The 288,358-nt window shown below is 48.4% G+C and overlaps 2 protein-coding genes across 3 annotated transcripts; both read left to right on the forward strand.

Annotated features, from left to right (window-relative positions):
* Positions 1 to 21,344: 21,344 nt before the first annotated feature.
* Positions 21,345 to 185,410, forward strand: LOC139260824 (carbohydrate sulfotransferase 9-like). 2 transcript variants are annotated; one of them, XM_070877038.1, is made up of 5 exons: positions 21,345 to 21,381; positions 44,230 to 44,412; positions 80,164 to 80,371; positions 179,249 to 179,286; positions 183,044 to 185,410. In XM_070877038.1, the coding sequence occupies exons 3-5, from the start codon at positions 80,209 to 80,211 to the stop codon at positions 184,115 to 184,117; spliced, it is 1,275 nt and encodes a 424-aa protein (XP_070733139.1). In that variant the 5' UTR covers positions 21,345 to 21,381; positions 44,230 to 44,412; positions 80,164 to 80,208; the 3' UTR covers positions 184,118 to 185,410. The 2 variants fall into 2 exon arrangements, with proteins under 2 accessions (XP_070733139.1, XP_070733138.1); XM_070877037.1 differs by lacking the exon at positions 21,345 to 21,381 and having other exon boundaries at positions 43,924 to 44,412.
* Positions 185,411 to 230,018: 44,608 nt separating this feature from the next.
* On the forward strand, positions 230,019 to 243,448 carry aqp4 (aquaporin 4). Its single transcript, XM_070877039.1, has 4 exons — positions 230,019 to 230,468; positions 240,224 to 240,388; positions 240,483 to 240,563; positions 243,170 to 243,448. Exons 1-4 carry the CDS (start codon positions 230,094 to 230,096, stop codon positions 243,446 to 243,448), a joined length of 900 nt encoding a protein of 299 aa, XP_070733140.1. The 5' UTR covers positions 230,019 to 230,093.
* Positions 243,449 to 288,358: the final 44,910 nt, after the last annotated feature.

The following is a 288,358-nucleotide window of genomic DNA, read 5'->3' on the forward strand; positions in this document are numbered from 1 at the left end:
ATCTGTGGGTTTCACCAGAGCCAGAAGATTCTCATGAGGCTGTAGGTCGGTGCCCCGCAGACTGTGAGGAGGACCGCTCTCCTTTTTGCAGCACTTCCTTCTCCATCCAGCTCATTGGCTACAAAGTACTGGTCTAGCCGTTCGACATAGGCTTCCCAGTCCTCACCCTCTGAGAACTTCTCCAGGATGCCCACAGTTTGCTGCATCTTTGCGATGGATTCGTATTCTCGTCGCCAGTTATTGTGTTCCTAATACAGATGAGGTGCACACAGGGAGGTTAAAGTAACAGTGACCTCAGTCTTTAATAAGACACTCCAGAGTGAGGAACAGGCCTTAGGGGCCGGCTTATATACAGTGCTCCCAAGGGATGCTGGGATCCCTTGGGACTTCAGGGGATGAGCTACCTGGTGGTGGAACATGGGAGTACACGCTTTACAGATACACAACAGATATAATATATAGTGCTCCCTAGCTAGGAGGTATCGATATAATATATAGTGCCACCTAGCTAGGAGGTATCGATGTAATAAATAGCGCCCCCTAGCTAGGCAGTATCAATATAAGATATAGCGCCCCATAGCTAGGAGGTAGCGATATAATATATAGCGCCCTCTAGCTAGGAGGTATCGATATAATATAAAGCGCCCTCTTGCTAGGAGGTATCAATATAATATAGAGCATACTCTTGCTAGGAGATATTGCTGTAATAAATAGTGCCCCCTAGCTAGGAGGTATCAATATAATATATAGCGCCCCCTAGCTAGATGGTATCGATACAATATATAGCGCCACCTAGCTAGGAGGTAGCTATATAATATATAGTGCCGTCCAGCTCGGAAGTATCAATATAATATATAACGCCACCTAGCTAGGAGTTATCGATATAATATATAGCACCCTCTTGCTAGGAGGTATCAATATAATATATAGTGTCCCCTAACTAGGAGTTATCAATATAATATATAGCGCTCCCTAGCTAGGAGTTATCAATATATACTATATAGCGCCCTCTAGCTAGGAGGTATCGATATCGTATATAGCGCCCCCCTAGCTAGGAGGTATCGATATAATATATAGCGCCTTGTAACTAGGAGGTATGGATATAATATATAGCGCCACCTAGCTAGGAGGTAGCGATATAATATATAGCGCCCTCTAGCTAGGAGGTATCAATATAATAAATCGCGGCCCTAGTTAGATGGTATTGATATAATATATAGCGCCCTCTAGCTAGGAGGTATCAATATAATAAATCGCGGCCCTAGTTAGATGGTATCGATATAATATATAGCGCTCCCTAGCTAGGAGGTAGCGATATAATAAATAGCACCCTCTAGCTAGGAGGTATCGATATAATAAATAGCGCCCCCTAGCTAGGAGGTATCGATATAATTTATAGCGCCCTGTAGCTAGGAGGTATCGATATAGTATATAGCGCCCCCTAGCTAGGAGGTATCGATTTAATATATAGCGCCCCCTAGCTAGGAGGTATCGATATAATTTATAGCGCCCTGTAGCTAGGAGGTATCGATATAATATATAGCGCCCCCCTAGCTAGGAGGTAGCGATATAATATATAGCGCCCTCGCGCTAGGAGGTAGCGATATAATATATAGCACCCTCTAGCTAGGAGGTATCGATATAATAAATAGCGTCCTCTAGCTAGAAGGTATAGGAAGCTGTATTAAGCAGGAGGGTCTGTAAAGGAACGCCATTTTAAGCTCCACATGGCTGTCTGAGATCTCCCAAATAAATAACGTTAAGTTGAACTAAGAGTGTTCAAGAGACTATATAAAATACACCTCCCTCTTTCTCTCTCTTTCTCTTTCTATCTCTCTCCCGTCACGCGCTCTTCTCGGCTCTGCAGCAACGCCCGGATTGGCCCCCCCCCCGCGCTCATTGGATCCGCTGCATCCACTCCTCCTCATTGGAGCAGACCCATCGCTCCCCGCCCTGTTGCGAGGCCGGGCGGGCCCTGGTCGCCCATTGGTCGGTGCAACTGTCACTCAGTCACGTGCTCCTAGCCTCCGGCCCCGCCCCCACCTCAGGACAAACAACAACAACTTGTATTTATATAGCGCCTTTAACATAGTAAAACGTCCCAAGGCGCTTCACAGCAGTGTTATAAGACAAAACAAAATAAATTTGGCAGCGAGCCACATAAGAAGAAATTAGCTAAGGTGACCAAAAGCTTTGTCAATGAGGTAGTTTTTAAAAAGCGTCTTAAGGGAGGAGCGAGAGGTCGAGAGGCAGAGAGGTTTAGACAAGAATTGACTATTATTATTATAGATGCATCAGGCTCTGTTAGACAAGTGTTTTTTGCATTTGTCTCAATCATGTCATAAAGTTCCAGCTATTTGAAGTCATAGAATCATAGAACAATACAGCACAGGAGGATCCCATTCGGCCCATCGTGCCTGTGCAGGCTCTTTGAAAGAGCGATCCCATTAGTCCTACTCCCCCCGCTCTTTCCCCACAGTCCGGCAAATTTCTCTTTTTCAAGTATTTATCCAATTCCCCGTTTGAAAGTTACTATTGATTCTGCCCCCAGCGCCCTTTCAGGCAGCGCGTTCCCGATCACAACAACTCGCTGTGTCAAAAGAAATTCTCCTTATCTCCCCCTCTGGTTCTTTTGCCAATCACCTTAAATCTGTGTCCCTCTGGTTACCGACCCTCCTGCCCCTGGAAACAGTTTATCATCATTTGAGGAGGAATTTCTTCTCTCAGAGGGTTGTAAATCTGTGGAATTCGCTGCCTCAGAGAGCTGTGGAAGCCGGGACATTGAATAAATTTAAGACAGAGATAGACAGTTTCTTAACCAATAAGGGAAGAAGGGGTGTGGGCAGGGAAGTGGACCTGAGTCCCTGATCGGATCCGCCATGATCGTATTAAATGGCGGAGCAGGCTCGAGAGGCCCTATGGCCTATTCCTGCTGCTATTTCTTATGTTCTTATGAATAAAGCAGGGCTCAGTACTAGGCCCTTTGCTTTTTGTGGTATATATATCAATGATTTAGAATTGAATGTAGTGGGTATGATTAAGAAGTTTGCAGATGATACTAAAATCGGCTGTGTGGTTTATAATGAAGAAGAAAGCTGTAGACTGCTTAGGAGAGGGACTAATTGGAAATGTATAAGATTATGAGGGGGCTTGACAAGGTGGATGCAGAGAGAATGTTTCCACTGATGGGGGAGACTAGAACTAGGGGCCATAATCTTAGAATAAGGGGCCACCCATTTAAAACTGAGATGAGGAGAAATTTCTTCTCTCAGAGAGTTGTAAAATCTGTGGAATTCGCTGCCTCAGAGAGCTGTGGAAGCCGGGACATTGAATAAATTTAAGACAGAGATAGACAGTTTCTTAACCGATAAGGGAATAAGGAGTTATGGGGAGCGGGCAGGGAAGTGGAGCTGAGTCCATGATCGGATCAGCCATGATCGTATTGAATGGCGGAGTAGGCTCGAGGGGCCCTATGGTCTACTCCTGCTCCTATTTCTTATGTTTTTATTTACTGTATCAAAACGCCTCATAATTTTAAACACCTCTCCCCTTAAGCTTCTCTGCTCTAAAGAGAAGTCAAGTAAGATAAAGAGTAGAGAAGAGATGCTATTTGGTAACCGTGCACATTTGAAATGCATTTTTCGATATAAAAAAGCTGAACCAATAATGTGCATTGTAGCAAAGATGAATTAAGAAGCATAGACGTGATTTCTTTTCTTATGTCGAACGTTTTGCAATCCAAACTGAGACATCAGACAAACGGGACATTGTCTAATTTACAACTCCCCACCCCCCACCCTGCACACTCAGTTGGAGTTACCCTTTCTCCTCGGCTGCAGACCTTATATTGAAATTAATCTCCTTCCTCTCCTCTTTTGATTTCCGGGCTTTTTTTGGAGAACTTAGCACTCCGATTGGAATGAATTCTCCCACCCACAAAAGGTCCATTGTACGCCCCTTCCAGCCATTTACAAGATCTGTGTGTGAGTTCAGTAGAGTCATCAGTAAACCTTTGGAAATTGATGGACAATCCCCCGTGCAAATGGCATTAGTACAGTCCTTAAACCGCGGAATCCAACTCGAGCTAAGCAATAAACTCGCGCTGTGTAAATCAGTTTTGGTCATGGCTCGGTGGGTTGCTCCCAAATTAGGCCGTGGACCCGTGTCCCACTCCAGAGACTTCAGCACAAAAATCTAGGCTGGCACTCCAGTGCTAGTACTGAGGGAGCGCTGCACTGTCGGAGGGGCAGTACTGAGGGAGCGCTGCACTGTCGGAGGGGCAGTACTGAGGGAGCGCTGCACTGTCGGAGGGGCAGTACTGAGGGAGTGCTGCACTGTCGGAGTGGGAGTACTGAGGGAGTGCTGCACTGTCGGAGGGGCAGTACTGAGGGAGCGCTGCACTGCCGGAGGAGCCGTACTAAGGGAGCGCCGCACTATCGGAGGGGCAGTACTGAGGGAGTGCTGCACTGCCGGAGGGGCAGTACTGAGGGAGCGCCGCACTGTCGGAGGGGGAGTACTGAGGGAGTGCTGCACTGCCGGAGGAGCCGTACTGAGGGAGCTCCGCACTGTCGGAGGGGGAGTACTGAGGGAGTGCTGCACTGCCGGAGGAGCCGTACTGAGGGAGCGCCGCACTATCGGAGGGGCAGTACTGAGGGAGCTCCGCACTGTCGGAGGGGGAGTACTGAGGGAGCGCCGCACTATCGGAGGGGCAGTACTGAGGGAGCGCCGCACTGTCGAAGGGGCAGTACTGAGGGAGCTCCGCACTGTCGGAGGGGGAGTACTGAGGGAGCGCCGCACTGTCGGAGGGGCAGTACTGAGGGAGCTCCGCACTGTCGGAGGGGGAGTACTGAGGGAGTGCTGCACTGTCAGAGGGGCAATACTGAGGAAGTGCTGCACTGTCAGAGGTGCCGTCTTTCCAGTGAGGTTAAACTGAGGTCCCGTCTGCTCTGTCAGGTGGATCTAAAAGATGCCACAGCACTATTTTGAAGAAGAGCAGGGGAGTTCTCTCTGGTGTCCTGGACTAATAATTATCCTACAATCAACATCACTAAAGCAGATTATCTGGTCATTAGTACATTGCTGTTTGTGGGAGCTTGCTGTGCGCAAATTGGCTGCCGCGTTTCCTACATTACAACAGTGACTACACTTCAAAAGTACTTCATTGGCTGTAAAGCGCTTTAGGACACCTTGAGGTTGTGAAAGACGCTATATAAATGCAGGTCTTACTTTCTTTTTTCACCAATTTCTCCAGTTGCTCTCCGATCTTCCCTCATGACCTTTCTGACCTCATCCTGTCCATGAGACCCACTTCCTGCTCCCTTGGCCCTATTCCCAGAAAAGTGCTGACCACCCAGCTTCCTTTTCTGGCTCCCATGTTAGCCGGCATTGTTAACGGTTCTCTCTCCTCAGGTACTGTCCCCCTCTCCCTCAAATCTGCCGTCATCACTCCTCTCCTCAAAAAAAACAACCCCCGACCCCTACATCCTTGCAAACTACCGCCCCATCTCCAACCTCCCTTTCCTCTCCACAGTCCTTGAACGTGTTGTCGCCTTCCCAATCCATGTTTGAATCCTTCCAATCTGGTTTCCGCGCCTGCCACAGTACCGAAATAATCAGAGGGTCGTAAATCTGTGGAATTCTCTGCCCCAGAGAGCTGTGGAGGCTGGGCCATTGAATATATTTAAGGTGGAGATAGACAGATTTTTGAGCGATAAGGGAGTCCGGGGGAGCGGGCGGGGAAGTGGAACTGAGTCCATGATCGGATCAGCCATGATCGTATTGCATGGCGGAGCAGGCTCGAGGGGCCGAATGGCCTACTCCTGCTCCTATGTCTTATGTTCTTATGAAACGGCTCTCATCAAAGTGACAAATGACATCCTTTGTGACTGTAACAAGGACAAACGAACCCGCTTCATCCTTCTTGACTTGTCTGGGTCACCATCATCATCCTCATCGGCAGTCCCTCGGAATCGAGGAAGACTTGCTTCCTCTCTAAAAGTGAGTTCTCAGGTGACTGAACAGTCCAATACGGGAATTACAGTCTGTGTCACAGGTGGGACAGACAACCTTCTGAAGGTCAGCACCACCTTCTCGAGGGCAATTCGGGATGGGCAATAAATGCTGGCCATTTCAGCGACGCCCACATCCCAGGAACAAATAAAAAAAAGGATCATGCTGATTAAAGTCATAAGATCATAAGAACATAAGAATTAGGAACAGGAGTAGGCCATCTAATTTAACCAATTCCCTTATTGGTTAAAAATCTATCTATCTGTGATTTGAATACATTCAATGAGCTAGCCTCAACTGCTTCCTTGGGCAGAGAATTCCACAGATTCACAACCCTCTGGGAGAAGAAATTCCTTCTCAACTCGTATTTTGAGGCTGTGCCCCCTAGTTCTAGTCTCCCCGACCAGTGGAAACAACCTCTCTGCCTCTATCTTGTCTATCCCTTTCATTATTTTAAATGTTTCTATAAGATCACCCCTCATCCTTCTGAACTCCAACGAGTAAAGACCCAGTCTACTCAATCTATCATCGTAAGGTAACCCCCTCGTCTCCGGAATCAGCCTAGTGAATCGTCTCTGTACCCCCTCCAAAGCCAGTATATCCTTCCTTAAGTAAGGTGACCAAAACTGCACGCAGTACTCCAGGTGCGGCCTCACCAATACCCTGTACAGTTGCAGCAGGACCTCCCTGCTTTTGTACTCCATCCCTCTCGCAAGTCATCACTTTCGGAAGGTATGTCAAGGCCTTGGAGAGGAGATTTACGAGAATGGTTCCAGCGGATGAGGGACTTCAGTTACGTGGACAGACTGGAGATGCTGGGGTTGTTCTCCTTGGAGCAGAGAAGGTTGAGAGGAGATTTGATCAAGGTGTTGAAAATCAGGGAGGGATTTGATCGAGTGAATAAGGAGAAACTGTTTCCAGTGGCAGAAGGGCCAGTGACCAGAGGTCACAGATTTAAGATGCTTGGCAAAAGCAACGGAGGTGCCATGAGGAAATATCTATTTACGCATTGAGTGGTGATGCCCTGCCTGAAATTGTGGTGGAAGCTGATTCAATAGTACTTTCAAAAGGCCATTGGGATATGTGTTTGAAGAAGATTAACGTGTAGGTTATGGGGAAAAAGCTGGGGTGTGGGACTAAATTGGATCGCACTTTCAAATGAGCCGGCACAGGCACGACGGGCCGTATGGCCTCCTTCTGTGCTGTAAGAATCTTAAATTATCATCGTCATCAGAGGCAGTTCCTCGGAATCGAGGAAGACTTGCTTCCACTCCAAGAATGAGTTCTCAGGTGACTGAACAGTCCAATACGAGAGCCACAGTCCCTGTCACAGGTGGGACAGACAGTGGTTGAAGGAAAAGGTGGGTGGGGAGTCTGGTTTGCCGCACGCTCCTTCCGCTGCCTGCGCTTGGTTTCTGCATGCTCTCGGCGACGAGACTCGAGGTGCTCAGCGCCCTCCCGGATGCTCTTCCTCCACTTAGGGCGGTCTTTGGCCAGGGACTCCCAGGTGTCGGTGGGGGTGTTGCACTTTATCAGGGAGACTTTGAGGGTGTCCTTGTAATGTTTCCTCTGCCCACCTGGGGCTCGCTTACTGTGTAGAAGTTCCGAGTAGAGCGCTTGCTTTGGGAGTCTCGTGTCAGGCATGTGGACGATGTTACCTGCCCAACGGGGTTGGTTGAGTGTGGTCGGTGCTTCTAAGAGAAAAGGGAGGAATTTCTTCTCTGAGGGTTGTAAATCTGTAGAATTCGCTGCCTCAGAGAGCTGTGGAAGCTGGGACATTGAATAAATTTAAGACGGAGATAGACAGTTTCTTAACCAATAAGGGAATAAAGGGTTATGGGGAGCGGGCAGGGAAGTGGAGCTGAGTCCATGATCGGATCAGCCATGATCGTATTAAATGGTGGAGCAGGCTCGAGGGGCCATAAGGCCTACTCCTGCTCCTATTTCTTATGTTCTTATGTTCTTTGTTGGTTATCCCAAATTTACCAAAAGTCTAATGAGTAACACAAAACAAAATTGAAAGAATTCACACAGTTTAGAGGTGGTTGGCAAACTCGTCTACGAGTTGATGTGCAGACTCGGCTTACAGCAGTGATGGTTGTGATCCTCCATTACAACTAAACGCTCCTTTAATTACATCGCAGAATCTCTCAGACCATTGAGTGTGAAAAAAGATCAAGCCTTGCCTTCCAGGGGTTTGGGGCGTTCTGACCCTGAGGTAATTTCCGTCGCTTTGAGCAGTTGGTAACTGGAGCTGCGTGGGTCCAGAAAAAGGTCAGGGGGTCATCCAAAGAGACACACCGAGGAGCATGGGTCAAAGGTGAAAAGGTGTGTGACTGGCGTCCCCAAATAGTGCCAGACAAATGTGAGAATGCAAAGCCTACAGGCCACTGAAGGAACCAGTTCTTTGACAATCACCTATATATCAAGTATTATAATGACCCTAAAGCAGTGTCAAACTTTGTCTGTTAGGGATTACACTATGAGGAGAGATTGAGTAGATTCGGCAAATATTCCTTAGAGTTTAGAAGAATGAGAGGTGATCTAATTGAAACATATACAATTCTTAAGGGGCTTGACAGGGTAGATGCCAAGGGATTGTTTTCCCTGGCTGGGGAGTGCAGAACAGGGGGTCATAAGAACATAAGAAATAGGAGCAGGAGTAGGCCATTTGGCCCCTCGAGCCTGCTCCACCATTCAATAAGATCATGGCTGATCTGATCATGGACTCAGCTCCATTTCCCTGCCCGCTCCCCATAACCCTTCACTCCCTTATTGCACAAAAATCTGTCCACCTCTGCCTTAAATATATTCAATGACCCAGCCTCCACAGTTCTCTGGGGCAGAGAATTCCACAGATTCACAACTCTCTGAGAGAAGAAATCTCTCCACATCTCAGTTCTGAATGGGCTGTGGAGACTGGGTCATTGAGTATATTCAAGACAGAGGTCAATAAATTTGGGGGAACTAAGGGGAGTAAGGGATATGGGGATTGGGCGGGAAATTGTAGTTGAGGTAGAAGATCAGCCATGATCTTATTAAATGGCGGAGCAGGCTCGAGGGGCCGAATGGCCTACTCCTGCTCCTATTTCTTATGTTCTTATGTTCATAGAAACATAGAAACATAGAAAATAGGTGCAGGAGTAGGCCATTCGTAACACTCCTGTGAAGCGCATTAGCACCAATATTCCCTTTAAGCCGTGCAGTAGAAGGCGGCTCACCACCACCTTCTCGAGGGCAATTAGGGATCGGCAATAAAGGCCAGCCTTGCCAGCGATGTCCACATCCGACAATGGATAAAAACAGCTGGCTCACGTGCATGATATTTCGAATGGACCAGCACACAAAAAAAAAATAAAGGTAACATTGCTTGGGACGAGTTAAAGGCAAGTTTTTATTTAATCCATTGGGCATCGCTGGCAAGGCCAGCATTTATTGCCCATCCCTAATTGCCCCTTGAGAAGGTGGAGGTGAGCCGCCTTCTTGAACCGCTGCAGTCTGTGTGGTGAGTTTTTCGTAGTGGTTTTGACACAACTCTGCCATTTCAGAGTCAACCATATTGCTGACACCTGGGAGTACCTGGCCAAAGACCGCCCTAAGCGGAAGAAGTGCATCCGGGAGGGCACTGAGCACCTCGAGTCTCATCGCCGAGAGCATGCAGAAAACAAGCGCAGGCAGCGGAAGGAGCGTGCGGCAAACCAGACTCCCCACCCACCCTTTCCTTCAACCACTGTCTGTCCCACCTGTGACAGAGGCTGTGGCTCTCGTATTGGTCTGTTCAGCCACCGAAGAACTCACTTTAAGAGTGGAAGCAAGTCTTCCTCGATTCCGAGGGACTGCCTATGTGATGGGGTCTGAAGTCACATTTTAGGCTCAGAACGGGTAAGGACATTCGTGAACCAGATGGGTTTTTAATGACAATCCGGTGGTTTCATACTGAGACTAGCTTTTTATTCCAGATTTATTGAATTAACTGAATTTAAATTCCTCAGTTGCCATGGTGAGATTAGAATCCACATCCCTGGTTTATTAGTCCAGGCCTCTGGATTACTAGTCCAGTAACATAATCACTATGCTACCGCTCCCCGTAATGGTAGTGTTGCGATCTGGAAAGCGCTGCCTGAAAGGGTGATGGAAGAAGATTCAATCGTAACTTTCAAAAGGGAATTCGATATAAAACTAAAAAGGAAAGAAATGTAGATCTATGGGGAAAGGATGGGGGGGCGGGGAGATGGGGGGAAGTGGGACTAACTGGATCGCTCTTTCAAAGTACCGGCACAGGCACGATGGGCCGAATGGCCTCATTCAGCGCTGTGTCATTCTAACCCATCCAGGGAAGGCAGGCAGATAGTACGGGTCAATAGCTATTGAGGGAGTGCAGCGAAGGTTCACCAGACTGATTCCCGGGATGGCAGGACTGACATATGAGGGGAGACTGGATCGACAGGGCCTGTATTCACTGGAATTTAGAAGAATTAGAGGGGATCTCACAGAAAAATATAAAATTCTGAGGGGATTGAACAGGTTAGATGCAGGAAGAATGTTCCCGATGTTGGGGGAAGTCCAGAACCAGGGGACACAGTCTAAGGATAAAGGGTAAGCCATTTAGGACCGAGATGAGGAGAAACTTCTTCACTCAGAGAACTGTGAACCTGTGGAATTCTCTACCACAGAACGTTCTTGAGGTCAGTTCGTTAGATATAGAAACATAGAAAATAGGAGCAGGAGTAGGCCATTCGGCCCTTCGAGCCTGCACCACCATTCAATAAGATCATGGCTGATCATTCCCTCAGTACCCCTTTCCTGTTTTCTCTCCATACTCCATAAATCTTGTTCAAAAGGGAGTTAATGTGGCCCTTAAGGGATCAAGGGTAATGGAGAGAAAGCATGAAAGGGGTACTGAGGTGAATGATCAGCCATGATCTTATTGAATGGTGGTGCAGGCTCGAAGGGCCGAATGGCCTACTCCTGCACCTATTTTCTATGTAAAATAGTTTGGCATTATTAGTGTAGATATGCAAACTGATCCTGTCATGTATCTCACACTACTGTACATAACTGTATCTTACCATGCTATACATGACTGTAACTAGAGATGACCTGTAACCACAAGCTTACCTTACCACCAGGGGTGCACTTGCAGGAGACACTGGATACCTGTCCCAGACAGGTATATAAGGACAGGTCTCAGGCAAGTGTGGCATTCGAGAGCTGTGTAATAAAGGTGCAGGTCCAGAGTGACCTTGACTTCAGTATGTGCCTCGTGTGAATCTGTACTGAGGGGACAGGACTTTACAGTGGCGACGAGTTACGGGATTACAGAATCCACAGAATGGCAACCAACGGCTCATAGGAAAAATACAATGCTGGAGATAATTGGGAGGACTTTATAGAAAGGCTCCAGCAAAGCTTTGTAACCAAAGACTGGTTAGGCGATGATAAGGCAGACAAGAGAAGAGCCCATCTCTTGACCAGCTGTGGCTAGAAAACATACGCTTTAATGAAGGACCTCCTGGCACCCGAGAAACCAGCAAGCAAGTCGTTTGAAGAATTGAGCACACTCGTAAGAGATCACCTGAAGCCAGTGAGCAGCCTACACATGGCCAGACACAGGTTCTACAACTGCAGACGCTGTGTGGGCCAGAGCATACCCGACTTCGTGGTGGAACTTCGGAGGTTGGCTAGTTTATGTGAGTTCTCCGATGAACTAAGGAGAGAAGTACTGAGAGACTTTTTTATTGTGGGAATAGGCCACGCAGGCATATTCCGGAAGCTCATAGAGACCAAGAACTTGACCCTAGAGGCAGCAGCACTGGTTGCACAGACATTCTTGGCAGGAGAAGAAGAAACGAGGTTGATCTACACTGCGGGTATGACAACTAACGAAACATCGGAACAAGGGGTTCACAGCGTGAAACAAGCTGCTACCCCCACACACAGACAAAGGCAAGAGATCAGGCCTTCAACAGCAGGCAGTGGTGCCAGAAGCCATCAAGGGCCACATGAACGGCCGTTCACACCTCATCAACCCACAATGTGAGCAATCAACTACAAACTGAGAGAAGCTCAAGAGAGGTCAGCCAAAAGCAGCTCATCCTTTGGAAACAATGAAAGCGGTCTGTGCTGGAGATGTGCTGGAGAAGGCACTCATCAAAGGGGTGTCGATTTCAGCATGCTGTTTGTAGAAACTGCGACTATACAGGGCATCTGGCCCGCATGTGCAGAAAAACGGCAGCTCGGCTGGTATACAAATCGAAAGGGTCGGAAAGCGGACCAGAAGAGGGTGGTGACAGTACCCGGGACACCGAGGTACAGCGGGTCAACACGATCAATGGCCACTGCTCTTACAACAAGACGCCTCCAATAATGATGAGAGTCCTACTCAACGGGATACCCGTCAACATGGAACTGGACACGGGAGCGAGTCAATCTCTCATGAGCGCTCAACAATTTGAACAGCTGTGGCCGCACAAAAGAGACAGACCAAAACTCACAAGGGTCGACACCAAACTAAGGACCTATACCAAAGAAATCATCCCAGTCCTTGGCAGTGCCATGCTCTCAATCACACACAAAGGGACAGTGAACCGACTTCCCCTGTGGATTGTCCCCAGAGATCTCTCAGCACTGTTGGGGAGAAGCTGGCTGGCAAAACTAATCTGGAAATGGGATGATGTTCACACCATGTCGTCAGAGGAATGGACCTCCTGCTCAACAGTTCTAAGTCGATTTGAACATCTCTTTCAGCCAGGTGTGGGCACCTTCAAAGGGGCTAAAGTCAAAATCTACATCACACAGGGTGCTAGACCGGTCCATCACAAGGCTAGAGCTGTGCTCTATGTGATGAGGGAAAAGATTGAACATGAACTGGACAGGCTTCTGTGGGAAGGCATTATCTCACCCGTGGAATTTAGCGACTGGGCAAGTCCCATCGTCCCAGTCATGAAGCCTGATGGATCCGTACAAATCTGTGGGGACTACAAATCTACCATAAACAGAGTCTCCCTACAGGACCAATACCCGCTGCCCAGAGCGGAGGACTTATTTGCCACATTGGCTGGAGGAAAACTTTTCTCAAAACTAGATCTCACATCTGCGTATATGACGCAAGGATTGACCGACAAGTCTAAGCTACTCACCGCCATCAACACACATCGAGGCCTTTTCATGTACAATCGATGCCCATTCGGCATCAGGTCGGCAGCTGCTATATTCCAGCGCAACATGGAGAGTCTGCTCAAGTCCATCCCGGGGATGGTTGTATTTCAAGACGACATACTTATCATGGGCAGGGACACCGACTCCCATCTCCGCAATCTGGCGGAAGTACTAAAGTGGTTGGATAGGGTAGGCCTACGAGTCAAGAAATCCAAGTGCCTGTTTCTCACGCCCGAGGTTGAATTTTTGGGCAGAAGGATTGCCGCTGATGGAATCCACCCAACAGAGTCCAAAACAGAAGCAATTCGCCTGGCACCCAAGCCCCGGAATGTCTCGGAACTGCACGCCTTTCTCGGGCTACTCAATTACTTTGGGAACTTTATGCAGAACTTAAGCACGCTGCTAGAGCCTCTCCACATGCTGCTCAGAAAGGGGTGCGATTGGTTTTGGGGGGACGCCTAGAAACGCGCCTTCAATAAGGCACGCAACCTTCTGTGTTCCAACAGTGTTTTGGCTTTCTTTGACCCAGGTAAAAAGCTAGTTCTTACATGTGATGCGTCAGCGTATGGGGTCGGGTGCGTCTTACAACATGTCAATAGTGCGGGCAAATTACAACCCATAGCTTATGCCTCCAGGTCACTTTTGCGGGCGGAGCGCGGGTACGGAATGGTGGAGAAGGAGGCGCTCACGTGCGTGTACGGTGTCAAAAAGATACACCAATACCTTTTCGGGGCCAAGTTCTCATTAGAAACCAATCACAAGCCCATTACGTCCCTACTACCCGAGAGCAATAAACGCCAACGCCTCGACGCGCATTCAACGGTGGGCACTCATGCTGGCGTCCTACGACTATACCATAAGGCACAGACCAGACACAGACAACTGTGCCAACGCGCTTAGCAGGCTACCCCTGGCGACCACGGAAGGGTCCGATGAACAGGACTGAGATAGTCATGGCAATCAATGCCTTTGAGTCCACAGGTTCGCCCATGACGGCTTGCCAAATCAGAGCCTGGACGACCAGCGACCCCACGTTATCCCTAGTAAAAAGATGTGTCTGAACTGGTGACTGGGCAGAGGCTCGTGATGCCTGCCCCGAGGAGATCAAACCTTTCCTTAGGCGCATGAATGAGCTGTCACTACAAGCAGACTGCCTGATGTGGGGCAGCCGAGTAGTCATGCCTCTGCGAGACAGAGAGGCATTTGTCCGGGAGCTCCACCGCGAGCACCCAGGAATCGTTCTCATGAATGCCACAGCCAGATCCCACGTCTGGTGGCCTGGCATTGACGCGGGCTTGGAGCTCTGCGTCCGAAGGTGCACCATTTGTGCCCAACTCAGTAATGCACCCAGGGAGGCCCCCCTTAGCCCCTGGCCCTGGCCCACCAAACCGTGGTTGCGGGTGCATGTAAACTATGCGGGCCCATTCATGGGCAAAATGTTCCTCGTAGTTGTAGATGCATTTTGAAAGTGGATCGAATGCACCATTTTAAACTCGAGCACCACCTCCACCACTGTGGAGAGCCTTGGAACCATGTTCGCAACACACGGCATTCCTGACATATTGTTCAGTGATAATGGTCCGTGCTTCACCAGTGCAGAATTCCAGGATTTTATGAGTGACCACGGCATAAATCACGTTAGGATGGCACCGTTCAAGCCGGCCTCCAAAGGCCAGGTGGAGCGAGCAGTGCAGATCATTAAACAAGGCATGCTCAAAATCCAAGGTCCCACGCTGCAGGGCCGCCTGTCATGACTGCTGCTGGCATACAGATCTCGTCCACATTCATTGACTGGAGTTCCCCCCGCGCAACTATTGATGAAAAGGAACTTAAAGACAAGGCTTTCATTAATCCTCCCAGACATGCATGAAATCGTTGAGGCAAAGCTCCGGAAGCTAACTGAGTCTCATGACCGAAATTCAAGGGGGAGGTGGAATGAGATAAGGGACAAAGTGTTTGTGCTAAACTATGGCAGGGGTCCCAAATGGCTTGCAGGGACAGTAACAGACAAGGAAGGAAACAGGCTACTGGTTGTACAAATGGACAATGGCCAAACCTGCCAGAGGCATGTAGACCAAGTCAAAAGTAGATTTACCAACAACACTGCTGAACCAGAGGCAGACTACAATGTGGAACTCACACCACACCTGGTGGACAGACAGAGGGAACAACCTGAGGAAAGGGCAATCCCAACAGACAGCCCAGGTGAGATACCAGCAATCTTACTGAACGAAAAACAGGCACCAAGGCAAACAACTGAACCACAACTAAGACGGTCCACGGAGAGCGTAGACCACCTGAGAGACTGAACCTATAAAGACAATATGACCTTGGGGGAGGGTGATGTCATGTATCTCACACAACTGTATATAACTGTATCTTACCATGCTATACATGACTGTAACTAGAGATGACCTGTAACCACTAGCTCACCTTACCACCAGGGGTGCACTTGCAGGAGACACTGGATATCTGTCCCAGACAGGTATATAAGGACAGGTCTCAGGCAAGTGTGGCATTTGAGAGCTGTGTAATAAAGGTGCAGGTCCTGAGTGACCTTGACTTCAGTATGTGCCTCGTGTGAATCTGTACTGCAGGGACAGGACTTTACAGATCCCAAAACTGCGATGATCCCATGAGGATTACTCAGGAGATCACCGCAATCCTGGGAGTGGTTTCCAGCTCTCGGCTAATAATTCACAACTCTAGGTCTCTAATATGGAGCTCTCGGGAACATCAAATATGAGAAGGCAAAATTGTAAAAGTAGTGATTTAATAAATAAAAGAGAGAAAGACTTGGCATTTATATAGCGCCTTTCACGACCACCGGGCATCCCAAATCGCTTTACAGCCAGTGAAGTACTTTTGGAGTGTGGTCACTGTTGTAATGTAGGAAACGTGGCAGCCAATTTGCGCACCGCAAGTTCCCACAAACAGCAACGTGATAATGACCAGAAGTTCATTTTTTTTGTGATGTTGATTGAGGGATAAATATTGGGCAGGACACCGAGCAGAACTCCCCTGCTCTTCTTCCAAATGGCTGAGACCTTAAACAATTATTTTGCTTCGGTCTTCACAGTGGAAGACACAAAAACCATGCCAAAAATTGCTGGCCACAGGAATGTGGGAAGGGAGGACCTTGAGACAATCATTATCACTACGGGGGTAGTGCTGGGCAGGCGAATGGGACTCAAGGTAGACAAGTCCCCTGGTCCTGATGAAATGCATCCCAGGGTATTAAAAGAGATGGCGGAAGTGAAAGCAGATGCATTCGTTATAATCTACCAAAATTCTCTGGACTCTGGGGAGGTACCAGCGGATTGGAAAGCAGCGAATGTAACGCCTCTGTTTAAAAAAGGGGGCAGACAAAAGGCAGGTAACTATAGGCCGGTTAGTTTAACATCTGTAGTGAGGAAAATGCTTGAAACTATCATTAAGGAAGAAATAGCGGGACATCTAGATAGGAATAGTGTAATCAAGCAGACGCAGCATGGATTCATGAAGGGGAAATCATGTTTAACTAATTTACTGGAATTCTTTGAGGATATAAAGAGCATGGTGGATAGAGGTGTACCGATGGATGTGGTGTATTTAGATTTCCAAAAGGCATTCAATAAGGTGCCACACAAAAGGTTACTGCAGAAGATAGAGGTACGCGGAGTCAGAGGAAATGTATTAGCATGGATCGAGAATTAGCTGGCGAACAGAAAGCAGAGAGTCGGGATAAATGGGTCCTTTTCGGGTTGGAAATCGGTGGTTAGTGGTGTGCCACAGGGATCGGTGCTGGGACCACAACTGTTGACAATATACATAGATGACCTGGAAGAGGGGACAGAGTGTAGTGTAACAAAATTTGCAGATGACACAAAGATTAGTGGGAAAGCGGGTTGTGTAGAGGACACAGAGAGGCTGCAAAGAGATTTAGATAGGTTAAGCGAATGGGCTAAGGTTTGGCAGATGGAATACAATGTCGGAAAGTGTGAGGTCATCCACCTTGGGGAAAAAAACAGTAAAAGGGAATATTATTTGAATGGGGAGAAATTACAACATGCTGAGGTGCAGAGGGACCTGGGGGTCCTTGTGCATGAATCCCAAAAAGTTAGTCTGCAGGTGCAGCAGGTAATCAGGAAGGCGAATGGAATGTTGGCCTTCATTGCGAGAGGGATGGAGTACAAAAACAGGGAGGTCCTGCTGCAACTGTACAGGGTATTGGTGAGGCCGCACCTGGAGTACTGCGTGCAGTTTTGGTCACCTTACTTCAGGAAGGATATACTGGCTTTGGAGGGGGTACAGAGACGATTCACTAGGCTGATTCCGGAGACGGGGGGATTACCTTATGATGATAGATTGAGCAGACTGGGTCTTTACTCGTTGGAGTTCAGAAGGATGAAGGGTGATCTTATAGAAACATTTAAAATCATGAAAGGGATAAACAAGATAGAGGCAGAGAGGTTGTTTCCACTGGTCGGGGAGACGAGAACTTGGGGGCACAGCCTCAAAATACGGAGGAGCCAATTTAAAACCCAGTTGAGAAGGAATTTCTTCTCCCAGAGGGTTGTGAATCTGTGGAATTCTCTGCCCAAGGAAGCAGTTGAGGCTAGCTCATTGAATGTATTCAAATCACAGATAGATAGATTTTTAACCAATAAGGGAATTAAGGGTTACGGGGAGCGGGCGGGTAAGTGGAGCTGAGTCCACGGCCAGATCAGCCATGATCTTGTTGAATGGCGGAGCAGGCTCGAGGGGCTAGATGGCCTACTCCTGTTCCTAATTCTTATGTTCTTATGTTCTTATGTTCAAATAGCGATGTGGCATGATTTATATTCACTCGAGGGGGCAGACAGGGCTTTGGTTTAACGTCTGATCTGAAAAACAGCACCTCCGACAGTGAGGCACTCCCTCTGCACTGCCCCGCCAACAGTGTGGCGCTCCCTCAGTACTGCCCCTCCGACAGTGCGGCACTACCTCAGTACTGCCCCTCTGACAGTGCAGCGCTCCCTCAGTACTACCCCTTCGACAGTGCAGCACTCCCTCAGTACTACCCCTTCGACAGTGCAGCACTCCCTCAGTACTACCCCTCCGACAGTGCAGCACTCCCTCAGTACTGCCCATCCGACAACGCGGCGCTCCCTCAGTACTGCCCCTCCAACAGTGAAGCACTCCTTCAGCACTGCCCCTCCAACAGTGAAGCACTCCCTCAGCACTGCCCCTTCAACAGTGAAGCACTCCCTCAGCACTGCCCCTTCAACAGTGAAGCACTCCCTCAGCACTGCCCCTTCAACAGTGCAGCACTCCCTCAATACTGCCCCTCTGACAGTGGGGCACTCTCTCAGTACTGCACTGCGATTGCCTGCTTGGATTATGCGCTCAAGTCTCTGGAGTGGGACTCAAACCTACAAACCCACTTACCCGGTTTGACCTCCATATGTGACTGCACATCCAAAGCAACCTGGTTGACTCTTAACTGTCCTCTGAAATGATCACAGCAAGCCACTCCATCGTATCAAAACAGAACTGCTACAACAGACGACAGCGGTTCAAGAAGGTGGCTCACCACCACCTCCTCAAGTGCGATTAGGGATGGGCAATAAATGCCGGCATTGCCAGCGATGCCCACATCCCAGGAATGAATAAATTAAAAATTAAAAAAATGTATAGCTCATGGACACTGCAATCCCTTTCAGAGAAAAGCGTGAAAAAAAAACAACATTAAAAATCCCACAGTGTGCATCAACCAGGTTGCTTTGGCTGTGGAGTTCCATATAGGTCAGACCGGGTAAGTGGGTTTGAGTCCCACTCCAGAGACTTGAACACATAATCCAAGCTGGCAATTGCAGCGCAGTACTGAGGGAGTGCCGCACTGTCGGATGGGCAGTGCTGAGGGAGCGCTGCACTGTCGGAGGGGCAGTACTGAGGGAGCGCCGCACTGTCGGAGGGGCAGTACTGAGGGAGTGCCGCACTGTCGGAGGGGCAGTACTGAGGGAGCGCCGCACTGTCGGAGGGGCAGTGCTGAGGGAGCGCTGCACTGTCGGAGGGGCAGTACTGAGGGAGCGCCGCACTGTCGGAGGGGCAGTACTGAGGGAGTGCCGCACTGTCGGAAGGGCAGTACTGAGGGAGTGCCGCACTGTCGGAGGGGCAGTGCTGAGGGAGCGCCGCACTGTCGGAGGGGCAGTGCTGAGGGAGCGCCGCACTGTCGGAGGGGCAGTACTGAGGGAGCGCCGCACTGTCGGAGGGGCAGTACTGAGGGAGCGCCGCACTGTCTGTGCGAGGTCGGAGACAGATGCTGAATTAGAGGCGGACAGACAAGTTGGGACGGAGGTGGCGACGTTTACTGAGGAGAGATGAACCATTCCACGAGGCGGCCGAAAGCATAAAATAAAAAGTCAGCCAATAATTACTGTGCTGCACAAAGTCAATATGGACCCAGTGCACCTGAAACCCGAGGCAAGGCCCAAGCAAAAGCTATCGATGTAACTCGGGAAACGGGGCCAAGCGACACTGAACGGAATCAAAATACTGATCGGAGCTCAAAAATACAGCAATGGACTCCACCTAGATTATTGGCTCCCGGTTAAGCAATGCCTCAATTTCAAAATTCTCATCCTTGTTTACAAATCCCTCCAGCCCCTACACCCCTCCCTATCTCAGTAACCCCCTCCAGCCCCACCACCCTCCCTATCTGTAACCCCCTCCAGCCCTATACCCCTCCCTATCTCTGTAATCTCCTCTAGCCCCTACACCCCTCCCTATCTCGGTAACCCCCTCCAGCCACACAACCCTCCCTATCTCTGTAACCTCCTCCAACCCCACAACCCACCCTATCTCTGTAATCTCCTCCAGTCCCACACCCCTCCCTATCTTTGTAACCTCCACCAGCACCTACACCCCTCCCTATCTCGGTAACCTCCTCCAGCCCTACAACCCTCCCTATCTCTGTAACCTCCTCCAGCCACACAACCCTCCCTAACTCTGTAATCTCCTCCAGTCCCACAACCCTCCCTATCTCTGTAACCTCCACCAGCCCCACAACCCTCCCTATCACTGTAACCTTCTCCAGCCCTATAAACCTCACAATCTCTGTAACTCAGTCCAGCCCCACAACCCTCCCTATCACTGTAACCTTCTCCATCCCTATAACCCTCCCTATCTCTGTAACCTCCTCCAGCCCTACCACCCTCCAAGATCTTTGCTTTCTTCCAATTCTGGCCTCTTGCGCATCTCCCAATCTTAATCATTCCATCATCGGTGGCCGTGCCTTCAGCTCCCAAGGGCCCCAAGCTCTGGAACTCCCTTCCTAAATCTCTCTCCCTCTCTCTCCTTCTTTAAGATGCTCCTTAAAACCTACCGCTTTGACCAGGCTTTTGGTCACCTGTCTGAATATCTCCTTATGTGGCTCGGTGTCACATTCTGTCTGATAACTTCTCCTGTGAAGCACCTGGGGACGCTTATAATACATTAAAGGCGCTATATAAATGCAGGTTGTGGCTGCTACCGCAACAACACAAGCAAAGAAGATTTGCATTTATATAGTGCCTTTCACGACCACTGGACGTCTCAAAGCGCTTTACAGCCAATGAAATACTTTTGGAGTGTAGTCACTGTTGCAATGTGGGAAACGTGGCAGCCAATTTGTGCACAGCAAGCTCCCACAAACAGCAATGAGATAATGACTAAATTATCTGTTTTCGTGATGTTGATTGAGGGATAAATATTGGCCCCAGGACACCGGGGGAGAACTCCCCTGCTTTTCTTTGAAATGGGATCTTTTTGCATCCAACTGAGAGGGCAGACGGGGCCTCGGTTTAAAGCCTCATCCGACAGACGGCACCTCCGACAGTGCAGCGCTCCCTCAGTACTGCACTGGGAGTGTCAGCCGAGATTTTTGTGCTCAAGTTCCTGGAGTGGGACTTGAACCCACAACCTTCTGACTCAGAGGCGAGAGTGCGGCTCACTGAGACACAGCTGACACGTAAGCTCAACGAGTGGGTAAAGGCCGTGACATTAGCGGACGTCATGCGATCGGATGGCATGTGATCAGCCATCATGTGACAAGACATCACATGGTGGGATGTCATGGGGTCAGAACGTCACCTGATCAAAGCCTCCAGCAATGCCTGCAGCCAGAGTTTTCAACCCTAACTCTCTGCGTGAGTTGATACACCTCGGCTGCGTCGGTCTGGCTATTGAGCAGACCAAGCTCTGCGCTCTGAACAGGTAAACGTGAAGTCGCTTTATGAAAACATTAGTGTGGGTGCAAGGCAGATGGATGGATGTCTTTGTGCAATGCTGTCATATCGTCCAGGGAGACATTTGTTCCTGGGCCAAACGTCGGTCTCACAGCTGCCACCGTTTTACGTGTAGGAAAGGCAATTAAGCCGATTAACAAATCCTCCGTCAACTCATTTGAATGTGGGGCCCGGCGATGAATCTCGTGGCGTACCTTCGGATGAAGGGCGATCAGATTGAGGTGTCTGAGCTTTGAGTGATCCATCCCTGCACTGGGCTGGCAAAGTTGCCTATTGTTTATGCCCGAGCATGCAGAAAATCTGCCGCTCCCTGTGCAAACAAGGAGCTCTGAGAGCAGTGTGCTGGGTTGCTGAATAAATCCGGGGCTTGCCTTTCAATCCTCCAACCAGAATATTTGACCTTTTACTTTCGCCACTCTGGAGATCAAACCAATAGGCAGTGACAATTCATCACTGACTCTGCAAAAATGCCGTTCCCATCCACCACCACAGCCCCCCCTCCCCCCTCCGCCCTCCGTTCCCTTCCCCCAGATCTGTCTGGGGGAGTCTTATTTTTCGTGATGAGTCACTGTACTTGTTTATGTGGATTCAGTCTGAATTCTGTGGGGGATTCTGCCTGAACGGCTAATGATCAGCTAACGACATCCTTTGCCATTCAAATTCTCGCTCCGAGGCTCTTAATCCCATCTCCTGTGGCTCAGTGGGCAGCACTCCCGCCTCCGAGTCAGGAGGTTGTGGCTTCAAATCCTCACTCCCGAGACCTGAGTGCAAAAATCTAGGCCGACACGCCCAGTGCAGTGCTGAGGGCGCTCTACTCGGAGCTCCGACACGGCAAGCGAGCCCCAGGTGGGCAGAGGAAACGTTACAGGGACACCCTCAAAGCCTCCCTGATAAAATGCAACATCCCCACCGACACCTGGGAGTCCCTGGCCCAAAGACCGCCCTAAGTGGAGGAAGAGCATCCGGGAGGGCGCTGAGCACCTCGAGTCTCGTCGCCGAGAGCGTGCAGAAACCAAGCGCAGGCAGCGGAAGGAGCGTGCGGCAAACCAGGCTCCCCACCCTCCCCTTCCCTCAACCACTGTCTGTCCCACCTGTGACAGAGACTGTAATTCCCGCATTGGATTGTACAGCCACCTGAGAATTCACTTTTAGAGTGGAAGCAAGTCTTCCTCGATTCCGAGGGACTGCCTATGATAATGATGCTGAGGGAGTGCTGCACTGTCGGAGGTGCCGTCTTTCAGATGAGATGTTAAACCGAGGCCCCATCTGCTCTCTCTGTTGGATGTAAAAGATCCCGTGGCACGATAACCAAGAAGAGCAGGGGAGTTATCCCCGGTGTCCTGGATATATATTTATCCCTCAATCAGCATAACAAAAACAGATTATCTGGTCGTTATCACGTTACTGTTCGTGGGAGCTTGCTGTGCGCAAATTGGCTGGCACACTTCCCACGTTACAACAGTGACTACATTTTTTTTTAATTCATTGGCTGTAAAGCGCGTGAGGATGTCCGGTGGTCATGAAAGGCACTATATAAATGCAGGTCTTCCCTTCTTTTCCGACAAGTTGCACATTGTTGGGCTCTCTAGATTGACCTTGGTTACCCTGCTTGAAAGTGCTGTGTGCTTGGCTCGAGACTCCCAGTACTGTGGAACTCACCTGGTTTGCACTGCAGTGGCTCCAGATTCCACAGGAGCAGAACCACAGAGGGGGAGAGGAAGAGAATGTTTTTACGCAGCGAGTTGTTGTGATCTGGAACGCGCTGCCTGAAAGGGCGGCGGGAGCAGATTCAACAGTAAGGTTCAATGGGAATTGGACAACTACTTGAAGGGGGAAAAATTAGCAGGGCGATGGGGAAAGAGCAGGGGGAGTGGGACTAATTGCATCGCTCTCTCAAAGAGCCGGCACAGGAGCGATGGGCCGAATGGCCTCCTTCTGTGCTGTGCGATTCTATGAACACAGAAACAACAGTCCACGCACAAACCTGTCCATTAACACTCGTTTTAAAGTCAATTTACAACAATATTTTCTACCTGTTGAAATTCTCAAAGTGGCAGTGATCGTTGGGTGTGGTGGGCGGGGGGTGTTTGGGAGGGTGCGGGAGGTGTTTTGGAGGGGGGCGGAAATGTGATGGCAGGATGTACAAAACCAAGTAATGAAAAGATCCTTTTGCTGGCCTAACTCAGTGACTGGCAGAACATCGGGACAGGAGGAGGCCATTCCGCCCCTCGAGCCTGTTCCGTCATTCAATCAGATCGTGGTTGATCGGTATCTTACCTCCATCTACCCGCCTTGGTTCCCTAACCCTTACCCAACTAAATCTATCGATCTCTGTTTTGAAACCGTCAATCGACCCCCAGCCTCGACAGTTTTGAGGGAGAGTGTTCCTGATTTCCACTCATCATCAGAGGCAGTCCCTCGGAATCGAGGAAGACTTGCTTCCACTCTAAAAGTGAGTTCTCAGGTGACTGAACAGTCCAATACGGGAATTACAGTCTCTGTCACAGGTGGGACAGACATTGGTTGGAGGGAAAGGGTGGGTGGGGAGTCTGGTGGGTGAGGGTCCGAGGGTCTCCTTCCGCTGCCTGCGCTTGCTTTCTGCATGCTCTCGGCGACGAGACTCGAGGTGCTCAGCGCCCTCCCGGATGCTCTTCCTCCACTTAGGGGCGGTCTTTGGCCCAGGGATTCCCAGCTGTCGGTGGGGATGTTGCACTTTATCAAGGAAGCTTTGAAGGTGTCCTTGAAACGTTTCCACTGCCCACCTTTAGCTCGCTTGCCGTGTAGGAGTTCTGCTTGCTTTGGGATTCTCGTGTCGGGCATGCGGACGATGTGGCCCGCCCAGCGGAGCTGATCGAGTGTGGTCAGTGCTTCGATGCTGGGGATGTTGGCCTGGTCGAGGACGCTGACGTTGGTGCGTCTGTCCTCCCAGGGGATTTGCAGGATCTTGCGGAGGCAGCGCTGGTGGTACTTCTCCAGTGTTTTCAGGTGTCTGCTGTATATGGTCCATATCTCTCAGCCATGCAGGAGGGCGGGAATCATCACTGCTCTGTAGCCCATGAGCTTGGTGCCAGATTTAAGGTCCTGGTCTTCAAACACTTTCTTCGTCAGGCAACCGAAGGCTGCGCTGGCGCACTGGAGGCGGCGTTGGATCTTGGTCGTCGATGTCTGCCCTTGCTGATAGTAGGCACCCGAGGTTTGGAATCCTCGTGTGGATTTTGATAATCGGGGGGCAGTGCTGTGTGGCGGGGTTAGGTTGGTGGAGGACCTTTGTCTTACAGATGTTTAGTGTAAGGACCATGCTCTCGTACGCCTTGGTGAAGATGTTGACAATGGTTTGGGGTTCGGCCCCCGAGTGTGCGCAGACGCAAGCGTCGTCCGGGTACTGTATTTCAAAGATCGAGGATGTGACGACTTAGGATCTGGCCTGGAGGCGGCGGAGGTTGAACAGATTCCTTCGCGTACGCGATTTCTACCATTAAGGACAAGGGCAGCGGTTGCATGGGAACACCACCACCTCCACATTCCCCTCCAAGTCACACACACTATCCTGACTTGGAAATATATCGGCCGTTCCTTCATCATTGCTGGGACAGAATCTTGGCTTTCTGCCTTGACGGAGAATTGGTGTGGGATTGGCCAAGACTGGGTAAGGATGGCATGCTTCCTTTCCTGAAGAAGAAGATGCTGCCAAAGTCATAGTGAAAGAGGAGGTAATTGAGATACTGAATGGGATAAAAATTGATGATGAGGAGGTACTAGAAAGGCTGGCTGTACCCACACTGCGATATGTGCGCGCACTGGGTCCGTGCAGCAGAGCAGGTCTCCAGTCGTCCTGGTTAACCCTCGCCCCTGGACCAAGACCTAGCTCTGTCAAGCCCGTGTGGTGGCTGGTGTGCAACGGCCACCCCACGTTAAAAAAATCCACACACAGGCATCTTCCACCCTTCAACATGGAGTTCGGGATCTTCTTTCAAAACACGTGTGAACTCATCCTTTTTTTTGGCGTGGAAGCAAGTCATCCTTGTTTCGAGGGACTGTCTATGATGATGATGACTTAAAGTACATAAGTCACCAGGAACGGATCGGATACATCCTAGGATACTGAGGGAAGTAAAGGTTGAAATCACGGAGGTTCTGGCCATAACCTTCTAATCCTCCTTTATACGGGGCTGGTGCCAGAGGACTCGAGAATTGCAAATGTTCCACCCTTGTTCAAAAAAGGGTGTAAGGATAAACCCAGCAACAACAGGACAATCTCGGCAGTGGGGAAGCTTTTCAAAACTATAATCAGGGGCAAAATTAACAGTCACTTGGACAAGTATGGATTAATTAAAGAAAGCCAGCATGAATTTGTTAAAGGCAAATCGTGTTTAACTGACTTCATTGAGTTTTTTGGTAACAGAGAGGATTGCTGAGGGCAATGAGGTCAATGTGGTGTATATGGATTTCCAAAGGCGTTTGATAAAATGCCATATAATGGGCTTTCCAGCAAAGTGGAAGTCCATGGAATATCATCATCTTAGGCAGTCCCTCGAAATCCGCTCTAAAAGTGAGTTCTCAGGTGACTGAACAGTCCAATACGGGAATTACAGTCTCTGTCACAGGTGGGACAGACAGTGGTTGGAGGAAAGGGTGGGTGGGACTGGTTTGCCGCACGCTCCTTCCGCTGCCTGCGCTTGGTTTCTGCATGCTCTCGGCGATGAGACGCGAGGTGCTCAGCGCTCTCCCGGATGCTCTTCCTCCACTTGGGGTGGAATAAAAGGGACAGTGGCAGCATGGATACGAAATTGGCTAAATGATAGGAAACAGAGAGTAGTGGTGAACGGTTGTATTTCGGACTGGAGGAAGGTATTCAGTGGTTTTCCCCAGGGGTCGGTACTGGGACCACTACTTTTCTGATTATATATTAATGACTTGGACTTGGGTGTACAGGGCACTATTTCAAAATTTGCAGCTGATGCAAACTATTATGCATAGTGAACAGTGAGGAGGATAGTGATACACTTCAGGAAAACACAGACAGGCTGGGGGAATGGGCAGTCACGTGGCAGATGGAATTTAACGCGGAAAAGTGCGAAGTGATACATTTTGGTCGGAAGAATGAGGAGAGGCAATATAAACTAAAGGGTACAATCCTAAAGGGGGAGCATGAACAGAGAGACCTGGGGGGTATATGGGCACAAATCGTTGAAGGTGGCAGGGCAGGTTGAGAAAGTGGTTAAAAAAGCGTACGGGATCCTGGGCTTCATAAATAGAGGCATAGAGTACAAAAGCAAGGAAGTTATGATGAACCTGTATAAAACACTGGTTCGGCCTCAACTGGAGTATTGTGTCCAATTCTGGGCACCACACTTTAGGAAGGATGTGAAGGCCTTAGAAAGGGTGCAGAAAAGATTTACGAGAATGGTTCCAGGGATGAGGGACTTCAGTGACGGGGATAGACTGGAGAAGCTGGAGTTGTTCTCCTTGGAGCAGAGAAGGTTGAGAGGAGATTCGATCGAGGTGTTCAAAATCATGAGGGGTCTGGACAGAGTGGAGAGAGAGAAACTGTTCCCATTGGTGGAAGGGTAGAGAACCAGAGGACACAGATTTAAAGCAATTGACAGAAGAACCAAAGGCGACATGAGGAAAAACTGTTTTACACAGCGAGTGGTTAGGATCTGGAATGCACTGCCTGAGAGGGTGGTGGAGGCAGACTCAATCGTGGCTTTCAAAAGGGAGTTGGATAAGTATCTGAAGGAAAAACAGGGCTACGGGGAAAGGGCGGGGGAGTGGGACTGGCTGCAGTGCTCTTGCAGAGAGCCGGCACGGGCCGAATGGCCTCCTTCTGTGCTGTAACCGTTCTATGGAAGAAAGAAAAACTTGCATTTATATAGCGTCCTTCATGATCACCGGACACTTTAACAGCCAATGAAGTACTGTTTGAAGTGCACTCACTATTGTAATGTAGGAAACACGGCAGCCAATTTGCGCACAGCAAGTTCCCACAAACAGCATTGACCAAATCATCTGTTTTTAGCGATGTTGATTGAGGGATAACTCCCCTGCTCTTCTTTGAAATAGTGGCCATGGGATATTTTACGTCTAACTGAGAGAGCAGACGGGGCCTCGGTTTAACGTCTCATCCGAAAGACGGCCCCTCCGACAGTGTGGCGCTCCCTCAGCACTGCCCCTCCGACAGTGCGGCGCTCCCTCAGCACTGCCCCTCCGACAGTGCGGCGCTCCCTCAGCACTGCCCCTCCGACAGTGCGGCGCTCCCTCAGCACTGCCCCTCCGACAGTGCGCCGCTCCCTCAGCACTGCCCCTCCGACAGTGCGGCGCTCCCTCAGCACAGCCCCTCCGACAGTGCGGCACTCCCTCAGTACTGACCCTCCAACAGTACTGTACTGGGAATGTCAGCCTAGAGTTTTGGGCCCAAGTCCCTGGAGTGGGATTTGAATCCGTAACCTTCTGACTTGTTGCGAGAGTGCTGCCTACTGAGCCACAACTTGACAGGAGATGTAATGTGATAGCAGCATGTGTACTCGAATATACTGAAGTGTGCTCTTAGCATTCTCTGAGGTGGGTTCCACTCCACCGACGATCACAGTCCACTAACAATTGCCTGAGCACGACTATCTCAGTGTCGGAGAGATCAGATGTCCACGGATAGATGGAAATTTGTACCCGATATGGAACGTTGATTTTTCAAAGTCTTCATTTCGAAAGCTCCGTGATTACCTTATATAGCAAAGTCTTTGACTTCTGCTCATTTTAATGCGCTTTGTATGACCTGGAAATGCCACTGCTCAATATAAAGAGCCTTTAATGCAGTAAAACAACTCCAGGTGCTTCACAGGAGCGTTATCAGACTAGAATTTGACACAAAATCAGGAAATGCTGGAAAGAAAGAACAAAGAGGGAAGATCTGTGATAGGGTGGAGGGCAGGAGAGATTAGAGAGGCAAAAAGGAAAATTGGGCAATAATGAGATGGTAATGGAACAAGTTAAGAAACAAAAGATGAATCTAAACGGAGTATGAATGGTAGAATCGTCACCAGCTGCTCTGGGAAAGAGGGAAAAAAAAGTAGGGGTTTTGTTTGTCTAAAACAAAAAGGGAAAAATATGTGCAGAGATAATGGTCTGAAATTGTTGAACTCAATGTTGAGACCAGACGGCTGGAAAGTGCCTAAATAAAAGATGAGGTGTTGTTCCTGGGAAAATTTGAACAATTGCATAATTGTACAGTAGCGATTTATTAAAAGATTAAGGAGGTATAACATCCTACCCCAGTACAGGGGACCTTTGACTAAAGTTATCCATCACCCTCTGTTCAAATCGGCTTCCAACGCAAACATCAGAAGACCGATTCAATCGGTGCAGCAAAACCCTGCCTTATCCTTTTGTGAAGTCAATATTTCAATCACCGTTAAGGCAGATTTCACACCTCCCAGTGCTCTGAGTCTTGTCGAAAGCACTTAGACCTTGTTGATGCAGCAGTAACTACAGGGATTGAGTGATTGTCGTGCATCCATTTCATTTTCTGTGCCCTGGACTCGACTCCAGCCCAGACTGATAAAATGACAGTTGCCTCTCAAAACTAGATATTGAGGTCATCGCAACCCAGTTGGGAACGGGCATCTGTCTGTCGATTTCAAAATGTTCTTCCTTATTTTCAAATCCCTCCAAGACCTCACCCCTCCCTATCTCTATAATCTCCTCCACCAATGTCAGTGTTCTCGATCAGGCCAACATCCCCAGCATCGAAGCACTGGCCACACTCAACCAACTCTGTTGGGCGGGCCACATTGTCCACATGCCCGACACGAGACTCCCAAAGCAAGCGCTCTATTCTGAACTCCTACACGGCAAGCGAGCCCCAGGTGGGCAGAGGAAACGTTACAAGGACATCCTCAAAGCCTCCCTGATAAAATGCAACATCCCCACCGACACCTGGGAGTCCCTGGCCAAAGACTGCCCTAAGTGGAGGAAGAGCATCCGGGAGGGCGCTGAGCACCTCGAGTCTCGTCGCCGAGAGCATGCAGAAAACAAGAGCAGGCAGCGGAAGGAGCGTGCGGCAAACCAGTCCCACCCTCCCTTTCCTTCAACCACTGTCTGTCCCACCTGTGACAGAGACTGTAATTCCCGTATTGGACTGTTAAGTCAGCTGAGAACTCACTTTTAGAGTGGAAGCAAGTTTTCCTCGATTTCGAGGGACAGCCTATGATGAATATCTTCCAGTCCCACAACCCTCCCGGGATATTTGCGCTCCTCTAATTCTGCCCTCTTGAGCATTCCTGATTATAATCGTTCAACCATCAGTGGCCTTGCCTTCTGTTGCCTCGACCCCAAGCTCTGGAACTCTCTCCCTAAACCTCTCTTTCTTCCTTCAAGACACTCCTTAAAACCTACCTCTTTGACCAAGCTTTTGATCACATGCGAAATTTCTCCTTATGCGGCTCGGCGTCAAATTTTTTAAATCTCCTAACGCTCCTGTGAAGCGCCGTGGGACGTTTCAGTACATTAAAGGCGCTATATAAATACAAGCTGTTGTCGTCTACCTCTCCGTTATTGCATGTTGGACACAACCTGGGCAACTTTATTCAGCAAATCCTTTGGGAACAGCATCGTGTGAAATGCTTGAGTGACGTTCTGGGTCAGTTGTGTTAATATATTTTTAGTATAAAGTGACATTTTAGAGCAGGCACGATTAGCTGGTAAAAGGTTGCACTAAGCAGAAAGGCATTGTATAAATGCTAGTCTTTGTTGCTTTTTGCAACCTGGCAGGGTAAATCAATGTGATGCCAGTGTCCTGGCCAATATTTATCCATCAATCAACAGATCAAATTATCTGGAGATCATCACCTTGCTGTTTGTGGGAGCTTGCTGTGCGCAAATTGGCTGCTGCCTTTCCTACATTACAACAGTGACTACACTCCAAAAGTACGTAATTGGCTGTAAAGTGCTTTGAGTTCAGAAGGATGAGAGGTGATCTTATCGAAAAATGAGGGGGCTCGACAAGATGGATGCAGAGAGGATGTTTCCACTCATAGGGGAGACTAGAACTAGGGGGCATGATCTTAGAATATGGGGCCGCCCTTTTAAAACTGAGATGAGGAGGAATTTCTCCTCTGAGGGTTGTAAATCTGTGGAATTCTCTGCCCCAGAGAGCTGTGGAAGCTGGGACATTGAATATATTTAAGGCGGAGATAGACAGTTTTTTGAGCGATAAGGGAGTCAAGGGTTATGGGGAGCGGGCAGGGAAGTGGAGCTGAGTCCATGATCGGATCAGCCATGATCTTATTGAATGGCGGAGCAGGCTCGAGGGGCCGTATGGCCGACTCCTGTTCCTATTTCTTATGTTCTTATATTCTTAAAGTATTTCAATAAGGGGTCTTCCGCTTGTGGGTAGATATTGGTCTCCCTCCAGTGTCTGAGACACCATGTGATAAACTCATCCGGTATATCATGGCGCTCACCGCCTGCAAGGTTAACACACAGCGCTCGTTAAAGGGCCCAGCCACTCATTGCAGGTTAGTTGCTGATTTCAGCTCTGAGAGGCTCCTGGTTAACTTCTGGGAATTTTTCTTTTGTTGCCACATGTGAATTCTGACCTTTGGGTGAACAACTTTGTGGTGGTTCTGCACTGTTTCCATCTGCTTTCAAAGAATCTTAGAAATTTACAGCACAGAAGGAGGCCATTTCGGCCCATCGTGTCTGCGCCGACCAACAAGAGGCTATCCAGCCTAATCCCACTTTCCAGCTCTTGGTCCGTAGCCCTGTGGGTTACGGCACTTCAAGTGCACATCCAAGTAATTTTTAAATGTGGTGAGGGTTTCTGTCTCTACCGCCCTTTCAGGCCGTGAGTTCCAGGCCCCCACAGCCCTCTGCGTGAAGAAATATCCCCACAAATCCCCTCTAAACCTCCCCTCAATTACTTTAAATTTATGCCCCCTGGTTGTTGACCCCTCTGCTAAGGGAAATAGGCCCCTTCTATCCACTATATCTGGGCCCCTCATCATTTTATTCACCTCAATGAGGTCTTCCCTCAGCCTACTCTGTTCCAAGGAAAACAGCCCCAGCCTATCCACTCTTTCCTCATAGCTAAGATTCTCCACTCCCGGCAACATCCTTGCAAATCTCCTCTGTACCCTCTCCAGTGTAATCACGTCCTTCCTGTAATGCGGTGACCAGAACTGCACGCAGTACTCCAGCTGTGGCCTAACCAGTGTTTTATACAGTTCAAGCATAACCTCCCTGCTCTTGTATTCTATGCCTTGTCTAGTAAAGGCAAGCATTCCGTATGCCTTCTCAACAACCTTATCCACCTGGCCTGCTATCTTCAGGGATCTGTGGACAAGCACTCCCAGGTCCCTTTGATCCTCTACACTTATCAATGTCCTACCATTTAATGTGTATTCATTTTCCTTGTGAGCCCACCCCAAATACATTACCTCACGCTTTGGAAGAGTTTGCTTCAGATATATGGGTGGTCTGGTGGGTTTGCTGCTTGGAGGAGGAGGAGGAGGAGAGGTAGGATGAGGTTACTCTAAGGCCTTGACATCCTTCCTAAAGTGGGGTGCCTTCAAATTGGACACCAAACTCCATCTCCCGGTTTGCCATTCACCGATGTATTGGGGAGGTCCCCGCAACTCTCTACACCAGGAGGAGCTCCTACATCAGCTTCCCGATGGACAGAGTGAAGTAGGATTAGAGTGAGCACCAGGCTTTGCCCGCATTGAATGGGTGTCCATGTGTGGGCAGAAACACGGCAGATTAAATTTAATGCACAAAAGATTTATTGCAAGGCAAATGGAGTAGAGAAGTCCTGCTACAAATGTACTGGGTATTGGTGAGGCCACACCTGGAATACTGCGAACAGTTTTGTTCTCCGTATTTAAAGAAGGATATATTTGCATTGGAGGCTGTTCAGAGAAGGTTTGTGTTATGTATTAATGCTTGGGGGGGGTCACCCGACACCAGAGGGCACCGCGGTCGGAGGTCATCGGGCTGTATGCATGTGGCACGTGTGCTTGGTCACCTGTATATAAGCTGGGTGTCTCTATCACGCTGGCACTCTCGGGCTGGAATAAAGATGGATCAGGTTGCACCTGAGTGAGATTACAGTAACTTGACTCTTGAGTCATTACAATTGGCGACGAGGTAATTTAAGAACCTTCGCATGCACAATGGGCACTGTTGGAATCCTGCAGACATTCGTGAAGGCGAGGATTGGGTGGATTTTGTCGACCGCCTGTATCAGTATTCTGTGGCCAATGGCCTGGAGGCAGGGGCCTACGCAGTTAAGCACAGGGCAGTTCTCCTCATCGTTTGTGGTCCGACAATTTACGGCCTCATGAGGAATCTTCGGTCACCTGTACGTCCGGCAGAAAAAGGGTACGAGGAATTGTGTACGTTGGTGGGTAACCATCTGAAGCCACAAGAGGGGATCATCATATCACGCTACCGTTTCTACACGCGTGTTCGTGCTGAGGGCCAGGACGTGTCTGGATTTGTCGCCGACCTGCGACGTCTTGCTGAGCCGTGTAAGTTCGGGAACATGCTGGAAGACATGCTGCGTGATATCTTCGTGATAGTCATCAGCCATAATGCGATCCTCAGGAAGCTGTCGGCTGCAGAGACGCTGGACTTGAAAAAGGCCACCGCGACTGCCCAGGCATGCATGATGACGGATGATAATTTGAGGCAGATACCATCGACGAGTCGGAGTTCCACGGCAAGTACTGTAAACAAGATGGCGTCATCTTCGGGCAGAGCTGCTTACGCAAAACCTGCCGCTGCTCAGAGCCCACCAACTGGTTCGATCCAGATTTCACCCTGTTGGCGTTGTGGGGGCAATCGTTGGCCTCATCAGTGTCGGTTTAGACAATACTCATGCGATGGATGTTCGAAAGTGGGGCATCTTCACAGGATGTGTCCACAATGGAGCAAGCGTGGTGCGGCTCACCACTTGGTTGATGAGGACCAGTTCAGTGATGGCCCGGATATGCAACCCGAGGAGGAAGTGAATGGACTGTATTCGTTCCTGAGCAAGAGCCAGCCGTTGCATAGGCAAGAGGTTGCAACTTCCCCGCAATGTTAGCTTGTTGTAATACACACCCGACTCCATACGACGATGCATCACATGCTAGCACAAGTCTTTTACACGGGTTATACAATACAAGCAGCTTGTTGGAGCATAAAATGTTTCTGGCTTTCTCAAAAGCAATTACTTGTTTTTTTCCCCATACCCAGTTCTCACCTTTACACAATAACATATGTAGGGGCTGTAAGAGGGTGCTTAACCCCGGTAGGACGTTACCAAAATAGTTGAGGAGTCCCAGAAACGACGCAGCTCCATGACGTTCTGTGACCTGGGCGCATTCCTGATAGCCTCTGTCTTGGCGTCTGTTGGCCGAATGCCGTCCGCCGCGATCATTCTCCCCAAAAACTCCACTTCTGTTGTCATGAAGATGCATTTCAACCTCTTCAGCCGCAGCCTTACGCGATCTAGTCGCTGGATGACCTCCTCCAGGTTTTGTAGGTGCTCGACGGTGTCCCGACCAGTGACCACTCTGTCGTCCTGAAAAACCACCGTGCGTGGTACCAACTTGAGTAGGCTCTCCATGTTTCTCTGGAAGATCGGCGCAGCTGACCGAATTTTAAATGGGCGTGTTGATGCAGGTGAGGCTCCTCCAGCTCCTGCGTCATGTTGGCCGAAGTCAGGTCGAGCTTGGTGAACGTCTTGCCTCCTGCCAAAATCGCAAATAGGTCGTCTGCCTTAGGTAGCAGGTATTGGTCCTGTAGCGAGAAACGATTAATAGTTACTTTATAATAGCCGCAAATCTTGACCGTGCCATCACTTTTGAGTACTGGAACAATGGGGCTGGCCCACTCGCTGAATTGCACTGGGGAGATGATGCCCTCACGATGCAGCCTGTCCAGCTCGATTTCCACTCTCTCCCTCATCATGTGAGGTACCGCTCGCACCTTGTGGTGAATGGGTCGTGCCTCTGGGACCAAGTGGCCCGGAAAAGTTTCCAATGCCTGGCTCAAAAAGGGAAGGAAATTTGTTAAGAACCTGGGTACATGAGGCCTCATCGACATGTGATAGCGCTCGGATGTCATCCCAGTTCCAGCGGATTTTGCCTAGCCAGCTCCTTCCAAGCAGATTGGGGCCATCGCCCGGGACAATCCAGAGTGGCACCATGCACCGTGCCCTCATAGGTGACCTTGACTATGGCACTGTCCAGAACAGTGATAAGTTCTTTGGTGTACGTTCTCAGTTTCTTGTGGATGGGGCTTAGGGCTGGTCTGAGTGCCTTGTTGCACCACAGTCTCTCAAACATCTTTTTACTCATGATGGATTGGCTAGCGCCAGTGTCCAGTTCCATGGCTACGGGTAAGCCATTGAATTTTACATTTAGCATTATAGGTGGAGATTTCATCGAAAATGTGTGCACCCCGTGTACTTCAGCATCTGCCTCCTCTCTCTGAGGCTCGAAATTGCTTTGACACACCATGGACCGATCTTCCTCTGCCACCTGGTGGTTAGCAGGTTTTGCAGAGCTTGTCGCTCGTCTGCAAGCTCGTTGGAGGTGCCCCATTGTTCCACAGCTCTTGGCAAACATACCCTTTGAAGCGGCATGAATAGGCTGAATGGAAGCATCCACAATGTCAACAAGGTGTGAATTGCCTTGCATTCATCCTTTGTTGTGGACTGTGAGTCATCTTGATCACCTGAGGCCTGCTGGCAGTTGCAGACTCATGGTTTCTGCCCTGTACATTTCTGCTCATAAACACAGTTCCAGTTAATTTATGAACATTGCTAGCACTTGTGTGCTGAGATATTTGTTTGGTGTTATCACTGGTGGACATAAACGCCTGTGCTACCGCAATGAGGGTCGGTGTCTCTACAGTCAAAATTTTTCGTATGATGGTCTCGTGGCCAATGCGCAGTACAAAAAAGCCTCTGAGCATCTGCTCCAGGTAGCCATCAAACTCATTGTCCTGCAAGTCGCCTTAGCTCAGCAACGTAGCTCGCCACTTCCTGACCTTCAGATCGCTGACACATGTTGAACCGATACCTCGTCATCAGCACGCTCTCCCTCGGGTTAAGATGCTCCCGAACCAGTGTACACAGCTCCTCATACGACTTATCTGTGGGTTTCACCGGAGCCAGAAGATTCTTCATGAGGCTGTAGGTCGGTGCCCCGCAGACCGTGAGGAGGACCGCTCTCCTTTTTGCAGCGCTTCCTTCTCCATCCAGCTCGTTGGCTACAAAGTACTGGTCTAGCCGTTCGACATAGGCTTCCCAGTCCTCACCCTCCGAGAACTTCTCCAGGATGCCCACAGTTTGCTGCATCTTTGCATTGGATTCGTATACTCGTCGCCAGTTATTGTGTTCCTAACACAGATGAGGCTGCACACAGGGAGGTTAAAGTAACAGTGACCTCAGTCTTTATTAAGACACTCCAGAGTGAGGAACAGGCCTTTGGGGCCAGCTTATATACAGTGCTCCCAAGGGATGCTGGGATCCCTTGGGACTTCAGGGGATGCGCTCCCCGGTGGCGGAACATGGGAGTGCATGCTTTACAGATACACAACAGCCATGACCCTATTTTTCGGTTGTGAAACGGTGTGTACTCAGTGGTCATTGGCCTGTGATACCTATGGAGATGCGTGACAACCGTCACAAGGATGAGCTGTCCATTCATTCAGACTGTTTACTGTGGGGTATTCGTGTAATCATGCCTAAGAAAGATAGAGAAAAATTTGTATGTGAACTTCATAGCACTCATCCTGGTATTCTCATGATAAAGTCCATTGCTAGGTCTTGTGTATAGTGGCCTGGAATTGACTCTGTTCTGGAATCATGCGTACATCAGTGCAATACTTGCATGCAGCTAAGTAAAGTACCAGCGGAATCTCCGCTGAGTCTTTGGTCGTGGCCATCTAAACCATGGTCGAGGATCCACATTGATTTTGCGGGCCCATTCCTTGGAAAGAAGTTTTTTTGCGTAGTAGATGCATATTCTAAGTGGATAGTGCGTGTTATTATGTCATCCATCATATCTATAGCTACCATTGAGAGCCTTCGTATCATGTTTGCCTGACATTGTTGTGAGCGACAATGGATCTTGCTTCACAAGTCTTGATTTCCAGGAGCTCATGAAACTCAATTTCATCAGACATGTGAGATCAGCGCCATTCAAGCCTGCTTCTAATGGTCAAGCAATGCGTGCCGTTCAAACGATCAAGCAAAGTATGAAACGTGTAACTCAGGGCTCACTGCAGAGACGGTTGTCATTTATATTGCTCAGTTACAGGTCAAGACCTCATACGCTTACTGGGGTTCCTCCTGCTGAACTACTGATGAAGAGAAATCTCAAGACCAGACTTTATCTTGTTCATCCTGATTTGAATGATCGTGTTGAAAACAGATGTCAAAGTCAGCAATGGTGTCATGATCGTGTTGCCAAGTCACATGACATGTCAACAATCCGGTTTATGTACTGAATTATGGTCAAGGTCCAAAGTGGATCGCCGGCACTGTTATGGCCAAGGAGGGTAACAGAGTGCTTATTGTCATGTTCAAGAATGGGCAAACATGCAGGAAACACCTTGACCAGGTTAAACTGTGGCACACGGGTGAACTGGAACCGAGTGAGGAAGATGCGGTCAGTGACCAACCAACCATTGTTCACTTTGCTGACATTACTGACCCTGAACCTTCAGTCTCTGATGTGGTCGTGACCACTCCCATCAGATCGGCCACTCAGCCCTCAGTCTCAACGGACTCAGAACGCTCGCCCAGAGTCAAAGTTGAACTGAGACGATCAACTTGTGAGAGGAAAGTCCCAGACCATCTTAATTTATAAAAAGACTGTTGTTAAGATTTTAAAAGAGGGATGTTGTCATGTATTAATGCTTTTGGGTCACCAGACACCAGAGGGCGTCGCGGTCGGAGGTCATCGGGCTGTGTGCATATGGCATGTGTGCTTGGTCACCGGTATATAAGCTGGGTGTCTTTGTCACACTGGCACTCTCGGGCTGGAATAAAGGTGGATCAGGTTGCACCTGAGTGAGTTTACAGTAACCAGACTCTTGAGTCATTATAGTTCACTAGGTTGATTCTGGAGATGAGGGGGTTGACTTATGAAGAAAGGTTGAGTAGGTTAGGTCTATGCACATTGGAGTTCAGAAGAATGAGAGGTGATCTTATCGAAACATATAAGATAATGAGGGGTCTCGACAAGGTGGATGCAGAGAGGATATTTCCACTCAGGGGAAACTAAAACAAGGGGACATAGTCTTAGAATAAGGGGCCGCCCATTTAAAACTGAGATGAGGAGGAATTTCTTCTCTCAGAGGGTTGTAAATCTGTGGAATTCTCTGCCCCAGAGAGCTGTGGAGGCTGGGTCATTGAATATATTTAAGGCGGAGATAGACAGATTTTTGAGCGATAAGGGAATAAAGGGTTATGGGGAGCGGGCAGGGAAGTGGAGCTGAGTCCATGATCAGATCAGCCATGATCTTACTGAATAGCAGAGCAGGCTCGAGGGGCTGAATGGCCGACTCCTGCTCCTATTCCTTATGTTCTTATGTTCTTAAAGTGTGAAGTGGGGCATTTTTGGAAGGAGGAATGAGGAGGGGCAATATGAATGAAATGGTTAACAATTGTAAAGGGGGTGCAGGAATGGAGAGACCTGGGGATTCGCATACACAAATCTTTGAAGGTGACAGGACAATTGGAGAAGGCTTTATAAATAGAGGTATTGAGTACAAAATCATCATCATTATAGGCAGTCCCTCGAAATCAAGGAAGACTTGCTTCCACTCTAAAAGTGAGTTCTCAGGTGACTGAACAGTCCAATACGGGAATTACAGTCTCTGTCACAGGTGGGACAGACAGTGGTTGGAGCAAAGGGTGGGTGGGGAGTCTGGTTTGCCGCACGCTCCTTCCGCTATCTGCGTTTGCTTTCTGCATGCTCTTAAAAGCAAGGATGTTAAGCTAACCTTTTATAAAACACTGTTTGCACCTCATCTAGAGTACATAGAAACATAGAAAGCTACAGGGCAGAAGGAGGCCATTTCGGCCCATCATGTCCGCGCCGGCCGACAAAGAGCCACATGGCCCTCGGTCAACAGCCCTAAATATAAACCCACGAACAATGGCGGGAAGGTAAAGAGCACCCAGCCCAACCAGTCCGCCTCACACAACTCCGACATCTCTTACACCGAAACATTCTACACTCCACCCCAACCGGAGCCATGTGATCTCCTGGGAGAGGCAAAAACCCAGTCCTGTGCCCAATTCTGGGTAAAGAGCAGGGGGAGTGGGACCATGAGAACAATGACAGACAGGTAAAGAACATCTGGTCCATCGAGCCAGCCCCACACAATCGTGCTACCTTGTGCATCACAACATATACACTCCACCCCACCCGATACCATGTGATCTCCTGGGAAAGGCAAAAAAAAACACAGCTTTTTAAAAAAACCCAGGCCAATTTGCGGGGAAAAAAAACTGGGAAATTCTTCTCTGACCCATCCAGGCGATCGAAACTAGTCCAGGAGATAACACTGGCCTTGAATTCCCTGCAGTACCTACCTTCTGTCAGAAGCGATCTCTGCCGTAGCCAGAAACAAATCCAGCTCTCGCTTGAAGGAATTCAGCAAATCTGCATCCACCACATGGAAGGGCAGCCTGTTCCAGGGGTCCACTATTCTCTGGGAAAAGAACCACCTCCTGACAGCTAACCTAGATCTAGCCCGACACAACTTACATTTATGCTCCTTGGTCCTGCCTAGCCTATTTAATTGAAATAAACTGTCAGCTGGAACACCTTCATTATAAGAACATAAGAACATAAGAAATAGGAGCAGGAGTAGGCCATACGGCCCCTCGAGCCTGCTCCGCCATTCAATAAGATCATGGCTGATCCGATCATGGACTCAGGTCCACTTCCCTGCCCACTTCCCTTATTGTTAAATAAACTGTCTATCTCTGTCTAAATTTATTCAATGTCCCAGCTTCCACAGCTCTCTGAGGCAGCGAATTCCACAGATTTACAACCCTCTGAGAGAAGAAATTCCTCCTCATCTCAGTTTTAAATGGGCAGCCCATTATTCTAAGATCATGCCCTCTAGTTCTAGTCTCCCCAATCAATGGAAACATCCTCTCTGCATCCACCTTGTCCAGCCCCCTCATAATCTTATACGTTTCGATAAGATCACCTCTCATTCTTCTGAATTTCAATGAGTAGAGGCCTAACCTACTCAACATTTCCTCATAAATCAACCCCCTCATCTCCGGAATCAATCTAGTGAACCTTCTCTGAATTGCCTCCAAAGCAAGTATATCCTTTCGTAAATATGGAAACCAAAACTGTACACAGTATTCCAGGTGTGGCCTCACCAATACCCTGTATAACTGTAGCGAGACTTCCCTGCTTTTATACTCCATCCCCTTTGCAATAAAGGCCAAGATACCATTGGCCTTCCTTTAGAATTAGTCTAAAGTCTTTGGACTAATTGGATAGCACTTTCCAAGAGCCAGAACACACACGATGGGCTGAATGGCCTCTTTCTGTGCTGTACGATTCTATTGCAGGCTTCCTCAGGGTCCAAGCACCCACATTGTCTTGCGTGCTACCCATCACTAGCCCGCCATCTTTCTCAATACAAAGGGATTCTACTCCCTGAATGTCCAGCGTTGTGACCACAGCCAGCCTACCATGTATGTTGATACCCAGTATCCTGGCAACAGTCCTGATTCTTTCATTCTGCGCCTCTCCTCTGAGCCCCTTTTAAGAACATGAGAACTAGGAGTAGCAGTAGGCCACAAGGACTCTCGAGCCTGCTCCGCCATTCAATGAGATCATGTCTGATCTTCTTCCTTGATTTCACTTTCCTGCCTAATCTCCATTTCCCTGGACAACCCTGTCGTGTATATACTCAACGACTGAGCATCCACAGGTTCAGAATTCCAAACATTCACAAATCTCCGAGAAAGAAAGAGTGGAGATTCATAGAAAAAAAATAGAAACACAAAAAATAGGTGCAGGAGCAGGCCATTCGGCCCTTCGAGCCTGCACCACCATTCAATAAGATCATGGCTGATCATTCCCTCGGCACCCCTTTCCTGCTTTCTCTCCATACCACTTGATCCCTTTAGCCGTAAGAGCCATATCTAACTCCCTCTTGAATATATCCAATCAACTGGCATCAACAATTCTTCCTGCATCTAACCTGTCCAGTCCCGTCAGAATCTTATAAGTTTATATGAGATCCCCTCTCATCCTTCTAAACTCCAGTGTATAAAGGCCCAGTTGATCCAGTCTCTCCTCGTATGTCAGTCCCTCCATCCCGGGAATCAGTCTGGTGAACCTTCGCTGCACTCCCTCAATAGCAAGAACGTCCTTCCTCAGATTAGGAGACCAAAACTGAACATAATATTCCAAGTGAGGTCTCACCAAGGCCCTGAACAACTGCAGTAAGACCTCCCTGCTCCTATACTCAAATCCCCTAGCTATGAAGGCCAACATACCTTTTGCCTTCTTCACCGCCTGCTGTACCTGCATGCCAACTTTCAATGACTGATGTACCGTTGCACCTCCCCCTTTCCTAATCTACCGCCATTCAGATAATATTCTGCCTTTCTGTTTTTGCCCCCAAAGTGGGGAACCTCACATTTATCCACATTATACTGCATCTGCCATGCATTTGTCGACTCATCTAACCTGTCCAAGTCACCCTGCTGCCTCTTAGCATCCTCCTCACAGCTCACACCGCCACCCAGTTTAGTGTCGTCTGCAAACTTGGAGATATTACACTCAATTCCTTCATCTAAATCGTTAATGTATATTGTAAAGAGCTGAGGTTCCAGCACTGAGCCCTGCAGCACCCCACTAGTCACTGCCTGCCATTCTGAAAAGGACCCATTTATCCCGACTCTCTGTTTCCTGTCTGCCAAGCAGTTCTCTATCCACGTCAGTACATTACCCCCAATACCATGCGCTTTGATTTTGCACACCAACCTCTTGTGTGGGACCTTGTCAAAAGCCTTTTGAAAGTCCAAATACACCACATCCACTGGTTCTCCCTTGTCCACTCTGCTAGTTACATCCTCAAAAAATTCCAGAAGATTTGTCAAGCATGATTTCCCTTTCATAAATCCATGCTGACTTAGACCGATCCTGTCACTGCTTTCCAAATGCGCTGCTATTTCATCTTTAATAATTGATTCCAACATTTTCCCCACTACTGATGTCAGGCTAACCAGTCTATAATTACAAGTTTTCTCTCTCCCTCCTTTTTTTAAAAAGTGATGCTACATTAGCTACCCTCCAGTCCATAGGAACTGATCCAGAATCGATAGACTGTTGGAAAATGATCACCAATGCATCCACTATTTCTATGGCCACTTCCTTAAGTACTCTGGGATGCAGACTATCAGGCCCCAGGGATTTATCGGCCTTCAATCCCATCAATTTCCCTAACACAATTTTCCGCCTAATAAGGATATCCTTCAGTTCCTCCTTCTCACTAGAACCACTGTCCCCTAGTACATAGTAGATTTGTTTCTTCCTTCGTGAAGACAGAATCAAGGTATTTGTTTAACTGGTTCCCCATTATAAATTCACGTGAATCTGACTGCAAGGGACCTACGTTTGTCTTCACTAATCTTTTTCTCTTCACATATTTATAGAAGCTTTTGCAGTCAGTTTTTATGTTCCCTGCAAGCTTCCTCTCGTACTCTATTTTCCCTTCTTAATTAAACCCTTAGTCCTCCTCTGCTGAAGGCTAAATTTCCCCCAGTCCTCAGATTTGCTGCTTTTTCTTGCCAATTTATGTGCCTCTTCCTTGGTTTTAACACTATCCTTAATTTCCCTTGTTAGCCACGGTTGAACCACCTTCCCCGTTTTATTTTTACTCCAGACAGGGATGTACAATTGTTGAAGTTCATTCATGTGATCTTTAAATGTTTGCGATTGTCTATCCACCGTTAACCCTTTAAGTATCACTCGCCAGTCTATTCTAGTCAATTCACGTCTCATATCATCGAAGTTACCTTTCCCCAAGTTCAGGACCGTAGTCTCTGAATTAACTGTGTCACTCTCCATCTTAATAAAGAATTATGGACATCCCAAATCACTTTACAGCCAATGAAGTACTTTTTGGAATGTAGTCACTGTTGTAAGGTGGGAAACGTGGCAGCCAATTTACGCACAGCAAGCTCCCACAAGCATCAATGTGATAATGACCAGATTTGTGGGCAGAGGAAATGTTTCAAAGCCTCCCTGATAAAGTACAACATCCCCACTGACACCTGGGAGTCCCTGGCCCAAGACCGCCCTAAGTGGAGGAAGTGCATCCGGGAGGGCGCTGAGCACCTCGAGTCTCGTCGCCGAGAGCATGCAGAAAGCAAGCGCAGGCAGCGGAAGGAGCGTGCGGCAAACCAGACTCCCCACCCACCCTTTCCCTCAACCACTGTCTGTCCCACCTGTGACAGAGACTGTAATTCCTGTATTGGACTGTTCAGTCACCTGAGAACTCACTTTTAGAGTGGAAGCAAGTCTTCCTCGGTTCCGAGGGACTGCCTATGAGGATGATGATGATGATGATGATTTTGTTTTAGTGATGTTGATTGAGCGATAACTATTGGCATGGACACCAGGGATAACTCCCCTGCCCTTCTTTGAAATATGCCTTTTACGTTCACCTGAGAGAGCAGACGGGGCCTCGGTTTAACGTCTCATCCGAAAAGTCCCTTCGACCGAGCGGCGCTTCCCGCAGCACTGCACTGGGAATGTCAGCCGAGATTTTTGTGCTCGATTTCTGGGGTGAGACCTGAACCCACGACCTTCTGGCTCCAAGGCGAGGGAGCGACCCACTGAGCCACAGGCCGAGAGCAAAACCGTGCGCGGTACTCCATAACGCGGTCTGACGAATGCCGCGTATAATTGCAGCGCGACTGCCTTACTCTTGTGCCGCTTACTCCAAGCCCAATGCACTCAAGGCCGACATGCCACTTTCCTTCCTAATTGCTGGCTGTACCTTCTCAGTCAATGCAACATCAATTTTAAACTGTGAGGGTGTGGATGGGCCCCTGTGACAACCTGTTTTGCTCTTTAACTCGGGACCTGATGTGCCAACGTGGGCAACTTTTGATGAGCGTTCGCTGTGAGGCACCAATTACTGTTTTTTTAAAAAAAAATAGCGCTCTGAGTCTGTGCTCCAAGTTAATGCTGCTTTCATCCAATAGTTGTTGGAATTTGTTAATCCTGCCTTTGCTGAATGTTCACGTCGCGTGTTTGTTTTTGGCACTGAATGCAGCGTTACCTTAATTGTCATTCCTTTGGTGTTTTGTAATGTCTCTCGCCATATGTACAGGGTTTCCATCTCTCTTTCCGCCCCCTGCCCTCTCCAGTTACTTATTTGCTCAAACCCCCCCGCCCGCCCCCCGGGAGCAACGCGAGCGATGATGATGATGAATGCAAACAGGCAGTGGCAGTGGGGCGGGGGGGAGAGAGAGGTAACGCAAGGCTCGGCTGATCCAGTTTGTAATCATTTATCCTCGTCCCTCTGTGACAGGGTGGATTGTTTGACGAAGGAGTCAGTCAAGGCAGCAAGAGAGAGCGGCCGATCGCCGTGATTGGCTTGCGGCAGATGTTAAGGCTGGGGCACACCAGAGCAACAAGCTGTTTTGAGCGGGCACACACTCACACACACACACACACACTCCCTCTCCCTCTCCCTCTCCCCCTCTGCTCTCCACAGCTGCCTCACAGACATCGTTCTCTGTCCCCACCCCCACCTCTCTCCTTTCCAGCGATTCCAAGACTGAGACCGACACACAGAGAGAGAGAGAGAGAGGGAGGAAAAAGGCAGTGAAATGGGAAGACATTTCGGACTCGCGTTCCTCGTGCAAAGGCTAACGAAGTTGACTCTTACAACATCTGCACCGTTCGTGTGACTGTGGAAGTCCAGAGGAGAGAACACAGTTTCTGTGTGTGTGAGTATTTGCTTTTGTTCTTTTTTTTGTTGAAAAAAAAGCCCCAGCAGTTTCTCTTCAAGCTTTCTTTTTGTGATGCAGAACACACAGAGAAAGCTTTTTTGAGTTCATCAGCGTTCCCTCCAACCTGTGAAGGGGGGGGGGGGGGGTTGCTCTTTATTCGAACGAGTCTCATTATGTGTGGAGAACTGTGTCTCCCGACAGCAGGAATTGGAAAAGGGAGGACCGTTAAACTAGACTTGACTGAGTGTGCCAACACTCGGTTTGGGGCAAACGCTAATTTGCAGTGTGGTTGGGGGTGGGGGGGCGCTGCGCGGCTATCTGGGGGTCCCGCGCCGCTGGCATAGCGGCTTTGCAATGGGAACAAGCGCACATGCACAGGGGGATTTGAATGGGCCACTGCAGCCCCAGTGGAAAGGGGACATGCACACCTCCACCAACAAAAAAAGTTCGAGGCGATGTTGGTCGTAAGGTATAAACATATAGAGGAGGGTGGGTATTTCTCCAGCGACTTGAGGTGTCTACTGTACATGGTCCATGTCTCTGAGCCATACAAGGAGGGTCGGGTATCACAACAGCCCTGTAGACCATGAGCTTGGTGGTAGTTTTGAGGGCCAGGTCTTCAAACACTCTTGTTTTTCCTCAAGTGGCCAAAGGCTGCCCTGGCGCACTGGAGGCGGTGTTGGATCTCGTCGTCGATGCCTGCTCTTGTTGATCAGAGGCTCCCGAGATATGGAAAATGGTCCACATTGTCCAGGGCCGGGCCGTGGATCTTGATGACTGGGGGGGGGAGGGCAGTGCTGTGCGGTGAGGACAGGCTGGTGGAGGACCTTTGTCTTGCTGACGTTTAGCGCAAGGCCCATGATTTCGTACACCTCGGTAAATACGTCGACTATGTCCGAGAGTTCAGCCTCTGTATGTGCGCAGACGCAGGCGTCGTCCGCGTACTGTAGCTCAACGACTGTCTGTCCCACCTGCGACAGAAACTGTGGCTCTCGTATTGGACTGTTCAGCCACCTAAGAACTCATGTTAAGAGCGGAAGCAAGTCTTCCTCGATTCCGAGGGACTGCCTATGATGATTAAAAACAGAAAATGCTGGAAATCTCAGCGGGTCGGGCAGCATCTGCGGAGAGGAAGCAGAGTTAACGTTTCGGGTCGATGACCCTTCATCAGAATTGTCGTTTAGCTTTTGCGTGGTTATGAGGTCTTCGCTTCCCTCTTCCCCCTGCCCCATGATTTGTTGCTCTGTAGACCGGGAGGTCACTGATGGATTTTCCCTGCCCCGCCCTGTGAAAGATCCAATGCGTAAGCTCCCAGATTTCGATCTTCCGCAAAGCTCACGGGAAACCCCGAACCGCGTAAGCACAAACCGCCGCAAACGTGGATGCGTGATGGACACACGGGGAACTGGAAACTCTCCCGTGGGCGACTGTGTTCACCCAGCACAGACCATGGAGCAAATAATTAATACCAATTCAGGGTTGGTCTGAATTAAAATGTTTTTTTAAAGACTTGCATTTAAATAGCGCCTTTCACGACCATCGGACACCGCAAAGCGGTTTACAGCCACTGAAGTACTTTTTGAAGGGTAGTCACTGTTGTAACGTAGGAAATGAGGCGGCCAATTTTGTGCACAGCAAGCTATCGCGTTGCTGTTTGTGGGAATGAGCAGATAATCTGTTTTAAAGTGATGTTGATTGAGGGATAAATATTGGCCCCAGGACACCGGGGATAACTCCCCCGCTCTTCTTTGAAATAGTGCCATGGGATCTTTTACGTCCATTCGAGAGAACAGACGGGGCCTCGGTTTAATGACCCGTCTGAAAGATGGCCCCTCCGACAGTGCGGCACTCCCTCAGTACTGCCCCTCCGACAGTGCGGCGCTCCCTCGGCACTGCCCCTCCGACAATGCGGCGCTCCCTCGGCACTGCCCCTCCGACAGTGCGGCGCTCCCTCGGTACTGCCCCTCCGACAGTGCGGCGCTCCCTCGGCACTGCCCCTCCGACAGTGCGGCGCTCCCTCGGCACTGCCCCTCCGACAGTGCGGCGCTCCCTCGGCACTGCCCCTCCGACAGTGCGGCGCTCCCTCGGCACTGCCCCTCCGACAGTGCGGCGCTCCCTCGGCACTGCCCCTCCGACAGTGCAGCGCTCCCTCAGTACTGCACTGGGAGTGTCAGCCTAGAATTCTGTCCTCAAGTCTCTGGAGTGGGACTTGAACCCTCCACCTTCTGGCTCGGGCGAGGGTGCTAACCACTGAGCCACTGGCTGAGACATTGATCATCTTTTATTTTATTTTTAAAATGCTGTCTTGGCCTCTGCAGCATAGTCCCCAACTGGGAGGACCTTCTGACTTGGGAGTGTTTTAATGATTGTACCCTCAGTCACGCAGAGGAAGCATCGGCAGTAAAGCATTAACACAACATGAACTCGGGGAAAGATAAACCCTGGGCGACAGACTTTTAACGAGGCAATAACGAGGGGCCAACATTTTCCTGAGATGATGTCGGTTGGTGATGAAAAGATGAATTGTTGAACGAGCGATCTGTGCCCGAGGGATCTGACCTTGCCAGATGTCTTGGGTGCTTCCAGCAACTGACGTCTCTAATTAGATAAGTGCAGCTAACGAACAGCAAGTTCGACTCTGGTAACGCACTCTTCCAGGGCAGCGTTTATGGTCATTTGGAAATATTTATCCATTGTTGTCTCAGAAAATAATCCAAATGGCTAATGGGATGCTGGCCTTTGTATAGAAACATAGAAACATAGAAAATAGGTGCAGGAGTAGGCCATTCGGCCCCTCGAGCCTGCTCCGCCATTCAATAAGATCATGGCTGATCCGATCATGGACTCAGGTCCACTTCCCCGCCCGCTCACCATAACCCTCGACTCCCTTATCTTTCAAAAATCTGTCTATCTCCACCTTCAGTGACCCAGCCTCCACAGCTCTCTGGGGCAGAGAATTCCAAAGATTCACGACCCTCTGAGAGAAGAAATTCCTCCTCATTTCCGTTTTAAACGGGGGCCCCCTTATTCTGAAACTTTGCCCCCTAGTTCTAGATTTCCCCACAAGGGGAAACATCCTCTCTGCATCTACCCTGTCGAGCCCCCTCAGAATCTTGTATGTTTCAGTAAGATCACCTCTCATTCTTCTAAACTCCAATGAGTACAGGCCCAACCTGCTCAATCTTTCCTCATAAGACAACCCCTTCATCTCAGGAATCAACCTTGTCAACTTTCTCTGAACTGCCTCCAATTCAAGTATGTCCTTCCTTAAATACGGAGACCAAAACTGCACGCAGTACTCCAGGTGTGGCCTCACCAATACCTTGTACAGTTGGAGCAGGAACTTCCCTGCTTTTATTACGAGGAGAGATGGGAGTTCGGGTCATTGGTGAGGCCTATAAAGGCCGAGCGGCCGAGCAGAGGTAGCGGCAGTCGGAGAGGCGGGAGTTTGGGGCGTTGGTGAGGCCTATAAAGGCCGAGCGGCCGAGCAGAGGTGGCGGCAGTCGAGAGGCCAGCCGGTGCAGCTGCAGCGTGGAGGCAAAAAAGTAGAAAGAAATCGAAAGGTTTAAGTGATTGGCTGGTGATTGGTAAGTAGCTTTTCTTTTTTCTTTTCTTTATCAGTAAGTAACCTTTTAGCATTGTTGCCAAATTAATTTAATCTAAGGGTTAAGTCATGGCAGGAGAGCTCGGACACGTGTTATGCTCCTCCTGTACTATGTGGGAAGTCAGGGACGCTTCCGGTGTCCCTGACGACTACGTGTGCGGGAAGTGTATCCACCTGCAGCTCCTGACGGACCACATTGCGGAATTGGAGCTGCGGGTGGATTCACTCTGGAGCATCCACGATGCTGAGAATGACGTGAATAGCACGTTTAGTGAGTTGGTCTTACCGCAGGAAAAGGGTCCACAGCCAGATAGTAAATGGGTGACCAGCAGGAAGAGCAGTGCAAGGAAGGTAGTGCAGGGGTCCCCTGTGGTCATCCCCCTGCAAAACAGATACACCGCTTTGGGTACTGTTGAGCGGGATGACTCATCAGGGGAGGGCAGCAGCAGCCAAGTTCATGGCACCATGGGTGGCTCTGCTGCACAGGAGGGCAGGAAAAAGAGTGGGAGAGTGACAGTGATAGGGGATTCGATTGTAAAGGGAATAGATCAGCGTTTCTGCGGCCGCAACCGAGACTCCAGGATGGTATGTTGCCTCCCTGGTGCAAGGGTCAAGGATGTCACAGAGCGGGTGCAGGACATTCTGAAAAGGGAGGGTGAACAGCCAGTTGTTGTGGTGCATATCGGTACCAACGATATAGGTAAAAAACAGGATGAGGTCCTACAAGACGAATTTAAGGAGCTAGGAGCTAAATTTAAAAAGTAGGACCTCAAAAGTAGTAATCTCAGGATTGCTATCAGTGCCACGTGCTAGTCAGAGTAGGAATCGCAGGATAGCTCAGATGAATATGTGCTTTGAGGAGTGGTGCAAAAGGGAGGGATTCAAATTCCTGGGACATTGGACATTGGAATCGGTTCTGGGGGAGGTGGGACCAGTACAAACCGGACGGTCTGCACCTGGGCAGGACCGGAACCAATGTCCTAGGGGGAGTGTTTGCTAGTGCTGTTGGGGAGGAGTTAAACCAACATTGCGGGGGATGGGAACCTATGCAGGGAGACAGAGGGAAATAAAATGGAGGCAGAAGCAAAAGATAGAAAGGAGAATAGTAAAAGTGGAGGGCAGAGAAACCCAAGGCAAAAAACAAAAAGGGCCAATTACAGCAAAATTCTAAAGCGGCAAAGTGTGTGAAAAAGACAAGCCTGAAGGCTCTGTGCCTCAATGCAAGGAGTATTCGGAATAAAGTGGATGAATTAACTGCGCAGATAGCAGTTAACGGATATGATGTAATTGGCATCACGGAGACATGGCTCCAGGGTGACCAAGACTGGGAACTCAACATTTAGGAAGGATAGGCAGAGAGGAAAAGGAGGTGGGGTGCTGTTGCTGGTTAAAGAGGAAATGAATGCAATAGTAAGGAGGGACATTAGCCTGGATGATGTGGAATCGGTATGGGTGGAGCTACGGAATACCAAAGGGCAGAAAACGCTAGTGGGAGGTGTGTACAGACCACCAAACAGTAGTAGTGAGGTTGGGGACAGTATCAAACAAGAAATAAGGGATGTGTGCAATAAAGGTACAGCAGTTATCATGGGCGACTTTAATCTACATATTGATTGGGCTAACCAAACTTGTAGCAATGCGAAGGAGGAGGATTTCCTGGAGTGTATTAGGGATGGTTTTCTCGACCATATGTCGAGGAACCAACCAGGGAGCTGGCCATCCTAGACTGGGTGATGTGTAATGAGAAAGGACTAATTAGCAATCTTGTTGTGCGAGGCCCCTTGGGGAAGAGTGATCATAATATGGTAGAATTCTTTATTCAGATGGAGAGTGACACAGTTAATTCAGAAACTAGGGTCCTGAACTTAAGGAAAGGTAACTTCAATGGTGTGAGGCGTGAATTGGCTAGAATAGACTGGCAAATGATACTTAAGGGGTTGACAGTGGATAGGCAATGGCAAACATTTAAAGATCACATGGATGAACTTCAGCAATTGTACATCCCTGTATGCAGTAAAAATAAAACGGGGAAGGTGGCTCAACCGTGGCTAGCAAGGGAAATTAGGGATAGTGTTAAATCCAAGGAACAGGCATATAAATTGGCTAGAAAAAGCAACAAATTTGAGGACTGGGAGAAATTTAGAATTCAGCAGAGGAGGACAAAGGGTTTAATTAAGAAGGGGAAAATAGAGTACGAGAGGAAGCTTGCAGGGAACACAAAAACTGACTGCAAAAGCTTCTATAAATATGTGAAGAGAAAAAGATTAGTGAAGACAAACGTAGGTCCCTTGCAGTCGGATTCAGGTGAATTTATAATGGGGAACAAAGAAATGGCAGACCAATTGAACAAATACTTTGATTCTGTCTTCACGAAGGAAGACACAAATGACCTTCCAAATGTACTAGGGGACAGTGGATCTAGTGAGAAGGAGGAACTGAAGGATATCCTTATTAGGTGGAAAATTATGTTCGGGAAATTGATGGGATTGAAAGCCAATAAATCCCCGGGGCCTGATAGTCTGCATCCCAGAGTACTTAAGGGAGTGGCCCGAGAAATAGTGGATGCATTGGTGATCATTTTCCAACAGTCTATCGACTCTGGATCAGTTCCTATGGACTGGAGGGTAGCTAATGTAACACCACTTTTAAAAAAAGGAGGGACAGAGAAAACGGGTAATTATAGACCGGTTAGCCTGACATCAGTAGTGGGGAAAATGTTGGAATCAATCATTTAGGATGAAATAGCAGCGCATTTGGAAAGCAGTGACAGGATCGGTCAAAGTCAGCATGGATTTATGAAGGGGAAATCATGCTTGACGAATCTTCTGGAATTTTTTGAGGATGTAACTAGCAGAGTGGATAAGAGAGAACCAGTGGATGTGGTGTATTTGAACTTTCAAAAGGCTTTTGACAAGGTCCCGCACAAGAGATTGGTGTGCAAAATCAAAGCGCATGGTATTGGGGTTAATGTACTGACGTGGATAGAGAACTGGTTGTCAGACAGGAAGCAGAGTCGGGATAAACGGGTCCTTTTCAGAATGACAGGCAGTGACTAGTGGAGCGCCGCAGGGCTCAGTGCTGGGATCCCAGCTCTTTACAATATACATTTACGATTTAGATGAAGGAATTGAGTGTAATATCTCCAAGTTTACAGATGACACTAAGCTGGGTGGCGGTGTGATCTGTGAGGACACTAAGATGCTGCAGGGTGACTTGGACAGGTTAGATGAGTGGGCAAATGCATAAATGTGAGGTTATCCATTTTGGGGGCAAAAACACAAAGGCAGAATATTATCTGAATGGCAGCAGATTAGGAAAAGGGGGAGGTGCAACAAGACCTGGGTGTCATGGTTCATCAGTCATTGAAAGTTGGCATGCAGGTACAGCAGGCAGTGAAGAAGGCAAATGGTATGTTGGCCTTCATAGCTAGGGGATTTGAGTATAGGAGGAGGGAGGTCTTACTGCAGTTGGACAGGGCCTTAGTGAGGCCTCACCTGGAATATTGTGTTCAGTTTCGGTCTCCTAATCTGAGGAAGGACATTCTTGCTATTGAGGGAGTGCAGCGTAGGTTCACCAGACTGATTCCAGGGATGGCTGGACTGACCTATGAGGAGAGACTGGATCAACTGGGCCTGTATTCACTCGAGTTTAGAAGGATGAGAGGGGATCTCATAGAAACGTATAAGATTCTGATGGGACTGGACAGGTTAGATGCGGGAAGAACGTTCCCGATGTTGGGGAAGTCCAGAACCAGGGATCACAGTCTAAAGATAAGGGGTAGGCCATTTAGGACTGAGATGAGGAGAAACTTCTTCACTCAGAAAGTTGTTAACCTGTGGAATTCCCTGCCGCAGAGAGTTGTTGATGCCAGTTCATTGGATATATTCAAGAGGGAGTTGGATATGGCCCTTGCGGCTAAAGGGATCAAGGGGTATGGAGAGAAAGCAGGAAAGGGGTACTGAGGTGAATGATCAGCCATGATCTTATTGAATGGTGGTGCAGGCTCGAAGGGCCGAATGGCCGACTCCTGCACCTATTTTCTATGTTTCTATGAGATTACACAAACTAGGGTTGTATTCCCTAGAATTTAGAAGGTTAAGGGGTGACCTGAAAAGAAAGAAAGACTTGGATTTATATAGCGCCTTTCACCCCACTGGATGTCTCAAAGCGTTTTACGGCCAATGAAGTACTTTTGGAGTGTAGTCATTGATCGAAGTTTTCAGGATATTAAGGGGAACTGATAGGGTAGATCGAGAGAAATTATTCCCGCTGGTTGGGGAGTCTCGGACGAGGGGGCGTAGCCTAGAAAATGGAGTCAAAACTTTCAGGAGTGAAGTTACGAAACATTTCTACACACGGTGGGAGAAAGGTTGGAACTCTTCCGCAAACGGCAGTTGAAGCTTGGGTCAATTGTTTATTTCAAAGCTGAGATTAATAGATTTTTGTTAACCAAAGGTATTAAGGGATATAGACCAAAGGCGGGGATATAGAGTTAGGTCGCAGATAAGCCATGATCTCATTGAATGGCAGAACAGGCTCGAAGGGCTGAATGGCCTCCGCCTGTTCCTCTGTTCCAGGTGCGATGCTAACAGCTTTACAGATAGTAAGCATTAATTCTCAGCAGGAGTAATGCAGTACCAGGGTGAAAGAGAGGGTTGGCTTACGAGGAAAGGTTGAGGAGGTTGGGCCTCTACTCACTGGAATTCAGAAGAATGAGAGGTGATCTTATCGAAATATATAAATTATGAGGGGGGCTTGACAAGGTGGATGCAGAGAGGATGTTTCCACTGATGGGGGAGACGAGAACTAGAGGGCATGATCTTAGAATTAGGTGCCGCCCATTTAAAACTGAGGTGAGGAGGAATTTCTTCTCTCAGAGGGTTGTAAATCTGTGGAATTCGCTGCCTCAGAGAGTTGTGGAAGCTGGGACATTGAATAAATTTAAGACAGAGATTATGGCCCCAAGTTTCCACATGCGGCAAAACAGGCGTCCCTCCGAGCTGGGCGCCCGTTTTTCGCGCCTGAAAAAAAACGCGCTATTCTCGAGCGCTTTGCAGCTCGATGTGTGCTTGGCGCGGCGCCCAGGGGGGCGGAGCCTACCACTCGCGCCGATTTTGTAAGTGGGAGGGGGCGGGTACCATTTAAATGAGTTTTTTTTCGTGCCGGCAACCCTGCGCGTGCGCGTTGGAGCGTTCGCACACGCGCAGTGTGAAGGAAACATTGGCACTCGGCCATTTCTGTTGTTCTTTGTAGCTGTTCAATTTTTAACATTTTTTAATAAAACCACATTGCCCTTCCATGATCAGCACTGAGGCTTCTTGCAGCAGTGAGAAGGCTGCAGGAAGCCTCAGAAGTTGAGGCAGCCGTTTCCCGACAGGCCCGACTGACGGCAGGGGGGCCTCCCCCCCCCCACCCTGCCGTCGGGAACGGCTGCCTCCTCACTCCCTCCCCCCCCACCCTGCTTCGGGAACGGCTGCCTCCTCACTCCCTCCCCCCCACCCTGCTTCGGGAACGGCTGCCTCCTCACTGCCTCCTCCCCCCCCCCCCGCCGTCGGGAACGGCTGCCTCCTCACTCCCTCCCCCCCCCCGCCGTCGGGAACGGCTGCCTCCTCACTGCCTCCTCCCCCCCCCACTGCCGTCGGGAACGGCTGCCTCCTCACTCCCTCCTCCCCCCCTGCCGTCGGGAACAGCTGCCTCAATTTCTGAGGCTTCCTGCAGCCTCCTCACTGCCTCCTCCCCCCACTGCCGTCGGGAACGGCTGCCTCCTCACTCCCTCCTCCCCTCCGCTGCCGTCGGGAACGGCTGCCTCAACTTGTGAGGCTTCCTGCAGCCTTCTCCCTGCGAGAAGCACTTTCACACAGGTAGGAACATGGTTTATTTAATCTTTACTTTGCTTATAAATTTTTATTCAGGTTGGAATTATTTGTATAATATTTGTATAAGTATAACTAAGGATTTATTGTAGAATTTAATGACTTCCCTTCCCCCCCCCCTCCCCCCCACCTCGTTCTGGACGCCTAATTTGTAACCTGCGCCTGATTTTTTAATGTGTAGACAAGGTTTTTTCAGGCCTACAAAAATCTTCACTTGCTCCATTCTAAGTTAGTTTGGAGTACGTTTTCACTGTGGAAACTTTCAAATCAGGCGTCAGTGGCCGGACACGCCCCCTTTTGAAAAAAAATTCTGTTCCAAAGTGAAACTGTTCTACATGACTAGAACTGCAGAAAACTTAAATGTGGAGAGGGGGGGGGAAGGGAAGTCATTAAATTCTACAATAAATCCTTAGTTATACTTATACAAATATTATACAGTTGCTCCTAAAAATCAGGAGCAAATCATGTGGAAACTTGGGGCCATAGTGTCTTAACCGATGAGGGATAAGGGGTTATGGGGAGCGGGCAGGGAAGTGGAGCTGAGTCCATGATCGGATCAGCCAAAATCGTATTAAAAGGTGGAGCAGGCTTGAAGGGCCAAATGGCCTACTCCTGTTCCTATTTCTGATGTTTTTGTGTGCTTATTCCCATTCACTCCTGGGCAATCTTGGGCAGTGAAAACAGATTATGTTTATTTGGTTTGGCCCTTGTAGGATGTCAGTTACCAGCATGTAACTGAAATGAAAGGCTAGGCCTCTGACTCTGTCATATTGGGGGCGATTTTAACCTAACTCACTCAGCATAAACCTGATGGAGTGGGCGGTTAAAATCACCCCGGGCTCTTACCTGTCCGAAAGCTGCCATGATTGCAACATCTGCAATTTTAACCTGCTCCCCCGAGCAAGCAGCAAGGACACCTGCCCAAAGCCAACAGGGTCCTTCAGGTTGGCCCTATACTCATGGGAGTTCAGAAGAATGAGAGGTAAACTTATCAAAACATAAAAGATAATGAGGGGGCTCGACAAGGTGGATGCAGAGAGGATGTCTCCACTCCTGGGGGAAACTAGAACTAGGGAGCATCATTTTTGAATAAGGGGTCACGCAAAACTGAAATGAGAAGGAATTTCTTCTGAGGGTTGTAAATCTGTGGAATTCTCTGCCCCAGCGAGCTGTGGAGGCTGGGTCATTGAATATATTTAAGGTGGAGATAGACAGATTTTTGAGCAATAAGGGAGTAAAGGGTTATGGGAAGCGGGCAGGGAAGTGGAGCTGAGTCCATGATCGGATCAGCCATGATCTTATTGAATGGCGGAGCAGGCTCGAGGGGCCAAATGGCTGACTCCTGTTCCTATTTCTTATGTTCTTAAGTTCTTTACACGTGGATGTTGCAACCTGATGACATCATTGAGACCCGACTGCTATTCAATTAGATTGCGGCTGACCTTCGACCTCAATACTTTCCCGTCCAATCTCCATTTCCCTTGATTCTCTTAGTACCCAAAAATCTATCGATGTCTGTCTTGAATATATTCAATGACTGAGCCTCCAAAGCCCTCTAGGGGCAGAAAATTCCTAAGATTCACATCCGTCTGGGTGAAGAAATTTCTTCTCATCTCGGTCTTAAATGGCCGACCCTTTATTCCGTGACTGTGACCGCTGATTCTAGCCTCTCCAGCCAGGGGGAAACTACCTCTCAGAATCTGCCCATTCAAATGTTTTATGTCATTCTGTGACCAAGAAAGACTTGCATTTATATAGCGCCTTTCACGATCACCAGAAGTCTCAAAGCACCTTACAGCCAATAAAGTACTTTTTGAAGTGTAGTCACAGTTGAATTGTAGGGATCACAGCAGCCAAATTTACGCACAGCAAGCTCCCACAAACAGCAATGCGATAATGAGCAGATAACCTGTTTTCAAGTGATGTTGATCGAGGATAACTATTGGCCCAGGCCACCAGGGATAACTCGCCTGCTCTTCTTCGAAATAGTGCCACGGGATCCTTTACATCTGAGAGAGCAGACGGGGCCTCGATTTAACATCTCATCTGAATGACATCACCTCCGACAGTGCGGCCCTCCCTCAGTACTGCCCCTCCGACAGTGCGGCGCTCCCTCAGCACTGCCCCTCCGACAGTGCGGCACTCCCTCAGCACTGCCCCTCCGACAGTGCGGCGCTCCCTCAGTACTGCCCCTCCGACAGTGCGGCACTCCCTCAGCACTGCCCCTCGACAGTGCGGCACTCCCTCAGCACTGCCCCTCCGACAGTGCGGCGCTCCCTCAGCACTGCCCCTCCGACAGTGCGGCGCTCCCTCAGCACTGCCCCTCCGACAGTGCGGCGCTCCCTCAGCACTGCCCCTCCGACAGTGCGGCGCTCCCTCAGCACTGCCCCTCCGACAGTGCGGCGCTCCCTCAGCACTGCCCCTCCGACAGTGCGGCGCTCCCTCAGCACTGCCCCTCCGACAGTGCGGCGCTCCCTCAGCACTGCCCCTCCGACAGTGCGGCGCTCCCTTAGCACTGCCCCTCCGACAGTGCGGCGCTCCCTCAGCACTGCCCCTCCGACAGTGCGGCGCTCCCTCAGCACTGCCCCTCCGACAGTGCGGCGCTCCCTCAGCACTGCCCCTCCGACAGTGCGGCACTCCCTCAGCACTGCCCCTCCGACAGTGCAGTGCTCCCTCAGTACTGCCCCTCCGACAGTGCGGTGCTCCCTCAGTACTGCCCCTCCGACAGTGCGGTGCTCCCTCAGTACTGCCCCTCCGACAGTGTGGCGCTCCCTAAGTACTGCACTGGGAGTGTCAGCCTGGATTTTTGTGCTCAGGTCCCTGGAGTGGGACTTGAACCCACAACGTTCTGACTCGGGGTAGACAACCCAGATATTTTGCCTGCCTTTTTCTAGTTTGCAGATGTGTCTGCTTTGTATTTTAAACATTTCCTGAAATCCTTTCAGATTTCCAGCATGTTCTGTTTATAAAGTGTCAGTGAGGTTTAAGGTGTGAGAATGAGTCAGACCAGATCTTATCGCACCAGACCTCTTGAGTGAAATTAAATAATGTGTGCTGAAATTCGGTCAAATTTGGAGATTTACAAGGTAGGATATGAAAATATTGGAAAAGGCAGCGGAAATGTGGACATTTGGGATGCTATTAGAAATCTGTCAAGTGATGAGTAAGGAATATTACAGGCTCTGTAGAAACCCAGGATTTGTGGAAAATAGGGTGTGAAAGAAACAGTGAGGGTGTTCAAGGGAGCGTCTCTAAGGAACAGAGTAGTGGAAAAAAAGAAAGACTCGCATTTAAATATCACCTTTCACAATCACCAGAAGTCTCAAAGCACTTTACAGCCAATGAAGTACTTTTTGGAGTGTAGCCACTGTTGTAATGTGGGAAACGCGGCAGCCAATTTGCACATAGCAAGCTCCCACAAACAGCAATGTGATAATGAGCAGATAATCTCTCTCTTTTTTTGTGATGTTGATTGAGGGATAAATATTGGGCAGGACGCCGGGGATAACTCCCCTGCTTATCTTTGAAGTAGTGGCCAAGGGCTCTTTTACATCCACCTGAGAAAGCAGGAGGTGCCTCGGTTTAACGCCTCATCTGAATGACGTCACTTCCGACAGTGCGGCGCTCCCTCAGTACTGCACTGGGAGTGTCAGCCTGAATTTTTGCGCTCCAGTCCCTGGAGTGGGACTTATACCCACAACCTTCTGACTCAAGCGAGGGTGCTGCCCACTAAGCCACGACTGATGCTAACAAAACGAAAGCTGAGAAACTGAGTTATGAAGAAGTGACTATTGGGAAGAAAGTGTCCTGTGGACAATTGGAAAAAGTGTAAAGGAGTACTGGCTTTGCAAATTTGTTTTTGTTTGAAGAATGGAAAACCAAACGCTCATGCATATTTTTGCCATGAGCAGATCCTGTGCCAGTGATACTGTGTATTGATATATTTTACAATACTGTGTCCTTTTTTCCGCATCTGAAAATAGATTTGCCAAATACTTTCACGTGAAAATGATACCTCTTTAAGCAATGACACTGCAGCGAAATATTTGTTGTCCGGCAACGTCTCAATTTTCAAATTCTTATCCTCGTGATCAAATTTCTCCGTGGCCTCGCCTCTTCCCTATCTCTGTAACCTCCTCCGGCCCCACAACCCCTCTGAGATCTGTGCACTCCTCCAATGCCCTCTTGGCATGTTCCCAATTTCCTGTCACCCCACCATTGGTGGCCTTGCCTTCTGTTGCCTAGGCCCCAAGCTCTGGAATTATACGAACATAAGAAATAGGAGCAGGAGTAGGCCATTCGGTCCCTCGAGCCTGCTCCGCCATTCAATAAGATCATGGCTGATCTGATCATCGACTCAGTTCCACTTCCCCGCCCGCTCCCCATAACCCTTTACTCCCTCCGTTCAAAAATCTGTCTATCTCTGCCTTAAATATGTTCAATGACCCAGCCTCCACAGCTCTCTGGGGCAGAGAATTCCACAGGTTTACAACCCTCTGAGAGAAGAAATTCCTCCTCATCTCAGTTTTAAATGAGCGGCCCCTTATTCTGAGACTATGTCCCCTAGTTTTAGTTTCCCCCATCAGTGTAAATATCCTCTCTGCATCCACCTTGTCGAGCCACCTCATATTCTTATATGTTTCGACAAGATCACCTCTTGTTCTTCTGAACTCCAATGTGTATAGGCCCAACCTACTCAACCTATCTTCATAAGTCAACCCCCTCATCTCCAGAATCAACCTGGTGAACCTTCTCTCAACAGCCTCCAATGCATAAATAAGGAAATCAAAACTGTCATGTATCTTACATTATTATATATAACTGTATCCTAACATGCTATACATGACTGTAATAAGATATGACCTGTAACCACCAGCATACCTTACCACCAGGGGTGCACTTGCAAGAGACAGGTATATAAGGGCAGGTCTCAGGCAAGTGCAGCATTCCAGAGCTGTGAAATAAAGGTGCAGGTCCAGAGTGACCTTGACTTCACTACATGCCTCGTGTGAATCTGTACTGAGGGGACAGGACTTTACAAAAACTGTACGCAGTACTCCAGGTGTGGCCTCACCAATACCCTGTACAGATGTAGCAGAACTTCTCTGCTTTTATACTCCATCCCCCCTTGCAATAAAGGCCAACATTCCATTGGCCTTCCTGATCACTTGCTGTACCTGCATGCTAACTTTTTGTGTTTCATGCACAATTACCTCCCAAAACCTCTGCACCTCTCTCTCCTATTAAGAGGCTCCTTATAAACCAACATCATTTTCCAAGCTTGTGGTCCAAACTTCTCCTTGTGTGGCTCGGAGTCAAGTTCTATTAATCACTACTGTCAAATGCCATGGGGCATTTTACTCGGTTAAAGGCGCTGTATAAAGGCACGATGATGTTGTCGTCAATGAAGATGAAGAGATAATGAAGAACAGAGTCTCGGAGGCAGCAGACGGGGTCCATAGAGGGTGACCATCACCTGTGGAAAACAAGCTAGCATAAAAAGAGGACTGTAATGAAGGAACAGGCGAGAGGAGATGTACTAGAAAACTGTGGAGCGGGGGAGCTCGGGAAAGTTTGGAAAGAAATGCACAATAGCTTTTCACAATAACAGCAACGTGTATTTATATAGCGCCTTTAATGTAGTGAAACGTCCCAAGGTGCTTCACATGAATGTTATGAGATCAAATATTTGACACCGAGCCACATAAGGAGAAATTATGGCAGGTGACCAAAAGCTTGGGGTAAAGCCAGGATAAATAACACAGCCTGAAAGATTTTTTTGTGACAAAGCTACTAATGTACGTCTGGGTGAGGTGGGAATTTGTTACTTGAGGCGTTGTGACTTATAACTCGATTCGAAGTTCAACCCAACTTTGCCAATTTACACTATTAAAGAAAGATTTTGGTGGGAGAAATTCAGGAGCGACCTGTTTAATGCGCTAACTTTGAAAGTTGAAAAAATTAGCACCAGAGGTTAAGATTTTACAGCTTTTAAAAAAATTCAGTGTTTGAGCTCCATCATCATCAGAGGCCGTCCCTCGGAATCGAGGAAGACTTGCTTCCACTCTTAAAATGAATCCTTAGGTGACTGAACAGTCCAATACGAGAACCACAGTCCCTGTCACAGGTGGGACAGACAGTGGTTGAAGGTAAGGGAGGGTGGGGAGTCTGGTTTGCCGCATGCTCCTTCCGCTGCCTGCGCTTGCTTTCTGCATGCTCTCGGCGATGAGACTCGAGGTGCTCAGTACCCTCTCGGATGGACTTCCTCACTTAGGGCGATCTTTGGCCAGGGTCTCCCAGGTGTCGGTGGGGATGTTGCACTTTATCAGGGAGGCTTTGAGGGTGTCCTTGTAACGTTTCCTCTGCCCACCTGGGGCTCGCTTGCCGTGTAGGAGTTCCGAGTAGAGCGCTTGCTTTGGGAGTCTCATGTCGGGCATGCGGACAATGTGGCCCTCCCAACAGAACTGGTCAAGTGCGGTCAGTGCTTCGATTCTGGGGATGTTGGCCTGGTCGAGGACGCTAACGTTGGTGCGTCTGTCCTCCCGGGGGATTTGTAGGAATTGGAGCAATAAATCAAGCATTCCTCTTCCTTCCTGGAGCACAAAAGGATAAAGGCGTGACGGGAGGTGTGCAACACTGCACCCCTTTAACTTTGGCCCCCCAGAAGCTCCCGAACAAAGCCTCCTGCAGCTGTCGGTTCTGTTGCCCGACAATGCTACAGAGGGGAGGAACCGAATTTTGGGTCCGGGGCGATGCGCACGGCGATGACATCACGATCTCCAGGCGAAGAAGATCGGGGTTACGACGTCTTGCCACCGCCACAAACCTGCCGCCAAACTTCACGGGAGTGGTTTGTCTTGCCGCGCCCTGTCGACAACTCGTTGCGCTGGATGGGACTTTGGTTTAACGCCTCATCCACAAGACGGCCCCTCCAACAGTGCGGCACTCCCTCAGTACTGCCCCTCCGACTATGCGGCGCTCCCTCAGCACTGCCCCTCCGACAGTGCGGCACTCCCTCAGCACTGCCCCTCCGACAGTGCGGCGCTCCCTCAGCACTGCCCCTCCGACAGTGCGGCGCTCCCTCAGCACTGCCCCTCCGACAGTGCGGCGCTCCCTCAGCACTGCCCCTCCGACAGTGCGGCGCTCCCTCAGCACTGCCCCTCCGACAGTGCGGCGCTCCCTCAGCACTGCCCCTCCGACAGTGCGGCGCTCCCTCAGCACTGCCCCTCCGACAGTGCGGCGCTCCCTCAGCACTGCCCCTCCGGCAGCGCAGTACTGCACTGGGAGTGTCAGTTTGGATTTCTGTGCTCAAGTCTCTGGAGTGGGACTTGAACCCACGACTTTCTGACTCCGAGGCGAGAGAATGCTGCCCTCTGAGCCATGGATTTTTAAAAAATTCATTTACAGCATGTGGGCGTCGCTGGTAAGGCCAGTATTTATTGCCCGTCCCTAATTGCCCTCGAAGGTGGTGGTGAGCCACCTTCCTGAATGCAAGTGAGTGTCTCGCTGGGCCATTTCAGAGGGCGGTTAAGTGTTAACCACATTGCTGTGGGTCTGGAGTCACACTTAGGCCAGACCGGGTAAGGACGGCAGATTTCCTTCCCTAAAGGGCATTAGTGAACCGGATGAGATTATATGACAATCCGGTAGTTTCATGGACACCATGACTGAAACTAGCTTTTTAATTCCAGATTTATTTAATTAACTGAGTTTAAATTCCCCAGCTGCCGTGGTGGGAGTTGAACTCGTGTCTCCAGATCTTCAGTCTAGGCCTCTGGATTACTGGTCCAGAAACATAACCACTATACTACAGATACCCGCTGACACATGGTAAACCAGACTGTGTTTGAGCGACGAACTAAATATCACATGGATAAACTACAACAATTGTACATCCCTGTGTGGCGCAAGAATAAAAAAGGGAAGGTGGCTCAACCGTGGCTAACAAGAGAGCTAGGAATTAAATTAAAAAGTAGGACCTCAAAGGTAGTAATCTCAAGATGGCTACCAGTACCACGTGCTAGTCAGAGTAGGAATAGCAGGATAGCTCCGATGAATACGTGGCTTGAGGAATGGTGCAAGCGGGAGGGATTTAAATTCCTGGGACATTGGAACCGGTTCTGGGGGAGGTGGGACCAGGACAAACCGAATGGTCTGCACCTGGACAGGACTGTCCTTTATGGAGTGTTTCCTGGTGCTGTTGGGGAGGGGTTAAACTAAAATGGCAGGGGGTTGGGAATCTGTGCAAGGAGGCAAAGGGAAGTAAAAAGGGGACAGAAGCAAAAGGTAGGAAGGAGAAAAGCAAGAGTGGAGGGCAGAGAAATCAAAGGCAAAAATCAAAAAGGGCCACATTACAACATAATTCTAAAAGGACAAAGAGCGTTAAAAAAACAAGCCTGAAGGCTCTGAGTCTCAATGTGAGGAGCATTCGTAATCAGGTGGATGAATTAACTGCACAGATAGCTGTTAATCGATATGATGTAATTGGGATTTCAGAAACATGGCTCCACGGTGACCAAGGCTGGGAACTCAATATTCAGGAAGGACAGACAGGAAGGAAAAGGAGGTGGGGTAGCGTTACTTGTTAAAGAGGAGATTAATGCAATAGTAAGGAAGGACATTAGCTTGGATGATGTGGAATCTGTATCGGTAGAGCTGCGGAATACCAAAGGGCAGAAAACGCTAGTGGGAGTTGTGTACAGACCAACAAACAGTAGTAGGGAGGTTGGGGATAGCATCAAACAGGAAATTAGGGATGTGTGCAATAAGGGTACAGCAGTTATCATGGGTGACTTTAATCTACATATTGATTGGGTTAACCACGGTGGTAGCAATGCGGTGGAGGAGGATTTCAAGGGGTGTATTAGGGATGGCTTTCTAGACCAATATGTCGAGGAACCAACGAGAGAGCTGGCCATCCTAGACTGAGTGTTATATAATGAGAGAGGACTAATTAGCAATCTTGTTGTGCGAAGCCCCCTGGAGAAGAGTGACCATAATATGGTAGAATTCTTTATTAAGATGGAGAGTGACAGAGTTAATTCAGAGACTGGGGTCCTGAACTTAAGGAAAGGTAACTTCGATGGTATGAGACGTGAATTGGCTAGGATAGACTGGAAAATGATACTTAAAGGGTTGACAGTGGATAGGCAATGGCAGACATTTATAGATTACATGGATGAACTTCAACAATTGTACATCCCTGTCTGGAGTAAAAATAAAACGGGAAAGGTAGCTCAACCGTGGCTAACAAGGGAAATTAGGGATAGTGTTAAATCCAAGGAAGAGGCATATAAATTGGCCACAAAAAGCAGCAAACCTGAGGATTGGGAAAAATTTAGAATCCAGCAGAGGAGGACAAAGGGTTTAATTAGGCGGGGGAAAATAAAGTATGAGAGGAAGCTTGCTGGGAACATAAAAACTGACTGCAAAAGCTTCTATAAACATGTGAAGAGAAAAGGAAGACCAACGTCGGTACTTTACAGACAGAATCAGGTGAATTTATAATGGGGAACAAAGAAATGGCAGAATAAATACTTTGGATCTGTCTTCACTAAGGAAGACACAAATAATCTTCCGGAAATACTAGGGGTTCAAGGGTGTAGTGAGAAGGAGGAACTGAAGGAAATCGTTATTAGTCAGGAAATTGTGTTCGGGAAATTGATGGGATTGAAGGCCGATAAATCCCCAGGGCCTGATAGGCTGCATCCCAGAGTACTTAAGGAAGTGGCCCTAGAAATAGTGGATGCATTGGTGATCATTTTCCAACATTCTATTGACTCTGGATCAGTTCCTATGGACTGGAGGGTAGCTAATGTAACACCACTTTTTAAAAAAAGAGGGCAAGAGAAATCGGTGGTGGGGAAAATGTTGGAATCAATTATTAAAGATGAAATAGCAGCGCATTTGGAAAGCAGTGATAGGATCGGTCCAAGTCAGTATGGATTTATGAAAGGGAAATCATGCTTGACAAATCTTCTGGAATTTTTTGAGGATGTAACTAGCAGAGTGGACAAGGGAGAACCAGTGGATGTGGTGTATTTGGACTTTCAAAAGGCTTTTAACAAGGTCCCACACAAGAGATTAGTGTGCAAAATTAAAGCACATGGTATTGGGGGTAATGTACTGACGTGGATAGAGAACTGGTTGGCAGACAGGAAGCAGAGAGTCAGAATAAACGGGTCCGTTTCAGAATGGCAGGCAGTGACTAGTGGGGTGCCGCAGGGTTCAGTGCTGGGACCCCAGCTATTTACAATATACATTAATGATTTAGACGAAGGAATTGAGTGTAATATCTCCAAGTTTGCGGATGACACTAAACTGGGTGGCAGTATGAGCTGTGAGGAGGATGCTATGAGACTGCAGGGTGGCTTGGACAGGTTAGGTGAGTGGGCAAATACATGGCAGATGCAGTATAATGTGGATAAATGTGAGATTATCCACTTTGGTGGCAAAAACAGGAAGACAGATTATTATCTGAATGGTGACAGATTAGCAAAAGGTGAGGTGCAATGATACCTGGGTGTCATGGTACATCAGTCATTGAAGGTAGGCATGCAGGTACAACAGGCAGTAAAGAAAGCAAATGGCATGCTGGCCTTCATAGCGAGGGGATTTGAGTATAGGAGCAGGGAGGTCTTGCTGCATTTGTACAGGGCCTTGGTGAGACCACACCTTGAGTATTGTGTGCAGTTTTGGTCTCCTAATCTGAGGAAGGACGTGCTTGCTATTGAGGGAGTGCAGTGAAGGTTCACCAGACTGATTCCCGGGATGGCAGGACTGACATATGAGGAAAGACTGGATCGACTAGGCTTGTATTCACTGGAATTTAGAAGAATGAGAGGGGAACTCGTAGAAACATATAACACTCTGAGGGGATTGGACAGGTTAGATGCAGGAAGAACGTTCCCGATGTTGGGGAAGTCCAGAACCAGGGGTCACAGTCCAAGGATAAGGGGCAAGCCATTTAGGACTGAGATGAGGAGAAACTTCTTCATTCAGAGAATTGTGAACCTGTGGAATTTTCTACCACAGAAAGTTGTTGAGGGCAGTTTGTTCGATATATTCAAAAGGGAATTAGATGTGGCCCTTATGGCTAAAGGGATTAAGGGGTATGGCGAGAAAGCAGGAATGGGGTACTGAAGTTGCATGATCAGCCATGATGATATTGAATGGTGGTGCAGGCTCGAAGGACTGAATGGCCTGCTCCTGCATCTATTTTCTATGTTTCTATATTTGTGTGTGTGTATTGTATTTGCTTCATGGGTTCTTTGCTTAAGAACACATTGCTATTAAGAACTAGATGGTTTATTAACAAATGATTAACAATTACCGGTTCATCCACCAGGCTCACAATCACCTGTCTCATCGTGCATGACCTCGACCCAACTCGCTGGGGTTTTATTGCATCTTGTGAACATCACGTGACTGGTTAAGTCACTCACAACTCAACAGCTCTACAACTATTTTAGAAGAAAACTTTTAATCAAGTGCTTCCTTTTGGCACTAGAACCCACAAATTACCAATTTGAAACTGTAACAAAAACTTTTAATCAAATTAAAATTTGGTTGCCGGGTGATAATGCACTCCAGTCCCTCTGGCGCCCACCTCTCCTGGAAGGCCGCGAGCGTACCGGTGTACCAAAGAGCGGAATTTCACGCAAGCGGCCACCACATCTACCACAGTCGAAACAGGAGAAGTGGTCGCGTTTTCAGCAGGCAGCGGGGGGGGCATTTTCAGCCCCTAGCTTTTTAATTCCATTATTTATGCAATTCATTGAATTTAAATTCCCCAGCTGCCGTGCTGGGATTTGAATTCATGTCTCCAAATCTTTGGTCCAGTAACGTAACCACTCAGCTACATAGAAACATAGAAAATAGGTGCAGGAGTAGGCCATTCGGCCCTTCGAGCCTGCACCACCATTCAATAAGATCATGGCTGATCATTCACCTCAGTACCCCTTTCCTGCTTTCTCTCCATACCCCTTGATCCCTTTAGCCGTAAGGGCCACATCTAACTCCCTCCTGAATATATCCAATGAACTGGCATCAACAACTCTCTGTGGTAGAGAATTCCACAGGTTAACAACTCTCTGAGTGAAGAAGTTTCTCCTCATCTCGGTCCTAAATGGCTTACCCCTTATCCTTAGACTGTGACCCCTGGTTCTGGACTTCCCCAACATCGGGAACATTCTTCCTGCATCTGACCTGTCCAATCCCGTCAGAATTTTGTATGTTTCTATGAGATCCCCCCTCTCATCCTTCTACAATACCCGATACCTGCTGACACATGGTAAACCAGATTGCGTTTGAGCGAAGAAGAGCTAAGTGTTTGTGTGTGTATAAAGAAAGAGTAACGTGAGACCTTTGCAAAAGAAACTGTTTCATTTTTTATGATGACCTATTATTGCCAATAACTGGAAGGTTAGCGTCTGTAATTAAACACTGCCAATGCCCAGGGCCACCTGTAGTTATGTTATTTAATAAGTTAATTAGCAGGTGATGAGCAAGCTGACCTGGATTCTCTCTTTTTTGCATGAGACAATAACCGACCAACTGAACTCTCGGCAAACTCCAGTACAGCTTCTCCTCAGAGCAACTTCATCTGCCCTTACAGTCTACTTTACAACTGATATCTAGTTCAGTAACCCCACACCTCGTACTTTCATTCGAGATGGGTACTTGTTTCTATTTGCAACCAGCAAGTCTCAAGTACTGTCCCTGTGTCTAATAATTGCCCTGTCTGGGCCTAGTTCTCCGCGTCCTCCATGAATCTAAATGGCTCCTGCTTGGATTTCTCGCCCTGCAGCAAGAACAACAACTTGCAATAATATAGCGCCTTTAACAAAGTAAAACATAGAAAATAGGAGCGGTAGTAGGCCATTCGGCCCTTCGAGCCCGCACCGCCATTCAATATGACCATGGCTGATCCTCTATCTCAACACCATATTCCTGTTTTTTCCCCATACCTCTTGATGCCTTTTGTGTCTAGAAATCGATCTATCTCCCTCTTAAATATATTCAGTGACTTGGCCTCCACAGCCTTCTGTGGTAGAGAATTCCAAGGTTCACCACCCTCTGAGTGAAAACATTTCTCCTCATCTCAGTCCTAAATTTCCTACCCCGTATCCTGAGACTGTGACCCCTTGTTCTACACTTCCCAGCCAGGGGAAACATCCTCCCCATATCCAGTCTGTCCAACCCAGTCAGAATTTTATACGTTTCAATAAGATTGCCTCTCATTCTTCTAAACTCGAATGAATGCAGGCCTAGTCGACCAAATTTCTCCTCATACCACAGTCCTGCCATCCCAGGAATCAGTTGGTGAACCTTCGCTTTACTCCCTCTACGGAAAGTACGTCCTTTCTTAGGTAAGGAGACTAAAACTGCACACAATACTCCAGGTGCGGTCTCACCAAGGCCCTGTATAACAACAACTTGTATTCATACAGCGCCTTTAACATAGTAAAACATCCCAAGGTGTTCCACAGGAGCGTTATTCAGACAGAAATTTGACACCGTACCGTTCAGGCAGGTATTAAGGCAGGTGAGCAGAAACTTGGGCAAAGATGTAGGTTTTAAGGAGCCTCTTAAAGGTGCAGAGGGAGGGGCGGAGAGGTTTAGGGAGGGAATTCCAGAACTTGGGGCCCAGGCAGCTGAAGGTATGGCCGCCAATGGCAGAGCGGTGAAAAGATGCACAAGAGGTCAGAGTTGGAGAAGCGCAGACATCTCGGAGGGTGGTAGGACGAGAGGAGGGGATAGGGAGGGGGACGAGGCCATGGAGGGCTTTGAACATTTGGTAGAGAATTTTAGATTCGAGGCAATGGTAGACCAGCAGCCAATGTAGGTCAGCGAGCACAGGGGTGATGGGTGAGCGGCACTTGGTGCGAGTTAGGACACGGGCAATAGGATTTTGGAAGCGCTTACTTTTATAGAGTGTGGAAGCTGGGAAGCAGTAGGGTATTGGAATAGTCGAGCCTGGAGATAACAAAGGCATGGATGAGGGTTTCAACAGCAGATAAGCTAAGGCAGGGGCGGAGACTGGCGATGTGTCAGATGTGGAAGTAGGCTGTCTTGGTGATGGAGAAGATATGGGTTTGGATGTTCAACTCAGAGTGGAATAGGATCCCAAAGTTTGGAGGTTATGCCTCTGGTTCTCCTCCAACTGCCGGATCTTGTCCCGGTGTGTTAGTGGTGGACGGAGTGAATATTTAAGGTGATGAATGGGTTGCCGATCAAGCGGACTGCTTTGCCCTGGATGGTGTCGAGCGCTTAGAGTGGTTGCACTCTTGTCAGAAGATTGTGGGTTCAACTGCCACTCCAAAGATTTGAGCACAGAAATCGAGGCTGTTATTGCAGTGCAGTGCTGAGGGAGTGTCGCACTGTCGGAGGGGCAGTACTGAGGGAGCGCCGCACTGTCGGAGGGGCAGTACTGAGGGAGCGGCGCACTGTCGGAGGGGCAGTTCTGAGGGAGCGCCGCTCTGTCGGAGGGGCAGTACTGAGGGAGCGCCGCTCTGTCGGAGGGGCAGTACTGAGGGAGCGCCGCTCTGTCGGAGGGGCAGTACTGAGGGACGCCGCTCTGTCGGAGGGGCAGTGCTGAGGGAGCGCCGCACTGTCGGAGGGGCAGTGCTGAGGGAGCGCCGCACTGTCGGAGGGGCAGTGCTGAGGGAGCTCCGCACTGTCGGAGGGGCAGTGCTGAGGGAGGGCCGCACTGTCGGAGGGGCAGTACTGAGGGAGCGCCGCACTGTCGGAGGGGCAGTACTGAGGGAGCGCCGCACTGTTGAAGATTCCGTCTTGTGGATGAGACGTTAAACCGAGGCCCCGTCTGCTCTCTCAGGTGGACGTAAAAGATCCCATGGCACTATTTTGAAGAGCAGGGGAGTTATCCCCTGTGTCCTGGCCAAAATCTATCCCTCAATCAACACAGAAATCTCACATCTGTTTGTGGAAACTTGCTGTGCGCACATTGGCTGCTGCGTTTCCCACATTACAACAGTTCAAGAAAAGTACTTCACTGGCCGTAAAGCATTTTGGGACTTACCGAGGTCGTGAAAGTCGCCTTTTAAATTCAAGTCTTTAATTATTGTACGCTTCACGTAATGAAAAATCCTTCCCTCCTCTCCTGTTCCCTGGTGTTGGAGCCCTTTGGCACAATCAACTTTATCGATCTCCTCCCGAACCTTGACATTTTCAGCCTGATGCACTGAAAGTGGGAACGGCTGCGTTGAGAGAAGCATTCTACGCATAACCGTCAAATCACAAATTTTACAAGTAATGTTCACAGCAGACGGAGTTCTGCATAAAAGACAACTCTAGCATTTTTTTCCCTGGCTGGAAATAATTTTATTATAAAGAAATGCAAAAAAAGTTTTAAAATGCATGTTATTTTCCCATTAGCAATAGGAAATGGGTTTAAGTCCCACTCCAGCAACTCGTAACATAAACAATCCCAGTGCAGTGCTGAGGGAGTGCAGCACTGTCGGAGGTGCCGTCTTTCAGATGAGATGAGATGTTAAACCAAGGCCCAGTCTGCTCTCTCAGGTGGATATAAAAGATCCCATGGCACTACTTCGAAGAAGAGCAGGGGAGTTCTTCCCGGTGTTCCGGGGCCAATATTTATCCCTCAACCAACATTGCTAAAAACAGATTATCACATTGCAGTTGTGGGAGCTTGCTGTGCGCGAAATGGTTGCTGCGTTTCCTGCATTATAACCGTGACTACCCTTCAAAAGTACCTCATTGGCTGTGAAGTGTTTTGGGAAGTCTGGTGGTCATGAAAGGCGCTGGATAAATACATTATCTAGTGACTCCCGCTGTAAAATGTGGCCGTCACGACTCAGTGGTTTCAACGCGTTCGTTTGACCCTTGATGTTTGATCTTATCTGACTCTTGTCTGTATATATCTGTAAACATAGAAACATAGAAAATAGGTGCAGGAGTAGGCCATTCAGCCCTTCGAGCCTGCACCACTATTCAATAAGATCATGGCTGATCCTTCACCTCAGTACCCCTTTCCTGCTTTCTCTCCACACCCCTTGATCCCTTTAGCCGTAAGGGCCATATCTAACTCCCTCTTGAATATATCCAATGATTATGTGCAAACGACTGAGTTCTCCACAGCGAAGGCTCTGTCAGTACGGTGCCCTGGTTTGCTCTGTCGTCCAGTATCTATTTGCGCAGTATGAGTGACCTGGGGCAGGGGAGATGGAGACGACAGCCATGACCACATATATATTGGACACTGCACCAAAAAAAGAAATATGTCTCCAACCTGCCCTAACAAAAGAACATAAGAAATAGGAGCAGGAGTAGGCCATACGGCCCCTCGAGCCTGCCCCGCCATTTAAACTGTCTATCTCGGTCTTAAATTTATTCATTGTGCCAGCTTCCACAGCTCTCTGAGGCAGCAAATTCCACAGATTTACAATCCTCAGAAGAAATTCCTTCTCATCTCAGTTTTAAATGGGCGGCTCCTTATTCTAACATCATGCTCCCTAGTTCTAGTCTCCCCTATCAGTGGAAACATCTTCTCTGCATCCACCTTGTCAAACCCCCTCATTATCTTATACATTTCATAGAAACATAGAAATTTACAGCGCAGGAGGAGGCCATTCCGGCCCATCGTGTCCGCGCCGGCCGACAAAGAGCCGCACGGCCCTCGGTCAGCAGCCCTGGAGGTTACATATGAACCTATGGACAATGAACAATGACGGAAAGGTAAAGAGCACCCGGCCCAACCAGTCCGCCCCACACAACTGCGACACCCCTTACACTGAAACATTCTACACTCCACCCCAACCGGAGCCATGGGATCTCCTGGGAGAGGCAAAAACCAGATAAAAACCCAGGCCAATTTAGGGAGAAAAAAATCTGGGAAAATTCCTCTCCGACCCATCCAGGCGATCGAAACTAGCCCAGGAGATCACCCTGGCCGTATTCGATTCCCTGCAGTACTTACCATCGTATCTGCGCCGTCCAACAAAAGGTCATCCAGTCTAATCCCAATTACCAGCTCTCGGTCCGTAACCCTGCAGGTTACTGCACTTTAAGTGCCCATCCAACCATCTCTTAAAAATGGTGAGGGTTTCTACATCCACCACTCTTCCAGGCAGCGAGTTCCAGATCCCCACAACCCTCTGCATAAAGAAGCCCCCCCCCCCCTCAAATCCCCTCTACCAACCATCTTAAAACTATAGCCCCTCATAATAGACCCCTCCACCAATGGCAATAGACCCTTACTATAAGATCGATAAGGTTCGATAAGATCACCTCTCATTCTCCTGAATTCCAGTGAGTCGAGGCCCAACCTCCTCAACCTTTCCTCATAAGTCAACCCCCTCATCTCCGGAATCAACCCAGTGAACCTTCTCTCAACTGCCTCCAAAGCAAGTATATCCTTTTTTTTAAATATGGAAAACGTGCTACCCAGACAGAGAATCTGCATCTTGGTGCATGTGTGTCCTTTGTATTATAAGTTCTATCGGGAGGTTTGATAGGGGTGTTTAAAATCATGAAGGGTAGAGTAAATAAAGAGAAACTGGGGACGAAATTCAGGGTCCCAAAGAGACCTATTAATGCTCGTTTGGGGCAGCCATTCTGAAAAAACGAATGGCCGCCGCTTTGGGGGTCAATGGGCCGACCCGATCGAAATTCAGGTCGGGGATTTTTTGGCCTGGACCCCATCCCGCCCGAGTAGTTGCACCGCCAATGTTGAGCAATAAAAAAATACTTACCAGCCATTTTCAATTGAATTCCTCGATCCCCTGCCGTGCCATGCCCCCAACAGGTTTCTCTGCCGGTGCACCATCCCCGCACTGAGTGTGGCCGCCCTTAATCATCATCATAGACAGTCCCTCGGAGTCGAGGAAGACTTGCTCCCACTCTAAAAGTGAGTTCTCAGGTGACTGAACAGTCCAATACAGGAATTACAGTCTCTGTCACAGGTGGGACAGACAGTGGTTGAGGGAAAGGGAGGGTGGGGAGTCTGGTTTGCCGCACGCTCCTTCCGCTGCCTGCGCTTGCTTTCTGCATGCTCTCGGCGACGAGACTCGAGGTGCTCAGCGCCCTCCCGGATGCACTTCCTCCACTTAGAGCGGTCTTTGTCCAGGGACTCCCAGGTGTCGGTGGGGATGTTGCATTTTATCAGGGAGGCTTTGAGGGTGTCCTTGAAACATTTCCTCTGCCCACCTGGGGCTTGCTTGCCATGAAGGAGTTCCGAGTAGAGCGCTTGCTTTGGGAGTCTTGTGTGTCAGGCATGCGGACAATGTGGCCCGCCGAACGGAGCTGATCGAGTGTGGTCAGTCCTTCGATGCTGGAGATGTTGGCCTGATCGCGAACGCTAACGTTGGTGTGTATATCCTCCAAGGGGATTTGCAGGATCTTGCGGAGACAGCGTTGGTGATATTTCTCCAGTGATTTGAGGCGTCTACTGTACATGGTCCATGTCTCTGAGCCATACAGGAGGGCGGGTATCACTACAGCCCTGTAGACCATGAGCTTGGTGGCAGATTTGGGAGCCTGATCTTCGAACACTCTTTTCCTCAGGCGGCCGAAGGCTGCACTGGCGCACTGGAGGCGGTGTTGAATCTCGTCGTCATTGTCTGCCCTTGTTGATAAGAGGCTCCTAAGGTATGGAAAGTCCTGAGGTCAGCTGACCATTTGGCCAACAGAGTGGTTGGGTGGCAAAAAAACCTAGTGCCTGGCCACGGAGATGGAAAGTTAGTGGCCACACCTGGAATACTGCGTGCAATTTTGTTTTCCATATTTATGAAAGGATATACTTGCTTTGGAGGCAGTTCAGAGAAGGTTCACTAGGTTGATTCCGGAGATGAGAGGTTGACTTATGAGGAAAAGTTGAGTAGGTTGGGCCTCTACTCATTGGAATTCAGAAGAATAAGAGGTGATCTTATTGAAACGTATAAGATTATGAGGGGGCTTGACCAGGTGGATGCAGAGAGGATGTTTCCACTGATGGGGGAGACTAGAACGAGGGGGCATAATCTTAGAATAAGGGGCCGCCCATTTAAAACTGAGATGAGGAGAAATTTCTTCTCTCAGAGGGTTGTAAATCTGTGGAATTCGCTGCCTCAGAGAGCTGTGGAAGCCGGGACATTGAATAAATTTAAGACCGAGATAGACAGTTTCTTTACCGATAAGGGAATAAGGGGATATGGAGAGCGGGCAGGGAAGTGGACCTGAGTCCATGATCGGATCAGCCATGATGGTATTAAATGTCAGAGCAGGCTCAAGGGGCCGTATGGCCTACTCCTGCTCCTATTTCTTATGTTCTTATGACAGGCCACCCTGCATTCCTCTCCTGCCCCTCCTGGCAGTCTATATGAGAGGGGCACGGTTGAAGTGTGCCAAAGAGCTATCCAACTGGGGGAGGCAGCAAAGTAGGGCACCAATAAAGAATGAAAATAAAGGAACAGAATTAATTCACTGTCGACTAGCTACCTTTTCTGTTTCAAACACAGAGGGAGGGGTCTGGATAAAGTGGATAGGAAGGACCTATTTCCCTTAGCAGAGGGGTCAATAACCAGGGGGCATAGATTTAAAGTAATTGGTAGGAGGTTTAGAGGGGATTTACGGGGAAATTTCTTCACCAGAGGGTGGTGGGGATCTGGAACTCACTGCCCTGAAAGGGTGGTAGAGGCCTTGTCACATTTAAAAAGTACTTGGATGTGCACCTGAAGTGCCAGGTGCCTGTAGGGCTACAGACCAAGAGCTGTAAATTGGGATTAGGCTGGGTAGCTCTTTGTCGGTCGGCGCGGACACGATGGGCCAAAATGGCCTCCTTCCGTGCTGTAAATTTCTATGATTCTTGCAGGCCATTGGGCCCAACAGGTCCGTGCCGGTGTTTATGCTCCACACGAGCCTCCTCCCACCCGAGCTTATCTCACCCTGACCCTCTTGTGTTTATCTAGCCTCCCCTTAAATATATCGATACTATTCACCTCAACCACTCCCTGTGGCAGCGAGTTCCACATTCTCACCGCTCTCTGGGTAAGGAATACTTTCCTGAATTCCCGATTGGATTTATTAATTTGAACCTGTAAACAGAGCACATTGGTATACCAGTATCGAAAGAACATAAGAACATAAGAACATAAGAATTAGGAACAGGAGTAGGCCATCTAGCACCTCGAGCCTGCTCCGCCATTCAACAAGATCATGGCTGATCTGGCCGTGGACTCAGCTCCACTTACCCGCCCGCTCCCCATAACCCTTAATTCCCTTATTGGTTAAAAATCTATCTGTGATTTGAATACATTCAATGAGCTAGCCTCAACTGCTTCCTTGGGCAGAGAATTCCACAGATTCACAACTCTCTGGGAGAAGAAATTCCTTCTCAACTCGGTTTTAAATTGGCTCCCCCATATTTTGAGGCTGTGCCCCCTAGTTCTAGTCTCCACGAACAGTGGAAACAACCTCGCTGCCTCTATCTTGTCTATCCCTTTCATTATTTTAAATGTTTCTATAAGATCACCCCTCACCCTTCTGAACTCCAACGAGTAAAGACCCAGTCTACTCAATCTATCATCATAAGGTAACCCCCTCATCTCCAGAATCAGCCTCGTGAATCGTCTCTGTACCCCCTCCAAAGCTAGTATATCCTTCCTTAAATAAGGTGACCAAAACTGCACATAGTACTCCAGGTGCGGCCTCACCAATACCCTGTACAGTTGCAGAAGGACCTCTCTGCTTTTGTACTCCATCCCTCTCGCAATGAAGGCCAACATTCCATTTGCCTTCCTGATTACCTGCTGCACCTGCAAACTAACTTTTTGGGATTCATGGACAAGGACCCCCAGGTCCCTCTGCATCGCAGCATGTTGTAATTTCTCCCCATTCAAATAATATTCCCTTTTACTGTTTTTTTTTTCCAAGGTGGATGACCTCATATTTTCCGACATTGTATTCCATCTGCCAAACCTTAGCCCATTCGCTTAACCTATCTAAATCTCTTTGCAGCCTCTCTGTGTCCTCTACACAACCCGCTTTCCCATTAATCTTTGTGTCATTTGCAAATTTTGTTACACTACACTCTGTCCCCTCTTCCAGGTCATCTACGTATATTGTAAACAGTTGTGGTCCCAGCACCGATCCCTGTGGCACACCACTAACCACCGATTTCCAACCTGAAAAGGACCCATTTATCCCGACTCTCTGCTTTCTGTTAGTTAGCTAATTCTCTATTCATGCTAATACATTTCCTCTGACTCCGCGTACCTTTATCTTCTGCAGTAACCTTTTGTGTGGCACCTTATCGAATGCCTTTTGGAAATCCAAATACACCACATCCATCGGTACACCTCTATCCACCATGCTCGTTATATCCTCAAAGAATTCCAGTAAATTAGTTAAGCATGATTTCCCCTTCATGAATCCATGTTGCATCTTCTTGATTGCACTATTCCTATCTAGATGTCCCGCTATTTCTTCCTTAATGATAGTTTCAAGCATTTTCCCCACTACAGATGTTAAACTAACCGGCCTATAGTTACCTGCCTTTTGTCTGCCCCCTTTTTTAAACAGAGGCGTTACATTAGCTGCTTTCCAATCCGCTGGTACCTTCCCAGAGTCCAGAGAATTTTGGTAGATTATAACGAATGCATCTGCTATAACTTCCGCCATCTCTTTTAATACCCTGGGATGCATTTCATCAGGACCAGGGGACTTGTCTACCTTGAGTCCCATTAGCTTGTCCAGCACTACCCGCCTAGTGATAGTGATTGTTTCAAGGTCCTCCCTTCCCACATTCCAGTGACCAGCAATTTTTGGCATGGTTTTTGTGTCTTCCACTGTGAAGATCGAAGCAAAATAATTGTTTAAGGTCTCAGCCATTTCCGCATTTCCCTTTATTAAATCCCCCTGTTCATCTTCTAAGGGACCAGCATTTACTTTAGTCACTCTTTTCCGTTTTATATATCGGTAAAAGCTTTTACTATCTGTTTTTATGTTTTGTGCAAGTTTACTTTTGTAAGGAAAGGAGTTGGCTTTAATCCAAAAGTTTAAAGGGACTAAAGTACAAGTTCCTGCCTCGCCAATGATAGGGTCATATCTAATCGCGCCCAGCCTGTGATATATGATGGTATCACTTATCATTTTATTTCTGACACATGGGGTTGTATAACCATCCACATTTTCTGTTCTGTCTGTGATGCACTTATGAATGACTCCACGAGGCAATGTGTTGTTCTCAAACTGTAGTGACCTTGGTCCTTTATTCATAACTCCAGAGTGAGGCACAAGCATGGTGGGCAGCCTTTTATACTGGGCCCTGCACACCTATGCAGATGACCCTCAGGTCTCCCACCGCAGTGCCCTCTGGTGGAAAGTGATAGAGGTCTTTAAAATTGTGAAGGAGTACGATAAGTGTTCGCACGTCCAAGTTGAGATGGTGTGTAACTTGGAGGGGAACTTGCAGGATGGTCGTGTTCCCATGTGCCTGCTGCCCTTGTCCTTCTAGGCGGAGAAATACCACCAACGATTCCTCCGCAAGATCCTGCAAATCCGCTCGGAGGACAGACGCACCAACGTCAGCATTCTCGATCAGGCCAACATCCCCAGCATCGAAGCACTGACCACACTCGGCCAGCTCTGTTGGGCGGGCCACATTGTCCGCATGCCCGACACAAGACTCCCAAAGCAAGCGCTCTACTTGGGCAAGCGTGCCCCAAGTGGGCAGAGGAAACATTTCATGGACACCCTCAAAGCCTCCTTCAAAAAATGCAACATCCTCACCGACACCTGGGGTCTCTGGCCAAAGACCGCCCTAAGTGGAGGAGGTGCATCCGGGAGGGCACTGAGCACCTCGAGTCTTGTCGCCGAGAGTGTTATGTCTGTGATGCACTTATGAATGACTCCACGAGGCAATGTGTTTTCCTCAAACTGTAGTGACCTTGGTCCTTTATTCGTAACTCTAGAGTGAGGCACAAGCATGGTGGGGAGCCTTTTATACTGAGCCCTGCACACCTTTGCAGGTGACTCTCAGGTCTCCCACCACAGTGCCCTCTGGTGGACAGCCTCTGCCACAGGGGAAGGAAACCCCGGTCTCCACCAGTTGCACCCTCTAGTGGTGCCAGCATAGTATATACACAGTGTAAACCTTATTGATAGTGCATCAGGTAACAAGTCTCCATCTTATGAAACTATACAGTGATTACACAGAGAGCATATCTATAGTCTGCATATATAATATTTTCCACCTTGACGTTTGTCCAGCTTCTAGACACCATTAAAACACTGGAATGTGCCATTGTTCGACTAGTCAAAACCCCAACTTGTTAAACTCAGCAACAACAATTTTGCATTTATATAGCGCTGTTAGCGTAGTGAAACATCCCAAGGCGCTTCACAGGAGCGATTATCAGACAATATTTGACACCGAGCCACATAAGGAGATATTAGGACAGGCGACCAAAAGATTGGTTGAAGAGGTAGGTTTTAAGGAGCATCTTAAAGGAGGAGAGAGAGGCAGAGCGGTTTAGGGAGGGAATTTCAGAGCTCGGGGCCCAGGCAGCAAAAGAAACGATGGGAGGCTGGAAAATCTATATACATTATGTTAAACCTCGGTGACATTTGCTTAAATTGAGAATCGTTAGACTGAATAATAAGGTCACAGATAGGCAGGGATCACAAAACTGGCTTGGCCAAAGAGCTAGGTTTCAAGGAGCCTCTTAAAAGAGGAAAGAGAGGTAGAGAGGCGTAGAGGTTTAGGGAGGGAGTTCCAGAGCTAGGGGCCCAGGCAGCTGAAGGCACGGCCAGCGATGGTTGGCCGGTGGAAATCGGGGGATGTGTAAAGAGGCCAGAATTGGAGGAACGCAGAGTTCTCGGAGGAGGTTACTGGGAAACAAAAGAACACTGTCGCCTAGTTTATTTGAGTTTCCTCTTTGTTGCAAAGTGCTCAACTCCGAGGGAGTTACAGTTCTCTTCGGTGAGGATGGATGAATTCTGACCGTGTGGCCAATGGTTTGCTCGGCCGCGGGCTGCTGTGGGAGATGGGTGAGCTGGTGAGGTAACGCGGAGTGGGGGGAGCGGAGGGTAGCGTAGGGGAGGCACCAGGTGCACTTGAAGTGCTGTAACCTGCAGAGCTACGGACCAAGAGCTGCAAAGTGAGATTAGGCTGGGTAGCTCTTGGTCGGCCGGTGCGGACACGGTGGGCCGAATGGCCTCCTTCTGTGCTGTAAATGTTTATGGAGCTCAGTGCAATGCGTTGACAGCCAACTGAGCACAGCGCTGCCCAAGGCGACCGGCGATATCGAGCTCTGAGCCCTTTGACGTGTAACTGGATCAATTCTCCAATGATTGAAATGGAAAATAACTTAGAATGAGAACCTTTCGGCCCTGGGCTCACAGGTAACCGTATAGCTGCCGACAGCTTTGAAATAAAGAATTCCCACCAATCGTGTACAGTGTTTCAGTTTCCAATAATAGATTTTTGCAACAATCACAAAATCTAATTGGGAATGAAATTAAATTTAACCATTAAGCGCGCACATTCTTCATTCCAATTGCTGCTGCAAATGGCGTAGCCGATACTTGTCTTTGATAAGCAGAAAAACTGGTTGCTTTGCGTCTGGCAGAATATAAAGTGATTTTTATTTTCTCTAGACTTTGGGTGGGGAGCAAGCGAGACACCATCTCCCCGGAGAGTCTGTGACTGGACCCCTCCCGGAGACACAGTGACTGAGCTTCCCCGCCCCTCCCCACCAGCACTGTCTCCTCAGAGACCTTCAGACCACCCCCCCACCCCGAGAGACATAGTGACCGAGACCCCCCCCTTCCCAGCACCGTCTCCCGGGAGAGTCTGTGACTGGACCCCCCCCACCTCCACCCGAGACACAGTGACTGAGCTCCCCTCCACCCAGCACCATCTCTCCAGAGATTCTTGGACTGAGACTCCCCCCCCCCCCCGCCCCGCCCCGACCCCCCCCCCCGCAGCACCCTCTCCCTGGAGACCCTCAGACCGAGACCACCCCCGCAGCACCCTCTCCCTGGAGACCGTCAGACCGAGACCACCCTCCAGCACCGTCTCCCCTGAGACCCTCAGACTGAGCCCCCCCCCCCCCCCCCCCACAGCACTTTCTCCCCGGAGAGCCTCAGACCCCCCTCCCCCCACCCCCCAGCATCGTCTCCCCAGAGACCCTCAGACCCCACCCCCAGCACCGTCTCTTCGGAGACTCTCGGACTGAGAGTCGCCCCCCTCCTCCGTGCCACCTCCCCTCCCCCCAGAACCGTCTCCCCGGAGACCCCCAGCACCTTCTCCGATCACTTTGAACACTCCCATCAATAGAAAGACTTGTGCCTACTGTGCCTTTCATGAACTCGCGACCTCCCAAACTCACTGTTGTAATGTGGGAAACGCGGCAGCCAATTCGTGCACAGCAAGCTCCCACACACAGCACTGTGATGATGACCGGATGTTGCTTGAGAAAGAAAAAGTGACTCTCGGGAAGTTCCAAAGCGTTTTACAGCCAGTGAAGTACGTTTGAAGTGTAGTCACCGTAGGAAAGTTGTAATCGAGGGAGACGGGGCCTCGGCTTAATGGTTCATCTGAAAGACGGCACCTCCGACAATGCGGCTCTCTCAGTACTGGGACTGGGCACCCTCTTGGCCAGAACTCCCCTGCTCTTCATCAAAATAGTGCGGAGGGACCTCCAACAAATTACATGTCGGTGTTCAAGTCCAGAGACATGGGCACAAAAATCTCGGCTGACATTCCTAGTGCAGTGCTGATGGGAGTGCGGAAAACCAGTCCCACGCATCCTTTCCCTCAACGACTATCTGTCCCACCTGTGACGGGGACTGTGGCTCTCGTATTGGACTGTTCAGCCACCTAAGGACTCATTTTTAGAGTGGAAGCAAGCCTTCCTCGATTCCGAGGGACTGCCAATGATGATGAATGCTGAGGGAGTGCTGCACTGTCTGAGGTGCCGCGTTTTGGATGAGACGTTAAACCGAGGCCCCATCTGCTCTCTCAGCTGGACTTTGGTCAAAGTCCCACGGCGTGATTTTGAAGACCACATCACCAAGACACATGATCTGGTCATTATCCCCTTGCTGTCTCCGGGAGCAAATTGTCTACATTACAACAGTGACTACACTTCAAAAGTACTTCATTGGATGCAAAGCGCTTTTGAGGCAACCTGAGGTCGTGAAAGGTGCTTTATAAATGCGATATCTTTCTACCTGTTCTTTCTAAAGCTTCTTTCCTTGCGATGGCAACTTGTTTTCGGTTAATAACCCCAGATGTTTCCATTTTGTCAGAGCCCCCGAGAGAGAGAGACACACACATGAGCGATTGAAGATGAGATGCTAGGATGCCTGAAGACTATGCCGAGAGGGAGATGTTACTATAAAGAGTCGGCTAAAGACATGAAACTGAGGCACATCTTCTTCTCCATCTTGTCATTTGGAGTGGCCGGCCTGCTGCTCTTTATATATCTCCATGCCTGGATTGAGGAGCAACCGACAGGTGAGTCCATTGTGCTTTGAACATAAGAACATAAGAAATAGGAGCAGGAGTAGGCCATAAGGCCCCTCGAGCCTGCTCCCCATTCAATACGATCTTGGCTGATCCGATCATGGACTCAGGTCCACTTCCCCGCCCGCTCCCCATAACCCCTTATCCCCTTATCGTTTAAGAAACTGTCTATTTCTGTCTTAAAATGTATTTAATGTCCCGGCTTCCACAGCTCTCTGAGGCAGCGAATCGCACAGATTCACAACCCTCTGAGAGAAGAAATTTCTCCTCATCTCAGTTTTAAATGGGCGGCCCCTTATTCTAAAATCATGCCCCCTAGTTCTAGTCTCCCCCATCTCTGCATCCACCTTGTCAAGCCCCCTCATAATCTTATATGTTTCCATAAGATCACCTCTCATTCTTCTGAATTCCAATGAGTAGAGGCCCAACCTACTCAATCTTTCCTCATAAGTCAAGCCCCTCATCCCCGGGATCAACCTAGTGAACCTTCTCTGAACTGCCTCCAAAGCAAGTATATCCTTTCGTAAATATGGAAACCAAAACTGCACGCAGTATTCCAGGTGTGGCCTCACCAATACCCTGTATAACTGTAGCAAGACTTCCCTGCTTTTATACTCCATCTCCTTTGCAATAAAGGCCAAGATTCCATTGGCCTTCCTGATCACTTGCTGTACCTGCATACTAACCTTTTGTGTTTCACGCACAAGTATCCCCAGGTCCCGCTGTACTGCGGCACTTTGCAATCTTTCTCCATTTAAATAATAACTTGCTCTTTGATTTTTTTTCTGCCAAAGTACATGACCTCACACTTTCCAACATTATACTCCATCTGCCAATTTTTTGCCCACTCACTCAGCCTCCTGTCTATGTCCTTTTGCAGCCTCTTTATGTCCTCCTCACACATTGCCCTTCCTCCCATCTTTGAATCGTCAGCAAACTTGGCTACGTTGCACTCAGTCCCCTCTTCCAAGTTGTTAATAAAGATTGTAAATATTGGGGTCCCAGCACTGATCCCTGTGGTACTCCACATGTCTTCTTGCGTTTCTACGGCAACAGTTGCAACCTAACCTTGGTGAATCGTAGCAACAGAAGGAGGCCATTGAGCCTCTCGGGCCTGTTCCGTCATCCAATCAGATTCATGGGGTGCAGTAGCATAGTGGTTATAAGAACATAAAGAAATAGGAGCAGGAGTCGGCCATTTGGCCCCTCGAGCCTGCTCCGCCATTTAATAAGAGCACGGCTGATCTGTTATCCTGACTCGCGATCAGCCAACTTAACATAGACCAGGTATTGTACCTCTGATCTTCTTAGTCTGTGTGGTCCACCAACTCAGCCATCAGAGGAAGCTCCTTATTTCACTTTTAACCCATGAAAATATTCTGACCTTCTTTCACTCACAAACATCATTGCAGTTTGCCCCCATTTACTGGTGCCCCTCCCCTAGCCCCCCATTTACTGGAGCACTTAGCTAATCAGGTGTGGTCAGTGCTTCAATGCTGGGGATGTTGGCCAGGTTGAGGACGCTAATGTTGGTGCGTCTGTCCTCCCAGGGGATTTGCAGGCTCTTGCGGAGGCATCGTTGGTGGTATTTCTCCAGCGACTTGAGGTGTCTACTGTACATGGTCCATGTCTCTGAGCCATACAGGAGGGCGGGTATTACTGCAGCCGTGTAGACAATGAGCTTGGTGGTAGGTTTGAGGGCCTGGTCTTTGAACACTCTTTTCCTCAGGTGGCCAAAGGCTTCCCTGATAAAATACGGCATCCCCACCGACACCTGGGAGTCCCTGGCCCAAGACCGCCCTAAGTAGAGGAAGTGCATCCGGGAGGGCGTTGAGCACCTCGAGTCTCGTCGCCGAGAGCATGCAGAAAGCAAGTGCAGGCAGCGGAAGGAGCATGCGGAAAACCTATCCAACCCTCCCTTACCCTCAACGACTGCCTGTCCCACATGTGGCAGGGACTGTGGCTCTCGCATTGGACTGTTCAGCCACTTAAGGAATCATGGTAAGAGTGGAAGCAAGTCTTCCTCGATTCCAAGGGACTGCCTATGATGATGATCTTGACATGTGCAGTGCATACCTAAACCCAGTACAGCAAGTGATCAGGAAGGCCAATGGAATCTTGGCCTTTATTGCAAAGGGGATGGAGTATAAAAGCAGGGAAGTCTTGCTACAGCTATACAGGGTAAGGCCACACCTGGAATACTGCGTGCAGTTTTGGTTTCCATATTTATGAAAGGATACTTGCTTTGGAGGCTGTTCAGAGAAAGTTTACTAGGATGATTCCGGAGATGAGGGGGTTGACTTATGAGGAAAGGTTGAGTAGGTTGGGCCTCTACTCATTGGAATTCAGAAGAATGAGAGGTGATCTTATCGAAACGTATAAGATTATGAAGGGGCTCAACAAGGTAGATGCAGAGAGGATGTTTCCACTGATGGGGGAGACTAGAACTAGGGGCCATAATCTTAGAATAAGGGGCCGCCCATTTAAAACTGAGATGAGGAGGAATTTCTTCTCTCAGAGGGTTGTAAATCTGTGGAATTCGCTGCCTCAGAGAGCTGTGGAAGCTGGGACATTGAATAAATTTAAGACAGAGATAGACAGTTTCTTAACCGATAAGGGAACAAGGGGTTATGGGGAGTGAGCAGGGAAGTGGAGCTGAGTCCATGATCAGATCAGCCATGATCGTATTAAATGGCGGGGCAGGCTCGAGGGGCCATAAGGCCCAATCCTGCTCCTATTCCTTTTGTACTTGCTGGGCCCCGATGGGCATGTGTGCACCTCGTAAGCACCCCAAAGGGGCCCCAAATTCAGCCCCGCTGGTTTTTATGTGATCATCTCCAGCAGTTCAATAAATATAATCTCACACTGTGAGCCACAGAGTCACCTCTCCCAATCTCCCGAGGCAGAAGTGGAAATTGCTGCCTCAGAACTCTATTATGGCTCTATTTATAGTTTATGAGCTCGGAGCTCGGCACTGTTGCTCACTGGTGATTATTTTTATTGAAGGAGCCGTTGGTTTGAGGATTAGTGGAGAGCTATTGCTTCTCGCCTTTCCCAGTTGCTCAGTGCAATTTCCAATCTCCAATGCTGTTTGAAGAGGTTCAGTGTTCAAAAAAGGAGGGATGATCGCATAGGCTGGGGTTGTTTTCCTTGGAACCGAGGGGAGATTTAATTGTGGTGTACAAAATTATGAGGGGCCTGGATAGAGTGGATAGGAAGGACCTGTTTCCCTTAGCAGAGGGGTCAACAACCAGGGGATGTAGATTTAAAGTAGTTGGTAAGAAGTTTAGAGGGGAGATGAGGAACCATTTCTTCACACAAAGGGTGGTGGGGTCTGGAACTCACTGCCTGAAAGGGTGGTAGAGGCAGAAACCCTCACCACATTTTAAAAAAGTACTTGGATGTGCACCTGAAGTGCCGTAACCTACAGGGCTACGGACCTAGAGCTGGAAAGTGGGATAAGGCTGGGTAGCTCTTGGTCGGATGGCGGGGACACGATGGGCCGAATGGCGTAATATTTCTATGATTCTGATTCTAAAATAATTGCCTTTATATAAATTTAAGGCAGAAATAGACGGTTTCTTAATCGATAAGCGGATAAGGGGTTATGGGGAGCGGGTGGGATAGTGGAGCTGAGTCCATGATTGGATCAGCCATGATCGTATTGAATGGCGGAGCAGGCTCGAGGGGCCGTATGGCCTACTCCTGCTCCTATTTCTTATATTCTTCTAATCGCTATTCAGCACCTCAGGAGGTTCAAAATCACTTTGCAGCCAATGAAGTACTGTTTAAAAAAAAAAAAAAATTGCAGTCACTGTTGTAATGTAGGGAAACGCAGCAGCCAATTTATACACAGCAAGCTCCCACAGGCATCAATGCGATAATGAGCAGATCATCTGTAAATAAAGACAGAAACTGTTGAAGATACTCAGCAATTCAGGCAGCGTCTGTGGAGAGAGAAAAACGGAGTTAAACCTTTCAGGTCGATCTTCATAGGCAGTCCCTCGGAATCGAGGACGACTTGCTTCCACTCCTGAAGTGAGTTCTCAGGTGGCTGAACAGTCCAATACGGGAATTACAGTCTCTGTCACAGGTGGGACAGACTGTGGTTGAAGGAAAGGGTGCGTGGGGAGTCTGGTTTGCCGCACGCTCCTTCCGCTGCCTGCGCTTGCTTTCTGCATGCTCTCGGCGACAAGACTCGAGGTGCTCAGCGCCCTCCCGGATGCACTTCCCCCACTTAGGGCGGTCTTTGGCCAGGGACTCCCAGGTATCGGTGGAGATGTTGCACTTTATCAGGGAGGCTTTGAGGGTGTCCTTGTAATGTTTCCTCTGCCCATCTTGGGCTCGCTTGCCATGAAGGAGTTCCGAGTAGAGCGCTTGCTTTGGGAGTCTTGTGTCTGGCATGTGAACAATGTGGCCCGCCCAACGGAGCTGGTCGAGTGTGGTCAGTGCTTCGATGCTGGGGATGTTGATCTCGTCGAGAACACTGACGTTGGTGTGTCTGTCCTCCCAGGGGATTTGCAGGATCTTGCAGAGACAGCGTTGGTGGTATTTCTCCAGCGATTTGAGGTATCTACTGTATACGGACCACATCTCTAAGCCTTACAGGAGGGCGGGTATCACTACAGCCCTGTAGACCATGAGCATGGTGGCAGATTTGAGTGCCTGATCTCACACTTTGAGTCGATGACCTTTTGTCAGAACCAGATAATCTGCGTTTTTTGCAAACATTGTGCAGGACACCGGGGATAACTCTCCTGCTCTTCTTTGAAAGAGTGACCATGGGATCTTTTACATCCACCCGAGAGAGCAGACGGGGCCTCGGTTTAACAGCACCTCCGACAGTTCGGCGCTCCCTCAGTACTGCCCCTCCGACAGTGCGGCGCTCCCTCAGTACTGCCCTTCCGACAGTGCGGTGCTCCCTCAGTACTGCCCCTCCGACAGTGCGGCGCTCCCTCAGTACTGTCCCTCCGACAGTGCGGCGCTCCCTCAGCATTGCACTGGGAGTGTCGGCCTAGATTTTTGTGCTCAAGTCCCTGGAGTGGGACTTGAACTCACAACTTTCCAACTCAGGTGAGGGTTCTACCCACTGAGCCACAGCTGGTGGCCTGGACAGTGCCATGAATTTTACCAGCAATAATTCATTTCTACAAACTACATCACAATCGTAGAATCATAGAATAAAAACAGAAAGTGCTGGAAATCTCAGCGGGTCAAGCAGCATCTGTGGAGAGAGAAACAGAGTTAACGTTTCGGGTCAACGACCCTTCGTCAGAACTGGAGAGTGTTTGGAAAGATCAGATTCTTAACCAGCCCTGAAAGGGGGAGGGGAAGGAAAGAACAAAAGGGAAGGTCTGTGATAGGGTGGAAGATAAGAGAGATTAGAGAGACAAAAGGGATGATGGCCCAAATTCAAATGGTAATGGCAGGAGTTAGAAAAACATTAGTTGAGATAGGGTGTGAATGGTGGGATAATGACCAACTGCCATTAGAGACACGGAGAGAAAAAGAAAGAACAAAACAGGCTCGGAGTGGGGGCGGAGCGGGGCTGGGGGGGCGGGGGAAGGGAGCCAAAGATTGGCAGCAGCTACACTCTGAAATTGTTGAACTCGATGTTGAGTCCAGAAGGCTGTAAATTGGCTAAACGAAAGATGAGGTGCTGTTCCTCGAGCTTGCGTTGAGCTTTGTTGGAACAGTGCAGGAGACCGAGGACGGAGTGAGAATGCAGTGGAGAATTAAAGTGACAGGCGACTGGAAGCTCAGGGTCATAGAATCATAGAACGCTTACAGCACAGGAGGCGGCCATTCGGCCCGTCGAGCCCATGCCGGCTCTCTGCAAGAGCACTTCAGCCAGTCCCACTCACCCTGCTCTTCCCCCATAGCCCTGTATAAAAAATGTCCTTCCTTTTGAAAGCTACGATTGAGTCTGCCTCCACCACCCTCTCAGGCCGTGCATTCCAGATCCTAACCACTCGCTGCATAAAAAAGTTTTTCCTCATGTCGCCTTTGGTTCTTTTGCCAATCACCTTTAAATCTGTGTCCCCTGGTTCTCCACCCTTCCGCCAATGGGAACAGTTTCTCTCGATCTACTCTGTCCAGACCCCTCATGATTTTGAACACCTCTATCACATCTCCTCTCTACATCTCTATTGATGAAGCCCAGGATCCGGTAAGCCTTTTTAACAGCTTTCTCAACCTGCCCTGCCATCTTTAACGATTTGTGCACACATACCCCCAAGTCTCTCTGTTCTTGCACCCCCTTCAGAGTCATTCTCCCACAAAGTACTTCAATACAATATATTTGAGAAACACACGGTGGTAGAGAAATCAAACTATTTGTTCATAACTCCTACTATTCTGTAGGGTGTTTGTTTTTCACTCTACTCTTATTCCTAGACCTCAGAACTTATAGTGGGACAACTTATAGTGCCACAACATTTAGGCTTAACCCAGTGTCAGTTTTATTGCGCACAAAAACCGACTAAACTACAGGACTAGACTTCTGAGAGAAATCAACTGAAGACATACAATCACCATTCTTGGCTGTAGTTATTGTAGGTTCGTGGTCATTGGTTCCGTGATCAGTTCGTTCTTCTATCCATTCTCTGCAGTGCTGTTCCTTTCGTGTCCTTCTGTCTCTCTCTTTGTCCTTTTTCGTCTGCTTCTTCTCTTCCTTTCCTTCTGTTTCTGCGTCCGTATATTTATATCCATAGTGTGAATAAGTTTCCCGCTGATTAATGCGTCTGGATCGCTGTGCTGATTTGTTTAACAGGTTGTGGTGATGATTTTGAATGGCTACTAATTTGCACACGGAGTAGACAGTGCAAAAGATAACTCCTTATCCTTAATGCCTTTTTATCCAAAAATGTGCATTTCGCAGGGTCCTTTGTAGTCCTGGTTTCTTGCAGACTTGTAGTCTCTGGGGTGAACTGTTTTACCCCCTGGGGCCAATCAACTCCCGGGCTCTTCTGATAGATAGTATCGATCTCTTTGTCTGTAGGCATAACCAAGTTTAGTCCATGATGACAAAGATTGCTTTTAATGGGCGATGAGCCACCTTTTCCCCTCCCAGGTAGTCCAAATGTTTTTACTTTAAAACAGTTTGTTTGTGGCCTTTTCCTGTGCCTTGTTCCAAGAAAAATAGGTGTACACTTACACTTCCTCTCTCCATCTCTCCCTTCCTGTAGACAGATGATTGACTGTAGCAGTCAGATTCTGCTGTGCCGCACATGACGACTACGAGAAACATCATGGTTTTTTTTTCCTCTCCCCTTAAACTGCAGTTTCTACATCCACAACAATTCTCTTCTCTTTACACTGTCCTGGCCTACACAAAACAAACAACACCTTGCTAATACTAGGTTAATGATTGATTGCAATGGTAACAACAACTTATATTTATATAGCGCCTTTAACGTAGTGAAACATCCCAAGGCGCTTCACAGGAGCGATTTATGAGACAAAATATTTGACACTGAGCCGCATAGCTTAGTCAAAGAATTCGGTTTTACGGAGCGTCTTGAAGGAGGAAAGAGAGACGCAGAGATTTAGGGAGGGAGTTCCAGAGCTTGGGGCCCAGGCAGCTGAAGGCACGGCCACCGATGGTGGAGCGATTATGATCAGGGATGCTGAAGAGGGCAGAATTTAAAGAGCGCAGACATCTTAAGTGGGGGTGGGGGTGGGTGGGGTTACGAGGGGGGTGGGTTATGAGGCTGGAGGAGATTACAGAAATAGTGAGGGGCGAGGCCATGGGGGGATTTTGAAATTAGCATTGAAATTTTGAAATCGAGGCGTTGCTTAACCGGAAGACAGAAATAGACAGTTTCTTAAGCGATAAGGGGTTATGGGGAACGGGCAGGGAAGTGGAGCTGAGTCCATGATCAGATCAGCCATGATCGCATTGAATGGCGGAGAAGGCTCGAGGGGCCGTATGGCCTACTCCTGTTCCTATTTCTTATGTTCTTATGTTCGTATGGAAGCCAATGTAGGTCAGCGAGCACAGAGGGTGCTGTGTGAGAATTAGGACAAGCTCTGAGTAGGATTGATCAGGGATCATTGTCCTTTGAGGAGAGATTGAGCAAATTGGACATACATTCTCTGGAGTTTAGAAGAATGAGAGGTGATCTCACTGAAACAGACTAGATTCTGAGAGGACACTGACAGGGTAGATGCTGAGAGGATGTTTTTCCCCTGGCTGGAGAGTCTAGAACCAGGGGTCACAGTCTCAGGATAAGAGGTCAGCCATTTAAGACAGAGATGAGGAGGAATTTCTTCTCTCGGAGGGTGGTGAATTCTCTGCCCCAGAGGGCTGTGGAGGCTCAGTCATTGAGTATATTCAAGGCTGAGTTCGATGGATTTTTGGGCACGAAGGGAATCAAGGACTATGGAGATTGTGCGGGAAATTGGAGTTGAGATCGAATTTCAGCCATGATCTCATTGAATGGTGGAGCAGGCTCGGGGGGCTGTTGTGGCCTATTTCTGCTCATATTTCTAATGTTCTTGTAAAACCTGGCAGAGTTTAGACCGTGTGTCAATCTTTCACAGCAGCTTGTGCTTACCTCATGCAATGAAGCTTTTACTGCCTGACAAATGGGGTGTGTTATTGAAGCCTACGAGCTCTAGATTTTTTTGTCTTTGAAAAGTACACCGACTAAACCTTTGACTGGCAGTATGTTTTATATAGTTTTAAGAAAATTCAAAAGGGGCTGTGTCCTTGTGCGAGCAGTTCTGTGAGCACTGCTTCGTGTTATTGAAAAATTCCTGGCGGTTTCCAGTAGCAACATGTTTAGTGACGTTGCGCACTTGCAAGCAAAATAAAACATTGTGGGATTAAGTTGACATTCTTAGACGATAGTATGTCAGACAGGTCTGGTAAGCATGTATTATAAAGAATGAGGAGATGTTTTCAGTCAACCCGACGTGTTACAAAGCAGCGATTTTTTTTGGTGTCGTCTCCGTTCTCCCTCATATGCTGATTTAGCTTCCCCTTAAATACATCTATCTTGTTCACCTCAACCGCTCCCTGTGGGTTTTTTTTCCCATTTGTTCCTGGGATGTTGGCGTCGCTGACAAGGCCAGCATTTATTGCCCATCCCTAATTGCCCCTTGAGAAGGAGGTGGTGAGCTGCCTTCTTGAACCGCTGCAGTCCGTGAGGTGAAGGTGCTCCCACAGTGCTGTTAGGGAGGGAGTTCCAGGATTGTGACCCAGCGACGATGAAGGAACGGCCGATATATTTCCAAGTCAGGATGGTGCATGACTTGGTGGGGAACTTGCGGGGCGATGGTGTTCCCCTTGCTGCCTGCTGCCCTTGTCCTTTGAGGTGGTCAGGGTCGTGGGTTTGGGTGGTGCTGCCGAAGAAGCCTTGGCGAGTTGCTGCAGTGCATCTTGTAGATGGTGCACACTGCAGCCACGGTGCGCCGGTGGTGAGGGGAGTGAATGTTGAAGGTGGTGGATGGGGTGCCAATCAAGCGGGCTGCTTTGTCCTGGATGGTGTCGAGCTTCTTAACTGTTGTTAAAACTGCACTCATCCAGGCAAGTGGAGAGTATTCCATCACACTCCTGACTTTTGTACCTTGTAGATGTGGAAAGGCTTTGGGGAGTCAGGAGGTGAGACACTCGCTGCAGAATACCCAGCCTCTGACCCGCTCTTGTTGCCACAGTGTTTATGTGGCTGGTCCAGTTAAGTTTCTGGTCAATGGTGACCCCCAGGATGTTGATGGTGGGGGATTCGGCGATGGTAATGTCGTAGAATGCCAAGGGGCAGTGGATAGACTCTCGCTTGTTGGAGATGGTCATTGCCTGGCACTTGTGTGACGTGAAGGTTACTTGCCACTTATCAGCCCAAGCCTGAATGTTGTCCAGGTCTTGCTGCATGTGGGCATGGACTGCTCCATTATCTGAGGAGTTGTGAATGGCACTGAACACTGTGCAATCATCAGCGAACGTCCCCACTTCTGATCTTATGATGAAGGGAAGGTCATTGATGAAGCAGCTGAAGATGGTTGGGCCTAGAACACTGCCCTGAGGAACTCCTGCAGCGATGTCCTGGGGCTGTGATGATTGACCTCAAACCACCACAACCATCTTCCTTTGTGCTGGGTATGACTCCAGCCAGTGGAGAGTTTTCCCCCTGATTCCCATTGACTTCAGTTTTACTCGGGCTCCTTGATGCCACACTTGGTCAAATGCTGTCTTGATGTCAAGGGCAGTCACTCTCAGCTCACCTCTGGAATTCAGCTCTCTTGTCCATGTTTGGACCAAGGCTGTAATGAGGTCTGGAGCGGAGTGGTTCTGGCGGAACCCAAACTGAGCATCGGTGAGCAGGTTATTGGTGAGTAAGTGCCGCTTGATAGCACTGTTGACGACACCTTCCATCACTTTGCTGGGGATTGAGTAGACTGATGGGGCGGTAATTAGCCGGATTGGATTTGTCCTGCTTTTTGTGGACAGGACATACCTGGGCAGTTTTCCACATTGTTGGGTAGATGCCAGTGCTGTAGCTGTACTGGAACAGCTTGGTTAGAGGCACGGCTAGTTCTGGAGCACAAGTCTTCAGCACGACAGCCGGGATGTTGCCGGGGCCCATAGCCTTTGCTGTATCCAGTGCACTCAGCCGTTTCTTGATATCACGTGGAGTGAATCGAATTGGCTGAAGACTGGCTTCTGTGATGGTGGGGACCTCCACTTGGCTCTTCTGGCTGAAGGTGAATGCAAACGGTTCAACCTTGTCTATTGCCCTTGCCTGCTGGGCTCCGCCATCATTGAGGATGGGGATATTCATGAAGCCTCCTCCTCCCGTTAGTTGTTTAATTGTCCACCACCATTCATGACTGGATGTGGCAGGACTGCAGAGCTTTGATCTGATCCGTTGATTGTGGGATCACTTCGCTCTGTTTATAGTATGCTGCTTACGCTATTTAACATGCATGTAGTCGTGTGTTGCAGCTTCCCCAGGTTGACACCTCATGTTTAGGTACGCCTGGTGCTGCTCCTGGCATGCTCTTCTACACTCCTCATTGAACCAGGGTTGGTCCCCTGGCTTGACGGTAATGGTAGAGTGAGGGATGTGCCGGGCCATGAGGTTACAGATTGTGGTGGAATACAATTCTGCTGCTGCTGATGGCCCACAGCGCCTCGTGGATGCCCAGTTTTGAGCTGCTGGATCTGTTCTGAATCTATCCCATTTAGCACGGTGGTCGTGCCACACAACACGATGGAGAGTGTCCTCAGAGTGAAGACGGGATTGCATCTCCACAAGGACTATGCGATGGTCGCTACTACCAATGCTGTCATGGATAGATGCACCTGCGACAGGTAGATCAGTGAGGACGAGGTCAAATAGGTTTTTCCGTCATGGTGGTTCTCTCACCACCTGCCGCAGGCCCAGTCTGGCAGCTATGTCCTTCAGGACTTGGCCAGCTCGGTCAGTAGTGGTGCTACCTAGCCACTCTTGAGCCTCTATTCATGAACCCAGGATCCCATAAGCTTTTTTTATCCGCTTTCTCAACCTACTCTGCCACCTTCAACAAATTGTGGAAATATACCCCCAGGTCACTCTGTTCATGCACCCCCTTTAGATTGTACCCTTTAGTTTATAGTTCCTCTCCTCTTTCTTTCTACCAAAATGTGTCACTTCGCACTTTTCTGCGTTAAATTTCATCTGCCACGTGTCCGCCCATTCCCCAGCCTGTCTGTGTCCTCCTGAAATCTATCACTATCCTCCTCACTGTTCACTATACTTCTACGTTTTGTCATCGGTTAAATTTTGAAATTGTGCCCTGTACACCCAAGTCTAAGTCATTAATATATTTCAAGAAAAGTAGTGATCCTGTATACCTTCCTCCAGTCCGAAAAACAACCGCTCACCACTACTCTCTGTTTCCTGTCACTGAGCCAATTCCGTATCCATGCTGCCACTGTCCCGGTTATTCCATGGGCTTCAACTTTGCCGGCAAGCCTGTTATGTGGCATTTTGTCAAACATCTTTTGGAAATCCATGCATACCACGTCAACCGCATTACCTTCATCAACCCTCTCTGTTTACGCATCAAAAAACTCAATCGAGTTGGTTAGACACGAACAAAAGCAGAACATGCTGGAACTCTCGGCAGGTCAGGCAGCATGTGTGGCGAGAAACAGAGTTAACCTTTTGGGTCTGTGACCCTTCGTCAGAACTGGAAAAGTTTGAGATGTAACAGATTCTTAAGGAAGTGCAGGGGGCAGTGAAAGGAGGACAGGGGAGGAAAGAACAAAAGGGAAGGTCTGTGATAGGGTGGAAGGCAGGAGAGATTAGAGAGACAAAAAGGATGATGGGCAATAATGAGATGGCAATGGGACAAGTTAGGAAACACAAGTTGAGTTTAGATGGGGTGTGAATGGCAGAACCATCACTAGCTGCCATAGGAAAGGGAAAACATGTTAAACACGATTTGCCTTTAATGAATCCGTGCTGGCTTTCCTTAATTAATGCACACGTGTCCAAATGACTATTAATTTTGTCCTGGATTACCGTTTCTAAAAGCTTCCCCACTACCGAGGTTAAACTGACTGGCCTGCAGTTGCTGGGTTTATCCTTACAACCTTTTTTGAACGAGGGTGTAACGTTTGCAGTTCTCCAGTCCTCTGGCACCAGCCCCATGTCTAAGGAGGATTGGAAGATAAGGGCCAGAACCACCGCGATTTCCACCTTTACTTCCCTCAGCATCCTAGGATGCATCCCATCTGGTCCTGGTGACTTATCTACTTTAAGTAGAGCCAGCCTTTCGAGTACCTCCTCCTTATCAATTTTTCTCCCAACCAGTATCTCAACTACTACTTCTTTCACTATGACGCAATTATTAAAAAAATCGTTCCATGGCCTTGCCCCTCCCTATCTCTGTAACCTCCTCCAACCCTACACCCCTCCCTATCTCTGTAACCTCCTCCAACCCTACACCCTTCCCTATCTCTGTAACCTCCTCCAACCCTACACCCCTCCCTATCTCTGTAACCTCCTCCAGCCCCACACCCCTCCCTATCTCTGTAACCTCCTCCAACCCTACACCCCTCCCTATCTCTGTAACCTCCTCCAGCCCTATACCCCTCCCTATCTCTGTAACCTCCTCCAGCCCCTACACCCCTCCCTATTTCTGTAACCTCCTCCAGCCCCTACACCCCTCCCTATCTCTGTAACCCCCTCCAGCCCCTACACCCCTCCCTATCTCTGTAACCCCCTCCAGCCCCTACACTCCTCCCTATCTCTGTAACCTCCTCCAGCCCCTATACCCCTCCCTATCTCTGTAACCCCCTCCAGTCCCTACACCCCTCCCTATCTCTGTAACCCCCTCCAGCCCTACACCCCTCCCTATTTCTGTAACCTCCTCCAGCCCCTACACCCCTCCCTATCTCTGTAACCCCCTCCAGCCCCTACACCCCTCCCTATCTCTGTAACCCCCTCCAGCCCCTACACTCCTCCCTATCTCTGTAACCTCCTCCAGCCCCTATACCCCTCCCTATCTCTGTAACCCCCTCCAGCCCCACACCTCTCCCTATCTCTGTAACCTCCTCCAGCCCCTATACCCCTCCCTATCTCTGTAACCTCCTCCAGCCCCTACACTCCTCCCTATCTCTGTAACCTCCTCCAGCCCCTATACCCCTCCCTATCTCTGTAACCCCCTCCAGCCCTACACCCCTCCCTATTTCTGTAACCTCCTCCAGCCCCTACACCCCTCCCTATCTCTGTAACCCCCTCCAGCCCCTACACCCCTCCCTATCTCTGTAACCCCCTCCAGCCCCTACACTCCTCCCTATCTCTGTAACCTCCTCCAGCCCCTATACCCCTCCCTATCTCTGTAACCCCCTCCAGCCCCACACCTCTCCCTATCTCTGTAACCTCCTCCAGCCGCCCCCTCCCCCCCTCCCCCCCCCCCCTCCCGAGATCTCTGCGCTCCTCCAATTCTGGCTTCTTGAGCATCTCCGATTTTAATCACTCCACCATTGCCGGCCGTGCCTCCAGCTGCCTGGGCCCTGAGCTCTGGAAATCCCTCCCTAAACCTCCTCGCTTCTCCTCCTTTAAGGCGCTCCTTAATACTTATCTTTTTGATCAAGTTTTTGGTCACCTGTCCTAATATCATCTTACGTGGCTCGGTGTCACATTTTGTTTTATTACGCTCCTGTGAAGCGCCTAGGGACGCTTTAGTACATTAAAGGCCGCTATATAAATGCAGGTTGTTGTGACCTGCTGACTGCCCTCCCTCCTCTGAGAAAGAGATGTGGTCCATGGGAATACAAACAACCCGGAATGTCGAGTTTGATGCTGGCTACTGATGGGTACAATCCTCTCTCGCTCACACACGTACCACACACACGTACCACACACACGTACCACACACACGTACCACAATCTTCTCGCGCGCACACACACACACACACTCTCTCACACACTCACTCTCACACACACTCTCTCTCTCTTTCCCTCTCTCTCTCGCTTTCTCACACACACTCTCACACACTCACTCTCACACACACTCTCAAACTCTCTCTCTCTCTCTCTCTCTCACACACACTCTCTCTCTCCCTCTCTCTCGCTTTTTCACACACACTCTCACACTCTCTCTCACACACACTCTCAAACTCTCTCTCTCTCTCACACACACACTCTCTCTCTCCCTCTCTCTCGCTTTCTCACACACACTCTCACACTCTCTCTCTCTCACACACACTCTCAAACTCTCTCTCTCTCTCTCTCTCACACACACACACTCTCTCTCTCCCTCTCTCTCGCTTTCTCACACACTCTCTCACACACACTCTCTCTCTCACACACACTCAAACTCTCTCTCTCTCTCACACACACTCTCAAACTCTCTCTCTCCCTCTCTCTCACTCTCACACACACTCTCTCTCTCTCTCTCGCTTTCTCACACACACTCTCACACACACTCTCACTCTCTCACACACACTCTCAAACTCTCTCTCTCTCTCTCTCTCTCTCACACACGCTCTCACACTCGCTCTCTCTCTCATTCTCTTCCCAGCAGACCCAGATCTGTTTCTATGTTTCGAGAGTTTGCCAAGAGCTTGTTCCGCACATAAATCTCCTGATTATGTGGCTTTTTTTTAAGCCTTGAAATTCCCCTGTGGCTAAGTACAGAGGCGAGGGGGAGGGGCAGTCCCCACAGGTGCATGAACTAGTCATCTCTCAAGGCAGGAATTATTCCCAATTTTTCTCTGAAGCATAAAATGTGTCATGGTGCGCTCGGACAAGCCTGAAACCAGATTTGTGGAACTGCTGGCAGTCGGACAGATTTTGAATCTGTCTCTGTATATAGCAACATGGATATAACAACATCAAATAAAAATCAACGCTGTGACACACATTAAACACAGGGTCCACACAAAGGCCGGCAACCTGCACACACTGGGCTGGCCTTCCCTCGAGTCTCGACAATTAAGGGATGATCTAATTGAGGTGTTTAAGATGATTAAAGGAGTTGATAGGGTAGATAGAGTGATACTATTTCCTCTGGTGGGGGGAGCCCAGAACAAGGGAACATCACCTTAAAATTAGAGCCAGGCCGTTCAGGGATGATGTCAGGAACCACTTCTTCACACAAAGGGCAGTGGGAATCTGGAACTCTCTCCCTCCACCCCACCCCGCCCCACCCCCCGCAAAAAGCTGTTAGGTTAAGATACAGATAACATAGCAAAATGTCCAAGGCACTTCAAGGAGCGATTATCAATCACAATTTGACACCAAGCCAGCAGAAGGAGATATCGGGACCGGTGACCAAAAGCATGATCGATAAAGTGGAAAATTTTAAGGAGCATCTTGAAGGAGGAAAGAGAGGGGGAGAGTTTTAGGCAGGGAGTTCCAGAGCCTGGGTCCTAGGCAACAGAAGGCTCGGCCACCGATGGGGGAACGATTAAAATCAGGGATGCTCAAGAGGGCAGAATTGGAGGAGCGCAGACATCTTGTAGGGCTGGAGGAGGTTACAGAGATATGGAGGGGCCAGGCCGTGGTGGGATTTGAAGACAATGATGAGCATCACGCAAACTCTAGGAAACCACGGTTGCCTATGAATCTCCTTATTTCTAACTATCCTCACACACCATCTACTTTATATATGTGTGTGTATAATATATATACTGGTTGAACCTCCCTGATACGGAACCTTCGGGACCTGGCCTGTTCTGGATTAGGGATTTTTCCGGACGAGGGGTGGTCATGTTAATTAGATGGTACAGGTAACTGAGCAAGGGGATATCGGGGCTGGCTAGCTTGGGGCTGGGAGTGCGGCAGAGAGATCATGGTGGGGGGAGGGGGGGTGGGGGAGGGGGCGGTGGATCTCGGGGTCAGGCCAGCGATTGTGGGGGTCGGCAGCGAGGAAGGACTTCAATTTGTTCATGTCGGAGTTCTGCGCATGCGCCACCCGGTGGCCAGGAATGGTTCTGGATGAGGGGTTGTTCCGGATAAGGGAGTTCTGGATAAGGGAGGATATAAATATATATATGTGTGTGTGTGTGTGTATACGTACATACATGAATGAATTGGTCTAGTTCCCCTTTGAGGTACTGCAGGAAATCCACCATTTGGTATTCTGTAATCAGAGGGCTATGACTCCCTGCGAAAAGAAATACTTTCTCACATCTCATCAAACTCTCTGCTTATGTACTTTATAATCATGCCTCCAGTTCTGTCCCTATCCATCTGAAATAATCTATCAAACTGAACAGACAGAATCTATTCCTTTTATCACTTTTTAAAACGCTTCAAAATGTACTAATTTGTTCCGATTTCTCTTTTGTTGATCGGCTAATTTTAAGGTTCAGACATCATCATCATCATAGGCAGTCCCTCGGAATCGAGGAAGAATTGTTTCCATTCCCAGAGTGAGTTCTCTGGTGGCTGAACAGTCCGATACGAGAGCCACAGACCCTGTTCCAGGTGGGACAGACATTCGTCGAGGGAAGGGGTGGGTGGGGCTGGTTTGCCGCGCGCTCCTTCCGCTGCCTGTGCTTGGCCTCTTCATGCTCTTTGCGTTGAGACTCGAAGAGCTCAGCACCCTCCTGGATGCACTTTCTCCACCTCGGGCGGTCTGCGGCCAGGGTCTCCCAGGTGTCCGTGGTGATGTCGCACTTTATCAGGGAGCCTTTGAGGGTGTCCCTTGTAACTCTTCCGTTGCACACCTTTGGCTCGTTTACCATGAAGGAGCTCGACATAAAGCATTTGTGTAGGGAGTCTTGTATCTGGCATGCGAACTATGTGGCCTGCCCAGCGAAGCTGATCGAGTGTGGTCAGTGCTTCAATACTGGAGATGTTAGCCTGGACGAGGACACTGATGTTGGTGCGTCTGTCCTCCCAGGGGATTTGCAGGATCTTGTGGAGACATCATTGGTGATATATCTCCAGCGATTTGAGGTGCCTTCTGTACATGGTCCATGCCTCAGATCCATACAGGACAATTGTTGACGCATTTAGCAATCATGATGAATGAATCTCCCTTTGCCATCATGCAACGTAATTCAAAGAAACCCAGCCACCAACAAAATGAATCATCAACAAATCTCTCACTGAGCAACAACGTAATAGAGACAATGTTGGGGGGAGAGGGGTGACCTAATAGAGGTCTTTAAAATTATGAAAGGTTTTGATAGAGTGGATATGGAGAGAGTGTTTCCACTTGTGGGGAAGGGCATAATTAGAGGCCATCGATATAAGATAGTCACCCAGAAATCCAATGGGGAATTCAGAAGAAACTTCTTTACCCAGAGAGTGGTGAGAATGTGGAACTCGCTGCCACAGCGAGTGGTTGAGGCGAATAGTATCGATGCATTTAAGGGGAGGCTGGACAAGTGTATGGGGGAGAGGGGAATAGAGGGTTATGCTGATAGAGTTAGATGAGGAAAGATGGGAGGAGGCTCGAGGGGAGCACAAGAACATAAGAAATAGGAGCAGGAGTAGGCCATACGGCCCCTCGAGCCTGCTCCGCCATTTAATAAGATCATGGCTGATCCGATCATGGACTCAGTTCCACTTCCCTGCCTGCTCCCCATAACCCTTTACTCCCTTATCACTCAAAAATCTGTCTATCACCACCTTAAATATATTCAATGACCCAGCCTCCACAATTCTCTGGGGCAGAGAATTCCACAGATTTACAACCCTCAGAGAAGAAATTCCTCCTCATCTTAGTTTTAAATGGGCAACCCCTTATTCTAATATTATGACCCTAGTTTTAGTTTCCCTTATGAGTGGAAATATCCTCTCTGCATCCACCTTGTCAAGCCCCCTCAGTATCATATGCTTCGATAAGATCACCTCTCATTCTTCTGAACTCCAATGTGTATAAGCCCAACCTACTCAACCTATCCTCATAGGTCAACCCCCTCATCTCCAGAATCAACCGAGTGAACCTTCTCTGAACAGCCTCCAAAGCAAGTATATCCTTCCTTAAATATGGAGACCAAAATTCCGGCATGGACTGGTTGGGCCGAATGGCCTGTTTCTGTGCCATATATCCGATGTAATATGGATAAATCGCAATTTAGGGCACTGTTGCCTCTGGTATGTAGAAATGAGTTTCCTCTCTGTGACTTTACACCACAAAAGAACCAGAGGAGGAGCTGCGGAAAATGTTTGTTTTACGCAGCGAGTTGTTGTGATCGGGAAATGCGCTGCCTGAAAGGGCGGTGGGAGCAGATTCAAGAGTAACTTTCAAACGGGGAATTGGATAAATACTTGAAGGGGAATTGTTTACAAGGCTATGGGGAAAGAGCGGGGGGAGTGGGACTAATTGGATCGCTCTTTCAAAGAGCTGGCACAGGCACGATGGGCCGAATGGCCTCCTTCTGTGCTGTATCATTCAATGATTCGATGAAAACTGCAACAACAACTGGTGTTTATGTAGCACCTTTAACGTAGTAAAACATCCCAAAGCGCTTCACAGGAGTGTCATAAGACAAACACTAAATTTGACACCGAGCGAGATAAGAAGAAATTAGGGCAGGTGACCAAAATCTGGGTCAAAGAGGTAGGTTTTAAGGTGTGTCTTAAAGGAGGAAAAAGAGATAGAGAGGCGGAGAGGTTTAGGCAGGGAGTTCCAGAGCTTGGGGCCCAGGCATCCGAAGGCACGGCCACCGATGGTTGAGCGATTATAATCAGGGATGCTCAAGAGGGCAGGATTAGAGGAGCGCAGAGATCTCTGGGGGACGGGGGGGGGGGGCTGGTGGTTGTGGGGCTGGAGGAGATTACAGAGATAGGTAGGGGGCGAGGCAATGGAAGGATTTGTAAACCAGGATGAGAGTTTTGAAATCGAGGCGTTGCTTAACCGGAAACCAATGTAGGTCAGCGAGCACAGGGGGTGATGTGTGAGCGGGACTTGGTGCGAGTTAGGACATGGGGCAGTGAGCACAGGGGGTGATGGGTGAGCGGGACTCGGTGCGAGTTAGGACACGGGGCAGTGAGCACAGGGGGTGATGGGTGAGCAGGACTTGGTGCGAGTTAGGACACGGGGCAGCGAGCACAGGGGGTGATGTGTGAGCGGGACTTGGTGCGAGTTAGGACATGGGGCAGTGAGCACAGGGGGTGATGGGTGAGCAGGACTCAGTGCGAGTTAGGACACGGGGCAGCGAGCACAGGGGGTGATGTGTGAGCGGGACTTGGTGCGAGTTAGGACACGGGGCAGTGAGCACAAGGGGTGATGGGTGAGCAGGACTTGGTGCGAGTTAGGACACGGGGCAGTGAGCACAGGGGGTGATGTGTGAGCGGGACTCGGTGCGAGTTAGGACACGGGGCAGTGAGCACAGGGGGTGATGGGTGAGCAGGACTTGGTGCGAGTTAGGACACGGGGCAGTGAGCACAGGGGGTGATGTGTGAGCGGGACTCGGTGCGAGTTAGGACACGGGGCAGTGAGCACAGGGGGTGATGGGTGAGCAGGACTTGGTGCGAGTTAGGACACGGGGCAGCCGAGTTTCGGATCACCTCTCGTTTCTTCAATAGTAACTTTTCAAAAGAGGAATTGAATAAATACTTGTAAGAGGGCTAATTTGCAGGGGTGTGGGGAGAGAGCAGTGAGGGGAGTGGGACTAATGGGATCACTCTTTCAAAGAGCCGGCACAGGCACGATGGGCCGAATGGCATCCTCCTGCGCTGTATTGTTCTACGATTCGATGAGAGCCACACAATTGAGAGAAAGCGCATTTTAGTTTTGTGAATAAGATTGCGGCTAAACTCTCCTGTCTGTTGTTAATCGTGTTGGCTCGCCTTAATTATTAGAAACAAACCTGCAAATTCCTTTCGCTGGATCCACATGCGTAGCGAATGCTTGAGGATTAAAGGCGGACTGATGATGAAAGGAGCACGTTAATGCAGCGTGCAAGGTGGCAGGAAACAGCTGGTTTTCGGTTGCCCTCCCACGGGACCATTTTCATCGCTCACACAGGTAGAGAGCGTCTCACTGCAGGCAGGGAGGCTTTAGAGGGAGAACGAACCGAACAGAATCATTTCTGCAACATAGGTTCCAACGACTAAATGGCTCCTTTGTGTTGTGCAGAATCTATTTTGTTTTCAACTACAGTAAGTGATATCTTTAAAATCCAGTTTAATATCCTGGTAAATAGTATTAGTTACTTTGGAATGCTGCCAGAAAGAGATCTTATCAGTTGTTCTTAGAATCATAGAATAGTACCAAAAGAAAAAAAAGAAATATTTGCATTTACATGGCGCCTTTCACGACCACCGGATGACCCAAAGCGCTTTACAGCTAAGGAAGTACTTTTAGAGCATAGCCACTGTTCTAATGTAGGAAACGTGGCAGCCAATTTGCGCACAGCCAACTCCCACAAACAACATCAGAGGCAGTCCCTCGGAATCAAGGAAGACTTGCTTCCACTCTAAAAGTGAGTTCTCAGGTGACTGAACAGTCCAATACAGGAATTACAGTCTCTGTCACAGGTGGGACAGACAGTGGTTGAAGGAAAGGGTGGGTGGGACTGGTTTGCCGCACGCTCCTTCCGCTGCCTGCGCTTGCTTTCTGCATGTTCTCGGCGACGAGACTCGAGGTGCTCAGCGCCCTCCCGGATGCACTCCTTCCCTGAACAGCCTCCAATGCAAGTATATCCTTCACTGCTGACTCTGCTTCATTGTATTATGCTTTTCCAAATGTCCCGCTACTGCTTCCTTAATAATGGACTCCAGCATTTTCCCAACGACAGATGTTAGGCGAACTGGTCTATAGTTTCCTGCTTTTTGTCTGCCTCCTTTTTTAAATAGGGGCGTTACATTTGTGGTTTTCCAAAACTGTATGCCGTACTCGAGGTGTGGCCTCACCAATTCCCTGTACAGTTGTAGCAGGACTTCTGCTTTTATACTTTATCCCCCTTGCAATAAAGGCCAACATTCCATTTGCCTTCCTGATCACTTGCTGTATCTTCATATCAACTTTTTGTGTTTCATGCACAAGGGCCCCCAGGTTCCTCTGTACTGCAGTACTTTGCAATCTTCATTTAAATTGTAATTTTCTCTTTTTTTTCTGCCGAAGTGGATAATCTCACACTTTCCCACATTATAATCCATCTGCCAAATTTTTGCCCACTCACTTAGCCTGTCTATATCCCTTTGCAAATTTTTTGTGTCCTCCTCGCAATTTGCTTTCCCACCCATCTTTGTATCATCAGCAAACTTGGCTACATTACACTCGGTCCCTTCATCCAAGTCATTAATATAGATTGTAAATAGTTGAAGCCCCAGCACCGATCCCTGCGGCACCCCACTAGTTATTGTTTGCCAACCGGAAAATGACCCTTTATCCTGACTCTCTGTTTTTTGTCAATTAGCCAATCCTCTATCCATGCTAATATATTACCTCCAACCTCATGAACTTTTATCTTGTGCAGTAACCTTTTATGTGGCACCTTATTGAATGCCTTCTGGAAATCCAAATACACCACATCCACTGGTTTCCCCTTATCCACCCTGCTCGTTACATCCTCAAAGAACTCCAGCAAATTTGTTAAACATGATTTCCCTTTCATAAAACCATGCTGACTCTGCTTAGAAACATAGAAACATAGAAAATAGGTGCAGGAGCAGGCCATTCAGCCCTTCTAGCCTGCACCGCCATTCAATGAGTTCATGGCTGAACATGCAACTTCAGTACCTGCTTCCTGCTTTCTCTCCATACCCCTTGATCCCCCTAGTAGTAAGGACTTCATCTAACTCCCTTTTGAATATATTTAGTGAATTGGCCTCAACAACTTTCTGTAGTAGAGAATTCCACAGGTTCACCACTCTCTGGGTGAAGAAGTTTCTCCTCATCTCGGTCCTAAATGGCTTACCCCTTATCCTTAGACTGTGACCCCTGGTTCTGGACTTCCCCAACATTGGGAATATTCTTCCTGCATCTAACCTGTCTAAACCCGTCAGAATTTTAAACGTTTCTATGAGGTCCCCTCTCATTCTTCTGAATTCCAGTGAATACAAGCCCAGTTGATCCAGTCTTTCTTGATAGGTCAATCCCACCATCCCGGGAATCAGTCTGGTGAACCTTCGCTGCACTCCCTCAATAGCAAGAATGTCCTTCCTCAAGTTAGGAGACCAAAACTGTACACAATACTCCAGGTGTGGCCTCACCAAGGCCCTGTACAACTGTAGCAACACCTCCCTGCCCCGTATTCAAATCCCCTCGCTATGAAGGCCAACATGCCATTTGCTTTCTTAACCGCCTGCTGCACCTGCATGCCAACCTTCAACGACTGATGTACCATGACACCCAGGTCTCGTTGCACCTCCCCTTTTCCTAATCTGTCACCATTCAGATAATAGTCTGTCTCTCTGTTTTTACCACCAAAGTGGATAACCTCACATTTATCCACATTATACTTCATCTGCCATGCATTTGCCCACTCACCTAACCTATCCAAGTCACTCTGCAGCCTCATAGCATCCTCCTCGCAGCTGACACTGCCACCCAACTTAGTGTCATCCACAAATTTGGAGAAACTACATTTAATCCCCTCGTCTAAATCATTAGTGTACAGTGTAAGCAGCTGGGGCCCCAGCACAGAACCTTGCGGTACCCCACTAGTCACTGCCTGCCATTCTGAAAAGTACCCATTTACTCCTACTCTTTGCTTCCTGTCTGCCAACAAGTTCTCAATCCATGTCAGCACACTACCCCCAATCCCATGTGCTTTAACTTTGCACATTAATCTCTTGTGTGGGACCTTGTCGAAAGCCTTCTGAAAGTCCAAATATACCACATCAACTGGTTCTCCCTTGTCCACTCTACTGGAAACATCCTCAAAAAATTCCAGAAGATTTGTCAAGCATGATTTCCCTTTCACAAATCCATGCTGACTTGGACCTATCATGTCGCCTCTTTCCAAATGCGCTGCTATGACATCCTTAATTGTATTGACATGCTTGATTGTATTATGCTTTTCCAAATGTCCCGCTACTGCTTCCTTAATAATGGACTCCAGTATTTTCCCAACGACAGATGTTAGGCTAACTGGTCTGTAGTTTCCTGCTTTTTGTCTGCCTCCTTTTTTAAATAGGGGCGTTACATTTGTGGTTTTCCAATCCGCTGGGACCTCCCCAGAATCCAGGGAATTTTGGTAGATTACAACCAATGCATCCACTATCTCTGCAGCCACCTCTCTTAAGACCCTAGGATGCAGACCATCAAGTCCAGGGGACTTGTCCGCCTTTAGTGCCATTATTTTACTGAATAATGTACTACTTCTTTAGTGATAGTGATTGTATTACGTTCCTCCCTCCCTTTGATTATTGGGATGTTTTTAGTGCCTTCTACAGTGTGAAGACCGATACAAAATATTTGTTCAAGGTCTCTGCCATTCCCCTGTTCCCCATTATTAATTTTACAGTCTCATCCTTTCGGGGACCAAAATTTACTTTAGCCACTCTTTTGTTTTTATGTACCTGTCGAAACTCTTACTGGTTGGGGGTAATATTAGCATGGATAGAGGATTGGCTAACCAACAGAGAATAGAGAGTCGGGATAAATGATTCATTCTCTGGTTGGCAATCAGTAACTAGTGGGGTGCCGCAGGGATCAGTGCTGGGGCCCCAACTATTTACAATCTATATTAATGACTTGGAAGAAGAGACTGAGTGTAACGTAGCCAAGCTTGCTGACGATACAAAGATGGAAGGAAAAGCAATGTGAGAGGAGGACACAAAAAATCTTCAGAAGGACATAGACAGGCTAAATGATTGGGCAAAAATTTGGCAGATGGAGTATAATGTTGGAAAGTGTGAGGTCATGCACTTTAGCAGAAAAAAAATCGAAGAGCAAGTTATTATTTAAATGGAGAAAGATTGCAAAATGCTGCAGTACAGCAGAACCTGGGGGTATTTGTGCATGAATCACAAAAGGATAGTATGCAGGTACAGCAAATGATCAGGAAGGCCAATGGTATCTTGGTTTTGGTGAGGCCACACCTGGAATACTGCGTGCAGTTTTGGTTTCCATATTTACGAAAGGATATACTTGCTTTGGAAGCAGTTCAGAGAAGGTTCACTCGGTTGATTCCGGGGATGAGGGGGTTGACATATGAGGAAAGGTTGAGTAGGTTGGGCCTCTACTCATTGGAGTTCAGAAGAATGAGAGGTGATCTTATTGAATCGTATAAGGTTATGAGGGGGCTTGACAAGGTGGATGCAGAGAGGATGTTTCCACTGATGGGGGAGATTAGAACTAGAGGGCATGATCTTAGGATAAGGGGCCACCCATTTAAAATAGAGATGAGGAGATATTTCTTGTAAATCTGTGGAATTCGCTGCCTCAGAGAGCTGTGGAAGCTGGGACATTGAATAAATTTAAGACAAAAGTAAACAGTTTCTTAAGCGATAAGGGAATAAAGGGTTATGGGGAGCGGGCGGGGAAGTGGAGCTGAGTCCATGATCAGATCAGCCATGATCGTATTAAAAGGCGGAGCAGGCTCGAGGGGCCGTATGGCCTACTCCTGCTCCTATTTCTTATGTTATGTTCTTATCTGCTTTTATATTTCATGCTAGTTTACTTTCATAATCTATCTTCCCTTTCTTTATCATTTTTTCAGTCATTCTTTGCTGGCTTTTAAAAGTTTCCCAATCCTCTGGCCTCCCAATAGTTTTGGCCACATTGTTTTGAATTTGATACCATCCCTTATTTCCTTAGTTAGCCACGGATAGTTATCCCTTCTCTTACAGTCTTTCCTTCTCATTGGGATATATTTTTGTTGCGAGTTATAAAATATCTCCTTAATTTTCTGCCACTGCTCATCAACCGTCCCACACTTTAATCTATTTTCCCAGTCCACTTTAGCCAACTCTGCCTTCATACCTTTGTAATCTCCTTTGTTTAAGCTTAGGACACTGGTTTGAGAGCCAACTTTCTCACCCTCCAACTGAATTTGAAATTCAACCATGCTATGGTCACTCATTCCTCGTGGATCCTGTACTGAGAGATCATTTATTAACCCTGTCTCATTGCACAGTACCAGATCTAAGATAGCCTGCTCCCTGGTTGGTTCCGCAGCATACTATTCAAGGAAACTATCCCAAATACACTCTATGAACTCTTCCTCAAGGCTATCCATGGCCAATTTGCTTTGTCTAATCAATATGAAGGATAAAATCGCCCATGATTATTGCCGTTCCTTTTTTACAAGCCTCTATTATTTCTTGATTTATACTCCGTCCAACAGTGTAGCAACTGTTAGGGGGCCTATAGACTACACCCACCAGTGACTTTTTCCCCTTATTATTCTTTATCTCCACCCAAACTGATTCAACATCTTGATCTTCTGAGCCAATATTGTTTCTCACTAATGCACTAATGTCATCCTTTATTAACAGTGCTACCCCACCTCCTTTTTGTTATGTATGTAAATATTAACAATGTGTAAGACTTGCCACCAGGGGGTGTACCTATGGGAGACCCTGGGAAACCAGGTATAAAAGGCAGTCCACCATGCTGCCTTCTCACTCTGGAGTTACAATAAAGAGACCAAGGTCACAACAGTTTGAGCTTAAGATACACAGTTTTGTGGAGTTATTCTAAACATAACACTTTTACTTTCTGTCTGTCCTTCCGAATTGTCAAATGCCCCTGAATATTCAGTTCCCAGTCCTGGTCATTTTGCAACCACGTCTCTGTAATGCCTATCAGATCATACCCATTTGTATCTATTTTTGCCGACAACTCATCTATTTTGTTACGAATGCTGCGTGCATTGCGATAAAGAGCTTTTAAACATGTTTTCTTACCATTTTTTTTTTCCTGTTTTGACCCCACTTTCTGATTCACCTTTATGTTTATACATTCTGTCCCTTCCCGTCACGCTCTGGTTTTCATTTCCCCCAGTGCTACCCTGCTCTACTGCCTTCTCCTTATTCTTTGACTTTTTAAATTTTCACTCATCTGAATCCTCCGCTCCCCCCCCCCCCCCGCCCCCACAAGACCAATATATCCTCCCCAAGATGTGGTGCCCAGAACTGCTCACAGTGCCCCAGGTGTGGTCTAACCAGGGCTTTGTACAGCTGCAGGAGAACTTCTACCCCCTTGTATTATACTCCTCTGGATATAAAGGCCAGCATCCCATTAGCCTTTTTGATTATTTCCTGCACCTGTTCATGATATTTTAATGATCAATGTTCCTGGACCCCCCCCCCAAGTCTCTTTGGACCCCCGCTGTTTTTAGCTTTTCACCGTTTAGAAAGTATCCGGTTCTACCCTTTTTAGGTCCAAAATAGATGTCCTCACACTTGCCGACATTGAAATCCATTTGCCACAGTTCTGCCCATTCACTTAATCGGTCGATACCCATTTGTAATTTTACGCTTCCATCTACACTGCCTGCAATGCCGCCTATCTTTGTGTCATCTAAAATTTGGATATCTTTCGCTGTGTATACTGCATAATTATCCTCCTGTAATAGCCCTCTGCCCTTTCTCAAATGATCATTCTTGAATTCTACCATTCAGTTGCTCGTGGAGCATTGTCAAGCAGATTTAGATAATGGATGTTTTATCAAGAAAGTCAGGATTCAGACAGTAATTAGGTTATGCACTGTCGCCCGCAGATGTGTGTCACTGTAATTACTCCTGCAACGTGAGCTGCGAGATCAAGTTCATTTATTAGTGTGCACGACTGCTGTTCCTTTCTATGAATACGCTGCTCTATTTCCGGCGTGCTCCAGTGCAGGACCAGAGATTGTTTAGAAGTCATCATCATAGTTATTCCCTCGGAATCGAGGAAGACTTGCTTCCACTCTTTAAAATGGGTGGCTGAACAGTCCAATATGGGAATTACAGTCTCTGTCACAGGTGGGACAGACAGTGGTTGAAGGAAAGGGTGGGTGGGGAGTCTGGTTTGCCGCACGCTCCTTCCGCTTCCTGCGCTTGTTTTCTGCATGCTCTCGGCGACGAGACGCGAGGTGCTCAGCGCCCTCCCGGATGCTCTTCCTCCACTTAGGGCAGTCTTTGGCCCAGGGACTCCCAGGTGTCGGTGGGAGGATTTGAGGGTGTCCTTGTAACGTTTCCTCTGCCCACCTGGGGCTCGCTTGCCGTGTAGGAGCTCCGAGTAGGAGCTGTGGATGAAGCTGACACCGTGGCGGGAGAGCTTGACTGTGTGTCATTGTGCAAAGCCTGTTAGTGCCTTCGGCCAGCGTTAACGGGGCAATAAGTGGTTTGCGTCCAGGAGCAGGCAGCGGAAGCGAAGCGGCTGGAATTGCACCCAGGGCGAAAGCGGCTTTGCATCGCGCACTGTCGTCGGTGCCCTATAAGTGCCGACCCCTTCTCGCCTTGCGGGGGAAACTGCCTGTAGATTGTCCCAGGGTAGATGCTGAGAGGTTGTTTCCCCCTGGCTGGAGAGTCTAGAACAAGGGGTCACAGTCTCGGAATAAGAGGTCGCCCACTTAAGACTGAGATGAGGAGGAATTTCTTCTCTCCGAGGGTGGTGAATCTTTGGAATTCTCGACCCCACAGGGCTGTGGATGCTCAGTCTCTGAGTATATTCAAGGCTGAGATCGATAGATTTTCGGACTCTAGGGGAATCGAGGGAAATGGGGATCGGGTGGGAAAGTGGAGTTGAGGTCGAAGATCAGCTGTGATACAGTTTTGTTCTCCGTATTTAAGGAAGGATATACTTGCATTGGAGGCTGTTCAGAGAAGGTTCACTAGATTGATTCCGGGGATGAGGGGGTTGACTTATGAGGAAAGGTTGTGTAGGGTGGGCCTCTACTCATTGGAGTTCAGAAGAATGAGAGGTGATCTTATCGAAACGTAGAAGATTATGAGGGGGCTTGACAAGGTGGATGCAGAGAGGATGTTTCCACTGATGGGGGAGACTATAACTAGAGGGCATGATCTTAGGCCACCCGTTTAAAACTGAGATGAGGAGGAATTTCTTCTCTCAGAGGGTTGTAAATCTGTGGAATTCTCTGTCCAGTGAATTATGGAGGCTGGGTCATTGAATATATTTAAGCTGGAGATAGATAGATTTTTGAGCGATAAGGGAGTGAAGGTTTATGGGGAGCTGAGCCCATGATCAGATCAGCCATGATCTTATTGAATGGCGGAGCAGGCTCAAGGGGCCGAATGGCCGACACCTGTTCCTAATTCTAAAATTATCTTCTTATCTTATCACGTGTTCTCCCTTCCGTCCATCATAAATGTGACAGTGGTCATGCAAATACTGGAAAAATGTCTTCCGATAAAGTTACGGCGGAAGAATGGGATACCCGCCCCCCCTCCCCCCTCCCACTTCAACTCCACTTCCCTGCCCACTCCTCATAACCCTTTACTCTATTATTCAAAAATCTGTCTATCTCCACCTTAAATAAATTCAATGACCCAGCCTCCACAGCTCTCTGGGGCAGAGAATTCCACAGATTTACAACTCTCTGAGAGAAGAAATTTCTCCTCATCTCAGTTCTAAATGGACGACCCCTTATTCTGAAACTTTGTCCCCTAGTTCTAGATTGCCCCACGAGGGGAAACATTCATAGAAACATAGAAAATAGGTGCAGGAGTAGGCCATTCGGCCCTTCTAGCCTGCACCGCCATTCAATGAGTTCATGGCTGAACATGCAACTTCAGTACCCCATTCCTGCTTTCTCGCCATACCCCTTGATCCCCCGAGTAGTAAGGACCTCATCTAACTCCTTTTTGAATATATTTAGTGCATCCACCTTGTCGAGCCCCCTCAGAATCTTGTAGGTTTTGATAAGTTCACCTCTCATTCTTCCGAACTCCAATGAGTAGAGGCCCAACCTCCTCAACCTTTCCTCATAAGTCAACCCCCTCATCTCAGGAATCGTGAACCTTCTCTATACTGCCTCCAGTGCAATACAGGTACAGCGTCGAGAATGCAGAGGCCTCGGGACCAAGGCTGCTCCAGATTCTGTGTGTTTCCGGACTTGGGAACGTCTTTCCGACGTCCCGAGTCCGGAAACAGCTGCACCATGGTAGGTAGGGGAGTGGAGGGGTGTCGAGCAGCAGTCAGGGGGCGAGGGCGGGAGTGGGTTCGGCCCGAGGTGGGGGGAGAGGTCGGCGGGGGCCCCAGGCGGGGGGGGCGGCGGTGGGATGGGGGGGGGGGGGGGGAAGAGGTCGGCGGCAGGGGTTAGAGGTCAGCGGGGGGCAGAGGTCGGCTGTGGCATGAGGCGGGGGTCCTGATTCCAGAATATTTTCCGGATTCCGGACGACCCTGCCACGGATCGTCAGTGTCCAGGTTCCGGAACAATACGGATTTTCGAACTGCGAATTCTCGACACTATATCTATATAGTATATCCCTCCTCAAATAAAGTTGACCACAAGTTGACTTAATCTGCCTGCTGGCCCACTTTATTACGTAGTATTTACAGCACGGATTACAGCCCATTCAGCCATATGCTGGTGCGTTTAAAAACTATATAAATTTGTTCCTGGGATGTGGGTGTCCCTGGCATGGCCAGCATTTCTTGCCCATCCATAATTGCTCTCCTCCCACCCCTCTTCATCTCACCCCATCAACATACCCTTCTATTACTTTCTCCCTCATGTGTTTATCCAGCTTCCCCTTAAATGCATCGATACTATTCGCCTCAACCACGCCCTGTCATGTATCTCACACCACTGTACATAACTGTATCTTACCATGCTATACATGACTGTAACTAGATATGACCTGTAACCACTAGCATACTTTACCACCAGGGGTGCACTTGCAGGAGACACTGCATACCTGTTCCACACAGGTATATAAAGGCAGGTCTCAGGCAAGTGTGGCATTCGAGAGCTGTGAAATAAAGGTGCAGGTCCTGAGTGACCTTGACTTCAGCATGTGCCTCGTGTGAATCTGTACTGCAGGGACAGGACTTTACAGTGGCGACGAGTTACGGGATTACAGAATCTACAGAATGGCTACCAACGGCTCAGATGAGAAATGCAATGCTGGAAATAATTGGGAGGACTTTATAGAAAGGCTCCAGCAAAGCTTTGTAACCAAAGACTGGTTGGGCGACGATAAGGCAGACAAGACAAGAGCCCATCTCTTGACCAGCTGTGGCTCAAAAACATACGCTTTAATGAAAGACCTGCTGGCACCCGAGAAACCAGCAAGCAAGTCGTTTGAGGAGTTGAGCACACTGGTGAGAGACCAACTGAAGCCAGTGAGCAGCCTACACATGGCCAGACACAGGTCCGACAACTACAGACGTTGTGTGGGCCAGAGCATACCCGACTTCATGGCGGAACTTCGGAGGTTGGCTAGCTTATGTGAGTTCTCTGATGAACTAAGGAGAGAAGTACTGATAGACTTTTTTATTGAAGGAATAGGCCACGCAGGCATATTCCAAAAGCTCAGAGACCAAGAACTTGACCCTAGAGGCAGTAGCACTGGTCGCCCAGACATTCTTGGCAGGAGAAGAAGAAACGAGGTTGATCTACACTGCGGGTACGACAACTAACAAAGGGATTCACAGCGTGAAACAAGCCGCTACCCCCACACACAGACAAAGGCAGGAGAGCAGGCCTTCAACAGCAGGCAGTGGCGCCAGAAGCCATCAAGGGCCACATGAACGGCCGTACACACCTCATCAACCCACAATGCGAGCAATCAACTACAAACTGAGAGAAGCTCAAGAGAGATCAGCCAGACGCAGCTCATCCTTCGGAAACAATGGAAGCGGTCTGTGCTGGAGATGTGGGGGAAGGCACTCATCAAGGGGGTGTCGATTTCAGCATGCCGTTTGCAGAAACTGCAACTATACAGGGCATCTGGCCCGCACGTGCAGAAAAACAGCAACTCGGCTGGCATACGAATCAGAAGGGTCGGAAAGCGGACCAGAAGACGGTGGGGACAGTGCCCGGGACACCGAGGTACAGCGGGTCAACACGATCAATGTCCACTGTTCTTACAACAAGACGCCTCCAATAATGATGAGGGTCCTATTCAACGGGATACCCATCAAAATGGAACTGGACACGGGAGCGAGTCAATCTCTCATAAGCGTCCAACAATTTGAACAGCTGTGGCCGCACAAAAGCAACAGACCAAAACTCACAAGGGTCGACACCAAACTAAGGACCTATACCAAAGAAATTGTCCCAGTCCTTGGCAGCGCCATGCTCTCAGTCACACACAAAGGGACAGTGAACCGACTTCCCCTGTGGATTGTCCCCGGAGATCTCCCAGCACTGTTGGAGAGAAACTGGCTGGCAAAACTTCTCCTGCTCAACAGTTCTAAGTCGATTTGAACATCTCTTTCAGCCCGGTGTGGGCACCTTCAAAGGGGCTAAAGTTAAAATCCAAATCACACAGGATGCCAGACCGGTCCATCACAAGGATAGAGATGTGTCTTATGTGATGAGGGAAAAGATTGAACATGAACTGGACCGGCTTCTGCAGGAAGGCATTATCTCACCCGTGGAATTTAGCGACTGGGCAAACCCCATCGTCCCCGTCATGAAGCCTGATGGATCCGTACGAATCTGTGGGGATTACAAGTCTACCATAAACAGAGTCTCCCTACAGGACCAATACCCGCTGCCCAGAGCGGAGGACCTATTTGCCACATTGGCTGGAGGAAAACTTTTCTCGAAACTAGATCTCACATCTGCGTATATGACGCAAGAACTGACCGAAGAGTCTAAGCTACTCACCACCATCAACACACATCGAGGCCTTTTCATGTACAATCGATGCCCATTCGGCATCAGGTCGTCAGCTGCTATATTCCAGCGCAACATGGAGAGTCTGCTCAAGTCCATCCCGGGGACGGTTGTGTTTCAAGACGACATACTCATCACGGGCAGGGACACTGACTCCCATCTCCGCAATTTGGAGGAAGTACTAAAGCGGTTGGATCGGGTAGGCATAAGAGTTAAGAAATCCAAGAGTCTGTTTCTCGCGCCCGAGGTTGAATTTTTGGGCAGAAGGATTGCCGCTGATGGAATCCGCCCAACAGAGTCCAAAACCGAAGCAATTCGTCTGGCACCCAGGCCCCGGAATGTCTCAGAACTGCGCGTCTTTCTCGGGCTACTCAATTACTTTGGGAACTTTATGCAGAACTTGAGCACACTGCTGGAGCTTCTTCACATGCTACTCAGAAAGGGGTGCGATTGGTTTTGGGGGGACGCCCAAGAACGTGCCTTCAATAAGGCACGCAACTTTCTATGTTCCAACAGTGTTTTGACTTTTTTTGACCTAGGTAAAAAGCTAGTTCTTACATGTGATGCGTCAGCGTATGGGGTCGGATGCGTTTTACAGCATGTCAATAGTGCGGGCAAATTACAACCCATAGCTTATGCCTCCAGGTCACTTTCGCGGGCGGAGCGCGGGTACGGTATGGTGGAGAAGGAGGCGCTCGCGTGCGTGTATGGTGTCAAAGAGAGGCACCAATACCTTTTCGGGGCCAAGTTCGCGTTAGAAACCGACCACAAACCCCTCATGTCCCTGCTATCCGAGAGCAAGGCAATACACGGCAACACCTCGGCACGCATTCAACGGTGGGCACTCATGCTGGCGTCCTACGACTATACCATAAGGCACAGACCAGGCACAGACAACTGTGCCGACGCGCTCAGCAGGCTACCCCTGGCGACCACGGAAGGTTCCAACAAACAGGACTGTGAGATAGTCATGGCAATCAATGCCTTTGAATCCATAGGTTCGCCCATGACGGCTCGCCAAATCAGAGCCTGGACGATCAGCGACCCCATGTTATCCTTAGTCAAAAGATGTGTTTTAACTGGTGACTGGGCAGAGGCTCGTGATGCCTGCCCCGAGGAGATCAAACCTTTCCACAGGCGCATGCATGAGCTGTCACAACAGGCAGACTGCCTGATGTGGGGCAGCCAAGTGGTTATGCCTCTGCGAAGCAGAGAGGCATTTGTCCGGGAGCTCCACCGCGAGCACCCGGGGATCGTTCTCATGAAGGCCATAGCCAGATCCCACGTCTGGTGGCCTGGAATTGACCCGGACTTGGAGCTCTGCGTCCGACGGTGCACCATTTGTGCCCAACTCAGTAATGCCCCCAGGGAGGCACCCCTGAGCCCCTGGCCCTGGCCCACCAAACCGTGGTTGCGGGTGCACGTAGACAATGCGTGCCCATTCATGGGCAAAATGTTCCTCGTAGTCGTCGATGAATTTTCAAAGTGGATCGAATGCACCATTTTAAACTCGAGCACCACCTCCACCACTGTGGAGAGCCTTAGAACCATGTTTGGAATTCCTGACATATTGGTCAGTGATGATGGTCCGTGCTTCACCAGCGCAGAATTCCAAGATTTTATAGTTGACCACGGCATAAATCACGTTAAGATGGCACCATTCAAGCCGGCCTCCAATGGCCAGGCGGAGAGAGCAGTGCAAATCATTAAACAAGGCATGCTTAAAATCCAAGGTCCCACGCTGCAGGGTCGCCTGTCGCGACTGCTGCTGGCATACAGATCTCGTCCGCACTCATTGACTGGGGTCCCCCCCGCGCAACTGTTGATGAAACGGACCTTAAAGACTAGGCTCTCGTTAATCCTCCCAGACATGCATGAAATTGTTGAGGCAAAGCACCGGAAGCTAACTGAGTATCATGGCCGAAATTCAAGGGGGAGGTGGAATGAGATAGGGGACAAAGTGTTTGTGCTAAACTATGGCAGGGGTCCCAAATGGCTTGCAGGGACAGTAACAAGCAAGGAAGGAAACAGGCTACTGGTTGTACAAATGGACAATGGCAAAACCTGCCGGAGGCATGTAGACCAAGTCAGAAGTAGATTCACCAACAACACCAGAGGCAGACTACAATGTGGAACTCACACCACACCTGGTGGACAGACAGAGGAACAAACTGAGGAAAAGGCAGTCTGAACAGACAGCCCAGGCGAGATACCAACAATCATACTGAACTAAACAGACAGCCCAGGCGAGATACCAGCAATCACACCGAAAGAAAAACAGGCACCAAGGCAAACAACTGAACCACAACTAAGACGCTCCACACGAGAGCGTAGACCACCTGAGAGACTGAATCTATAAAGACAATAAGACCATGGGGGAGGGTGATGTCATGTATCTCACACTACTGTATATAACTGTATCTTACCATGATATACATGACTGTAACTAGATATGACCTGTAACCACAAGCATACTTTACCACCAGGGGTGCACTTGCAGGAGACACTGCATACCTGTTCCACACAGGTATATAAAGGCAGGTCTCAGGCAAGTGTGGCATTCGAGAGCTGTAAAATAAAGGTGCAGGTCCAGAGTGACCTTGACTTCAGCATGTGCCTCGTGTGAGTCTGTACTGCAGGGACAGGACTTTACACTCCCTGTGGCAGCGAGTTCCACATTCTCGCCACTCTCTGGGTAAAGAAGTTTCTCCTGAATTCCCCATTGGATTTATTAGTGACTCTCTTATATTGATGGCCCCTAGTTCTGGTCTCCCCCACACGTGGAAACATCTTCTCCAGGTCTAACCTAGCGAAACCTTTCATAATGTTAAAGACCTCTATCAGGTCACCCCTCGGCCTTCTTTCTGGAGAAAAGGGCCCCAGCCTGTCCGATCGTCCCAGATGGGTATAACCTCGCAGTTCTGGGTGTCCTTCTAGCAAATCTTGTTTTTGAAACTTCTCCTGTGCTTCAACATATCCGTCTTTATAATATGGAGACCAGAGCGGTTCACAGTAAGCCTGGAGGGGTCCGGCAACAGACATCGGCTTTTCACTCTGCACAGAATTGCTACCACAATCCTTCAGGCAGTTTACCTTGTAACTGAACTGATTTGAAAGCTACAGGAGAAGAAGGAGAGGTGATCTTATTGAAACACATAAGACACTGAGGGGGCTCGACAAGGTGGATGCAGAGAGGATGTTTCCCCTCGTGGGGGAATCTAGAACTAGGGGGCATCGTTTCGGACTAAGGGGTCGCCCATTTAAAACGGAGATGAGGAGGAATTTCTTCTCTGAGGGTTGTAAATCTGTGGAATTCTCTGCTTCAGAGAGCTGCGGAGGCTGGGTCATTGAATATATTTAAGGTGGAGATAGACTGATACTCAAACTATAGGGGAGTTCAAGGGTTATGGGGAGCGGGCAGGAAAGTGGAGTTGAGGCCAAGATCAGATCAGCCATGATCTTATTAAATGGCGGAGCAGGCTCGAGGGGCCATATGGCCTACTCCTGCTCCTATTTCTTATGTTCTAACGTAAGAAATAGGAGCAGGAGTAGGCCATACGGCCCCTCGAGCCTGCTCCGCCATTCATTATGATCATGGCTGATCCGATCATGGACTCGGGTTCACTTCCCCGCCCGCTCCCCATAACCCCTTATTCCCTTATCGGTTAAGAAACTGTCTCTCTCTGTCTTAAATTCATTCAATGTCCCAGCTTTCACAGCTCTCTGAGGCAGCGAATTCCACAGATTTACAAACCTTCTAAGAGAAGAAATTCCCCCTCATCTCAGTTTTAAATGGGCAGCCCCTTATTCTAAGATCATGCCCCCTAGTTCTAGTCTCCCCCATCAGTGGAAACATCCTCCTTGCATCCACTTTGTCAAGCCCCCTCATAATCTTATATATTTCGATAAGACCACCTCTCATTCTTCTGAATTCCAATGAGCAGAGGCCCAACCTCCTCAACCTTTCCTCATAAGTCAATCTCCTGCTGGATGTTCTTCTGGGAAGATAGCCGGGACCCTCTGACCGAACACGGGTGAAATGGAGACCATGGCTTGAAAGGTACAACACCTGACATCGCGCGCATGACCTGAAAAAAATCTGCCTTTCACCTCGGATGAGGAGGAGGAGAGGCTATCTCGTTACCCTTCTGGCCTTTAATTTAGTCAGTCAGTCATAGACAGTTCCTCGAAAACGAGGAAGACTTGCTTCCACTCTAAAAGTGAGTTCTCAGGTGACTGAACAGTCCAATATGGGAATTACTGTCTCTGTCACAGGTGGGACAGACAGTGGTTGGAGGAAAGGGAGGGTGGGACTGGTTTGCCGCACGCTCCTTCCGCTGCCTGCGCTTGCTTTCTGCATGCTCTCGGCGACGAGACTCGAGGTGCTCAGCGCCCTCCCGGATGCTCTTCCTCCACTTAGGGCGGGGCCAGGGACTCCCAGGTGTCGGTGGGGATGTTGCACTTTATCAGGGAGGCTTTGAGGGTGTCCCTGTAACGTTTCCTCTGCCCACCTTTGGCTCGCTTGCCGTGAAGGAGTTCCGAGTAGAGCGCTTGCTTTGGGAGTCTCGTGTCAGGCATGCGAACAATGTGGCCCCGCCCAGCGGAGCTGATCGAGTGTGGTCAGTGCTTCAATGCTGGGGATGTTGGCCTGGTTGAGGAGGCCATTAATTACCAGACCGTTAAGTCACTTTTTTTCTCTTTTTCTCTTGTAAACGGAGACAATTCTAATCTGTCTCTCGTTGCTGGGTCTGGCCTTTTTCACCAGCACACGTGACCTCAAGCCGTACACGAACCCACAGAGCTGATCGTTATCGCGGTGCTGTTGACAGGACGTACGGAAACACGATCTACCCGTTGGGCAACTGGCTGACTGCACAGCCCCCTGGAGCCATGGAATGTTCCCCCCCCCCCCCCCCTTGCCGGAGCTCATGGGAAAGACCACAGCCCTGTGTGATCTAATCAAACATAACCACGGATTTCTGCAGCTAGGCAAGATCGCTGTGTGGGGCAGGGGAAACTTTCTACAAGCTTGACCCCAATACACTTGAAACTGTAAGGAAATCTTGATTAATGCAAACTGAAGTCTACTGTTGAACTGAAGTGCAATTTCTAACTTTTAGCATTTCTCAAAGCCTTCACAGCAAAATGAATGTGTCTTTCCCTGAAAACAGCACTATTACTATTCTGTGAAGAGATCAGGTTACGTTCCCTTCCCCCTACCCCCTTTCAATAAACAGGAAAAGAAAATAATTTTAAGATCCATTTATCTGGCATTTTATTCAGTTCCTTGTCTGGATGTATCATCATCATAGGCAGTCCCTCGGAATCGAGGAAGACTTGCTTCCACTCTAAAAATGAGCCCTTCGGTGACTGAACAGTCCAATACAGGAATTACAGTCTCTGTCACAGGTGGGACAGACAGTGGTTGGAGGAAAGGGAGGGTGGGACTGGTTTTCCGCACGCTCCTTCCGCTGCCTGCTGGCTGATCCGATCATGGACTCAGCTCCACTTCCCCGCCCGCTCACCATAACCCCTTATTCCCTTATCGGTTAAGAAACTGTCTATCTCTGTCTTAAATTTATTCAATGACCCAGCTTCCACAGCTCTCTGAGGCAGCGAATTCCATCTACAAGATGCACTGCAGCAACTCACCAAGGCTTCTTCAGCAGCACCTCCAAAACCCACGTCCTCTACCGCCTAGATCATCATCATCATCATAGGCAGTCCCTCGGAATCGAGGAAGACTTGCTTCCACTCTAAAAGTGAGTTCTCAGGTGACTGAACAGTCCAATACGGGAATTACAGTCTCTGTCACAGGTGGGACAGACAGTGGTTGAAGGAAAGAGAGGGTGGGACTGGTTTGCCGCACGCTCCTTCCGCTGCCTGCGCTTGGTTTCTGCATGCTCTCGGCGATGACACTCGAGGTGCTTTGGGAGTCTCGTGTCTGTATCAGACTGCAAATGTCACCTAATGCCGTTCGGTCCAACCGGTCCGTGCCGATGTCTATGCTCCACACGAGCCTCCTCCCACCCCTCTTCACCTCACCCCATCCACATATCCTTCTATTCTTCACTCCCTCGTGTGGAGCGATGTGACCGGGGCCCAGGAGAGGTGAGAGTTCAGGGCCCAGGAGAGGCGAGGGCCCAGGGGCAGCACGGGCCCAGCCCACACTGTGCGAAATGTGTGCGCACTGGGTCCATGCAGCAAAGCGGGTCTCCAGTCGTCCTGGTTAACCCTCGCCACTGGACCAAGACCTAGCTCTGTCAAGCCCGTGTGGTGGCTGGTGTGCAACGGTCACCCCACGTTAAAAAAATCCACGCACAGGCATCTTCCACCCTTCAACATGTAGTTCGGGATCTGGAATATTAGGTCCTTCATTGAAACACCTGTGAACTCATCCCTTTTTGGCCCTCTGGTGCAGCGAATTCCAAAGATTTACCACTCTGAGTGAAGAAATTTACATAAGAACATGAGAACATAAGAAATAGGAGCAGGAGAAGGCCATAATGCCCCTCGAGCCTGTTCCGCCATTTAATACAGTCATGGCCGATCCGATCATGGACTCGGGTCCAATTCCTCGCCCGTTCCCCGTAACCCCTTATTCCCTTATCGGTTAAGAAACTGTCTATCTCTGCCTTAAATATATTCAATGTCCCAGCTTCCACAGCTCTCTGAGGCAGTGAATTCCACAGATTTACAACCCTCTAAGAGAAGAAATTCCTCCTCATCTCAGTTTTAAATGGGCGGCCCCTTATTCTAAGATTATGCCCCCTTGTTCTAGTCTCCCCTATGAATGAAAATATCCTCTCTGCATCCACCTTGTCAAGCCACCTCATAATCTGATACATTTCGATAAGATCACCTCTCATTCTTCTGAACTCCAATGAGTAGAGGCCCAACCTCCTCAACCTTTCCTCATAAGTCAACCCCCCTCATCCCCGGAATGCTTGCACAGTCTTGAAGACCTCTATCAATCGTAGGAAGACTCAGCAGAGATTTTGGAGGCAACAACACGTTCAAGGGCTTCGGGGAGAAGTGGAAGGTTGGACCCAGTGTTCCCCCTGAGGGATGGGGCCCATGCACTGATCGGGAGGTCCCGCTCACCAGCTCCTGCCACTGGAAGAGAGAGCACGCATGCGCGACTGCGCAGAAAGGCTTACGTTGCCCCGCGCAGGGGGAAAGAAATCAGAGGGGACATTTGGTTGGACCTAGTTTGAGGCGGTACTTTGCAAGAACAGAGGGAGATGGGTCGAATGTGGGAGAACATTGTAGTGTTACACAGCTTGGGGTGGTGGTGGGGGAGTTGAAGAACAAACGATAGAAGTAACGGACTGGTTTACATTCATGTAAAACACTGTAGCAAGAATCTTCATCTTCTTGAGTGCAAATCAAAAGCAAAATAAATCCTCCCCCCTCCCCTTCCCGCCCTCCCTCCCCGACCCCCGCTGGCCCTCTCGCCCCACACCAAAGTACAATGTACATAGAAAAACAGAATATGCTGGAAATCTCAGCGGGTCAGGCAGCATCTGTGGAGAGAGAAACAGAGTTAACGTTTCGGGTCGATGACCCTTCGTCAGAACTGGAGAGTGTTCGAGATGCAACAGATTCTTAAAGAAGTGCATCTCCACTCTCCCTCTGACCTCTCCGTCCTCAGCCTCCTGCACTGTTCCAATGAAGCTCAACGCAAGCTCAAGGAACAGATTCCTATCGAAGTGCAGGTGCAGAGGAAAGGAGAGGAGGGGGAGGAAAGAACAAAAGGGAAGGTCTGTGATAGGGTGGAAGGCAGGAGAGATTAGAGAGACAAAAGGGAAGATGGGCAGAAATGAGATGGCAATGGGACAAGTTAAGGAACAAAAGGTGCGTCCAGACTGGGTGTGAATGGCGGAAACATCACCAGCCGCCGTGGGATTTGGTTTAGGCACTTTACAGCCTTCTGGACTCAACATTGAATTCAACAATTTCAGACCAGGACCTCTGCCCATATTTCCCATTTTTTTTAACAAACCCCCCCCCCCCCCCGCCCCCCCAGCTTTTTTCCCACTTTCCCACGGCAGCTGCTGATGATTCTGCCATTACCACCTCCTTTTGCCTTGCACCATCCCTTTCGTCTCTCTAATCTCTCCTGCCTTTCACCCGAGCACCGACCTTCCCTTTTGTTCTTTCCTCCCCTCCCCCTCTCCCTTTCCCTGCACTTCGATAAGAATCTGTTGCATCTCGAACACTCTCCAGTTTCTGACGAAGGCTCGTTGACCCGGAACGTTAACTCTGTTTCTCTCTCCACAGATGCTGCCTGACCCACTGAGCTTTCCAGCATTTTTGTTATTACAGATATTTAGCTTTTGTACAATGTACAAGTTGATACTGTCTGGCAAGGCAATTAGTGAGATGGGGAAAAAACAACAGGCTTTTCACCTTTGCACAGACTTTAATGAACTTACAATGTTGGTCAAATATTGACACAATCATTGACCATGTGTGTGGCTTTGGCTTGACGACAGGAATTGTTTAAACAGATAATACCGCTGCATGCACTGACTGCTGAGTATACATTCCCTACCTAAACATGCCCAGAGACGCAGTCGCAGATACCACAGTGATACGATCTGGTAAAAACTTCACTGCTCCTCCTGGTAATGGGTGGATACCAGATTGTGAGCACTCAATGGTGAATATCTCTCCATACAGTGCCAGCTGTGGCTCAGTGGACAGCACACTTGCCTACTGAGTCAGAAGGTTGTGGGTTCAAGTCCCACTCCAGGAAGTTGAGCACACAAATCTAGGCTGACACTCCCAGTGCAGTGCTGAGGGAGTGCTGCACTGCCAGCGGTGCTGTCCTTTGGGTGAGATGTTAAACCGAGGCCCCATCTGCTCTCTTGGATGGACGTAAATGATCCCATCCCATCGAAGAAGAGCAGGGGAGTTGTCCTGGGGCCAATATTTATCCCTCAATCAACATAATGGCCAGATAAGCTGTTTTTCTTATCACATTGCTGTTTGTGAGAGCCTTCCTCGATTTCAAGGGTCTGCCTATAATGGCGATGCTGTTTGTGGGAGCTTGCTGTGCGCAAATTGGCTGCCACGTTTCCTACGTTACCAGAGTGACTAAACTCCAAAAGTACTTCTTTGACTGTAAAGCACTTTTTAGACTTCCAGTGGTCGTGAAAGGCACTATATAAATGCAAGTCTTTTTTTCTTACTGAAAAGCTGCAAAGTTATGTTAAACTTGTATGGAACCTTGGTTAGACCGTACTGTGAACAGTCTGGCCTTCATATTATGAAAAGGATATAGAGGCACTATCGGAGGTGCAGCGAAGATTTACAAGGTATGATACCAGAACTGAGAGCTTATAACAACAGGAAAAATTAGAGAGGCTGGGTCTCTTTTCTCTGGGAAAGAGAAGGTTGAGGGGTGACCTGATAGAGGTCTTTAAAATTGCGAAAGGGTTCAATGAGTGTTTGCACGTTCAAGTCAGGATGGTGTGTAACTTGGAGGGGAATTTGCAGGGGGTGGTGTTCCCATGTGCCTGCTGTCCTTGTCCTTCTAGGCGGAGAAGTACCACCAGCGCTGCCTCCGCAAGATCCTGCAAATCCCCTTGGAGGACAGACGCACCAACATCTGTGATCTCAACCAGGCCAACATCCCCAGCATCGAAGCACTGACCACACTCGACCAGCTCCGCTGGGCGGGCCACATTGTCTGCCTGCCTGACACAAGACTCCCAAAGCAAGCGCTCTACTTGGAACTCCTACACGGCAAGCGAGTCCCAGGTGGGCAGAGGAAACGTTACAGGGACACCCTCAAAGCCTCCCTGATAAAGTGCAACATCCCCACCGACATCTGGGAGTCCCTGGCCAAAGACTGCCCTAAGTGGAGGAAGAGCATCCGGGAGGGCGCTGAGCACCTCGAGTCTCGTCGCCGAGAGCATGCAGAAAGCAAGCGCAGGCAGCGGAAGGAGCGTGCGGCAAACCAGACTCCTCACCCACCCTTTCCCTCAACCACTGTCTGTCCCACCTGTGACAGAGACTGTAATTCCCCTATTGGACTGTTCAGCCACCTGAGAACTCACTTTTAGAGTGGAAGCAAGTCTCCCTCGATTCCGAGGGACTGCCGATGATGATGATGATGATCTACGCGGTAGAGGACATGGGTTTGGGAGATGCTGCTGAAGAAGCCTTGGCGAGTTGCTGCAGTGCATCTTGTAGATGGTGCACACTGCAGCCACGGTGCGCCGGTGGTGGAGGGAGTGAGTGTTTACGCTAATGAGGGCTGGAATATGATTAACAGCCTGGAATGCCAAGATAGAATTCCAAAAGATAGACATGAGTAATGAGCAAAACTTCATACTCTTGTCTATTTGTTTTTTTAGAATTTTTAAATACTTTTGTCATGTATCTCACACCACTGTATATAACTGTATCTTACCATGCTATACATGACTGTAACTAGATATGACCTGTAACCACAAGCATACTTTACCACCAGGGGTGCCCTTGCAGGAGACACTGCATACCTGTTCCACACGGGTATATAAAGGCAGGTCTCAGGCAAGTGTGGCACTCGAGAGCTGTGAAATAAAGGCGCAGGTCCAGAGTGACCTTGACTTCAGTATGTGCCTCGTGTGAGTCTGTACTGCAGGATCAGGACTTTACAACTTTTAATACAACCTTCTGGCTCAGTGTCAGCTGTGACTCAGTGGACAGCACTCTCCCCTCGAGAGTCAGAAGGTTGTGGGTTCAAGTCCCACTCCAGAATCTTGAGCACAAAATCTAGGCAGTACTGAGGGAGCCCTGCACTGTCTGAGGGGCAGTACTGAGGGAGTGCTGCACTGTCTGAGGGGCAGTACTGAGGGAGCGCCGCACTGTCGGAGGGGCAGTACTGAGGGAGCGCCGCACTGTCTGAAGGGCAGTACTGAGGGAGTGCTGCACTGTCGGAGGTGCCGTCTTTCAAATGAGACGTTAAACCGAGGCCCCATCTGCCCTCTCCGGTCGAAGTAAAAGATCCCACGGCCACTATTTCGACCAAAAGCTGGGGCCTTCTCCCACGGTCTCCTGGGGAATATATTTATCCCTCAACCAACATCACTTTAAAAGAAACACAGATTATCTGACCATTATCACATTGCTGCTTGTGGGAGCTTGCTGTGCGCAAAATGGTTGTCGTGTTTCCTACATTACAACAGTGACTATACTTCAAATTGTACTTCATTGGCTGCAAAGTGCTTTGGGACATCCTGAGGTTGTGAAAGGCGCTATATAGATGCAAGTCTGTCTTTTCTATTGAGGCAAGTTTAATCCCGCTTTAAACCAGCATTGTGCGGGAATGGTTGAGCAAACAATGAAACAATCTGTGACCCACCTATCAGAGGTTTCATGAGCTCATTGTCGTGTCACTCTGTGTCGTAACATTGTGTAATTGTGAGTACAATATATAACCCTATTGTTTCAATTAAATCACGCAAACTGTGCTGTCAAATCTGATCTCCGGCTGAACTTTGAATGAATCGGTTGTTTTATTATAATCGCAATGAATTGCTGACTGTGACCGTGATGCTCACTTTGTGTCATTTCGATGTGAGGGTGATTCAGAGACCAGTATTTGACACAGTCGCATCAGTTCACTTCCGTTGCAAAACCCAAAATCGCTCTATCAATGTAATCCACTGTGTGAAAATTGACAACTGCAAATTCGCACTGAAGTAAGGACCAGCATTCGGAAAATGGCTATTGAGAAAGCAGCCGGCAATAACATAATGGCCCTAAAATTCCGATGTCCCGGGCCAGTATGGGGTGCGTACGGGGTGCGTACCGGATGCGTTCGGAGTGCGTTCGGAGTGCGTACGGGGTGCGTACGGACCCGGGAAGGCAGCGGAAAAGCCGTTTTTTGGCGCGCAATGAGCATGCGCTGAAAACCGGCTTTTCCGATCTGTCAAGCTGGGTCCTCGACAGATCTCACGTATGTCGGGAGCGAGGACACTTCCAAGGGCAAGATTTCCGATATTTACACATATCTTGCCCAGCAAATGTCCTCAAAAATCTTGCGCCTGAAAAAGCAGGCTTATAGCCTACTGTTACAGACGCAAGTGTTTAAAAACATACATAAACATTAAAATTTAATTAAATAAACACATATGAAAACATATTTTATTGTTTAAAACCCTCCCCACGACGGTAAGTTTATTTTAAGGCATAATTAAAAAAATTTTTTAAAAAGTCGGGAAAATATATTTTTTTAAAAGAACTTTAATTTAAATGAATCTTAAATATGAAGTGTATATTTTCTAATTTTTGTTAGTGTTTTGTGTGTTTGGGGGGGTTTCTCATTCATAATAATGGTATCTCCAACTTACAGAGTTCCCATTATTATGAATGAGAAAATACTGTACCTTGATTGGCTGCCCAGAGCCATGTGACTCCAGCTCCAGCATACGGACATCCCGACGTGCACGTGCTGCGATGTGTAGGGAGTGAAGGCCTCAGGATCGGTTGTTCGAGTGGGCGCAGCACCTTCAGGTAAGTGCACATTTTTTTTCCCTTTTTCAGTAGTTTGCCCGCGGGAAGACCTCGATCGGGATTTCTGGGTCATTATCTTCTGCGTCTCCCCTTTAGCCATGCGTTCGCGCCTCCTCTGTGTGAAAGAGAGAAAGACTTGCATTTATATAGCGCCTTTCACGACCACTGGACGTCCCAAAGCGCTTTACAGCCAAAGAAGTACTTTTGAAGTGCAGTCACTGCTGTAATGTGAGAAACACGGCAGCCAATTTGCACACAGCAAGCTCCCACAAACAGCATCGTCATGATAGGCAGACCCTAGAAATCGAGGGAGACTTGCTTCCACTCTAAAAGTGAGTTCTCAGGTGACTGAACAGTCCAATACGGGAATTACAGTCTCTGTCACAGGTGGGACAGACAGTGGTTGAGGGAAAGGGTGGGTGGGGAGTCTGGTTTGCCGCACGCTCCTTCCGCTGCCTGCGCTTGCTTTCTGCATGCTCTCGGCGACGAGACTCGAGGTGCTCAGCGCCCTCCCGGATGCTCTTCCTCCACTTAGGGCGGTCTTTGGCCAGGGACTCCCAGGTGTCGGTGGGGATGTTGCACTTTATCAGGGAGGCTTTGAAGGTGTCCTTGTAACGTTTCCGCTGCCCACCTGGGGCTTGCTTGCCTTGTAGGAGTTCCAAGTAGAGCGTTCGCTTTGGGAGTCTTGTGTCCGGCATGCGGACAATGTGGCCCGCCCAACGGAGCTGATCAAGTGTGGTCAGTGCTTCGATGCTGGGGATGTTGGCCTGATCGAGAACGTTAATGTTGGTGCATCTGTCCTCCCAGGGGTTTTGCAGGATCTTGCGGAGATATCGTTGGTGATACTTCTCCACAAACAGCAATGTGAAAATGACCATGCACTTTGGCAGAAAAAATCAAAGTGCAAGTTATTATTTAAATGGAGAAAGATTGCAAAGTGCTGCAGTACAGTGGGACCTGGGGGTACTTTTGCATGAAACACAAAAGGATAGTGTGCAGGTACAGCATGTGGAATCTTGGCCTTTATTGCAAAGGGGATGGAGTATAAAAGCAGGGAAGTCTTGCTACAGCTATACAGGGTATTGGTGAGGCCACACCTGAAATACTGCGTGCAGTTTTGGTTTCCATATTTACGAAAGGATGTATTTGCTTTGGAGGCTGTTCAGAGAAGGTTCACTAGGTTGATTCCGGAGATGTGGGGGTTGACTTATGAAGATAGGTTGAGTAGGTTGGGCCTCTATTCATTGGAATTCAGAAGAATGAGAGGTGATCTTATCGAAACGTCTAAGATTATGGGGGGTTTGACAAGGTGGATGCAGAGAGGATGTTTCCACTGATGGGGGAGACTAAAACTAGTGGGTCTCATCTTAGAGTAAGGAGCCATCCATTTAAAACTGAGATGAGGAGGAATTTCTTCTCTCAGAAGGTTGTAAATCTGTGAAAGTCGCTGTCTCAGGCTGGGACATTGAATAAATTTAAGACAGAAATAGATATTTTCTTAAATGATAAGGGGATAAGGGATTATGGGGAGCGAGCGGGAAGTGGAGCTGAGTCCATGATCAGATCAGCCGTGATCGTATTAAATGGCGGAGCAGGCTCGAGGGGCCATATGGCCTACTCCTGCTCCTATTTCTTATGTTCTTATGTAAATTTCTTCACTCAGAGGGTGGTGAATCTTTGGAATTCTCTACCCCAGAGGGCTGTGGAGGCTCAGTCGTTGAGTCATCATCATCATAGGCAGTCCCTCGAAGTCGAGGATGACTTGCTTCGACACTAGAAATGAGTTCTCAGGTGACGGAACAGTCCCGTGCAGGACCTACAGTCTCTGTCACAGCTGGGGCAGATGGTGGTTGGAGGGATGGGTGGGCGGGGGGCTTGGGTTGCCGCACTCTCCTTCCGCTGTTTGTGCTTGGCTTCAACTTGCTCCCGACGACGAGACTCGGTGAGCTCAACGCCTTCCCAGATGCTTCTCCTCCACTTTGGGCTGCCTTGGGCCAGGGACTCCCAGGTGTCAGTGGGGATGTTACATTTTTTCAAGGAGGTTTTGAGAGTGTCCTTGAAGCGTTTCCTCCGCCCTCCTGGGGCTCGCTTGCCGTATGGGAGTTCCAAGTAGAACGTTTGTTTTGGGAGTCCTGTGTTGGGCATGCGGACAATGTGGCCTGTCCAACGGAGCTGATCAAGTGTGGTCAGTGCTTCGATGCTGGGGATTTTGGCCTGAGAGAGAACGCTAACGTTGGTGCGCCTATCCTGCCAATGGATTTGCAGGATCTTGCGGAGGCAGCGCTGGTGGTACTTCTTTGAGGTGCCTGCTGTACATAGTCCACATCTCTGAGCCATATAGGAGGGCGGGTATCACCATTGCTCTGAGCTTAGTGCCGGGTTTGAGGTACTGGACTTCAAACACTCTCTTCCTCAGGTGACCAAAGGCTGCACTGGCACACTGAAGAAGAGTATATTCAAGACAGAGATCGATAGATGTTTGAATATTGAGGGAATCAAGGGACAGTGCAGGAAAGCAGAGGTCGAAGATCAGCCATGATCTTTCCATATTTACGAAAGGATATACTTGCTTTGGAGGCAGTTCAGAGAAGGTTCACTCGGTTGATTTCGGAGATGAAGGGGTTGACTTATGAGGAAAGGTTGAGTAGGTTGGGCCTCTACTCATTGGAATTAAGAAGAATGAGAGGTGATCTTATCGAAACATATGAGATTATGAGGGGGCTTGAAAAGGTGGATGCAGAGAGGATTTTTTCCACTGATAAGGGAGACTAGAACTAGAGGGCATAATCTTCGAATAAGGGGCTACCCATTTAAAACTGAGATGAGGAGAAATTTCTTCTCTCAGAGGGTTGTAAATCTGTGGAATTTGCTGCCTCAGAGAGCTGTGGAGGCTGGGTCATTGAATAAATTTAAGATAGACTTCGACAGTTGCTTAAATGATAAGGGGATAAGGGGTTATGGAGAGTGGACAGGTAAGTGGAGCTGAGTCCATGATCAGATCAGCCACGATCATATTAAATGGCGGAGCAGGCTCGAGAGGCCGAATGACTTACTCCTGCTCTTAATTCTCATGCTCTTATGTTCTTGTGTTGCTTATGATGCCAGTGTGATCGCCTCAAAAGCTGGTTCAGGATTCGTCGCATACTGTATAAATATCCACTGCCTAGATTTGCTGTTCTGCGGTCCCACGTCAAGTGCACCTGCGATATGATATAATCTCAGTTTTTATCTCCAGCCCTCGGCCAGTTAGCACGCATGACCGATTGAGAAGTGGTGCCTCGCCTGTTTCAACGAATTCCTTACATGTTCACAGCCTCTGTTTGTTTGACTTCCTAAATAGCCGGGAGGAGTACGCGCACAGGAATCTGGGAGATAGGACTAATATTGAACCACCGCAGTTTCGTGGAGTGAGTGGAGAAGCTGGGCTTGTTTTAGAGCAGGGAAGGTTAAGGGGAGATTTCACAGAGGCATTTAAAACATTGAAGAGATTTGATCAAAGTCAATAAGGAGAAATTCTTTCCACAGGCAGGAGGGTCGGTAACCAGAGAACACACATTCACTGGAGTTTAGAAGGATGAGAGGGGATCTCATAGAAACATATAAAATTCTGACGGGACGGGAGCGGTTAGGTGCAGGAAGAATGTTCCTGATGTTGGGGGAAGTCCAGAACCAGGGAACACAGTCTAAGGATAAGGGGTAAGCTATTTAGGTCCGAGATGAGGAGAAACTTCTTCACTCAGAGAGTTGTTAACCTGTGGAATTCCCTGTCGCAGAGAGTTGTTGAGGCCAGTTTGTTGGATATATTCCAGAAGGAGTTAGATATGGCCCTGACGACTAAAGGGATCAAGGGGTATGGAGAGAAAGCAGGAAAGGGGTACTGAGGGAATGATCAGCCGTGATCATATTGAATGGTGGTGCAGGCTTGAGGGGCTGAATGGCCTACTCCTGCACCTATTTCCTATGTTTCTATGTAAGGTGATTGGCAAAAGAACCAGAGGGAGAGAAGAGAATGTTTTTACGCAGCGAGTTGTTGTGATCTGGAACGCGCTGCCTGAAAGGGCGGTGGGAGCAGATTCAATCGTAACTTTCAACATGGAATTATAGATGTACTTGAAGGAGGACAAAAGTTCTGCTGATTTTCTAACTGGTTTGGCCCTCCCTATCTCAGTAACCTCCTGCCGCCCCAGAAACCCCCGAGATCTCTACACTCCTCGAATTCTGGCCTCTTGCACATCCCTGATTTCCATCGCTCCACCATCGGTGGCCGTGCCTTCAGCTGCCTGGGCCCCAAGCTCTCGAATTCTCTCCCTAAACCCCTCCGCCTCTTTTTCCTCCTTTAAGACCCTCCTTAAAACCCATCTCTTTGACCAAGAATTTAGTTACCTGTCCTCCTATCTCCTTATGTGACTCAGTGTCAAATTTTAAAAGAAATAAAAAAGAATTGCATTTATATAATGCTTTCCACGACTTCTGGACGTCCCAAAAGCACTTTACAGCCAATGAAGTACTTTTGAAGTGCAATCACTCTTGTAACTAGGATAAAATTTGTTTGATAGTCACCTCTGTGAAGCACCTTAGGATGTTTTATCATCGAATCACAGCACAGAAGGAGGCCATTCGGCCCGTCGAGCCCGTACCGACTCTCTGCAAGAGCACTTCAGCCAGTTCCACTCCCCCGCCCTTTCCCCGTATCCTGCAATTTTTTTTCCTTCAGATACTTATCCAACACCCTTTTGAAAGCCGCGATTGAGTCTGCCTCCACCACCCTCTCGGGCCGCGCATTCCAGATCCTAACCACTCGCTGCGTAGACAAGTTTTTCCTCATGTTCTGCCAATCACCTTAAATCTGTGTCCCTCTGGTTCTCGAGCCTTGCACCAATGGGAACAGTTTTACTGTGAGAAAGGCACTGTATAAATAAATGTCATTGTGTTTAAACCTCAAAGATTTCGGAGGGTTTTGGCCATCACATTTCTGCCGCATCGCTCGTTTTCGACATCTGTGAGCACATTCTTCTCCCAGTGATGTTTCTACAGTGTTAAGTCCCCAGGCACAGCATCAAACAGCCACACTTAACCACCTGTACCTTAATAAGCACCATTCTGAACTCGGGTAGACCCATTATTCAGTGTACAAATAATAACAGATGTCGAACAGATTTAGATCTGCATGTGTGTGCAATATATTTAAAGTCGTAATCCACCGTGGCTGCAGCGTGCACCATCTACATCATCCTCATCATAGGCAGTCCCTCGGAATCGAGGAAGACTTGCTTCCACTCTAAAAGTGAGTTCTCAGCTGACTGAACAGTCCAATACGAGAATTACAGTCACTGACACAGGTGGGACAGACAGTGGTTGAAGGAAAGGGTGGGTGGGGAGTCTGGTTTGCCGCACGCTCCTCCCGCTGCCTGCTGGCTGATCCGATCATGGACTCGGGTCCACTTCCCTGCCCGCTCCCCATAACCCCTTATTCCCTTATCGGTTAAGAAACTGTCTATCTCTGTCTTAAATTTATTCAATGTCCCGGCCTCCACAGCTCTCTGAGGCAGTGAATTCCACAGATTTACAACCCTTTGAGAGAAGAAATTTCTCCTCATCTCAGTTTTAAATGGGCGGCCCCTTGTTCTAAGATTATGCCCCCCTAGTTCTAGTCTCCCCTATCAATGGAAACATCCTCTCTGCATCCACCTTGTCAAGCCCCCTCATAATCTTATACGTTTCGATAAGATCACCTCTCATTCTTTTGAATTCCAGTTAGTCGAGGCCCAACCTACTCAACCTTTCCTCATAAGTCAACCCCCTCATCTCCGGAATCAACCTAGTGAACCTTTTCTGAACTGCCTCCAAAGCAAGTATATCATTTCACAAATATGGAAACCAAAACTGCACGCAGTATTCCAGGTGTGGCCTCACCAATACCCTGTATAACTGTAGCAAGACTTCCCTGCTTTTATACTCCATCCCCTTTGCAATAAAGGCCAAGATTCCATTGGACTTCCTGATCACTTGCTGTACCTTTTGTGTTTCATGCACAAGTACCCCCAGCCTGATGGACTGCATCCCAGAGTACTTAAGGAGGTGGCCTTGGGAATAGTGGATGCGTTGACAGTCATTTTCCAACATTCCATTGACTCTGGATCAGTTCCTATGGAGTGGAGGGTAGCCAATGTAACCCCACTTTTTAAAAAAGGAGGGAGAGAGAAAACAGGGAATTATAGACCGGTCAGCCTGACATCGGTAGTGGGTAAAATGATGGAATCAATTATTAAGGATGTCATAGCAGTGCATTTGGAAAGAGGTGACATGATAGGTCCAAGTCAGCATGGATTTGTGAAAGGGAAATCATGCTTGACAAATCTTCTGGAATTTTTTGAGGATGTTTCCAGTAGAGTGGATAAGGGAGAACCAGTTGATGTGGTATATTTGGACTTTCAGAAGGCGTTCGACAAGGTCCCACACAAGAGATTGATGTGCAAAGTTAGAGCACATGGGATTGGGGGTAGTGTACTGACATGGATTGAGAACTGGTTGTCAGACAGGAAGCAAAGAGTAGGAGTAAATGGGTACTTTTCAGAATGGCAGGCAGTGACTAGTGGGGTACCGCAAGGTTCTGTGCTGGGGCCCCAGCTGTTTACACTGTACATTAATGATTTAGATGAGGGGATTAAATGTAGTATCTCCAAATTTGCGGATGACACTAAGTTGGGTGGCAGTGTGAGCTGCGAGGAGGATGCTGTGAGGCTGCAGAGCGACTTGGATAGGTTAGGTGAGTGGGCAAATGCATGGCAGATGAAGTATAATGTGGATAAATGTGAGGTTATCCACTTTGGTGGTAAAAACAGAGAGACAGACTATTATCTGAATGGTGACAGATTAGGAAAAGGGGAGGTGCAAAGAGACCTGGGTGTCATGGTACATCAGTCATTGAAGGTTGGCATGCAGGTGCAGCAGGCGGTTAAGAAAGCAAATGGCATGTTGGCCTTCATAGCAAGGGGATTTGAGTACAGGGGCAGGGAGGTGTTGCTACAGTTGTACAGGGCATTGGTGAGGCCACACCTGGAGTATTGTGTACAGTTTTGGTCTCCTAACCTGAGGAAGGACATTCTTGCTATTGAGGGAGTGCAGCGAAGGTTCACCAGACTGATTCCCGGGATGGAGGGACTGACCTATCAAGAAAGACTGGATCAACTGGGCTTGTATTCACTGGAGTTCAGAAGAATGAGAGGGGACCTCATAGAAACATATAAAATTCTGACGGGGTTAGACAGGTTAGATGCAGGAAGAATGTTCCCAATGTTGGGGAAGTCCAGAACCAGGGGTCACAGTCTAAGGATAAGGGGTAAGCCATTTAGGACCGAGATGCGGAGGAACTTCTTCACCCAGAGAGTGGTGAACCTGTGGAATTCTCTACCACAGAAAGTTGTTGAGGCCAATTCACTAAATATATTCAAAAAGGAGTTAGATGAGGTCCTTACTGCTAGGGGGATCAAGGGGTATGGCGAGAAAGCAGGAATGGGGTACTGAAGTTGAATGTTCAGCCATGAACTCATTGAATGGCGGTGCAGGCTAGAAGGGCCGAATGGCCTACTCCTGCACCTATTTTCTATGTTTCTATGTTTCTATGTCCCGCTGTACTGCAGCACTTTGCAATCTTTCTCCATTTAAATAATAACTTGCTCTTTGATTTTTTTTCTGCCAAAGTGCATTACCTCACACTTTCCAACATTATACTCCATCTGCCAAATTTTTGCCCACTCACTTAGCCTGTCTATGTCCTTTTGCAGATTTTTTGTGTCCTCCTCACACATTGCTTTCCTCCCATCTTTGTATCATCAGCAAACTTGGCCACGTAACACTTGGTCCTTTCTTCCAAGTCGTTAATATAGATTGTAAATAGTTGGGGTCCCAGCACTGATCCCTGCGGCACCCCACTGGTTACTGGTTGCCAACCCAAGAATGAACCATTTATCCCTACTCTCTGTTTTCTGTTCGTTAGCCAATCCTCTATCCATGCTAATATATTACCCCCAACCCCATGATCTTTTATCGTGCAGTAACCTTTTATGTTGCACCTTGTCAAATGCCTTCTGGAAGTCCAAATACACCACATCCACTGGTTGCCCTTTATCCTCCCTGTTTGTTACATCCTCAAAGAATTCGAGCAAATTTGTCAAACATGACTTCCCCTTCATAAATCCAAGCTGACTCTGCCTGACCGAATTTTGCTTTTCCAAATGTCCTGCTACTGTTTCTTTAATAATGGACTCCAACATTTTCCCAACCACAGATGTTAGGCTAACTGGTCTATAGTTTCCTGCTATTTGTCTGCCTCCATTTTTGAATAGGGGCATTACATTTGCAATTTTCCAATCTGCTGGGACCTCCCCAGAATTCAGGGAAGTTTGGTAAATCTAAGATTTCTTACTCCTTATCAGCACCTGCAGTTTTTTTTGCCAATTGTGTATATGTTGAGAAACAAAACTCTCTCCAACTTTAGAATATGTGACAGGCTGCCCAACAGCAACAACTTGAATTTATCATCATAGGCAGTCCCTCAGAATCGAGGAAGACTTGCTTCCACTCTAAAAATGAGTTCTCAGGTGACTGAATAGTCCAATAGTCCTCTGTGTGAAAGAGAGAAAGACTTGCATTTATATAGCGCCTTTCACGACCACTGAACAGTCCAATACGGGAATTACAGTCTCTGTCACAGGTGGGACAGACGGTGGTTGAAGGAAAGGGTGCGTGGGGAGTCTGGTTTGCCGCACGCTCCTTCCGCTGCCTGCGCTTGCTTTCTGCATGCTCTCGGCGACGAGACTCGAGGTGCTCAGCGCCCTCCCGGATGCTCTTCCTCCACTTAGGGCGGTCTTTGGCCAGGGACTCCCAGGTGTCGGTGGGGATGTTGCATTTTATCAGGGAGGCTTTGAGGGTGTCCCTGTAACGTTTCCTCTGCCCACCTGGGGCTCGTTTGCCATGTAGGAGTTCCAAGTAGAGCGCTTGCTTTGGGAGTCTCGTGTCGGGCATGCAGACAACGTGGCCCGCCCAGCGGAGCTGGTCGAGTGTGGTCAGTGCTTTGATGCTGGGGATGTTGGCCTGATCGGGAACACTGACGTTGGTGCGTCTGTCCTCCCAGGGGATTTGCAGGATCTTGCGAAGACATCGCTGGTGGTACTTCTCCAGTGATTTTGAGGTGTGTACTGTGCTGTATTTACATAGCACTGTTAAAGTAGTGAAACGTTATCAAACAAGATTTGGCACCGGGCCACATAAAGAGATATTAGCGCAGGTGACCAAAAGCTTGGTCAAAGAGGTAGGTTTTAAGGAGCGTCTTAAAGGAGGAAAGAGAGGTAGAGAGGTGGAGAGGTTTAGGGAGGGCTTGGAGCCCAGGCAGCTGAAGGCACGACCACCAATGGTGGGGCGATTAAAATCAAAAATGCTCCAGATGTCAGAATTGGAGGAGTGCAGAGATCTCAGGGGTTGTAGGGCCCGAGCAGGTCGGGAAGGGGTGAGGCCACGGAAGGATTTGAAAACACTGCTGAGAATTTTAAAATCGAGGTGTTGCTTAACCAGGAATTTAATCACCCCCCACCTCTATATCGTTGCCCTGTAAACAGTATGCTTATAAGTTCCTTATCGGAAGTTCGCACTTGATCTGATGCCAAAGATTTACTGACAGAAATAGCAGTGGGAGTGTGCTGCAGCCAGCCAGAGCCTGAACACGATCTGTCTGGAGCAATGGAATTGAAAAACAGGGAAGTTGTGTTAACCTTGTATAAAACCTTGGTTAGACCACACTTGAAGTACTGTGCACAGTTATAGTCTCATAAGAACATAAGAATTAGGAGCAGGAGTCGGCCATTCGGCCCCTCTAGCCTGCTCCGCCATTCAATAAGATCATGGCTGCTCTTTGATCACAACTCCACTTGCCTGCACTATCCCATATTAAAAAAACTAATTTAGAGAACCGTCTACAAGATGCACTGCAGCAACTCGCCAAGGCTTCTTCGACAGCACCTCCCAAACCCCGCGACCTCTACCGCCTAGAAGGACAAGGGCAGCAGGCGCATGGGAACACCATCACCTTCAAATCACACACCATCCTGACTTGGAAGTATATCACTGTTCCTTCATCGTCGCTGGGTAAAAATCCTGGAAAACCTCCGCCCCCACCCCTTGCACCCCATACCCCACCCCACCCCCAACCCCAACAGCACTGTGGGAGCACCTTCACCACACGGGACTGCAGCGGTTCAAGAAGGCAGCTCACCACCACCTTCTCAAGGGGCAATTAGGGATGGGCAATAAATGCTGCCCTTGCCAGCGGCACCCACATTACAGGAACAATAAACGCTGGCTAAGGTGCATAAATGATTTACAAGGATGATACCAGATACTGAGAGGTTACACTTATCAGGAAAGACTGTACAGGCTGGGGCTCTTGTGAGAGTGTGGTGGGGTTGGGGAGGGATGTGAGGGGGTGGTCGGGGGTGACCTGATAGAGTTCTGTAAAATTATGAAGAGGTTCGATCAGATAGATGTAGAAAAGATTTTTCCACTTGTGGGGATTCCAAAACTAGAGGCCGTAAATATAAGATAGTCACCAATAAATCCAATGGGGAAATTCAGGAGAAACTTCTTTACCCAGAGAGTGGTGAGAATGTGGAACTCGCTGCCACAGGGTATGGTTGAGACGACTTGCGTAGATGCATTTCAGGGGGAATTGGATGAGAACATGAGGGGCAAAGGAATAGAAGGATGTGCTGATTGGGTGGGAGGAGGCTCGTATGGAGTATAAACCAGTTGGTTGTTCCTATGCTGTTTATTTAAGAACATAAGAATTAGAAGCAGGAGTCGGCCATTCGGCCCCTCGAGCCTGTTCCGCCATTCAATAAGATCATGGCTGATCTGATCATGGACTCAGCTCCACTTCCCTAACCGCTCCCCATAACCCTTTACTCCCTTATCATTCAAAAATCAGTCTATCTCCCCCTTAAGATTAGTGAAAACAAACGTGGGTCCCTTGCAGTCGGACTCAGGTGAATTAATAATGGGGAACAAAGAAATGGCAGACCAATTGAACAAATGCTTTGGTTCTGTCTTCACGAAGGAAGACACAAATGACCTTCCGGATGTACAAGGGGACCGAGGGTCTAGTAAGAAGGAGGAACTGAAGGATATCCTTATTAGATGGGAAATTGTGTTGGGGAAATTGATGGGATTGAAGGCCGATAAATCCCCAGGGCCTGATTGTCTGCATCCCAAAGTACTTAAGGAGGTGGCCCTAGAAATAGTGGATGCATTGGTGATCATTTTCCAACAGTCGATCGACTCTGGATCAGTTCCTATGGACTGGAGGGTAGCTAATGTAACACCACTTTTAAAAAAAGGAGGGAGAGAGAAAACAGGGAATTATAGACCGGTTAGCCTGACATCAGTAGTGCGGAAAATGTTGGAATCTATTATTAAGGATGAAATAGCAGCACATTTGGAAAGCAGTGACAGGATCGGTCCAAGTCAGCATGGATTTATGAAAGGGAAATCATGCTTGACCAATCTTCTAGAATTTTTTGAGGATATAACGAGTAGAGTGGACAAGGGAGAACCAGTGGATGTGGTGTATTTGGACTTTCAAAAGGCCTTTGACAAGGTCCCACATAAGAGATTGGTGTACAAGATCAAGGCACATGGTATTGGGGATAATGTACTAGCGTGGATAGAGAATTGGTTGGCAGGCAGGAAGCAGAGAGTCGGGATAAACGGGTCCTTTTCGGAATGGGAGGCAGTGACTAGTGGAGTACCGCAGGGCTCAGTGCTGGGACACCAGCTCTTCACAATATATATTAATGATTTAGATGAAGGAATTGAGTGTAATATCTCCAAGTTTGCAGATGACACAAAACTGGGTGGCGGTGTGATCTGTGAGGAGGATGCTAAGAAGCTGCAGGGTGATTTGGACAAGTTAGGTGAGTGGGCAAATGCATGGCAGATGCATTATAATGTGGATAAATATGAGGTTATCCACTTTGGTGGCAAAAACACGAAGGCAGAATATTATCTGAATGGTGACAGATTAGGAAAAGGGGAGGTGTAACGAGACCTGGGTGTCATTGTTCATCAGTCATTGAAAGTTGGCATGCAGGTACAGCAGGCGGTGAAGAAGGCAAATGGTATGTTGGCCTTCATAGCTAGGGGATTTGAGTATAGGAGCAGGGAGGTCTTACTGCAATTGTACAGGGCCTTGGTGAGGCCTCACCTGGAATATTGTGTTCAGTTTTGGTCTTCTAGCCTGAGGAAGGACATTCTTGCTATTGAGGGAGTGCAGCGAAGGTTCACCAGACTGATTCCCGGGATGGCTGGACGGACATATGAGGAGAGACTGGATCAACTGGGCCTTTATTCACTGGAGTTTAGAAGGATGAGAGGGGATCTCATAGAATCATATAAGTTCCTGACGGTACGGGACAGGTTAGATGCGGGAAGAATGTTCCCGATGTTGGGGAAGTCCAGAACCAGGGGACATAGTCTTAGGATAAGGGGTAGGCCATTTAGGATTGAGATGAGGAGAAACTTCTTCACTCAGAGAGTTGTTAACCTGTGGAATTCCCTGCTGCAGAGAGTCGTTGATGCCAGTTCATTGGATATACTCAAGAGGGAGTTAGACGTGGCTCTTACGGCTAAAGGGATCAAGGGGTATGGAGAGAAAGCGGGAAAGGGGTACTGAGGTGAATGATCAGCCATGATCATATTGAATGGTAGTGCAGGCTCGAAGGGCCGAATGGCCTACTCCTGCACCTATTTTCTATGTTAAATATATTCAATGACCAACCTCTCTGGGGCAGAGAATTCCACAGATTTACAACCCTCTGAGAAAAGAAATTCCTCCTCATCTCAGTTTTAAATGGGCAGCCCCTTATTCTGAGACTATGTGCCCTAGTTTTAGTTTCCCCTATGAATGGAAACATCCTCTCTGCATCCACCTTGTCGAGCCCACTCATTATCTTATATGTTTCGATAAGATCACCTCTCATTCTTCTGAACTCCAATGTGTATAGGCCCAACTTACTCAAACTATCTACATAAGTCAATCCCTTCATCGCCGGAATCAACCTCATGAACCTTCTCTGAACAGCCTCCAATGCAAGTATATCCTTCCTTAAAGACAGAGACCAACACTGTACGCAGTACTCCAGGTGTGGCCTCACCAATACCCTGTACAGTTGCAGCAGGACTTCTCTGTTTTTATACTCTATCCCCCTTGCAATAAAGGCCAACATTCCATTTGCCTTCCTGATCACTTGCTGTACCTGCATACTAACTTTTTGTGTTTCATGCACAAGGACCCCCCCAGGTCCCGCTGTATTGCAGCACTTTGCAATTTTTCTCCATTTAAATTGTGATTTCCTTTTCTATTTTTTTCTGCCAAAGTGGATAACCTCTGTGGTATCTCCATTTGGTGGAACCAGGTAGAATCCCCTGCTCTTCTTTCAATAGTGGCACCCGAGTTTACAGCTCCCTCGTTTATCGTCTCATCCGAAAGACGGCAGCTCTCTCCCTCAGTCCTGCACGGGAAGTGTCAGCCCGCATATTGTGCCTCTGCAGTGAACCCACGACCTTCTGATTCAGAGGCCAGAGGGCTACCCAGTGAGACAGGTCTGGTAAATTTAAAATAAAAACTACAAATGCTGGAAATACTCAGCAGGTCAGGCAGCATCCTGCGGAGAGAGAAACAGAGTTAACATCTCGGGTCTGCGATCTTTCGTCAGAACTGGAAAAAGTTAGAGATGTAACAGGTTTTTCATCATCATAAGCGGTCCCTCGAAGCGAGGATGACTTGCTTCCATGCCAAAAAGGGATGAGTTCACAGGTATTTCAATGAAGGACCTAATATTCCAGATCCCGAACTACAAGGGTGGAAGATGCCCATGTGTGAATTTTTTTAACGTGAGGTGGCTATTGCACACCAGCCACCACACGGGCTTGACAGAGCTAGGTCTTGGTCCAGTGGCAAGGGTTAACCAGGACGACTGGAGACCAGCTCTGCTGCACGGACCCAGTGCACACACATATCGCAGTGTGGGCTGGGCCCGTGCTGCCCCTGGGCCCTCGCCTCTTCTGGGCCCCAGACTCACGCCGCTCCTGGGCCCCGGTCACTTCCCTCTACAATCTCTCGCCGCTCCTTCTCCCCTCCTGCTGTGCCTGCCCGCACTGCAATCAGCGACCGGGCTTCACAACCGTCGCCCTCCTGCAGCAGCACGCACTGCTCCCTGCAGTGGAATACCGCCGTACGCTGCTCCCTCCAATGGCCCGGCCCGGAAATCGGCGCAGCCCCGGCCTGTAAGACCGTCAGCAGATGGGTTCACGAGTGTTTCAATGAAGGACCTGATATTCCAGATCTCGAACTACATCCTGAAGGGTGGAAGATGCCTGTGCGTGGATTTTTTTAACGTGGGGTGACCGTTGCACACCAGCCACCACACGGGCTTGACAGAGCGAGGTCTTGGTCCAGTGGCAAGGGGTTAACCAGGACGACTGGAGACCAGCTCTGCTGCACGGACCCAGTGCGCGCACATATCGCACAGTGTGGGCTGGGCCCGTGCTGCCCCTGGGCCCTCGCCTCTCCTGGGTCCCGAACTCTCACCTCTCCTGGGCCCCGATCACGCTGTCCAGGGGCTACCACTCCTTTTGCGGCCCTGACCCACCGCTGATGGTCTCTCCCGGCAGGTCGGGGCCACGGGGAAAAAAAAAGCAGGTTTTTAAGCAAGTGTTCGGGGCAGGGAAAGGGGGTGGGGGGGGTGCAAGAACAAACGGGTGGTAGGGTGGAAGGCAGAAAATATTAAAAGAAAAGAAATAATGGTGCGAGGCGAAAGGAGATGCTAATGGGGCAAGCTACGGAACATAAGTTGAGTCTCGATAGGGTGTAAATGGAGATGGCAGAATCTTCAACGGCTGCCGTGGGAAAGAGAGAAAAAAAGAGATGAGATAAGAGAAAAAAAATATGGGCAGTGTTATGTATGTAAACTTGTATATACCTTGTACAGCGACCAGAGGGCTCATCCCCTGGAGTTACAAGGGATCCCACAATCCCTTGGGAGCACAGGTACGTAAGGAGGCTTCACAGGTTGGAGAGGCACTCTGGAGACCTGCAATAAAAGACACACTAAGGTCACACTTTACTTTGAGCTCTCAGTATCCAGTCAGACTCTTTATTCATACCTAACAGGCAGAGGTTGCGATCTGGAATTGTTGAACTCGATGTTGAGTCCAGAAGGCTGTAAAGGGCCTAAACGAAAGATGAGGTGCTGTTCCTCGAGCTTGCATTGAGCTTCATTGGAACAGTGCAGGAGACCGAGGACGGAGAGGTCAGAGGGGGAGTGGAGCGGGGAATTATGGACTGAACGGAGGTGTTCCGCAAAGTGGTGACCCAATCTACGCTTGGTCTCCCCAATGTAGAGGAGACCACATCGTGAGCAGCGAATACAGTATACTAATTTGCAAGAAGTACAAGTAAATCGTTGTTTCACCTGGAAGGAGTGTTTGGGGCCCTGGATAGTGGGAAGGGACGAGGTTTAAAAAAAAAAGGGTAGGTGTTGCATCTCCTGCACTTGCACGGGAAGGTGCCATGGGAAGGGGAGGGGGTGCCGGGTCATTAATATACATCAAATAGAACAATGACCCTAACACCGACCCCTGGGGGTCCACCACTGTATAATGCCCTCCAGTCCAAAAAATAACCATTCACCAATACCCTCTACTTTCTGTTCCTTAGCCAATTCCGTATCCACACCGCCACTGTGCTTTTACCCCATAGACGTCAACATTCCTAACAAGTTGATTAAGTGGTACTTTTTCAAGTGCCTTTTGAAAGTTCATAAAAACAACAGTAATGAATGTGCCACTGTAATGTGGAGCATAAATGATTGTTTACGTTTTGAATCATTTCTTTAGCATTTTCAGTAAACTGTTCTCTCTGTAATTACTGATCCCAATTGTGGGAAATGAATGCTGGATCAGTATAACCTACCATTATTCCGTAATCAAAATACGCTGGTGCAAAGTTCACTGCTGCTTGTTATGTGATACTTCTCGACGTTTGGAAATAGAAAAAATTTACACGGCAGAATCTGTAATGCAATTATAAAGGTATCATGGAGTTATACAACATCGACTGAGGCCATTCAGCACATCGGGCCTTTTTCTAATTATTCGTTCCGGGATGTGGGCGTCGCCGGCAATGCCGGCATTTATTGCCCATCCCTAATTGCCCCTGGAGAAGGTGGTGATGAGCCGCCTTCTTGAACCGCTGCAGTCCGTGTGGTGAAGGTGCTCCCACAGTGCTGTTAGGGAGGGAGTTCCTGGATTGTGACCCAGCGACGATGAAGGAACGGCCGATATATTTCCCAGTCAGGATGGTGTGTGACTTGGAGGGGAACGTGGAGGTGGTGGTGTTCCCATGCACCTGCTGCCCTTGTCCTTCTAGGGCATAGAGGTCACTGTTGTGTACGTAGATAAGCAGACTAACTGCAACAGAGTAATGTGACCCAACCATTGGTTTAAAAGGTTGACACAAACTTGCAAAGCTCACTCTTGTTGTGCAATGCTGTGCCAAGTTTGTGAATCAAAGAATGGTTGAAACTGCATTGTGCTTATAAAGATATGTGCAGACTTCTTGCTAAGAGACCCAAGTTAAGAGCATAAGAACATTTGGCCCCTCGAGCCTGCTCTGCCATTTAATATGATCATGGCTGATCCGATCATGGACTCAGGTCCACTTCCCTGCCCGCTCCACATGACCCCTTATTCCCTTATCAGTTAAGAAACTGTCTATCTCTATCTTAAATATATTCAATGTCCCAGCTTCCACAGCTCTCTGAGGCAGCGAATTCCACAGATATACAACCCTCTGAGAGAAGAAATTTCTCCTCATCTCAGTTTTAAATAGGCGGCCCCTTATTCTAAGATTATGCCCCCTAGTTCTAGTCTCCCCCATCAGTGGAAACATCCTCTCTGCACCCACCTTGTCAAGCCCCCTCATAACCTTATACGTTTCGATAAGATCACCTCTCATTCTTCTGAATTCCAATGAGTAGAGGCCCAACCTCCTCAACCTTTCCTCATAATGTGTCCTTTATAGCAACTCCCCAAAACCAGCATGTTTACAGCAGTGTGTGAAAAGTTCCCGCAGGGTCATAATGCCCGTCTAGTGTCCTGTACCAACCAAATAGAGTTTGAACACAACAGTCGCAGATTTGGGAGGTGCTGCCAAAGAAGCCTTGGCGAGTTGCTGCAGTGCATCTTGTAGATGGTACACACTGCAGCCACGGTGCGCCGGTGGTGGAGGGAGTGCGTGTTGAAGGTGGTGGACGGGGTGTCGATCAAGCGGCTGCTTTGTCCTGGATGGTGTCGAGCTTCTTGAGTGTTGTTGGAGCTGCACTCATCCAGGCAACTCATCACACTACTGACTTGTGCCTTGTAGATGGTGGAAAGGCTTTGGGGAGTCAGGAGGGGAGACACTCGCCGCAGAATACCCAGCCTCTGACCTGCTCTTGTCACAGTATCTATGTGGCTGGTCCAGTTAAGTTTCTGGTCAATGGTAACCTCCAGGGTGTTGATGGTGGGGGATTCGGCGATGGTAATGCCTTTGAATATTAAGGGGTGGTGGTTAGACTCTTGCTTATTGGAGATGGTCATTGCCTGGCACTTGTGTGGCACGAATCTCACTTGCCACTTATTGCCTGAATGCCTGTGCTGGCTTTTTGGTAGAGCGATCCAATTAGTCGCACTCCCCCGCTCTTTCTTCATGGCCCTGCAATTTCTTTCCTTTTCCAAGTATTTATCCAGTTCCCGTTTGAAAGTTACTATTGAATCTGCTCCCACCGCCCTTTCAGGCAGCGCGTTCCAGATCACAACAGCTCACTGTATAAACAAATTCTCCTCATTTTGCCCCTGGCTTTTTTGTCAATTATCTTAAATCTGTGTCCTCTGGTTACCGACTCTCCTGCCAGTGGGACCAGTTTCTCCCGACCTACTCTTAGCAAAATCCTTCATCATTTTGAACACCTCTATTAAATCTCCCTTTCACCTTCTCTGCTCGAAGCAGGACAATCCCAGCTTCTCCAGTCTCTCCACATACCTTTGTAGTAAATCTCCTCCACACCCTTTCCAAGGCCTTGACATCGTTCCTAAAGCCTGGCGATCAGAATGAGACGCGATGCTCACGCTGGGGCCCAACCATTGCTTTATAAAGGTTGACACAAACTCGCAAAGCTCACACTTGTTGTTCAATGCTGTGCCAAGTTTGTGAATCAAAGAATGGTTGAAACTGCACTGTGTTTTTAAAGATACGTGCAGACTTCTTCTTGAGAGACCCAAGTTAAGAACATAAGAAATAGGAGCAGGAGTCGGCCATACGGCCCCTCGAGCCTGCTCAGCCATTTAATACGATCATGGCTGATCCGATCATGGACTCGGGTCCACTTCCCTGCCCGCTCCCCGTAACCCCTTAATCCCTTATCAGCTAAGAAACTGACTGTCTCTGTCTTAAATTTATTCAACGTCCCGGCTTCCACAGCTCTCTGTGGCAGCGAATTCCACAGATTTATGACCCTCTGAGAGAAGAAATTCCTCCTCATCTCAGTTTTAAATGGGCGGCCCCTTATTCTAAGATTATGCCCCCTGTACCATGTGGGAAATCAGGGACGCCTCCGGTGTCCCTGACGACTACGTGTGCGGGAAGTGTATCCGCCTCCAGCTCCTGACGGACCGCATTGCGGAATTGGAGCTGGGCGGTGGAAGCAGATTCAATAGTAAATTTCAAACGGGAACTGGATAAATACTGGAGCTGCGGGTGGATTCACTCTGGAGCATCCACGATGCTGAGAATGACGTGAATAGCACGTTTAGTGAGTTAGTCTTAACGCAGGTGAAGGGTCCACAGCCAGATAGGGAATGGAAGACCAGCAGGAAGAGCAGTGCAAGGAAGGTAGTGTAGGGGTCCCCTGCGGTCATCCCCCTGCAAAACAGATACACCGCTTTGAGTACTGTTGAGTGGGATGACTCATCAGGGGAGGGCAGCAGCAGCCAAGTTCATGGCACCGTGGCTGGCTCTGCTGCACAGGAGGGCAGGAAAAAGAGTGGGAGAGCGATAGTGATAGGGGATTCAATTGTAAGGGGAATAGATAGGCGTTTCTGCGGCCGCAACCAAGACTCCAGGATGGTATGTTGCCTCCCTGGTGCAAGGGTCAAGGATGTCTCGGAGTGGGTGCAGGACATTCTGAAAAGGGAGAGTGAACAACCAGTTGTCGTGGTGCATATAGGTACCAACGATATAGGTAAAAAACGGGATGAGGTCCTACGAGACGAATTAGGGAGCAAGGAGTTAAATTAAAAAGTAGGACCTCGAAAGTAGTAATCTCAGGATTGCTACCAGTGCCACGAGCTAGTCAGAGTAGGAATCACAGGATAGCTCAGATGAATACGTGGCTTGAGCAGTGGTGCAGAGGGGAGGGATTCAAATTCCTGGGACATTGGAACCGGTTCTGGGGGAGGTGGGACCAGTACAAACCAGACGGTCTGCACCTGGGCAGGACCGGAACCAATGTCCTAGGGGGAGTGTTTGCTAGTGCTGTTTGGGAGGAGTTAAACTAATATGGCAGGGGGATGGGAACTTATGCAGGGAGACAGAGGGGAATAAAAGAGAGACAGAAGCAAAAGATAGAAAGGAGAATAGTAAAAGTGGAGGGCAGGGAAACCCAATGCAAAAAACGAAAAGAGCCACTTTACAGCAGAATTCTAAAGGGTCAAAGTGTGTTAAAAAGTCAAGCCTAAAGGCTCTGTGCCTCAATGCGAGGAGTATTCGGAATAAGGTGGACGAATTAACTGTGCAGAGAGCAGTTAACGGATATGATGTGTAATTGGTATCACGGAGACATGGCTCCAGGGTGACCAAGGCTGGGAACTCAACATCCAAGGGTATTCAGCATTTAGGAAGGATAGACAGAAAGGAAAAGGAGGCAGAGTGGCATTGCTGGTTAAAGAGAAAATTAATGCAATAGCAAGGAAGGACATTAGCTTAGATGATGTGGAATCGGTATGGGTGGAGCTACGGAATACCAAAGGGCAGAAAACATTAGTGGGAATTGTGTACAGGCCACCACATAGTAGTAGTGAGGTTGGGGACAGCATCAAACAAGAAATAAGGGATGTGTGCAATAAAGGTACAGCAGTAATCATGGGTGACTTTAATCTATATATTGATTGGGCTAACCTAACTGGTAGCAATGCGGTGGAGGAGGCTTTCCTGGAGTGCATTAGGGATGGATTTCTGGACCAATATGTCGAGGAACCAACCAGAGAGCTCGCCATCCTAGACTGGGTGATGTGTAATGAGAAGGGACTAATTAGCAATCTTGTTGTGCGAGGCCCCTTGGAGAAGAGTGACCATAATATGGTAGAATTCTTTATTAAGATGGAGAGTGACACAGTTAATTCAGAAACTAAGGTCCTGAACTTAAGGAAAGGTAACTTTGATGGTATGAGACGTGAATTGGCTAGAATAGACTGGCAAATGATACTTAAAGGGTTGACGGTGGATAGGCAATGGCAAACATTTAAAGATCACATGGATGAACTTTAACAATTGTACATCCCTGTCTGGAGTAAAAATAAAACGGAGAAGGTGGCTCAACCGTGGCTAACAAGGGAAATTAAGGATAGTGTTAAATCCAAGGAAGAGGCATATAAATTGGCCAGAAAAAGTAGCAAACCGGAGGACTGGGAGAAATTAAAATACAGCAGAGGAGGACAAAGGGTTTAATTAAGAGGGGGAAACTAGAGTACGAGAGGAAGCTTGCCGGAAACTTAAAAAATGACTGCAAAAGCTTCTATAGGTATGTGAAGAGAAAAAGATTAGTGAAGACAAGCGTTGGTCCCTTGCAGTCGGATTAGGGTGAATTTATAATGGGGAACAAAGAAATGGCAGACCAATTGAACAAGTACTTTGGTTCTGTCTTCACAAAGGAAGACACAAATAACCTTCCCGATATACTAGGGGTCCGAAGGAGGAACTGAAGGATATCCTTATTAGGCGGGAAATTGTGTTAGGGAAATTGACGGGGTTGAAGGCCGATAAATCCCCAGGGCCTGATAGTCTACATCCCAGAGTACTTAAGGAAGTGGCCCTCGAAATAGTGGATACATTGGTGATAATTTTCCAACAGTCTATCGACTCTGGATCAGTTCCTATGGACTGGAGGGTAGCTAATGTAACACCACTTTTTAAAAAAGGAGGGAGAGCGAAAATGGGTAATTATAGACCGGTTAGACTGATATCAGTAGTGGGGAAAATGTTGGAATCAATCATGAAGGATGAAATAGCAGCGCATTTGGAGAGCAGTGATAGGATTGGTCCAAGTCAGCATGGATTTATGAAAGGGAAATCATGCTTGACAAATCTTCTAGAATTTTTTGAGGATGTAACTAGCAGAGTGGACAAGGGAGAACCAGTGGATGTGGTGTATTTGGACTTTCAAAAGGCTTTTAACAAGGTCCCACACGAGAGATTGGTGTGCAAAATCAAAGCACATGGTATTGGGGGTAATGTACTGACGTGGATAGAGAACTGGTTGGCAGACAGGAAGCAGAGAGTTGGGATTAACAGGTCCTTTTCAGAATGGCAGGCAGTGACTAGTGGAGTGCCGCAGGGCTCAGTGCTTTGACCCCAGCTCCTTACAATATATATTAATGATTTAGATGATGGAATTGAGTGTAATAGCTCCAAGTTTGCAGATGACACTAAACTTGGTGGCGGTGTGATCTGTGAGGAGGACACTAAGAGACTGCAGGGTGACTTGGACAGGTTAGGTGAGTGGGCAAATACATGGCAGATGCAGTATAATGTGGATAAATGTGAGGTTATCCACTTTGGGGGCAAAAACACGAAGGTAGAATATTATCTGAATGGCGGAAGATTAGGAAAAGGGGAGGTGCAGCGAGACCTGGGTGTCATGGTTCATCAGTCATTGAAAGTTGGCATGCAGGTACAGCAGGCGATGAAGAAGGCAAATAGTATGTTGCCCTTCATAGCGAGGGGATTTGAGTATAGGAGCAGGGAGGTCTTACTGCAGTTGTACAGGGCCTTGGTGAGGCCCCACCTGGAATATTGTGTTCAGTTTTGGTCTCCTAGTCTGAGGAAGGACGTTCTGGCTATTGAGGGAGTGCAGCGAAGGTTCACCAGACTGATTCCAGGGATGGCTGGACTGTCATATGAGGAGAGACTGGATCAGCTGGGCCTTTATTCACTGGAATTTAGAAGGATGAGAGGGGATCTCATAGAAACATATAAGATTCTGACTGGACTAGACAGGCTAGATGCGGGAAGAATGTTCCCGATGTTGGGGAAGTCCAGAACCAGGGGACACAGTCTTAGGAAAAGGGGCAGGCCATTTAGTACTGAGACGAGGAGAAACTTCTTCACTCAGCGAGTTGTTAACCTGTGGAATTCCCTGCGGCAGAGTGTTGTTGATGCCAGTTCATTGGATATATTCAAGAGAGAGTTAGATATGGCCCTTACGGTTAAGGGGATCAAGGGGTATGGAGAGAAAGCAGGAAAGGGGTACTGAAGGAATGATCAGCCATGATCTTATCGAATGGCAGTGCAGGCTCGAAGGGCCGAATGGCCTACTCCTGCACCTATTTGCTATGTTTCTATGTCTATGTTTGTTCTAGTCTCCCCCATCAGTGGAAACATCCTCTCTGCATCCACCTTGTCAAGTCCCCTCATAATCTTATACGTTTCGATAAGATCACCTCTCATTCTTCTGAATTCCAATGAGTAGAGGCCCAACCTACTCAACCTTTCCTCATAAGTCAACCCTTTCATCTCCGGAATCAACCGAGTGAACCTTCTCTGAACTGGCTCCAAAGCAAGTATATCCTTTCGTAAATATGGAAACCAAACCTGCACGCAGCACTCCAGGTGTGGCCTCACCAATACCCTGCACAGTTGAGGTTGAGGGCTGCGCAGGACCATCAAACAGCTACGCGTCCTTGCGTCTCGGAGGGAACATTGTACTGAAGGTGTTATGTCTTGAATAAAGAGTCCGACTCGATACTGCAAGCTCAAAATAATGTGTGACTGTAATCCTTTATTACAGATCTCAGAGTGCCTCTCCAGCCTGTGAGGCCTCCTTATATACAGGTGCTCCCAAGGGATTGTGGGATCCCTTGGGACTCCAGGGGATAAGCACTCTAGTGGTTAGACATGGTAATTACAGGTTTGCATATATAACAACACTACCCACCCCCCACCCCCCCCCCCCCCACCCCCTCCAAAGTCAATAGTGTAACTATTTACAATGTGGGGCCTTCCTTTCCCTGGTCGATCGTCTCGGTGCAAACGCTGGTGTTGGTGAGTCATTTGTTGGGCCTTCGCTGGGCTGCTGCGCAGCTGGCCTTGCTGGACTGCTGGGGGTGGTGAGTCCTGCTGAGCTGCTGGTGGTGATGGGTTCTGCTTCGTGGTCAACCGCTGGGTCGGTTGCCACTTGTGTGTGTGTTGGAGTATCGAGAAAGGTGGAGTCTATTGTGGGTTGTTCTGGATAGTCCGTAAATCTGAGTTTGGTTTGGTCCAAGTGTTTTCTGCAGGTGAGTCCATTTGCGAGTTTGACCACAAACACCCTACTCCCCTCTTTGGCCAAAACAGTGCCAGCAATGCACTTGGGACCTTGTCCACAGTTCAACACAAATAACGGATCATTTACTTCAATTTCTCGTGACACATTTGCGCGATCACGGTATGTATTCTGTTGAAGCCGCCTGCTCTCTACCTGTTCGTGTAGATCAGGGTGGACTAATGAGAGCCTTGTCTTAAGTGCCCTGTTCATGAGCAGTTCAGCGGAAGGGACCCCGGTGAGCGAGTGGGGTGTTGTGTGGTAACTAAGCAGGACTCGGGATAAGCGGGTCTGTAGTGAGCCTTCAGTTACCCTTTTCAAACTCTGCTTGATTGTTTGAACTGCTCGTTCTGCCTGACCATTGGATGCTGGTTTAAACGGGGCAGATGTGACAGGTTTGAGCCCATTGCGGGTCATGAACTCCTTGAAATCGGCACTGGTAAAGCACGGTCCATTGTCACTTACAAGGATGTCAGGCAGGCCGTGCATGGCAAACATGGCCCGTAGACTTTCAATGGTGGCAGCGGACGTGCTTGCTGACATTATCACACATTCAAACCACTTGTAGTACGCATCTACAACCACTAAAAACATTTTTCCCAAGAATGGGCCTGCATACTCGACATGAACCCTAGACCACGATTTGGAGAGCCAAGACCATAAACTTAGTGGTGCCTCCCTGGGTGCATTGCTTAACTGGGAACATGTATTACACTTGTTCACGCAGGACTCTAAGTCCGCATCGATACCGGGCCACCACACGTGGGATCTGGCTATCACTTTCATCATTACGATGCCTGGGTGGGTACTGTGGAGATCGCTAATGAAAGTGTCCCTGCCCTTTTTTGGTACAACTACCCGATTACCCCATAGGAGGCAGTCTGCCTGTATAGACATTTCATCTTCCTGCATCTCTAACGGGACACTAGACCAACTCCCGTGGAGCACACAGTTTTTTACCAAGGACAGTAAGGGGTCCTGGCTCGTCCAGGTTCTAATCTGTCGGGCGGTAACAGGTGATTGCGCACGTTCGAATGCTTCCATTGACATAACTAGATCTGCAGGCTGTGCCATCTCCACCCCCGTGGTGGGCAATGGCAGCCTACTGAGAGCATCGGCACAGTTTTCTGTGCCTGGCTTGTGGCGGATGGCGTAGTTGTATGCGGACAACGTGAGCGCCCATCTCTGAACTTTCAGAAAAGAGGGATATAAGTGGCTTAAGGTCGGTTTCCAATTCAAATTTGAGCCCGAACAGATATTGATGCCTTTTCTTTACCCCGTAAACACACGCTAACACTTCTTTTTCGATCATACTGTAGACTTAGACAGACTTCTGGATGCATAAGCAAACGGTTGCAATTTCCCAAATTCATTAGCTTGTTGCAATACACAACCGACCCCATACAATGACACATCACATGCTAGTACCAAACGCTTACATGGATCGTACAACGCAAGCAATTTGTTTGAACATAACAGCTTCCTAGCTTTCTCAAAGGCATTTTCTTGGCTTTTACCCCATACCCATTCATCTCCTTTATGCAGTAAAGAGTGCAGGGATTCTAACAGTGTGCTAAGACCCGATAAGAAGTTACCAAAATATTCAGGAGTCCTAGAAACGACCGCAGCTCCATCACGTTCTGTGGTCTCGGTTCGTTCTGGATTGCCTCCGTTTTCGAATCGGTGGGCCTGATGCCGTCCGTCGCAATTCTTCTCCCCAGGAACTTCACTTCAGGCGCCAGGAAAACGCACTTCGAGCGTTTTAGCCTGAGCCCCACACGATTAAGCCGACTAAGAACCTCCTCCGGGTTCTGCAGGTGCTCAATGGTGTCCCGACTTGTAACCAAGATGTCGTCCTGGAAGACTACGGTGCGTGGGACCGATTTCAGTAAGCTTTCCATGTTCCTCTGGAATATCGCCGCGGCCGATCGAATCCAAAACGGGCATCTGTTGTAGATGAAGAGACCTTTGTGCGTGTTGATGCAGGTGAGGCCCTTCGATGATTCCTCCAGCTCCTGCGTCATTTAGGCCGAGGTCAAGTCCAGCTTCGTGAACGTTTTCCCTCCTGCCAGCATTGCCTTTGGTAACGGGTATTGATCCTGCAGTGAGAAACGATTGATAGTTACTTTGTAATCACCACAGATTCTGACGGTGCCATCTCCCTTGAGGACTGGAACAATTGGACTGGCCCACTCATTGAATTCGATCGGCGAAATGATGCCCTCTCATTCCAGCCTTTCTAGCTCGATCTCCACCCTCTCTCTCACCATGTACTCTCGCCTTGTGATGGATGGGTCGCGCTCCCGGAATCAGATGGATCTGCATTTTTGCTCCTTGGAACTTCCCGATGCCTGGTTCGAACAGCGAAGGGAACTTGCTTAGGACCTGGGCACACAAAGTGTCGTCGACGGACGAGAGCGCTCGGATGTTGTCCCAGTTCCAGTGTATCTTCCCCAGCCAGCTCCTGCCGAGCAGAGTGGGACCATCGCCCGGTACCAGCCAGAGTGGTAACTTGTGCACCGCTCCATCGTAGGAGACCTTTACAGTAGCACTGCCGATTACGGGAATCAGTTCCTTTGTGTACGTTCTCAGTTTAGTACGAATGGGAGTCAGGACTGGCCTTGAAGCCTTGCTGCACCACAATTTATCAAAAGTCTTTTTGCCCATTATGGACTGGCTTGCGCCCGTGTCCACCTCCATGGACACCGGGAGTCCATTTAATTCAACCTTCAGCATTATCAGGGGACACTTTGTGGTAAATGTGTGCACCCCATATACCTCTGCCTCCTCGGCCTGAGGCTCTGATTCGTCGTGATCCACTGTGGATCTGTCCTTCTCTGCAACATGGTGGTTTGCAGGATTAGCAGGGTTTGCAGCTCGCCGGTACATGTGTTGGAGGTGTCCCATTGTTCCACAGCCCTTGCAAACATATCCTTTGAAGTGGCATGAATGGAAATGATGATCACTCCTGCAGCGCCAACAAGGTGTTAATGGCCTTGTATTCACCACCCTTGATGGTGGACTCTGAGACATCTGCAGATGTGTAAGTCCTGCCATGTACATTTCAATTCGAAAAGGTTACTTTGTTCACAGTACTTGCAGCAGCACTTGTGTGCTGAGAGATTTGTTTGGTATTGTCACTGGTGGCGATAAACGCCTGGGCTATCGCTATGGCTTTACTCAAGGTTGGGGTCTCTACAGTCAAAAGTTTGCAAAGTATTACTTCATGGCCAGTGCCAAGTACAAAGAAATCCCTGAGCATGTGCTCCAAGTGGCCTTCAAATTCGCAATGTCCTGCAAGGCGCCTTAGCTCGGCAACGTAGCTTGCCACTTCCTGGCCTTCAGACCTCTTGTACGTCTAGAACCGATACCTCGCCATCAGAAAGCTTTCCTTCGGGTTTAGATGCTCCAGGACCAGTGTGCACAACTCGTTGTATGACTTGTCTGTGGGTTTCGCTGGAGCGAGTGGGTTTCGCCGGTGCAGGCTCGAAGGGCCGAATGGCCTACTTCTGCACCTATTTCCTATTTTCTATGTTTCTATGAGCAGGTTTTTCATGAGGCCATACGTTGGTGCCCCGCAAATGGTGAGGAGGATCGCCCTTCGTTTGGCAGTGTTCACTTCACCTTCCAGCTCGTTGGTCGAGTCGCTCCACGAAGGTTTCCCAATCATCTCCCTCCGAAAATTTCTCCAGGATGCCCACTGTGCTCTGCATTGTTGCGGTGGGGTTCGTCAGCTGTATCTCATCACCAGTTGTTATGTCTTGAATAAAGAGTCCGACTAGATACTGCAAGCTCAAAGTAAGGTGTGACCATAGTCCCTTTATTACAGATCTCAGAGTGCCTCTCCAGCCTGTGAGGCCTCCTTATATACAGGTGCTCCCAAGGGATTGTGGGATCCTTTGGGACTCCAAGGGATAAGCCCTCTGGTGGTTAGACATGGTATTTACAGGTTTACATACATCACAGAAGGTGTCAGCCGTGGCTCAGTGGGAAGCACTCTGAGCTAGAAGGTTGTGGGTTCAAGTCCCGCTCCAGAGGCTTGAGCATAAAAATCTACGCTGACATTCCAAGTGCAGTGCTGAGGGAGCGCTGCACTGTCGGAGGTGCCGTCTTTTGGATGAGACGTTAAACCGAGGCCCCGTCTTCCCTCTTAAGTGGACGTAAAAGATCCCAAGGCAGTATTTCGAAGAAGAGCGTGGGAGTTATCCCCGGTGTCCTGGGGCCAATATTTGTCCCTTAATCAACATCACAAAAAAACAGATTATCTAGACATTATTTATGGGAGCTTGCTGTGCACATATTAGCTGTCGCGTTTCCCACTTCCAACAGAGACTATACTCCAAAAGTACTTCATTGGCTGTAAAGCACTTTGAGATGTCCGATGGTCGTGAAAGGCGCTCTATAAATCCAATCCTGCCTTTCTTTTAGTACTGAGGGAGCCCTGCACTGTCGGAGGTGCCGTCTTTCGGATGAGGCGTTAAACCGAGGCCCCCTGTCTGCCCTCTCAATTAAATCTCCTCTCGACCTTCTCTGCTCTAAGGAGAACAATCCCAGCTTCTCCAGTCTCGCTACATAACTGGAGTCCCGGTTAAGATTAAGGATTGAAAACACCTTTCCTCTTAACACTTCAATGAAAGCTGCCAGCTGTCTGTGTTAACTCGGGACTGTTTGAAGATTGGAAGACCTGACTGTGCTTTGTGAGTTTGTGTCAAGTAGCGATTTGGAACTGAATTAAGAAATACTAGGGCGCCCTCTGAAGGCACATTCTGGAAGTGCAATTTATGCCAAATTCAGTCTGATACCTTGCTGCAATAATCATCATCACAGGCAGACTTCGAGGAATCAAGGAAGACTTGCTTCCAATCTAAAAGTGAGTTCTCAGGTGACTGAACAGTCCAATACGGGAATTACAGTCTCTGTCACAGGTGGGACAGACAGTGGTTGAGGGAAAGGGTGGGTGGGACTGGTTTGCCGCACGCTCCTTCCGCTGCCTGCGCTTGCTTTCTGCATGCTCTCGGCGACGAGACTCGAGTTGCTCAGTGCCCTCCCGGATGCACTTCCTCCACTTAGGGCGGTCTTTGGCCAGGGACTCCCAGGTGTCGGTGGGGATGTTACACTTTATCAGGGAGGCTTTGAGGGTGTCCTTGTAATGTTTCCTCTGCCCACCTGGGGCTCGCTTGCCGTGAAGGAGCTCTGAGTAGAGCGCTTGCTTTGGGAGTCTCGTGTCGGGCATGCGGACAATGTGGCCCGCCCAGCGGAGCTGGTCGAGTCATCCTATGGCAGTCCAAGCTGACGAGGGCATCAGGCGTATGGGAACACCAGCAACTCCAAGTCATGATCAGCCGTGATCTTATTGAATGGTGGTGGTGCAGGCTCGAAGGGCCGAATGGCTGACTCCTGCACCTATTTTCTATGTTTTTATGTAAGTCACACATCATCCTGACTTGGAAATATATCGGCCGTTCCTTCATCGTCACTGGGTCACAATCCTGGAACTCCCTCCCTAACAGCACTGTGGGAGCACCTTCACCACACGGACTGCAGTGGTTCAAGAAGGCGGCTCACCACCACCTTCTCAAGGACAATTAGGGATGGGCAATAAATGCCAGTCTAGCCAACGACACTCACATCCCATCAATTAACAAAATAAAAGGATCCTTTTTTAAAAAAAACTTGAAGGTTGGCATGCAGGTACAACAGGCGGTTAAGAAAGCAAATGGCATGTTGGCCTTCATAGCGAGGGGATTTGAGTACAGGGGCAGGAAGGTGTTGCTACAGTTGTACAGGGCCTTGGTGAGGCCACACCTGGAGTATTGTGTACAGTTTTGGTCTCCTAACTTGAGGAAGGACATTCTTGCTATTGAGGGAATGCAGCGAAGGTTCACCAGACTGATTCCCGGGATGGCAGAACTGACATATCAAGAAAGATTGGATCAACTGGGCTTGTATTCACTGGAGTTCAGAAGAATGAGAGGGGATCTCATAGAAATGTTTAAAATTCTGACGGGTTTAGACAGGTTAGATGCAGGAAGAATGTTCCCAATGTTGGGGAAGTCCAGAACCAGGGGTCACAGTCTTAAGGATAAGGGGTAAGCCATTTAGGACCGAGATGAGGAGAAACTTCTTCACCCAGAGAGTGGTGAACCTGTGGAATTCTCTACCACAGAAAGTTGTTGAGGCCAATTCACTAAATATATTCAAAAAGGAGTTAGATGTAGTCCTTACTACTCGGGGGATCAAGGGGTATGGCGAGAAAGCAGGAATGGGGTACTGAAGTTGCATGTTCAGCCATGAACTCATTGAATGGCGGTGCAAGTTCGAAGGGCTGAATGGCCTCCTCCTGCACCTATTTTCTATGTTTCTATCTCGGAGGGTTGTAGGGCCGGAGGAGGTCACATAGATCATCATCATAGATGGTCCCTCGAAACGAGGATGACTTGCTTCCACGCTGAAAAGGGATGAGTTCACAGGTGTTTCAATGAAGGACCTAATATTCCAGGTCCCGAACTACATGTTGAAGGGTGGAAGATGCCTGTGCGTGGATTTTTTTAACGTGGGGTGACCGTTGCACACCAGCCACCACACGGGCTTGACAGAGCCAGGTCTTGGTCCAGTGGCAAGGGTTAACCAGGACGACTGGAGACCAGCTCTGCTGCACGGACCTAGTGCGCACACATATCGCAGTGTGGGCTGGGCCCGTGCTGCCCCTGGGCCCTCGGCTCTTCTTGGCCCCAAACTCACGCAGAGATGGGGGGGCGGGTGGTGGGGGCACGAAGCCATGGAGGAATTTGAACACGAGGATCAGAGTTTTAAAATCGAGGCGTTGCTGGACCGGGAGCCATTGTAGGTCAGTGAGCACAGGGCTGATGGGTGAGCGCATTTGATGTGAGTTGGGACGTGAGCAGAAGCAACTTGAACAAGCTCAGAACATTATTTTGTACCAATTTGCACTTGGTGTTACAGAACGTTCTCGGGGACGTATTAAAGTTTATGAAACAACAGACAAACACGCACATGGGGGGAAACACAATGAGGGACCTCGTTTCCTGACCTCCCTCGAGTGCGACGTTGTTGTTTCATAACTTCCTTATTAAAAAAAAAACACATTAATAACTGAAAAATCAAAACTCCATCATCCCCAACACTGCCATAATCATTCATGGACGATTTGATCATTTCTAGAATTATCCTTGCCGCCTGCACTCTTTAATTACATATTTAGCTATTCTTTCGAAAGGAATTAATCAACGGTTTTGCTGGGACTCCAGCCAACATTTCCACTGCTGGGTTGTTTGTTGGCAAAATGAGTTCCTCACTATGGGCTGTTATACTTGTATTTTAGACTTTCAAAGAAAAAAAAAATCAAAGAAGAGTGAAGGAGCAAGATAACGTTGATTCATCTTCAAAAACAATATAAATAACATTATTGCGTCTGGAACATATAAATACACAGGAACTGCGAGGTCAGGGTGAAGGAGCAGCGAGAGAGTGTAGAGGGATGTGATTGGAGCCCAGGAGAGGCGAGAGTTTGGGGCCCAGGGGCAGCACGGGCCCAGCCCACACTGCGATATGTGTGCGCACTGGGTCCGTGCAGCAGAGCAGGTCTCCAGTCGTCCTGGTTAACCCTTGCCACTGGACCAAGACCTAGCTCTGTCAAGCCCGTGTGGTGGCTGGTGTGCAACGGCCACCCCACGTTAAAATAATCCACACACAGGCATCTTCCACCCTTCAACATGTAGTTCGGGATCTGGAATATTAGGTCCTTCATTGAAACACCTGTGAACTTTTTGACGTGGAAGCAAGTCATCCTCGATTCGAGGGACTGTCTATGATGATGATAAATACAAAACACTTACAGGGCAATTGATGGGGAACGGTAGCATAGTGGTTATGTTACTGGACCAGTAATCCAGAGGCCTGAACTAAAGATCTGGAGTCGTGAGTTCAAATCCCAGCACAGCAGCTGGGGAATTTAATCATTGAATCATAGAAATTTATAGCACAGAAGGAGGCCATTTCGGCCCATCATGTCCACGCCGGTCGACCAAGAGCTATCCAGCCTAATCCCACTTTCCAGCTCTTGGTCCATAGCCTTCTTGGTTATGGCACTTCAAGTGCACATCCAGGTCATCATCATCATAGACAGACCCTTGAAGTCGAGGAATACTTGCTTCCGCTCTTAAAATGAGTTCTCAGGTGGCTGAACAGTCCAATACGGGAATTACAGTCACTGTCACAGGTGGGACAGACAGTGGTTGAGGGAAAGAGTGGGTGAGGAGTCTGGTTTGCCGCACGCTCCTTCCGCTGCCTGCGTTTGGTTTCTGCACGCTCTCAGCGACGAGACTCGAGGTGCTCAGCGCCCTCCCGGATGCACTTCCTCCACTTAGGGTGATCTTTAGCCAGGGACTCCCAGGTGTCGGTGGGGATGTTGCACTTTATCCAGGAGGATTTGAGAGTGTCCTTGAAACGTTTCCTCTGCCCACCAGGGGCTCGCTTGTATTTCTAGGTACACTGGGGATAACTCTCCTGCACTTCTTTGAAATAGTGCCGTGGGATCTTTTACACCCACCTTGGTTCCGGAACCTTTAATATCCTCGCCTAACTTGTGTACTTGCATCTATTAAAGTTACACGTTTACATAAAACAGGAGCAGGAGTGGGCCATATGGCCCCTCGAGCCTGCTGTGCCATTTAATATGATCATGGCTGATCCGATCATGGACTCAGCTCCACTTCCCTGCCCGCTCCCCATAATCCCTTATTCCCTTATTGTTCAAAAATCTGTCTATCTCTGCCTTGAATATATTCAATGTCCCGGCCTCCACAGCTCTCTGAGGCAGAGAATTCCACAGATTTACAACCCTCTGAGAGAAGAAATTCCTCCTCATCTCAGTTTTAAATGGGCGGCCCCTTATTCTGAAACTGTGCCCCCTAGTTCTAGATTCCCCCACGAGGGAAAACATCCTCTCTGCATCCAACCTGTCGAGCCACCTCAGAATCTTATACCTTTCAATAAGATCACCTCTAAATCTTCTAAACTCCGATGAGTTAAGGCCCGACCTGTTCAACCTTCCTTGGTGTCTACTCTTTTACCACACCCGACCTCCCCTCTCTTAACCCCTCCCCACTGTTCATCCAATAGTATGTTCTTGTGTTCCTCACTTAACCTCCAGTAATCCTAGCACTGTGCTTAGAATGCTGGGATGGCGGGACTGACATATCAAGAAAGACTGGATCAACTGGGCTTGTATTCACTGGAGTTCAGAAGAATGAGAGGGGATCTCATAGAAACGTTTAAAATTCTGACGGGTTTAGACAGGTTAGATGCAGGAAGAATGTTCCTAATGTTGGGGAAGTCCAGAACCAGGGGTCACAGTCTAAGGATAAGGGGTAAGCCATTTAGGACCGAGGTGAGGAGAAACTTCTTCACCCAGAGAGTGATGAACCTGTGGAATTCTCTACCACAGAAAGTTGTTGAGGCCAATTCACTAAATATACTCAAAAAGGAGTTAGATGTAGTCCTTACTACTAGGGGGATCAAGGGGTATGGTGAGAAAGCAGGAATGGGGTACTGAAGTTGCATGTTCAGCCATGAACTCATTGAATGGCGGTGCAGGCTCGAAGGGCCGAATGGCCTGCTCCTGCATCTATTTTCTATGTTTCTAAAATGGTACTTATCCTTTTGATTTGGCACAATTGTCAATTGATCATCATCATAGGCAGTCTCCCGTATCGAGGATGACTTGCTTCCACGCCAAAAAAGGATAAGTTCACAGGTGTTTCAGTGAAGGACCTAATATTCCAGGTCCCTAACTCCATGTTGAAGGGTGGAAGATGCGTGGATTTTTTTAACGTGGGGTGACCGTTGCACACCAGCCACCACACGGGCTTGACAGAGCGAGGTCTTGGTCCAGTGGCAAGGGTTAACCAGGACGACTGGAGACCTGCTCTGCTGCACGGACCCAGTGAACACACATATCGCAGTGTGGGCTGGGCCCGTGCTGCCCCTGGGCCCCGATCACGTCCCTCTACAATCTCTCGCCGCTCCTTCGCCCCGACCTCGCCGCTCCTGCTGTACCTGCCCACGCTCCAATCACCGACCTGGACCTTGATGACATCACTCTTCGCTGCCGTCGCCCTCCTGCACCAGCTCGCGCTGTACCTTGCCGTGGTACACCGCCACGCTGCCCATGGCCGCCACTCACCGCTCCTTTTATGGCCACGACCTGCCGCTGGTGTTCCCTCGCAGGTCAGGACCTCCACGCTGCTCCCGTAAAAAGAGTATAAAAGGCCATAAAGGAGCGGTGGAGTGGCGACCCGGAGCAGCATGGAGGCCCCGACCTGTGTGAGAACACCAGCGGCAGGTCGGGGCCATAAAAGGAGCGGATGAATTGTCAAATACCATGCTGTTAAGAATATTAAAAAAATAACACATGCCTATTGTTGTGTATGGAGAAAGAGTCAGACTGAACACTGTGAGCTTAAAGTAAAGTGTGACCGTAGTCTTTTATTGCAGGTCTCCAGAGTGCCTCTCCAACCTGTGAAGCCTCCTTAAATACCTGTGCTCCCAAGTGATTATGGGATCCCTTGGGACTCCAGGGGATGAGCCCTCTGGTGGCTGTACAGAGTAAATACAAGTCCACATATGTACCGATTATGATTATACATGCTCCGCCTGGTGATGTAGATAAGATGGCAGATAAAAAAACCCCTTGGGGCCGGAATTGATGGCCTTACCGCCCACTGCCGCCCACTGCCGCCGGCATGCCTCTGCTCGAACCGCCCAGTGCCACTTTCGGCGTGGCCTGGAGTGGGCGGGGCGGGGAGAGCCGCCGGGAAGCGCCCGGCGACATCAGCGGACGGCCGATGCGGGTAGGTAGACTCCCGCCCGCCGAGATGCCAGATTGGTGCGGGCGGGAGTCGCCGGGAGTCGGCGGTGGCCCGCTGTGTGGAGGCGGCTCTGTCCCCGACAGTAAGTGTCAAGATCCTGTAAAAAAGGTCAGTGGAATGTTTTTAAATTATTTCTTTACAGCGACTTACCTGGACGGGGGTCCCCCTGAAGGTCCTCAGATGTTTTTTTTTGTTGGTGATGATTTTTATTTCCAGGTCTCCGACCCTCCGTGGGGCCCGACTCCATCCTCGGCGGCACTTGGGCGGCAAGCGCCTCTGCCGCCGAGAATGAGACCTCCCGCCCGCTGCCGCCCAGATTGGCGACGTACGTCGTCCATTTGCCGCCCGCCGACCTTCGAGGGACCTCGGCTGTGAATATCCCGCCCACAGTACCGTCCGGTACCTCGGCGGCCACCGGCGGCACTTTGGGCAGCACCTGGGCGGGCGGGGGCCTTGACCAAAATCGGCCACTTTGTCACAAGCCTCTTAATACATTGAGAGGTTCAGAAGACATCTTGAACTTTGAACAGAAAGCCTGCCCGGCTTGTGAAAGTTATTCCAATTACTCAAGTGTGCAAATAAGTGTGAAGCCAACACTGCCATTTGTTCTCTTTTCCCAAATAATATATAAAGAACTTGCACTTATATGGCGCCTTTCATGACAACAACAACAACAACTTGCATTTCCACTGGAATTTTTACAGGGGTAACTACAATAACTTGCATTTCTATGGTGCCTTTAACCTAGTAAACACCCCAAGGCACTTCACAGGAGTGTTATCAGATAATTGTTGACACCAAGGCACATAAGGACCTATTCGGGCAGGTGACCAAAAACTTGGTCAAAAAGAGCGTCTTAAATAGGAGAGAGAGGCAGCAAGGCGGAGAGGTTTAGGGAGGGAGTTCCAGAGCTTGGGGCCCAGGCAGCTGAAGGCACGGCCACCGATGGTGGAGCGATGGAAATAAGGGATGCGCAAGAGGCCAGAATTAGAGGAGTGCAGAGATCTCAGAGGCTTTTGGGGCTGGAGGAGGTTACAGAGATAGGGAGAGGTTGTAAGGCTGGAGGAGGTTACAGGGATAGGGATTTTGTAGGTCTGGAGGAGGTTACAGAGGTAGGGAGGGGTGTAGGGCTAGAGGAGGTTACAGAGATAAGGAGGGGTGTAGGGCTGGAGGAGGTTACAGAGATAGGGAGGGTGTAGGGCTAGAGGAGGTTACAGAGATAGGGAGGGGTGTAGGGCTGGAGGAGATTACAGACATTGGGTAGACATCCCAAAGTGCTTCACAGCCAATGGGTTCAAGTGTACAGAGGGTGCAAGATGTGTGGCCAGGCAGGAGAATGTTGGAATAGTCGAGTATGGAGGTAACAAAAGATATACAATGGGTATAACTTACTTGGATTTTCAGAAGGCATTTTGTAAAGTTCCACATCTGAGGCTTTTCCAAAAAGATTGAGTTAATGGCACACCAGAACATAAGCTGGATTGACAACTTTCCTGGGAATTAAAAGCAGGGAGTGATAATGAATGAGAAACGGGTCTCCCTGAACGTTGCATTTCTATAGCGCTTTTCGTGACCACAGGATGTCCCACAATGCTTTGCAACAATAAAGTACTGTTTAAAGTGTAAACACTGTTGTAATGTAGGAAACACGGCAGCCAATTTGCATGCAGTAAGCTCCCACACACAGTAATGTGATAATGATCAGATAATCTGTTTTAGTGATGTTGGTTGAAGAATAAATATTGTCCCCAGGACATCGGGGATAACTCCCCCGCTCTTCTTCGCCATGGGATCTTTAATGTCCATCCGAGAGGGTAGACGGGGGCCTCGGTTTACCGTCTCATCCAAAAGGCAGCACCTCCGACAGTGCAGCACTCCCTCAGCACTGTCCCTCCGACAGTGCGGCACTCCCTCAGCACTGTCCCTCCGACAATGCAGTGCTCCCTCAGTGCTGCCCCTCCGACAGTGCAGCACTCCCTCAGTACTGCCCCTCCGACAGTACGGCATTCCCTCAGTACTGCCCCTCTGTCAGTGCAGCACTCCCTCAGTACTGCCCCTCCGACTGTGCAGCACTCCCTCAGTGCTGCCCCTCCGACAGTGCAGCACTCCCTCAGTGCTGCCCCTCCGACAGTGCAGCACTCCCTCAGTACTGCCCCTCCGACAGTGCAGCACTCCCTCAGTACTGCCCCTCCGACAGTGCAGCACTCCCACAGTACTGCCCCTCCGTCAGTGCAGCACTCCCTCAGTACTGCTCCTCCGACAGTGCAGCACTCCTTCAGTACTGCCCCTCCGACAGTGCAGCACTCCCTCAGTACTGTCCCTCCGACAGTGCGCCGCTACCTCAGCACTGCCCCTTCGACAGTGTGGCGCTCCCTCAGTACTGCCCCTCCGACAGTGCGGCGCTCCCTCAGCACTACCCCTCCGACAGTGCGGCGCACCCTCAGCACTACCCCTCCGACAGTGCGGCGCTCCCTCAGCACTGCCCCTCCGACAGTGCGGCGCTCCCTCAGTACTGCCCCTCCGACAGTGCGGCGCCCCCTCAGTACTGCCCCTCCGACATTGCAGCTCTCCCTCAGTACTGCCCCTCCGACAGTGCGGCGCTCCCTCAGTACTGCCCCTCCGACAGTGCGGTGCTCCCTCAGTACTGCCCCTCCGACATTGCAGCTCTCCCTCAGTAATGCACTGGAGTATCCCCAGCCTAGATTTCTGTGCTCAAGTCTCTGGAGTGGTGGAACGATGGAAATCGAGGATGAGTTGGGGGGCCATAACTGGAGTAGTGCAGAGAGAGCCCAAGGTGAATTTCATCCAGCAGCATGTCCCTTCCACCTTTATCATCCAGTGCCCGTATCAAACATTCCCAGGTGATGAAAAACATGCCAAGATATAGATTAAAGATGTCTTTATCCTGCTGCAAAATGTATCTGAAACCCAAACTCAAAATACCACAACCTATCCTCATGAGGTACCATTGGAAAAAGACATTCTCGTTTTGTGTGTTCCACTTTTCTTATTTTCCATCAGACTTGGCCTTGTCAGAATTGCATGAACTATGCTCATCATAAGAGGCGATCCCTCGAACGAGGAAGACTTGCTTCCACAAGAGTTCACAGGTGTTTCAATGAAGGACCTAATATTCCAGATCCCGAACTCCATGTTGAAGGGTGGAAGATACCTGTGGGTGGATTTTTTTAACGTGGGGTGGCCGTTGCACACCAGCCACCACACGGGGCTTGACAGAGCGAGGTCTTGGTCCAGTGGCAAGGATTAAATCAGGACGTCTGGAGACCAGCTCTGCTGCACGGACCCAGTGCGCCCACATATCGCACAGTGTGGGCTGACAATTGCTGCCCCTGGGCCCTCGGCTCTTCTGGGCCCCGTACCCTCATTTGCCGTACCTCCACCACATTCCCTCACCGCTCCTCCGCCACAAAAACATTCACCGCACCTCCGCCACGATCACCCACCAAATCTCAGCCACGATCCCTCATCGCTCCTCCGCACCGCTCACTCGTCGCAAGTCCGCCACGGCCTTCCTGCTCCTCTGTGTACCTGGGCCCTGCCGACGTTCTTGCCCACGCAACAAACGGTGACCTGGGACCTTTAACCCCTCCCCATCATCCTCTCCGCCCCCGAGCACTCACCTGTCTATTCTGCATCGACTGGCAGGCAGCGAAGAATTCAATGCGTGCGATTGCAGCACGACATGGTGTCTTCTAAAAAGGTGGGGGGGTGGCCCGGACCATGTTAGGAGAGTAACGAACAACTTGCCATTTGTATAGCGCCTTTAGCTCAGTAAAACGTCCCAAGGAACTTCACAGGAGCGTTATCAAATAAAATTTGACACTGAGCCACAGAAGGAGAGATAGGACAGATGGCCAAAAGCCTGTTCAAAGAGGTAGGTTTTAAGGAGCGTCTCAAAGGAGGAGAGAGGGAGGCGGAGAGGTTTAGGGAGGGAGTTCCAGAGCTCGGGACCCAGGCAGCTGAAGGCACGGCCGCCAATGGTGGAGCGATTAAAATCGGTGATGCTCAAGAGGCCAGAATTGGAGGAGCGCGGAGATCTCGGGACTGCAGGAGTTGCAGAGATAGGGAAGAGGAAAGACCATGGAGGAATTTGAGCACAATAAGAACATACTCCATCTGTATAACATAAGAAATAGGAGCAGGAGTAGGCCATACAGCCCCTCGAGCCTGCTCCACCATTCAATAAGATCATGGCTGATCCGATCATGGACTCGGATCCACTTCCCCGCCCGCTCCCCATAACCCCTTTTCCCCTTATCGTTTAAGAAACAGTCCATTTCTGTGTTAAATTTATTCAATGTCCCAGCTTCCACAGCTCTCTGAGGCAGCGAATTCCACAGATTTACAACCCTCTGAGAGAAGAAATTTCTTCTCATCTCAGTTTTAAATGGGTGGCCCCTTATTCTAAGATCGTGCCCCCTAGTTCGAGTCTCCCCCACCAGTGGAAACATCCTCTCTGCATCCACCTTGTCAAGCCCTTCATAATCTAATATGTTATTGGTGTATTGGTGAGGCCACACCTGGAGTACTGTGTGCTGTTTGGCTTTCCATATTTACGGAAGGATATACTTGCTTTGGAGGCAGTTCAGAGAAGGTTCACTGGGTTGATTCTGGAGATAGAGGGGTTGACTTATGAGGAAAGGTTGAGTAGGTTGGGCCTCTACTCATTTGAATTCAGAAGAATGAGAGGTAAGGATGAGGATTTCAAAGTTGAGGCGTTGCCGGACCGGGAGCCAATGTTGGTCAGCGAGCACAGGTGTTATTCTTTGATTCCGCGTAATTCTGTGACCCAGATCTATGGCCTTGAAAAGTTCTAATGGCAGTCGTTTCTCCAGCTTGACTAAGCTCTGTTGATATGTGCCCAGGATCAGAGTTTTATCTCTCCCTCAGACTAATCATTGCAAGCCAGTCCATTCTCGAGAAGTAAACAGAAAATTGGTACGGCTTTAACAGCGCTTACAGGTGCAGTTATACCGATGGGGAGGGACCATTGCAGTGCAACTCAGGAGATTTAAAGCACCACCATTGTTTTCAAGCTTGATTCTAATCTGACATGTATTTGTATCAGAACACACACAGTTCGCAGTGTATTACAAATGAGTAATGTATTAAGTGGTTGAGTTGATGTCACGCTGCAGGAACGCACAGAATAATTGCCATTTATTTCACTGATGTTACGAAGGAAAATAAATAATGCCGTGTAAAATTTATAGGGGGAGAAATTCGGGTCTGCCCCATTTGGGGCACTAATTTTTGAAAGCTAGAAAAATTAGCACCAGCGCTAATGCTCCTCCACTGTCTCTAAATTGGGTGTTGGCGCACCGGAGAAGGAACGCTACATCAAGAGCTCCACTTGCTTCCCGGAGTGCTACAGGACGCAGACGGAGGGGTAGTGGTGCAGTGCTTCCCAGGTTCTGAGATTCCTTCCCTCCCTTACAGGGTAGGGCCATCGCTGCAAGCTCTGCACTGGGACCGATGAGCTGGACCCTGACAACAGCACAGCGGGACCTGGGGGTCCTGGTGCATGAAACACAAAAGGTTAGTATGCAGGTACGGCAAGTGATCAGGAAGGCCAATGGAATCTGGGCCTTTATTGCAAAGGGGATGGAGTATAAAAGCAGGGAAGTCTTGCTACAGTTATACAGGGTATTGGTGAGGCCACACCTGGAATACTGCGTGCAGTTTTGGTTTCCATATTTACGAAAGGATATACTTGCTTTGGAGGCAGTTCAGAGAAGGTTCACTCGGTTGATTCTGGAGATGAGGGGGTTGACTTATGAGCAAAAGTGAGGAGGTTGGGCCTCTACTCATTGGAATTCAGAAGAATGGGAGGTGATCTAATCGAAACGTATAAGATTATGAGGGGGCTCGACAAGGTGGATGCAGAGAGGATGTTTCCACTGATCGGGGAGATTAGAACTAGGGGGCATAATCTTAGAATAAGGGGCCGCCCATTTAAAACTGAGATGAGGAGGAATTTCTTCTCTCAGAGGATTCTAAATCTATGGAATTCGCTGCCTCAGAGAGCTGTGGAAGCTGGGACATTGAATAAATTTAAGACAGAGATAGACAGTTTCTTAACCGATAAGGGATTCAAGGGATATGGGGAGCGGGCGGGGAAGTGGAGCTGAGTCTATGATCAGATCAGCCCATGATCTTATTGAATGGCGGAACAGGCTCGAAGGGCTGAATGGCCACCTCCTGCTCCTGTGTTCTGCAATGTTACACTCTGGTGAATAAAGATTTTTTTTTTATCCATTGTCCGATTGCATTAGAGACAGTCTCGTAAGATTCATGAAATGACAGGCGGTGGGTTAACAACACAAAATATGAAGGTTCCCAGGATTTATTGAACCCCATGGGATGCCACCACACATCCGCACTAACAAGCCTAACAATTACAGTTCTGTCTCGATGGCGGGTGTAATTGCTAAATATCACCGGCTGTGTCCTGGGAGAGTCCAGAAGCAGTGCCTGACAGCCAGCGTGGCTTAATTTGCTTCAATCAGCATCAAGTCCGGATTTCTCTTTTATCTCGACGATTGCCAAGGGAACCTCATAAAACTGGCAACGATAAAGAATAACCCTCTTCAGAAGAGATTGTGTTAATACCTTGTGGAAACTGTACGCAGATTGCTTGTTGCCGTGTGGGAAATGTTTACATGCAGCTTGAAGCTCAGTTGTCAAACCGGAGCCAAGTGGGCAGAGATTCAGCTGCCAACGTGAGATTCAGTGTCTGTGAATTGTCCCGACATCCCGTTCTGGATGAGCATGAAATTTTCTCCCAATTAGGAAGACCGATGCCATTGTTTTATCTCCTCGCCACAAACCCCCGTTCCCTAGCGACCGACTCCATCCCTCTCCCCAGGGCCGGATTGAGGGCCTAATGGGCCTGGGGCAAATGGGCCTATAATTATCTTAGTTCATGTTCAATACATTGCGTATATAATTCTGATTCTGAGTGTGAAAACAAAAGCCGGTATATTCAACAATGAAAGGAGATATCAAATGCATAACTATAATAAAAATTACTATGGTGGACTTACATAAGAACATAAGAAATAGGAGCGGGAGTAGGCCATTTGGCCCCTAGAGCCTGCTCCGCCATTTAATACGACCATGGCTGATCCGATCATGGACTTAGCTCCACTTCCCTGCCCGCTCCCCATAACCCTTTACTCCCTTATCGCTCAAAAATCTGTCTATCTCCGCCTTAAATATATTCAATGTCCCAGCCTCCGCAGCTCTCTGGGGCAGAGAATTCCACAGATTTACAACCCTCTGAGAGAAGAAATTCCTCCTCATCTCAGTTTTAAATGGGCGACCCCTTATTCTAAGATCATGCCCCCTAGTTCTAGTCTCCCCCATCAGTGTAAACATCCTCTCTGCATCCACCTTGTTAAGCCCCTTCATAATCTTATATATTTCAATAAGATTGTAAAGTCCTGTCCCTGCAGTACAGATTCACACGAGGCACATACTGAAGCCAAGGTCACTCTGGACCTGCACCTTTATTACACAGCTCTCGAATGCCACACTTGCCTGAGACCTGTCCTTATATACCTGTCTGGGACAGGTATCCAGTGTCTCCTGCAAGTGCACCCCTGGTGGTAAGGTAAGCTTGTGGTTACAGGTCATCTCTGGTTACAGTCATGTATAGCATGGTAAGATACAGTTATGTACAGTCGTGTGGGATACATGACAAAGATCACCTCTCATTCTTCTGAATTCCAATGAGTAGAGGCCCAACCTCCTCAACCTTTCCTCATAAGTCAACCCCCCTCATCTCCGGAATCAACCGAGTGAACCTTCTCTGACCTGTCTCCTTTCGTAAATATCAAATGCATTAATATAATACAAAATTAATACTGTGGACTTGTACTAAATATTAATATAATATTTAATGTATTAACATTTATTTTATATATTAAATATATTATATAATAACACAGTTAAATAATAACACAGATAAATAGTAAAGATAGCTTGCCTCTCTATTGTCTATTCTATTCAGCCTATTTGGGAGGCCTTATATTTTTTTCTTATACTTATTTGGTGGGCCGTTGTTCTTTGGTGGGTCTGGGACTAAAGCCTCATTCACCCCACGGTGAATCTGTCCCTGTTTCTCCCCAGCTTCTGTCTGAGGCTGAACCAGACTGTTCCCAACCTTGGCCTCATATTTGACCCTGAAATGAGCTTCCGACCCCCATATCCGCAGCATAACTAAAACCGCCTATTTCCACCTCCATAACATCGCCTGGTTAAACTATGTCTCAGCTCATCCGCTGCTGAAGCCCTCATCCATGTCTTTGTTACCTCTAGACTCGACTATTCCAACGCACTCCTGGCTGGCCTCCCACATTCTACCCTACGTAAACTACATGGGATCCAAAACTCGGCTGCCTATGTCCTAACTCGCACCAAGTCCTGCTCACCCATCACCCACTGTGCTCGCTGACCTACATTGGCTCCTGGTTAAGCAACGCCTCAATTTCAAAATTCTCTTCCTAATCCCTCCATGGCTTCACCTCTCCCTATCTCTGTAATCTCCTCCAGCCTCACAACCCCCCCCCCCCTCCCCGAGATGAGTGCGCTCCTCTAATTCTGCCCTAAGGCACTATATAAATACAAGTTTTGTTGCTGGAAGCTTCTGCAATGAATCATTGGAATTTATGGCACAGTTGGAGGCCATTCAGCCCATCGTGTCTGTGCCGGCCAGAAAAGAGCCACCCAGCCTAATCCCACTTTCCAGCTCTTGATTCCTACATTACAACAGTGACTACACTTCAAAAAAATAACTTAATTGGCTGTGAAGCGCTTTGAGACGTCCGGTGGTCGTGAAAGGCGCTATATAAATGTAAATGTAAATGACCGTCCTAAGTGGAGGAAGTGCATCCGGGAGGGCGCTGAGCACCTCGAGTCTCGTCGTCGAGAGCATGCAGAAACCAAGCGCAGGCAGCGGAAGGAGCGTGCGGCAAACCAGACTCCCCACCCTCCCTTTCCCTCAACCACTGTCTGTCCCACCTGTGACAGAGACTGTAATTCCCGTATTGGACTGTTCAGCCACCTGAGAACTCACTTTTAGAGTGGAAGCAAGTCTTCCTTGATTCCGAGGGACTGCCTCTGATGATGATGAGATATAAATGTAAGACTTTCTTTTTCTTCTCCGTAACCATGCAGGTTACGGCACTTCAGGTGCACATCCCAGTATGTTTTAAATGCGATGAGGGTTTCTGCCTCTACCACCCTTTCAGGCAGTGAGTTCCAGACCCCCACCACCCTCTGGGTGAAAAAAGTTCTCCTTAACTCCCCTCTAGTCCTTCCACCAATTACTTTAATTCTATGCTCCCTGGTTATTGACCCTCTGCTACGGGAAATAGGTTCTTCTCATCCACTCTATCTCGGTCCCCTCATAATATTCTGCTTAATTTTAAACTCCTGATGAAGCTAAGATCACATTCCTGTTCACCATGGGTTACAAATATTCACCATGGGTTATAAAGTGGCTCCATATCTTACGCCTTAACCAATCCAAATACTCGTCGCAAACAGCCGATACTTATACGTTTCTCTCGCTCCTTCCACCTGACAATTGCGCACCACAGAATTATACAAAATGCAGCTCCGAATCAGGAGAATTTAGTTGATTTAATCCCTTATCAGTAACTTTGGTTTTCCTCACATAACAGGCTCTTTTTTATCCCTTGAGCTAACCAGTATAATCATAGGATGATACAGCACAGAAGGAGGCCATTCGGCCCATCGGACCTGTGCCAGCTCTTTGAAAGAGCGATCCAATTAGTCCTACTCTCCCACACCACGGCACCCCCCCCTGCTCTTTCCCCATAGCCCTGCAATTCTTTTCCACTCCAGCGCAGTGCTGAGGGAGTGCCGCACAGGCAGAGGTGCAGTCTTTCTGATGAAACGTTAAATCTGCCCTCTCAGTGGACGTAAAAGATCCCATGGCACTATTTCGAAGAAGAGCAGGGGAGTTATCCTGTCCAATATTTATCCCTCAATTAACACCGCAAAAACGGATTATCATATTGCTGTTTGTGGGAGCTTGCTGTGTGCAAATTGGCTGCCACATTTCCTACATTACAAGTGACTACACTGCAAAAAAGTACTTCATTGAGACGTCTGGTAGCCATGAAAGGCGCTATATAAATGCAAGTCCGTCTTTCTTTCTTTTGGTCAAAGAGAAAGGTTTTAAGGATCGTCTTAAAGGAGAAAGGAGAGGTGGAGAGGTTTAGGGAGAGAATTCCAGAGATTAGGGCCCAGGCAGCTGAAGGCACGGCCGCCGATGGTGGAGCGATGGAAATCAGGGGATGCTCAAGAGGTCAGAATTGGGGGGGCGCAGAGATCTCAGTGGGGGGGGGGGGGTGTGTTGTAGGGCTGGAGGAGGTTACAGAGATAGGGAGGTGGGGGAGGCCATGGAGGGATTTGAAGATTGAGAATTTGATAGAATTCGAAGGGGGTTACTAAGGGTTAAAGGTCTGGGTGAGAGTTTGAGAACCACAAAAGAGACTGAGCAAGATTTCTGATGACTCGTCAAATGACCTGCTGAGCGTTTGACTGGAAATATCAATCCAAGGTCGCCTCTCAAAAAAAACAGATAAACATCACTTTGAGGCATGGAAAATTTTTAATTAGAACTTCGACTAATCATTACAGGGATATTTGTGCACAGTTCACTGAACCCTCATTGCTCCTGAATAATTCAACCAACTATCAAATGTCAAATTCTTTCCAGGATTATGTGACCTGTTGGATGAAGCAAATTTATTTTAGCTGGAAAGTCCACGGGTAATGCCTGTGGATAGGGACTTCAGTAAGTTAATGCAGCAAGAAGATTAATTCTGCATCATGCCACAAATTGCACCACTGGTAAACCGAGTCGCTAGCAGCTTGCGTTTTTACCATCTTTTTAGCCCAGTAATAGTAAGAACAGACTAGATAAGAAAGGAAGTAATGATTAAGTGATAGAATCGTACAGGAGAGGAGAAAGCCATTCGGCCCATCGTTCCTGTGCCGGCTCTGTGAAAGAGCGAACCAATTAGTCCCACTTCCCCCTGCTCTTTCCCCACAGCCCGGCACATTTTACCCCTTCCAGTATTTATCCAATTCCCTACAGGTTGAACCTCCCTTATCCAGAACTCCCTTATCCGGAACCACCCCTCGTCCGGAACCATTTCCGGCCACCGGGTGGCGCACGCACATAACTCCGACATAAACAAATTAAAGTCCTTCCTCGCTGCCGACTCCCGCAATCGCTGGCCTGACCCTGCGATCCACCACCCCTGCACCCCCCCCCCCACCCCATGATCTCTCTGCCGCACTCCCAGCCCCAAGCCAGCCCCGATATCCCCTTGCTCAGTACCCGTACCATCCAATTTAACATGACCGCCCCTCGTCCGGAAAAAATCTCTTATCCAGAACAGGCCAGGTCCCGAGGGTTCCGGATAAGGGAGGTTCAACCTGTATTGAACCTGCTCCCACCGGCCTTTCAGGCAGTGCGTTCCAGATCACAACAACTCATCGTGTTTTTTTTTAATTCTCCTCCTCTCCCCTTCTGGTTCTGTTGCCTTTAATCTGTGTCCTCTGGTTACCGGCCCTCCTGCCAGTCAAACAATTTCTCCTTATTTACTCTATCAAAACCACTCATGATTTTGAACGCCTCTATTAAATCTCCTCTTAACCTTCTCTTGCTCTAAAGAGAGAAATCCCAGCTTCTCTAAAATGGTGACATTTGGGCCTGTTTTGAGCTGATCTTTCCAGGCCTGGTGTCTTTTAACGGAAGTTATAGTTAAAATGAACAATATTGTTTTGTGATTTATTATTAAACAGTCATTTCAGACAGGTGGTGTGTGTGTGGTGTAAACAGGAGAGTGAATGGTTACCCATATATGAAGTATAAATATCTCATGGAATGGCCATAACTCTCAATTCACTTTTATCACTTGCACCTAATCCCATTAGCATCCCTGTGGAAATATCTATTGCCTTTATCATATCTCGCAGTCAGCCTCTCTTGAGGTTGTGTATGTATATACCCTGTACACTCAATGTACAGTTACATAAGACCAATGAATGTTTACACTGTATACACTATGCCTGTACCACTAGAGGGTGCAACTGGTGGAGACCTGGAGGTCACCTGCACACCGCAGGTAACCAGGAATAAAAGGGAGCTCACCTTACTGTAACCTCATTCAGGAGCTGCAATAAATGGATTGAGGTCACAACAGTTCAAGTGGAGTCATTACTACAGTGCTTACTAGAGACACTACAGAGGTGTTTAAAGGAGTTAGAATCATAGAATGGTTACAGCACAGAAGGAGGCCATTCTGCCCTTCGAGCCCGTGCCGGTTCTCTGCAAGAGCACCTCAGCCAGTCCCACTCGCCCCGCCCTTTCCCCGTAGCCCTGCAATTTTTGTTCCTTCAGGTACTTATCCAACTCCCTTTTGAAAGCCACGACTGAATCTGCCTCCACCACCCTCTCAGGCAGTGCATTCCTGATCCTAACCACTCGCTGTGTAAAAAAATGTTTTGCCTCAAGTCGCCTTTGGTTCTTCTGCCAATCACCTTAAATCTGTGTCCTCTGGTTCTCGACCCTTCCGCCAATGGGAACAGTTTCTCTCTCTCTACTCTGTCCAGACCCCTCATGATTTTGAACACCTCGATCAAATCTCCTCTCAACCTTCTCTGCTCCAAGGAGAACAACCCCAGCTTCTCCAGTCTATCCCCGTAACTGAAGTCCCTCGTCCCTTAGTTAAACACGATTTGACTTCAACAAAATCCATGCTGGTTTTCCTTATTAATCCATACTTGTCCAAGTGACTTGTAATTTTGACCCGGATTATACTTTCTAAAAGTTTCCCCACAACCGAGGTTAAACTGATTGGCCTGTAGTTGCTGGGTTTATCCTTACTCCCTTTTTTGTGTAGAGTTGCTGGGGTAGAGAGAGAGAAACTGTTTCCTCTGGTGGGGGGGAGTTTTAAGGACGTAACCTTAAAATTAGAGCCAGGCCGTTCAGGGGTGATGTCAAGGAAGCACTTCTTCACACAAAGGGTGCTGGGAATCTGGAACTCTCCCCCCCACCCCCCCAAAACTCTGTTGCGGCTGGGGGGGTGGGGTGGGGGGGAGCGGGCTGGGGGTGGGGGGCGGCGGTATGGGGGTGTGCGTGGGCATGGTGGGGGGTGAGGTGGGGGTTGGGTGCGCGTGATGGGGGGTGGGGTGAGGGGGTGTGTGGGGGGCAGCAGGCCGGGGTGGGGGGGGGGGGAGGGGTGTCAATTGACAATTTCAAAACTAAGATTGATAGATTTATGTTGCCTAAGGATATAAAAGGTTACAGAACAAAGCTGGGTGGATGGAGTTTAGATACGGATCAGCCGTGAGCTAACTGAATGGCGGAAAGATGGGGAGTTAGACATTGGCCGGTTCCTGTGGTCCTAGAGGGGAGAGAGAGAGAGAGAAAGACAGTGGGTGGGTGGGTTAGACATTGGCCTGTTCCTGTGGTCCTAGAGGGGAGCGAGAGAGAGAAAGACAGTGGTTGGGAGGGTCAGACATTGGCCTGTTCCTGTGGTCCTAGAGGGGAGAGAGAGAGAGAGACAGTGGGTGGGAGGGTCAGACATTGGCCTGTTCCTGTGGTCCTAGAGGGGAGAGAGAGAGAGAGAGAGACAGTGGGTGGGAGGGTCAGACATTGGCCTGTTCCTGTGGTCCTAGAGGGGAGAGAGAGAGAGAGAGAGAGAGAGAGTGGGTGGGAGGGTCAGACATTGGCCTGTTCCTGTGGTCCTAGAGGGGAGAGAGAGAGAGAGAGAGAGACAGTGGGTGGGAGGGTCAGACATTGGCCTGTTGCTGTTGTCCTAGAGGGGAGAGAGAGAGAGAGAGAGACAGTGGGTGGGAGGGTCAGACATTGGCCTGTTCCTGTGGTCCTAGAGCGGAGAGAGAGAGAGAGAAAGACAGTGGGTGGGTGGGTTAGACATTGGCCTGTTCCTGTGGTCCTAGAGGGGAGAGAGAGAGAGAGAGACAGTGGGTGGGAGGGTCAGACATTGGCCTGTTCCTGTGGTCCTAGAGGGGAGAGAGAGAGAGAGAGAGAGAGAGAGAGAGACAGTGGGTGGGAGGGTCAGACATTGGCCTGTTCCTGTGGTCCTAGAGGGGAGAGAGAGAGAGAGAGACACTGGGTGGGAGGGTCAGACATTGGCCTGTTCCTGTGGTCCTAGAGGAGAGAGAGAGAGAGAGAGAGAGAGAGAGACAGTGGGTGGGAGGGTCAGACATTGACCTATGGACCTTGCCAATATGCTGTAGAATTAGAATCCCAGCAATGCCTCTGATATAATGGTGAGCCAGTTTGAGGCAGGAATGTGTTTTGGCACAAACAACGGGCCCGCTGCTGAGTCTCAGCAAACCAACTAATGCTGAGACAAAAGGGGTACGAGGAAGGAAATGCAGCCTGACATCGGGACGTGACCCAGATATGGCAACTGGCACGTAGACCGATTGATCACTGAGGCACAATCCATGCCGAAAGTGCTGGGACCTTGGCGTGGACAATAGCCTGGGCCTGGATACAACAACAACTCGCATGTAGCATAAACGTTCCCAGGCGCTTCACAGGAACGTTATCAAACAGAATGTGACACCGAGCCACATTGGGAGATATTAGGACAGGGCTTGGTCAAAGAGGTAGGTTTTAAGGAGCGTGATACAGGTGCAACGTCGAGAATCTGGAACCAAGGCTGTTCCGGATTCTGCTTTTTTTCCGGATTTTGGAACGTCTTTCTGACGTCACGAATCTGGAAACACCCCGAGTCCAGTTTCGGGTATTTCCGGATTTCGGAACGTCAGAAAGGGAGGGGGGGTGGGGGGGGGGGGTGCTCGCTGAGGAGCTGTTCGGGTCACCGGCCCCATCGATGAGGTCGTCGGGCGGGGCCCCGTTGAGGAGGAGGTGTGCGGGCGAGCCGGCGAGGAGGCCCCGAGGTAGGGGCAGCGGCGGCGGTGAGGCAGGGCCTGAGGTCAACGGGTCCGGATCCGGGAACATTCCGGATTCCGGAACTCCGGATTTTGGACGCTGCACCTGTAATGATCAGGACGGGGGGTGGGGGGTGGAGGAGATTACAAAGATAGGGAGGGGTGATGCCATGGAGAGATGAGAGAAAAATTCATGGGTGCGATTTTCCAGCCACTTTGCTGATGCTGCTTCGGGCTCTGCAGAATCTGATGGCCCCCTCGCCCCCCCCCCATGCCCCAGTCTGCCTCTCTCTTCCCCTCCCATCTTTCGGATGAGGCGTTAAACCGAGGCCCCGTCTGCTCTCTCGGTTGGAATGTAAAAGATCCCATGGACACTATTTCGAAGAAGAGCAGGGGAGTTATTCTCAGTGTCCTGGGCCACTAAAGATTCTTAACCGATAAGGGAGTAAGGGGTTATGGGGAGCGGGCAGGGAAGTGGACCTGAGTCCATGATCAGATCAGCCATGATCGTATTAAATGGCGGAGCAGGCTCGAGAGGCCATATGGTCTACTCCTGCTCCTATTTCTTATGTTCTTATGCATGTATGTAATCCCTCAATCAATATCACTAAAAAATACAAATGATCTGGTCATTATCACATTGATGTCTGTGGGAGCTTGCTGTGCGCAAATTATCCACCTCATTTCCTTCATCATCATCATCACAGGCAGTCCCTCGAGTCGAGGATGACTTGCTTCCACGTCAAAAAGTTCACAGGTGTTTCAATGAAGGACCTAATATTCCAGATCCCGAACTACATGTTGAAGGGTGGAAGATACCTGTGGGTGGATTTTTTTAACGTGGGGTGACCGTTGCACACCAGCCACCACACGGGCTTGACAGAGCTAGGTCTTGGTCCAGTGGCAAGGGTTAACCAGGACGACTGGAGACCAGCTCTGCTGCACGGACCCAGTGCGCACACATATCGCACAGTGTGGGCTGGGCCCGTGCTGCCCCTGGGCCCTCGCCTCTCCTGGGCCCTGATCACGACCCTCTACAATCTCTCGCCGCTCCTTCGCCCCGACCTCGCCGCTCCTGCTGTACCTGCCCACGCTCCAATCACCGACCTGGACCGTGGTGACGTCACTCTTCGCTGCCGTCGCTCTCCTGCTCCAGCACGTGCTGCTCCCTGGAATGGTAGGCCGCCACACGCTGCTCCTTCCGGTCCCCGGCCTGCTCCGATGGTGCTCACAGGCCGGGGGCCGCTCAGACTGCTGGGCATTTCCTACATTACAACAGTGTCTACACTTCAAAAGTACTTCATTGGCTGTAAAGCGCTTTGGGCACCATGTGGTTGTGAAAGGCGCAATATAAATGCAAGTCTTCCTTCCTTCCCCCACCCCCCCGCCACTCAATCACCAGTCCCCTGGTCTCCCTCTCTCCCCCGACCCTCCTATCCTCAGACTCTCTCTCTCTCTCTCTCCTCTTGGTACAATGGTTGCATAGCAACAGGAGGAGGCCATTCATCGCCTCCACCCTGTTCCGCCATTCAATTGGATCATGGCTGATCTGTACTTTAACTCCGTGAACCCGCCTTAGTTCCATAACCCTTAATATCCTTACCCGAAAATCAATCTGTCTCAGTTTTGACATTTTCAATTGGACCCCCCCCAGCCCTAACAGCTTTTTGGGGGGAGAAAGGTCCAGATTTGCACTGCCCTTTCCAGTGATCTCACCCCTGAACGGCCTGGCTCTAATTTAAGGTGATTTCCCCCTTGTTCTGGACTCCCCCTACCAGAGGAAATATTTGCTCTCCATCTGCTCTGTAAGACTTGCTTCCACTCTAAAGATGAGTCTCATCGCCGAGAGCATGCAGAAACCAAGCGCAGGCAGCGGAAGGAGCGTGCGGCAAACCAGACTCCCCACCCTCCCTTTCCCTCAACCACTGTCTGTCCCACCTGTGACAGAGACTGTAATTCCCGTATTGGACTGTTCAGTCACCTGAGAACTCACTTTTGGAGTGGAAGCAAGTCTTCCTCGATTCCGAGGGACTGCCTATGAGTGAGAGATGACTCTATACCTCTATTTATGAAGCCCAGGATCCAGTATGCATTTTTAAATGCTTTCTTAAACCTGCCCTGCCACTTTCAATGATTTGTACACACATACCCCCGGGTCTCTCTGTTCCTACAATGTTTGTGTTCGTATTTTGATTTTGAACTGCTGTCAGCTGTTGAAGAAAAACATTAACGCGTCTGTTTGGGAGCAACCGTCCTGTTTCCGACTGTGTCGTTGTTTGCCTGACGAGTGTAAATGGAGCCTCTTGATGGACAGATTGAGTGCTTGCCGAGCTCTCTGATTGTTCAGTCACCAAGTGCTTGATTCTTCGCCTTCCCAGCTTTGGTCATTGTTAGTTTGCTGTCAACATAAGTGTTGTGTCTGTAATAACTCAAAAGTTTGAATACTGTAAACTCCGAACAGGTACAAACCTGGCTCTGTTTTATTAGGGCCCAATGTGATGACATTACAAGATGGCTGGCCTGTTATATCTGGGCTGCACACACGTGCGCACAGCGCAGTTACCTCCAACAGTGGCGCCACCTGGTGGCTAGTAAATACATACATGACAATATCCCTCTTTAAGATATTGGTAACGGCCTTTTTACAAATTGAGATGGTCCGGGGCTTTCCGCTCCCGAGTTGAACGTCTCAGTTGAGTGTTCTGAGTCTGTTATGACTGGGGGCTGGGTAGCCGATCTGATGGGAGTGGTAATGACCATGTCAGGGATTGAAAGTCCAGATTCACTGATGACAGCGGAGTCCTCTGATGACTGAGGGTATGTTGGTTGGTCACTGATTGTGTCTTCCTCAGACTGTTCCGGTTCATCCGTGTGCCGCAGCTTTATCTGATCAACATGTTTCCTGCATGTCTGCCCATTCTTGAGCTTAACGATAAACACTCTGTTGCCCTCCTTGGCCATAACAGTACCGGCGATCCACTTGGGCCTTGACCATAATTCAGTACATACACAGGATCATTGATAGAAATATCGCGTGACACAGTAGCGCGATCATGATACCCTTGCTGACTTTGACGTCTGTGTTCAACATGATTATTTAAGTCAGAGTGGACAAGAGAGCGCCTGGTCTTGAGACTTCTCTTCATCAATAGTTCAGCAGGGGAGACCCCAGTAAGCATATGGGGTTTTGTCCTGTAACTAAGCAATATGCGTGACAAGCGAGTTTGCAGTGAACCTTGAGTTACACCTTTCATACTCTGCTCGATGGATTGGACCGCACGCTCTGCTTGACCATTGGATGTGGGTTTGAATGGCGCTGAGCTCACATGTTTGATACCATTGAGTTTCATGAACTCTTGAAACTCCAGACTAGTGAAGCAAGATCCGTTGTCACTTACAACGATGTCAGGCAGACCATGCGTAGCAAACATGGCATGAAGGCTCTCAATGGGAGCTGTGGATGTGCTGGATGACATGATTATACACTCTATCCACTTAGAATAAGCATCCACCACAACTAAGAACATCTTTCCCAGGAAGTGACCTGCAAAGTCGATGTGGATCCTGGACCATGGTTTAGATGGCCACTGTCATGTATGTACTTTTGGGATCACTAGCCACTAGATGGCGTCACTGTTGGAGGCCATGTGCAGCCCAAGTATAAAAGGCCAGCCAATTTGTATATTAGTCATTTTGGGCCTTAATAAAGCAGAGCCAAGGTCATACCTCTTGGACTTAAACAGTACTCAATCTAACAGTTATTGCATACACAACAACCACGACTACAGATTCAGCGGTGATTCCGCTGGTGCTTTACTTAGCTGCATGCAAGTGTTGCACTGGTGCGCACATGATTCCAGATCAGAGTCAATTCCAGGCCACCATACATGAGACCTGGCAATGGCTTTCATCATGACAATACCAGGATGCGTGCTATGTAGATCATGCACAAATTTCTCTCTGCCTTTCTTGAGCATAACAACACGATTACCCCACAATATACAATCTGCTTGAATGGATAGTTCGTCTTTGCAACGGATGTACGGTTTGGTCTCCTCGCCCATTTGCTTGGTATGGCAGACCAATCACCACTGTTTCCAGTTCAAACCAGAGACCAAACAGGTACTGATGCATCTTTTTAACTCCATACACACAGGCTAGTGCTTCTTTCTTTACCATGCTGGAGACCAGCTGAAATACTCTTGATGAGAGCCGGAACGGGCTTGATGGCTGAACGATGTCTATAATTTTATATTTCTGTGATTCTGACTGGTGACAGTGTCAGTATTATGTATATTGCTGTCAGCTCAAGTCCCACTCCAGAGACTTGAGCACACAAATCTAGGCTGACACTCCCAGTGCAGTACTGAGGGAGCGCTGCACTGTCGGAGGTGCCGTCTTTCAAATGAGACATTAATCCGAGGCCCCGTCTGCTCTCTCAGGTGGACGTAAAAGACCCCTTTCTTTCAGCTTCTGAATTTCCACGTTTAACTGCATATGTACGGGTGCCGGAAGTATCGTTGTCCGATCACCTCCCCGATATTCCTCCCACAATATCCGGCCCTATAACGTAACCCCCAGCACCAGCTTATTTTGTCCTGATGATTTCGCTTCTGTTCTTAAAGATTGTGCTTCCATGAGAATTACTGCTTACCTTGTATTCTGCTTTCTTTTCTAGTTTTGAGATACAAGATTCAACGGGACCAAAGGCCAAAGGTAATTCAACTTAATAGGTGTGTCACATCAGAGGTTCTCAAACTGGTGTCCGCAGAACCCTGGGTGTCTATAGCCTCCTCTGTTTCAATGAAAGCAACCCCAGCCTATCCAATCTTTCCTCAGAGCTAAAATTCTCCAGTCCAGGCAACATCCTCGTAAATCTCCTCTGTACCCTTTCCAGTGCAATCACATCTTTCCTGTAATGTGGTGACCAGAACTGCACGCAGTACTCCAGCTGTGGCCTAACCAGTGTTTTATACAGTTCAAGCATAACCCCCCTGCTCTTGTATTCTAAGCCTCAGCTAATAAAGGCAAGTAATCCGTAATGCCTTTTTATCATCACAGGCAGTCCCCCAGAATCGAGGAAGACTTGCTTCCACTCTTAAAATGATTCCTTAGGTGGCTGAACAGTCCAATACGAGAGCCACAGTTCCTGTCACAGGTGGGACAGATAGTGGTTGAGGGAAAGGGTGGGTGGGACTGGTTTGCCGCACGCTCTTTCCGCTGCCTGCGCTTGCTTTCTGCATGCTCTCGGTGACGAGACTCGAGGTGCTCAGCGCCCTCCCGGATGCTCTTCCTCCACTTAGGGCGGTCTACAGCCAGGGACTCCCAAGTGTCAGTGGGGATGTCGCACTTTATTTGGGCAGCGGAAGCGTTACAAGGACACCCTCAAAGCCTCCCTGATGCCTTCTTAACCACCTTATCTACCTGGTCTGCTACCTTCAGGGATCTGTGGACCTGCACTCCAAGGTTCCTTTGTTCATCTACACTGGGCCTGTATTCATTGGAGTTTAGAAGGATGACAGGGGATCTTATAGAAATGTATAAAATTCTGACGGGACTGGACAGGTTAGATGCAGGAAGAATGTTCCCGATGTTGGGGAGTTCCAGAACCAGGGGTCACAGTCTAAGGATAAGGGGTAAGCCATTTAGGACCGAGATGAGGAGAAACTTCTTCACTCGGAGAGTTGTTAACCTGTGGAATTCCCTGCCGCAGAGAGTTGTTGATACCAGTTCATTGGATATATTCAAGAGGGAGTTAGATATGGCCCTTATGGCTAAAGGGATCAGGGGGTATGGAGACAAAACAGGAAAGGGGTACTGAGGTGAATGATCAGTATGATCATATTGAATGGCGGTGCAGGCTCGAAGGGCCGAATGGCCTACTCCTGCACCTATTTTCTATGTTTCTATGTTTCTTAGTGTCCTGCCATTACTCAATTTACACTATCGCTCAAAGTCAAAATTAAAACCCCTGCAATGCTGGTTAGATTTAATCCTGTGAAGCGGACAGCACGGTTAACTGCAATGAATAAAGAGTTGGAAGTAAAAGAAAAATTGAAGTTTAAAGTTTCCATTTTCCAATGTGGTAGGTCATTTTTTTAAATTCCCACACAAGAGATTGGTGTGCAAAATTAAAGCACATGGTATTGGGGGTAATGTACTGAATTAATAGAGAACTGGTTGACAGACAGGAAGCAGAGTCGGGATAAACGGATCCTTCTCAGAATGTCAGGCAGTGACTAGTGGGGTGCCGCAGGGCTCAGTGCTGGGACCCCAGCTATTTACAATATACATTAATGATTTAGATGAAGGAATTGAGTGTAATATCTCCAAGTTTGCAGATGACGCGAAGCTGGGTGGCGGTGTGAGCTGTGAGGAGGACACTAAGAGACTGCAGGGTGATTTGGACAGGTTAGGTGAGTTGGCAAATGCATGGCAGATGCAGTATAATGTGGATAAATGTGAGGTTATCCACTTTGGTGGCAAAAACATGAAGGCAGAATATTATCTGAATGGTGACAGATTAGGAAAAGGGGAGGTGCAACAAGACCTGGGTGTCATGGTACATTAGTCATTGAAAGTTGGCATGCAGGTACAGCAGGCGGTGAAGAAGGCAAATGGCATGTTGCCCTTCATAGCTAGGGGATTTGAGTACAGGAGCGGTTATACAGGGCCTTGGTGAGGCCTCACCTGGAATATTGTGTTCAGTTTTGGTCTTCTAATCTGAGGAAGGACGTTCTTGCTATTGAGGAAGTGCAGCGAAGATTCACCAAACTGATTCGTGGAATGGCGGGACTGACGTATGAGGAGAGACTGGATCGATTGGGGCCTGTATTCACTGGAGTTTAGAAGAATGAGAGGGGATCTCATAGAAACATATAAAATTCTATCGGGTTTAGATAGGTTAGATGCAGGAAGAATGTTCCCAATGTTGGGGAAGTCCAGAACCAGGGATCACAGTCTAAGGATAAGGGGTAAGCCATTTAGGACCGAGATGAGGAGAAACTTCTTCACTCAGAGAGTTGTGAACCTGTGGAATTCCCTACCGCAGAGAGTTGATGCCAGTTCATTAGATATATTCAAGAGGGGTTTAGATATGGTCCTTACGGCTAAAGGGGTCAAGGGGTATGGAGAGAAAGCAGGAAAGGGACATTGAGGTGAATGATCAGCCATGATCTTATTGAATGGTGGTACAGGCCTGAAGGGCCGAATGGCCTACTCCTGCACCTATTTTCTATGTTTCTATGGGATGTGGGCTTCGTTGGCAAGTCCAGCATTTATTACCCATTCCTAATTTCCCTCTAAAAGATGGTGGTGAGCTGCTGCCATGAATAAGACAGAGGGCAGTTGCTGTGGGTCTGGAGTCACATATAGGCCAGGCCAGGTAAAGGCGGTAGATTTCCTCACGTAAAGGACATTAGTGAACCAGATGGATTTTTACGACAATCCGGTAGTTTCATGGTCACCATTACTGACACTAGCTTTTTATTCCACATTTATTAAATAAACTAAATTTAATTTCCCCAGTTATCATGGTGGGATTTGAACTCATGTCTCCAGATAATTAGTCCAGGGCTCTAGATAATTAATCCAGTAACATAACCACTGTACCACTGTAATTTGGTGCCTGTAGGAGATAGATGCCACCTCTGGCTTTCTACAATCATTCTACAATCATTTACATTTGATCCTATAAAGCGAACGGCTAGAAAGTATATTTATGGGGGCGGGCGGGGAAGTGAACCTGAGTCCATGATCAGATCAGCCATGATCGTAATAAATGGCGGAGCAGGCTCAAGGGGCCTTATGACCTACTCCTGCTCCTATTTCTTAAGTTCTTATTTCCTACGTTATAACTGTGACTACACTTCAAAAAATACTTAATTGACTTTCACTCGGTTGATTCCGGAGATGAGGGGGTTTGACTTATGAGCAAAGGTTGAGGAGGTTAGACCTCTACTCATTGGACTTCAGAAGAATGAGAGGTGATCTTATCAAAATGTATAAGATTATGAGGGGGCTTGACAAGGTGGATGCAGAGAGGATGTTTCCACTGATGGGGGAGACTAGAACTAGGGGGCATAATCTTAGAATAAGGGGCCGCCCATTTAAAACTGAGATGAGGAGGAATTTCTTCTCTCAGAGGGTTGTAAATCTGTGGAATTCACTGCCTCAGAGAGCTGTGGAAGCCGGGCCATTGAATAAATTTAAGACAGAAATAGACAGTTTCTTAAACGATAAGGGAACAAAGGGGTTATGGGGAACGGGCAGGAAAGTGGACCTGAGTCCATGATCGGATCAGCCATGATCGTATTAGGGGCCGTATGGCCTACTCCTGCTCCTATTTCTTATGTTCTTATGACTGTAAAGCACTTTGAGACATCCGGTGGTCGTGACAGGCGCTACATAAATTCAAGTCTTTCTTTCTTTAGACTCATTGTTTCAGTTTATTTTATTTTCTTTTCTTTTATAGGCCTGGGATAAAGCAACTGAAAATCCAGGAAAGGATCGCACAAGTTTCAGGGCAGCACAGGCTGTGGGTTACCGGGTTGAGGACGTTGGCAATGGGACTGCTCCAAAGCCCACCGCGTACCCCTTCACGGAGGCCGGTGATTCGCTGAAGAAGAGGTTGTCCCAGCAGAAGAAGATGCGGACCCTGTTGCTGAAGCGGTTCCTGGAGCCGGCTGACAACCCGCCAGCCCGCCACCTCTTCAACCACAGCCTGGCGACCGACGAGGTCCAGGAGCGACGGAAGCGGTCCCTCACCGAGTTCTGCAAGAAGTACTACGTCAACCGGCGCAGGACCTCCTTGATTCGGCTGGTGTCGCGGGTCTACGTGGAGGACAAGCACCGGCTGCTGTACTGCGAGGTGCCCAAGGCTGGCTGCTCCAACTGGAAGCGCGTCCTGATGGTGCTCAACGGCCTCGCCTCCTCCCCCCACAACATCTCGCACGACTTCGTGCACTACGGCAAGCGGCTCCGCAAGCTGGACAGCTACAGCCTCAAGGAGGCCTACGAGCTCCTGACCACCTTCGCGAAGGTCCTGTTCGTGAGGGACCCGATGGAGAGGCTGGTGTCGGCCTTCAGGGACAAGTTCGAGCACCCCAACAGCTACTACCACCCTGTGTTCGGCAAGGCCATCTTGAAGAAGTACAGGACCAACGCGAGCGTCGAGGCCCTGGCGACGGGGTCAGGGGTGACTTTCAGGGAGTTCGTTCAATACCTCTTGGACCCGCAGAAGCCCATCGGCATGGACATTCACTGGGAGCAGATGAGCAAACTCTGCTCCCCCTGCCTCATTAATTACGACTTCATTGGAAAGTTTGAGAACTTGGAAAATGATGCAAACTACTTTCTGAAGCTGATCGATGCTCCTCTGGGGCTCCAGTTCCCTAGCTTCAAAGACAGGCACTCCAGCGATGAGAGGACTACCTCTGCTGTGGTTGAACAATATCTCGCGCAAATATCCCCTTTGGAAAGGCAAAAGCTGTATAACTTTTATTACCTGGACTACGTGATGTTTAATTATTCGAAGCCACCTTTTTAACGTGTGTCGGACTGGGGGGTGGGGGGAAACAAAACTAATTTATCAACAAATCTTAATATATTTTGCGATGTAGAACTTATTTTGCTATGCTGTTACGGAACTGGAGTAACTTTCGGAGGCATAAGCCGTCAATTAATTTCTAACTTTTCTCACTTTATTAACTGGCGTAACGTGACAGAAAAGAAATGGGAGAGCTCCCCTTCCCCCTCCCACCAATGGGTTCATGCACCAATGCACCCTACGGTGTGGTACTAAAGCCGTATAGATTGCAGGTCAAAGTCTTGAAACCCCCCCCCACCACCCCGCCAGTCTCCACTGATTGAGCAAAGCCCAGTTGGGTCGTCGGATTTGGGGTTTGGCATTTCCTGGACTTGGGGAAAGACAGCGTTTTGCCTTGGCTCTGTAGCGCCTCCCCCCCACCCCCCTCCCGCTGGAAGGTGGACGCGTGTCAACGTCGAGGGCAGGCGAGGTCTACGATGTCCTCCACGGTTAAATAGCCTCCGGGCACGCGCTGCCAGCCACTCTCGTGTGGCGGATAGCCATTTTAATGAGGTGATGGGGGGGGGGGGGACTTTCAGCCCTGCAAACCCCCCCCCCCTCCGCGCCCCCACTACCCTCGGCAAGAATCGACGTATTCAGAACAGAACTGTAAAAGGTGGAGGGAATCCAGGGTGAGATCGAACGGTTTGGTTGGGAGTCAGGGCTTCATTCCTGGTTACTGAGGCCGTGGGATTATAACGCGTGCAGCTCGGGAGGAACAGGGCCCGGGACAAATGGATGCATGAGGCATGTCCAGGGTACTTGATAAAATGAATCCGTCAATGCTCATGGGATCACCGTGGAGATGTCTTGGCTGTCGTTCTGCTCCACCGTCCAATGTACAAACAGTGTTCATAGCCCTTCTTTCCATTAGGTTGGGATGTGGGATGTGGAAGGGGGTGGGATGTTTGAATAACCTGATGTCTTTTTTATTAACTTTTCCGTCATCAGCTGAGGGCAGTGGGAAATAATTTCCCCAACTACCCGTCCAATGTGTGTCCAATCTTTCTCCAGTGGGGCAAATGGTGGCCATAGTACAGAATGTATGCCAGCCCTACATGTAAATAGGCTTTGAGGTACTCACTCGTTACTGTTTTATCCGATCAGAGTATAATTTTTATGTCCTGGTGCATCATCGTCATCAGAGGCATTCCCTCGGAATTGAGGAAGACTTGCTTCCACTCTAAAAGTGAGTTCTCAGGTGACTGAACAGTCCAATACGGGAATTACAGTCCCTGTCACAGGTGGGACAGACAGTGGTTGAGGGAAAGGGTGGGTGGGGAGTCTGGTTTGCCGCACGCTCCTTCCGCTGCCTGCGCTTGCTTTCTGCACGCTCTCGGCGACGAGACTCGAGGTGCTCAGCGCTCTCCCGGATGCTCTTCCTCCACTTAGGGTGGTCTTTGGCCAGGGACTCACAGGTGTCGGTGGGGATGTTGCACTTTATCAGGGAGGCTTTGATGGGTGTCCTTGTAACGGTCCCTCTGCCCACCTGGGGCTCGCTTGCCGTGTAGGAGTTCCGAGTAGAGCGCTTGCTTTCGGAGTCTCGTGTCGGGCATGCGAAGAATGTGGCCCGCCCAGCGGAGCTGATCGAGTGTGGTCAGTGCTTCGATGCTGGAGATGTTGGCCTGATGGAGAACGCTAATGTTGGTGCATCTGTCCTCCCAGGGGATTTGCAGGATCTTGCGGAGGTATTTCTCCAGCGATTTAAGGTGTCTACTGTCATCATCATTATCATAGGCAGTCCTTCGAAACAAGGATGACTTGCTTCCACGCCAAAAAGGGATGAGTTCACAGGTGTTTCAATGAAGGACCTAATATTCCAGGTCCCGAACTACATGTTGAAGGGTGGAAGGTGCCTGTGCATGGATTTTTTTAACGTGGGGTGGCCGTTGCACACCAGCCACCACACGGGCTTGACAGAGCGAGGTCTTGGTCCAGTGGCAAGGGTTAACCAGGACGACCGGAGACCAGCTCTGCTGCACGGACCCAGTGCGCACACATATCGCAGTGTGGGCTGGGCCCGTGCTGCCCCTGGGCCCTCGCCTCTCCTGGGCCCTGATCATGTCACTCTACGAACTCTTGCCACTCCTTCGCCCCGACCTCACCGCTCCTGCAGTACCTGCCCGCACTGCAGTCAGCCGTCGCCCTCCTGCAGCAGCACGCGCTGCTCCCTGCCGTGGTATGCCGCCGTACGCTGCTCCCTCCAATGGCCCCGGCCTGCTCATTGTCTTACAGGCCGGGACCGCGATGATTTCCTACGACTGCATTACAGAAGTAATGGCAATGCTCCGAGATGCATTTTCCTAGTCCTGCTCTGACAGGGTCATGGAAACATAGAAACATAGAAAATAGGTGCAGGAGTAGGCCATTTGGCCCTTCGAGCCTGCACCACCATTCAATATGATCAAGGCTGATCATTCCCTCAGTACCGCTTTCCTGCTTTCTCTCCATACCCCTTGATCCCTTTAGCCATAAGGGCCACATCTAACTCCCTTTTGAATATATTTAGTGAATTGGCAACAACAACGTTCTGTGGTAGAGAATTCCACAGGTTAACAACTCACTGGGTGAAGAAATTTCTCCTCATCTCGGTCCTAAATGGCTTACCCCTTATCCTTAGACTGTGACCCCTGGTTCTGGACTTCCCCAACATCGGGAACATTCTTCCTGCATCTGTCCAATCCCGTCAGAATTTTATATGTTTCTATGAGATCCCCTCTCATTCTTCTAAACTCCAGTGAATACAGGCTCAGTCGATCCAGTCTTTCTTCATATCCTGGGAAACAGTCTGGTGAACCTTCGCTGCACTCCCTCAATAGCAAGAATGTCCTTCCTCAGATTAGGAGACCAAAACTGTACACAATATTCCAGGTGAGGCCTCACCAAGGCCCTGTACAAGGACCACCTTCCCGGGCAACCCAACGTTCGAGGGTTGGAGTGGATAAGTAAAGCGGGGGGGTGCCCTCTGCAGCATCAGAAGAGGAAAGGGGATGAGCCTTATCGGGGCCAGAGTGTCCTAAAGATCTCAGCAACGTTTTTTTTGTTAACCGAATGCCTTGGAGAGGACAGAGGCCTTCAACGGGTAGGTTTTTGGGGGCCATTATGGAGGGGGTGGGGGGCGGTGGGGGCTGAAGCCACTACTTAGAAATATTGTCGCTGCTACCCAAGGAGCTAACTGCTGGTGGTCTCCTGGGTTTGACAGGGACGGGAGTTTGGGGGGGGCCAGCAGACATGAGACTTTGTGTGGTCTCGCCACCCACCAGCATTTACATATGGCGGGCAGGGTGAGAGGGGCTAGGGGGTGGGGGGGGGGGGAACGGAGGGCAGCCAATGGGCTTCCCAGCAAGGACAGGGAGAGGACAATCAGGATCGGGACACCTTTGTCGGCCGATCGCCCCGCTGACTCCGACACTGCTTCACCTGACTAGGGGCTGAGATAGCAGAGGACTGATCTTGGTCTGAAGGTGAAAATAGGATTGGTTTCATTACTCTGGATTACGGTGAATATGTAACGCAGGGTGAATCGTGTTAGGCTCAACCCCCATCACAGGGGCGGAATTGACTTTGTCGGGTTTCTAATACGACAGGTGAATATGAAATAAAACAAATTCTATTTTGACATCCTGTGTTCGGACTCATTCCGCTGCCTTTCACATTAAATCATGGACGCGTCGATTGGTACTGCCAAAATGGCCACCTTGTCTCTGATTGGCTCTCCAATATCACTTGACCTATTGCTGATTGGTCCCCTTGGAGGATAAGCCACACCCTGAAGTTCCTCTGGAATGTGTAACTGGAACCACCCAGCCCAAGTTCTGACTGACTTTCCAATTTTTAATTTGATCCATTTTGACTTCAGAAGCCACAGAGGATAGATCTCCCCAATTGCCACCATGTTCCAGCCGAAGTCCCTTACCCCAGCACGCACTGAGCTTTTCGAGAAATCAGGTGGGGGTTTCAAGGGGGTTGGAAGAACATGATCCATCTTCCCTGGGTTCCCACTCTCCCCTCCGATTCCACCGCCCCCCGCCCCCCACCAATGTCTCTTCTCCACTCCCTCCCCAGCTCTTTCTCCCTCCACCCCAAGGTCTCTCTATCCCTCTCTCTCTCTTCCCCCACTCTCCCCTCCTCAGGCTCGTTCTTTCTTCCCCTCCCAACACACCCTCATTTTCTCTCTCTCTACCCCACCCCCTAGGCTCTCTCTTCACGCCCCCCCCCCCCGCAAACTCTCTCTTCTCTCTACCCGCCCCCCCCCCCACCCAGGCGCTCTCTCTCCCCATGGCATCAAAACAGAAACTGTTGGCAATCTCAGCGTGTGGTTAGGAAATTGGATCCCAACACATTGAGGTTCATGAAAGGTCAGCACGGATTTACTTTCATCTTTCCCGTGGAGTTCAGGCCGGTGCAATCAGCCTAAAGGCTTGCATTTTAATTAGCAGGTGGGCTAGGAGCAGCGGGGGGGGAGAGGGGTGCCTGGGGAAGGGGGCGGGGGGGAGAGAGTTGCCCAGGGGGGAAAGGGGTGCTGGGGGAGGGGACGGGGGGAGAGAGGTGCCTGGGGGTGAGAGGGGTGCTGGGGGGTGGGAGAGGGGTGCTGGGGGGGGGGGGGAGAGGTGCGCTGGGGGGGGGGCAGAGGGGAGAGGAGTGCCCGGGGGAGAGGGGTGCTGGGGGTGGGAGAGGGGAACGGGGAGAGCGGTGCTGGGGGGGGGAGAGGTGTGCTGGGGGGGGCAGAGGTGGGGAGGAGTGCCCGGGGGGGAGAGGGGTGCTGGTGGGGGGGGAGAGGAGTGGGGTGGCCAGGGGGGAGAGGGGTGCAGGAGGGGAGAGGGATGCTGGGGAGGAGAGGGGTGCTGGGGGGTGGAGAGAGGAGAGGGGTGCCCAGGGGGGAGAGGGGTGCTGGGGGGGAGAGGAGTGCTGGGGTGGGGGGGGAGGGGAGAGAGGTGCCCGGGGGGGAGAGGGGTGTCCGGGAGGAGAGGGAGGGAAAAGCTGGGGACGGGTAGGCCTGCACCACTAGGCTGCAGAGAGGAGGGAGGGATCGCTTGGGAGCGGGGTGGAGGAACACGATGTAATGTATTTGCTTCAATGGTTCCTTGCTTAAAAATTCACAGTAACACATTGCTATTAAGAACTAGTTGGTTTATCAACAAAGGTTGAACAATCACATTACAGATTACCAGTTCATTCACCAGGCTCACAACTGTATACCTCATCGTGAATGACCTAGACCCAACTGGCTGGGGTTTTATTGAGTCTTGTGAACATCACATGACTGGCTAAGTCACTCACAATGCAACAGCTCTACAATTAATTTAAGTAGAACATTAAATCAAGTGCCCCCTTTTGGGAAGAGCACAAGAACCCACAAAACTTTAACGGAAACTTAAATCAAATTAAAATTTGGTTGCCAGGGGTGATGATGCACTCCAGTCCCTCTGGTGCCCACTTCTCACAACAGCTCGACAAACCTGTGAGCATACTTACTGGTGCATGAATTACTCACTGAGGTCCAGAGGAGCAGGGGGGGGGAGCGGTTGGGACTGATCAGGGGATGGAGGAGCAGAGTGGTGGGCAGGGGGGCGGGGCATTGGGGGGCCAGGTGAGAACATAACATAAGAAATAGGAGCAGGAGTAGACCATTTGGCCCCTCGAGCCTGCTCCGCCATTCAATAAGATCATGGCTGATCCGATCATGGACTCAGCTCCACTTCCCCGCCCGCTCCCCATAACCCTTTACTCCCTTATCGCTCAAAAATCTGTCTATCCCCGCCTTAAATATATTCAATGTCCCAGCCTCCACAGCTCTCTGGGGCAGAGAATTCCACAGATTTACAACCCTCAGAAAAGAAATTCCTCCTCAGCTCAGATTTAAATGGGCGGCCCCTTATTCTGAGACTATGTCCCCTAGTTTTAGTTTCCTCTATGAGTGGAAATATCCTCTCTGCATCCACCTTGTTGAGCCCCTTCATTAGCTTGTATGCTTCGATAAGATCACCTCTCATTCTTCTGAACTCCAATGAGTAGAGGCCCAACCTACTCAACCTATCCTCATAAGTCAACCCCCTCATCTCCAGAATCAACCGAGTGAACCTTCTCTGAGCATTGGAGGAGAGGAGGGAGGGTGGTGATTGATCAATGGGGGAACAAGAGCATCAGATCAGAGGGCCAGAGGTCGTAGGAGGGAGGAGGGAGGCCTTGTGGATGGATGTTCAATCGTGGACGGTGGGGGTGTGAGAGGCAGGGTTGCTGAATTTGAGAGGTCAGTGTAAAGGCACCTACCTCCTGGACCCAGCAGTCCTCGGCTATTTACAGCTGCCGGGTTTCAAGAGGGTGGCAAAGCCCGAACGACTACAATTAAATACAAAATGGAGGGTAAATCTGAGGCACGGCAGCCTCATTATAATATTTAAATGGCCGATCCTGCTCCTGGCAGCGGATTGGCTGCCCCACCCCGTCCCGCCTTGGCCAAAAACAGAACGAGGCGGGTTGGAGTCGGGATTCAGTCTTTCGATATTTCAACTTTCCACTTAACCCCACCATCCCCCCCAAACCCAGCTGTTTTTTGGGGCTTAAAAATCCCCCCCCACCCCAAAAAATCTCAAAAAGCCATCAGGAGATAAGAACATAAGAAATAGGGGCAGGAGTAGGCCATACAGCCCCTCGAGCCCGCTCCGCCATTTAATACGATCATGGCTGATCCGATCATGGACTCAGCTCCACTTCCCTGCCCGCTCCCCATAACCCCTTATCCCCTTATCGGTTAAGAAACTGTCTATCTCTGTCTTAAATTTATTCAGTGTCCCAGCTTCCACAGCTCTCTGAGGCAGCGAATTCCACAGATTTACAACCCTCTGAGAGAAGAAATTTCTCCTCATCTCAGTTTTAAATGGGCAGCCCCTTATTCTAAGATTATGCCTCGTAGTTCTAGTCTCCCCCATCAGTGGAAACATCCTCTCTGCATCCACCTTGTCAAGCCCCCTCATAATCTATATGTTTCGATAAGATCACCTCTCATTCTTCTGAATTGCAATGAGTAGAGGCCCAACCTACTCAACCTGTCCTCATAAGTCAACCCCCTCATCTCCGGAATCAACCTGGTGAACCTTCTCTGAACTGCCTCCAAAGCAAGTATATCCTTTCTTAAATATGAAAACTGCACGCAGTATTCCAGGTGTGGCCTCACCAATACCCTGTATAACTGTAGCAAGACTTCCCTGCTTTTATACTCCATCCCCTTTGCAATAAAGGCCCAGATTCCAGTGGCATTCCTAATCACTTGCTGTACCTGCATATTAACTTATGTCCTGAATAAAGAATCTGACCAGATACTGTGAGCTCAAAGTAACGTGTGACCGCAGTCCTTTATTACAGATCTCAGAGTGCCTCTCCAGCCTGTGAGGCCTCCTTATGTACAGGTGCTCCCAAGGGATTGTGGGATCCCTTGGGACTCCAGGGGATGAGCCCTCTGGTGGTTCAACATGGTATTTACAGGTTTACATATATAACACTAACCTTTTGTGTTTCATGCACTCGGAAGGCAGAAGAGAGCAGCTTCTGTTTAGCTCGATTAAAATCCAAACCTATTTTCCTCACTAATCGTGAGGCACCGTTTGTACAGGAATGACCTATTACCTCAGGTGGCTACTTATAGGAAAGATTTCATGTGCGCTCAGAACCATGGCTAGCGGCTCAAGGCTTGAAATGACTGCTAGCGAAGTTATACAAGCACTCAATGCAACAACAATTTGAATTTATACATCACCTTTAACGTAGTAAAACATCCCAAGACGCTTCACAGGAGCATTAACAAAATTTGCCACATAGGAACATAAGGACTAGGAGCAGGAATAGGCCATGCGGCCCCTCGAGCCTGCTCCAAAATTCAATAAGATCACGGCTGATCAGCGACCTCAACTCCACTTTCCCCGCCCGATCCCCATATACCATAATTCAGAGTCCAAAGATCTACTAACTATCTTAGCCCCTCAATGACTCAGCATCCACAACCCTCTGCAGCAGAGAATTCCAAAGGTTCTCCAACCGCTGAGCGAGGAGATTCCTCCTCATCTCAGTCTCAAATCCCGATCCCTTGATCTTGAGACTGTGACCCCTGGTTCTAGACTCTCCAGTCAGGGGAAACAACCTCTCAGCATCTAACCTGTCAATAAGGAGATATTGGGGCAGGTGACTAAAAGTTTGGTCAGAGAGGTAGGTTTTAGGGAGCATCTTTAAGGAGGAGAGAGAGGCGGAGAGGTTTCGGGAGGGAATTCCGGAACATAGGGCCCAGGCAGCTGAAGGCACGGCCGCCAATGGTGGAGCGATGGAAACCGGGGATGCGCAAGAGGTCAGAATTAGCAGAGCGCAGAGATCTCGGAGGGTTGTGGGGCTGGTACCAAATTCTTCTCTCTTAACAGGGAGGTAAAACAGTTTATTTCAATATCTCTTAATTCCAGTTTGAGAAAAGCTCTTTCCACTGGAACACGTAGACATTTCTGGAGGGGCCTCTCTCAGGGAGGTTACACTTTAATTCATGCTGTAACAGAAACAATGCACACCAAGGTATAGGCTCATGGGGATCTAGGTTGAGATTCTTTATTGCAAATTTCACATAGAGCTCTTATAGCCACCGAATAGAACAACAACTTTCATTTATATAGCGCCTTTAATGTAGTAAAACGTTCCGTGGCGCTTCACAGGAGCGATTATCAAACAAAATTTGACACCGAGCCACACAGGTTATATTGGGGCAGGTGAGCAAAAGCTTGGTCAAAGAGGTAGGTTTTAAGGAGCACATTCACAAGACACAAGACACAAGACACAGTCCAGAACTCGGGGCCCAGTCAACTGAAAGCACGGCCGCCAATGGTGGAGCGATGGAAACCGGGGATGCTCAAGAGGTCAGAATTGTTATTCTATCTTTCTAGACTGGGGTTCAACTCGGGTCACAGTGGCGAAAGGCCAGTGTTTAATCCATCACACCACGCAGTCTATGCAGGCGGTAATCGAATCAGCTACTTGATTAATAACATATGCTTGAACCGCTTCCCATTATATATTTTGATCAGCTATTATTAGATTTGATTTTTATCCCCATGAAGCCTGTTGCTTCGTTAGTCGAGACCTAGGTCGCCCACTCCAATTGGACGTATGGCTGGAGGATTCAGCCTAGCGGGAGGGAGCGTAGGCATTGTGAGGGGGGTCTCCGATCACAGGGGGTGGGTTAGTTAACGACCCTGTATCCAGGAGGTTGATATAAAGCAATTCCCTCCTTCAACCTCTCCGCCTCTCGATCTCTCTCTTCTCCTTTAAGATGCTGCTTAAAACATAAGGAATAGGAGCAGGAGTAGGCCGTACGGCCCCTCGAGCCTGCTCCGCCATTTAATACGATCATGGCTGATCCGATCATAGACTCAGCTCCACTTCCCTGCTCACTCCCCATAACCCTTTACTCCCTTATCGCTTAAGAAACTGTCTATCCCGGTCTTAAATTTATTCAAAGACCCAGCCTCTGAGGCAGCGAATTCCACAGATTTACAACCCTCTGGGAGAAGAAATTTCTCCTCATCTCTGTTTTAAATAGGTGCCCCCATATTCTAAGATCATGCCCTCTAGTTCTAGTCTCCCCCATCAGTGGAACCATCCTCTCTGCATCCGCCTTGTCAAGCCCCCTCATAATCTTATATGTTTCGATAAGATCACCTCTCATTCTTCTGAATTCCAATGAGTAGAGGCCCAACCTCCTCAACCTTTCCTCATAAGTCAACCCCTCATAAGAACATAAGAAATAGGAGCAGGAGTAGGCCATACGGCCCTTCGAGCCTGCTCCGCCATTTAATAAGATCATGGCTGATCTGATCATGGACTCAGCTCCACTTCCCTGCCCACTCCCGATAACCCCTTATCCCCGTATCGGTTAAGAAACTGTCTATCTCTGTCTTAAATATATTCAATGTCCCAGCTTCCATAGCTCTCTGAGGCAGTGAATTCCACAGATTTACAACCCTCTGAGAGAAGAAATTTCTCCTCATCTCAGTTTTAAATGGGCGGCCCCTTATTCTAAGATCTTGCCCCCTAGTTCTAGTCTCCCCCATCAGTGGAAACATCCTCTCTGCATCCACCTTGTCAAGCCCACTCATAATCTTACACATTTCGATAAGATCACCCCATATATCTACCCCTTTGGCGAAGCTTTTGGTTACCGGCCCCAATATCTCCTTAGGTGCCAGCCATGACTCAGTGGTATCGCTCTCACCTCTGGCAAAAGGTTGTGGGGTCAAGTCCGACTCCAGGGACTTCAGCACAAAATATCCAGGCTGACACTCCCAGTGCAATGCTGAGGGAGAGCCACACTGTTGGAGCGGCAGTGCTGAGGGAGCGCTGCATTATCGGAGGGGCAGTGCTGAGGGAGCGCCGCATTATCGGAGGGGTAGTGCTGAGGGAGCACCGCACTGTCGGAGGGGCAGTGCTGAGAGAGCGCTGCATTATCGGAGGGGCAGTGCTGAGGGAGCGCCGCATTATCGGAGGGGCAGTGCTGAGGGAGCACCGCACTGTCGGAGGGGCAGTGCTGAGGGAGCGCCGCACTGTCGGAGGGGCAGTGCTGAGGGAGCGCCGCACTGTCGGAGGGACAGTGCTGAGGGAGCGCCGCACTGTCGGAGGGGCAGTGCTGAGGGAGCGCCGCACTGTCGGAGGGGCAGTGCTAAGGGAGCGCATCACTGTCGGAGGGGCAGTACTGAGGGAGCGCCGCACTGTCGGAGGGGCAGTGCTGAGGGAGCGCCGCACTGTCGGAGGGGCAGTGCTGAGGGAGCGGCGCACTGTCGGAGGGGTAGTACTGAGGGAGCGCCGCACTGTCGGAGGGGCAGTGCTGAGGGAGTGCCGCACTGTCGGAGGGTCAGTACTGAGGGAGTGCTGCACTGTCGGAGGAGCAGTACTGTGGGAGCGCCGCACTGTCGGAGGGGCAGTGCTGAGGGAGCGCCGCACTGTCGGAGGGGCAGTACTGAGGGAGCGCCGCACTGTTGGAGGGGCAGTACTGAGGGAGCGCTGCACTGTCGGAGGGGCAGTGCTGAGGGAGCGCCGCACTGTCGGAGGGGCAGTGCTGAGGGAGTGCCGCACTGTCGGAGGGTCAGTACTGAGGGAGTGCTGCACTGTCGTAGGAGCAGTACTGTGGGAGCGCCGCACTGTCGGAGGGGCAGTGCTGAGGGAGCGCCGCACTGTCGGAGGGGCAGTACTGAGGGAGCGCCGCACTGTTGGAGGGTTAGTACTGAGGGAGCGCTGCACTGTCGGAGGGGCAGTGCTGAGGGAGCGCCGCATTGTCGGAGGGGCAGTACTGAGTGAGTGCTGCACTGTCGGAGGAGCAGGACTGAGGGAGCGCCGTACTGTCGGAGGTGCCGTCTTTCGGATAAGATGTTAAACCGAGGCCCCATCTGCTTTCTCAGGGGGACGTGAAAGATCCCATGATGCTATTTCAAAGAAGAGCAGGGGCATTCTCCCCGGCGTCCTGGGGCCAATATTTATCCTTCAATCAACATCACCAAAAAAGAGATGAACTGCTCATTATCACATTGCTGTTTGTGGGAGCTTGCTGTGCGCAAATTAGCTGCCGCGTTTCCCACATTACAACAGTGGCTACACCTCAAAAGTACTTCATTGGCTTTGGGAGCAAGTCTCACATCATCCCAACCTGGACACATATCGTCCGTTCCTTCAAGTCCCTGGAACTCCATCCCTAATCGCCCTGAGAAGGTGGTGGTGAGCCGCCTTCTTGAACCGCTGCAGTCCGTGTGGTGAAGGTGCTCCCACAGTGCTGTTAGGGAGGGAGTTCCAGGATTGTGACCCAGCGACGATGAAGGAATGGCCGATATATTTCCAAGTCGGAACGGTGTGTGACTTGCTCCCATGCCCCTGCTGCTCTTGTCCATCTAGTTGGTAGAGATCACGGGATTGGGGTTTCACCAGTCGGCTAATGAAAGGAAATTTCACCCTCCGAGGCATGACTTCACTCCAGCCCCTCACTTACACTCAGACCGCCAATTGGAATTGAGGTTCACGTATTCAGCGACATCACGTCCGGTTTGGGGAATCCATTGGCAAACGAGAAATCAAAAAAATCTGCAATGATAATTGCGAACACAAATGCCTCCATACCTTCCCACTGCACACCTCTAACTTTCCCACACAGCAACTTACTGTTGTCGCCTTCATTGACAAATTGCATCTTGCAAAGGTGTCTGTAGTTCGATTGATTACAACTGACTATCCCTACCTCTGTCACCTCCTCCAGCTCTACAACCCTCCGAGAGCTCTGCGCTCCTCCAATTCTGGAATCTTCCACTAGGTCCCCGATTTCCATCGCTCCACTATTGGTGGCCGTGCCTTCAGCTGCCTGGGCCCCAAGCTCTGGAATGCCCTCCCTAAGCCTCTCTCTCTCCTCTTTTAGGATACTGCTTAAAATCTACCTCTTTGACCAGGCTTTCGGTCACCTGCCCTAATATCTCCTCACGTAGCTCGGTGCCAAATTGTGTTTGATAATCGCCTTAGGACATTTTATTTCTCCTCAAATGTGTCAGCCGTGGCTCAGTGGGCAGCACCCTCGCCTCTGAGTCAGAAGGTTGTGGGTTCAAGTCCCACTCCAGGGAGTTGCGCACATAAAGCTCGGCTGACACTCCCAGTGCAGTACTGAGGGAGCGCCGCACTGCTGGAGGGGCAGTACTGAGGGAGTGCTGCACTGTTGGGGGGGCTGTACTGAGGGAGTGCTGCACTGTCGGAGATGCCGTCTTTCGGATGAGACATTAAACCCAGACTCCATCTGCCCTCTCACCTGGACGTTAAAGGTCCCGTGGCCACTATTTCGAAGAAGAGCAGGGGAGTTCTTCCTGGTGCCAATATTTATCCCTCAATCGACATAACAAAAACAGATTAGCTGGTCATTATCACATTGCTGTATGTGGGAGCTTGCTGTGTGCAAATTGGCTGCCGCGTTTCCTACATCACAACAGTGACTACACTGCAAAAGTACTTCATTTGAGACATCCGATGGTCATGAAAGATGTTATATATATGCAAGTCTTTCTTCTTTCAAATGCCTTTACCATACGACACGGACTGCAGCGGTTCAAGAAGACGGCTCACGGGCAATTAGGGACGGGCAATAAATACCGGCCTTGCCAGCGATGCCCACATCCCGTGAATGAAGAAAAAAAAGTAAAACAGGTAGTGGGAGTGTGTGACATCGAAACAGGTGATTCCTGCCGGGGCAGTAAAATAAAAGACTGAAAACCGAGATTGCGAGAGACAAGGGTATCAAAGGTTACATAAGAACATAAGAAATAGGAGCAGGAGTCAGCCACCTGGCCCCTCGAGCCTGCTCCGCCATTTAATACGATCATGGCTGATCTGATCATGGACTCAGGTCCACTTCCCTGCCCGCTCCCCATTACCCTTTATTCTCTTGTCGCTCAAAAATCTGTCTATCTCCGCCTTAAATATATTCAATGTCCCAGCTTCCACAGCTCTCTGGGGCAGAGAATTCCACAGAGTTACAACCCTCTGAGAGAAGAAATTCCTCCTCATCTCAGTTTTAAATGGGCGGCCCCTTATTCTGAGACTATGCCCCCTAGTTTTAGTTTCCCCTATTAGTGGAAATATCCTCTCTGCATCCACCTTGTCAAGCCCCCTCATTATCTTATATGTTTCAATAAGATCACCTCTCATTCTTCTGAACTGCAATGTGTATAGGCCCAATCTACTCAACCTTTCCTCATAAGTCAACCCCCTCATTTCCAGAATCAACCTAGTGAACCTTCTCTGAACAGTCTCCAATGCAAGTATATCCTGCCTTAAATACGGAGACCAACACTGTATGCAGTACTCCAGGTTTGGCCTCACCAATACCCTGTACAGTTGTAGCAGGACTTTTCTGCTTTTATACTCTATCCCCTTTGCAATAAAGGACAACATTCCATTTGCCTTCCTGATCACTTGCTGTACCTGCGTACTAACCTTTTGTGTTTCATGCACAAGGACCCCCAGGTCCCTCTCTACTGAAGCACTTTGCAATTTTTCTCCATTTAAATTATAATTTGCTTTTTTATTATTTCTGCCAAAGTGAATAAAGAGACCCGTAATTTTTTATCTTCAGTAATTGAAGTAAAATGTGAATAAGATCTAAAAAGTTAGTCTTATGTATAGACATTGTTCCCACTTTATACTCTATCTGCCAAATTTTTCCCCACTCACTTAGCCTGTCTATATCCCTTTGCAGATTAGTTGTGTCCACCTCACAACTTGCTTTCCCACCCATCTTTGTATCATCAGCAAACTTGGCTACTTTACACTCGGTCCCTTCTTCCAAGTCATTGTGGAACCAAGCCGGGTGAATGGAGCTGAGATACAGATCATCCATAGGCTAATTGAATGGTGGAACAGGCCCGAGGGGCTGAGTGGCCTCCTCCTGTTCCCATGTTCCTGAGGTGCTGCTGAAAGCCTTTAATATTTAGCCACACCGGCCCCATTTTACAACTCCAGAATGGGGAGCTGCCTTTATAGAAAAATAAGTGCAGGAGTAGGCCATTCGGCCCTTCGAGCCTGCCCACTTAGGGAGCTCACTTCATACAGAGCACTGACCATGTTATAACGAGGAACCCGGACCAAAATGTGTCTGGTCCCAGGCTGACACCTGACTGCCCGAATAGCACTCCCAATGGAAATCACCACCCGGCTTATGTTATCGCGCCAATGTTTTTATAGAAAGAAGAAAGACTTGGATTTGTATAGCACCTTTCACAACCACCGGACGTCTCAATGCACTTTACAGCCAATGAAGTACTTTTGGAGTATAGTCACTGTTGTAAAGTGGGAAACACGACAGCCAATTCACGCACAGCAAGCTCCCACAAACAGCAATTCTTAGAGGACATAGTCTCAGAATAAGGGGTCGCCCATTTAAAACTGAGATGAGGAGAAATTTCTTCTCTCAGAGGGTTGTAAATCTGTGGAATTATCTGCCCCAGAGAGCTGTGGAAGCTGGGACATTGAATAAATTTAAGGTGGAGATAGACAGATTTTTGAGCGATAAGGGAGTAAAGGGTTATGGGGAGCGGGCAGGGAAGTGGAGCTGAGTCCATGATTGGATCAACCATGAATGGCGGAGCAGGCTCGAGGGGCCAAATGGCCTACTCCTGCTCCTATTTCTTACATGATAATGACGAGATAATGTGTTTTAATTATGTTGATTGAGGGATAAATATTGGGCCCCAGGACACCGGGGATAACTCCCTACTCTTCTTTGAAATAGTGACCATGGGATCTTTTATATCCACCTGAGAGAGCAGATGGGGCCTTGGTTTAACGTCTAATCTGAAAGACGACACCTCCGACAGTGTGGCACTCCCTCAGTACTGCCCCTCCGCCAGTGCGGCGCTCCCTCAGTACTGCCCCTCCGACAGTGTGGCACTCCCTCAGTACTGCCCCTCCACCAGTGCAGCGCTCCCTCAGTACTGCCCCTCCGCCAGTGCAGCGCTCCCTCAGTACTGCTCCTCCGCCAGTGCAGAGCTCCTTCAGTACTGCCCCTCCGACACTGCGGCACTCCCTCAGTACTGTCCCTCCGACAGTGCGGTGCTCCCTCAGTACTGCTCCTCCGACAGTGTGGCGCTCCCTCAGTACTGCCCCTCCAACAGTGCAGCGTTCCCTCAGTACTGCCCCTCCGACAGTGCGACGCTCCCTCAGTACTGTACCTCCGACAGTGCAGCACTCCCTCAGTACTCCACATCCGACAGTGCGACGCTCCCTCAGTACTGTCCCTCCGACAGTGCGGCACTCCCTCAGTACTGCCCCTCCGACAGTGCGGCACCCCCTCAGAACTGCACCAGAGTGCCAGCATATATTTTGGTGCTCAAGTTTCTGGAGTGGGACTTGAACCCACGACCTTCTGACTCAGAGGCGAGAGTTCTACCCACTGAGCCACAGCAGACACGTGAGGGAGAAAGGAATAGAAGGATATGTTGATGGGGTGAGATGAAGAGGGGTGGGAGGGGGCTGGTGTGGAGCATAAACACCGGCACGGACCTGTTGGGCCGAATGGCCTGTTTCTGGGTTGTATTATAATGTATGATGATGTTGTGGGAAATATTCATTTCAAAATTCTGTCTAGAATTGGTTATATCCTGGTCAAAATATAACCCTGTCTCTTCAGCCACCCACACATAAAAATGATTGAAAAACCTGAAATGAAGATTATCTACCATTTTAAAACTGTCCGGTGGCCTGATAAGAATCTTCAATTAAACTCCAGTTAATTTTACACATTATTACTTGACACAATACACCTTACATTATAACTGTGACAACACTTCAAAAGTACTTCATTGGCTGTCAAGCGCTTTGGGACTCCCTGAGGTCGTGAAAGGCGCTATAGAAATGCAAATCTTTCTTTCACTCAAAGTTACTTTCCAACAGACGCAGCATATTATAATTATTGTAATAATGCCTTTATCAATATAATATAAGAACATAAGAAATAGGAGCAGGAGTAGGCCCTTCGAGCCTGCTCTGCCATTGAATAAGATCATGGCTGATCTTCGACCTCAACTCCACTTTCCTGCACTATCGCCATATCCCTCGATTCCCTTAATATCCAAAAATCTATCGGTCTCTGTCTTGAATATACTCAACGACTGAGCCTCCACAGCCCTCTGCGGGAGAGAATTCCAGAGATTCACATCCTCTGAGTAAAGAAATTTCTCCTCATCTCAGTCCTAAATGGTCGACCCTTTATCCTGAGACTGCGATCCCTGGTTCTAGACACTCCAGTACAAGGAAACATCCTCCCTGCAAATAACCTCTCAAGTCCCTTAAGAATTCTATGCTTCAATGAGGGGAGTAGGATTATTTGAATAGGTTGGTATGCAGGTACAGCAAGTGATCAGGAAGGCCAATGGAATCTTGGCCTTTATTGCAAAGGGGATGGAGTATAAAAGCAGGAAAGTCTTGCTACAGTTATACAGGGTATTGGTGAGGCCACACCTGGAATACTGCCTGCAGTTTTGGTTTCCATATTTAAAAAAGAATATACTTGCTTTGGAGGCATTTCAGAGAAGGTTCACTAGGTTGATTCCGGAGATGAGGGGTTGATTTATGAGGAAAGGTTGAGTAGGTTGGGCCTCTATTCATTGGAATTCAGAAGAATGAGAGGTGATCTTATCAAAACGTATATTAGGAGGGGGCTCGACAAAGTGGATGTAGAGAGCATGTTTCCACAGATAGGGGAGACTAGAACTAGGGGGCATAGTCTTAGAATAAGGGGCCGCCCATTTAAAACTGGGATAAGGAGGAATTTCTTCTCTCAGAGGGTTGCAAATCTGTGGAATTCGCTGCCCCAGAGAGCTGTGGAAGTCGGGACATTGAATATATTTAAGACAGAGATCGACAGTGTCATGTATTCAACTATCATTGTAACCCATGTATAAGCTGACCTAAGTTGTACACCTTGAGAACATTGACCACAAGGGGCGAACTTGTGGGAGACACTCCTAACCTAGACTTTCTGGTATAAAAGGGGAAGCTCCACCCACCTTCAGTCTCTTGAGGTCTTGGCAATAAAGGTGACTGGTCACAGACTGACCTTCTCTGAAGTATGGGCCTCGTGTGCATTTATACTGTATAGTAAGGACATATCATTGGCGACGAGAAACTGGGATTTAAACCACGCGAGCATGGCCACTAGCAGCACAGAAGAGAGGTACTGTGTTGGTGATGATTGGGACGACTTTATTGAGAGACTACAGCAAAGTTTTGTCACTAAGGAATGGGACAGGATTAGGCCGACAAATGCAGGGCTCATCTCCTGACGGTTTGTGGATCCAGAACGTATTCCCTGATGAAGGATCTTCTAGCGCCAGAGAAGCCGGCGGACAAGACGTTCGAAGAGCTCAGTAAGTTGATCGGGGAACATCTGAAACCAACGAGCAGCATGCACATGGCAAGACACCGGTTTTGCACGCACCGTCGGTGAGAAGAGCAAAGTGTTCCAGACTTCGTGGCAGACCTCCGGCGACTGGCGAGCCTATGTAAGTTCCCAGATGCATGCAGAGCGGAGATGCTGCAAGACTTTTTTATTGAGGGCATCGGGCACGCTGGGGTTTTCAGGAAACTGATTGAGACCAAAGACTTGACCTTTGAAGCGCCGGTTCTGATAGCCCAGACAATTATCTCAGGGGAGGAAGAGACCAGAATGATTTATGGCAAATGTGGCAAACGACCAGGGAGTCAACATTGTTAATGCGGCACACAGTTCTCTAGGCAGACAAGGGCAATCGGACTTGCCCCAGCATGTAGTCGAACCCAAAGGGGGAATTCAACAGAGACAATGGCTAGCTGAACGGTGATTCATGCCATCGCAGTGGGCAATGCGGCCAGTAATGGGGCCATCAACACCTGTTAATGGTGCGCTTAAGGACAGTTACAGAGACAGTCAGAGACGATCAACTGGTAATGGATCTTTTGTTTCCAACAATGGTGCCTCCAGCTCATGCTGGAGGTGTGGAGGCAAACACCCAGCCAGAGCTTGCAGGTATCAGCAATATACCTGCAGAAACTACAATGTCAGCAGTCACTTGGCGCGTATGCGCAGGAAGCCTGCAGCCAGGTTGATGTATGAGGAGGACGGGCCCGATATAAGCCCTACGAAGCCAAATGAACACTGGGGGAAATCGCTGGAAGCTGAAGTTCAGCGAGTTCATGTGGAGCACATATACAGTTCATATACCGGGACGCCACCGATAATGATGAAAGTGCTCCTCAATGGCATCCCAGTATTAATGGAGCTAGACACGGGGGCTAGCCAGTCTCTAATGAGTATAAAACAGTTTGAAAAGTTGTGGGTGTCCAAGGCCAGGAGGCCAGAATTATTGCCGATTGACGCACTGCTAGGGACATATACAAAGGAGATCATTCCGGTGCGAGGCAGCGCCACGGTAGTCGTGACCCACAAAGATTCAGAGAACAGGTTACCACTCTGGATTGTCCCGGGGGACGGTCCCGCACTACTGGGGAGGAGTTGGCTTGCTGTCATGAACTGGAAATGGGATGATGTCAATGCAATTTCTTCTGTGGAGCGAATATCATGCTCACAGGTCCTGGACAAATTTGACTCATTATTTCAACCCGGCATCGGCACTTTCATGGGGACCAAGGTAGTGATTCACATAAACCTAGACACCAGGCCAGTACCACAAGGCCAGAGCGGTGCCGTACGTGATGCGGGAAAAGATAGAAGGCGAATTGGACCGCCTGCTGAGGGAAGGCATCATCTCACCAGTCAAATTCAGTGACTGGGCGAGCTTGATCGTGCAGGTGCTCAAGTCGGATGGGTCGGTCAGGATATGTGGCGATTACAAGGCCACCATCAATCGGGTGTCACTCCAAGACCAGTACCCGCTACCGAGAGCGGAGGACCTCTTTGCGACGCTATCCAGTGGCAAACTTTTTTCAAAATTGGACCTGACCTCAGCTTACATGACCCAGGAGCTGGTGAGTGAGTCGAAGAAGCTGACCACCATCACGACACACAAGGGGTTGTTTGAGTACAACAGATGTCCGTTCGGGATTCGCTCGGCCGCCGCGATCTTCCAACGAAATATGGAAAGCCTCCTCAAGTCGATTCCAAGGACAGTGGTTTTTCAAGACGACATCCTCATCACGGGTCGCGATACTGAAGAACACCTCCACAACCTGGAGGAGGTGCTACGCAGACTGGACCGGGTAGGTCTGCGACTGAAAAAGGCGAAGTGTGTCTTCTTAGCTCCAGAGGTAGAATTCCTGGGGATGAGGATAGCAGCAGACGGGATCAGATCAACTGCATCCAAAACAGAAGCGATCCAGAGGGCACCCAGACCCCATAACACGACAGAGCTGCATTCATTCCTGGGGCTCCTGAACTATTTGGCAACTTTCTTCCCAAATTGAGCACGCTGTTAGAGCCACTACATGTGCTCCTACGCAAAGGTCGCGATTGGGTCTGGAGGGACAGCCAGGAAAGGGCTTTTGATAGAGCACGCAATTTGTTTTGCTCTAACAAACTGTTAATGTTATATGACCCATGTAAGAAACTAGTTTTAACGTGCGATGCGTCGTCCTATGGGGTTGGATGTGTGTTGCAGCATGTGAATGCCAATGGTCAGTTACAGCCGGTAACTTATGCCTCCAGAAGTCTGTCCCAGGCAGAAAGGGACTACGGGATGGTAGAAAACGAACCGCTAGCATGTGTATATGCAGTAAAAAAAATGCACCAGTACCTGTTTGGCAGGAAATTTGAGCTGGATACAGATCACAAGCCCCTAACGTCCCTTTTGGTCAACAACAAGGCCATAAATGCGAATGCATCGGCCCGCATACAGAGGTGGGCACTCACATTAGCTGCCTATGACTGCTCAATTCGGCACAGACCGGGCACTGAAAACTGCGCCGATGCACTCAACAGGCTCCCACTAGCCACCACTGAGGGGGCTACCGAGCATGCTGCTGAGATGGTCATGGCTGTTGAAGCTTTCGAAAGCGAAGGCTCACCTGTGACAGCCCGTCAGATTAAAGTCTGGACAAATAAAGACCTGCTACTGTCTTTAGTTAAGAAATGTGGCATGAATGGGGACTGGGGAGCCATGTATGGGGCATGCCCTGAGGAGTTTAAACCATTTCATAGGCGCAAGGATGAACTCTCGATTCAGGCCGATTGCCTACTGTGGGGAAACCGAGTAGTCATGCCCCAGATGGGCAGAGAGGTGTTTATCAGAGAACTTCACAATGAGCACCCGGGCATTGTCATGATGAAGGCAATTGCCAGGTCTCACAGTTGGTGGCCAGGGATAGATGCAGACCTGGAACTTTGTGTTTGCAGGTGCAACACGTGTGCTCAGCTAGGCAACGCACCAAGGGAAGCCCCCCTTAGCCCCTGGTCCTGGCCTGCCAAGCCATGGTCATGCATCCATGTGGACTACGCAGGTCCTTTCATGGGAAAAATATTTTTGGTTGTAGTAGACTTCTACTCCAAGTGGATTGAGTGTGACATTTTAAATTCAAGCACATCCTCTGCCACGGTAGAAAGTCTATGGACAATGGTCGCCGCCCATGGTCTACCAGATGTCTTGGTCAGTAACAATGGCCCGTGCTTCACAAGCACTGAATTCCAGGACTTCATGGCAGGCAATGGAATCAACCATGTCAGAACGGCACCGTTCAAGCCGGCCTCAAACGGCCAGGCGGAATGAGTAGTGCAGATAATCAAACAGGGGATGCTCAGAATACAAGGGGGTTTCCTACAAACCCGCTTATCACGCCTCCTGTTGGCCAATAGATCCTGACCACACTCGCTCACAAGGGTTCCACCCGCAGAGCTGCTAATGAAAAGGACACTCAAAACCAGGTTATCCCTTATACACACTACTATGAAAGAAATTGTTGAGAGCAGGTGTCAGTCACAATATGACTACCATGACAGGAATGCAAGGGTGTGATGTATTGATGTCAATGACCCTGTTTTTGTCCTTAATTATGCTGCAGGGCCCAAATGGCTCGCAGGCACTGTGATTGCCAAAGAGGGGAATAGGGTTTTGGTAGTTAAACTTACCAATGGACAAATCTGCCGTAAACACGTGGATCAAACAAAAAGGTGGTTCAGCAACCCCTTAGAAGAAGCAGAGGAAGAACACGACGTAGAGTTTACTCCACCAGAGGTTACCGAACACCGGAACCAAAGAGAGGAGAGCCCAGTCACTGTGAGCAGTCTGGACAGGCCTGAGGCACCGCAAACAGCAGACACTCAGGCCAGCGCCCAACAACCGGAGCCCCAACTCAGGCGCTCTACAAGGGAGCGTAAACCACCAGAGAGACTTAACCTGTGATCCCAATAAGACTTTGGGGGGGAGGTGATGTCATGTATTCAACCATCATTGTAACCCATGTATAATCTGACCTAAGTTGTACACCTTGAGAACATTGACCATAAGGGGCGAACTTGTGGGAGACACTCCTAACCTGGACTTTCGGGTATAAAAGGGGAAGCTCCACCCACCGTCTGCCTCTTGAGGTCTTGGTAATAAAGGTAACTGGTCACAGAGTGACCATCTCTCAAGCATGGGCCTCGTATGCATTTATACTGTATAGTAAGGACGTATCAGACAGTTTCTTAACTGATAAGGGAATAAGGGGTAATGGAGAGCGGGCAGGGAAGTGGACCTGAGTCCATGATCGGATCAGCCATGATCGTATTAAATGCCAGAGCAGGTGCGAGGGGCCATGTGGCCAATCCTGTTTCTATTTCTTATGTTCTTATGAATAGCTCTACCAAAGAGCCCGCACAGGAACGATGGGCTGAATGGCCTTCTCCTGTGCTGTGTTATTCTCTGATGCTAAGGTTGCAACAACAAATAACTAGCTTCCAGTAGCTGTGAGCAGCATGACACCATCTAATATCTGTCATCAAAACTAACTGCAGGTTAAATGGGTTTGTAACCAAGGCATACGAGCTCGATAATCTGCAGACAGATTAACTGTTGTGTGAAATGATTCTGTAGAATCCTGGGCACTACCCATGCTGATGAGCAATCGATTAACTGTTTAGTTCAGGGTGCTGATTTTAAACGTCTTTTCTGTCTGATAGTGACTCCGACCAATTTGTGCAGTTGGTACGCCAGGAAGAGTTCTCTCCTGTCTCACTGGGCCGTTTATTTTTATTTGTTCCTGGGATGTGGGCGTCGCCGGCAAGGCCGGCATTTATTGCCCATCCCTAATTGCACTCGAGAAGGTGGTGAGCCGCCGCCTTGAACCGCTGCAGTCCGTGTGGTGAAGGTGGTCCCACAGTGCTGTTAGGGAGGGAGTTCCAGGATTGTGACCCAGCGACGATGAAGAAACGGCCGATATATTTCCAAGCCAGGATGGTGTGTGTGACTCGGAGGGAAGATCATTGATGAAGCAGCTGAAGATGGTTGAGCCTAGAACGCTGCCCTGAGGAACCCCTACAGCGATGTCCTGGGGCTGAGATGGTTGACCTCCAACCTCCACAACCATCTTCCTTTGTACTGGGTCTGGCTCCAGTCAGTGGAGAATTGTCCCTCTGATTCCCATTGACTTCAGTTTTACTCGGGCTCCTTGATGCCACACTCAGTCAAATGCTGCCTTGATGTAGAGGGCAGTCACTCTCACCTCGCCTCTGGAATTCAGCTCTGTTGTCCATGTTAAGACCAAAGCTGTAATGAGGTCTGGAGCCGAATGGACCTGGTGGAACCCAAGCTAAGCATCGGTGAGCAGGTTATTGGTAAATGCCGCTTGATAGCACTGTCGACAACACCTTCCATCACTTTGCTGATGATTGAGTAGACTGATGGGGCGGTAATTGGCCGGATTGGATTTGTCCTGCTTTTTGTCGATAGGGCATACCTGGGCACTTTTCCACATTGTGGGGTAGATGTCAGTGTTGTAGCTGTACTGGAACGGCTTGGCTAGAGGTGCGGCTAGTTCTGGAGCACAAGTCTTCAGCACGACAGCCGGGATGTTGTCGGGGACCAGAGCCTTTGCTGTATCCAGTGCACTCAGCGGTTTCTTGTTATCACGTGGAGTGAATCTAATTGGCTGAATAGGAGCAGGAGTCGGCCATTTGGCCCCTCGAGCCTGCTCCGCCATTCAATAAGATCCTGGCTGATCCGATCATGGACTCAGCTCCACTTCCCCGCCCGCTCCCCATAACCCTTTACTCCCTTATCGCTCAAAAATCTGTCTATCTGTCTATATCTTAAATATATTTAATGACCCAGCCTCCACAATTCTCTGGGGCAGAGAATTCCACAGATATGCAACCCTCTGAGAGAAGAAATTCCTCCTCATCTCAGTTTTAAATGGGGAGCCCCTTATTCTGAGACTATGTTCCCTAGTTCTAGTTTCTCTTATGAGTGGAAATATCCTCTCTGCATCCACCTTGTCGAGCCCCCTCATTATCTTATAACTTTCGATAAGATCACCTCTCATTCTTCTGAACTCCAATGTGTATAGTCCCAACTTATCCTCATAAGTCAACCCCCTCATCTCCGGAATCAACCCAGTGAACCTTCTCTGAACTGCCTCCAAGGCAAGTATATCTTTCCTTAAATACGGAGACCAAAACCTTTAGGGAAGGAAATCTGCCGTCCTTACCCGGTCTGGGCCTATATGTGACTCCAGACCCACAGCAATGTGATTGACTCTTAACTGCCCCTCTGAAATGGCCCAGCGAGACACTCAGTTGTACCAAACCGCTACGACAAAGTCAGCACTTAGGGTGCACCTTCACCACACAGACTGCACTGGTCCAAGGCAGTAGCTCAGCACCACCTTCTCAAGGGCAACTAGTAATGGGCAATAAATGCCGGCTTTGCCAGCGACGCCAACATCCCGTGAATGAATAACTAAAAAAAAAATGATCTTATTGAAAGGCCTAGCCAGCTCGAGGGGTCAAGTGGCCTACTCCTGCTCTTGGTTCTGATGTTCTCATAACTCAAAAATGAGGACAAATCTGCTCTGGGCAACTACAGATCTTTCAATAGCTGATGAAATAAATGGAATCAAACATCAGGGCCAAACTTCGGGATTATCTGTCTAAGAATCATTCAGTAAATGCAGTCATCTTAGAAGGAGAGGTTCCTGCCTGACCAACTTCCTGAATCTTATTTTAAGAAATCATTGCCCACTCATGCATAATCAAAGAAAGAGCAGTGTGATACTGATGTCAGAATGGGAGGAATGTCTGAGGGTTCGATGTCGGGATCCCAACTATTCCTAGGTGGCCCAGTGAGTAGCACTCTTGTCTCTCAGTCACAAGGTTTTTCTTTATCAACTTACAGAGGCAAGCCAACTAATTGCTTAATCTTTGGTCTTGGGGAAAAACACCTTTAGTTTCGTACCTTAACTACCTGACTTGGGATTCATAACCTAGCACAGGTGAACTCCAATAGCCAAAGTGCCTTTGGTTAAGTCCCTTACGATAGTGAAAGTAGTGAGGATAAAGTCTGGTGTGAATAAAGAACTGGTTACATGCAATGAAGGTGGGGGAACGTATTAGCAAGTGATGTCAGAATGGCTGGAGTGTCTGATGGTTCGATTTTGGAAACCCAACTATTCCTGGTTGTCAACCGTGGCTCAGTGGGCAGCACCCTTGCCTCTGAGTCAGAAGGTCGTGGGTTCAAACCCTTCTCCAGAGACTTGAGACCATAATCTAGACATTACTGAGGCAGGGCTGCACTGTCGGAGGTGCCGTCTTTCAGCTGAGACGTTAAACCGAGGCCCCGTCTGCCCTCTCAGGTAAGAAGAATATGGGTAAAAATATCCCATGGCCATTATTTTGAAGAAGAGCAGGGGAGTTCTCCCTGGTGTCCTGGGCCAATATTTATCCCTCAATCAACATCACGAAAACAGACGATCTGGTCACTTTATAATAAGTTCTTATACGTTATTTAAGTCATATAAGTTACACGTTACCCTTCACAACGTTAGAACGTCCCAAAGATGAAGTATTTGTGAAGTATAGTCACTGTTGCAATGTGCGACAGCCAATTTGCACACAGCAAGCTCCCACAAACAGCAGTGTGATACTGATGTCAGAATGGGAGGAATGTCTGAGGGTTCGATGTCGGGATCCCAACTATTCCGAGGTGGCTCAGTGAGTAGCACTCTTGTCTCTCAGTCACAAGGGTTTTCTTTATCAATTACAGAGGCAAACCAACTAATTGCTTAATCTTTGGTCTTGGGGAAAAACACCTTTAGATTCATATCTTAACTACCTGACTCGGAATTCATAACCTAGCACGGGACTGTCCTCACAAACCGACCCCTTTTGGGTCAGATTTAAGACAAAACGGGGCCGAAATGCAGCTTCCCGAAAAGGTCTCTTACCGCCAGAAAGTGGCGGCCAAGTGACGGGATCGAGGGGTTGCCGATTTGCCGTCCAATGTCCGCCGCCAGCGGGTGGGTTTTCCGGCGTGTCCCACCTCCGCCTCGCTGCTGCCAACCCATCCTGAGTGCGTCATCAGAGGGGGCGCACTGCCAATCGACATAAGCACATCAGAAATAGGAGCAGGAGTCGGCCATTCGGCCCCTCGAGCCTGCTCCACCATTTAATACCATCATGGCTGATCTGATCATGGACTCAGCTCCACTTCCCTGCCCGCTCCCCATAACCCCTTAATCCCTTATCAGTTAAGAAACTGTCTATCTCTGTCTTAAATTTATTCAATGACCCAGCTTCCACAGCTCTCTGAGGCAGCGAATTCCACAGATTTACAACCCTCTGAGAGAAGAAATTCCTCCTCATCTCAGTTTTAAATGGGCGGCCCCTTATTCTAAGATTATGCCCTCTAGTTCTAGTCTCCCCCATCAGTGGAAACATCCTCTCTGCATCCACCTTGTCAAGCCCCCTCATAATTTATACATTTCGATAAGATCACCTCTCATCCTTCTGAATTCCAATGAATAGAGGCCCAACCTACTCAACCTTTCCTCGTAAGTCAACCCCCTCATCTCCGGAACCAACCTAGTGAACCTTCTCTGAACTGCATTCAAAGCAAGTATATCCTTTCATAAATATGGAAACCAAAACTGTACATAGAAACATAGAAAATAGGTGCAGGAGTAGGCCATTCGGCCCTTTGAGCCTGCACCACCATTCAATGAGTTCATGGCTGAACATGCAACTTCAGTACCCCATTTCTGCTTTCTCGCCATACCTCTTGAGACTTACGCAGTATTCCAGGTGTGGCCTCACCAATACCTTGTATAACTGTAGCAAGAATTCCCTGCTTTTATACTCCATCCCTTTTGCAGTAAAGGCCAAGACTCCATTGGCCTTCCTGATCACTTGCTGTACCTGCATACGAACCTTTTGTGTTTCATGCACAAGTACCCCCAGGTCCCGCTGTATTGCAGCACTTTGCAATCTTTCTCCATTAAAATAATAAATTGCTCTTTGATTTTTTTTCTGCCAAAGTGCATGACCTCACACTTTCCAACATTATGCTCCATCTGCCAAATTTTTGCCCACTCACTTAGCCTGTCTATGTCCTTTTTCAGATTTTGTGTGTCCTCCTCACACATTGCTTTTACTCCCATCTTTATATCGTCAGCAAACTTGGCTACGTTACACTCAATCCCTTCTTCCAAGTCGTTAATATCGATTGTAAATAGTTGGGGCCCCAGCACTGATCCCTGTGGCACCCCACTAGTTACTGGTTGCCAACCAGGGAATGAACCATTTAACCCGACTCTCTGTTTTCTGTTAGTTAGCCAATCCTCTATCCGTGCGAATATATTACCCCCAACCCCATGAATATTTATCTTGTGCAGTAACCTTTTATGTGGCACCTTGTCAAATGCCTTCTGGAAGTCCAAATACACCACATCCAATGGTTCCCCTTTATCCAATCTATTTGTTACGTCCTCAAAGAATTCTAGCAAATTTGTCAAACATGACTTCCCCTTCATATATCCATGCTGACTCTGCCTGACCGAATTTTGCTTGGGGCCTAGGCAACAGAAGGCACGGCCACCAATGGTTGAGTGATGGAAATCGAGGATGCTCAAGGGTGCAGAATTAGTGGAGCGCCGATCCTAACAACACAGTGGGAGCACCTTCACCACACGGACTGCAGCGGTTCAAGAAGGCGGCACACCACCAACTTCCCAAGAGCGATTAGGGATGGGCAATAAATGCCGGCCTTGCCAGCGACGTCCACATCCCGAGAATTAATTTTTAAAAATATAACCCTTGCCATAAATCTGGATTATTTGGTCGTAATTTCTTCTTATGTGACGCGGTGTCAAATGTATTTGTTTTGTCGTATAACACTCCTGTGAAGCGCCTTGGGACTTTTCCTGATGTTAAAGGTGCGAGATAAACACAAGTTGTTGTGGTTGAAGGTCTTGTTGTGGGGCTGGAGGAGATTACAGAGATAGGGAGGGGCAAGGTCGTGGAAGGATTTGAGAACAAATCATGAAGGAATTTTTCAGCCACTTTGCTTCTGGCTCTGCGGAAAATGCTGCCACCAATGCCCACCTTATGCCTTCTGTCTTTCAGATGGGACATTAAACCGAGGCCCCGTCTGCTCTCTCAGTTGGATGTAAAAGATCCCATGGCCACTATTCGAAATAGAGCAGGTCGTGTTCTTCCTGGTGTCCCACGTTACAACAGTGACTACACTTCAATAAATACTGCATTGGCTGTAAAGTGCTTCGAGATGTCCAGTGGTTGTGAAAGGTGCTATAGAAGTGCAAGTCTTTCTTTTTTCTATAATCATTTGGTTTATTTTATTTCTTTCCATATTTTGTGCTTTACTTCTTTTTAATAAGAACATAAGAAATAGGAGCAGGAGTCAGCCATTTGGCCCCTCGAGCCTGCTCCACCATTCAATAAGACCATGGCTGATCTGATCATGGACTCAGCTCCACTTCCCTGCCCGCTCCCCATAACTTTTTACTCCCTTATCGCTCAAAAATCTGTCTATCTCCGCCTTAAATATATTCAATGACCCAGCCTCCACAGCTCTCTGGAGCAGAGAATTCCACAGATTTACAACCCTCTGAGAGAAGAAATTTCCCCTCATCTCAGTTTTAAATGGGGAGCCCCTTATTCTAAGACCATGTCCCCTCATTTTAGTCTCCCCTATGAGTGGAAATATCCTCTCTGCATCGACCTTGTCAAGCCCCCTCATTATCTTGTATGTTTCAATAAGATCACCTCTCATTCTTCTGAGCTCCAATGAGTAGAGGCCCAACCTACTCAATCTATCTTCATAAGTCAACCCCCTCATCTCCGGAATCAACCTAGTGAACCTTCTCTGAACAGCCTCCAATGCAAGTAGATCTTTCCTTAAATACGGAGACAAAAACTGTACGCAGTACTCCAGGTGTGGCCTCACCAATACCCTGTACAGTTGCAGCAGGACTTCTGTGCTTTTATACTCTATCCCCCTTTAAAACCCCATTTAAAACTGAGATGAGGAGAAATTTCTTCTCTCAGAGGGTTGTATCTTATCACTGCTCTTTCAAAGAGCTGGCACAGGCACGATAGGCCGAAAGGCCTCCTTCGGTGCTGCAAATGTCTGTGACCCTATCATTGCTGCTCATTAGGAATGACTACCGCCCTTTGGTTAACCTCCAACTTCTGTCGATTTGCATCATCCTTGAAATTGAACAGAGCTCCTCATATTTCCCTGGCTCTGCAATCCGTGTCACTCCCGAGGGAACGCTTTCACCAGGAGATCCACTCACCATCTGTTTGGAAAATCCCCCGGAGGTTACAGTCGATGGCTGAACAATTCTAAAGTGCAACTTCACGGTGGGCTGAGTTATATTTCACACCCAGTCCACAGTCATCATCATCATATCATCACAGGCAGTCCCTCGGAATCGAGGAAGACTTGCTTCCACTCTAAAAGTGAGTTCTCAGGTGACTGAACAGTCCCATACGGGAATTACAGTCTCTGTCACAGGTGGGACAGACAGTGGTTGAGGGAAAGGGTGGGTGGGGAGTCTGGTTTGCCGCACGCTCCTTCCGCTGCCTGCGCTTGCTTTCTGCATGCTCTCGGCGACGAGACTCGAGGTGCTCAGCGCCCTCCCGGATGCACTTCCTCCACTTAGGGCGGTCTTTGGCCAGGGACTCCCAGGTGTCGGTGGGGATGTTGCACGTTATCAGGGAGGCTCTGAGGGTGTCCTTGTAACGTTTCCTCTGCCCATCTGTGGATCGCTTGCCGTGAAGGAGTTCCGAGTAAAGCGCTTGGGAGTCTTGTATCAGGCATGCGGACGCTATGGCACGCCCAGCGGAGCTGGCCGAGTGTGGTCAGTGCTTCGATGCTGGTGATGTTGGCCTGATCGAGAACACTGACATTGGTGCGTCTATCCTCCCAGAGGATTTGCAGGATCTTGCGGAGACATCGTAGCTGGTATTTCTCCAGCGATTTGAGGTGTCTACTGTACATGATCCATGTCTCTGAGCCGTACAGGAGGGCGGGTATCACTACAGCCCTGGAGACCATAAGCTTGGTGCCAGATTTGAGGGCCTGGTCTTCGAACACTCTCTTCCTCAGGCGACCGGAGGCTGCGCTTGCTTTGGGAGTCTTGTTTCGGGCATGCGGACGATGTGACCCGCCCAACGGAGCTGTTTGAATGTGGTCAGTGTTTCGATGCTGGGGATGTTGGCCTGAGTGAGAACACTGACGTTGATGATGACGAGGTTCAACACCACCTCCAGTGCACCAGTGCAGCCTTCGGTCTCCTGAGGAATAGAGGGTTCAAAGATCAGACCCTCAAATCTGGCACCAAACTTATGGTCTACAGGGCTGTAGTGATACCCGCCCTCATGTATTGCTCAGAGACGTGGACCATGTACAGGAGACACCTCAAATCGCTGGAGAAATACAGTCAACGATGTCTCGGCATGATCCTGCAAATCCCCTAGGAGGACAGACGCACGAACGTCAGCCCACAGTGCACAGCTTATAAGACTCAGATCTATAATTCTCGAGCACCAGGATTCCGATTAAAACAACAATTTGCATTTCATTAGCGCCTTTAATGTAGTAAAACGTCCCAAAGTGCTTCATGGGAGTGTTATCAAACAAGAATCGGCACCGAGTCACTTAAGGAGATAATAGGACTGGTGACCAAAAGCTTGGTCAAAGAGGTAGGTTTTAAACAGGAGCGAGAGGCGGAGAGGTTTAGGGAGGGAGTTCCAGAGCTTGGAGCCCAGGCCCCTAAAGGCACGACCATCGATGGTGGGGTGATGGAAATCAGTGGATGCTCAAGAGGGCAGAATTGGAGGAGCGCAGAGACCTTAGAGGATTTTAGAGCTGGAGGAGCTTACAGAGTTAGGAAGGGGCGAGGCCATGGAGGAATTTGCACACAAGGCTGAGAATTTAAACATGGAGGTATTGACAGATTGTGAGCCAATGTAGGTCAGTGAGCACGGGGGTGATGGATGAACGGGACTTGGTGCGAGTCATAAGAACATAAGAATAGGAACAGGAGTAGGCCATCTAGTCCCTCGAGCCTGCTCCGCCATTCAACAAGATCATGGCTGATCTGGCCGTGGACTCAGCTCCACTTACCCGCCCGCTCCCCATAACCCTTAATTCCCTTATTGGTTAAAAATCTATCTATCTGTGACTTGAATACATTCAATGAGCTAGCCTCAACTGTTTCCTTGGGCAGAGATTCACAACCCTCTGGGAGAAGAAATTCCTTCTCAACTCGGTTTTAAATTGGCTCCCCCGTATTTTGAGGCTGTGCCCCCTAGTTCTAGTCTCCCCGACCAGTGGAAACAACCTCCCTGTCTCTATCTTGTCTATTCCTTTCATTATTTTAAATGTTTCTATAAGATCACCCCTCATCCTTCTGAACTCCAACGAGTAAAGACCCAGTCTACTCAATCTATCATCATAAGGTAACCCCCTCATCTCCGGAATCAGCCTAGTGAATCGTTTCTGTACCCCCTCCAAAGCTAGTATATCCTTCCTTAAGTAAGGTGACCAAAACTGCACGCAGTGCTCCAGGTGCGGCCTTACCAATACCCTCTACAGTTGCAGCAAGACCTCCCTGCTTTTGTACTCCATCCCTCTCGCCAACATTCCATTCGCCTTCCTGATTACCTGCTGCACCTGCAAACTAATAGGTGCAGCAGGTAACAGGAGAGTCAGGATATGGCAGCAAAGTTTTGGATGAGCTCAAGTTTGCGGAGGGTGGGGGGGTGGGAGGTTGGCCAGGGAAGGGTCAGGGTTAGGGTTAGGGTTAGAGTTAGAGTTAGAGTTAGGGTTAGGGTTAGGGTTAGGGTTAGGGTTAGTGTTAGGGTTAGGGTTAGTGTTAGTGTTAGTGTTAGGGTTAGGGTTAGGGTTAGGGTTAGTGTTAGGGTTAGGGTTAGGGTTAGTGTTAGTGTTAGGGTTAGTGTTAGGGTTAGGGTTAGGGTTGGGTTAGGGTTAGTGTTAGTGTTAGTGTTAGGGTTAGGGTTAGGGTTAGGGTTAGGGTTAGTGTTAGGGTTAGGGTTAGGGTTAGTGTTAGGGTTAGGGTTAGTGTTAGTGTTAGTGTTAGGGTTAGGGTTAGGGTTAGGGTTAGTGTTAGGGTTAGGGTTAGGGTTAGTGTTAGTGTTAGGGTTAGTGTTAGGGTTAGGGTTAGGGTTGGGTTAGGGTTAGTGTTAGGGTTTGGGTTAGTGTTAGGGTTTGGGTTAGTGTTAGGGTTCGCGTTAGGATTGGGTTAGGGTTAGTGTTAGGGTTAGCTTTCGTGTTAGTGTTAGGGTTAGGGTTAGCAGTTAGGGTTAGGGTTAGGGTTAGGGTTAGGGTTAGGGTTAGGGTTAGGGTTAGGGTTAGGGTTAGTGTTAGGGTTTGGGTTAGTGTTAGGGTTTGCGTTAGGATTGGGTTAGGGTTAGTGTTAGGGTTAGCTTTCGTGTTAGTGTTAGGGTTAGGGTTAGCAGTTAGGGTTAGGGTTGGGTTAGGGTTAGTGTTAGGGTTAGCTTTAGGGTTAGGGTTAGGGTTAGGGTTAGGGTTAGTGTTAGTGTTAGGGTTAGTGTTAGGGTTAGGGTTAGGGTTGGGTTAGGGTTAGTGTTAGGGTTTGGGTTAGTGTTAGGGTTCGCGTTAGGATTGGGTTCGGGTTAGTGTTAGGGTTAGCTTTCGTGTTAGTGTTAGGGTTAGGGTTAGCAGTTAGGGTTAGGGTTAGGGTTAGGGTTAGGGTTAGGGTTAGGGTTAGGGTTAGGGTTAGGGTTAGTGTTAGGGTTTGGGTTAGTGTTAGGGTTTGGGTTAGTGTTAGGGTTCGCGTTAGGATTGGGTTAGGGTTAGTGTTAGGGTTAGCTTTCGTGTTAGTGTTAGGGTTAGGGTTAGCAGTTAGGGTTAGGGTTGGGTTAGGGTTAGTGTTAGGGTTAGCTTTAGGGTTAGGGTTAGGGTTAGGGTTAGGGTTAGGGTTAGGGTTGGGTTAGGGTTAGTGTTAGGGTTTGGGTTAGTGTTAGGGTTTGGGTTAGTGTTAGGGTTCGGGTTCGGGTTAAGGTTGGGTTAGGGTTAGTGTTAGGGTTAGCTTTAGTGTTAGGGTTAGGGTTAGCAGTTAGGATTAGGGTTGGGTTAGGGTTAGTGTTAGGGTTAGCTTTAGTGTTAGTGTTAGGGTTAGGGTTAGCAGTTAGGATTAGGGTTGGGTTAGGGTTAGTGTTAGGGTTAGCTTTAGTGTTAGTGTTAGGGTTAGGGTTAGCAGTTAGGGTTAGGGTTAGGTTTAGTGTTAGGGTTAGGGTTAGGTTTAGTGTTCGTGTTAGTGTTAGGGTTAGGGTTAGCAGTTAGGGTTAGGGTTGGGTTAGGGTTAGTGTTAGGGTTAGCTTTAGTGTTAGTGTTAGGGTTAGGGTTAGCAGTTAGGGTTAGGGTTAGGTTTAGTGTTAGGGTTAGGGTTAGGTTTAGTGTTCGTGTTAGTGTTAGGGTTAGGGTTAGCAGTTAGGGTTTGGGTTAGGTTTAGTGTTAGGGTTAGGGTTAGGTTTAGTGTTCGTGTTAGTGTTAGGGTTAGGGTTAGCAGTTAGGGTTTGGGTTAGGTTTAGTGTTAGGGTTAGGGTTAGGTTTAGTGTTCGTGTTAGTGTTAGGGTTAGGGTTAGCAGTTAGGGTTAGGGTTGGGTTAGGGTTAGTGTTAGGGTTAGCTTTAGTGTTAGTGTTAGGGTTAGGGTTAGCAGTTAGGGTTAGGGTTAGGTTTAGTGTTTGGGTTAGGGTTAGGTTTAGTGTTCGTGTTAGTGTTAGGGTTAGGGTTAGCAGTTAGGGTTTGGGTTAGGTTTAGTGTTAGGGTTAGGGTTAGGTTTAGTGTTCGTGTTAGTGTTAGGGTTAGGGTTAGCAGTTAGGGTTAGGGTTGGGTTAGGGTTAGTGTTAGGGTTAGCTTTAGTGTTAGTGTTAGGGTTAGGGTTAGCAGTTAGGGTTAGGGTTAGGTTTAGTGTTCGGGTTAGGGTTAGGTTTAGTGTTCGTGTTAGTGTTAGGGTTAGGGTTGGGTTAGCGTTCGGGTTAGGGTTTGGGTTTGGGTTAGGGCTATTGGAGTCTGGACTATTCGGGAACTAACAGCCAAGTAACGGTTTTTGGAAACTGATGCAGATGGCTGTAAATGTAGCAGTATAAGTGCAGCGTGCATCTATGTTTGTGTGTGAGTGTCGAGGTCACTTCAGACTGAGATGAGGAGGAATTTCTTCACTCTGATGGTTGTGAATATTTGGAATTCTCTACCCCAAAGGGCTTTGGATGCTGGGTCATTGAATATATTCAACACGGAGTTCGGTCGATTTTTGGGCACTAAGGGAATCGAGGGATATGGGGATTGGATGAGAAGGTAGAATTGTGTTATTAAATGGTGGATCAGGCTCCAGGGGCCGAATGGCCGACTCCTGTTCCTATTTCTGATGTTCTTATATTTTTTATTAGTTCCTGGGATGTGGGTGTCGCTGGCAAGGCCGGCATTTATTGCCCATCCCTAATTGCCCCTTGAGAAGGTGGTGGTGAGCCGCCTTCTTGAACCACTGCAGTCCGTGTGGTGAAGGTGCTCCCACAGTGCTGTTAGGGAGGGAGTTCTAGGATTGTTACCCAGCGACGATGAAGGAGCAGCGATATATTTCCAAGTCAGGGAGGTGTGTGTGTCTGTGTGTGTGTCTGTCTGTCTGTCTCTGTCTCTTTGTGTGTATCTATGTGTGTGTGTGTCTGTGTGTGTATGTTTGTGTGTCTGTCTGTGTGTCTTTATGTGTGTGTGTGTCTCTAATTGTGTGTGTCTGTCTCTATATGTGTCTCTGTGTGTGAGTGTGACGCTCTGTTATTTATGTGTGTGTGAGTGTCTGTCTGTCTCTATCTGTGTCTGTGTGTGTGTGTGTCTGTCTGTCTCTATATGTGTCTGTGTGTATGTCTGTCTGTCTCTGTGTGTGTCTCTGTGTGTATATGTCTGTCTCTGTGTGTGTGTGTGTGAGTGAGATGCTCTGTTATTTAAGTGTGTCTGTCTCTATGTGTGTGTGTGAGTGTGTGTCTGTCTCTATGTGCCTGTCTGTCTTTGTATGTGTCTGTGTGTATGTCTGTCTGTCTCTGTGTGTGTCTCTGTGTGTATATGTCTGTCTGTGTGTGTGTGTGAGTGAGATGCTGTTATTTATGTGTGTCTGTCTCTATGTGTGTGTGAGTGTGTGTCTGTCTCTCTGTGTCTGTCTGTCTCTATATGTGTCTGTGTGTATGTCTGTCTGTGTGTGTGTGTGAGTGAGATGCTCTGTTATTTCGGTGCACATTGCCATAGCCGGGCAGTGAGGGCTGACCTGGGGCGGGCACTCCCTCCCTATTTATTCAGCTGCTGGCCTGTCCGGGCTGTGGGACGGGCACTCCCTCTCTCCCTGCCGCTTATTAAGGAGGTGCAGGACCTGCAGGAGTTACAATGCACCGATACCAGGGCAGCGAGCCGGACTCGCAGTCCCAGCAACTACTGAACTGTCCGTCCACCGCCAGTCCCATCGCAGGCTCGCCTCCTCCGGCACACAGGTATTTAACAACCCTCCAACATCTTCTACACCCAGATGCAGGCGTGATCCATTCGTGCATTAGTGAAATAGGCTTTGTGTAAAAGGGATATAGACATGGAATTAACACAAAGTTCATCCAGCGGGGTTTGGCAGCATTTTAAATTGCAAGTAAACATTTCAGAACTGGTTCAGACATCAAAAAATCAAAGGTTCAAGTCCCACTCCAGAGACTTGAGCCCAAAAATCCAGGCTGACACTCCCAGTGCTAAGGGAGCGCCGCACTGTCGGAGGGGCAGTACTGAGGGAGCGCCGCACTGTCGGAGGGACAGTACTGAGGGAGTGCCGCACTGGCGGAGGGGCAGTACTGAGGGAGCGCCGCACCGTCGGAGGGGCAGTGCTGAGGGAGCGCCGCACTGTCGGAGGGGCAGTGCTGAGGGAGCGCCGCACTGTCGGAGGGGCAGTACTGAGGGAGAGCCGCACTGTCGGAGGGGCAATGCTGAGGGAGCGCCGCACTGTCGGAGGGGCAGTGCTGAGGGAGCGCTGCACTGTCGGAGGGGCAGTGCTGAGGGAGAGCCGCACTGTCGGAGGGGCAATGCTGAGGGAGAGCCGCACTGTCGGAGGGGCAATGCTGAGGGAGCGCCGCATTGTCGGAGGGGCAGTACTGAGGGAGAGCCGCACTGTCGGAGGGGCAATGCTGAGGGAGCACCGCACTGTCGGAGGGGCAGTGCTGAGGGAGCGCTGCACTGTCGGAGGGGCAGCGCTGAGGGAGCGCCGCACTGTCGGAGGGGCAGTGCTGAGGGAGCACCGCACTGTCGGAGGGGCAGCGTTGAGGGAGCGCTGCACTGTCGGAGGGGCAGTACTGAGGGAGCGCCGCACTGTCGGAGGGGCAGTACTGAGGGAGCGCCGCACTGTTGGAGGGGCAGCGCTGAGGGAGCGCCGCACTGTCGGAGGGGCAGTGCTGAGGGAGCACCGCACTGTCGGAGGGGCAGTATTGAGGGAGCGCTGCACTGTCGGAGGGGCAGTACTGAGGGAGCGCTGCACTGTTGGAGGGGCAGCGCTGAGGGAGCGCCGCACTGTCGGAGGGCAGTGCTGAGGGAGCGCCGCACTGTCGGAGGGGCAATGCTGAGGGAGCGCCGCATTGTCGGAGGGGCAGTGCTGAGGGAGTGCCGCACTGTCGGAGGGTTAGTACTGAGGGAGAGCTGCACTGTCGGAGGGGTAGTACTGAGGGAGCACTGCACTGTCGGAGGGGTAGTACTGAGGGAGTGCCGCACTGTCGGAGGATTAGTACTGAGGGAGCGCTGCACTGTCGGAGGGGCAGTACTGAGGGAGTGCCGCATTGTCGGAGGGGCAGTACTGACGGAACACTGCACTGTCGGAGTGTCAGTACTGAGGGAGCGCCGCACTGTCGGAGGGTCAGTACTGAGGTAGCAGCGCACTGTCGAGGGGTAGTATTGAGGGAGTGCTGCACTTTCTGAAGGGCAGTACTGACGGAACACTGCACTGTCGGAGGGGAAGTACTAAGGGAGTGCCGCACTGTCGGAGGGGCAGTACTGAGGGAGTGCCGCACTGTCGGAGGTGCCATCTTTCAGATGAGACATCTGCCCTCTCAGGTGGATGTAAAAAATCGCACAGCACTGCCGCGTTTCCCACATTACAACAGTCACTACACTCCAAAAAGTACTTCATTGGCTGTAAAGCGCTTGGGACATCCTGTGGTCATGAATGTCACTATAGAAATGCGAATCTATCTTTTTGTTCTAATTCAATGGTACGGGTGGGTGATGGGGGTTGAACTGCCCAGGGATTTGCTTGTTTTGCTGTTAGATATGGCCCTTACGGCTAAAGGGATCAAGGGGTATGGAGAGAAAGCAGGAATGGGGTACTAAAGTTGCAAAAATGATCAGCCATCATCATATTGAATGGGGGTGCAGGCTCGAAGGGCCAAATGGCCTACACGTGCATCTATTTTCTATGTTTACCGTAATTTCTGGCACTGGTCGGTTCTGTTAAAATGTAAACAGACAGATTGAATTAATGCTTACAGCTAGCAAACCGCTTGTGCATTAAAGGGCAGCCTGTCTAAATGTTGATGCTAGTTTTATACCCGAGGATTTATTTTATACAACAGATCAGTCTGAAATTAATTAAAGGAAATTGCTCAGTTTGATGTCGGTGTTCATTCCATTACAGCCAGATTTGTGCGTGTGTGTGTTTGGGGAGCTTTTGTTAATACTGATTGCATTCTAGTTAAAACTCGTTCCTTTCGACAGCAACAAACTTGCATTTATATAGCGCTTCTAACGTAGTAAGATGTCCCAAGGCGCTTCACAGGAGCGATTATCAGCCAAAATTTGACACCAAGCCACATAAGGAGATATTAGGACAGGCGATCAATGATTCGATGGACTGAATGGCCTCCTCCTGTTCCTATGTTCCCATTGCTCCCCTTAGAGCAGCGAAGGTTCAGGGGAGAATTAATAGAGGTGTTCAAAATCATGAGGGGTTTTGATAGAGTGAATAAGGAGAAACTGTTTTTCCAGTGTCAGTAACCAGAGGGACACAGATTGAAGATAATCAGCAAAAGAACCAGAGGGGGAGGGGAGGAGAATGTTTTTACGCAGCGAGCTGTTGTGATCTGGAACGCGCTGCCTGAAAGGGCGGTGAGAGCAGATTCAATCGTAACTTTCAAAAGGGAATTGGATAAATATTTGAACAAGAGAAATTTTCAGGGCTGTGTAGAAAGGGCAGGGGGGAGTGGGACTGATTGGATTGCTCTCTCAAAGAGCCGGCACAGGATCGATGGGCCGAATGGCTTCCTTCCGTGCTGTAACATTCTATAAATCCATTTGGACAGACGATTGCCTGGAGCTTGTAACTGACAGAATAAGACTTATGTTGTTAAAATGGACGGAACAGTTAAATAAAATATCATGGACCAGTTGGGCCAAAGGGCCAATTTTTGTGTTGGACATTCTGTGTAATTCTATGTAATTAGACCAGATTATGCGCTGTAGAATGTTGCAAAACTCAGTGTTGTGATGGGTTTGGAAGCATATGTGTTCAAATCTCTCCATGGCCTCACCCCTCCCTATCTCTGTAACTCCCTCCAGCCCCACAATCCTCCCTATCTCTGTAACCTCCTCCAGCCCTATACCTCTCCCTATCTCTGTAACCGCCTCCAGCCCTACAACCCTCCCTATCTCTGTAACCTCCTCCAGCCCTACAACCCTCCCTATCTCTGTAACCTCCTCCAGCCCTACAACCCTCCCTATCTATGTAACCCCCTCCAGCCTCACAACCCTCCCTATCTCTGTAACCTCCTCCAGCCACACAACCCTCTCTATCTCTGTAACCTCCTCCAGCCCTACATCACTTATTATCTCTGGAACCTCCTCCAGCCCTACACCCCTCCCTATCTCTGTAACCTCCTCCAGCCCTACAACCCTCTCTATCTCTGTAACCTCCTCCAGCCCTACATCACTTATTATCTCTGGAACCTCCTCCAGCCCTACACCCCTCCCTATCTCTGTAACCCCCTCCAGCCCTACAACCCTCCCTATCACTGTAACCTCCTCCAGCCCCACAACCCTCTCTATCTCTGTAGCCTCCTCCAGCCCTACACCCCTCCCTATCTCTGTAACCTCCTCCAGCCGTATACCCCTCCCTATCTCTGTAACCTCCTCCAGCCCCACAACCCTCCCTATCTCTGTAACCTCCTACAGAGCTACACCCCTCCCTATCTCTGTAATCTCCTCCAGCCGTATACCCCTCCCTATCTCTGTAACCTCCTCCAGCCCCACAACCCTCCCTATCTCTGTAACCCCCTCCAGCCCTACACCCCTCCCTATCTCTGTAACCCCCTCCAGCCCCACAACCCTCCAAGATCTCTGCTCACCTTCAATTCTGGCCTCTTGCGCAGCCCCGATTTATAATGAGATCGGGGCTGATCTGCGACCTAACTCCGTAAAACCGCCTCTGGCCCATATCCCTTAGTACCTTTGGCTAATAAAAATCTATCAATCTCAGATTTAAAATTAACAATTGATCTAGTATCAGTTGCCGTTTGCGGAAGAGAGTTCCAAACTTCTACCACCCTTTGTGTGTAGAAGTATTTCCTATCATCATCACAGGCAGTCCCTCGGAATCGAGGAAGACTTGCTTCCACTCTAAAAGTGAGTTCTCAGGTGGCTGAACAGTCCAATACGGGAATTACAGTCTCTGTCACAGGTGGGACAGATAGTGGTTGAGGGAAAGGGTGGGTGGGGAGTCTGGTTTGCCGCACACTCCTTCCGCTGCCTGCGCTTGATTTCTGCATGCTCTCAGCGATGAGACTCGAGGTGCTCAGCGCCCTCCCGGATGCACTTCCTCCACTTAGGGCGGTCTTTGGCCAGGGACTCCCAGGTATCGGTGGGGATGTTGCACTTTATCAGGGAGGCTTTGAGGGTGTCCTTGTAACGTTTCCTCTGCCCACCTGGGGCTCGCTTGCCGTGAAGGAGTTCCGAGTTGAGCGCTTGCTTTGGGAGTCTCGTGTCTGGCATGCGGACGATGTGGCCCGCCCAGCGGAGCTGATCAGGTGTGGTCAGTGCTTCGATGCTGGGGATGTTGGCCTGGTCGAGGACGCTAACGTTGGTGCGTCTGTCCTCCCAGGGGGTTTGTAGGATCTTGCGGAGACATCATTGGTGGTATTTCTCCAGCGACTTGAGGTGTCTACTGTCATGGTCCATGTCTCTGAGCCATACAGGAGGGCGGGTATTACTACAGCCCTGTCGACCATGAGCTTGGTGGTAGATTTGAGGGCCTGGTCTTCAAACACTCTTTTCCTCAGGCAGCCGAAGGCTGCACTGGCGCACTGGAGGCGGTGTTGGATCTCATCGTTTATGCCTGCTCTTGTTGATAGGAGGCTCCCGAGATATGAAATGTTTCCTAACTTCACTCCTGAAAGGTCTGGCTCTAATTTTTAGACTATGGTCCCTAGTCCTAGACTCTCCAACCAGCAGGAATAGTTTCTCTCTATCTACCCTATCAGTTCCCCTTAATATCTTGATAACTTCAAACAAATCGCCCTTTAACCTTCTAAATTCTAGGGAATACCCTAGTTTGTGTAATCTCCCCTCGTAACTTAACCCTTGGATTGCAGGTATCATTCTGGTAAACCTACACTCCCTGCAATCCCCGATGCGCTTTCCAAAATTCTGCATCCTATTGACTATTAATCAGCAATCACATTTTTTCTCTCTTGAATTGATGAATAACTGCATTAGGGTGACTGTATACTCCTTTCAGATTCCTTCTCGTAAAGTGGTGCCACTAATAGCTGTGTGCTCCGCCCTCCTCTGGTTGAATGGTGCTAGTGCAAGAATACAAGACCTTTATTCCAAAAACAGCCAAGTTTGTAAACCGTTGTGTCGACAGTGAAACAGTCTGGCAATAAAATCACAAACATTGATACCCGCAAAAACGCTCCCTCACAGAAAAAGTCATCTAGTTGTCTTTGTGTAGTGAGATCATCATCCATCGTCATCATAGGCCGTCCCTCGGAATCGAGGAAGACTTGCTTCCACTCTAAACGCGAGTTCTCAGGTGACTGAACAGTCCAATACGGGAATTACAGTCTCTGTCACAGGTGGGACAGACAGTGGTTGAAGGAAAGGGAGGGTGGGACTGGTTTGCCGCACGCTCCTTCCGCTGCCTGCGCTTGGTTTCTGCATGCTCTCGGCGACGAGACTCGAGGTGCTCAGCGCCCTCCCGGATGCACTTCCTCCACTTAGGGCGGTCTTTGGCCAGGGACTCCCAGGTGTCGGTGGGGATGTTGCACTTTATCAGGGAGGCTTTGATGGTATCAGCAGCTCAATTAATGACTAATTCTGTATTCGTCTGAAATAAATAAAGGTTCATTAAAATCTTTCACCACAATAGCTTGCATTTAATCAGCGCATTTAACTTAGTAAAACATCCCAAGGCACGTCACAGGAGCGATTATCAAACACAATTTGACATTGAGCCACATAAGGAGATATTCAGACAGATGAACCGAAGTTTGGTCAAAGAGGTCAGCTTTAAGGAGTGTCTTTAAGGAGGAGAGAGAGGCGGAGAGGTTTAGGGAGGGAATTCCAGAGCTTAGGGCCCAGGCAGCTGAAGGCACGGCCGCCAATGGTGGAGCGATTTAAACAATTTACTAAAATAACGAGCAAATAACCTTTGGAATATAGGAACGGGAGTAGGTCATTCAGCCCCTCGAGCCTGTTCCACTATTCAATTAAACCATGGCCGATCTATATCATTGAATCATCATCATAGATGTTTACAGCACGGAAGGAGGCCATTTCGACCCAGCGTGTCCCCGCCGGCCGACAAAGAGCTACCCAGACTAATCTCACTTTCCAGCTCGAGGTCCGTAGCCCTGTAGGTTAGTGCACTTCAAGTGCACATCTCCAAGTACTTTTTAAATGTGGTGAGGATATCTTAACTCCATCTACCGCCCCCACTTTAGTTCCATAACCTTAATATCTTTGCCTAACAAAAACCTATCAATCTCAGTTTTGAAATGTTCAATTGACCCCCAGCCTCAACAACTTTTATTGGGGATGTCAAAGTTCTGCCCCCTTGTTCTGGACTCCCCCCCCACCCCCCGCCTTCACCTCCAGCCCCCCGCCAGAGAAAACAGTTTCACTTTATCTACATTATCAACTATATTAATCATCTTAAACACCTCAAATAGATCATCCCTTAATCGTCTATCCTCAAGAGAATGCAAGCCCTTAGAGAAAGATAACCGTTGAAAATAAATCTGGATTGCAAGTAATTGACTGGAACATGTATAAAGTTGAATGTAAGACAATGTGGTTTTCAGAAAAAATGAAAGAATAAACTTGCATTTATATAGCGCCGTTCACAACTTCACGACGTCCCAAAGCGCTTCACAGCCAATGAAGTACTTTTGAAGAGTAGTCACTGCTGTAATGTAGGAAACGCGGCAGCCCATTTGCCGCACAGCAAGCTCCCACAAACAACGATGCGATAATGACCAGATAATCTGTTTTTACATTGTTGGATGATGGTTAAATATTGGCTAGGGCAGTGGAGACAAAATAGTTTGCTCTTCGGGGTAGAATGTAGTTTTTTTGTCAGCATTCACCTGGGGCGAGTCGGGATTCTCACGGATAAAGCGGGCACCAATGAGAACCATTGCCAGGGGCACTTGGCAAATCTCTCAGTGTGCCCCGCACGTGGCAGGAAATGGCTACTTTGCAAAGCAACGTGACAACTAGTGCAGCAACTGGAAATAGTTTCCTGAAAGTCACCAGGGAGTTGAAGGACAAAATGCAAGATCTGTAACAGTTCGATTCAGACACCTAAATATAGGTTTGCAACAATCTCCGTTTAATTGTGTTCAACCAAGTCCACACACACACACTAACTTTGAGCAGTAGTGATACAGAGATATAGAGGGTATTACCCTGAGAGCCCCAGGTAGAAATGCAACCTTCGTTGTTCCTTTCCGAACCATTTCTCTCTACAACTTGTCAAGAAAATCGTAGGATCTTTACAGTCTGTTTCTTATGAACCCTATTAGTGATAATGAATTATGACATGACCGGGCACTATTACATAGGATTACATCAGATATACGGCACAGAAACAGGCCATTCGGCCCAACCAGTCCATGCCGGCGTTTATGCTCCACTCGAGCCTCCTCCCGTCTTTCCTCATCTAAATCTATCAGCAAAACCCTCTATTCCCTTCTCCCTCATATGCTTGTCCAGTCTCCCCTTAAATGCATCGATACTGTTCGCCTCAACCACTCCCTGTGGCAGCGAGTTCCACATTCTCACCGCTCTCTGGGTAAAGAAGTTTCTCCTGAATTCCCCATTGGATTTCTGGGTGACTATCTTATATTGATGGCCTCTAGTTATGCTTTTCCCCCACAAGTGGAAACATTCGCTCTGTATCCACTCGATCAAAACCTTTCGTAATTTTAAAGACACCTATTAAGTCACCTGTCATGTATGTACATGTTGTTTGTAGCCATCAGATGGTGTCATTCTTGCACATGGTGCTGCTCTGGTATAAAAGGCCAGCCATTTTGTGAGTCAGCCACGTTGGGCCGTAATAAAGCAGAGCCAAGGGTGTACCTTGTTCAGTTAAACAGTACTCAGTTTGTACTTTTATTGCATACATAACATCACCACTCACCTTTTTTTTTTCAGTTGGAAAGAGACCCAGCCTGTTCATCCTTTCCTGATATGTACACCTTCGCATTTCTGGTATTATCCTTGCAAATCTTCTCTGCACCCTCTCCAGTGTCTCCTTTTTAGAATATGGTGACCAGAACTGTACGCAGTACTCGTTCAAGTGTGGTCCAACCAAGGTTCGATACAGGTTTAGCATAACTTCCCTACTTTTCAAATCTATACCTCCAGCAATAAAACCTAGTGCTTGGTTTGCTTTTTTTTAATGGGTCTTTCTAAACTGTGTCGCATTGTGAACAAGACCCCCCCCAGAAAGAATCTATTTCCTTTGAAACAATGGATGTCAACTTGTGCATGAAACACAAAAGGATAGTATGAAGATACAGCAAGTGATCAGGAAGGCCAATGGTATCTTGGCCTTTATTGCAAAGGGGATGGAGTATAAAAGCAGGGAAGTCTTGCTACAGTTATACAAAGTATTGGTGAGGCTACACCTGGAATACTGCGTGCAGTTTTGGTTTCCATATTAACAACTTTTAACCATCTCATTCAGTAAAAATAAACCAAAAATTTTAATCATATGAGATACAAAGCTAGGTGGGAATGTAAGTTGTGAGGAGGATGCAAAGAGACTTCCAGGGGATAGAGACAGGCTAAGGGAGTGGGCAAGAACATGGCAAATGGAATATAATGTGGAGAAATGTGAAGTTATCCACTTTGGTAGGAAAAATAGAAAAGCAGAGTATTTTTTAAACGGTGAGAGATTGGGAAATGTTGGTGTTCAGAGGGACCTGGGTGTCCTTGTACACCAATCACTGAAAGTTAACATGCAGGTACAGCAAGCAATTAAGAAAGCAAATGGTATGTTGGCCTTTATTACAAGAGGATTTGAGTATAAGAGTAAAGACGTCTTACTGCAATTATATAGGGCCCTGGCGAGACCACACCTGGAGTATTGTGCACAGTTTGGGTCTCCTCACCTAAGGAAGGATATACTTGCCATTGAGGGATTGCAACGAAGGTTCACCAGACTGATTTCTGGGATGGGGGGATTGTCCTATGAGGAGAGATTGAGTAGACTAGGCCGATATTCTCGAGAGTTTAAAAGACTGAGAGGAGATCTCATTGAAACATACAACATTCTTACAGATCTTGACAGGGTAGATGCAGGGCCGATGTTTCCCCCGGGCTGGGGAGTCTAGAACCAGGGATCACAGTCTCAGGATAAGGGGTCAGCCATTTAGGACTGAGATGAGGAGAAACTTCTTCACTCAGAGGGTGGTGCATCGTTGGAATTCTCTACCCCAGAGGGCTGTGGACGTTCAGTCTCTGAGTATATTCAGGGCAGAGATTGATAGATTTTTGGATATTTCGGGAATCCAGGGATATGGAGATAGTGCAGGCAAGTGGAGATGAGGTAAAAGATCAGCCATGATCGTATTAAATGGCGGAGCAGACTCGAGGGGCTGAATGGCCTACTCCTGCTCCTATTTCTTATGTTCTTGAACCAAATCTTAATCCTACGTATATATGTACACACCACTAGGGTAGCTTACAGATCTCTGCTACCTTTTTAGAACATAAGAACATAAGAAATAAGAGCAGGAATAGGCCGTACAGCCTCTCGAGCCTGCTCCGCCATTTAATACGATCATGGCTGATCTGATCCTCTTCATCTCAGTTTTAAATAGGCGGCCCCTTATTCTAAGATTATGTCCCCTAGTTCTAGTCTCCCCCATCAGTGGAAACATCCTCTCTGCATCCACCTTGTCAAGCCCCCTCATAATTATATACATTTCGATAAGATCATCTCTCATTCTTCTGAATTCCAATGAGTAGAGGCCCAACCTCCTCAACCTTTCCTCATAAGTCAACACCTCATCTCCGGAATCAATCTAATGAACCTTCTCTGAACTGCCTCCAAAGCAAGTATATCCTTTCGTAAATATGGAAACCAAAACTGTACGCAGTATTCCAGGTGTAGCCTCACCAATACCCTGTATAACTGTAGCAAAACTTCCTGCTTTTATACTCCATCCCCTTTGCAATAAAGGCCAAGATTCCATTGGCCTTCCTGATCACTTGCTGTACCTTCCTTTTGTGTTTCATGCACAAGTACCCCCAGGTCCCGCTGAACTGCAGCACTTTGCAATCTTTCTCCATTTCACTGGAAGTCTACTGGTTTGGGAGCTCGATTTCAGAAGGTCCTAACCTTTACCTTTCTTTCCCTTCTTCCAGTAAGCACCCATGTTCGTGCAACTTTGAGGTGGCGATGACGGCATTCAAAGGGATCTGGACGCAGCAGTACTGGAGAGCGGTTGCTGGGGAGTTCCTGGCAACGCTCATCTTTGTCCTTCTCAGCCTGGGTTCCACAATTGGCTGGAGCGGTGAGAGTGCACCATTGAACATTCTCCTCATCGCTCTCTGTTTCGGACTCAGCATCGCGACCATGGTGCAGTGTGTCGGTCACATCAGTGGCGGTCACATCAACCCCGTGGTAACCGCGGCCATGGTGTGTACCAGGAAGCTCAGCTTGGCCAAGGGATTCTTCTACATTCTCGCGCAATGTCTCGGTGCCATTGTCGGAGCAGGAATTCTCTACCTGATTACGCCGTCAGACGTTGTGGGCGGACTAGGAGTTACCACGGTAATTCTCTCTCGGAAAACTATTAACCAGCTGGGTAGACGCGGGGCAGGGCGGGAAGTTAATTATCCAACGTTGTTGAGAATAATATGGTCAGCCGTGGCAACACTCTTACCTCTGAGTCAGAAGGTCGTGGGTTCAAAGCCCCACTCCAGAGACTTGAGCACATCTCGGCTGACACTCCAGTGCAGTGCTGAGGGAGTGCTGCACTGTCAAAGGTGCCGTCTTTCTGATGAGACGTTAAACCGAGGCCCGTTCTGCTCTCTCAGCCGTAAAGGATCCCACGGCCGCTATTTAGTAAAAGAACAGGGGAGTTATCCCCGGTGTCCTGGGCCAATATCCCTCAACCAATATCAATAAAACAGATTATCTGGGTCATTATCACATTGTGAGAGCTTGATGTGCATAAATTGGCGGTCACATTTCCTACAGTCATCATCGGCAGTCTCTCGGAATCGAGGAAGACTTGCTTCCACTCTAAAAGTGAGTTCTCAGGTGACTGAACAGTCCAATACGGGAATTACAGTCTCTGTCACAGGTGGGACAGACAGTGGTTGAGGGAAAGGGTGGGTGGGGAGTCTGGTTTGCCGCACGCTCCTTCCGCTGCCTGCGCTTGCTTTCTGCGTGCTCTCGGCGACGAGACTCGAGGTGCTCAGCGCCCTCCCGGATGTGCTTCCTACAGTACAACAACAACAACAACAGTTTCTATTTATATAGTGCCTTTAATGTAGTAAAACGTCCCAAGGTGCTTCACAGAAGCGATTATCAAACACAATTTGACATCGAGCCACATGAGGAGATATTAGGGTGGATGATCCAAAGTTTGGTCAAAGAGGTAGGTTTTAAGAAGCGTCTTAAAAGAGGAAAGAGAGGTAGCGAGGTGGGGAGGTTTATGAGGGAATTCCAGAGTTTATGTCCTTGGCAGCTGAAGGCACGGCCACCGCTGGTGGAGCGATTATAATCAGGGATGCGCAAGAGGCCAGAATTGGAGGAGCGCAGACATCTCGGAGGGTTGTGGGGCTGGAGGTGATTACAGAGATAGGGAGGGGGCGAGGCCATGGAGGGATTGGGAAACAAGGATGAGAATTTTAAAATGAAGGCATTGCTTAACCGGGAGCCAATGTAGGTCAGCGAGCACAGTGGGTGATGGGTGAGCGGGACTTGGTGCGAGTTAGGACAGGGGCAGCCAAGTTTTGGTTGACCTCAAGTATACGTAGGTTAGAACGTGGGAGGCCAGCCAGGAGTGCGTTGGAATAGTCAAGTCTCGAGGTAACAAAGGCAATAGTTACAATAATGACAGCAATGACTACAGTTTGAAAGTACTTCAATGGCTGTAAAGCGCTTCCAGACGTTCTGAGATCATGGAAGGTGCTATATAAATGCAAGTCTGCCTTTTTTCCTTCTTTTCTTATTTCTTTAAGAACATAAGAAATAGGAGCAGGAGTCGGCCATTTGACCCCTCGAGCCTGCTCCGCCATTCAATAAGATCATGGCTGATCTGATCATGGACTCAGCTCCACTTTCCTGTCCGCTCCCCATAACCTTTTACGCCCTTATCACTCAAAAATCTGTCTCTCTCCGCCTTAAATATATTCAATGACCCAGACTCCACAGCTCTCTGGGGGGATAGAATTCCACAGATTTACAACCCTCTGAGAGAAGAAATTCCTCCTCATCTCAGTTTTAAATTGGCGGCCCCTCATTCTGAGTCCTTCCATCCTTTCTCTTTTTCTTCCTTTCTTTCTTTCTTTCTTTCTTTCTTTCTCTTTCTTTCTCTTTCTTTCTTTCTTTCTTTCTTTCTTTCTTTCTTTCTTTCTTTCTTTCTTTCTTTCTTTCTTTCTTTCTTTCTTTCTTTCTTTCTTTCTTTCTTTCTTTCTTTCTTTCTTTCTTTCTTTCTCTTTCTTTCTTCCTTCCTGTTGTGTATGGAGAAAGAGTCAGACTGAACACTGTGAACTCAAAGTAAAGTGTGATCATTCAACGTCATACCCCTTTGTATGTTTTCTCTCCATACCCCTTGATCCCTTTGGCCATAAGGGCCATATCTAACTCCCTTTTGAATATATCTAACGAACTGGCCTCAACAACTTTCTGCGGTAGAGAATTCCACAGGTTAACCACTCTCTGAGTGAAGAAGTTTCTCCTCATCTCGGTCCTAAATGGCTTACCCCTTATCCTTAGACTGTGACCCCTGGTTCTGGAACTCCCCAGCAACGGGAACATTCTTCCTGCCTCTAACCTGTCCAATCCCATCAGAATTTTATATGTTTCTATGAGATCCCCTCTCATTCTTCTAAACTCCAGTGGATACAAGCCCAGTTGATCCAGTCTCTCCTCATATGTCAGTCCTGCCAACCCAGGAATCAATCTGGTGAACCTTCGCTGTACTCCCTCAATAGCAAGAACGTCCTTCCTCAGATTAGGAGACCAAAACTGAACATAATATTCCAGGTGAGGACTCACCAAGGCCCTGTACAACTGCAGCAAGACTTCCCTGCTCCTATACTCAACTCCTCCAGCTATGAAGGCCAACATACCATTTGCCTTCTTCATTGCCTGCTGTAACTGCATGCCAAACTTCAATGACTGATGTACCATGACACCCAGGTCTCGTTGCACCTCCCCTTTTCCTAATCTGTCACCATTCAGATAATATTCTGTCTTCCTGTTTTTGCCACCAAAGTGGATAACCTCACATTTATCCACATTTGCCCACTTACCTAACCTGTCCAAGTCACCCTGCAGCCTCTTCGCATCCTCCTCACAGCTCACACCGCCACCCAGCTTAGTGTCATCTGCAAACTTGGAGATATTACATTCAATTCTTTCATCTAAATTATTGATGTATATTGTAAATAGCTGGGGTCCCAGCACTGAGCCCTGCAGCACCCCACTGGTCACTGCCTCCCATTCTGAAAAGGACCCGTTTATCCCGACTCCCTGCTTCCTGTCTGCCAATCAATTCTCTATCCATGTCAATACATTACCCCCAATACCATGTGCTTTAATTTTGCACACTAATCTCTTGTGTGGGACCTTGTCAAAAGCCTCTTGAAAGTCCAAATACACCACATCCACTGGTTCTCCCTTGTCCACTCTACTAGTAACATCCTCAAAAAATTCTAGATTTGTCAAGCCTGATTTCCCTTTCACAAATCCATGCTGACTTGGACCGATCTTGTCACTGCTTTCCAAATGCGCTGCTATTTCATCTTTAATAATTGATTCCAACATCTTCCCCACCACCGATGTCAGGCTAACCGGTCTATAATTCCCTGTTTTCTCTCTCCCTCCTTTTTTAAAAAGTGGTGTTACATTAGCTACCCTGCAGTCCATAGGAACTGATCCAGAGTGAATAGAATGTTGGAAAGTGATCACCAATGCATCCACTATTTCTAGGGCCACTTCCTTAAGTACTCTGGGATGCAGACTATCAAGCCCTGGGGATTTATCGGCCTTCAGTCCCTTCAATTTCCCTAACACCATTTCCTGACTAATAAGGATTGCCCTCAGTTCATCCTTCTCGCTAGACCCTCGATCCTCTTAAATTTTCGTGAGGTTATTCGTGTCTTCCTTAGTGAAAACAGAACTAAAGGATTTGTTCAATTGGTCTGCCATTTCCTTGTTCTCCATTATGAATTCACCTGATTCTGACTGCAAGGGACCTACATTAGTCTTCGCTAATCTTTTTCTCTTCACATATCTATAAAAGCTTTTGCAGTCAGTTTTTATGTTCCCTGCAAGCTTCCTCTCATACTCTATTTTCCCCCTCCTAATTAGACCCTTTGTCCTCCTCTGCTAAATTCTAAATTTCTCCCAGTCCTCAGGTTTGCTGCGTTTTCTGGCCAATTTATGTGCCTCTTCCTTGGATTTAACACTATCCTTAATTTCCCTTGTTAGCCACGGTTGAGCCTTCCCCGTTTTATTTTTACTCCAGACAGGAATGTACAATTGTTGAAATTCATCCATATGATCTTTAAATGTTTGCCATTGCCTATCCACATCAATCCTTTAACATAGAAACATAGAAACATAGAAAATAGGTGCAGGAGTAGGCCAGTCGGCCCTTCTAGCCTGCACCGCCATTCAATGAGTTCATGGCTGAACATTCAACTTCAGTACCCCATTCCTGCTTTCTCGCCATACCCCTTGATCCCCCTAGCAGTAAGGACCTCATCTAACTCCTTTTTGAATATATTTAGTGAATTGGCCTCAACAACTTTCTGTGGTAGAGAATTCCACAGGTTCACCACTCTCTGGGTGAAGAAGTTCCTCCGCATCTCGGTCCTAAATGGCTTACCCCTTATCCTTAGACTGTGACCCCTGGTTCTGGACTTCCCCAACATTGGGAACATTCTTCCTGCATCTAACCTGTCTAACCCCGTCAGAATTTTATATGTTTCTATGAGGTCCCCTCTCATTCTTCTGAACTCCAGTGAATACAAGCCCAGTTGATCCAGTCTTTCTTGATAGGTCAGTCCCGCCATCCCGGGAATCAGTCTGGTGAACCTTCGCTGCACTCCCTCAATAGCAAGAATGTCCTTCCTCAGGTTAGGAGACCAAAACTGTACACAATACTCCAGGTGTGGCCTCACCAATGCCCTGTACAACTGTAGCAACACCTCCCTGCCCCTGTACTCAAATCCCCTTGCTATGAAGGCCAACATGCCATTTGCTTTCTTAACCGCCTGCTGCACCTGCATGCCAACCTTCAATGACTGATGTACCATGACACCCAGGTCTCTTTGCACCTCCCCTTTTCCTAATCTGTCACCATTCAGATAATAGTCTGTCTCTCTGTTTTTACCACCAAAGTGGATAACCTCACATTTATCCACATTATACTTCATCTGCCATGCATTTGCCCACTCACCTAACCTATCCAAGTCGCTCTGCAGCCTCACAGCATCCTCCTCGCAGCTCACACTGCCACCCAACTTAGTGTCATCCGCAAATTTGGAGATACTACATTTAATCCCCTCATCTAAATCATTAATGTACAGTGTAAACAGCTGGGGCCCCAGCACAGAACCTTGCGGTACCCCACTAGTCACTGCCTGCCATTCTGAAAAGTACCCATTTACTCCTACTCTTTGCTTCCTGTCTGACAACCAGTTCTCAATCCATGTCAGTACACTACCCCCAATCCCATGTGCTCTAACTTTGCACATCAATCTCTTGTGTGGGACCTTGTCGAACGCCTTCTGAAAGTCCAAATATACCACATCAACTGGTTCTCCCTTATCCACTCTACTGGAAACATCCTCAAAAAATTCCAGAAGATTTGTCAAGCATGATTTCCCTTTCACAAATCCATGCTGACTTGGACCTATCATGTCACCTCTTTCCAAATGCACTGCTATGACATCCTTAATAATTGATTCCATCATTTTACCCACTACCGATGTCAGGCTGACCGGTCTATAATTCCCTGTTTTCTCTCTCCCTCCTTTTTTAAAAAGTGGGGTTACATTGGCTACCCTCCACTCCATAGGAACTGATCCAGAGTCAATGGAATGTTGAAAAATGACTGTCAACGCATCCACTATTTCCAAGGCCACCTCCTTAAGTACTCTGGGATGCAGTCCATCAGGCCCTGGGGATTTATCGGCCTTCAATCCCATCAATTTCCCCAACACAATTTCCCGGCTAATAAGGATTTCCCTCAGTTCCTCCTCCTTACTAGACCCCCCGACCCCTTTTATAACCGGAAGGTTGTTCGTGTCCTCCTTCGTGAATACCGAACCAAAGTACTTGTTCAATTGGTCCGCCATTTCTTTGTTCCCCGTTATGACTTCCCCTGATTCTGACTGCAGGGGACCTACGTTTGTCTTTACTAACCTTTTTCTCTTTACATATCTATAGAAACTTTTGCAATCCGTCTTAATGTTCCCTGCAAGCTTCTTCTCATACTCCATTTTCCCTGCCCTAATCAAACCCTTTGTCCTCCTCTGCTGAGTTCTAAATTTCTCCCAGTCCCCAGGTTCGCTGCTATTTCTGGCCAATTTGTATGCCACTTCCTTGGCTTTAATACTATCCCTGATTTCCCTTGATAGCCACGGTTGAGCCACCTTCCCTTTTTTATTTCTATGCCAGACAGGAATGTACAATTGTTGTAGTTCATCCATGCGGTCTCTAAATGTCTGCCATTGCCCATCCACAGTCAACCCCTTAAGTATCATTCGCCAATCCATCTCAGCCAATTCACGCCTCATACCTTCAAAGTTACCCTTCTTTAAGTTCTGGACCATGGTCTCTGAATTAACTGTTTCATTCTCCATCCTAATGCAGAATTCCACCATATTATGGTCACTCTTCCCCAAGGGGCCTCGCACAACGAGATTGCTAATTAATCCTTTCTCATTACATAACACCCAGTCTAAGATGGCCTCCCCCCTAGTTGGTTCCTCGACATATTGGTCTAAAAACCATCCCTTATGCACTCCAGAAAATCCTCCTCCACCGTATTGCTTCCAGTTTGGTTAGCCCAATCTATGTGCATATTAAAGTCACCCATTATAACTGCTGCACCTTTATTGCACGCACCCCTAATTTCCTGTTTGATGCCCTCCCCAACATCACTACTACTGTTTGGAGGTCTGTACACAACTCCCACTAACGTTTTTTGCCCTTTGGTGTTCTGCAGCTCTACCCATATAGATTCCACATCATCCAAGCTAATGTCCTTCCTAACTATTGCCTTAATCTCCTCCTTAACCAGCAATGCTACCCCACCTCCTTTTCCTTTTATTCTATCCTTCCTGAATGTTGAATACCCCTGGATGTTGAGTTCCCAGCCCTGCTCATCCTGGAGCCACGTCTCCGTAATCCCAATCACATCATATTTGTTAACATCTATTTGCACAGTTAATTCATCCACCTTATTGCGGATACTCCTTGCATTAAGACACAAAGCCTTTAGGCTTGTTTTTTTAACACCCTCTGTCCTTTTAGAATTTTGCTGTACAATGGCCCTTTTTGTTCTTTGCCTTGGGTTTCTCTGCCCTCCACTTTTCCTCATCTCCTTTCTGTCTTTTGTTTTTGCCTCCTTTTTGTTTCCCTCTATCTCCCTGCATTGGTTCCCATCCCCCTGCCATATTAGTTTAACTCCTCCCCAACAGCACTAGCAAACACTCCCCCGAGGACATTGGTTCCGATTCTGCCCAGGTGCAGACCATCCGGATTGTACTGGTCCCACCTCCCCCAGAACCGGTTCCAATGCCCCAGGAATTTGAATCCCTCCCTGCTGCACCATTGCTCAAGCCACGTATTCATCTGAGCTATCCTGCGATTCCTACTCTGACTAGCACGTGGCACTGGTAGCAATCCCGAGATTACTACTTTTGAGGTCCTACTTTTTAATTTAGCTCCTAGCTCCTTAAATTCATTTCGTAGGAACTCATCCCTTTTTTTACCTATGTCATTGGTACCAACGTGCACCACGACAACTGGCTGTTCTCCCTCCCTTTTTAGAATGTCCTGCACCCGCTCCGAGACATCCTTGACCCTTGCACCAGGGAGGCAACATACCATCCTGGAGTCTCGGTTGCGGCCGCAGAAACGCCTATCTATTCCCCTTACAATTGAATCCCCTATCACTATCGCTCGCCCACTCTTTTTCCTGCCCTCCTGTGCAACAGAGCCAGCCACGGTGCCATGAACTTGGCTGCTGCTGCCCACTCCTGATGAGTCATCCCCCTCAACAGCACTCAAAGCAGTGTATCTGTTTTGCAGTGGGATGACCACAGGGGACCCCTGCACTACCTTCCTTGCACTACTCTTCCTGCTGGTCTTCCATTCCCTCGCTGGCTGTGGACCCTTCTCCTGCGGTAAGACCAACTCGCTACACGTGATACTCACGTCATTCTCAGCATCGTGGATGCTCCAGAGTGAATCCACCTTCAGCTCCAACTCCGCAACGCGGACCGTCAGTAGCCGGAGGTGGACACACTTCCCGCACATGTAGTCGTCAGGGACACTGGTGTTGTCCCCGTGTTCCCACATGGTACAGGAGGAGCATATCACATGACCGAGCTGTCCTGCCATGACTTAACCCTTAGATACACTTAAATTGCCGACAACAATGTTAAAAGTTACTGACTAATAAAGAAAAAGAAAAACTACTCACCAATCAGCAGCCAATCACTTACCACGTTGGCTGTGACGTCACCTTTTGATTTCTTTCTACTTCTTTTTTGACTTCTCTCCCAGCTGGAGCTGCACCGGTACGCCTCTCTCGACTCCCGCCTCTCTCGACGCTCCCCGGACTGCTGAGCCTTTTATAGGCCGCTGCCTCTCTCGACTCCCGCCTCTCTCGACGCTCCCCGGACTGCTGAGCCTTTTATAGGCCGCTGCCTCTCTCGACTCCCGCCTCTCTCGACGCTCCCCGGACTGCTGAGCCTTTTATAGGCCGCTGTCTCTCTGGACTCCCGCCTCTCTCGACGCTCCCCGGACTGCTGAGCCTTTTATAGGCCGCTGCCTCTCTCGACTCCCGCCTCTCTCGACGCTCCCCGGACTGCTGAGTCTTTTATAGGCCGCTGTCTCTCTGGACTCCCGCCTCTCTCGACGCTCCCCGGACTGCTGAGTCTTATATAGGCCGCTGCCTCTCTCGACTCCCGCCTCTCTCGACGCTCCCCGGACTGCTGAGCCTTAAGTATTATTTGTCAGTCTATCCTAGCCAATTCACGCCTCATACCATCGAAGTTACCTTTCCTTAAGTTCAGGACCCTAATCTCTGAATTAACTGTGTCACTCTTCATCTTAATAAAGAATTCTACCATATTATGGTCACTCTTCCCCAGGGGGCCTCACACAATAAGATTCCTAATTAGTCGTCTCTCATTACACATCACCCAGTCTAGGATGGCCAGCCCTCTAGTTGGTTCCTTGATATATTGGTCTAGAAAACCATCCCTAATACACTCCAGGAAATCCTCCTCCACCGTATTGCTACCAGTTTGGTTAGCCCAATCAAAATGTAGATTAAAGTCGCCCATGATAACTGCTGTACCTTTATTGCATGCATCCCTAAGTTCTTGTTTGATGCCGTCCCCAACCTTACTACTACTGTTTGGTGGTCTGTACACAACTCCCACTAGCGTTTTCTGCCCTTTGGTATTCCACAGCTCCACCCATACAGATTCCACATCATCCAAGCTAATGTCCTTCCTTACTATTGCGTTACTTTCCTCTTTAACCAACAACGCCACCCCACCTCCTTTTCCTTTCTGTCGATTCTTCCTGAATGTTGAATACCCCTGGATGTTGAGTTCCCAGCCTTGGTCACCCTGGAGCCATGTCTCCATGATCCTAATTATATCACAATCGTTAATAGCTGCCACCTTATTACAAACACTCCTCGCATTGAGACACAGAGCCTTCAGGTTTGTCTTTTTAATGCACTTTGCCCCTTTAGAATTTTGCTGTAATGTGGCCCTTTTTGATATATAACACTTCCGTCCTTTTTTCTCTCCCTTTCTCCTCCTCTCTCTTTCTTTCTCTCTTTCTTTCTCTCTCTTGCTCCTTCTCTCTCTTTCCTTTTCTTTCTTTCTATTTTTCTTTCTTTCTATTTTTTTCTCCTTCCTTTCTATTTTTCTTCCTTCCTTCTTCCTGTCTTTCCTTCTCTCTCTCTTTCTTTCGTATCAGACAAAACTTTGAAATTAAATTTGATTTCGCTAAGTATGTAGATACAGAATGTGTGCTCCTGTAAACCTATGAATTGTAACACAGTCACGGCTCCAATCGTTATTTTAATATTACAGATAAATGGGAAGCTTTCAGCGGGCCATGGTCTGGTGGTCGAAATGTTTATCACATTCCAGCTGGTGTTTACCATCTTTGCCACTTGTGACTCGAAGCGTGATGACCTCAAAGGCTCAGCAGCTTTGGCCATCGGTCTCTCGGTCGTCATTGGACACTTGTTTGCTGTAAGTCTCTCCAACCCATCCTGAAATAGATTGCGACAGATTAACAGTTACCTGTGGTTTTCAGCCCGTGATAACGTTCTTTCCTCTGCTTCAGATTAACTACACTGGCGCCAGTATGAATCCCGCTCGATCATTTGGACCTGCGGTTATCACCGGGAAATGGGAAAACCATTGGGTAATTATACATCACTTATCATTAGCAGCAAAAAGAGAACTCAGGGCTCATTTAAATGGGCGGCCCCTTATTCTGAGACTATATCCCCTAGTTCTAGTCTCCCCCATCAGTGGAAATATCCTCTCTGCATCCACCTTGTCGAGCCCCCTCATTATCTTATAAGTTTCAATAAGATCACCTCTCATTCTCCTGAGCTCCAATGTTTATAGTACCAACCTACTCAACCTATCCTCATAAGTCAACCTCCTCATCTCTGGAATCAACCTAGCAAACCTTCTCTGAACTGCCTCCAATGCAAGTATATCCTTTCGTAAATATGGAGACCAAAACTGCGCGCAGCATTCCAGGTGTGGCCTCACCAATACCCTGTACAGTTGTTGAGAGGGAGAATCGGGTCTTTATATCAGATGATGGGAAGGAGCATAAAACAGTAAGAGAAACAGCATCAACTTGTATTTATATAGCGCCTTTAACGTGGCAAAACGTCCCGGGGTGGGGGGTGGGGGGGAGAGATGGGGAAGGGGGGGCAGAGAGACTGAGGTGGGGAGAGAGAGAGACTGAGGTGGGGAGAGAGAGAGAGACTGAGGGGGGGAGAGAGAGATTTGGAGGGGGGAGAGAGACTGGGGGGAGGAGAGAGAGAGATTGGGGGGACGAGAGAGACTGGGGGAGAGACTGGGGGGAGGAGAGAAACTGGGGGAGAGACTGGGGGCAGGAGAGAGTCTGGGGGAGAGATTGGGGGGAGAAGAGAGACTGGGGAAGAGACTGGGGGGAGGAGAGAGAGAGAGAGACTTGGGGGGAGAGAGAGACTTGGGCGGGGTGGGGGGGGGGAAGAGAGACTGGGGGAGAGACTGGGGGGAGGAGAGAGACTGGGGGAGAGATTGGCGGGAGGAGAGAGACTGGGGGAGAGACTGGGGGGGGTTGCTGAGAGACTGGGGGGAGAGAGAGAGAGAGAGAGAGAGACTTGGGGGAAGAGAGAGACTGGGGTGGGGGAAGAGAGACTAGGGGGAGAGAGAGACTGGGGGGTGGAGAGAGTCTTGGGGAGAAGAGAGACTGGGGGGTCAGAGAGAAAGGGGGGACCGAGAGAAGGGGGAGCAGAGAGACTGGAGGGGGTGGGACAGAGAGATTGGGGGGGTGGGACAGAGAGATTGGGGGGGTGGGGCGCGGAAGAGAGGTAATTCCAGAGTTTGGGTTCTGACCTAAATAGCTGAAAATCAGGGATGCGCTGGAGGTCAGAATTGGAGGAAGGCAGATTTCTCGGAGGATTGTAAGGCTCGAGGAGATTATAGAGAAAGGAAGAGGCTCTCTTTAAATGGTTCTCCTGTCCAGGCACCCAGTGTGAAGTCGCACTTTGTTATGTTCGCACAGGACAGGCATGACCAATACCTCCATAAAATGGAACTGTCTGCCATTTAAATCTATGGTATTCTCAGACTCATACACAACACCCTGAATTATTTACCCCAATGCTCTGATTATTTCAGACATAAGAATAATAAATGTGAAAGGATCTTGATTCCCAAAAGTTGACAGACAAAAAAACAAGCACGTTATAATTAATTTATGAATTAATTATAATTAATTAATAAGGGAGAGAATTGAAAAGTAGGGAAGTTATGCTAAACTTGTATTGAAATTTGGTTAGACCACACTTGGAGCACTGCGTACAGTTCTGGTCGCCATGTTATGAAAAGGATATAGAGGCACCGGAGAGGGTGCAGAGGAGATTTACAAGGATGATACCAGAAATGCGAGGGTATACCTCTCAGGAAAGGATGAACAGGCTGGGTCTCTTTTCTCTTGAAAAGAAAAGGCTGAGGGGTGACCTAATAGAGGTCTTTAAAATGATGAAAGGTTTTGATAGAGTGGATACAGAGAGAGTGTTTCCACTTGTGGGGAAGAGCATAAATAAAGGCCAAATGTTATATATGCAGACTATAGATATACTCTCTGTGTAATCACTGTATAGTTGCATAAGATGGGGACTTGTTACCTGATGCACTATCAATAAGGTTTACACTGTGTATATACTATGCTGGCACCACTAGAGGGTGCAACTGGTGGAGACCGGGGTTTCCTGCCCCTGTGGCAGAGGCTGTCCACCAGAGGGCCCTGCGGTGGGAGACCTGAGGGTCACCTGCATAGGTGTGCAGGGCCCAGTATAAAAGGCTGCCCACCACGCTTGTGCCTCACTCTGGGAGTTACGAATAAAGGACCAAGGTCACTACAGTTTGAGTACAACACATTGCCTCGTGGAGTCGTTCATAAGTACATTACAGACATAACGCCAACAATATAAGATAATCACCAAGAAATCCAACAGGTAATTCAGGAGAAACTTCTTTACCCAGCGAGCGGTGAGAATGTGGAACTCGCTGCCACAGGGAGGGGTTGAGGCGAATAGTATCGATGCATTTAAGGGGAGGCCGGACAAGCACATGGGGGAGAGGGGAATAGAGGGTTATGCTGATAGATTTAGATGAGGAAAGACGGGAGGAGGCTCGAGTGGAGCATAAACGCCGGCATGGACTGGTTGGGCCACATGGCCTGTTTCTGTATATGCGATATAGTTAGAATTATTTTCTTTTTCCCCCCCACCTCCATTGCAGATTTACTGGGCGGGCCCGATGATAGGTGGCATCGTCGCCGCTGCCCTCTACCAATATCTGTTCTGCCCAGACCAAGAACTGAAGGACCATTTTAAAGATATTTGCAAGACCACCCAGCATTCGGGGGACAAGTACGCGGAGGGGGAGGATGGTAGGAGCCAAGCCATGGAGTACGAGGACCTGGTTACCAAACCCGGAGGCTCACAAGTGATTGATGTCGATCGCGGTGAAGAAAAGAGGGGAAAAGATGCCACCAATGAACTTCTGTCATCTGTATGACTAGCAAAGGGCCCTGAAAACACAGAAGGGGCTTGTCAAATGTTGGGGACCACTGTCATTCCTATTAAGGAGACTGATCTGCTGTAAATGATGTGGTGCGATGTACCCCTTTGACAACCGTAGCAGCAGCAAATTATTCCATCGTGAGGACGATAACTTTAGTTTAATATTGAGGGAAAGCAGAGGTTGGGGGTTGCACAAAATGGTAGCACACGGTTTGGGTTTATTCCCGAAACTCATTTTGTTTTGTACAGTTCGATAAGATATTGGTAGAGCATGAATGAGATAATATTATGTGCCGCGATAATGAAATGAATTTCAGTATTCAATGAAAGAAAGACTTGCATTTATATAGCGCCTTTCAGGACCACCGGATGTCCCAAAGTGCTTTACAGCCAATGAAGTACTTTTGAAGTGTAGTTGCTGTTGTAATGTGCGAAACGCGGCAGCCAACTTGCGCACAGCAAGCTCCCACAAACAGCAATGTGATAATGGCCAGATAATCTGTTTTAGTGACGTTGATTGAGATATATGTTGGCTCCAGGATATCGGCAATAACTCCCCTGCTCTCCTTCGAAATAGTGCCATGGGATCTTTTACGTCCACCTGAGAGAGCAGACGGGGCCTCGGATTAACATCTCATCCAAAAGATGACATCTCCCTCAGTGCAACACTCCCTCAGCACTGCCCCTCCGACAGCACGGCACTCCCTCAGTACTGCCCCTCCGACAGTGCAACATTCCCTCAGTACTGCCCCACCATAAGTGCAGCGCTCCCTCAGCACAGCCCCTCCGACAGTGTGGCGCTCCCTCAGCACAGCCCCTCCGACAGTGCGGCGCTCCCTCAACACTGTCCCTCCAACAGTTCAGCGCTCCCTCAGCACTGCCCCTCCGACAGTGCGGCACTCCCTCAACACTACCCCTCTGACAGTGCAGCACTCCCTCAGTACTGCCCCTCTGACAGTGCAGCGCTCCCTCAGCACTGCCCCTCCGACAGTTCAGCGCTCCCTCAACACTACCCCTCTGACAGTGCAGCACTCCTTCAGCACTACATGGGAGTGTCAGCCCAGATTTTCTTGTGCTCAGGTCCCTGGAGTCGGACTTGAACTCACAACCTTCGGACTCAGAAGCGAGGGTGCCACCCACTGAGCCACAGCTGATTGAATGATATAACTTTATGTGCCGCGATAACAAAATGATTTTCAGTAGTCAGAGGTTTACTTGACCAAGAGTATTGCCTGCAGCAACACCAGGAAGTCTACAACAGTGAAAATCCATCTGATTGCGGTCCAGTGTAAAAAAATAAGCTGTTAGGGAAAAAAAACAACAAAGTTAGTCAGGTAGCAATAAATCTGGTTGGACTGTTGGTAGTCTTTCAATACACATAATCGCAATCAGTTTTATTTCCACAGCATGTTTGAATGACCTTCTGTGATCTTGAGAATGTAATTATCCAAGGATTCATACCTTGTATCACAGCCCTCTTTGCTTTCAGTGCTGTACCTTGTAGGACGTCTATTTTCCAAGATGAATTGTATTGCTTTCTTTAATAGTACACCCTAAATGTGATATTTAAGTCTTAATATTGTGGTTTTAAGCCTCAAATTTAAAAAATCTCACTCCTGTGTTCAAATCCTTCTGTGGTCTTGTCCTCTCTCTAACTCTGAAACTTCCCCCAGCCCTCCGCGATCTCTGCGCTCCTCCAAGTCTGGCTTTTTTGGCGTCCGACTGATGTCCATCGCTCCACCATCGGTGGCCGTGCCTTCAGCTGCCTGGGCCCCGAGCTCTGGAATTCCCTTCCTAAACCTCTCCGCCTCTCTACCTCTCTCTCCTCCTTTAAGTCGCTACTTAAAACCTACCTCTTAAAGATAATCCGTCTTTTGGATGAGACAATAAACCGAGACCCCCGTCAGCCCTCCCCAGGTGAGTGCAAAATATTGCATGCCACTATTCCGAAGAAGAGCAGGAGAGTTCTTCCCAGGGTCCTGGCCAATCCCTCAACCCAACACCAATGAAGTAGATTATCTGCTCATTTATCACGTTGCTGTTTGTGGGAGCTTGCTGTGCGCAATTGAGTGCCGCATTTTCTACGTTCAACTTTGGCACATTTACAAAATAAATAGTGTGCAATTTTTGAAACTTTGACAGCACCTCAAAAGTAAAGAGGGAGCACTGCATTGTCGGAGATGCCGTCTTTCGGATGAGACGTTAAACCGAGGCCCCGTCTGTCCTCTCAAATGGACTTAAAACGTTTCACGGTGCTATTTTGAAGAAGAGCAAGGGAGTTCTCCCCAGTGTCCTGAGCCAATAGTTATCCCTCAATCAATATAACAAAAAAACAGATTATCTGGTCATTATCACATTGTTTTTTGTGGGAGCTTGCTGTGCGCAAATTGGCTGCCACGTTTGCCACATTACAACAGTGACTACACTCCAAAATGTACTTCATTGGCTGCAAAGGGCTTTGGAACGTTCTGAGTTTGTGAAAGGCGCTATATAAATCCGACTTCTTTCTTTATCTCTTTGACCGAGTTGTTGGTCACCTGTCCTGATATCTCCTTATATGTCTCGGTGTCAAATTCTGTCTGATAATCGCTCCTGTGAAGCACCTTGGTATGTTTTACTGCATTGAAGGCGTTGTATAAATACAAGTTGTTGTTGTACCTAATAATAATTTATTTTCAGGCACTTTCTAACTTTCCGTAGGAGACGACTGCTGCCTACCCTCCAGAAGTAGTTGCGCATGCACAGTTCCAGCGTTTTGTTCCATTTGTTGGTTCCAGACCTCCCAAAATGAGGAATCGAGAATCAGATTTTGAGAATTCTGTTAGAACCGTTAATTTTAAATTAAATTCTAATTGTGAGTTTATTTTTAAAAGTTATTGTTTGTCCTTCGAATCAGCAGTTCTTAAACTGGCAAAATCATCGGGAACATTAACACAACCCAGTAACATTGACACAACCCAGTAACATTAACCCAACTCAGTAACATTGACACAACCCAGTAACATTAACACAACTCAGTAACATTGACACAACCCAGTAACATTAACACAACCCAGTAATATTGATACATCCCAGTAACATTAACCCAAACCAGTAATATTAACCCAACCCGGTAATATTGACACAACCCAGTAACATTAACCCAACCCGGTAATATTGACACAACCCGGTAATATTAACCCACCCCAGTAACATTGACACAACCCAGTAACATTAACCCAACCCAGTAACATTGACACAAATCAATAATATTGACACAACCCAGTAACTTTGACACAACCCAGTAACATTAACCCAACCCAGTAACATTGACGCATAAGAACATAAGAATTAGGAACAGGAGTAGGCCATCTAGCCCCTCAAGCCTGCTCCGCCATTCAACAAGATCATGGCTGATCTGGCCGTGGACTCAGCTCCACTTACCCGCCCGCTCCCCGTAACCCTTAATTCCCTTATTGGTTAAAAAGCTATCTATCTGTGATTTGAAAAACATTCAATGAGCTAGCCTCAACTGCTTCCTTGGGCAGAGAATTCCACAGATTCACAACCCTCTGGGAGAAGAAATTCCTTCTCAACTCGGTTTTAAATTGGCTCCCCCGTATTTTGAGGCTGTGCCCCCTAGTTCTAGTCTCCCCGACCAGTGGAAACAACCTCTCTGCCTCTATCTTGTCTATCCCTTTCATTATTTTAAATGTTTCTATAAGATCACCCCTCATCCTTCTGAACTCCAACGAGTAAAGACCCAGTCTACTCAATCTATCATCATAAAGTAACCCCCTCATCTCTGGAATCAGCCTAGTGAATCGTCTCTGTACCCCCTCCAAAGCTAGTATATCCTTCCTTAAGTAAGGTGACCAAAACTGCACACAGTACTCCAGGTGCGGCCTCACCAATACCCTATAAAGTTGCAGCAGGACCTCCCTGATTTTGTACTCCATCCCTCTCGCAATGAAGGCCAACATTCCATTCGCCTTCCTGATTACCTGCTGCACCTGCAAACTAACTTTTTGGGATTCAAGCCGGTTCACGGGCTCCCAGGCCGCCTGCAACTTCTGCGGTCTGGAAGAGTCCGTGTTCCATGTTTTTATTGAGTGCACGAGGTTGCAGCCCCTGTTCTGTTATTTAAAGGGGCTGCTCCTGAAATTCTGGCTGCACTTCAGTCCCACACTCCTGATCTTCGGGCACCCTGTGCGGAGGGGAGCGGGTAGGTCCGAGGTCCTCCTCGTAGGACTGCTCCTGGGCACGGCCAAGGGGGCCATCAGCCGGTCCAGGCAGCGGGCGGTCGAGGGGGTCGTTCAGCCAGACTGCCTGCCTCTCTTCCACGCATACACCCGGTCCAGGGTGTCCTTGGAGATGGAGCATGCGGTGTCCACCTGTACGCTCGCGGCCTTCCGCGAGAGGTGGGCACCGGAGTGACTGGAGTGCATCATCATGCCCGGCAACCAAATTTTAATTTGATTTTATGTTTTTAAGTTAATTTGTTTTAATTGCCAGTGCTTTTAGTGTCCCCCTCCCCTTTTATAGGGGGCACTTGGAGAAAAATTTGATTCTGTGCCAAAAAAATAGGGCCTTGTAAATGTTGGTGTTTCCCCCAGATCGGGGGGCACGGTTTAATGTTTTTTGTTTACTCCTAAAAGAGTTTCATGCACAAGGACCCCCAGGTCCCTCTGCACCGCAGCATGTTGTAATTTCTCCCCATTCAAATGATATTCCCTTTCACTTTTTTTTCCCAAGGTGGATGACCTCACACTTTCCGACATTGTATTCCATCTGCCAAACCTTAGCCCATTCGCTTAACCTATCTAAATCTCTTTGCAGCCTTGCTGTGTCCTCTACACAACCCGCTTTCCCACTAATCTTTGTGTCATCTGCAAATTTTGTTACACTACACTCTGCCCCCTCTTCCAGGTCATCTATGTATATTGTAAACAGTTGTGGTCCCAGCACCGATCCCTGTGGCACACCACTAACCACCGATTTCCAACCCGAAAAGGACCCATTTATCCCGACTCTCTGCTTTCTGATAGCTAGCCAATTCTCTATCCATGCTAATACATTTCCTCTGACTCCGCATACCTTTATCTTCTGCAGTAACCTTTTGTGTGGCACCTTATCGAATGCCTTTTGGAAATCTAAATACACCACATCCATCGGTACACCTCTATCCACCATGCTCGTTATATCCTCAGTAACATTAACCCAACCCAGTAACATTGACACAACCCAGTAACATTCTTGTACCTGATTTTAAATTGAATTCAATATTCTGATTTATACATCTCGGTTCATATTCTGTGCTGCTCACTCACAATTCTTCAATCTGATTGGTTAAGGAGATAGTGGTCCCAGATGTCCTGTAGAGGGCGCTGCGCTGTTTGGATGTTTGGCTAACGGACATTGTTGTGCAGAGGTCCATTGAAAGTCTACGGGCAGATGTTCAAAATCATGAGGGGTCCAGACAGAGTTCGATAGAGAGAAACTGCTCCCATTGGTGGAAGGGTCGAGAACCAGAGGGCACAGATTTAAAGCGATTGGCAGAAGAAGCAAAGGCGACATGAGGGAAAACTTTTTTACACAGCGAGTGGTTAGGATCTGGAATGCACTGTCTGAGAGGGCAGACTTAATCGCGGCTTTCAAAAGGGAGTTAGATAAGTGCCTGAAGCAAAAAAAATTGCAGGGCTACAGGGAAAGGGCGGGGGAGTGGGACTAGCTGAAGTGCCCTTGCAGAGAGCCGGCACTGGCTCAAGGAGCCGAATGGCTTCCTTCTCTGCTGTCATCATAAGAACATAAGAACATAAGAAATAGGAGCAGGAGTAGGTCATACGGCCCTCGAGCATGCTCCGCCATTTAATACGATCAAGACTGATCTGATCATGGACTCAGGTCCACTTCCCTGCCCACTCCCCATAACCCCTCATCCCCTTCTCGTTTAAGAAACAATCTATTTCTGTCTTAAAATTATTCAATGTCCCGGCTTCCACAGCTCTCTGAGGCAGCGAATTCCACAGATTTACAACCCTCTGAGAGAAGAAATTTCTCCTCATCTCCGTCTTAAATGGATGGCCCCTTATTCTAAGATCATGCCCTCTAGTTCTAGTCTCCCCCATCAGTGAAAACATCCTCTCTGCATCCACCTTGTCAAGCCCCCTCATTATCTTATACATTTCGATAAGACTACCTCTCATTCTTCTGAATTCCAATGAGTAGAGGCCCAACCTACTCAACCTTTCCTCATAAGTCAATCCCCTCATCTCCGGAATCAACTTAGTGAACCTTCTCTGAACTGCCTCCAAAGCAAGTATATCCTTTCTTAAATATGGAAACCAAAACTGCACGCAGTATTCCAGGTGTGGCCTCACCAATACCCTGTATAACTGTAGCAAGACTGCCCTGCTTTTATACTCCATCCCCTTTGCAATAAAGGCCAAGATTCCATTGGCCTTCCTGATTACTTGCTGTACCTGCATACTAACCTTTTGTGTTTCATGTACAAGTACCCCCAGGTCCCGCTGTACTGCAGCACTTTGCAATCTTCCTCCATTTAAATAATAACTTGCTCTTTAATTTTTTCTACCAAAGTGCATGACCTCACTTTCCAACATTATACTCCATCTGCCAAATTTTTGACCACTTACTTAGCCTGTCTATGCCCTTTTGCAGATTTTTTGTGTCCTCCTCACACATTGCCTTTCCTCCCATCTTTGTATTGTCAGCAAACTTGGCTCATCATCATAGGCTGTCCCTCAGAATCGAGGAAGACTTGCTTCCACTCTAAAAATGAGTTCTCAGGTGACTGAACAGTCCAATACAGGAATTACAGTCTCTGTCACAGGTGGGACAGACAGTGGTTGGAGGAAAGGGTGGGTGGGGAGTCTGGTTTGCCGCACGCTCCTTCCGCTGCCTGAACTTGTTTTCTGCATGCTCTCGGCGACAAGACTCGAGGTGCTCAGCGCCCTCCCGGATGCACTTCCTCCACTTCGGGCGGTCTTTGGCCATTGACTCCCAGGTGTCATTGGGGATGTTGCACTTTATCAAGGAGGCTTTGAGGGTGTCCTTGAAACGTTTCCTCTGCCCACCTGGGGATCGCTTGCCGTGTAGGAGTTCTGAGTAGAGCGCTTGCTTTGGGAGTTTTGTGTCGGGCATGCGGACAATGTGGCCCGCCCAACGGAGCTGGTTGAGTGTGGTCAGTGCGTCAATGCTGGGGATGTTGGCCTGATCGAGAACACTGATGTTGGTGCGACTATCCTCCCAGGGGATTTGTAGGATCTTGCGGAGACAGTGTTGATGGTATTTCTCCGGCGATTTGAGGTGTTTACCATATATGGTCCACGTCTCAGAGCCATATAGGAGGGCGGGTATCACTGCAGCCCTATAGACCACAAGCTCGTTGCCAGATTTGAGGTCCTGGTCTTCAAACACTCTCTTCCTCAGGTGACCGAAGGCTGCGCTGGCGCACTGGAGGCGGTGTTGAACCTGCTGTTCGATATCTGCCCTTGCTGATAATTGGCTTCCGACATATGGAAAGTGGTCCACGTGCCATGGATCTTGATGACTGGGGGGGCAGTGCTGTGTGGTGGGGTCAGGTTGGTGGAGGACCTTTGTCTTACGAATATTTAGTGTAAGGCCCATGCTTTTGTACTCCTCGCTGAGATGTTGATGATGGCTTGGAGTTCAGCTTCTGAACGTGCGCAGACGCAAGCGTCGTCTGCGTCCATGTAGCTCGACGACAGAGGATGGGACGGTCTTGGACAGGCCTGGAGGTGACGAAGATTCCCACTGGTTCCATAGTTTAGTTCCACTCCAGCGGGGAGCTTGTTGAGTGTGAGGTGGAGCATTGCAGCGAGGAAGATCGAGAAGAGGGTTGGGGGCGATGACGCAGCCCTGCTTGACCCCGGTCCGGACGTGGATTGGGTCAGTGGTGGATCCGTTGGTCAGGATCACGGCCTGCATGTCGTCGTGGAGCAGGCGGAGGATGGTGTATTGTATAGGGTTAATCACATAGGGTTAATTATGATATTCCGACATTTGCAGTGTGTTTCTGCTTCATGCCTCGTGGAAGGTTGTTGATGCAGAGAGAGAGAGAGAGACCTTGATGTGCACACCGTCTTGTTGATGGGACGATCGGCGCCTCGATGTCTCATGCTTTGTGGAAGAACAACTGGGGCCTTACAGAGTAGGAATTGACCATAAGCCACATGCACCCATGTTTGTTCAATAGTATAAAGGAACGGAACTGTCCAGTAGCTCTTTGAACTTCACCTTGGACCGTGATTCGCGAGCATTGCCGGGACCCCCAAGGCTCCTGACCAGCCATCGTTGTGGAGTTCCCAACGGGCCGAAAGCTGTGAGCTTTATTGCATCTTATCATACTTCTCTTTTCTTCGTAAACTGTATTATGTTTCTTTTCTCTCAGTAAACGGTGTTTTATCGTTACTTCATTTGTCTTGTCTCTTATTTAACATTCATCCAGATCCCGAACCTGGGTCTATTATTATTGATCCAAAACATTTTGGCGTCACGAACAGGATCTGGTAAAATGTTGAAGAGAAAAGACAAGCAGCAGTCTCCTCCTGCGGGAGAGAAGTATAGAATACCAGGGTGGAGCACGAGGGATGAGGGTTTTTGCTCGCTTGCCAATGTGCTAGCCCAGTTTGGACCCCCGCAACATTGGGATACGCCGTTATTGGAACAGAGCAAAGATAGAACCGTACCCCATGCGGTACTGTCTCTCCTGGAGGAAGCAGGCTTCCCACAGGAGAAAAGTAGTCCCCCACAAATGGGATGGATTTTGTTGACAGCATTAAGGGCGATGTGTAAACAACTCAAGGAAAGTGAGGCAGAAAACCTACAGTTAAAAACAGCTGTTAAGGTTTTGGAAAGTCAAAACTCGACTCTGACTGAAGCGCACAAGAACGGGCGGATAAAGTCAATGAACAATCAGAAACTTTAATATGCCGCCTGGCAACAGTACAAAATAAAAAGAAAGCCAGACGATGGAAATGACAGATAGATCGGTCAAAGGTACGTGCATTGATAGCTGGACCCACTTGGGATCCGGCTCGTTGGGACAGAGACATCTGGTACTCCTCTGACCCAGAATATGAGTGAACAGATGGAGAGAGGGGGGAACGGGAGGAAACTAAAAACCCTCCCCCATACGCTCCGGGCACGGAAGCTAGACCCCTTATTACAAATAAGATGAAACAGCAAAATGGGGAACAGCCGGTAACCACTAGAGGGGTGCGTGACCTCACCACAAGTGAGTTACAAGAAATAGGGTCTCGATTTCACCAAAAACCCGGGGAATCATTGTCAGAATGGCTAACCCAGATTTGGAACCAGGGAGCATCAGACATAATACTTAACCCCGAAGAGTTAACAAAAATGGGGACTATGACTACGGACCACTATATCACAGCAGTGCTACGGAATGTCCAGGGCACAGGTTCGCTATGGGACATGGTTACTATAGGGGTCCGGCAAAAATATCCCTCTGCCATTGATTGGGAAGGGGAGGTAAAACCTTGGAATACTATGGCGGAGGGTACGATACAGTTGCGCAACATGGCAACACAGGGAGGATTATATCACCAACCATATGGGGGCCAGATCAGGAGCTCTTTACGGCAGGAATGCGGAGCAGGCTGATGAAGAGTGGCCCTCCTATGATGAGGGGTGTGCTACTCGCATTATTGGGACCAGCCCAAGGACAGCGGGTGGGGCACGCCTGCCTATTGTTAGGACAGTTAGAGGATGCAGAAGATAGTTTGCGAGAGTCGAGAACAGCTAATGTAGAAGGGGATCGGGACCAGTGACAAGGTTCGACCTCTGGGAAAGATACAGGGTCAGGAAAGACAAAAAAAATAATTACGCGGAGGGACATGTTTACGGCTTTACTGAAAGCAGGGGTCCCCAAGAGAAAAATTGATGAAATCCCAACAGGAGCGATGTATTCTATGTGGAAGCAACACTGCGTCCCGGAAACAGAGAAGGGTGAAAGGAGGTAGGTAAGGGAGACTAAGTCGGATAGAGATAAGTCTGCGGATGTGGAGAAACCACCTCCCGCTAGCCTATACCCCAACGTAGAAGAGCTATGGAAGGCTAGCAATCCCCTCGACTCGGGGTGTGGCCGGGATCCGGGAGTACTCCCCGTTAGAACCACATCAACCCAAGCTCCCGGGGACCTGAGGCCACACATTCCGATTACGATACATTGACGGGGGGGGGGGGGGGACATACAAAGAGATGTGGCTTTACTAGACACAGGGGCAGAAGTTACTATTATCCATGGAATTCCTAGGAACCACACAGGGACCTGTATGATGATTAATGGGTTCAGAGGGGCAGAAACGCCCGCTGTCTGAACAACCATCAGAATGGCGTTGGGAAATGGGCCCCGCTCTGGGTAACGGTCTTAATATCGGCAGTAAAGGAACATATTATTGGGATGGACCTTTTAAAGGGAACGACACACAACACCTCGTTCGGGTGATTCTCATTCGGAGTACGGGCGATCACTGTGATTGCAGAGGAAGCAAAGTGGGAACCAGTGGTAATACCACGGCCATCGCGTATAGTGACTATGAAACAGTACCGAATACCTGGGGGACACAAAGAAATGGGGGAAACCATACAAAGGCTCTTGGAGGCGGGTATCGTTAGACATGCGGTGTCTCCCTACAATAGCCCTGTTTGGCCTGTGCAGAAACCCGACAAAAGTTGGAGGATGACTGTGGACTACCGACAACTGAACAAATGTGCCCCTCCCTGGCAACCGCTGTCCCAGATGTAGTAACTATAACAGAGCGGCTGTCTGAAGAAGGTGCGGAGTGGTATGCGGTAATCAACCTGGTCAATGCCTTTTTCTCCATTCCAATAGCGGAAGAATCCCAGGACCAGTTTGCATTCACTTGGGAAGGGAGGCAATACACGTTTAAACGCCTCCCTCAAGGTTACCTACATAGCCCTACCCTATGCCACGGATTGGTGGCCTGGGACCTGGACATGTGCACTTTGGCTCCTAATGTCTCACTGGCACACTACATCGATGATATACTAATAAGGGGTCCCACCGAGGCAGTGGTGTCAGAAGCCCGAGCTACTTTAGTCCAACACATGAGAGACAGGGGCTGGGAGATAAATCCGAAGAAGGTGCAGGGCCCTAGCCAGACTGTCCAGTTTCTGGGGATCCAATGGTCTCGGGGTGAGTGCATCATACCCGAGCCTGTGAAGAATAAAATTCAAGAAATGGCCACCCCCACGAATAAAACTGAGACACAACGGTTTGTGGGACTATTGGGTTACTGGAGGAGACACATACCTCACCTCACTATGTTATTAAAACCGCTGTATGCCGTAACACGAAAAAAGGCCCACTTCGAGTGGGGAAAGGAACAGCAGGTGGCTTTTGATGCAGCCAAAGAAGCCGTAACTCAAGCTTTACCCCTAGCCCCGCGAGTGGCTGGGCAGCCTTTTGAGCTACAGGTATCTGTTACCAGTGATACTGCAGTATGGAGTTTGTGGCAGGTTCAATGTGGCACTCGTATACCATTAGGGTTCTGGTCTAAAATATTGACAGATGCTGCTACTCGTTACACTCCATTTGAGGAACAATTATTAGCATGTTATTGGGCCCAAACAGAAACAGAAGGACAGACAGGGGACGACAAAGTCAGTTTAAGACCAGACCTACCCATATTATCCAGGGTTCTCTCAGAAAATCAGAAACACAAGGTCGGGCGAGCGCAGCAAAGCTCCATAGTGCGCTGGAAATGGTACATCGCAGACAGAGCAAGTAAAGCAAAGGAAGGAATCACCCGACTACATGAGCATGTGGCTGAATACCCACAAACAGCTGAGAGTGAACTTACGCAGTCATCTGTCAGTTTAACCCAGGAGTCACCGATCTCCTGGGGCGTGTCTTTTGAACAGTTAACACCTGAAGAACGTAGCCATGCCTGGTTCACAGATGGCTCAGCGGTCTGGCGAAACGGCCTTCAGCGATGGTGAGCCGCTGCCTTCAATCCAAAAACCCAGACAATTGTGCATGATGAGGGCGTGGGAGGCACCAGCCAGCTAGCAGAACTAGCAGCTGTAGTCCTTGCGTTAGAAGAGGAACAGCAACAAGTACACATATATACTGACGCATGGGCAGTAGCCAATGGCATGGCGAGCTGGATGCGAAACTGGCATGAACATAACTGGCAAATAACTGGGAAAGACTTGTGGGGAAAGCACCTGTGGGAACAAATATGGTCCAAAGCCCAGAAGATGAAAATAACTGTATACCATGTGGATGCTCACATGAAAAAAACTTCAAAGACCTCTGAATATAATAACACCGTTGATAATGTAGCCCAGATACGGGCTGTCAAAGAGGCGGAAGAGGAAGAATATGGCATAGGCAATTGGGCCCACCACAAATCTGGACATTTGGGCATTCAGGGTACGATACAATGGGCACGAAATATGGGGTTACATTTGACTACGGACAGTGTTAAACAGATCATAAACACCTGTGAAATTTGTCAAAAGGTGAAGCATTTTCCCCTACAACGACAACCCGGTGCCCATATTAAAAGAGGGACTCAACCAGCACAAATATGGCAAGTTGATTATGTAGGACCTTTATCATTGCAAAAACAGTTCCAATATTTGCTCACTGCTGTTGATACCTATTCTGGACTTTTTATAGCTTATCCAGTGACTAAAGCAAATCAACAAAGTACGATTAAAGGACAGGAGAATTTAATCACATACTCCGGTGAGCCAGTAGAAGTACATTCCGATAATGGGTCACACTTCACAGGTCAAACAGTGTAACAGTGGGCGGTAGACAACGGGATCTATTGGATGTTTCACATACCTTACTATCCTCAAGCTGCAGGGTTAATAGAACGCATGAGTGGACTACTTAAGCAACAGATTAAAATATTACTAAAGTACACAGTACTAATGTACAGTTACACTGTACATTAATGATTTAGACGAGAGGATTAAATGTAGTATCTCCAAATTTGCGGATGACACTGAGTTCGGTGGCAGTGTGAGCTGCGAGGAGGATGCTATGAGGCTGCAGAGCGACTTGGATAGGTTAGGTGAGTGGGCAAATGCATGGCAGATGAAGTATAATGTGGATAAATGTGAGGTTATCCACTTTGGTGGTAAAAACAGAGAGACAGACTATTATCTGAATGGTGACAGATTAGGAAAAGGGGAGGTGCAAAGAGACCTGGGTGTCATGGTACATCAGTCATTGAAGGTTGGCATGCAGGTACAGCAGGCGGTTAGGAAAGCAAATGGCATGTTGGCCTTCATAGCGAGGGGATTTGAGTACAGGGGCAGGGAGGTGTTGCTACAATTGTACAGGGCCTTGGTGAGGCCACACCTGGAGTATTGTGTACAGTTTTGGTCTCCTAACCTGAAGAAGGACATTCTTGCTATTGAGGGAGTGCAGCGAAGGTTCACCAGACTGATTCCCGGGATTGCGGGACTGACCTATCAAGAAAGACTGGATCAACTGGGCTTGTATTCACTGGAGTTCAGAAGAATGAGAGGGGACCTCATAGAAACGTTTAAAATTATGACGGGGTTAGACAGGTTAGATGCAGGAAGAATGTTCCCAATGTTGGGGAAGTCCAGAACCAGGGGACACAGTCTAAGGATAAGGGGGAAGCCATTTCGGACCGAGATGAGGAGGAATTTCTTCACCCAGAGAGTGGTGAACCTGTGGAATTCTCTACCACAGAAAGTTGTTGAGGCCAATTCACTAAATATATTCAAAAAGGAGTTAGATGAAGTCTTTACTACTAGGGGAATCAAGGGGTATGGTGAGAAAGCAGGAATGGGGTACTGAAGTTGCATGTTCAGCCATGAACTCATTGAATGGCGGTGCAGGCTAGAAGGGCCGAATGGCCTACTCCTGCACCTATTTTCTATCTTTCTATGTTTCTAAATGTTGGTCCCTTAGAAGATGAGAAGGGGGATTTAATAATGGAAAATGTGGAAATGGCTGAGACTTTAAACAATTATTTTGCTTCGGTCTTCACAGTGGAAGACACAAAAAACATGCCAAAAATTGTTGGTCATAGGAATGTGGGAAGGGAGGACCTTGAGACAATCACTATCACTAGGGGGGTAGTGCTGGACAGGCTAATGGGACTCAAGGTAGACAAGTCCCCTGGTCCTGATGAAATGCATCCCAGGGTATTAAAAGAGATGGCGGAAGTTATAGCAGATGATTCGTTATAATCTACCAAAATTCTCTGGACTCTGGGGAGGTACCAGCGGATTGGAAAGCAGCTAATATAACGCCTCTGTTTAAAAAAGGGGGCAGACAAAAGGCAGGTAACTATAGGCCGGTTAGTTTAACATCTGTAGTGGGGAAAATGCTTGAAACTATCATTAAGGAAGAAATAGTGGGACATCTAGATAGGAAAAGTGCAATCAAGCAGACGCAGCATGGATTCATGAAGGGGAAATCATGTTTAACTAATTTACTGGAATTTTTTGAGGATATAACGAGCATGGTGGATAGAGGTGTACCGATGGATGTGGTGTATTTAGATTTCCAAAAGGCATTCGATAAGGTGCCACATAAAAGGTTACTGCAGAAGATAGAGATACGCGGAGTCAGAGGAAATGTATTAGCATGAATAGAGAATTGGCTGGCGAACAAAAAGCAGAGAGTCGGGATAAATGGGTCCTTTTCGGGTTGGAAATCGGTGGTTAGTGGTGTGCCACAGGGATCAGTGCTGGGACCACAACTGTTTACAATATATATAGATGACCTGGAAGAGGGGACAGAGTGTAGTGTAACAAAATTTGCAGATGACGCAAAGATTAGTGGGAAAGTGGGTTGTGTAGAGAACACAGAGAGGCTGCAAAGAGATTTAGATAAGTTAAGCGAATGGGCTAAGGTTTGGCAGATGGAATACAATGTCGGAAAGTGTGAGGTCATCCACCTTGGGAAAAAAAACAGTAAAAGGGAATATTATTTGAATGGGGAGAAATTACAACATGCTGAGGTGCAGAGGGACCTGGGGGTCCTTGTGCATGAATCCCAAAAGTTAGTTTGCAGGTACAGCAGGAAGGCGAATGAAATGTTGGCCTTCATTGCGAGAGGGATGGAGTACAAAAGCAGGGAGGTCCTTCTGCAACTGTATAGGGTATTGGTAAGGCCGCACCTGGAGTACTGCGTGCAGTTTTGGTCACCTTACTTAAGGAAGGATATACTAGCTTTGGAGGGGGTACTGAGACGATTCACTAGGCTGATTCCGGAGATGAGGGGGCTACCTTATGATGATAGATTGAGTAGACTGGGTCTTTACTCATTTGAGTTCAGAAGGATGAGGGGTGATCTTATAGAAACATTTAAAATAATGAAAGGGATAGACAAGATAGAGGCAGAGAGGTTGTTTCCACTGGTCGGGGAGACGAGAACTAGGGGGCACAGCCTCAAAATACGGGAGAGCCAATTTAAAACCGAGTTGAGAAGGAATTTCTTCTCCCAGAGGATTGTGAATCTGTGGAATTCTCTGCCCAAAGAAGCAGTTGAGGCTAGCTCATTGAATGTATTCAAGTCACAGATAGATAGATTTTTAACCAATAAGGGAATTAAGGGTTACGGGGAGCGGGCGGGTAAGTGGAGCTGAGTCCACGGCCAGATCAGCCATGATCTTATTGAATGGCGGAGCAGGCTCTAGGGGCTAGATGGCCTACTCCTGTTCCTAATTCTTATGTTCTTATGTTCTTAACTCCCACTAACACATTGCAAGGATGGTTAAAGGTCTTACCACAAGCAGTGCGCAATCTGAATCACCAACCATTGCGGGGGGAAATCCCATAAGCCACATGTTAGGCAAAGTTAGTGTCCCTACTACTGAAAAAGAAAATTCAGACTCAGGACACAGTTTGTGAAGGGGGAAAAGTGTGGGTGCAGTACCCCCAGAAACCCTTACAAGCAGGGGAAATCTTAGCGAAAGGAGAAGGAAACACTTATTGGGTGCTCCTGACTGGTCAAGATATTCCTCTCTGTGTTGACAAGGGTAAATTGACTAAACGGGGCTGAATTAATATACTTATGCTTCCTCCCACAGGAATTTTGCCCAAAATGGCGACTTACCAACTCGTCTCTGTGTCTCATTATCTGTGACTGTGCTACTTCCATCCTCAAACACAGCATGGGATGGCCGTATAGGGTGGCGGTTAGCTAACACTGATCGTACGCAAGACAATTTTACCTGTCCTTCCGGGCAAGCCTGCACTATAGGACACTGGAGCCTCACTTGTGACACATGCGGGTACATAAGAACATAAGAACACAAGAACATAAGAATTAGGAACAGGAGTTGGCCATCTAGCCCCTCGAGCCTGCTCCACCATTCAACAAGATCACGGCTGATCTGGCCGTGGACTCAGCTCCACTTACCCGCCCTCTCCCCGTAACCCTTAATTCCCTTATTGGTTAAAAATCTATCTATCTGTGATTTGAATACATTCAATGAGCTAGCCTCAACTACTTCCTTGGGCAGAAAATTCCACAGAATCACAACCCTCTGGGAGAAGAAATTCCTTCTCAACTCGGTTTTAAATTGACTCCCCCGTATTTTGAGGCTGTGCCCACTAGTTCTAGTCTCCCCGACCAGTGGAAACAACCTCTCTGCCTCTATCTTGTCTATCCCTTTCATTATTTTAAATGTTTCTATAAGATCACCCCTCATCCTTCTGAACTCCAACGAGTAAAGACCCAGTCTACTCAATCTATCATCATAAGGTAACCCCCTCATCTCCGGAATCAGCCTAGTGAATCGTCTCTGTACCCCCTCCAAAGCTAGTATATCCCTCCTTAAGTAAGGTGACCAAAACTGCACGCAGTACTCCAGGTGCGGCCTTACCAATACCCTGTACAGTTGTAGCAGGACCTCCCTGCTTTTGTACTCCATCCCTCTTGCAATGAAGGCCAACATTCGATTCGCCTTCCTGATTACCTGCTGCACCTGCAAACTAACTTTTGGGATTCATGCACAAGGACCCCCAGGTCCCTCTGCACCGCAGCATGTTGTAATTTCTCCCTATTCAAATAATATTCCTTTTTACTGTTTTTTTTCCCAAGGTGGATGACCTCACACTTTCCGACATTGTATTCCATCTGCCAAACCTTAGCCCATTCGCTTAACCTATCTAAATCTCTTTGCAGCCTTTCTGTGTCCTCTACACAACCCGCTTTCCCACTAATCTTTGTGTCATCTGCAAATATCTGCATACTGGGGAGGCCCAGGACAGATGCTATTAACGGTAAGCACGGGGGCCAACATCACGTTATCAATCAAGTGGCAAAAAGATATGACAATGATATGCATTGTGCACCCCAATGTGTCGTTATTGTACAACGTCACACGGTTAAGGAGTTGGGCCCGCAACATTACGTCAAGCAATGACACGATGTCAGGCAAAATTAAGTTAAATGCGTCTCTATGGTATGGATGTACAAATGCCTCCGTAATAACTGGTAGGGTAATTATGGGCCACTTTTGGTCAATGCATGTAGTTAAGCATTCTAAGAGCCCCATGGATCATTTGCAACGACTACACTCTACATGTACACCTGTGCTTACATCTCCACCCATATTAAATCTCACACTACAAGTCCGGTATGCAGACAAGCCGTCTGACACTTGTAATATAACAACAATTAAAGCAAATCTGAAAACGTCAGTGAGACAAAGGCGTGATATATTGCCACAATATTAGGAGGCGTAGGAACAGGAATAGGAGCATTAAACTCTATGGATATCGAGACCTTACAAAACAAAATACAAAAGGTAGGGAGACTCACTGGAGATGCAATTCGATTGCGAAATGCATGGGACAGGGTTCTCACAGGACAGATGTTTTCTAGTTGGTTGTCAGACGTAATGCGATGGGAACACATAGATAAAACTACTCAAGAGATAGGGAGTGTCACCAGGCGACAACAAGACTTAGGTCATCACACCCAATGCATGTTTGAAGAAGTAACTCGGCAGCTATTAAGGGCCGAGTTAGAACATATTGCCATGTCAGGGCATGCAAATAGTTGGAGCAAAATATTCCACTTCGGCAACAGAAATCTAGGGGTAAAACCTGATATGCAACATACACATTGTGATGACCAGGTGTGTAACTTTACTATGAGAATAGTCAATATCACAAAAACCAACATTTGGTGCCAGTTTATAGTGCTTCCCCACCTGTATGGCCAAAATCTGTAGGTACCCGAGTTCAAGGGTGGATGGATTGATGCTTGCAATAGAACTCACCAAGCTCAAGATTGTCAAATATGGCCTGTCGGTATGGTGTGTCCTTTGCACACACCTGTCTTTGAGCCATGCTCCCTGCAGTATACAGCGGGAACATGTAGTTGGACTCTTGTACCATACAATGATACAATTTTACATGAAATCGGACAGAATCATGTTTGTATGACTAGTGTCTATCCCATTTATCTTGACGGCGCCGGTAAAGATCCTCCTCTGAATGCTTGCTTTAAAGATGTGTGTACTATATATGACCTTCATTCTAATAGGTCATATCGATTGGGACGATGGAAAAATGTTGTGCGCCATCGCACCATCCTAGGCATTACTAACCTTCCTCCCACTGTAGACCTAACTCGTTTAGCTCAATTTCTAAAAGATAATCAAAAGGTTACTGACGAACTGAGCAAACGAGGACGTACTCTTCATACTCTACAAGTTGCTATGAGTTACAGTGAAGGCGCCTTGGTCAGAGTTGCGACAACGGTCACTGACCTTACGGTACACCATTGGTGGGACATCTTTTACGGATGGTCCCCAAAAACATCCGCCGCTTTGAAGCTGTTAATACATCATATCATTGTTTTACTCGTCGTGTTATTACTGATATTACTGCTTGTATGTATTCTTTGGTGCATACTCCACGTGTAACAGATGCATTACGCCTTCAACTCGATTATATCACTTAGAATGTCTAAATATCAAGGGTGGATTGTATTGTATAGGGTTAATCACATCGGGTTAATTATGATATTCCGACATTTACAGTGTGTTTCTGCTCCATGCCTCGTGGAATGTTGTTGATGCAGAGAGAGAGAGAGACCTTGATGTGCACACCATCTTGTTTATGGGACGATCGGAGTCTCGAGGTCTCATGCTTTGTGGAAGAACAGCTGGGGCCTTACAGATTAGGAGTTAGCCATAAGCCACATGCACCCATGTTTGTTCAATAGTATAAAGGAAGGAACTGTCCAGTAGCTCTTTGAACTTCACCTTGGACCGTGATTCGCGATCAGTGCCGGGACCCCCAAGGCTCCTGACCAGCCGTCGTTGTGGAGTTCCTGACGGGCCGACGGCTGTGAGCTTTGTTGCATCTTATCATACTTCTCTTTTCTTCGTAAACTCTATTATGTTCCTTTTCTCTCAGTAAATGGTGTTTTATCTTACTTAATTTGTCTTGTCTCTTATTTAACATTCATCCAGATCCCAAACCTGGGTCTATTATTATCTATCCAAAACAGATAACGATAAACTTTTGGGGGCAGCCGAAACAAAGGAGGACGCTCCATAGTCAGGTCAAAGAAGGCCATGTACAAGTGTTGGTGCTGTTCCCTGCACTTCTCTTGCAGTTGTCGTTCCGTAAACATCATGTCCGTTGTACCCCGTAGTGGATGGAATCTGCATTGTGACTCTGGGAGGAGTTCTTCAGCCACAGGAAGAAGACAGTTGACGAGGATTCTAGCGATTACTTTCCCAGTGGCCGACAACAGGGAGATTCCTCTGTAGTCGCCGCAGTCGGACTTATCTCCTTTTCTAAAGATGGTCACAATTATGGCATCTCTGAGATCTCCAGGCATGCACTCCTCCATCCAGATGAGAGAGATGAGGTCATGCATTCGTGCCAATAGTGCCTCTCCACCATATTTTAGTGCCTCAGTGAGGATTCCATCTGCTCCCGATGCCTTGTTGTTCTTGAGCTGACAGATGGCCATTTCTACCTCGTGCGGGGCGGGGTTTTAGCTGAGGTGGTGGCGGATAGCATGCTGCGGGATGGAGTCGAGGACACTCGGGTCAAAGTCAGAATCTCGATTAAGGAGATCTTCAAAGTGCTCCTTCCAGCGAGCCCTGACTACCTCGGTGTCCTTGATGAGTGTCTCCCCGTTCTTGGCCAGGGTGGGGACTTGGGTGCTTGGGCCGTAGGTGGCCTTGACTGCGGTGAAGAATCCTCGCACGTCCTGGCTTTCGGCCAGCTGTTGAATCTCCTGTGCTTTCTCCACCCACCATCTATTCTTTAGGTCGGGGGTTTTTTTGTTGGACCTCGGCCTTCAGCTGTCTGTTGAGCTGCTTTGCTGCTCCCGAGTTGGGTTATTGTTTTAGGTTCAGAAATGCCCTGCGCTTGCAGTTTATTAGCTTCTGGATCTCCTGGTAATTCTCATCAAACCAGTCCTGGTGTTTCCTGGTTGAGTGACCGAGCATCTCTTCACGGGCGCTGATTATGGTGGCCTGGAGGGCCGACCAAACGCTGTGGGCATTCTGCATCTCCTTCTGTGCTGTAACCCTTCTATGATTCTATGATTCTAACCGCATGCACTTCTCTGAGGCCTTGACATCCTTCCTGAAGCGAATCATGGAGCTTTTTCCAACACTAAATGCAAGGTCTCTAGTCAGCGCTGCCAACATAATCTGAGACCTGCCAGTTCACTGCTCCAGCCTTGAGTCAATCCGATAGCCAACGGGAAAAATGTAGATGTTATAGAATCTTCCTCGAACTGTGTCTCCACAGTGCAGTTTTCACAATCACTTACCAATGTCTCCAGGTGTTTCTTCCAGTCTATCAACAGTGAAATGATTTTAAAAAACTGATCGCGTATGTGGTATATTGTCTACGACATCACAACAAGATGTTATGGGGAGCGGGCAGGGAAGTGGACCTGAGTCCATGATCGGATCAGCCATGATCATATTAAATGGTGGAGCAGGCTCGAGAGGCCGTATGGCCTACTCCTGCTCCTATTTCTTATGTTCTTATTTCCTACATTATAACAGTGAATACACTTCAAAAAGTACTCCATTGAATTTCACTAGGTTGATTCCGGAGATGAGGGAGTTGACTTATGAGGAAATGTTGAGTAGGTTGGGCCTCTACTCATTGGAAACAGGAACAAGCACATTGTTTAGGATTTCATAAACCTCAGTGCCTGCTTCAGTCAGGAAAATATCCCGTTTTCTTTCTAACACTACCCAGTTATGGTTTTCATCATCGGGGACTTCGATTATACTATTCGCGGTGAAAAACATTTCTAGTCGCTCCACATATGCTCCAAAAGTCTCCTCGTTGTGTTGAAACTCACCCACATGCCCTATTATTCCAATAGGCGTGGCCATCTGGACTCTGGCAATTCTGCCAAGTGTGCTTGTAATTTACCTTGGATTGTTAGCTGTTCTGCAAACAAAGGACCTCTCTAGTCTGTCTGTTGCTTGGCTGGCATCATCCACCAACAAAAATTTCAGCTAGGGTATCCGATTATCCCCTCTTTCATCGCCAAATGTGGTATATTCTTTATGACATCACAAACACACAGACTTCCCAAGATGGCTATCAACACAGGAACTTGTCAGGTGACCTGTCACCTGATGCGTTTATTCTTGTAAACAGCAATGGCTGCATTACCACATTAGTCCACTAGGTGGAGTAGTAGTCCACTAGGTGGAACTATATTACACTTCTCCCTCCTTAATGAAGAAGTAATTATAACAAAATAATCATCATACATAACTTGCATGGTGATACATATCAAAAAAATATGGGCTTATTTTGCCATATTTACAAATCAAGCTTAACCACTTGTTTTCTGTTTTGAAGAGCTTACCTTTGCTCTCTAACAGAACCTTCCAAACATGGTGTTGAACTTAGACTCATTCTAGGCTGACCCTGAGGAAAGTTTTTCTCCAAGGGATATCCTTGATCTACATTTGAACTCTCTACAACTTAAGACCATTTGTCTGCCTGATTCGGACTTAGACTTAAATTCTGACTTTCTCTTGGACGTGTTTCGAGTACATCTGATGCAGGATATGCTACTGGTACTGTACTTGTAATAAGGCTATCAGATGAGTCAGAAATAATTGAATCATTCCAACTTTCAACTCCTTCCATGTCTGTCGGTAAAATATGATCAATGTGAACAAACCCAACCTGTCCACGATCAAACACCTTGACCAAATATGTGCGAGGACCACATATCTTCACCACTCTTCCTGGTAACCACTTTAACCATTTATGGTGATGGTTCTTCACTCTTAGCTTCTGATTTAATTTCACACTTCTCTCTTTTACTCTACTTCTATGATGATTCTCTTTCTGTCTTAATTGTTTCTCTTCTACTGACTGCGCCAAGTTTGGCTTTAACAACGAGAACCTGGTTCGTGGCTGTCGTTTGAGAAACAACTCTACTGGTGTTCTACCAGTAGTTGTATGAGGAGTATTATAATAAGTAATTAGAAAATTTGCTGATTTGTGGTCCAATGACAACTGTCATTTCCTTGGATTTGGATCTAACATTTGTTTTATGAGGGCACATTTTCCAATTTGTACAGTGCGCTCTGCTGCACCATTTGAAGCCGGGTGGTACAATGGAACCTTGGTATGTTTCACACCATTTCTGCTCGTGAACTGTGCAAATTTTTCTGACCATAAGTGTACCCATTATCAGGCACAATTTCTTCTGGGAGGTCGTATGAAGAAAACAATGTTCACAAATGGGCTAGTGTTTCAATTGTTATTTTCCACATTGGAACATCTCGACCCACTTCGAATGGCTATCAATCACAATGAACAATTGCTGTCCTTCTAGCTCAGCAAAATGTATATGTAACCTTTGCAACACCCTGGGAGGCCATTTCCATAGATGTAATGGTACAGGTGGTGGTTTCTTGCTTACCAATTGACATGTTGTGCATAAGAAATAGGAGCAGGAGCAGGCCATACAGCCCCTCAAGCCTGCCCCACCATTTAATACGATCATGGCTGATCTGATCATGGACTCAGGTCCACTTCCCCGCCTGCTCCCCCTTATTCCCTTATTGGTTAAGAAACTGTCTATCTCCGCCTTAAATTTATTCAATGTCCCAGCTTCCACAGCTCTCCGAGGCAACGAATTCCACAGATTTACAACCCTCTGAGAGAAGAAATTCCTCCTCATCTTAGTTTTAAATGGGCGGCCCCTTATTCTAAGATTATGCCCCCTAGTTCTAGTCTCCCCCATCAGTGGAATCATCCTCTCTGCATCCACCTTGTCAAGCCCCCTCATAATCTTATACGTTTTGATAAGATCATCTCTCATTCTTCTGAATTCCAATGAATAGAGGCACAACCTCCTCAACCTTTCCTCATAAGTCAACCCTCTCATCTCCGGAATCAACCATGTGAACCTTCTCTGAACTGCCTCCAAAGCAAGGATATCCTTTCTTAAATATGGAAACCAAAACTGCACGCAGTATTCCAGGTGTGGCCTCACCAATACCCTGTATAACTGTAGCAAGACTTCCCTGCTTTTATACACCATCCCTCATGCAATAAAGGCCAAGATTCCATTCTATTTGCCTTCCGGATTACTTGTATTTCATGTACAAGAACCTCCAGATCCCTCTGTACCACAGCATTTTATAATCTCTCTGCATTTAAATAATAATTTGCTCTTTTATTTTTCCTACCAAAGTGGATAACCTCACACTTTCCCACATTATACTCCATCTGCCAAATGTTTGACCACTCACTTAGCCTGTCTATATCCCTTTGCAGAGTCTTTCTGTCCTCCTCACAACTTGCTTTCCCGCCCATCTGACCATCCTCACACTCGATATCGGAAGGAATAGGGCATTACGTTTGTCAATACTATGGGCCAAAAATTGCGGTTGGAGGCTTCCCGTGAGCGGACATCTCTGACCGAATGTTTTACGAAAGTACCTGGTGGTCCCGGAGGAAGTAAAACGTGCGCTCCAAGGCTTAGATGCACACCCCAGCGTATGGGCTCATACATCCCGGGAGCGTAAGCACATTCTGGGATCACGTGAGCCTGGACCACCAATAAACATGGCGTATTCTCATTGATAAGTAATCGTGAGTTTCACACTTACTATCAATGAGACTACCCCTAAAATCAAATAAAAAACATACACAAATTTTAAAAAGCACTTCACCTTTTTAAAATTAATAGAAAGTGCATTAAATTTCTCATAATACAACAGTGACTACACTCCAACAGTACTTCATTGATTGCAAAGCACTCTGAGACATCCGGTAGTTGTGAAAGACGTTTTTGAAATACAGGTCTTTCTTCTAAATTAAATGTTTTAGAGAAAAATTTACTTTTTTAAAAATGGTTTAGTGGTATTAACAATAAACTTACCTTCATAGACAGGGTTTTTAATATAAAAATAAGTAATAACATTTATTTTTTCTATCTATTAAACGCTGGTTAGGCAGCTGGAGTACTGCGTGCAGTTCTGGTCACCACATTGCAGGAAAGATGTGCTTGCACAGAAAGGGTGCAGAAGTATGGATGAATATCTTTCTCTATTACCTGGTTTTGCCAGCCATATGCGATGTAATCATACACCTTTGACATAACTGGGTCATGTTTGGCTACTCTACCAATCTCTTCAGCTGTGACTGGCAGTTCATCAATGTATGAAAAATAGAACACTTCTTCCCTATTGGGTGTAACTTGTGATGGGGAAGGCAACCTAGACATAGCATCAGCATTACTGTCATCAGCTGATCGTCTGTATTCAATATCATATATATATATGCTGACAAAATCAAAGCCCATCTCTGCATTCAGGCTGCAGTTAAGGTTGGAACTGGGCACTTTGGATGGAGGATTGCTGTCAGGGGCTTATGGTCCATAACGATGGTAAACTTACAACCATAACAAGTATTTGTGGAACTTCTTGACCCCAAAAATTAATACCAAAGCTTTCCTTTCAATTTGCGCATAATTACGCTCACTGGCACTAAGTGTGAGTGAAGCAAAAGCAATTGGTCTCTCCTCCTCACTATGAAGTACATGAGAGATCACTGCCCCGACTCCATACGGAGAGTCGTCACGTGCTAGCTTGATCTCATTAGGTACGTCATAGTGAGCTAACATGGCGCTCTCTATCAAATGGCTTTTACACTCCTTGAATGCTACGTCGCATTCTTCTGACCACTTCCAGTGGACCTGTTTATTCAACAGTTCATTCAGTGGACGTAACACTGTAGCCAAATTTGGTAGGAACTTCCCATAATAGTTCAAAAGATCCAAAAATGATTGAAGTTCATTGACATTCTTGGGCGTGGGTGCATTTCTAATTGCATCCAGCTTTCCCTTGGTTGGATGTAAACCATCTTTTTCTACTCTGTACCCTAAGTACTCCACTGAGTTTTGAACTAACTCACACTTGCGAGCAGTCACTCGTACTCTGTGCTTCACTAGCTATTTGAGCACTTCATTCACTACGTTATTATAAGAACATAAGAACATAAGAAATAGCAGCAGGAGTAGGCCATACGGCCCCTCGAGTCTGCTCCGCCATTAAATACAATCATGGCTGATCCGATCATGGACTCAGGTCCACTTCCCTGCCCACTCCGCATAACCCCTTAATCTCCTTATCAGTTAAGAAACTATCTATTTCTGTCTTAAATTTATTCAATGTCCCAGCTTCCACAGCTCTCTGAGGCAGCGAATTCCACAGATTTACAACCCTCTGAGAGAAGAAATTTCTCATCTCAGTTTTAAATGGGTGGCCCCTTATTCTAAGATTATGCCCACTAGTTCTAGTCTCCCCCATCAATGGAATCATCCTCTTTGCATCCACCTTGTCAAGCCCCCTCATAATTATATACATTTTGATAAGATCATCTCTCATTCTTCTGAATTCCAATGAGTAGAGGCCCAACCTCCTCAACCTTTCCTCATAAGTCAACCCCTCATCTCCGGAATCAATCTAATGAACCTTCTCTGAACTGCCTCCAAAGCAAGTATATCCTTTCTTAAATATGGAAACCAAAACTGCACGCAGTATTCCAGGTGTGGCCTCACCAATACCCTATATAACTGTAGCAAGACTTCCCTGCTTTTATACTCCATCCCCTTTGCAAGAAAGGCCAAGATTCCATTGGCCTCCCTGATCACTTGCTGTACCTGCATGCTTTCCTTTTGTGTTTCATGCACAAGTACCCCCAGGTCCTGCTGTACTGCAGTACTTTGCAATCTTTCTCTGGATTTCCCTGTTTGGTGCTGAAATGAGTATGTCATCTAAATAACATACTACTTCAATGCCATGGAAAATCTGGTTCATCATCATGGCAAGGGCAGAAGATGCTCCAAATGGTCTCCTATTAAATTGATATAGGCCTAGATGAGTATTTATAGTCAAGCATGACTTGGACTCCTCATTTAGTTCAAGCTGTTAGTAGGCATTTATAAGATCTAACTTTGAGAAGATCTGACCACCTGTCAGCATTGTGAATAAATCTTCTACTTTTGGCAATGTACTTGGGAGATTACCCTCTAGAACCTAGGTTACCGTTACTTTATAATCACCATTATAAATTTCTCATATTACAACAGTGACAACACTCCAACAGTACTTCATTGATTGCAAAGCACTCTGAGACATCCAGTAGTCGTGAAAGACGTTTTTGAAATGCAGGTCTTTCTTCTAAATTAAATGTTTTAGAGAAAAATTTACTTTTTTAAAAATGGTTTAGTGGTATTAACAATAAACTTACCTTCATAGACAGGGTTTTTAATATAAAAATAAGTAATAACATTTATTTTTTCTATCTATTAAACGCTGGTTAGGCAGCTGGAGTACTGCGTGCAGTTCTGGTCACCACATTGCAGGAAAGATGTGCTTGCACAGAAAGGGTGCAGAAGTATGGATGAATATCTTTCTCTATTACCTGGTTTTGCCAGCCATATGCGATGTAATCATACACCTTTGACATAACTGGGTCATGTTTGGTTACTCTACCAATCTCTTCAGCTGTGACTGGCAGTTCATCAATGTATGAAAAATAGAACACTTCTTCCCTATTGGGTGTAACTTGTGATGGGGAAGGCAACCTAGACATAGAATCAGCATTACTGTCATCAGCTGATCGTCTGTATTCAATATCATATATATATGCTGACAAAATCAAAGCCCATCTCTGCATTCAGGCTGCAGTTAAGGTTGGAACTGGGCACTTTGGATGGAGGATTGCTGTCAGGGGCTTATGGTCCATAACGATGGTAAACTTACAACCATAACAAGTATTTGTGGAACTTCTTGACCCCAAAAATTAATACCAAAGCTTTCCTTTCAATTTGCGCATAATTACGCAAATGCATGGCAGATGAAGTATAATGTGGATAAATGTGAGGTTATCCACTTTGGTGGTAAAAACAGAGAGACAGACTATTATCTGAATGGTGACAGATTAGGAAAAGGGCAGGTGCAAAGAGACCTGAGTGTCATGGTACATCAGTCATTGAAGGTTGGCATGCAGGTGCAGCAGGCGGTTAAGAAAGCAAATGGCATGTTGGCCTTCATAGCGAGGGGATTTGAGTACAAGGGCAGGGAGGTGTTGCTACAATTGTACAGGGCCTTGGTGAGGCCACACCTGGAGTATTGTGTACAGTTTTGGTCTCCTAACCTGAGGAAGCACATTCTTGCTATTGAGGGAGTGCAGCGAAGGTTCACCAGACTGATTCCCGGGATGGCGGGACTGACCTATCAAGAAAGACTGGATCAACTGGGCTTGTATTCACTGGAGTTCAGAAGAATGAGAGGGGACCTCATAGAAACGTTTAAAATTCTGACGGGGTTAGACAGGTTAGATGCAAGAAGAATGTTCCCAATGTTGGGGAAGTCCAGAACCAGGGGACACAGTCTAAGGATAAGGGGGAAGCCATTTAGGACCGAGATGAGGAGGAATTTCTTCACCCAGAGAGTGGTGAACCTGTGGAATTCTCTACCACAGAAAGTTGTTGAGGCCAATTCACTAAATATATTCAAAAAGGAGTTAGATGAAGTCCTTACTACTAGGGGAATCAAGGGGTATGGTGAGAAAGCAGGAATGGGGTACTGAAGTTGCATGTTCAGCCATGAACTCATTGAATGGCGGTGCAGGCTAGAAGGGCCGAATGGCCTACTCCTGCACCTATTTTCTATGTTTCTATGTTTCTACCACACAACATCACCTTACCATCTGACATAGGTACAACAATGGGTTTTGCCCAATACATAGATCTATCTTAGAGATAATGTTCTCAGTCCCTTGTCTTTTGAGTTCTTTTGAGTTCTTGCTCAACTCTCTCCTTGAGTGCCTATGGCACGGGACGTGGCTTGCAGTAAACTGGTCTAGCGTCCTTCTGTACCCTGACACTCGCCTTGAAGCCTTGGATCGGACTTCATGTTTCGCAGAACACCTTCGGATACTTCTTGATGACATCATCCTTCGATGCAAATCTCGTTTCAACATGAAAAATCTCATTCCAATCCAGCTTCAGTGATCCCAACCAAATTCTATCTCGGAAGGCAGGCTTGTCTCCTGCCACTACTAAGAGAGGCAAGCTCTGAAACTGATCCTTGTATTTCACCGGTACGTTGATACGTCCTACCGCAGGGATTTGCTCTCCTGAGTAGCCTCGCAGCTCTATCTTTGACTGTTCCAGTGGAAAATCACTCAACTTGTCGAGATATAGCGATTCCGGTACTACGCTCACGGATGCACCAGTGTCAATTTCCATGGGTATCCTGGTTCCTGCAACATCTACTTGGATGATGATATTTTTTGAATCGCTGTTATATACCCTCGTGCTCCGGATGACGTGTACCTCTTCATCCTGTTGCTTTTCTTCCATGCTATGTAGTCTCTGGGGATTTCTACTTATAGCTTTGAAAGTTGGTTTACTCTTCAGCCGGCATTCCTTCGCAAGATGCCCAGTTTTCCTGCAGAAGCAACACTCTGCCTTCACATATGGACAACTTTGAGAAATATGATGTCCCAGACACTGATATCAGGACTTCAATGCTCTGTTACCTTGGCCAGTTGCTGAGACCTTGGGGCTCAACTACCTTTCTCTTTTAACCTGCAGGTGATTCACCTCAGTTGTCTGACAGCTGGAAATGGCTCAAAATTCTCAGGAATATTGGTCGGCCATATCCATTGACATAGCTGTCTGACAAGCTAGATCAAAAGTTAAGTTAGGAGTTGTCAACAACTTTCTTCTGATCACTTCATTTTTCATCCACAAGCAAAACGGTCACTCAATGCTCGGCCCTGAAAGTTTCCGAAATGGCAGAGAATGGATAGCTTCTTTAATGTTACAATGTACTCACTGATACTTTTGTCGGTTAACTGATTTTGTATTCCAAAATGATAACTTTCAACAATTTCCAGGGGCTAAGGACTGTAGCGTTGTTCTAACTTACTTAGAATCTCCGTAAGTGATGTGTCCTTTGGCTTGACGGGAACAAGCAAATTTTTTAGGATTTCATAAACCTCGGTACCTGCTTCAGTCAGGAAAATCGCCCGTTTTCTTTCCAACACCACCCGGTTATGGTTTTCATCATCGGGGACTTCGATTGTACTATTCGCGGTGAAAAACATTTCTAGTCGCTCCACATATGCTCTAAAAGTCTCCCGGTTGCGTTGAAATGCACCCAATTGCCCTATTATTCCAATAGGCATGACCATCTGGACTCTGGCAATTCTGTCAAGTGTGCTTGTAATTTACCTTGGATAGTTAGCTGTTCTGCAAACAAAGGACCTCTCTAGTCTGTCTGTTGCTTGGCTGGAATCATCCAGCAACAAAAATTTCAGCTAGGGTATCCGATTATCCAATCTTTCATCGCCAAATGTGGTATATTCTTTATGACATCACAAACACACAGACTTCCCAAGATGGCTATCAACACAGGAACTTGTCAGGTGACCTGTCACCTGATGCGTTTATTCTTGTAAACAGCAATGGCTGAATTACCACAGTAGTCCACTTGGTGGAGCAGTAGTCCACTAGGTGGAACTATATTACAGCGTCTTGAAGCTACCTGCTGCAGCACAAATATTTCTATCCCCTCCTGCCAAATCCCTCCATGGCCTTCCCCCTCTATCTCTGTAACCTCCTCCAGTCCTACCACGTTCCGAGATCTCTGCATCTCCTCCAATTCTGCCCTCTTGGGCAGCCCTGATTTCCATCACTCCAACATTGGTGGCCGTGCCTTCAGCTGCCTGGGCCCTAAGCTCTGGAAATCCCTCCCTAAACCTCTCCACCTCTCCGCCTCTCTCTCATCATTTAAGGCGCTCCTTAAAACCTACCTCTTTTGGCCAAGATTTTGGTCACCTGCCTTAATATCTCCTTGCATGGCTCGGTGGTGAATTTTGACTGATCGCGCTCCTGTGAAGCGCCTTGTGATGTTTTACTACATTAAAGGGGCTATATAAATTCAAGTTGATGTTGTTGTTGTCCAAATGCACCAACAGCAGGTGGCTGCTTTTCCTGGCATTCGCCCATACCCTACCAATCAGCTGCATCCAGAAATACAAATGGATCCAGCATTGTTCAAATCAGGCGTACGCAAGGCACCTACTGCCAGGCTGACTTGGGGGCTTTGGACTGGCTCCAAAACAATTTGCCCAATCGATCTCCTTCAAGCTCGGCTGGTGCATCCTGTTCCATTAAACACCGTCTGCTGTTTCGGTCCCTTGTTCCCACATCAATTATTTAACTCATCCATAATAACCTGCACCTGTTGCCGGATGACTCAATCACTGAAAAAAAGATCTAGATCCTGCTAAATCTCACACAGGATATACAGCACAGAAACAGGCCATTTGGCCAAACCAGTCCATGCCTGCGTTTATGCTCCATTCGAGCCTTCTCCCAGAAAAGCAATGTGTGAGGAGGACACACAAAATCTGCAAAAGGACAGAGACAGGCTAAGTGAGTGGGCAAGAATTTGGCAGATGGAGTACAATGTTGGAAAGTGTGAGGTCATGCATTTTGGCAGAAAAAAAATCAAAGAGCAAGTTATTATTTAAATGGAGAAAGATTGCAAAGTGCTGCAGTACAGTGGGACCTGGGGGTACTTGTGCATGAAACACAAAAGGTTAGTATGCAGGTACAGCAAGTGATCAGGAAGGCCAATGGAATCTTGGCCTTTATTGCAAAGGGGATGGAGTATAAAAGCAGGGAAGTCTTGCTACAGTTATATAAGGTATTGGTGAGGCCACACCTGGAGTAATGCGTGCAGTTTTAGTTTCCATATTTAAGAAAGGATATACTTGCTTTGTTGGCAATTCAGAGAAGGTTCACTAGGTTAATTCCGGAGATGAGGGGGTTGACGTATGAGGAAAGGTTGAGTAGGTTGGAACTCTACTCATTGGAATTCAGAAGAATGAGAGGTGATCTTATCGAAACGTATAAAATTATGAGGGGGCTTGACAAGGTGGATGCAGAGAGAATGTTTCCACTGATGGGAGAGACTAGAACTAGGGGGCATAATCTTAGAATAAGGGGCCACCCATTTAAAACTGAGATGAGGAGAAAGTAATTTTCTCAGAGGGTTGTGGATCTGTGGAATTCGCTGCCTCAGAGAGCTGTGGAAGCTGGGTTATTGATTAAATTTAAGACAGAGATAGACAGTTTCTTAACCGATAAGGGAATAAGGGATGATGGGGAGCAGGCAGGAAAGTGGACCTGAGTCCATGACCGGATCAGCCAAGATCGTATTAAATGGTGGAGCAGGCTCGAGGGACCGTATGGCCTACTCCTGCTCCTATTTCTTATGTTCTTATGTTTCCACATCTAAATCTATCAGCATATCCCTCTATTCCCTTCTCCCACATATGTTTGTCTAGCCTCCCCTTAAATGCATCTATATTATAAGTTAAACCTCCCTTATCCGGAACCCTCTGGACCTGGCCTGTTCTGGATAAGGGATTTTTCTGGACGAGGGGTGGTCACGTTAAATTGGATGGTACAGGTATGGAGCAAGGGAATATCGGGTCTGGCTGGCTTGGGGCTGGGAGTGTGGCAGAGAGATCATGGGGGGTGGGGTGGGGCAGTGGATCGTGGGGTCAGGTCAGCGATTGTGGCAGTCGGCAGTGAGGAAGGACTTCAATTTGTTTGAGTCGGAGTTCTGCGCATGCGCCACCCGGTGGCCAGGAATGGTTCCGGACGAGGGGTGGTTCTGGATAAGGGAGGTTCAACCTGTTTTTGCCTCAACCACTCCCTGCGGCAGCGAGTTCCACATTCTCACCGCTCTCTGGGTAAAGAAGTTTCTCCTGAATTCCCCATGGGATTTCTGGGTGACTATCTTATATTGATGGCCTCTAGTTATGCTTTTCCACACAAGTGGAAACATTCTCTCTGTATCCACTCTATCAAACCCTTTCATAATTTTAAAGACCTCAATTAGGTCACCCCTCACCTTTCTTTTTTTAATAGAAAAGAGACCCAGCCTGTGCATCCTTTCCTGATATATGTACCCTCGCAGTTCTGGTATCATCCTTGTAAATCTCCTCTGCACCCTCACCAGTATCTCAATATGCTTTTTATAACATGGTGACCAGAACTGTACGCAGTACTCCAAGTGTGGTCTATCCAAGGTTCGATACAGGTTTAGCATAACTTCACTACATTTCAATTCTATGCCTCTAGAAATAAGCCCTAGTAGAAACATAGAAACATAGAAAATAGGCGCAGGAGTAGGCCATTCGGCCCTTTGAGCCTGCACCACTATTCAATAAGATCATGACTGATCATTCCCTCAGTACCCCTTTCCTGCCGTAAGGGCCATATCTAACTCCCTCTTGAATATATCCAATGAACTGGCATCAACAACTCTCTGCGGCAGGGAATTCCACAAGTTCACAACTCTCTGAGTGAAGAAGTCTCTCCTCATCTCAGTCCTAAATGGCCTACCCCTTATCCTAAGACTGTGTCCACTGGTTCTGGACTTCCCCAACATCGGGAACATTCTTCCTGCATCTAACCTGTCCAGTCCCGTCAGAATCTTATAAGTTTCTATGAGATCCCCTCTCATCCTTCTAAACTCCAGTGTATAAAGGCCCAGTCGATATAGTCTCTCCTGATATGTCAGTCCAGCCATCCCTGGAATCAGTCTGGTGAACCTTCGCTGCACTCCCTCAATAGCAAGAACATCCTTCCTCAGATTAGGAGACCAAAACTGAACACAATATTCCAGGTGAGGCCTCACCAAGGCCCTGTACAACTGTAGTAAGACCTCCCTGTTCCTATACTCAAATCCCCTAGCTATGAAGGCCAACATACCATTTGCCTTCTTCACCGCCTGCTGTACCTGCATGCCAACTTTCAATGACTGATGTACCATGACACCCAGGTCTCATTGCACCTCCCCTTTTCCTAACCTGCTGCCATTCAGATAATATTCTGCCTTTGTGTTTTTGCCCCCAAAGTGGATAACCTCACATTTATCCACATTATACTGCATCTGCCATGCATTTGCCCACTCACCTCGAGCTTGATTTGCTTTCTTTATGGCCTTATTAACCTGCCTCGCTACTTTTAGTGATTTGCGTATTTTTGTACTGCAAGATCCCTCTAATCTTTTACCCCATTTAGATTCAGGTTGGATTATTCTTCATGCTTTGCTCTGCCTCCAATTCAGAACTCCTACACAACAAGCGAGCCCCAGGTGGGCAAAGGAAACGTTACAAGGGACACCCTCAAAGCCTCCCTGATAAAGTGCAACATCCCCACCGACACCTGGGAGGCCCTGGCCAAAGACCGCCCTAAGTGGAGGAAGTGCATCCGGGAGGGCGCTGAGCACCTCGAGTCTCGTCGCCGAGAGCATGCAGAAACCAAGCGCAGGCAGCGGAAGGAGCGTGCGGCAAACCAGACTCCCCACCCACCCTTTCCTCCAACCACTGTCTGTCCCACCTGTGACAGAGACTGTAATTCCCGTATTGGACTGTTCAGCCACCTGAGAACTCACTTTTAGAGTGGAAGCAAGTCTTCCTCGACTCCGAGGGTCTGCCCATGATGATTTTAGAAAGCACTTGCAAACTTGGAGATTCCATTCACTCCAACATCATCAACGTCACTAATCTAATGGCCCTGAAATTCTGGTTTGGCCTACCCGTGGGCATTTTAGAGAAAAATGCCCGCGGGTACCTTAAGCTGCTGCCCACGTTGGACTTTCCGATGCTGAGGCCTCTCCTGACTGCCAATCGCAGCACATGCACGTCGACGCATGCGCAGGCCGACAGCTGGAGTCACATGGCTCTGGGCAGCCAATCAGGTAAAGTATCATAGAAATAGGAGTTCCGCAGGGTCCTAAACTCCTATTACTATGATTGTGATAGAATCCGAAACACCCAAAGCACAGCCCCAAACACCCAAAATACTAATAAAAAATAGAAAATAAATACACTGCATTCATTTAAATTAAAGTTATTAGTGTCTTAAAAAAAATAATTTCCCGATTAAAAAAAATAAAAAAAATAAATAAACTTACCGTTGTGGGGAAGGTTTTTAATGATAAAATACATTTTAATAACTTTATTTTTTATATGTTTTTGTGTTTTTTAAAGCACTTCCAGCTGTAAAATTAGGCTATGCGCCGGCTTTTTCAGGCGCAAGATTTTTGAGAACATTTGTAAGCGCAAATATCGGAAATTTCCACTTACTAGTGTCCTCGCTCCCGATCTGGCTACGACCTGTCAAGCCAGAAACTTGACAGATCGGAAATGCCGGTTTCCACCGCATGCGCATTGTGCTCCGGTAACCGGCATTTCGGACGCCTTCTCGGGTCCGTAGGGACTCTGTGCGGACCCCGGGAGGCCGGAATTTCAGGGCCATTATGTATCAGAAATTTAAGTAGGATCACAACATTCCATTTCAAAAGACATCGAAATCTCACTTTTCAAACCGGTCTTAAAAACTAAAGACATCCCATTATCCACATTTACCTGCTACTGTGTAGCTGCAAGGAAGATATGCTAATCGCTTAGAAATCGGCAGTTAGGCCCCAGCTGGAGTACTATGTCCAATTCTGGGCCCTGCAGTGTAGGAAGGGTGTCAAGGTCTTGGAGAGGGTGCAGAGGAGATTGACTGGAATGTGTTATGTATTGATGTGTGTATCGTCCCAGTACCTTAAATGTAATGTAAGCACTATGCCACACCACAGAGGGCGCTGTGGTGGGAAACCTGGAAGTACCGAGAACAGGCACTATATAAGGCTGACCACCACACCTGAGAGGCACTCTGGAGCTGAACAATAAAGGACGAAGGTCACAGCAGTTAGATTTACACCAGACCGTGTGGAGTCAGTGATTTGCGTGCTAGATACACCACAGAATGGTTCCAGTGTTGAGGGACTTCAGTTATCTGTAGAGACTGGAGAAGCTGGGATTGTTCTCCTTCGAGCAGAGAAGGTTAACAAGAGATTTAATAGAGGTGTTCAAAATCAAGAAGGGTTTTGATAGGGTAAATAAGGAGACACTGTTTCCAGGGGGCAGGAGAGTTGGTAACCAGAGGGACACGGATTGAAGGCGATTGGCCAAAGAATCAGAGGGGGAGATGAGGAGAATGTGTTTTTACGCAGCAAGTTGTTGTGATCTGGAACGCGTTGCCTGAAAGGGCGGTGGGAGCAGATTCAATAGTAACTTTCAAACGGATATTGGATAAATACTTGAAAAGGAGAAATTAGCAGGGCTGTGGGGAAAGAGCGGGGGGAGTGGGACTAATTGGTAGCTCTTTCAAAGAGCTGGCACAGGCACGATGGGCCGAACGGCTGTAAGATTCTGTGAATATCTGTTACACATGCAGGCAGTAGAGCCAAAAGGATTTTCAATAACAAGCTTTGTTACTGTTAGTAACACCATCATTTGTTTTTCAGTTATATAAATGCAAGTTGTGTTAGTTACTGTTGTTGATACCTTTCAGCGTGGAGGCCCCCGACCTGCGAGAGACCGTCAGCGGCAGGTCGGGGCCATAAAAGGAGCGGCGGCCATGGGCAGCGTGGCGATGTACCACGGCAAGGTACAGCGCGAGCTGGTGCAGGAGGGCGACGGCAGCGAAGAGCGATGTCATCAAGGTCCAGGTCGGTGATTGGAGCGTGGGCAGGTACAGCAGGAGCGGCGAGGTCGGAGCGAAGGAGCGGCGAGAGATTGCAGAGGGACGTGATCGGGGCCCAGGAGAGGGACGAGTTCGGGGCCCAGAAGAGGCGAGGGCCCAGAGGCAGCACGGGCCCAGCCCACACTGTGCGATATGTGTGCGCACTGGGTCCATGCAGCAGAGCTGGTCTCCAGTCGTCCTGGTTAACCCTTGCCCCTGGACCAAGACCTCGCTCTGTCAAGCCCGTGTGGTGGCTGGTGTGCAACGGTCACCCCACGTTAAAAAAATCCACACACAGGCATCTTCCACCCTTCAACATGGAGTTCGGGATCTGGAATATTAGGTCCTTCATTAACACACCTGTGAACTCATCCTTTTTTGGCGTGGAAGCAAGTCATCCTCGTTTCGAGGGACTGCCTATGATGATGAACTTTCACTCAATGTTCCCGCTACGCTGTGAGGCCATGCAGGGGTCTGGAAGTCCCACGCAGGCCGCTCACTGGCATCGGCGTGCGCCAAAATTTGCAGCCAGTGAAAGGGACGGCACATCACCAAAGATTAGTGGGAGTATTGCTTTCACCGTCTTCAAAAAGAGAGGACCCTTCACCTTTACAATCGCCTCATTCGGTTTTGACAAAACATGGGGTGGTAAAGGAAGAAAAGAAAGACAAAACTTGCATTTTTGTAGCACCTTGCACAACCTCAGGACATCCCAAAGCGTTTTACAGCAAGTGAAGAACTTCTGAAGTGTCGTTCTGAAGCAGTTACAGCGAGAGCGCGGGCAGTCATAGAACCATCATTTTATTGCAATGATGTTAAATGCAACACAGTGCCATTTTTTGCGGTGCAATAGCATGTTAAGGTGAATTATGTTTACCATCTAATGACATTGGGCCATGAATTGCAGCATCTCCGGGTACGTACGGTGTGCGCACGCACCCGAACAGGCCTTGCGAAATGCCGGTTCTCGGCGCACGATGCGCATGCGCCGAGAACCGCCATTTGCGATCTGTCAAAATGTCTTCTGACCAATCGCACGCATCCCCGGGAGAAGGACATCCGCGGGACAGAGATTTGGGCTATTTGCCCTACTCCTGCCCAGCGAATGTCCGTCAAACTCTTGCGCCTGGTAAAAGCAAGCGTACATAAGAAATAGGAGCAGGTCACACGGCCCCTCGAGCCTGCTCCGCCATTTAATACGATCATGGCTGATCCGATCATAGAAACATCGAAACATAGAAAATAGGTGCAGGAGTAGGCCATTCGGCCCTTCGAGCCTGCACCACCATTCAATAAGATCATGGCTGATCATTCACCTCAGTTTCCCCTTTCCTGCTTTCTCTCCATACCCCTTGATCCCTTTAGCCGTAAGGGCCATATCTAACTCCCTCTTAAATATATCGAATGAACTGGCATCAACAACTCTCTGCGGCAGGGAATTCCACAGGTTAACTACTCTCTGGGTGAAGAAGTTTCTCCTCATCTCAGTCCTAAATGGCCGACCCCTTATCCTAAGGCTATGTCCCCTGGTTCTGGACTTCCCCAACATCGGGAACATTCTTCCCACATCTAACCCGTCCAGTCCCTTCAGAATCTGATTCGTTTCTATGAGATTCCCCTTATCGGTTAAGAAGCAGAGTAGAGAATACGGGCAGGTAAAAAAACATAGAAACATAGAAAATAGGTGCAGGAGTAGGCCATTCGGCCCTTCGAGCCTGCACCGCCATTCAATGAGTTCATGGCTGAACATGCAACTTCAGTACCCCATTCCTGCTTTCTCGCCATACCCCTTGATGCCCCTAGTAGTAAAGTCTACCTTTACCAGCAATGAGTTTTAAAAGGCAGAAAAATTAAATGTTATCACTAAGTTTTACATTAAAAACCCTGTCCATTAAGGTAAGTTTATATTTAAACCCTATTAAAACATGTTAAAAAACGCCCCCCCCCCGCAAAAAAAAATTTTTGTCTAAAACTTTTAATGAAATTCAATTTCAATTAATTTTATATATGTGAGGTGTTTTTTTTATTTATTGTGTTGTGTTTCTGTGGTTTATTGGGGGTTATTCTCATTGATAGTAATGGGAGCTTGTGCAAATGGAACTCACCATTATTGTCAATGAGAATAATCCATTTTGATTGGTGGTCCAGGCCCACATGATCCCAGGTTGCCCTTACGTTCCTGGGATGTGTGAGCCCCTATGCTGGGCTGCGAATGGAGGCGTCGGACCACAAGTCTACGTTCCTCCGGGACCACCAGGTACTTTCAGAAAAAAAACATTTTGTTTGGAGGCGTCCGCCCGCAGGAAGCCTCCGACCGCAATTTTTGGGCCATTGATGTCTCTTTAAGTGGTTGTGAAATTGTCTGTCGTATCTGCACTCCCATCTAGTGGTTAAAAAATAATCCACAGTCTGAACAAAATCAGCAAGTGATCACAAGCGAAGTCCAAACCTTAGGTGGTTTACACTGTTTTCAGTTGATAGTGGGGCAGAAATTCAGGCCTCCCCGGGTCTGTATGGAGCGTGTATGGGGTGTGTATGAGGTGTGTACGGGGAGTGTACTGAGTGTGTACCGGGTGTGTACTGGGTGTGTACAGGGCGTGTACGGAGTGTGTACGAGGTGTGCACGGGGAGTGTACCGAGTGTGTACCGGGTGTGTACGGGGTGTGTAATGAGTGTGTACGGAGCTTGTACGGGGCGTGTACGGGGTGCGTACGGAGTGTGTACGGGGTGTGTACGGGGCGTGTAGGGAGCTTGTACGGGGCGTGTGCGGGGTGCGTACAGAGTGTGTACGGGGTGTGTACAGGGTGCGTACGGCTTGCGTACGGGGTGTGTACGGGGTGTGTACGGGTTGCTTACCGTACGGACCCGGGAAGGAATCACAAAAGCTGGTTTTCGGCGCACAATGCGCATGTGCTGAAAACCGGCTTTTCCGATCTGTCAAGCTGGACAGATCCAACACATCTCGGGAGCGAGGACATTTGCACAGGCAAGATTGCGGGATTTACCCATATCTTGCCCGGCCAATGGCCTCAAAACTCTTGAGCCTGATAAAAGCAGGCATATAGCCTACTGTTACAGGCATAAGAGATTCAAAACACACAAAAACATTTAAAATAAAATTATAAAAACACATTTTATTGTTAAAAACCCTCCCCACTACTGTAAGCTTATTTTAAAGCATAATTTAAAAAACTTTTTTTTTAAATCGGGAAAATATCAATCTTTTAACGACATTAATAACTTTAATTTAAATTAATAAAAATATGTGGCGTAGGTTTCTATTTTTTATTAATGTTTTGTGTGTGTTTGTGGGGGGGTTCTCATTCATAATAATAAGTTCTCCAACTTACGGAGTTCCCATTATTATGAATGAGAACATACTTTACCTGATTGGCTGCCCAGAGCCATGTGACTGCAGCTCCAGCCCTGCGCATGTCCCGACATGCACGCGCTGCGATGCGCAGTCAGGGGAGGCCTCAGGACCGGGAACTCGCGTGGGCGCAGCAGGAACAGGTAGCGCGCATCTTTTTAAAGTTTTTTTACCCGATCGCCCGTGGGAAGCAACCGACCGGGATTTCTGGCCCATTAACTCAGTAGATTAACATACACATCCTCATCTATATCTGAAATCCTAACCAGAGTCTTCACACTCTTTATCGCCGCCCCCGCCCCAGTCAGCCGCCAAGTGTTGAGATGGAAGAGACATTAAAACTATGCCCCGTCTGCTCTCTCAGGTGGACGTAAAATATCCAGGAAACAGGGCACCTGGGACCTGAGTGACCAGGGCAAGCAACAGGGTATCTCCTTAACCTGACTCGCCTCGGAGTCAGAAGGTCGTGGGTTCCAGCCCCGCTCCAGAGACTTGAGCGCATAATCTATGCTGACACTCCCAGTGCAGTACTGAGGGAGCGCCGCACTGTCGGAGAGGCAGTACTGAGGGAGCGCTGCGCTGTCGGAGAGGCAGTACTGAGGGAGCGTCGCACTGTCGGTGGGGCAGTACTGAGGGAGCGCCGCAATGTCGGAGGGGCAGTACTGAGGGAGCACCGCACTGTCGGAGGGGCAGTACTGAGGGAATGCCGCACTGTCGGAGGGGCAGTACTAAGAGAGTGTCACACTGTCGGAGGGGCAGTACTGAGGGAGCACCGCACTGTCGGTGGGGCAGTACTGAGGGAGCGCCGCAATGTCGGAGGGGCAGTATTGAGGGAGCGCCGCACTGTCGGAGAGGCAGTACTGAGGGAGCGCCGCACTGTCGGAGAGGCAGTACTGAGGGAGCGCCGCACTGTCGGAGGGGCAGTAATGAGGGAGCGCCGCACTGGCGGAGAGGCAGTACTGAAGGAGCGCCGCACTGTCAGAGGGGCAGTACTGAGGGAGCACCGCACTGTCGGAGGGGCAGTACTGAGGGAATGCCGCACTGTCGGAGGGGCAGTTTTGAGGGAGTGCCGCACTGTCGGAGGGGCAGTACTGAGGGAATGCCGCACTGTCGGAGGGGCAGTACTGAGGGAATGCCGCACTGTCGGAGGGGCAGTTTTGAGGGAGCGCCGCACTGTCGGAGGGGCAGTACTGAGGGACTGCTGCACTTTCGGAGGGGCAGTACTGAGAGAGTGCTGCACTGTCGGAGGGGCAGTACTGAGGGAGCGCCGCACTGTCGGAGAGGCAGTACTGAGGGAGTGCTGCACTGTCGGAGGGGCAGTACTGAGGGAGCACCGCACTGTCGGAGAGGCAGTACTGAGGGAGCGCCGCACTGTCGGAGAGGCAGTACTGAGGGAGCGCCGCACTGTCGGAGGGGCAGTTTTGAGGGAGTGCCGCAATGTCGGAGGGGCAGTACTGAGGGACTGCTGCACTTTCGGAGGGGCAGTACTGAGAGAGTGCTGCACTGTCGGAGGGGCAGTACTGAGGGAGCGCCGCACTGTCGGAGAGGCAGTACTGAGGGAGTGCTGCACTGTCGGAGGGGCAGTACTGAGAGAGTGCTGCACTGTCGGAGGGGCAGTACTGAGGGAGCACCGCACTGTCGGAGAGGCAGTACTGAGGGAGCGCCGCACTGTCGGAGAGGCAGTACTGAGGGAGCGCCGCACTGTCGGAGGGGCAGTTTTGAGGGAGTGCCGCACTGTCGGAGGGGCAGTACTGAGGGACTGCTGCACTTTCGGAGGGGCAGTACTGAGAGAGTGCTGCACTGTCGGAGGGGCAGTACTGAGGGAGCGCCGCACTGTCGGAGGGGCAGTACTGAGGGAGTGCTGCACTGTCGGAGGGGCAGTACTGAGGGAGTGCTGCACTATCGGAGGGGCAGTACTGAGGGAGCGCCGCACTGTCAGAGGGGCAGTACTGAGGGAGTGCTGCACTGTCGGAGGGGCAGTACTGAGGGAGCGCCGCACTGTTGGAGGAGACGTTAAACTGAGGCCCCGTCTGCTCTCTCAGGTGAATGTAAAAGATGCCATGGCCACTATTTTGAAGAAGAGCGGGGGAGTTATCCCTGGTGTCCTGGGGCCAATATTTATCCCTCAAACAACATCACTAAAAACAGATTATCTGGTCATTATCACATTGCTGTTTGTGGGAGCTTGCTGTGCGTAAATTGGCTGCCGCGTTTCCCACATTACCACAGTGACTACACTCCAACAGTACTTCATTGGCTGTAAAGCGCTTTGGGACATTCTGATGTTGTGAAAGGCGCTATATAAATGCAAGTCTTTCTTTTTATTTGATGCAGGTCCCAGCAACTTGCATAATAAAAAGACAGAAAGGAAAGATTTGCATTTATATAGCGCTGTTCACGGCCTTAGGATGCCCCAAAGCACTTTACAGCCAATGAAGTACTATTTGCAGTGTAGTCACTGTTGTAATGTGGGAAACGCGGCAGCCATTTTGCGCACAGCAAGCTCCCACAAACAGCAATGTGCTAATGACCCGATAATCTGTTTTAGTGATGTTGATTGAGGGACAAATATTGGCCCCAGGGCTCTGGGGATAACTCCCCTGCTCTTCGTCGAAATTCTGCTATGGGATCTTTCACATTCACCTGAGAGAGCAGACGGGGCCTCACCCCCTCCCTATCTCTGGCAAACAACTCCAGCCCTACAACCCTCTGAAATGTTTGTGCTCGTCCAATCATGGCCTTTTACATATCCCCGATTTCCATCGCTCCGCCATTGGCGGCCGTGCCTTCAGCTTCCTGGGCTCCAAGCTCTGGAATTCCCTCCCTAAATCTTTCCTTTCGTTCTCCTTCTCTCAGACGCTCCTTAAGACCTAGCTCTTTGACCAAGCTGCTGTTCAGCTGCACTAATAGCTCCTTATGTGGCTCGGTGTCAAATTTGGATACTCGAATGCAAGCTTAAGCCAATGTCCACCCACATTCATTTCTCATATACATAAGAACATAGGAAATAGGAGCAGGAGTAGGCCATACGGCCCCTCGAGCCTGCTCTGCCATTCAATACGATCATGGCTGATTCGATAATGGACTCAGCTCCACTTCCCTGCCCGCTCCTCATAACCCCTTATTCTCTTATCGTTTAAGAAACTGTCTATTTCTGTCTTAAATTTATTCAATGTCCCAGCTTCCACAGCTCTCTGAGGCAGCGAATTCCACAGATTTACAACCCTCTGAGAGAAGAAATTCCTCCTCATTTCAGCTTTAAATGGGCGGCCCCTTATTCTAAGATTATGCTCCCTAGTCCTAGTCTCCCCTATCAGTGGAAACATCCTCTCTGCATCCACCTTGTCGAGCCCCCTCATAATCTTATACGTTTCGATAAAATCACCTCTCATTCTTCTGAATTCCAATGAGTAGAGGCCCAACCTCCTCAACCTTTCCTCATAGGTCAACCCCCTCATCTCCAGAATCAGCTTTGTGAACCTTCTCTGAACTGTCCTTTTTACTGCCTACTCAGAGTCTTAGCTGAAGCACTAGAGTTTTATGCTCATTATGGTGACACCAAGTGCAGTGAAAATACATCTGATAAATGAAAGTTTGATGGAAAACCTCCGAGGGCAGGCTGAAAGGTAAAAAGCTTATTAACGGGATTGTTAAATTGCACATCGTTAAAGACCGCACAGAGAAGGACACATCACCATAGCAACCAGAACTCGACCCCGGGTCAGCTGAAGATAGGCCGACTCGATTACATCCCAGACACTGAGAGAAAACAAATCAAATGTCAATTAATCTTGGAGTAGTATTTGAAAAATCCAATTGTTGACAAGCCAACACCCACAGAGGTGTGGTTTGAGCTTAAGCAGACTTTTAAAGATCTAAGCAAAGATCAGCGCTCTAACTCGCCTGGTTTCATGACTGCTTGACTATTCCAATGCTCTCCTGTCCAGCCTCACATCTGCCACTCTTCATAAACTTCAGCTCATCCAAAACTCGGCTGCCTGTGTCCTAACTCGCACCAACGATACAAAGATGGGAGGAAAAGCAATGTGTGAGGAGGACACAAAAAGTCTGCAAAAGGACATAGACAGGCTAAAGTGAGTGGGCAAAAATTTGGCAGATGGAGTATAATGTTGGAAAGTGTGAGGTCATGCACTTTGGCAGAAAAAAAATCAAAGAGCAAGTTATTATTTAAATGGAGAAAGATTGCAAAGTGCTGCAGTACAGCGGGACCTGGGGGTACTTGTGCATGAAACACAAAAGGTTAGTATGCAGGTACAGCAAGTGATCAGGAAGGCCAATGGAATCGTAGCCTTTATTGCAAAGGGGATGGAGTATAAAAGCAGGGAAGTCTTGCTACAGTTATACAGGGTATTGGTGAGGCCACACCTGGAATACTGCGTGCAGTTTTGGTTTCCATATTTAAAAAAGGATATACTTGCTTTGGAGGCAGTTCAGAGAAGGTTCACTAATTGATTCCAGAGTTATGAGGAAAGGTTGAGGAGGTTGGGCCTCTACTCATTGCAATTCAGAAGAATGAGAGGTGATCTTATCGAAACATAGAAGATTATGAGGGGGCTTGACAAGGTGGATGCAGAGAGGATGTTTCCACTGATAGGGGAGATTAGAACTAGGGAGCATAATCTTAAAATAAGGGGCCGCCCATTTAAAGCTGAAATGAGGAGGAATTTCTTCTCTCAGAGGGTTGTAAATCTGTAGAATTCGCTGCCTCAGAGAGCTGTGAAAGCTGGGACATTGAATAAGTTTAAGACAGAGATAGACAGTTTCTTAACCGATAAGAGAATAAGGGATTATGGGGAACGGGCAGGGAAGTGGACCTGAGTCCATGATTGGATCAGCCATGATCGTATTAAATGGCGGTGCAGGTTGAGGGGCCGTATGGCCTACTCCTGCTCCTATTTCTTATGTTCTTATGTTCTTATGTCCCGCTCACCCATCACCCCCTGTGCTCGCTGACCTATATATTGGCTCCCGGTTAAGCAACGCCTCAATTTCAAAATTTTCATCCTTGTGTTCAAATCTCTCTGTTTTCTCGCCCCCTCCCTATCTCTGTAACCTCCTCCAGCCATACAACCCTCCGAGATCTCTGCGCTCCTCCAATTCTGGCCTCTTGGGCATCCCCGATTTTAATCGCTCCACCATTGGTGGCCGTGCCTTCTGTTGCTTAAGCCCCAAGCTCTGGAATTCCCTTCCTAAATCTCTCCTCCTTTCTCTCCTCCTTTAAGACCCACTCCTTAAAACCTACCTCTCTGACCCAGCTTTTGGTTATCTAAGAACATAAGAACATGGGGCTAGACTTTCCACTTCACATCGCCCATCAGGCCCATTTATGGCCCAAAATGGACCTCTATCGCCCATTT

The sequence above is a fragment of the Pristiophorus japonicus genome, chromosome 1, assembly GCF_044704955.1.
Source record: "Pristiophorus japonicus isolate sPriJap1 chromosome 1, sPriJap1.hap1, whole genome shotgun sequence".
NCBI lineage: Eukaryota > Metazoa > Chordata > Chondrichthyes > Pristiophoridae > Pristiophorus > Pristiophorus japonicus.

Coding starts and splice junctions, on each gene's coding strand:
- LOC139260824 (XM_070877038.1), top strand. CDS start 80,209: ATGCTAGGATGCCTGAAGACTATGCCGAGAGGGAGATGTTACTATAAA. Junction 80,372..179,248: donor GATTGAGGAGCAACCGACAG/GTGAGTCCATTG, acceptor TTTCTTTTCTAG/TTTTGAGATACAAGATTCAA. Junction 179,287..183,043: donor AACGGGACCAAAGGCCAAAG/GTAATTCAACTT, acceptor TTTCTTTTATAG/GCCTGGGATAAAGCAACTGA.
- aqp4 (XM_070877039.1), top strand. CDS start 230,094: ATGACGGCATTCAAAGGGATCTGGACGCAGCAGTACTGGAGAGCGGTT. Junction 230,469..240,223: donor GCGGACTAGGAGTTACCACG/GTAATTCTCTCT, acceptor TTAATATTACAG/ATAAATGGGAAGCTTTCAGC. Junction 240,564..243,169: donor GGAAATGGGAAAACCATTGG/GTAATTATACAT, acceptor CCTCCATTGCAG/ATTTACTGGGCGGGCCCGAT.